Here is a 230,525-nt window from a genome sequence, read left to right as displayed (position 1 = left end):
GAGCAGGAAGTCTGGTTTCTTAGTCTTATTTCTCTATCTTGAGCTCAAGAATTCTGTGCCCACTGGGAAAAACAGCTCTTTGGTGTCAGGACTAGTGAGTGAGTTTTTGTGATTCTGTGTTGCCTCTAGTGGAAATACAGGGAGGGGTTCCCGTGAGCCTCTGGTCACATCGATTTAAAAAACAAACAAACAAACAAGCAAACAAACCTTGTTTTATGTGTTTCTGCTTCAAGTCACCTCATTTAGAGTATACACTTTTGACTCACCAACATTGAAATCGTGGCCAGTAGCACTATAACTCAGGCACCAGTGAAGCTTATCACCCATGTCTTTTCATGTGCTTAGGTACGCGAGACAGCACGTAAGCAGTGCACTTGATTTTAAACAGCAGAATCACCCACAAAAAGTACAAAAATGGGAAAACCGTGGTACGAAATAAACTGTTGCAGAGGACACTCATGTAGAGTGTGAGCGCTGAAACAAGAATGCAAGGTTTGTTTCCTTTAGCCTCTCCTGGGTACATGCAGGTTGGATAAGTCAACTTTCCCCCACTCTGCATATGTCCGTGAATGATTGAAAAGCACCTGTGGGGCACCTGGGTGGCTCTGTGGGTTAAGCATCAGACTCTTGATTTGGGCTCAGGCCATGATCTCAGAGTTGTTAGATCAAGCCCCCATCCTCCATCCTGGACCTCTATGCTGAGGTCCTACTTAAGATTCTATCCTGAGGAGCCTACTTAAGATTCTCTCTCTCTCTCAAAAAAAGGCACTTGCAAGTATTGATTTTGGAGTTACAGATAAATTTTAGTAGTTAGGCAAAATCTGCAAATACATAATGCATGAATAGTGATGGTCAGATGTATTTCTATTTTATACAGCCCTATTTTCTGGTTGTACTCAAAATTTTGCTACTTTTAAAATGTATTGACTGGTATCTTGTATGTTTTATCTCTGTAACGAGATCATTATTTTCAAAATTTACCCCACCTAGTGCTGCACTAAGTACACAATAGAATGTAGATATTTCTGAGTGAATGGTTAACACAGGACCAGAATTAGAGCAAATCTGTGAATGAGCAGAAATTTCTCCCTCTAGTACATCCTATAACCTCTGGTTTGTGATATGTAAGGAAAAATGTAGCACCTTGAAATAAGTAAAAGAGATTAATGGATGTTGGAATGCTGGAATTTGGAGGATTGTCTGATCCTAAAAGATATTCACCTTTATCTTGAATGAGACTATTTTAGAATTCTGTAGTGATTAATGTTAGCTTGTTGAGAACTGATGGCAATACAAATGATTATTATCTATGAACATGTGAATGAATTCTACCCAATGGGAGGGGAGAACTCTCCTCCTCTGTAGAAAAGCCAGTTTTGCATTCATTTGCAAGGTCAATATTACTAACCTATAAAGTGTCTGCTTTTTGGATTCTCCTGGAACAGACTGTAACATCTCTCTGGTTTCCTTATTCAGTAAGTTAAATAAAAATAATTTTGCATAACTTTTTTTTAGGATTCTCCTTTAGCAGTTTTGCAGTTTGCACCAAGATGTCCAACATATTCATCTGACAGAAACGGATGAACTTATGACCAAAGAGGTACACCTCATGGATTGTCAAGTCTAGGTGTTTCTTTTCTTGCTCCCAGAGGTAAATCTGAAGCACAACAGAATTTTTTAATGATTTTTTTTTTTAAGTAGACTCCACACCTAGCGCAGAGCCCAATGCAGGGCTCTAACTCACAATTTTGTGATCAAGACCCAATCAAGAATTTGAGGCTCAATCAACTGAGCCACCCAGGTGCCCCTCAACAGAATTTTTAAAAAATCTGTTTTCCTAATTTAAATTTTCTTCTCCACCACTTTTGTGTTTGGGTTAGTGTATATGGACAATAGATTACGTCCCTCCACTGGCAGTAGTAATTAGCAATTTGGTAATATGGTCTGACCATTTGGTGATCTCTGTAAAAGGATTAATAGCTTCTAGAGATCTATTTTCTATTGAGGGAGAGATAGAAGAAAGTCTGGTTTGTTAGTCTTATTTCTCTGTCTATCTTGAGCTCAAGAATTCTGTGCCCACTGGGAAAAACAGCTCTTTGGTATCAGGACTAGCGAGTTTATGTGATTCTGTGTTGACTCTTGACCCATAGCTGAAACTGTAGAATCAAAGCCATAAACTCTCCATATGTCTGTGTGTCTATATGTCTGTTATTCATGGAGGTCTTTATTTCTCATTACATAAATATGAGATGTCCTACATCTGGAAGATATTAATAAGTTAAATTATAAAGTTTATTTTATTAAAGGAGCTGATTGGCTTATGGGGGTAAATTAGCACTTCTATAATTTTTTTTTTTAAGATTTTCATTTATTCATGAGAGACAGAGAGAGAGAGGCAGAGACACAGGCAGAGAGAAAAGTAGGCTCCAGGCAGGGAGCCCCATGTGGGACTCCATCCTGTGACTCCAGGATCATGCTCTGGACCGAAGGGAGGCGCTCAATCGCTGAGCCACCCAGGCGTCCCTAGCACTTCTATAAATTTTTTAAAAGATTTTATTTTTAAGTAATCTCTAGATCCAGTGTGGAGCTCGAACCCACAACCTCGAGATCAAGCATTCCATGCTCCCCCAACTGAGCCAGCCAGGTGCCCCAGCACTTCTATAAATTTAATTCCTAAAATTACCTGAAAAAAAGAAATAGAAAAACTTTAACTGTGATGTATTTAAAGAAAAATATATTATTCTTATAGAAACTAATCAGAAATGTTTTAAGAATCAAAGTTTATATAATTAAGGTCAATCTCTAGTGAGCAGGTGATTTCTTTCTTGAAATAGTTTAATGCTAACAAGAAATGGGTAGAGACACTGATTGATGTTTCAAAATACTATCCCATCATAATTGCACAGATAGCCAGGGATTGAGACAGTGAAGAAAGGTAGTCAAGAAAAACTCAGGGTCTGAGGTCTCTACACAAAAGGGAAATTAAGTTTCTTTGGACAAGCATACAGATATTTATCTGCTACTAAAGGGACTGCTTAAGAACTCAGGATATTGAATTGAGTGGGTTGGGGTGTGAGTAGCAAATATGGCAGTTAAGTGCGATTTAATAAACCTCACCCAGAGGGACTGATGTTTAAAAGATAGTGGGAGTGCTTGAAATCCCACATTTCTTTTTTTTTTAAGATTTTATTTATTTAGGGATCCCTGGGTGGCGCAGCGGTTTGGCGCCTGCCTTTGGCCCAGGGCGCGATCCTGGAGACCCGGGATCGAGTCCCACGTCGGGCTCCCGGTGCATGGAGCCTGCTTCTCCCTCTGCCTGTGTCTCTGCCTCTCTCTCTCTCTCTGTGACTATCATAAAAAAAAAAAAAAAAAAAAAAAAAAAAGATTTTATTTATTTATTCATGAGAGACACAGAGAAAAAGAGGCAGAGATATAGGCAGAAGGAGAAGCAAGCTCTACGCAAGGAGCCCCAGGTGAGAGTTGATCCTAGGACCCGGGGATCACATCCTGAACCGAAGGCAGACGCTCAACCACTGAGCCACCAAGGCATCCCCAAATCCCACATTTCTATGATGTGGGGACTCTCAAGTATTCTGTGCCCGCTGGGAAAGGGCACAACTCTTTTATATCTATACTGGTGAGTTTTTGTGTTTGTGTTTACTCTTGATCTATGAATATTGTTCTTCCTACCCAAAACTAAAGTAAGTAAGACTGCCTCTCTCTTCCACTGGAACTGCCAAGGCTTTGGTATACTTTTAAATCCAGTTATTATTTTACCATAGTACTCTTAATTACTCATTGTGTTCTAACACCTATTGTTGCTGATTAAAAGTCTGCTAAAGTCTAAATGTCATTCTATTGCAGCTAAACTGTCCTTTGCCCTGTTAGTTTTTAAAATCTACTTTGTATATATAAAGAATGAAATCTTGCCATTTCCAATGACGCGGATGAAACTAGAGGGCACTTGAAGTTATGAGCATTGTTGTATGCAACTGATGAACCACTAAATTCTACCTCTGAAAGTAATAACACAGTATATATTAATTAAATTGAATTTAAATAAAAAAATTTTTAAAATCTACTTTGTAGATATAGAATTGTATTTGTTTATTCTGATTGGCATCAGTGTGTACTTTCATGTAAAGATTAATTTCTTCAGTTTAGAAATGCTGACCCCATTATCTCTGTGAATATTGTTTTTCCACCATTCCCTCTATTATCTTTTTCTGGAATTCCTATTAGATCATTATTAAAACCTTTTTAATTCTTTTCTCTTCTGACTACTCTTAACAACTCCTGTCCTCCTCTTTCTTCTTCTTTTCATCTTATCTCTCTATGCTGATATCTGGGTAAATTCTCAATTCTATTAATTTTCTAATTTTTTCTTCAACCGAGACCACTCTGGAGTGTATTTTGTCTGTTCAGTGTTTGTGTTTATTTCAATGACTATATTTTGTTACTTCCAGGATTTCTAGTAGATGCTTTTCTACCTCAACCCTTTTTATTTCTCCTTGCTTTTATAATTCCTTGTATTTTTTTCTTTTAACTCTCTCAAAGAATATAAAACATGCTTATTTAAAACTGATGTTTAGATCATTCTCTTATGTCCATTTCATCTGGAATGAATTTATCTCCTTTCTTTTGATTTTGTTGGTCACTCTTCTGTATATGAATTTCCTCAGTGTTTTGGGATTTTGATATGCAGACATCCTGATTAGGAATTTTTTCCCCCTTTTTCTCTCTTAAGTTGCCTCCATTTTCCCCAAGGGACTCCCAGGCTACTTTGCTGGTTTATTCTTGTCTGGCTATGCTATTAAGAGATATTGCAGGGATCCCTGGGTGGCGCAGCAGTTTAGCGCCTGCCTTTGGCCCGGGGCGCGATCCTGGAGACCCGGGATCGAATCCCACGTCGGGCTCCCGGTGCATGGAGCCTGCTTCTCCCTCTGCCTATGTCTTTGCCTCTCTCTCTCTGTCTCTCTGTGTGACTATCATAAATAAATAAAAATTTAAAAAAAGATTTAAAAAAAAAAAAAAAAAAAAAAGAGATATTGCAGATCCCTCTCTGAACTAGTAGACAGCTTGGCCCAGGGCCTGGATGTGTGGGATTTTCACTTGATTTCACTTGTCTCCTGAAGCTATGGCTCTGGAAGCAGTTACTGTGGCCTTTTTTGACTTTTTTGGGGGGTGAAGAAGTCCCTGGTTTCAGCAGTGAGCCTGAATCCATCCTTCCTTTCCTTGGGAGGACTTTTGGTCCCTGTTCTCAGCAGAACAAAATTCCTAGATGGGGAGTCTAGCAGGCCTCAGCTTTGGTGTTCTGGGCTTTAGAGAGGTTTATATTGGTTCCCAGCATGATCATGGCTTTCTGTTTGTTTTTTATTTATTTAAATTTTTTTTAAAGATTTTATATTTTATTCATGAGAGACACACACAGAGAGAGGCAGAGACACAGGCATAGGGAGAAGCAGGCTCCATGCAGGGAGCCCAATGAGGGACTCAATCCCGGGTCTCCAGGATCGCGCCCTGGGCTGAAGGCAGTGCTAAACTGCTGAGCCACCAGGGCTGTCCTGTTTGTTTGTTTTTAAATTTCTCTTTTTATATTGTATGTCTCATTGCTACGTGTTTGGAGCAGAGGATGTTTTCAATGCAAGAACTTACAAGGTATCTTAGTTGGAAGTACAAATATATTGCATTATATATTGTATTATGGTCCAGAAACAATTTATAAGCACAAAATCTGTGCCTCAAGAATTATGAGGACATTGAGATTCAGTGTAACATAGGAAGTGGGAAGACTGTTAAGAGTCAAATTGGGGCACCTGGGTGGCTCAGTGGTTGAGTGTCTGCCTTTGGCTCACGTCTTGATCCCGGGGTCCTGGGATCGAGTCTCACATTAGGCTTTCTGCAGAAAGCCTGGTTCTCCCTCTGCCTGTGTCTCTGCCTCTCTCTGTGTCTCTCATTAATAAATAAATAAAACCTTAAAAAAATAGACCTGGATTTAAACACAGACTCTGATACTTTCCAGCTGTGGAATTAGCAAATATATTATCTCCTTAAAACAGTTATCTCACCTCTAAAATGGAAATGATAATGCCTATGAAATATTGTGAAACTTAAATAAAATGATAACTGTGAAGTATCTGTTATAAGACACAGAGGGGTAGAAATGTTTTGTTTCATTTGCATCAACTTTGTAGGCAAAATAAACTTGAACACATAAACTTGATTAAGTAAACTAGCATATACTGAGTAGATAATACACATATAACAGAACTTTATGCAAATTCTTTGGGAAATAGTACCAAGGAAATTACAAATAGAAGATAAAAATGTTATAAAGTCAAATGAAAAGTAACATTGTATGTATTTAGGAGATAATAGAAATATCCATCTGAGGGATGGCTCATCCAGCTCTTAATTTCAGCTCAGGTCATGATCTCAGGTACTGGGATTGAGCCCCGTATCAGACTCCACGCTCAGTGGGAGTTCGCTTGAGGATTCTCTTTCTCTCCCCCTCCCCCAGCTGGTGCACATGCGTGCGTGTACTCTCTCTCTCAAACAAATAAATCTTATAGAAAAAGAAATATCCATCTGATACTTTCAGATTTTTTTTTGTCCTTTTTTTTAATTTTTTTTTTAATTTTTATTTATTTATGATAGTCACAGAGAGAGAGAGGCAGAGACACAGGCAGAGAGAGAAGCAGGCTCCATGCACCGGGAGCCTGATGTGGGATTCGATCCCGGGTCTCCAGGATCGCGCCCTGGGCCAAAGGCAGGCGCCAAACCGCTGCGCCACCCAGGGATCCCTGATACTTTCAGATTTTTAACCCAAAGATGGGTATGCTAATGTATTTAACAACCTATTTTTAGGCAATTTATAAAGTAGATATAATATAAAAATTCTAATATATAGCTGATAAAATTTCTCATGCTTGTCAATAAAGTTTGTTAATGAAAACTTCCTCACTAGTGAATTACATATCCATACATGTACATAACATTCACATATAAATATGGGATGTAAAAATGACTTTTACCCCTTTGCCCTTAAAAAACAAGATTTGGCAACATGTGGATTTGCAAGGAAAAGATAAAAAAAAAAAAGAAAAGAAAAGATGAAAACCCAAATTTGAAATGTCTCTCAACTCCCACACATGTTCTTATACATCACTTTCAACCTCCAAATTCTGAAAAACGTTTCTGTATAGCTTATCAACTCTCTCAATAAAAATATCCCGGGTTGTCATGGTGACATAGTTCTTTCCCCTGCAGAACCTTGTAGTCTGGTGCAGTGGTTTCCTGGTTCTTTATGGTTGTGGAATATTTTCTTTCATACTGTTTCTCATTTTTCCAACCTAATTACTTCTTAGCCTGCTAGAGTGGTGGCAAACTAAAGATTTAATTTGAAATAGGGAAGATTTAAATAATGGTCTTATAATAATTGGTAAATTAGTCTAGAAAGCTGACGGAATCCTCCATCAGTATTTATTCTACAGTAGTCTTTGATGAAAACATTACACCACTCAGCTCTTGCTAGAATTTCTTTCCTAACATACGGGCTGATGAAATTAAGAACTCTTGATGTCTAGGCTTTTAAAACAGAGATATGATTATAGAAATTTGTAGTCAGGACATGAAATTCAGGTTAGCCTTTTTCTCTTCTCGACCCCAAACCCTTTCTTATTTCCATCTCTCAGTCCTGAATGGGGACTTTGCAGAGTTGTGAGTGCAGAGATTTGTGGATGTTATGGAATTGAGCTCACCTCTGACAAATGATCTTGCTGCCTGGCTTGGTTTGTTTTAGGGCTCCTAGAGTTATCTTTCTGGGAAGGTATTAAGGAGTAAGAGCAGACTTCAGCTCAGGTTCCTTGGACTCAGAGAATGAAAAGACTGATTCAATGGAGTGTCAGAGGAGAGCATGAGAAAGCTGCACGTAAGAAAGAGCAAAAAAACACACTCTGGCTGTTTGATACCTATTTGAGGAGATAAACCATGTATGTCTTTTGTTTGTCTAAATAATGAATAAATCAATGGCTATCTGGTGGTGACTTAATCAAGTATTTTGACTCCTCCCCATGCCCAGACTAGACATTCAGCTGGGAGGAGTGCTTCGTGAAGGCTAACATCAAAGTGTAAGGTAGGTATTAACTTTCTTTCTTTTTTCCTAAAGATTTTATTTATGTATTTATGTATTTATGTATGTATTTATTTATTTATTTATTCATTCATTCATTCATTCATTTGTTTATTTATGAGAGAGGCAGAGATAGCGAGAGAGAGAGAGAGAGAGAGAGAGAGAGAGAGAGAAGAGACAGCATGAGCAGGGTTGAGGGAGTGGGAGAAGCTGGCTCCCAGCTAAGCAGGGAGCCTGATGCGGGGCTTGATCCCAGAACCCCGAGATCATGACCCAAGCCGAAGGCAACTGAGATACCCAGGCGTCCCAAGTATTAACTCTCTTTAATGCATTTTTAGTTCATAAATAATTAGCTTATGCTTGGGAAATCTGGGATCATGGATGTCAAAAAAATATTTAAGGGAATCTTTGAATTATTATAACATTTTGGAAAATCTCCTAGAAATTGAAGAGAATTCTGCAACAAGGAAGCAAAAGTTAACCAAACCCTCAAGTTGCTTTGCTTTTGACTGAACTTAATATGGGGATATTTATTTGTTCCTTCATCCAGTCAAAAGCTCAGATCAGTAGTTATTTGTGACTTTGGCAAAGAAGGAAACCAAATAATTGTAACTCAACATATTTTAATTAGCTTGGCAGGAAAAAAAATCTGTAGAGCTTTAGAGCTCATGCATTTAGCAAATACCTCTTATCTTTTAGCCACTGCAATAGATACTAGAGTTACAAATACAAAGAAAGAAGAGCCCTTACCATTAAGGAGCTCACAGTGTAGTAGAATAAAAACATGTCTGCTCTAAATTAGCTAAATGACATATAACTACTCTGTAATAGGTGTTGTAGTAGAGATGTGGAATAGAGATGTGGTAGCAGAGAGAAAACAGGGCCTAACTCTCCTTGAAAGAGGCTGTGAAAGAGGGCTTCACTTCAAGGAGATACTAGACCTTGTCTTCAAAAGAAACAGCTGGTGGGATGATCTGGAAGGTTTGGATGAAACCCAGAGAAATGAGATAACAGGTGATCAGGGACCAGACATGATGGATCCAAAAATCATGACAGAAAAATCATGGTGACAGGACCCACTGAGATTTTACAGAGGAGTGACATAATGACATTCTTTTAAAATGGATAATTTTAATGAGACTATCAAGGATGAATTGGAGGGAGATAGGAAGATCAGGGTAGTTTTTATTTCTTTAAAGATTTAAGAAATGGAGCAACTGGTGGCTCAGTTGGTTAAGCGTCTGCCTTCAGCTCAGGTCATGATCCCACGGTCCTGGGATTGAGCCCTGCATCAGGCTTTCTACTGCCTGCTGCTCCCTTTCCCTCTGCCCCTGCCCCCATTCATGCTGTCTCTTGCAAGTAAATACATAAAATAATAAAATCTTAAAAATTTTTTTTTAAAGATTTAAGAAACGTATAATTGGGTACAACATACATACAAAGTACATAAAACTTAAATGTTCAGCTTGATAAACGTTTTCATGTGTACATACTTATGTAACTGCTAACCAGATCATGAACTGTCCAGTGTTCCAGAAGAGTCTTTCATGTGCTCCTCAGGCAATACTCAGGTGATCTTTCACCTCCCACCTGCACCCTCTGTGGATAGCCACTATTCTGACTTCTATCACCATAGAATAGTTTTAGTTGTACTTGGGTTTTATATGAATGGAATTGTAAAATATGTACTCTTATGTCTGGTTTCTTTTGTTCAACATTATGTGTGTACATTCATCCTTGTTAACACATGTAGCAGGAGTTCATCCTTTCTAATTGTTGTGTAAATTTCATAGTAGGATTTTGTATCACGTTTAACTTACCCATTTTACTGATAATTGACCCTTGGGTTCTGCCAAATTTTGGGACCTTCTGAAGTTTACAAATGTCCTTATGTATGTCTTTTTAAATGGATAAATCCACTCACTTTTCTTGGGTATATATCCAAGAATAAAACACCTATTATCAGTATTTTAACTTTTAGTCATTCTGGGATAACAATCTGTTAGGTGGATATTTGGGTTGTTTTCATTTCCATTTCTATTATAAGTAAAGCTGCTATATTCATGTGTAGATCTTCTTGTAGACATTGATATTTATTTCTCTTGGGCAAAATACCTAGGAGTGAGATTTCTGGGATATATATAAGTAAATTATGCAATATTTTGACTTTTCTGTCTGGCTTCTTTCACATAGCATAATGTTTTCACAGTTCATCCATGTTGTAGTATCAGTACTTCATTCTTTTTTATGGCTGAATAATTCTCCATTGTATTGGATATACTGTATTTTTTCTGTCTTTTCATTAGTTAGTGGACACTTGGGTTATTCCCACTTTTTGACTACTATGTATAATATTGCCATTAACATTTGTGTACAAGTTTTGTGTAGACATATTTTCAATTCCCTTGGGTGGCATATGTTTGGGAGTGGAATTTCTGGGTCATATGGTAACTCTATGTTTTGGAGAAACTACAAAAATTTTTTCCATAGGAACTGCATCATTTTAAATTCTCACCAGCAATGTATGATGGTCAAATTATTCCACATCTTCAGTAACACTTATTATTGTCTATTTTAAAAAATAGCACTCTGCATTAGTTTGTTAAGGCTAACATAACAAAGTATCACAGCCTGGGGGGCTTGAACATAGAACTTTATATATTTTTTTGTACAATTCTGGAGTCTAGAAGTACATTAAGGTGTTGGCAGAATTAGTTTTTTCTGAGGGCTTTTCTCCTTGGCTTGTAAATCGCCATCTCTGTGTGTCTTTTTCTTTCCCCACCAAAGATTATCCATTTATTTGAGAGAGAGAGAAAGAGAACAAGAAAGAGCACATGTGAGCATGGGGGAGAGGAGGGGCAGAGGGAGAGGGAAGTCCCAAGCAGACTCCGTGCTGAGCACAGGGCCCAATTTGGGGCTCAATCCCATGACCGTGAGATCATTACCTCAGCTGAAACTAAGAATGGGATACTCAACTAACTGTAATACCCAGGTGTCCCTCCTCTGCATGTGTCTTAATCTCCTCATATGAAAACATGAATCATATTAAATTAGAACCCACTCATGATCTCACTTTACTGTGATTGCCACTTTTTAAGGCCCTTCCTCCAAATACAGTTATATTCTGAGGTAAGATAGGTTAGAACTTCAACATATGGAATTTGGGGGGACATAAATCTGCCCATATCACCATCATAATGGTGGTGAAGTTTTATCTGATTGTGGTTTTGATATGCATTCCTGATGACTAGTGATGCATATTTTCATGTGCTTATTTGTCATTCGTATATCTAATTTGGAGCAATGTGTATTCAAATCCTTTGCTTATTTTTAAATGGGGTTATTTGTTCATTATTGTTGAGTTGGATTATTTTGTATACTAGACTCTTTCAGATACACGATTTGCATATATTTTTTCCCATTCTGTGGGCTGTCTTTTCACTTTCTTCATAGTGTCCTTTGATGCACAACACATTTAATTTTGATGAAATTTATTTATTTATTGTTTGGTTGCTTGTGTTTTTAGTGTCATAGCTAAGAAACCATTTCCTAATCCACAAAGGTGATACACCTATGTTTCCTTCTAGGAGTTCTATAGCTTTAGTTCTTACATATAAGTCTTTGATACACTTTGGATTAATTTTGGTATATGGTGCTAGGTAGGAGTCCAGATTAATTCTTTTTCATGTAGATATCATTTTTCCAACACCACTTGTTGAAAAGAGTATCTGCCATCACCCCGTACCCCTCCACCTCCCAAGCCATTGAGTAGCCATTGGAATTCTTGTTAAAAATCATTTGTCTGTAATGTATTGCTGTATTTCTGAATTCTCAACTCTTTATGCCATTTATTTATATGTTTACCTTTATGCCACGACCACACTGCCTTGGTAACTCTAAGTTTGTAGTAAGTTTTGAAATCAGGAAGTCTGAGTCCTTCAATTTTGTTTTTTTAAGACTGTTTTGGCTATTCAAAGGCTTTTGCATTTCACATGAGTTTTAGGATCAGCTTGTCCATTTCTGGAAAAAAAGGTAGTTACAATTTTAATAGGGATTACATTAGATCTATAGATCAATTTGGAGAGTATTGCCATATTAACAATATTCCAATCCATGAACATGGGATGACTTTCTATTTAGATTGGTTTTCTTAAATTTCTCTCAGCAATGTTTTAGAATTTTCAGTGTACAAGCCTTGCATTTCTTTGGTTAAATTTATTCCCAAATGTTTTATTTTTGATGATATTGTACGTAGAATTTTATTAAAAAGATTTTATTTTTTTATTTGAGACAGAGACAGGGAGTGAGAGCATGAGCTGGGGGGAGGGGCAGAGGGAGAGGGAGAAGCAGAAGCAGGCTCTCTGCTCAGCAGGGGTTCAATCCCAGAACCCTGGGATCATGACCCAAGCTGAAGGCAGATGCTTAATCAACTGGGCCACCCAGGTGCCCCTAGAATTATTATTATTTTTAAAATATTTTATTTATTTATTCATGAGAGACACAGAGAGAGACAGAGACATAGGCAGAGGGAGAAGTAGGCTCTTCACAGGGAACCTGATGTGGGACTCAATCCCAGAACTCTGGGGCCATGCCAAGCCAAAGGTAGATGCTCAACCGCTAAGCCACTTAGGTTTCCCTAGAATTATTTTCTTAATTTCATTTTCAGATTATTCACTGCTATTGTCTAGAAATAAAATTGATTTTTGTATAATGATCTTATATCCTGCAATTCTGCTGAACTTGTTTATTAGCTTTCACACTTTTTTGTTTGCTTGATATGTATTCTTTGGAATTTTCTAAGTATGAGATCATGTCACCTGCAAATAAAGATCTTTATTTCTGTCTTTATAGTCTGAATAATTTTAGTTTCTCTATCTTGTCTAATTGCCCTAGTAGAAATTCCAGATGTGAAAAGAGTATACATCCTTATCTTGTTACTGATCTTAGGAAGAAAGCTTTCAGTCTTTCACTATTGAATATGATATTAGCTATAATTTTTCCATCAATGTCATTTGTCAGGTTGAAGAATTTACTTTCTATTTCTAGTTTGTTTTGTGCTTTTTTGTTTGTTTTTGTTTTGTGCTTTTATCATGAAAGAGTGTTGGATTTTGTCAAATACTTTTCTGCATTTACTGAAATAATCCCCTTTATTCCATTATTATGGCCCATCACATTGACTTATTTTCATATGTTAAACCTACCTTGCATTTTTGGGATTTATTCCATTTGGTCATAGTATTTTATATATATATATATATATTTATATTAGTATTTAATATTTTTAATAGGATTTGCTTTGCTAGCATTTAGTTGAAGAGGTTTGTATTTATTCATAAGGGATATTGGCCTGCAGTTTTCCTTTCTTGTGATGTCTTTGGCCTTGGTATTGAGATAATACTGGCCTCATAAAATGAGTTAGTAAGAATTCGCTCATCTTCTATTTTTTGAATGAGCTTAAGAAAGATTTGTGTTAATTCTTTTTTTAAACATTTGGTAGAAATCACCAGTGAAGCCATCTGATCCTGGGATTTTATTTTGTTTAAGTTTTTTGATTACTGATACAGTACCATTACTTATTATGTTCTATTCAGGTTTTCTGTTTCTTTCTTTTTTTTTTTAAGATTTATTTATTTATTTATGAGAGAGAGAGAGAGAGAGAGAGAGAGAGAGGCAGAGACACAGGCAGAGGGAGAAACAGGATCATGCCTTGAGCCCAATGCGGGACTCGATCCCGGGACTCCAGGATCGTGCCCTGGGCCAAAGGCAGGCGCCAAACTGCTGAACCACCCAGGGATCCCTGGTTTTCTGTTTCTTCTTGAGTCAGTTTTAGTATTGGCTTTGGTCAGTTTAGACAGTTTTCTTTATCAATCTGAACATATTTAAAACAACTGACTTAAATCTTTGTCTAGCAAAAACTTTTACACTTCCTAATAGATAGTTTTTATTTTTATTGATTTTTTTTTCTAAGAAAAAAAGTGTGGGCCATACTTTCTTATTTTTTAAGGATGCCTTATAATTTTAAGATATTATTTTTAGGTCATCTCTACACCCGATGTGGAGCTTGAGCCCACAACCCTGAGATCAAGAATAGCATGCTCTACTAACTGAGCCAGTTAGGCAGCGAGGATGCCTTATAATTTTTTTGTTGAAAACTGGACATTTTGATGGGATGTGTTGGCGGCTTGGTGGCTGAGCATCTGTCTTCAGCTCAGGTTGTGATTCTGGGGTCCTGGGATTGAGTCCCACATCGGGCTCCCTGCAGGGAGCCCACTTCTCCCTCTGCCTATGTCTCTGCCTCTCTGTGTCTCTTATCAATAAATAAATAAAATCTTAAAAAAATAAAATAAAAAAGAAAACTGGACATTTTGAATATTATATTACAACTCTGGAAATTAGATTCTCTTCCCTTCCCAGATTCATTGTTACAATTTATAGTTGTTGTTTATTAAATGTACTAATTTTATAAAGTCTATTATTTGTGTGTGGCCACTGAAGTCTGTTTTATTAGCTTGGTGGTCAGCTATGATTAAACACAGATTTTCTTAAATGGTTGGAAATTAAAAAAAAAAATCTCCTAGTCTTTGTAGTGGGGCTGTTTTTATGTTGGGGTACACCCTTAATACTCAGGCAGTTTACAACTCTATCTTAGCCTTCTTTTCTTGGTTTTGTAAGATCAGCCAGACATGAGAACTTAGGGCCTTCTTAGGTCTTACCTGAGCATGTGCACAGCCCTAGTTATGTGCACATGCTTTTCTAGATTCCCTGGAGCTTTTCAAGGTCCTCAAACTCTCTCATTCTCCAGCCTTTCCTCTCAAGGTTCTTGGGCAGTCTATTATTTGTCCAACTGCTATCAATTACCTGAGGTGGCAATGACTAAAACATTGGCCTATAAATGTTTTGACAAATGTCCTATGGATAGTGGCTTTAGCACTGGGCCAAATTAGTTGAGATAAACAAGCTTTTCGAACCTATTCTTCAGGAAGCCACTAGACAGGTTAAAAAGAAATAATTACTATTCTGTGAGAATCAGGTCTCTTTTGCTCTGTCTGGTACTGGTACCAGGAAGTAGGCCATTATTTTTCTGAATACCTCTAAATTGAAAAGCAGGGGATGGGACCAGGGTAAGTTAAAATGTTAGAAAGCTGGGGTTGGTGCAGCCTGGATGGCTCAGTAGTTTAGTGCCACCTTCAGACCAGGGCCTGCTCCTGGAGACCTGGGGTCGAGTCTCATGTCAGGCTCCCTGCATGGAGCCTGCTTCTCCCTCTGCCTGTGTCTCTGCCTCTCTCTCTCTCTGTGTCTCTCATGAATAAATAAATAAAAGCTTTAAAAAAGTTGCCAAACTGTTAAAAAAAAAAAAAAAGAAAAAGAAAAAAGGAAAGAGAGCTTAGGGTACCTGGGTGGCTTGGTTGGAAGAACGTGTGACTCCTGATCTTGGGGTTGTGAGTTTGAGCTCCCCATTGGGTGTAGAGATTATTTTAATAGATAAATAAACTTTAAAAAGTTTATTACTGTTCCTAGAGATTTAGCTGTTTTTTTTTTTTTTTTTTTTTTTTTTTTAGCTGTTTTTCTTGAATAAGTTCACCCTTAGGTTGCTGCAAGCTTTTGGTTAGTTTTCCAAGTTCCAAAAGAGTTGATTCTGAAAGTTTTTGCCAGCTTTTTTCAAATCTTTTTTTTTTTTTTTAAAGATTTTATTTATTTATTCATGAGAGACACAGAGAGAGAGAGGCAGAGACACAGGCAGGGAGAAGCAGGCTCCATGCAGGGAGACCAGGATCACACCCTGGACCGAAGGTGGCGCTAAACTGCTGAGCCACCCAGGCTGCCCTGCCAGCTTTTTTCATTGCTTAGATGGAGAAGTGGGCTTTTGGACTTCCTTACTTCACCATTTCCCTCATTGTGGTTTTAATAGCTATTTCTTTAAAGATGAATGAGGTATAACATGTGCTTATTTGCCCTCTGTGTATCATTTTTGGTGAAATGTACATTTAATTTTTTTGCATATTAAAACAATTAAACTGGCTCTTTTTTACTATTGAATTGCAGCCCTTTATATATTTTGGGTACAAATCCTTTATCAGATATATGTTTTGTATATATTTTTTCCCAATCTGCGGCTTGTTTTCATTCCTTAATGATATCTTTCACAGTGAAGAAATTTTTAATTTTGATGAAGTCCAATTCACCAATTTTTTTCTTTTATAATTCAACTTTTTTGTTTCCTAAGAATCATTTGTTTAACCCAAAGTTACAAAGATTCTTTTCTGTTTCCTTCTAGAACTTTTATAGTTTTAGGTTTTGCATTTATGGCAATGATCCACATTAAGTTGCTATTTGTAAATGATGCAAGGTAATGGTTGGAGTCTGTTATTCTTTCTTTTTTTCTTTTCTTTTCTCTTTCATTTTACATACGGATGTCCAAATGTCCCATCATCTTTTGTTGAAAAAATTATCCTTTCTCCCATTGAATAACATAGGTGTGTTGTCAAAAATCAAATGGTCATATATGTGTGGATTTATTTTTGAAGACTCTATTCTTTCATTGATTTATATGTTTATCCTTATGCCAACACCACACTATTTTGATAACTGTAGCTTTACACTAAGTTTTGAAATCAGGCAGTAGGAGTTCTCTGTTTTCTTTTTCAAATTTGTTCTGGATATTCTAGGTCTTTTGTTTCTCTATACAAATTTTAGAGTGAGATTTTAAAATTTCTATAAGAAAAACTGCTGAGATTTTAACTGGGATTGCACTGAAGCTTTAGACCAATTTTAGGAGGTTTGGGTTTGACATATTAAAAATACTGAATCTCCCAATCCATGAACACAGTATATTCTCCATTTATTTTGCTCTACTTTAATTTCAGTTAGCAATGTTTTCCATTTTCTATGTGGTCTTGCACATATTTTGTTAAATTTAGCATCAATTTTTGGTTTAATTCTAGTTTTCCATTTTTGTTGCTAGAATAGAGAAATAAATGACTTTTTCTATATTTACTTTGAATCTTGTGATTTTGCTAAATTTACTTATTAGTTCTATTAGTTTTTTTGTGGATTCTTCTGGATTTTCTGTGTAAGTGATCATGGCCTTTGCAAATAAAGGCAAATTTATTTCTTCCTTTTCAAACTATAACCTTAAAAAAATTTGTTTTATGTTTGCACTTTATGGACCCTCCCATACAATGCTGAATAGAAGTGATGAAAGTGCATAAGCCTGCCTCCTTCCCAATCTTAGTAGGAAAGCATTCATCTCTTAACATGAAGTATGACGGTAGTGTTACCTTCTTTGTAGATGCCTTTCATAAGGCTTATGAAGTTTCCTCTATTCCTAGTTAAATCATGAATGGATGGATATTTTTTGATGCCTTTCTTAAATCTCTTTTTTTTAAATGCTTTTTAAAAAAGGTTTTTATCTTAACTTCAGTTAGTTAACATATAGTATTATATCAATTTCAGGTGTACAGTATAGTAATTCAACACTTCCATACATCATCCTGTGCTCATCACAAGTGTACTCCTGAATCCCTATCACCTATTTAACCTCCCTCCCTTCAGATCCTTTCTGTCTATTGAGATGAGATGTTTTTTGTGTCTCCTGAATATTCCCCACCCACTACTCCTGAATGTAGATCCAACCTTGAATTCCTAGGATAAACCTCATTTGGTCATGATGTATAATCCTTTTTATATATTGCTGGATTTGATTTAATACTTTTAAAGGATTTTCCACTTATGCTCATGTAGGGTATTGGTCTATAGTATTCTTTTCTTGAAATGTCTTTGTTTCAGGGTAAAGCTGGTTTCACAAAATAAGTGGTAAATGTTCCCTGTTCTATTTTTGGATGACTTTTTTGGTAGAATTGATATTCTTTTCTCCCGAAATGCTTGGTAGAAATCACTGAAGTTACATTGGCTTGGAGTTTTGTTTTAAATGAAGAATAGATGTTCTCTGATAGAGATAGAGCTATTCAAGTTTTCTTTTTATTAATTAACTTCAGTAGTTTGTGTCTCTTACTAAATTTATTCATCTCACATAAGTCATCAAATTTATTAGCATACAGCTATTCACATAAATCATTTTCCTTTTAATGACTATAGGATATGAAGTGTATTTTCTCTCATTCTTGACACCTGTAATTTGTTTTTTCTTTTTTTTTGAGTCTTTTGGCTAGAAGTTTATACATTTTCTAGACTTTTCCCCTGAAGAATCAGTTTTTGGTTTTATTGACTGTTTTCCATTGTTGTTTTCTCCTTCTTCTTTTCTTCTTCTTCTTCTTCTTGGTTTGTTTTTCTCTTTTCTATTTCAGAGTTCTTCTGACTTTTCTTCCTTTCTATTATAGGCCCTTAAAGGCTATACATTTACCTCTGAGCACTGTTTTAGTTGTGTCCCACAAATTTCTGATATGTTCCAATTTTCATTCAATTCCAAATATATATATATTTAAAGATTTTATTGATTTATTCATGACAGACACACAGAGAGAAAAAGAGAGAAGCAGAGACACAGGCAGGAGAAGCAGGCTCCATGCAGGGAGCCCAAAGTGGGACTTGATCCTGGGTCTCCAGGATCACACCCCAGGCTGAAGGCGGTACTAAACCACTGGGCCACCGGGGCTGCCTGAATTCCAAATTTTTTTTTTTCAAGATTTATTTATTCAGAGAGAGGCAGAGACACAGGCAGAGGGAGAAGCAGGCTCCATGCAGGAAGCCTGACGTGGGACTCGATCCCGGGTCTCCAGGATCACACCCCAGGCTGTAGGAAGCGCTAAACCGCTGCCACCGGGGCTGCCCGAATTCCAAATATTTTTTTAAAAATTTTTATTTATTTATTATAGTCACAGAGAGAGAGAGAGAGAGGCAGAGACACAGGCAGAGGGAGAAGCAGGCTCCATGCACCGGGAGCCCGACGTGGGATTCGATCCCGGGTCTCCAGGATCGTGCCCCGGGCCAAAGGCAGGCGCCAAACCGCTGCGCCACCCAGGGATCCCGAATTCCAAATATTTTTAACGGTTTGTTGTCATGGGTTTTAACCCTTGGGTTTTTAGATTGTTTTATTTACTTTCCAAATATTCAGGAATTTTACAGGTAATTTTGTTATTACCTTTTATTTAATTCCTTGAGGCCACAGAGCATATGTAATTTATAGTGATCTTTTAAAATTTGTGATGTTTATTTTATAGCCCAGGATTTATTCTGACTTGATGAATATCTTGTGTGCACTTGAAAGAAATATGTTCTGCTACTATTGAGTAGAGTGTTCTGTAAATGTCAATCAGGTGGGGTTGGTTGATAGAGCATTTCAGGTCTTCTACATCCTTACTAATTTATTTACTTGTTTTATTAATTACTATAGAAAAGACAGAAGAATAGTTTTTATTTTGTACATTTTTAAGTTGTTATTAGGTACATGCACATTTACAATTGTTATATCTTCTGGATTTTTTTTTTTTAATTTTTATTTATTTATGATAGTCACACAGTGAGAGAGAGAGAGGCAGAGACATAGGCAGAGGGAGAAGCAGGCTCCCTGTGGTGAACCTGATGCAGGACTCAATCCCAGGACCCCGGGATCACAACCTGGGCCAAAGGTAGATGCTCAATCCCTGATCCACCCAGGTATCCCTATACCTTCTTGATTAATTGAACTCTTTATTACTAAGGTTTGTCTCTCTTTATTCCTGATAATATATCTTGTTGAGTATTATGAGCAGTGTTTTCATGGTATATCTTGTTCCATTCTTTTAGTTTCAACCAATGACATTTACTGAATCAAGCAAATTTGGAGAAAGTGGGAGAGGGAGTTGCTAAGCATGATTCCCAGACTTGGCTAATGTAACTAAGTGGAGAATAAAATCAGTCATTGAGATTGGACAGGTTTATGAAGAAAATAAAACTTCAGATTTTAATGTTTTGTTTTCAGTGGTAATAGGATACACAGGTAAAGATGTAGGTAACATGAGTAGAAGAAAGATATGCTTGGGAATATAGATTTGTAAATCAATGGGAATAAAGAACAAAGGATCAAAGGCAAAATCCTGAACAGCAGGAACACTAGATCTTCCTAAAAGGAGAAATCAGCAAAGGAGGCTGAAAAGGAGTGAATGATGCAGTGTAAAAGAAAAAGCAAAGAGAATGCTGACACACATATAAGGACATGGAGGATTTTTAAAAAGGTAGAATTTGCCAGAAATGTTAAAATTCTGAAAATACTGCTCATTAGAATTTTTTTTTCAAAATAGTAATAGTGGAAGTGTAGTAGTGAAGGCAGATTGAAAGGAGTATGGTAATGAATGTGTGATATTCATGAATGTATAAATGTGTGATGTGTGAATAATGATGCAGATTACTTAATTTTTTAAAAAGGTTTTTAATGTATTTACTTGAGAGAGAGATCATCAGCATGGGGGGGGGCAGAGGGAGAGGGGCAAGCCAATTCCTTGCCGAGTGCAGAGCCAGACATGGGGCTCAATCCCAGGACCCTGAAGTCATGACCTGAGCTGAAGTCAGATGCTTAACTGACTGAGCCACCCAGGTGCCCCTGAGGCAGATTACTTTAAAAACAATTTATGCAATCTTGACAATAAAGGGAAGGAGAAATAAAGAAGGAGGAAAAAAGGCAACTGTGATGATGTCTTTACCCTCATCTCAGCCTGGTAATTCCTCTCTGTCTTTCAAGATTCAACCATAGTTTCCCCTCTATCAGAAGACCCTCCATTCTGAATTTGATGTGCTCTACAGCACAGCATAAATACATTTGTCACGGTACTTACAACAATATGTTTTAATTGTTCTCTGTTTTCTCCTACTAGATGGTACTTGACAGCAGGGACTCTTTTTGTAACTCCAGTGCCTAATTAGCATGGTGTCTGGCACAAAGTATGTGAATTCAGGTTTAATAAATGAAAGATAGATTTAGGCATATCGAGGTTGGGAAGGAGTCAGTGGTGAGGAAGAGATTAAAGGTACAGAAAGCAGAGTTGAGATGTCGCTGATGGATCTTTAGGTCTGCCAAAGGGGGTGGGTTTCAGTACACAGGTAGAGTGATGAGTCTTAAAAAATGGAAAGGAGGGTCGCCTGGGTGGCTCAGCGGTTGGGTGTTGGCCTTCGATTCAGGGCATGATCCCCAAGTTCCAGGATCTAGTACCACATTGGGCTCCCTGCGGGGAGCCTGCTTCTCCCTCTGCCTGTGTCTCTGCCTCATTCTCTGTGTGTCTCTCATGAATAAAAAAAAAAATCTTACCAAAAAAAAAAAAAAAAAAAGGAAAGAATATGCCTACATCTTCTATCAGAATAGAAATGTGAGAAGATGGAGGAACGAAGGACTCCTCTCTCCTTACCCTTCAAGAAGGGCAGGGACAAACGATGGAGGAAGGAGCAAGACTAAGAGGAACAGAGAATTGAGGACAATGGCAAAGACTTGGAAAGACTGTTAATAGGGAAATGAGAAAACCCTGACCAAGCAAAGGTAAAGGAATTGCCAAACACTGGATAGCAACCAAATGCATGGAAAAACTATCTTCATAGGAGTTTTCAGAGGTCGTGTGATTTTCTTTTTTTTTCCAGTTAGACGCAGGTTCCAGCTTTTAGAACCCGAAGGGCTGAATTCTAAGATTGATAGAGTTGAGGGCTGCCGTGGAGGTGGAGGGACAGGTGCACACGTGGACGGACGGGTTTGTCTTAGGTAGCAGGGCTGTGCCTGCCAGAGTTCAGGTGTTGCTGTGGGTATTTCCAACGACAGGCCGTGAGGAAGTAAGGAAAGACGATGCTAGGCTGGGCGGTCCCTCCGCCCCTTCACGACTCCAGGTAAGGGTGCCCACGGGCGGGGCGGGGGCGCGGAGCACCCAGGTCTCACCTGTGTGTCCTGGCTCTAACAGCGCTCGTAAAATCTAGGAGGTTTCCGGAGCTAGCGCTTTGAGATTTGGTGGAGGAGTCTCGGGTTCCGCAGCGACCCGAGCGGCGGTGCGACGACCTCATCATCCTCGGCCACTTGCGGGACCCAGGCTGGGACGCGCCGGCCAGCGCCTCGCGTGGAGTCTCCCCTCCCCCAGGACGCTGGAACGGGCCTGACCCGGAAGCTTCTCTGGCGACCCGGAAGCAGAGGCGCGCGGCGGAGTGCCGCCGAGCAGCCACCGCCCCCTCGCCGCGTCGCCCGCTGTTTGCGGGGGGGATCCCGGTCCGCGGCGGCGCCGGGTTGCCCTCATGGTCCCCGGCCGGCGGCCTCGGCGGCCTCGGCGGCGGGAGGATGACCTCTCCCCGGGAGCGGGGTGCCGACCTGGCCCGTTTCTACACAGTCACCGAGCCCCAGCGACATCCCAGGGGCTACACGGTGTATAAGGTCACCGCCCGGGTGAGTGCGGGTGTCGGGCGGGCGGAGAACCCCCAATTGGGGGCGCGAGGGACCCAGGGTATGGACCCTGGGAGTGGGGGATGCTTGACCCTGGGTCAGAGCCTGGCGCGGGACTGGGTGCGCCGGGTGCCCGGCCCTGCGTGGGAGGTGGGGACCCCTGGAAGACTGGGGTGGAGGCTGGGCGGCGGATGCTCGAGGCTGTGCCCTGGAAGGTCGCCGCGGTGCCTGCCTTCCAGGGTGGGGCGGGCGCTGATGGCTTTCAATGGATGACTCAGACCCTATCCCATTGGTACTTTCTTTTCCTAAGGCTGAAATCTGCAGAAGTGGTTTTGCTGGCTTCCCCGGGATCGTGTAGACTGAAATACTAATTCAATCTGATTTATGTAATAAAAGATTATTTCTTCACGTTGACGTTTTAGACAGCGTCAGCTTTGTAGGCAGACAGGCTCTTGAGATGCCACTGTTAGGGTCACCAGTCTAGCCCCTCTATGTCTGGCTATTTTTTTTTTTTTTCTGCGTGAGTTTTTCATGATTTGCAGTAGAAGGAGACATAAAAATTCCACTGGGAGTGTCTTATGTGAGTTGTTTCGAGGGCCTGTGTAAAAGTTGTGAAGCTCCTTTTTTACATCAGCTAAACAATTTATTTTATTTATTTATTTTTTAGCTAAACAATTTTTAGTACCCACTTTGTGTTTTATTGCTTTTGCCTTGTTTTTTTTTTTTTTTTTTTGAGATTTTATTTATTCATTCATGAGAGACACACCCACACAGAAAGGCAGAGACACAGGCAGAGGGAGAAGCAGGCTCCATGCAGGGACCCTGATGTGGGATTCGATCCCGGGTCTCCAGGATCAGGCCCTGGGCTGAAGGCAGCGCTAAACCACTGAGCCACCCGGGCTGCCCCTGCCTTGGGTTTTAAAGAGAGTTTGCATCTCCCTTGTTGGAAAAGAATGACAACAAAAATAAGTCTGAATGTATGTGATGTACGTATGTATGGGTATCTGTGTATATCAGGCATGTTGTACACATTACCCAATTGAATCCTAATGCTAATGATGAAGAAACTGAGGTTCAAGGAAGTTTCATAACTTGACCAACTTCACATCATAAAGCAGGTGCACGTTGGGATTTGAGACCAGTTCTGCTTAATTCTGCTTAATTCCAAGTTATATAAAAAGTTAAGAATTAATTTTATCATTATTATTAGTTGTTAAAAAAAGAGAGGCACAGGGCAGCCCGAGTGGCTCAGTGGTTTAGCACTGCCTTTGGCCCAGGGCATGATCCTGGAGTCCTGGGATCGAGTCCTGCATCAGGTTTCCTGCATGGAGCCTGCTTCTCCCTCTGCCTGTGTCTCTGCCTCTGTCTCTCTCGTGAATAAATAAATAAAATCTTAAAAAAAAAAGGTACAGATAGTAGTAATAGCACAATATACATTTGGAAGATAGCATAATCCTGTGTGTTGGAGAGCTCAGGAAATAGAATTTGAGAAGAACCTTAAAGGGTAGGTATATAAACAAAGTTCGGGGCATGTAAGTGGTACATGGAAGTGGTCCACAATTCAGACAAATGTGAGAAGATGAGAGGAGCAAAATTTTTTTTTTTAATTTTTATTTATGTATGATAGTCACACAGAATGAGAGAGAGAGGCAGAGACACAGGCAGAGGGAGAAGCAGGCTCCATGCACCGGGAGCCCGACGTGGGATTCGATCCCGGGTCTCCAGGATCGCGCCCTGGGCCAAAGGCAGGCGCTAAACCGCTGCGCCACCCAGGGATCCCCAAAATTTTTTTTAAAGATTTTATTTATTTGAGAGAGAGAGCGAGAGCGCACAGTGGGGGGAGGAGCAGGGGGAGAGGGAGAAACAGACTCCCCCACTGAGCAGGGAGCTGGATGGGAGGGGGAGAGGGCTGGATCATGAGACTCCAGGATCATGACCTAGCTGAAGGCAGACATTTAACTGAACCACCCAGGTGCCCCTGCAAATTTGTTTAAAGATAAGACCAGGCCTGGTTATCTCAGAGGAGTATACTGGGAGTAGAGTGAAATTTGTTACTCTTCCGGCTATGCAAGTAAGGTTGTTGCATAGGTGGGAGTGTTCCAGGTTAAGAAATTTTTTCAGGTTAAAATGAAGGGATCTTTATTATCCCATTCTTGAAATCTTTCTAGTTATCAGGCCCTTCAAAATCTATAGTTTTCTAACATTCTTCATGGAATTAGAACAATTTTCAACGTACATAATGTTCCTTTCACAGCACCCTATTCATCCCTTATGATAACACCACACTTATATCTATCTGTTTACATGTCTGTGTTTCTTAGTAGATTTATGGTAGGTCTATAGCATTGTATTTGTTTCCTTTTATATCACCCAAGGCAATGTATGGCACACAATGTTGAAAAAAATATCGTTGAATGTTTTCTTCCCCATTCTAGGCAGCACACCCAATCAATGTTTAGTTCCAGGCACTAAATGCTATGAGGGATACAAGGCTGAATAAAGCACGTGCATTTCTTTCAAGGATGCTTATAGTAGAAAGAGTTAACTGGGCTTAAAGGAGTGTAGTATAAGATGTAAAATGTTAAATGATGTAAGCGACTTTAGAAAAGAGCTCTGGGATTTCAGACAACAGAGATTACTTTGTCTCAAGGGATCAGGGAATATGTACCAGTTAAGAAGGTGAAATATGGAAAGAATCCAGACAGGTGGGATAAAAGGAGAGGGCATCGTAAGTAGATGGGTGAATAGGAGGAATAGAGCACATGAAGGCCTGGAGGTGTGCGTGTGTGTGGAACTTGAATAGGAAATACTGAGTATGATTACTACTTGTAGTCTTCATAGAATGAAAGGTTAGCCTAATTTACATCTCAAATATCTTTTCTTAAGCTGTGCACTAATTTTTATGATAACAGTTAACTTATGACAACATAAGTTAGAACCTGAAGTAGCACAATGCTTTAGAAGTAACCAAGTCTGGGGATGCCTGGGTGGCTCAGTAGTTAAGTATCTGCCTTTGGCTCTGCGTGCTGGGATCCCAGCGTGCTGGGATCGAGTCCCACATCGGGCTCCTTGTGGGGTCCTGCTTCTCCTTCTGCCTATGACTCTGCCTCTCTCTGTGTCTCTCATGAATAAATAAATAAAAAATCTTTAAAGAAAAGAAAAAAGTAACCAACTCTGTATAATATGCATGCTGCATATTACTGTGGGTTTTTTTTTTTTTTTTACTGTGGTTTTTCGAACTTGGAAATTGCTTACACTGTCTTTTTTCTCCTTGTAAATGGCTATTTCCTCATTTTTTGCTTAAGTTACAAAATTTTTTAAATTTTTTAAAAATATTTTAGAATTTTTACTTATTTGAGAGAGAGAGAGAGAGCACGAGAGAGTGCATAAGCAGGGGGGAAAGGGAGAAGCAGACTCCCTGCTGAGCAGGGAGCCCAATGTGGGGCTCTATCCCAGGATCCTGGGATCATGACCTGAGTCTAAGGCAGCCGCTTAACCCACTGAAGCACTGGATCTTATGTTATTCAGAGATCATGACCTGATTTAAAATCAAAAGTTAGATGCTTAACTGACTGAACCATCCAGGCGCTCCTGTTTTTTTAATTTTAAGGCTTGAGGGTCAACAAGGAGATAGACTTTTAAAAAAATAACTGCTTAATATTATAAAACAAGTAAAATATTTATTATTTTTTGAGACTTAGGGAGAAAAACATCTTTCCTCAGGAGAATTAACCAAATAAGTAGTGCTCCCCTGAGAGAACTTCATGAGATAAACATTAGGGATGTCTGCTCAATGTTTTCTACTACTACTTTACTTGTAGCTTTAGGGAACAGTCCCTATGTTCTTGATCCTTACAGGGTTCTTTATGTGAAAGTAGAATTAGAATGTGGGAAGTACCATTATTAAATTTTAGGTAGCATAAGAACTCTCATCTTTTAAAAACTCCTTGACATTTGGTTTTGCAATTCTCTGGAACCTAGCAGGGTTGGATAACCTTTGGCCAGTTACAGGCTTGCTAACAGATATCCTAGTTAAATTCTGTGTTGTTTATGAATTTCTATCTAAAATATTTCAATTAAGAATTGGAAAATTCTTTTATAGATTTCCTTTGTTTCTTTAGTTAAAGAAGACAGATATAAAAGAGCCATTAGCAATGTTTGGTTGTTTCATCATGCTATGTTTACAAAACTCTTATTGTAATATAGATTTCCCAACAACATTAAGTGAATGGTAATTCTTGCCTGTATTTTTTCCATGAGTATGGAAAGCAGACGGTATGCTTTTATTTTTAAACGGCAGTGTTGTCTTATGACTATATTTTGTTTAAACTGAGGCATACTTTATGTACAATCGAGCTCATCAATTTTAAGCGTATGGTTTGATGAGTTGTGACAAATGTGTATAGTTGTGTAATCGCTGCCACAGTCCTCGCTGGAGAAGTTCCCTCATGCTCCTTTGCATTCAGTTCCCCCTCCCCACCCCCTATCCCTAGGCAACCACTGGTCAGTTTTCTGTCACTGTAGGTTGTATTTTCTAGAATTTGATATAAATGGAATTATACCCTATGCACATTGTTTCTTGGTTTGGCTTCTTAACTCATGACTACTTGAGGCTCATCTATGTTGTGTGCTCCCCAGTATTTATTTCATTGTATGGTTCATTGTATGGTTATACTAGAGTTATTTGGCTATTATGAATATAGTTATCATGAACATTTATTGAGAAGTATTTGAACATTTGCTTTCATTTTTTCTTTTTCCTTTCCTTCTTTTTTTTTTAAAAACATTTTACTTATTCACAAGAGACACACAGAGAGAGAGGTAGAGACACAGGCAGACGGAGAAGCAGGCTCCCTGTGGGGAGCCTGATGTGGGACTCCATCCTGGGACTCCAGGATCACAACCTGAGCCAAAGGCAGATGCTCAACCACTGAGTCACCCAGGTGGTCCTTTCATTTTTCTTGATAGCACACATTTTAGTCCACATTTTATAGAACAAACACTTATATGGTGCTAATTATGACTCAAGCATTGTTCTAAGCACTTTATATAAACTAGCACATTTTCCACAGCAGGCCAATGAGTAGGTGCTATTATTATTCTCACATTTTCAATGAGGAAATTAAAGCACAGAGATGCTAAGCAACTTACCTGGGGTCACATGGCTAGGCTATAGTGGAATCTAGATTTGAACACAGGTATTCTGGCCCCAGTCAGAGTGCTTTTATCCCAGACCTGTGCTGTTGAATACCTATATAAAACACATTTCATTAGATATTGTGGGTGCATGTTTGGGGATGCCTGTGTGTCCTCACAGGGCCTTTCAGTAGTTTGGCAAAAGTGATGGATACATGGAGAATAAGAATACAGTGACTGTGATAATGTGAACAAAGGGGAGTAGAGAATGAATGGAAGAAATACTTAGCTTGATTTGAATCTGAAAATTGCCATTTCTGAGGCTTTAAATGGAAACACTATTTGTATTGGTTGAAGGGAACCTGCTTTCAACTCCCGACCGTATTCTTGTAAGGCCTGCTTGTGCTAGAGAAAGGAATTATTTGTAGCTTCCCAAGTATGTTAGCACTTTTCTCACATATTTTCTATGTTAGATGCTGTTTCCTCTGTCTAGAATGCTCTTCCCTTTTGTTTTGCCATCCCTGCTCATCTAAAGTGTCAGCTTCTGCCCTATGTTTTCCAGGAAGCCTTTCTTAGTTATAGAACTCCATGTGTATTGTGTATTCCTCCATTAAAACCTTTATCATAATGTTTGCTTCCTTCTCTGAGGGCAGACTGCCTTTTTGTATTCATGGTGCCTAGCACAGAGTTGGATGATAGCAGGAATTTGAGAGAAGGCTGAAAAGAGGCTATATTTTTCTTTTTTAAGTGTTCCTTTTTAAATTGATATATAATTTACTTATATAATTTATATATATATTTATATATAGTTTACTTATATAATTCTATGAATTTTTACACAATAGAGTCAAATATCCACCATTTTCATTGGAAACAGAACAGTTCCATTATCCCCTAATACTCCCTCATGCTATCCCCTTTACATACTCTTCTCCCCACCTCTTAGCCCCTTGGTGACCACTGATATGCTCCCTACTACTCTACTTCTGCCTTTCTCAGAATGTTGTATAAATAGAATCATCCAGTTTTTAAACTTTTGAGATGGTCTTTTCCCATTTTTTCACTGAGTTGTTTGTATTCTAACTGTTGAATTTTGAGATTCTGTATTTGTTTTGGATGTAAGGGTTTTTTTTTTTTTTTGTCAGATATGTGATTGCACATATTTTCTCCCAGTGTGTGGCATATCTTTTCATGATCTTAACCATGTCTTTCATAAACCAAAAAGTTTTAATTCTGGTGCAGTCTCATTTTTTTTTCTTGTATGAAGTGTGCTTTTTAGTATTATATCTAAAAACTCTTTACTAATTCCAGGTCACCAATTCCCCCCCCCCCCACAGTGATTTATTCTAGAAGTTTTAGTGTTTTGCATTTAACATTTCCATTTTGAGTTTATTTTTGTATAAGGTGTGAGGATTAGGCTGAGGTTCGTTTTTGCATATGGATGTTCACATGCAACAAAACACTTTAAGAGACTAAACCTTTTTAAAAATTTAATCGCTTTTGTATCTCTGTCAAAAATCAATCAGCAATATATGTGTGGATTTGTTTCTGGTTTCCCTATTTTGTTTCATACCACCCTGTCTTCATTATTGTAGGTTTATGTTTATACAAAGTCTTAAAATTAGATACAATTCCTCCAACTTTATTCTTTTCAAAATTGTTTTGGCTATTCTAGTTCCTTTGTGTTTCTATGTCAATTTTAGGATCAGGTCTCTATATCTATAAGAAATCCTGTTGGCATTTTGATTAGAATTCCACTAAATCTGTGAGTCAATTTTGGGGGAGAATTGACATCTTTACTCTATTGAATTTGCAAATCTGTGAATGAACACAGTATGTCTTGGCATCAATTTAGGTGTTCTTTGATTTCTTTCATCAGTGTTTTATAATTTTCAGTATACAGATTCTGGGCATTATTGTTAGATATATTCCTTAGTATTTCATCTTTTTGTAGCTACTTTTCAGCTTTTTGTAGCATCTTTTTTTTTTTTTTTTTTTCACTTCTCCAACAGATTTATTTGGAAAGGAATGGATTTTGAGGAGAAAAAACATGGGGCAGAGGTATGGAATAGAAAATAAATACAAATGTAAGCTGTTTTTCTAATTGTTTTATAACCACAACAAATTCGTACAGAGAATGCCCTGTGAATGGCATTAAAAATTTGATTTGGAGGTGTCTGGGTGGCTCAGTTGGTTAAACGTCTATCTTCAGCTCAGGTTGTGCTAGTTGGGTCCTGGGATCCAGCCCTGAGTCAGGCTCCCTGCTCTGCAAGGAGCTTGCTTCTCCCTCTCCCTCTGCCCTTCCCCTTGCTTGTGCTCTCTCTTGAGCTCCTTATCTTTCTGGAATCAGTAGATTAAAAAAAAAAAACTTTAAAAAAAATGTATCTTCAATTTTTCATTGCTAGTATTAAGACATTTGGGTTTATTTTTGTGTTATATCCTATGACTTTTCCAAAGTTATTTGTTTTAGGAGTTTTTGGCAGTTTTCATTTTTTTTCTACATAGACAATACATGTTTGCCAAAAGGAATAGTTTTTTCTTCCTTCCAACCAGTATGTCTTTTTTTTTTCTTGCCTTATTGTTCTATCTAGGACTTCTAGTCCAGTGTTGAATAGGAGTGATGAAAGTGGACATCTTTGCCTTGTTCTTGATCTTAGGAGGAAAGCATTCAGTCTTTTAAGTATGATATTCACTGTGGAGTTTTAATTTTTGGTTTTAATAGCTTTTTATTTTGAAAGTATTGTATTATTCATAAACATTTCAAGTAAAACTTTAAGTCACTATAAGGGAATAAAAGCCTACTAAATTTTGAACCCTTAACTGCTTACATTATTACAAATGTCTAATGTCAAAGCAGTGCGAATTAATAGTTTTTAGTTAAGTCAGTAGCACTATGAAGGTTTCTTGAAAAAATAGTTGGTGTTGGCTTACTTTGGAAATATTTTCAGCAAATGGAGTAGTTACAAGGGTAGGGAGGGAGATTAATTTGTTGAAAAAATGTATTTATGATTAAAAATTTTGAAAACTCATGGCTCTCAAATTGTTCAGTTTTTTTAGCACCTTGTTTTATTCTACTTTTCCTTTGTTTTTGACTTAATTCTGTTTAGTAGAAAACTATCTCATATTCAGAAAACTTTAGTAAGCAGAATTTTAAAAAGAAAGATTTTATTTATTTATTTAGAGAGAATGTGAACAGGGGGAGAGGCAGAGGAATAGAGACAAAGAGAGTCTCAAGTGAACTCTAGACTGAGCATGACCCTGAGATCCTGACCTGAGCCCAAATCAGGTCCGACGCTTTTTTTTTAAAATCTTTATTTATTTATGTAAATCTACAATAGTCACACACAGAGAGAGAGAGAGGCAGAGACACAGGCAGAGGGAGAAGCAGGCTCCATGCACCGGGAGCCCGACATGGGATTCGATCCTGGGTCTCCAGGATCGTGCCCTGGGCCAAAGGCAGGCGCCAAACCGCTGCACCACCCAGGGATCCGAGGTCCGAGGCTTAATAACTGAGCCACCCAGGTGCCCCTAGTAAGCAGGTCTTAAAAAATGTAAACCAATCCTGTTTTCATTCTGTTTTATGATATTAAGATTTTAATGATTTTTTATTTTCCTCAAAATTAGATTAGAAAATAGTGTACCTTAGAGTGGTGCCATTATAGTTGGTAAATTTGAAGTGAGAAAAGCAACATTTATTGAGTATCCAAAGGTAACTGTTTCTTAATTCTCTCATTAGATTTTGGGATTTGAATGGTATAGAAAGCAATTATTCCTTTCAACGTATTACTTTTGTTAAAACTTTTTTAAAAAAGATTTTATTTATTCATGAAAGACACACAGAGAGAGGCAGAGGCATAGACAGAGGGAGAAGCAGGCTCCTCACAGGGAGCCTAATGTGGGACTTGATCCTAGAACCCGGGATTATGCCCTGAACCTAAGGCAGATGCTCAGCCGCTGAGCCACCCAGGTGTCCCAACTGTTGTTAAAACTTGTTAGAAAGTGGAATGTCTAATTTTTTTTCCCATTGACTTATCTATCTTGTACGGAAGTTCTTTCATTCCAGAGAACTAAATAAACAATGTTGTAAAATGTCTAATTATGGTTTGTGCAGGTGCTGTCTCTTGGGTCCAGACTGCCTGGTTGGTGGGTGATTAACCAATCCAAACATTCCTGCCAACCAGTGACACCTGCAGCTCTGCAGGGAAAAGAGGGAGAGAGGAACTAGATGCAGGTGATGGGGTGGGAGGGAGGTTGAATTTGGTAAGAGGACACTTGCCTATGTGAGCTGGGTGCTATGAGGTACCTACTATTCTTGCCAGAGGGGTGTGTGTGTATGTATGAAATGCAGCTTAAAGGTGTCAGTATGTTTATATGAAACTATGGATTTTATGAAAGTCAAATGCCTGAAAGTCAGGATTGTGTACATTGCATTGATGAATGTGCCATTTGGTTTACCTAATCACCACAATGGGAAATGTGTCAGTGCAGTGTAGCCTTACATTTTTGTATGTCCAATTATTCCCATCCCACATTTGGAGAGTCATATCTTTGAGAGATGAAGAGTGGGCATGTGGCCCGCCCCTCCCCGCCTTTTTTTCATGTTTGATTATTTATATCTTGACAGTTTTTTTTTTTAATGTTACTTTTGCTAACCCTTTATCCTCTTAGCTCATTTACCAAGCTGGTAGCTGAACAGCCATCAGAAGATTTGACTATAATAAGTTTTTCATAAAAGTAGCTTCTTAAAATCTATATTTAACTCATTTCTACTTGGTTCTAAAGGGACTTATTTTGTGGTCCATTTTTGTAGGCGATATAATAGATTTGACTGATTTTTGTAGTTCTGTTTTACAGAAGCTATCTTTCAGTCTTATGAAGAAGACAATTCTTTTGTGTGGGATTGAGTTAAGAGGGTGATTTCAAGTCATAATTATGATGGTAATTAGATAAATGAGTATTTTAGACTTGAATTTTAAGGGAAGTTGGAAATACTTATTAAGAGGTAGATAAAGGAACCCCCTCAGTGGCTCAGCGGTTGAGCATCTGCCTTCAGCTCAGGGCGTGATCCTGGGGTCCCAGGATTGAGTCCCGCATCGGGCTCCCTGCATGGAGCCTGCTTCTACCTCTGCCTATGTCTCTGCCTCTCTGTCTCTCATGAATAAATAAATAAAATCTTTTTTTTAAAGAGGTGGATAAAATAAGTTAGCACTCTGAAAAGGATCTAGAGGACCTAATGACTATATGATCTGTTGATTATTAATGGGTCTGAGGTAGGGCAAGCCCTAATCTCAGGTCTTGGTTTTATAGATAGGAAAGAGGGCTTGTTTTATGGTTGCTTTCTCTTTGGTTTATCACTAGACTGGCAAAAAGCAGTTCATGGCTTTTTCAAGGACTGTAATCAAACTCCTTTCTTTGTAGCTCCTTCTCTTCTGCCAAAGCACTTCTTTAGCTGCTATTTTTGGTCAACTTACATTTCTCTGTAAAAGACAAAATGGGTTCATCTAACAGGCATCAGGAATATTACTTGCTTACTTGGAATTTTAATCTTTAGGAGGGCTGATTTATTTGTGTCCTAGGAGTACTTTGTTTGGATTCATGGAGTTTTGAGATCCAGTCTTGCCTGTAACTGATTAATATGATTAGTATTAGTATGTTACTGTGTGCTCTTGGGCTTGGTTATCTCATCCTACCAGGCAGGATTGTTGTGATTAAATGAAGTAGAGGACTTAATTTCTTAGCACAGTAAGAGATAGTGACCTTCACTGTAAGCCTTTATTTGTTTTCCTTAAACTCAAAATTTACTGTTGGCATTAACAGGGGCAGATGGACTACAAGCATTGCAGCAGTGTTTCCCAACTGTATTCCACATTTAGTGGGTGTTGCACTACATAAATAAAATAATAGATAACCTATGATGGACATAAAAAGTCAAGTGGATAGATACTACATCTTCCTTTTGGAGATTTACTATGCATGATAATATATTAAAGGACTTGAGAAATTCTGCTGTAAAAAATGTTTCTTTTTTAAACAAAGATAAACTGAATTGGTCCTTAAGCCTTTCCTTTGAAAGCACTGATTTTAGAGAATATTGATATTCCATACAGCACGATTTGTGAAGCACTGCTTTAGGGTAATAATTTTGAAGATCACTTGGTAATAGAATTCTCTATACCAAGAGGCTCTGCGAGATATATGTATAGTATCATACTAGTGATAGGTAATGCTTACAGTGGAAATTTATGAAATTTAAACAAAAGGAATACTGTTTTATTTTTTTTTAATTTTTTTAAAAAGATTTTATTTATTTATCCACGAGAGAGAGAGAGAGAGAGAGAGACAGACAGACAGAGACATAGGCAAGGGAGAGAAGCAGGCTCCGTGCAGGGAGCCTGACGTGGGACTTGATCCCGGGTCTCCAAGATCACGCCCTGGTCCGAAGGTGGCACTAAACCGCAGAGCCACACTGCCCAGTATTCCTGGGGCTGCCCAGGAATACTGCTTTAAATTCCATCCTTTGTGGCATTTATTGGCTACATCTTATGACAAAATATTAAAATTCACCCCCAGAAAAGTTACTCAATGATAGTTAGCAACCTATATCAGAGGGAATTTATAGTGGTTTTATTTTTTTAACTGTTGAGATGATTATTAATAGAGCTTTATAAGTTATAAAAATCTGGGTCTGAGCACTCAGTTTGTTCATTTTCATTATAATCATGTTCTTTCTTTAGATTTCTGATTGATATTCTTGTTTCTCACTAATTTTATGTTCCTCATGAACAGAATTACATAGAAAGAGTTGGATATTTGGGCTCATGTTATTCTAACTAAAACCCTTTTGTGTTTTTTGGTTTCCATCTCAGAGGACACATTCCTAACTATTTAAAGAAGGTTACACATGTGGAAATACTGAATCTCTTATAGTAGGGTGCCACGTGGTTGAACTTGCTAATGTATTTGCCAGGTGATTATATTTTTATAATATAGTGGTGTAGAAATCAGACCCAGTCGTATTTTCTATTTATAGTTCAATATGCAGAAGTGGAATAGGCACTAATATTTGTTGAATGAATACGTGGAAGAATAAATAAAACCTAATGGTGATAGGGCTTGTGGAGGTAAGTAAACTTAATTATTACTGAAAATATTACAGATAATTTGAGGGATACAGTATAGTACAGTGGAAAGAACACTGGACCAGGAGTCAGAAATCCAAGTTCTAATTCCAGATCTGAAGGCGGATAGTCATGGGACCTTATACAAGTCTCTAGATCTTGTTTTCTCATTGGTAAAAGGGGGGGGGTCATAATAATCACTCCTGCCTAGTTCATAAGTTGTTGGAATAAAATGAATCATTAAGAAAATGCTTTACAATTATAAATCTACAAAATCAGATTTTTTTCCCCTCTCCATGCCTAGCACAGTACTGGTATAGATTTTCTCTTTTCATACTGAAAAGGAGAGTAAACAGCACAGTCCAGGACTGATTCTTGGAGTGCTCACAGATTGTTGGGGGATAGGAGGAGGAAGAGGAACCTGCAAAAGAGAAGCAAAGACCAAGGAGGAAAGAGGAGAATCAGGAAGGTATAGTTTTATACTTTCCAGACATAATTTTCACTAAGTTTTGCTTATACTCTTTGGGAAAGGGATAGTTAATACTCAGCAAATAGTTTTTGATTTAATTTTCTGAACTCCGCCTGAGTAAATCCCCCACCCCCTTCACATGAGAAGTATTTGAGGGTGAAGAGAAGTTCTTATAAGCTTAAATTAAAGACCTTCACTTAGGTAGTTTAAGAATACTTAAGCTTTGGTTTTCTGAATTTTCTATACTGTGAATAATTGATTTTCATGAAAACATTAAAAGTCCCTCAGCTGTTCTTGACGGCTTCGGGGATGCCACTGTGGTGTGGATAGCAAGCCTCCAGTGTCAGGAAAGGGTCTAGGATAAAGTGCTTCCCAACCCACTGCTTAGCATACTGCTGTTGTTTGATATACTAGAAGTTTGGGAAATACAACCCTCCTTCTCTTCTCCACTCTGCATTTCCTCCTTGCCCCTCCCAGGTAACCCCCAGTTACACATTTTGTAAGACTGTGCACTCTGGGAAGATGTGAAGGCAGGGGCTTTGCTCGCCATTGTAGCAGCCGCACAGAGAACTCCGTGAGCCACTGAGACTACAGATGACAAATCATAATCAAATTGGTTATTTCCCGATAAGATGATTTTAAAATTGTGGGTATGGGCACCTGGCTGGCTCAGTCAGAAGAGTGTGCAACTCTTGATCTTGCAGTTATGGGTTTGAGCCCCACGTTGGGTGAAGAGATTACTAAAAATAAATAAATAAACTTAAGAAAATTTTTGGATATTGTTAGGGATGGCTAATGTAATTTTGCTTATGCAATATACTTATATTTGATTTCCAGGAATGGCTTACCTGAAGAAAAATCCAAAATGTGATACTTCTAATTGCACTCCAAATCAGGAAATAATTCTTTGGCCACAAAAAAATCATTTGCTTGTGTAGAGGAAGATTATTTAAAATAGTAAGATATCTTCATATGTTTACAAAGTGATTGAGTTGTAAATTAGTAAATCTTATCAATTTTCCACAAAAGAAAACGTGTAGAATGCCAAGTGCACCTGAATAAACTTTGTTGCCAGTGATCATATGTTGACTGTTATTGGTGGGTAGATTATTAGTGGATTGATTATTTCTGACTTCTCATTAGCATATTTTACAAAAATTTAAGAAAAACTCATAGTAACCAAAATTAAATCATTAATTATGTGAAACACTATCATAGTTTTAGAAAGGTATGTGTGTATTGGGGGTGTTAGTATTTGAAAGTAATAGCTAAAATTCAGTATTTGAGGGTGCCTGGGTGGCTCAGTCTGTTAAGCATCTGCCTTCAGCTCAGGTCATGATCCGGGGGTCCTGGGATCAAATCCCATATTGGGCTCCCTGCTCCCTGGGGAGCCTGCTTCTCCCTCTTCCCCTCCTTCTGCTGTGCTCTCTCTCTGTCAAATAGATAAATAAAATATAAAAAAAATAAAATTCAGTATTTGAATAATTTTATGGTCATTAGTTCTAGCCTTTTATTCTTTTTTTTAATTTTATTTATTTATTTATGATAGTCACACACACACACAGAGAGAGAGAGAGAGAGAGAGAGAGAGAGAGAGAGAGGCAGAGACATAGGCAGAGGGAGAGGCAGGCTCCATGCACCGGGAGCCCGATGTGGGATTCGATCCTGGGTTTCCAGGATCGTGCCCTGGGCCAAAGGCAGGCACTAAACCGCTGTGCCACCCAGGGATCCCTAGCCTTTTATTCTAAATCTGTGTTGTCTAATACAGTAAGGATCAATCATGTGGCTATTTTTATTTAAATTAATTTAAATGAAATAAAATAAAAAATTCAGTTATTCAGTTGCATTAGTCATGTTTCAGGTTCAGTAGCAATGCACATGCATGTGGCCAAGGGTACTGTGTTGAACAGTGCAGATAAGGAACATTTCTTTCTTTCCATGATCAAAGAAAGTTCTGTTGGACAGCAGCACTATTCTAAATTAGTGAAAAGTACCAAGAGATTTCACCAAATTTATATATCTTGAAAACTGGAGAATAAAGTGGTAAGAAATTGGAAACCTTACCTGTCTGGAATTCTTAGGTGGGACCTCTCAAGATAGTTAAATTCTCTGATAAGGGAGAAAAGGAATGAACTTTTTATTATGAAGTTCTTGCCGTGTTCTGATTTGATGTCCATCAGAGCCAGTCAGGCAGGGCATTTTATTCCCCATATTGTAGAGGAGATCAAGCCTGTAAGTGGAGGAACTGGAATTTGATCCCAGATTTGTCTGACTCTAAATCGTTTATTTTTTTGTTTTTGTTTTGGACCTCAGGAGTAGTGTTGATTGGATCATAATCTTCAGTTCATCAATCGGTTACCAGTCAGTAAAGACATTTTTCTTCCTCTCACCCATAGGCAAATATTTTAATGTGTTTGATATATCTTTTGTCTTTGCAAAATGCATATTGTACCATCTAGTTCATGAATTTTACATTTACATAGATGGTATTATGTGTCTAATGTGAGACTTTCCCACTCTTCAAAGCTGTTTGATGATTTAAACACCTAGCCTTCTTCTTTTCATAAGTTTTGTGAAGAAATCTTCCTTAATGGTGTTAATACTTTTTGGCTTTGTAATTAGAGAGGTCTGAAACAATCCCCCATCTTTCTTTTTGCTCAGGAAATATTGATAGGATTATTTGTCCCTGAATGCTGTATGTGATTCTAAGTTACATTTGTTTTTTTCTTTACCATTTGGTGGTCAGTGATTACTTCTCACAGATATTGGTGTGTCTGAGCATTGTGGCTGCTTTTTTTTTGAATTGAAATTTTTTATTGAGCCAATTGTAGACTCACAGTTGTAAGACATAATACAGAGTCATCCTTTCTATACTTTGTTTGGGTACAGCTACTTTTTTTTGCTTCTGTTTTTATATGTATGCTGGGAAGGGCGATAGACAAGCTTGTTAGAAATGTCAAGTAAGGGCAGCCCAGGTGGCTCAGCGGTTTAGCACCACCTTCAGCCCAGGGCCTGATCCTGGAGACCTGGGATCTAGTCCCACATCGGCTCCCTGCATGGAGCCTGCTTCTCCTTCTGCCTGTGTCTCTGCCTCTGTCTCTCTCTCTCTCTCTCTGTCATGAACAAATAAATAAAAAAAAAAAAAGAAAAAGAAAAAGAAAAAAGAGTGAAGCCAGGGCATTCTCTTGTGAATGTAATCCATGAACTTTAGTATGTGGGCTTTTTTTTTTTTTTTTAAGCTGCCTTTTTCTTAAATTTTTAGCATGTGTTTCAGATGGTGGTGAAGTTATTATATAGCTGAGTTCTTTGTAGGTGATATAATTCAGTGTTTCTTTGAAAATTAGTGTAATTATACAAAGGTGGAATCTTAAAAATTTTGGTAATGGTGAAATATTTCTGTGTATGTTTTGTTTTAGGTTGTTTCACGAAGAAATCCAGAGGATGTCCAGGAGGTAACATGTTTACACATATGAAAATTTTATTTTATATATTTGACAAAAATTTAATAAATGCTTTGTTGAGAAAACTAAATTGTTAGTATGTCTGTCTTTGTGTTTATGTGTTTGGAGGTTATCCTTAGCTCACAAGACAGTAGTGTAAGTTTCTTATTTCAGACTTACTAAGTACATGTTAAGTTTTAGTAGGTGTTAAGTTATACAAAGAAGAATTTAAGGAATCATAGTGCTGTTTAATAATGTGATAATGTTTTTGATAACTAACATTTGTAAGATTTTAGTATTAAGAGTTCTTATCTATTTCAAAATCATGATAACTTTAATAAAAATGAAAAGTATTTGGTAACTAGTATTAATTTTAAAGACCATAATAATAAATTTTGGATTCCTGTCTACTGTCACTTTTATATTGAGTTGACATGTTGACACTTTGGAAAACTGTTTTGGGTATAGATGTCTGTTTCTTTTCTAAATTTGTAGTTCTTTTCAGACTCTTTCTCTCTAAAATGATACCAGCTTATCATGTTTTTGCTTAAAACTATGGAATTCTTTATTTGTAATTACTTTGTGCTTGTTATATACCTTTGGGAATCCTAACTGAGGAGCTTGCTTGTTTTAACGTTTTTTGATTTACTTTCATGTTGGTACCTGCTCATTTACATCAAGATTAGAAGGATATGTGTTGGGGATTTTTTTTTTTCTTACTAAAAGTGTTTTAAAAGACATAAATTGACAGTCTTGATTCTGCAACAGTTTTCCCCCCATTTGAATTTTAACGTCTTTAGGTGGAGTATGTATTTTCTAACAAGCCCCACTATTCTTTATTTAATAAACCTGGCTTGATTCATACATTTAAATTGTTTGGTACTGGTTGGTTTGAGTGTGTGACATCAAGTTTAGACCATATTTGAACTTTTATACATTAGCATTTCTGCTATATTTGATCCAATATTTGAGTTCAATGAAACACAATTTTAAAAGATTTTGTACTGTTTTTCTCAGGGGCTTTAAGATATTTCATTTTTCCTTCTCAATAACCAGGAAGAGAATATTGTAATATAGTTATTTGGAAAGAAAAGGATATATCTATTTCTGTATCTATATCTTTCCCAAATGGAAGTGAAAATAATTTGCACCATTGTATAAAGTACTCTCTCTACTTAAATGTCTATTGGTTAGTATGAACTTTCTTTAGAATTCTTCTAAATATGTTGAATTAATAGTCAGTACAGGCTGTTGTGCTGTTAAATTAAAGATGGGTTGTGTTTCCTTTGAATACATTGTCTGATTGCTCTGCTGTAGTTTGTAGCTTGATGTTCCCGTTTTCCAGGGAGAATCCTGAACCAACCTATCCATGAACATACTCTCTGCCATTTCCTTAATCCTTTTTTGGGGAAAACTCTTTTATAATAACAACTGTTGGTGAACCATTCATCAGAAAACTCTTGTAAGTGTCCTTTAGTTAGATGATTGCATGGTCCTTTGTTAGAAATGGTATAAAGATTTTAAAAAATGTCTTCTGTCTCACCGGCTTCTTGAAATATAGAATAACCTTGAAATTGTAATTCTCTAGCTTCTCATGTATTTCATTCAAACATGGGAATTCTCATTTAGGAGAGAAATTTGCTACCTAGAATTTGTTTCTGTTTCCTTTTCCTTTTCCTTTCTTTCTCCTGTTAACGGATTCATTAAGGTACTGCTTTAGAATTTAGTCAGGCTTCCCAAGAGCTATTGAGGATTAAAGATGTCATGTTAGTTTAACCAAATATAGGGCTAATAATATGCTATCCTTATAAAATCCAGAGATGTTTTGCTGGTTTTCTTTTATAGATATGTTTGAACACCTTGACGCATGCTACCAAGTAGCAGTGTTTTCTTCCTAAGAATGCTGAAATACTCACATGGAGTAAATAATTTAAAATTATCCAGAATTTCTTTTACAAAATTTTATCCTTAGAAATTCCCTTTAAATTTTTATTTATTAAGAGCAGCATGGGGTGGGGTGCCTGTGTGGCTCAGTTGGTTAAGCATCTGCCTTTGGCTCAGGTCATGATCTTGGGGTCTTGGCATCAAGTCCAGCATCAGGCTCCCTGTTTAGTAGAGAGCCTACTTCTCCCTCTTCCTCTGCTGCTCCCACTGCTTGTGCTTTCTCTGTCAAATAAATTAATAAAATCTTAAAAAAAAAAAAAAACAGCAGCATAGGAAACTCTGAGGGGAACAGCAGCAGTTAATGTGGTCTCTCATACAGTAGATTTTCTAAAGCATGAACACCTGAAGAAGGGCAAAGAAAGAACTAGAGATGTTGTGCCCTCCCTCCCGTACCTTTTTAGAAAAATAACCTATAACTCTGTTTCTCTATAGGTAGTAGATTTCACTGATGGAATTTGGGAAAAGGAGAAGAACTGAAATAGAACTTTTCTATGTATCATGTCAGAAATCTGTTAAGTCATTTCATAAATAAAATAGTTTGATAAAAACCATTTGAGAACACTTAAAATGTGTCAAGATAAAGAAAAGGCTCTTGGAAAAGGGAGAAAGAAAATATGTAAGCAAATATGGTAGTGATGCTGGTTATAAGAAAAGATGATCCAGCAATTTTAAAATACTGTATGAGAGGACAAATTTAATTAATTGGTTTTGCTTATGGGATCTGAAGGTTTTTGCTATCATTAAGTGAAATTATCTGAAAAGAAAACATTTTTTGCAAAAATTATTTAAGGATGTTTTTAATGAAAGTTAAGCTTTTACTAAATACATATATGATCGTCACTGAATTAATTTTTAATTGAGGAATTCTATACAGAGTAACTTTAATGAATATGAAAGTTCTGCAGGAATTGGTTCAACAGAAAATGGTTATACAACTTTTTTTTCTAATAGGAAAGAATTACCCGAGAATTTCTGCATGCGTCTTTTGGGACTTTGTATATAGTCCAGTTATAAACATCGGTACTGCTAATGTAATGGAAGTGTGCTTTTGTTCACTTTTCCATTTTGAAGATTTCTAGAAATGTCCAAGGTTAAAGGAGTACAAAGAAAAGGAGGCAATAGATGGTGACACTTGGTGATGCTTTGGTTTCCTGCATTTCTTGAGGGTTTATGTTTATTCTTAGATATTTGATTTTGTAGTTCTTGTGTTGAGAATAAAGAGAATGTGAGTGAATAAATTAGGCATGATGAAAAAGTTTTACCTTAGAGGCTCTAATTCTTACTCTGACATACTATATACTAGTTTATAGACCATGTTGTTGTTATTATTGTGATTAAGTTACTGACTTTTTTCCCTTAAGTTACTCTGCCTTTATTTAAAAATGACCCTAACTAGAAATTTTATCTGCAGATTTGTTTCCATGAGCTACAGTCTTTTGAATAGCTCTCATGTCTAGTTTATAATGGTTTTAAGGGTGGCGTTTATCTTATGTAAGGTTACTTTCACAAGCCCATCACCCATTTCTTCCTTAAGCCTTTGGCAGCGAGGTACCACCACTATTTGATCTATTTTAGAAATATAAAAATAGCACTTTTTTTTCTCCCATGACAGAATTATTTTCATGTATCAAAATTAAATATTATAAAGAAACAAAAAATATGAAAATTAAGGTCATTTGTAATCTCATTTGTCTTGAGAATGTTTACTTTTCAGGTGTTGGTTTGGCTTTCTTAGTTATTCATTCTTTTTGCTCTTTTGCTGGGACTGTTGGTTCTTTGTTACCAGCTTTTGTTTCATTCACTTCCATTTTAAAATAAAGTCTTTTCTTCCATCCAGGTGGTCTGTCTCATGGCACAACCGAGCTTCTTAAACACTTACTTTGCACTTGGTTTTCTCTTCTTACTTCTGGCTGACCTCTCAGCATTAAGGTTCCCCATCATTTTGTCCTTAGACTCCTTGCCTTGCTACAAATGCTAAGAGAGCTTTCTTGAGTGATTGCCACCTCTGTGATGATTCCCAAATGAATAATACATCTTGCTTAGTTCTCACTCTTTAACTCCAAATCTGTGTCAGATAGGTCTAAAACTGAATTTTGTTCTTAAAAGTTTCCTCTCCCTCTTTCTTTACCTTAGAGAATGGGCACTGCCATTTATCCAATTGCAAAAGCCCAACTTCTAGTGATTATATTTGGCATCTCACTCTCCTTTTAAAAACTTCATCCCCAGTCTTGTCTCTCTCTCTTTTTGTTGGTCTAATCACTACTTGCCTTCAGTATAGGTGCTCCTTTCATAACACCCTTGGGCTTCCCTTGTCTGTATTAATCATACCATCTTGTGATGCAGTTGTTACTGTGTTGGCTTGTCCTGCCCAACCAGACTGGAAGTCATGGAAGGCAGGGGCTGTGTTTCTCATTTCTTCATCCTTTGTGCTAACACAGAGCCTGGCACAGAATAGAGACATGAAAACTTGTTTTGGTGATTATTTTTGTTGTTGAGTAAATGAATAAAAGGAAGCGTCAGAAGGAAGCAGTTTAAATTAATTCATGTTATAATCTTTTTAGTCTCCTAGAATTGTAACTGTAGTAAAAACAAAAAGCTCGTCATGGTAGAATTTTTGGTAGTATGATAAAGTTTAGTGAAGGATTTCTTATATCCAGAGAGTAAATTTTTTGACGAGAGTCTCTTAAATCCCACTAGATTACCTGCTTGGCCTAAGATTTGCTTATTACTGTTAGCAGACATTCTGAGTTTGTTAAGTGAGGCAGTTAGGTTTTTTTTAGAAGCAGAGGCCCTAGTATACCAGGTAATGAATTTAAAACTCAGTTTTACCCTATTTTGTGGAGACTAAGGGGCTGAATCAATGATATCACAGTCATGTGTCAAATCTGTTTTCTTTATAAAAGTTTTTTTTTCTAATTTAATCTGATTAAGGTTAAAAAGTAATTCAAATTGGGCAGCCTGGGTGGCTCAGTGGTTTAGCGCCACCTTTGGCCCAGGGCGTGATCCTGGAGACCCGGGATCGAATCTCATGTTCTGGCTCCCTGCATGGAGCCTGCTTCTCCCTCTGCCTGTGTCTGTCTTTCTCATGAATAAATAAATAAAATCTTAAAAGGAAAAAAGTAATTCAAATTAATGGACGTAAACTTTTATGTATTATATAATCTAGATGACTTATTTTCTGTTTGAATTATACTAGTTTTACCGGTATTTAGGATTCATCTTGTCTTAAATCCTTATTATTACTTTAAACTGAGATTTGTGAAATAAGATTTATGAAATGTTAAGGTTAATTGCTACATAGACATTTCTTTTTCAGTATTATTTAGTTTATGTTTAAAAATTGTTTAGGAGTGCCTACATGGCTCAGTCAGTTAAGCATCTGATTATTGATTTCAGCTCGGGTTATGATCTCAGGGTGGTAAGATCAGACTCTGCATTGGGCTGTGTGCTCTGGGTGGAGTTGGCTTGGATTCTCTCTCTCCCTCTCCTTCTGTGTGTCCCGCACCCCCCCGCCCCACCCTGGACTTGGGCATGTACTCTTTTTCTCTAAAAAAAAAAAAATTGTCTAAATTAATTTGCATTTATAAATATCTTGTTTCTGAAGTAGAATATGTATTTTGACATCTAGCTCATTTCCAGGCCAATCATAATTGATTTTTGAAGAGGTTAAGTGGCGGTTTAGGTGGTATAGACCTTCTTTGTACCAGGTTGAATATTTTTCCAAGAAAACAGTATTTGTGTGAAATGAAATTTAATAAGCAAAACAGAAAACTTAGAGAAAGAGTTGCTGCTTTTTATTTTTAAAATTAATATTATTATTTAATCTCAGTTAACCATATTGGTTAGAACATATATTTATTTGCCTTTGCATGACAATTTTGGGCACTTTTATGAAAATATTTTTTGTTGTTCAGATATCTGAACCTACGTAGTTTCACTACGAGATACACATTTGATTTTTCTTTTTCTTTAGATAATCGTATGGAAGAGATACAGTGACTTTAAGAAACTACACAAAGAACTATGGCAAATTCACAAAAACTTATTCCGACATTCAGAATTGTTTCCTCCATTTGCTAAAGGAATAGTGTTTGGTAAGTGATTATTTTGAAATTGTGATTTTAAAAAGTGCTGTTTGGCTAATTGTGTGTATATGCTGAACCCTGAAGTACTGTACAATGAAGTCAGGTGCACTTACTAAGATCATTCACATCATGCAGCAAGCACTTGAAGTTGTTTTTTCATGTTCTTGGTGTAGGTTTGTTAATTCTGAATGCATTTACTCTTTCCTTCTGTGAAACAGCACAGCTTCAACTCCAGCCAGTCAAGCAAATTAAAAAACCCCCAACATGTAGGACATGATGATGAGATGATATTGAATTATTCTTATAGTTCTGAAATTTGGGGATTTTTAAAAGTTACATTTTTTTCTGACACCTTCCTTATAATATGAATGGTTATAGTTTGAGGCACACAGCCAGGCCAGATACAGACATTTTAGAGTGGTGTTCTGGATATGTTATTGATTGAGTCACAACTGTTCGATTCATGGCTTCACAAAATTTTAACAGAAAACTGAGGCACAGAGATTCCTAGTACTCTGCTCTGCTTGCTCTGTGCTGCCAGCGGTGTGTGTGTGTGTGTGTGTGTGTGTGTGTGTGTGTGTGTCTACCTCACCCTCTAGCAGATTTTGTTGCCAGTTCCTATCTGCAGCTTTCTGCCTTTTACTCTTGGCATGCTGGCACCATAGTAGAGAGTTTCCTGCTTATCGTTCCTGGCCTGCAGGTTCTTGTCCATCAACTTTGGCCTTTCTGTTATAGAACAGCTTTGGCTGGAGTAACCCAGCTAACTTCTCTCATTTAGTGTACCAGACCCACACTATCTCCAGTGAGATGTAAACTCTAGCCTTGGGAAGGAGGTGCCCCTTCCAACAATTGCCTTTGTTTCTCTCCCTCAACATGGGATATTTCATAGAGTTCTCTGCTCTTGCCTCTTAGTAGTTAATCCTGTGCAAATAGTTGATAATTCTTTTTTTTTTTTTTTTTTAAGATTTTATTTATTCATGAGAGACACACAGAGAGAGGCAGAGGGAGAAGCAGGCTCCCTTTGGGGAGCCTGATGGGGACTTGATCTCAGGACCCCGGGATCACGACCTGAGCCAAAGGCAGGTGCTCAACCACTGAGCCACCTAGGTGCTCTAATAATTCTTTATAAGACTTTCCCTGTACAAACTGCTCTGTGGATTCCATTTTCTGGCTGGACGCTGGCTGCCACAAAGACCACTATCTGGGCAGTAGACAGGCTCATTGCAAGTTGCTTCTAACATTCTTTCAGCAGCTAGTGTTAGGAAACATGATGCATTTCTGCACATTGGGTACATTATATACTTCCACCCATATATACATTTGCATACATACATATTTGTGTGATATATACTTTTATATATAGTACATCTACTATATTTTAGAATTGTTTATAATAGCTTTTGCCAAACAAATATTTTTTTTAAAGATCTATTTATTTATTTATGATAGACATAGAGAGGAGAGAGAGAGAGAGAGAGAGGCAGAGACATAGGAGGAGGGAGAAGCAGGCTCCATGCCGGTAGCCCGACGTGGGACTCGATCCCAGGACTCCAGGATCGCGCCCTGGGCCAAAGGCAGGCGCTAAACCGCTGAGCCACTCAGGGATCCCCGCCAAACAAATTTTTTATATTCAGTTCTATTCCTACCCCCTCCTCCCCCTAAGATTTTGGGTTTCTGTTCTTGATTAGAAATATCTTCTAGGGCAGCCCCAGTGGCGCAGCGGTTTGGCGCCGCCAGCAGCCCGGGGTGTGATCCTGGAGACCCGGGATCAAGTCCCACGTCGGGCTCCCTGCATGGAGCTTGCTTCTCCCTCTGCCTGTGTCTCTGCCTCTCTCTCTCTCTGGGTCTCTATGAATAAATAAATAAAATCTTAAAAAAAAAAAAAAAGAAATGTCTTCTAGTTCCTCATTTTTGAGGAAGTTCTAAGATGATTTTTAGAGCTTAAAAAAATTCTTCTTAATACCCGTGTGGAATTTATATTTGAATGGGATGCAGGATGATACTTCATTTTATGTTTCTTTTGGATGGATAGACATCTATTCCAAGATATTTATTAAATAATGTTTTCCCAATGAAATTGGTACCATCTTTTTTTAAAAAAGATTTTATTTATTTATTCATGAGAGAGAGAGGATGAGAGAGAGAGGGAGAGAGAGAGAGGCAGGCAGAGGGAGAAGCAGGCTCCATGCAGGAAGCCTGATACAGGACTCAATCCTTGGACTCCAGAATCATGCCCTGAGCCAAAGGCAGATGCTCAACCGGTGAGCCACCCAGGTTCCCAATACCGTCTTCATTATGTATTAACTTTTTATACGTTGCCACTAATTTAAAGTTCTTTTATGGCATTTATTTATTCTTATAGTAATACCTATTTCTATGTCATGTTGGTTTTTGTGCAGTGGCTTTAGAGAGTATGTTCTGATATCAGTTGTATTTCTCATTGACATTGGAGAAATTGCTGCCTTTTAAGATAGGCCTGTAATTCCTGGAGCTTTTACATTGGCAATTCTGAGAAGCCACTCCAGTTACCCATCTATTGCCAGTTTGTTTCAAGTCCCTTTCATTTTCTTTTACTCATTAATGGATTGTAGTCTAAGTATTTTTCCTTTACAGTGAGTATGCTATTCACAGTAGAGGTTGCTGGAGGAGGGGCATTGCAGGAGGGTAAGGGGCTTCTCTTCCTCCTTCCAGTGTGCTATGGTTTTATTTTTCTTTTTGTTCCTACTACACTGTTGCTAGAGGCATGTGCCTCACCCACACATCTAAATACAGTCTACTGACAAGCTTGCATCCGTAGCCAGTTTGGTAGCCACTTGGCTGAGTACACCAAGGCACCACAGCCCTAGTGGAGACTGGGCTTCTGATCCTCTAACTGCCTGAAAGTTGTTTCCTGTGCCCTGGGGACACTGTAGACCCCAGATCTCATTGCCCTGCAGGTGAAAAGGCTCCTGATGCCCTGTCTTCTCTGCATGCCTGTCTTGCCAGCCCTGGCCTGCCTTTACCCCTAAACAGCTTTCGTAACACAGACATTGTGTACCCAAGGCCTGGTGTTGCCTTGCTTGTGAGTGGGCTCCCAGCACTGTGATTCCCTCTTGTTGCTTGCCTGATTGTCTTGTCCTTTTGAACTCTGTGGGGGTTTTTCTCTCTTTCCTGGCAACCATAGGCCACCTCTGGCCTAGGGAACCCATCTAACTTCTCTCCCATCCAGTGGTTACAACCACATCTTCTCCAGGAAGATCCCAATCCCAACTTTGGGGAGGGGTTCCCTCTTCCAGGTTGTTCCTTTGGCACTTTCTTTTACCCTGGGGGTATTCCTTAGAATTTATAAGTTAACTGTTGTTGAATAGTCTTTGTATTAAGCTTTCCTTGCTCAAATTACCATGTGGATTTGATCTCTGGACTGAACCCTATTGATGCTCTCTTTAATTGAGGAAGAATTCTCGGTGATTTGAAATTATCCAATCTCCACCAGCTTGTAGTTTACCTGGAATAGTGATTTCTTCAGTCTGATTGCAGCATCACAGTATTCCCTGAGCTTTACACTTGTTTCCTTAGGATATTTTGCGTGTTTCACAACTTCTTGAGATCTGGGGACAAGAATACAAGACACATGGGGTTAGGCCCCTTGGCTCAGTGGTTTAGTGCCACCGTCAGCCCAGGGCGTGATCCTGGAGACCCGGGATCGAGTCCCACATCAGGCTGCATGGAGCCTGCTTCTCCCTCTGTCTGTGTCTCTGCCTCTCTCTTTCTCTCTCTCTCTCTGTGTGTGTGTGTGTCTCTCATAAAAAAAAAAAAAATCTTAAAAAAAAAAAAGAAACAGACACATGATAGTATAGTAATATCAATGGCATTTATGCCAGAATGAAGTGGCCCTCAAAAGCTTCTTGCTACAATTCTTTAATTTTAACAAATACTTAATATTAACAATTTATGATATATAATGATATCTTGAAATTTAAGTAATGTTGAGAGGTATCTTGGGTTCATAATTACAGAGGAAAGCATTTGTATTTTCTTAGGTGAAAAACAAGTGAGGGATGTGGACAACAGGTTAGTTGCAGTAGAACCCATTAGTTTTGATGGTACCATCAATTCATTTTGTTCCCCTATGAAGCATTGGGGGATCCGTAAACTTTTGTTAATCTTTGCATGCTTTGGCCTTTGAGCTCAGACATTCCATGGTATTCACATTTCTGGTGCCTTCTGTTCATTGTTATCCTTACTTTTTTTCCTTGACACTTTTTCTTATTAAAGTTGTAGTTACTTTATGTCATTGAACCTACTGCCTCATTTGATCGTGGTTCTGCTGCTATTAATAGAGTCCAACCATAATTATCCGGAAATTTTATAACACATTTAATTCAAGAAATATTTTAAAAATAGGCACTGTGGGTATGGTGATTCAGCTTCTGTCTTCTGAGAATCTTAGAGTCTTTTATAGCTGAAATAAGCATCATGATCTAGAAGTTCTGTAAAGGGAAGTGCTTTGATATGACATCCTTACTGTCAAGTTTTTAAGTTTTGTGACACTCTACTTTTTTTAAAAGATTTTTTTATTGAAGTATAGTTGACATATAATACGATGTGAGTTTCAGGTGTACAACATAGTGATTAAACATTTATGTACATTATAAAATCAATATAATGAGGCTAGTTACCGTCTATCACCATACAAAGTTATCGCAATATTATTGACTATATTCCCTATGTTATATTTTACTTCCATGTGACTTATTTATTTTATAACTGGAAGTTGGTGCCTCTTTATCCCCTTCACCCCAACCACCATTTTGTTTCTCTTTTGTTTGTTCATCTCTTTTGCATTTTAGATTCCATATATAAATGAAATTGCACTGTATTTGTCTTTCTCTGTTTGACTTATTTCACTTATGTAATACCTCTAGGTCTATCCTTGTCACAATGGCAATATTTCATTCCTTTTTGTGGCTGAATAACATACCATTGTGTGTATATGTATGTGTGTATAAACCGTATCTTCTTTATCAATTCATCTGTTGAAAGACACTTAGGTGGCTTCCATATTGAAATTGAAATAAACATAGGGATGCATATATCTTTTTGAATTAGTGGCTTCATTTTCTTCAGATAAATACCTAAAAGTGGAATTGCTGGATCTTATGGTAGTTCTATTTTAATGTTTTGGAGAGCCACCTTAGTGTTTTCCAGTGACTGCACCAGTTTACATTTCCACCAAAAGTTGCAAGAGGATTCCCTTTTCTCTCCGTCCTTGCCAACACTTGTTATTTCTTGTCTTTTTGAGCCTACCCATTCTGACCGATGTGGGGTGATATCTCATTGTGGTTTTGATTTGTGTTTCCCTGATAATTAGTGATATAGAGCATCTTTTCATGTGTCTGTTGGCCATCTGTTTGTCCTTCTTAGAAATATGCTTATTTAGATCCTCTACTCATTTTTTTTAACTGGATCATTTGATTTTTTGGTGTTGAGTTGTGTGAGTTCTTTATCTATTTGGGATACTAACCCCAGTGACACTCTATTTTAATTGTGAAGATGCAAACAATTAAAACTGACCAATCTAGGAGTGTTTTTTTTTTTAAATATTTTATTTATTTATTTGAGAGAAAGAAAACCTTGCTCATGAAGGGAGGAGGGACAGAGGGAGAGGGAGGAGCAGCCTCCCTGCTAAGCAGGGAGCCTGACATGGGGGCTCCTTCCCAGAATCCTGAAATTGTGACCTGAGCTGAACGAAGTCAGAATCTTAACTGACCGAACCACCCAGGTACCCCCACTCTGAGGAATTTTAAGAATCATGCTGCTTCTTCTTCTTCTTCTTCTTCTTTTTTTTTTTTAAGAATCATGCTTCTAAATGCAGAAAGTATTCTTTTATATTCTAAAAATAAGAAACCATGGTGCCTGGGTGGCTCAGTTGGTTAAGGGTCTGCCTTCTGCTCAGGTCATGATCCCAGAGTCCTGGATTGAGCCCTGCATCAGGCTCCCAGCTCAGCAGGGAACCAGCTTCTCCCTCTCTTACTTCCCCTGCTCCCCCTGCTCGTGTGCTTTCTCTGTCAAATAAATAAATTAAATCTTAAAAAAATAAAAAGAAACCTCCCTCACACTTAACTGTTTTTTCCTCCTAATTTTTCTCTGATTTTTTAACATGATTGTGTGATTAGAGACTGCTTTATTCTTACTTGTGGCTATATCTTTAGTATGTAGGACCATGCCTGACATATAAAATGCCTAAGAAATTAGTTGAAAAGAAAGAATGAGTTAAAATTTAAGAGACAGAGTAGTTATAAGCAATGATGTCATCAAAGTCAATATCAAGGCAAAAATAAAGTTTGATTATACTTAGTATAGGGATATAGATGTACAGCAGGAAGAGTATAAATTCACAGTTTTTGGAGATCAATTTAAAATCTACCTTTCTGGGACACCTGGGTGTCTCAGCAGTTGATGGTCGGCCTTTGGCTTATGGTGCCATCCTGGTCTGGGGATCTAGTCCTGAATTGGGGTCCCTGTGAGGAGCCAGTCTGCTTCTCCCTCTGCCTGTCTCTGCCTCTCTCTCTCTGTGTCTCATGAATAAATAAGTAAAATCTTTAAAAAATAAAATATGCTTTTTCCTAGGGAAAAAAAATGCCTTTTCCTAAAAATTCTATTTTTAGTAAGTTTTACTACACACCTATTTTCCTTGCATAGGAGATATTTAGCAATGATTATTAGATGTTTTAGTCTCAGAAGTCTCCTTTTTTGACATCTCAAAGAACTATTGATGTACTTAAACCTATTAATATTTACCATTCTAGAAGTTTAGAAATATTGTATTAAATAAAAATAAAAGGTATATTAAATATTATATTGCTATGGAAAATAATTGTCAGAAGTGTGGTATTAATTTACATTTGTGAATCTCCAATGCTGGCATTAAGAGAAAACAGCTAGATTTTCATATCTGCTTCTAGATCTAATCTGTGATGATAGATTGTTTTGATTCAAGTATATGAAGAAAATTCAGAATCACACAGATGATTTAGTTGAAAAAGGGAGGAGCATTTTAATAGCTTTTTAGACAATTGATGATAATCATCTTATACACCAAAATTTAGTAAGTGGTAGTTTCTTAAAAGTTTAATTGCATTATGGAATCTGAAATCCTATCAACAAACCTTTGGTACTTTTTTTTATTAAAATTCATTAGTCTGTCTTAAATTTGAATGGATTTTTTAATCTATGCATGAACTTGTAACATCATGCATTGGTCATGTGAAAAATATTGGTTCCCAGAGTTATGCAGATCTTTGATATGTTGACCTATTTCATTATATCAATATAAAAATAGTTAATGTCATCACAGATCTCTAATGAAAATATTTAATATTTTAAATGTTAAGAAGCTGTCAGGCTCACAGTGACTTGATGACTTGAATTTCATCACTGATAACAATGCTGTGGGGGGCACCTGGGTGGCTCAGTTGGTTAAGCGACTGCCTTCAGCTTGGGTCATGATCCTAGGATTGTGCCGCTGATAGGGCTCCTTGCTTAGCAGGGAGCCTGCTTCTCCCTTTTCCTCTGCCTGCCACTGCCCCTGCTTTTTCTCTCTCTCTCTCTCTCTCTCTCTGTCAAATAAATAAATAAATAACCCTCCCCCCCCAAAAGAAACCAAAAAAACCCAATGCTATCGTAGTTTTTTTTTTTTTCTATCGTAGTTTTCTTTGAGTTGTTGGGCTCACTTTATGTTTGTTTTGTGTTTTGTGGGGAGTTTCTACCAGATACATAAATATGAATGGTTATAGTTTTTTCCCCCACAGACTTTGAAAGAAGTGGTCTTGGGGCACTTCCGTGGCTTAGGTCATGGTCCTGGGGTCCTGGAATTGAGTCCTGTGTCAGGCTCCTCCCCACAGAGAACCTGCTTCTCCCTCTGCCTGTGTCTCTGCCTCTCTCTCTCTCTCTCTGTGTGTCTCTCATAAATAAATAAATAAAATCTTAAAAAAAAAAAAGAAAAGAAGTGGTCTCAAGGATTGAAATTCAGTAAAGTTAGTAATTTTTATTGCTTCATCAAAGACATTCTTTTTTTTTTTTAAGATTTTATTTAAATCTTAAAAATTAAAAAGTCCCTGCGGGGAGCCTGATCCCATGACCCCAGGATCACACCCTGAGCCAAAGGCAGACTCTCAACCACTGAGCCATCCAAGAATTCCCCATCAAAGACATTCTTAAATGAAACTGACATTTAAACATTTTTTTTATTTTATTTTTATTTTTTAATTTTTATTTATTTATGATAGTCACAGAGAGAGAGAGAGAGAGAGAGGCAGAGACATAGGCAGAGGGAGAAGCAGGCTCCATGCACTGGGAGCCCGACGTGGGATTTGATCCTGGGTCTCCAGGATTGTGCCCTGGGACAAAGGCAGGCGCTAAACTGCTGCACCACCCAGGGATCCCTAAACATTTTTTTAATATGAGTAAGTGGCAGTCAGGAATATGGTGATTACAAGTAAGAATGGTTTGGTGCCATTGTCTTGATTCATACTAAGAGATTTGCAGTTTTACTGTCACTGCTTTTAGGTGATCAATGTAGATGTCAATGCAGTGAAAAATGCAACTGTTGTCTTAGTATTATTATGAAAATGGCTTTGACCTTGTTGATCCCTTGCGAGGCCCTTGGGAACCCCCAGCAAGTTGGCAGGTCACATTTTGAGAATGCATACACACACACACACACACACACACACACACACGCACATAAATATGAGTGATAAATATGAGTGTTCTTTGCAGTAGAAGAAAACTGAACAAAAACTGGATTTTTTTCATTGTATGATTGTACAGATATGCCATAATTTAGCCAATTAATAGAATTCTTTAGCTATTAGAAATATACTGCTGTGGTAAGATACCCAGGCTATATTTTAAAATTTTTTTAATTTAAATTGTTAATTAATTTATAGTATATTATTAATTTCAGAGATAGAGTTCATGATTCATCAGTCTTATGTAATACCCAGTACTTATTATATCACACGGCCTCCTTAATGTCCATCACCCAATCACCCCATTGTTTCACCCCCCCCGCCCTCTATCGACCCTCAGTTTGTTTCCCAAGATTAAGAGTCTCTTATGGTTTATTTCCCTCTTTGATTTCATTTTGATTTATTTTCCCTCCCTTCCTCTATGATGCTCTGGTTTTTTTTTTTCTTTCTTAAATTCTACATATGAGTGAAATTATATGATGGTTGTCTTTCCCTGACTTATTTTGTTAGCATAACACCCTCTAGTTCCATCCACATCATTGCAATTTTTGATGGCTGAGTGATATTCCGTTTGTATCATCTTTATCCATTCATTGGTCAGTGAATATCTGGGCTCTTTCCATAGTTTGGCTATTGTGGACATTGCTGCTATAAATGTTGGGGTCAGGTGCCCCTTCGGATCACTATATTTGTATTTTTGGGGTAAATACCTAGTAGCACAGGAGTCGGGTTGTAGGATAGGTCTATTTTCAACTTTTGTGGAGGAACCTCCATACTGTTTTCCAGAGTGGCTATACCAGTAAGCATTTCTACCAACGTAAGAGGGTTCCCCTTTCTCCACATCCTCTCCAACATCTGTCATTTCTGGACTTAGCCGTTCTTAGCCAATTTTAGCCATTCTGACCAGTGTGAGGTGGCATCTCGTCGTGGTTTGATTTGTATTTTCCTGATGCTGAGTGATGTTGAACATTTTTTCATGTGCCTGTTGGCCATTTGTATGGCTTCTTTGAAGAAACGTCTGTTCATGTCTTCTGCCCATTTCTTGATTGGATTATTTGTTCTTTGGGTGTTGTTGAGTTCAATAAGTTTATTTTTTTTAAAGATCTTATTTATTCATGAGAGACAGAGAGAGTGAGTCAGAGACATAGGCAGAAGGAGAAGCAGGCTCCCTCTGGGGAATCTGTTGTGGGACTCCATCCCAGGACCCCAGGATCATGCCCTGAGCCAAAGGCAGATGCCCAACCTACTGAACCACCCAGGTGCCCCGAGTTTGATAAGCTTTTTTTTTTTTTTTTTAAAGATTTTATTTATTTATTTATGAGAGACACAGAGAGAGAGGCAGGCAAAGACACAGGCAGAGGGAGAAGCAGGGTCCATGCAGGGAGCCCGATGTGGGACTCGATCCTGGGTCTCCAGGATCACGCCCTGGGTTGAAGGCGGCAGATGCTCAACTGCTGAGCCACCCAGGCGTTCCTGATAAGTTCTTTATAGATTTTGGATACTAGCCCTTTATTTGATAAAAGACATTTGCAAATATCTTCTCCCATTCTGTAGATTGACTTTTGGTTTTGTTGACCTTTTCCTTTACTATGCAAAAGCTTTTTATCTTATGAAGTCCCAATAGTTCATTTTTGCCTTGTTTCCCTTGCCTTTGGAGTTGTGTCTAGTAAGACGTTGCTATGGCTGAGGTCACAGAGGTTGCTGCCTGTGTTCTCTAGAGTTTTGATGGATTTCTGTCTCACATTTATTTAGGTCTTTGATTCATTTTGAGCCTTTGTTTTGTATGTGGTAAAAGGAAATGGTCCAGTTTCATTCTGCTGCATGTGGCTGTCCAATTTGCCCAACACCATTTGTTGAAGAGGCTTTTTTTTTTCCATTGGATGTTCTTTCCTGCTTTGTTGAAGATTAGTTGACCATATAGTTGAAGATCCCTTTCTGGGTTCTCTATTTTGTCCCATTGATCTATGTGTCTGTTTTTTGTGCCAGTTCCAAGCCATAGTTTTTTAAGACACAGAGAACAAATGTTGCACAGCAAAATGTTTATTAGTAAGATTATATCTGTGTTTGAATAGGTATGTGTAATTGTGTGAGGATATGACTACACACATTTATATAGTGTGTGTACCTTCTCAGGATGTGGGGAGAGGGATGTTTTTACTCTTTATTTTTATTATTTTTATTTTTTAAAGATTTTATTTGTTTATTCATGAGAGACAGAGAGAGGCAGAGACACAGGCAGAGAGAGAAGCAGGCTCCATGCAGGGAGCCCGATGTGGGACTTGATCCCGGGACTCCAGGATCACACCCTGGGCTGAAGGCAGGCTCTAGACCACTGAGCCACCCAGGGATCCCCTACTCTTTATTTTATACCTTTTGTACTATGGAATTTAACTCTATCCATATATCTTTAATATTGGGGGATACACAGCCCAGCTTTTTAAACAATAAGCTTGTAACTGGGTGAAAGGGAATGGTTTCTAAATTGGTTGAGATTTGTAGCTATTATTGATATTGCTAATAAATTATCTTCACCTTTTCTCCACATCCTTGCATATTCTAGAATGAAAGTTTCTTATTAATCTTGGTAAGTAAGCAATTTATCTCTCTCAGTAAATGGTACAGTCCATTTGTAATACTTGATAACTGCAGTGAACCCTGCAGGCTGCAGCTGTGCTTGTGTGGAGGGACTTCTTTTTTAATCATCCGTCTTTTTAACTACTCTCACATTTTTAGTATGTAAATCTCAGCAGCAATAGTGAATCCTATTGTAATTTACACAACCATCAAAAATGTAGTTACTAGTCTGGCAATAGAGTGAAAATAACATGCCTTTTGAAATCAGATGGCCTTAGGCCCAAATCTTCCATCCATGATTTACTAGCCATGTGATCTTGAACAAATTAACATCTGAGTCTGTTTTATTATTGGTAAGATAGGGATAATACCTTCCTGTTCTGTGGATTACATCTGCAGTGTGTCTAGCTCAGTGCTTGACACATATCTGCTACCATTAGCTATCCTTTGTTGCTCAGTTACCACTGATGTACCATATTCTCTTGTGTCTGTGACTTCAACGTTGCACTGCTCCACTGTGAACTTTGTTAGCCTTTCAGACTTTCAGATGTCTCCTTTTCTAGGAAGTTTTCTGTTTTCTTTAGGCTAAGTTTGTTGCTTTCCCTCTGTTTTACATCTTACCAGTATAGTATCTAACTTATTTTTTCCATTTTTTTTTAAATTGCAAAACTTTTAAGTGTACAGTGTACAGGAAAAAAACCACAAAAGAGTGATAAATGCTTTTATACCTTTGGCCCAAGTTCATTTATCATTAACAGTTTGCTGCATTTCTTATTACTATCTATCTTATTTTCTTGGAACCACTTGAGAATAAGTTGCAGATATTGTGACATTTCACCCCTGTGCTTCATATTTCCCCCATAACCACAATCCCATATCACACCTAAGAAATTTAACTGATGACAATAATATCAAATATGCAGTCCATATTCTTATTTCCTCAGTTCTAAAAATGTCCCTTTTAGGTTTGTTTGTTTTTGGATCTAGGATCATGCCTGTAGGTTAATCTAGAGTATTCCTCATGCATTTTTTCTTTTTTTTTTGTCTTTCATGACACATTTTTAAAATGTGTAAAGTTTTGTAGGTTTCAAAATCCTTTTCCTGTCTGATTGCTTTCTCAGGATTAGATCATTGTTTTACTTGTTTTATTAGATCTGCTGTCACACTTTGATTTCCTAGGAGAAAGAGAAAAGCAGCTGCTGGCAGTTAAGAAAGAACTGGCTTTGCACGGCCTATTCCTTTGACCTTTTTATTTCCTAGAGTTGGGCTGGTTCACATCTAGGCTGTGTTCTCCTGTTGAACATAAGCAGTTTCACACAACAGGGACATTAGGTAAGGCCACTCTCTATCCTTGGATCAAGACAAAAAACAAGACCACTTTGAATTGTGTCTGAGTACAGACAAAAACATGAACATTGTTAAAGTCCCAAAAATGATCAAGCATATCTTCATCCTGGCCACCATAGGGACGGCAGCTTCTTTCTGTAAGTCATGGCTTTAGCCTGTCTTCATTCTTTTTGCCTCATAGTAGGATTTATTAAAATCGTAGAATCATAGAATTAGATAGAGCTCACAGAACCATAGAATTATCCCCACTTCCCGACAGCATCAAAACCAGGGCAAAGCCCTCACTTTTTTAAACCTTTCCCAGAAGTACCTAACATGCAAGTCCAAATCCGATAAGTCCATTCTAACACCCTTTGAAATGTCCCAAGATTCCCAATACTATACATTTTCTCTTGTTGCAAGGAGTAATAAATCCAACTTGTTCATTTAGAGGTATGTTCTTGTTACTGTTGACTGGAAAGCATTCACACCCAAAAACCTTGGCCTGTCTTTGTTTTTATTCTGAATGAATTTTTGTTTCAGTTAAGACTCAGCATCAAGCTTTTCTAGCTAGTTTCTTACTGGTCAAGGGCAACTTTTAGTTTCGTATAGCCAGCTTTTGATCATTGACATTTGCATTTTTAAAAAGTTGTCACTGCTCTGATATCTAAATGTTCCACGTTTAAAAAAAAAGACTATCTCAAAGACAGCTTATAAACAGAGAGGGAGAGAGAGAGAGAGAGAGACTTTATTTCCATTGATTTATCAGCTTATTAGAATATTTGTATTTAATTTTTCCTCCCACAGCTTTTTTTTTTTTTTTTTAAGGATTTTATTTATTCATGAGAGACACACAAAGAGAGAGAGGCAGACACACAGGCAGAGAGAGAAGCAGGCTCCATGCAGGGAGCCCGATGTGGGACTTGATCCCGGGACTCCGGGATCATGCCTTGGGCCAAAGGCAGATGCTCAACTGCTGAGCCACCCAGGCATCCTTCCTCCCATAGCTTTTAATAAAGAAAGCATCATTGGGTAATTGGAGGTGGGAGGCTGGCTTATATATAATACACACACACACACACACACACACACACACACAAATAATATCATATATAGCATATAATCCCACATAATAAATTTTCTTATGAAAAATATGTTTTGCATTTTCTTTTGGAAATTACCTATAATTCTTCTGTTCACAGGAAAACAGTGACCCTGTGAATGGAAATTTAATGCAGTGATAAGCTCCTGTTTAATGATCTATCGTTGTTGTTGCTGTCAAGTGAGGTTTAGGTGCTTCTAAAGGACTGTCAACTAGAGAACAGCCCCCACTAAGGTTGTTGGCTACTGTTAGGATGACTGTTGAATCTTGCTACTTTCTTTTTTTAATTTAAAATTATGTAGCTTTGTTAAATATACTAAGGCCAGTAGTTATTGGATTAAAATTCATCTGCTTCTCTTTTGTTTATGCTACAAATACTATTTTTGTTGTTATTGTTATTCTGAAATATCTTGGGAACAAAAAAGTGAGCATGTTCTGTCATCTATTTGTTCTGATTATAGGATTCAGTGTAATTGAACCCTTTACTGTATAAGCCTTTATTTTTGGTTGTGCTTGCTCCATTCTGAAAAATATTTTAATTCCTCTCCGCTTGTCCAAGTTTAGTGGAATGGAAATTCATAAAGATGTGTTTTGTTCTCTTTAGAAGTTGATGTACTCATTGCTTAACTAGCTTTATAGGGAGGTGGGATGAATCCCTGGTTACAGTTAGGGTTGAAGCTCCCATATTAATATGTATTTGTTTTAGCTACAAAACGAGATTTTTTAGTGTGTCATTAAATATTATTGAGTTTTCCATTAAAATTTCTTGACAAGGGATCCCTGGGTGGCGCAGCAGTTTGGCGCCTGCCTTTGGCCCAGGGCGAGATCCTGGAGACCCGGGATCGAATCCCACATCGGGCTCCCGGTGCATGGAGCCTGCTTCTCCCTCTACCTGTGTCTCTGCCTCTCTCTCTCTCTCTCTCTGTGTGTGACTATCATAAATAAATAAAAAAAAAATAAAAAAAAATAAAAAAAAATTTCTTGACAAGTAGTTAATGCATTTAAAGATAACTTCAGTTGGTTTTGTGGGTTGAAACATAGTGTAGTATTTTGTGCATTTTCTAGATTTTTTGTTCTGAGATTATAAATGTTTGTAAAATTATTAATATTAATTCACAGGCCCTGGAATTAAGTTTTATTTAAAGGATAAACATATTGGACTAATAATCATAAGTACCGTGTATACTTAATTTCTTATTTAGATAAGAGAAGGAATAATGGACAATTAGCTGTAATTTTAACCTATTTGGCCAGTGAGTTTTCCCCAAGACTGAATAACTTACATTGTTGTAAGGTCAGAAAATTTGCTTTACAGGTAGGGGCTCTTGAAAGTTTGTTTCCAGATAATATTACTGATAGGTGTAAGCTAGCACATCATTTTAGATTCTTATCAGGAGAATTGAGTTTAATTGAATTGTTGCATACGACCTGGGAAATAGTAGAAACATAGATTTACCATAATGGTATTAGGTTTGGTTTCTTGTGATAAACCTTAAAACCTGGTAGAAGTCAATTTCCTTCTCATGGTATGAGACCTGAAGGTAGCTTTAAGCAGGATGGCTCCACAGTGATCAGAAATCCAAGCTCCTGACTTGTCGGCTCTGTCACTTTTAACCTGCCATGTCACAGTCCTTCCTGAGAAGGGGCAAGGAGAAAGAAGAAAAGGCTATCTCTCAAAGAGGTTTTTTAGGAAGCTACAGTATAATTTTTGTTTATATGTTATTGATCAGAATTTAATCCATGGCCCACATGTAACTGCAAAGCAAACTACAAATGTAGTGTTTTTTTTTTCTTTTTTTTTGGATTACCATGTCCTTGGTTAGAAATCGGGAAATTATTTTCCTAATTATTTTAGAAATAATTTTAATTAGAAATTATTTTACTAAGGAAGAAGGTGAAAACAGACACTGGGTTAGCAACTGGCACCCTGTTGTGTAGTATAAATAAAGCAGTGTTTTGAATGTCTAATGGATTCCCTTTGGGCTGTTAACCTTTATTGGGCCCTGGGCTGATAAAAGTTATAGACTCGTTCCCTAGAAAAACCTACCTGTGGACACATGCATAGAATTTTGTAGGACCGTTGTCTCTGGAACCCATCCATTATGCTGAGTGGACCATGTTAAGATCTTTTATTAATGAAAGATGGCTGTTTTCTAAGATGGACTGTTCCACTGTTAAGACTGTTCTTTTTTGAAAAAATTTCTGAATTTCCACCATTCACGCATACAGTCAAGCATGAGTTAATTAACATGCTCTGCGTGCTAGACGCTGTGATGATACTTGAACATTCAAAGGCATCATCATTAATTTATTAAGTGCTAACTATGTGCCTGTCATGAAACTGGAGTCCTAAGTACCTTGTTCATTTTCTCCATTTTATAAATGAAGAAATTATCTAAGATTTTATAGCTAGTGAATGGTAGAGCTAGTTACACCGGGTCTAACTCTAAAACCATTTCTTTTAGTTTGAAGTAGGTGCTTCACCATAAGCATGAGACCTTGAGCTGAGAGTTTTTAGTGATTCAGTTTCAAAATCTTGTCTTGGGTTATATAGTTAGGGATCTCTTTGTGCCTCAGTTTTCTGTTAACATTTTGCAGAGTGGTTTCAAATGTTTATGTGATGATGTTACTCTTTTGATTTTGTATTTTTTAAGCCTGTATTGCCATCAGTGTTCTACATGGCATGTGACAAATGCCAACCAGTAGTCTGATCTAAGGAGTACAAAATGATAATATTTTAAAATGTCTTACCAGCATTCAAATTGTATATAGCATTAAAAAAATTCTATGAAAACCACCTTTCGATCACCTTGTAAATCACAGCTCACTGGTACTGTGTGTACTGTCTTTTTTCTCACAAGCATGCTGTCACGTACGTTGACAGCGGCACACATGGAGTTTGGCTTAAAAGCTTTTTTGCTTCAAGCTGAGGTTTTTGACCCCACTGATATACAGATGTTCTCACAATTTCCTCTCTTCAGCCTCTTTATAAATCAAAAAGAGTGGGAAAGAGAAAATTATATGGGTGATTACAATATTAAATTACTAGGGAAAACCATTTGAATTCTTTATAATTCGCTTTTCAACTTGAGTTTCAAATCATACCAGCTTCTTAAATGTTGAATTTCTTCGACTATGGCTGCACCACTAATTTATCAGTTCATACCTCTGTGTCTTGTATCAGAAACATTATTGTCTTTTGGGGGAGAGTACTGCTGATTCCAACAGTGCAGACTTGACTTTAGAGGATTGTTTAGTAAGGCAGATAGGCCTGCTGCTTCTTTCTGATCTATAAATGTAAACTCTCAAAAAACCAACCTACCTTCCTTCTTCCTTCCTTCCTTTTTTTTTAGGTCTTGCTCCTTTATTAACCTTCCTTCCTTCCTTAAGTCTTGATTCTTATTTGATTCTAGGACGATTTGATGAAACTGTTATTGAAGAGAGAAGACAGTGTGCTGAAGATTTGCTACAGTTCTCTGCCAATATCCCTGCTCTTTATAACAGTAAACAACTTGAAGATTTTTTCAAGGTTTGATAGTCTTTCTGAAATATTTTGTACTGTATTAAATATTTTTGTTTTCTAATTTGTAGTAATGAAGGATTCAAGTTGTTTTTTAACAGAAAATATCATTTACTATTGAATTTCATTCACTAAAATAAGAAGTTAGTTGCTAAACAATGTCTTTGACATATCTTGTTTTTAGTGTAGAAATGTGTAAGATTTTTGATTCATAGATTTAAAAATATTGATGCAAAGGGCTTAGAGATGATCTCATTCACTCCACATTGTAATTGAAGTACATTTAAAAAAAATGTAAATATCATGAAATTCCAGTTGTTGCCTTCACTTTTTGAGGTGTCTTTCAGTGGTAGACTTTTTAGGATAGAAACCACTATAAGTTTGTTTTCACTTTGTTATTATTGTACTAATTTGTGTAGGAGATAGAACAAAAGTAGTCACTATACAATTTTAGAGAGATAAGCTAATACAAATTATGTGATCAGAATCATTAGATATTTTTTCAGTGATATATGTTTTCAGTTTCTTGATATATAAGGTTTTCAGTTCTGAGTTCTTTAGAATTTTGTTTTATTTTTTTTTAAAGATTTTTTTATTTATTTAAAGAGAGTGCCAGTAGGGGGGTAGGGAAGCAGAGGGAGATAGAGGGAGAAAATCCCAAGTGGACTCTGCACTGAGTGCAGAGCCTGATGCAGGGCTTCATCTCATGACTCGAGCCAAAATTAAGAGTCAGACACAACCAGCTGAGCCACCTAGGTGCCCCAAAGTTCTTTGTCATTTTAAATAATAATTTTCTAATTTATTTTGCATTGAACCTGTACAGTTGTTATTTGATATCAATGTCTTTAATGACCACAGTTTTCCTGTTGCCTTTAGACTTCTACAAAAAGCTAGGTGATTGTGCCATCCTTGTTCTTCCCCTTCTTTAAATATCTACTCATTTGTATAAATGTAATTGTTAGAACATATGAAGTATATGAATAGTATATGAGTAGTGCGATTTTTAATTTTCTTGATGCCAGTGGATCTACAAAAGGAAATTATTTTTTAATAGTTTTTTTTTAAGATTTTATTTATTTATTCACGATAGACAGAGAGAGAGAGAGAGAGAGAGAGAGAGAGAGAGAGAGGCAGAGACACAGGCAGAGGAAGAAGCAGGCTCCATGCCAGGAGCCCGATGTGGGACTTGATCCCGGGACTCCAGGATCACGCCCTGGGCCAAAGGCAGGCGCCAAACCGCCGAGCCACCTGGGGATCCCAGGAAATTATTTTTTATGACCTATTTTAACTTACTGAAGAAAGTTGATCCTTTGAAAGATAGTCTAAACTTATGACTTTACACTAATAGAAATACAAATAGTAATAGAAAAGTTTATAGTACCAATAAGATTTCTAGAGATGGACTTCATTGCTTAATTTTCCGTCACCGTGTAAACAAGGCTGAAATGATGAATGTGGCTCTGCTTATGACATACGGCAGATCTTTAGGATAAAATGCCAAACCAAATTGATACAGTTCTTTGCTACTCTTAGCTGCAACCCTATCTATATGGCAAACAATCTACGCTTAAAGAAAAAGGAAGCATTAGGGGTGCCTGGGTGGCTCAGTTAGTTAAGCATCTGATTTTGATTTTAGATCAGATCATAATCTCTGAATCATAAGAGCCAGATCTTCTATGGGCTCTGTGCTCAGTGGGGAATCTGCTTGAGATTCTCCCGCTTGCCCCCCCTCCACTCACTCTCATGCACACATGTGCTCTCTCTCTCACACAAATTAATCTTAAAAGAAAAAAAAGAAAAAGGCAGCATTACTAAAAAAGAACGGTATGGTTTTGTAGAAATTGTGAAAGGTAGTCATGCAAATTAACACATGCCAAGGGCTAAAAAAATCAATCTGGGACTATGGAAGTCAGATCTTAGACTTCGAACAATTTATTTATTTATTTTTAGAGATTTATTTATTTATTTGAGAGAGCGTGTGTAAGGTAGGTGGGTGGAGGAGCAGAGGGAAAGGGAGAGACAGTCCTAAGCAGACTGCATTGAGTATGGAGCCTGACGTGGAACTCGATCTCACGACCCTGAGATCATGACCTGAGCTGAAACCAAGAGCCCTGTGCTTAACTGCACCACCCAGGTACCCCCTGACTTTGAACCATTTAAATATGTTACTTGTTCATTCTGTTTCTTTTGGATATGAGAATTCCTGATTGTAACTGCTGCTGAATAACACTTTTTAGGCTTTGTGAAATGAGAGAAAGAAGAAAAGAAGGAAGACATTGGTCACTTTAAGGGAAGTCAAGCCAATCTTAGAAAATATATTAGAAATACCTGGGATCCCTGGGTGGCGCAGCGGTTTAGCGCCACCTTCAGCCCAGGGCGAGATCCTGGAGACCCGGGATCGAGTCCCACGTCGGGCTCCCAGTGCATGGAGCCTGCTTCTCCCTCTGCCTGTGTCTCTGCCTCTCTCTCTCTCTGTGTGACTATCATAAATAAATAAATAAAATAAAAAAAATAAATTATAAAGAAATACCTTAAGTAGTGTGTTGGTCAGGAGAGAGATACTGATTTAATAATATTACAACAGTAGGGCAGCCCAGGTGGCTCAGCAGTTTAGCGCCGCTTTCAGCCCAGGGCCTGATCCTGGAGACCCAGGATCGAGTCCGATGTCAGGCTCCCTGCATGGGAGTCTGCTTCTCCCTCTGCCTGTGTCTCTGCTCTCTCTCTCTCTCTCTCTCTGTGTGTCTCTCATGAATAAATAAATAAATAAATATAATCTTAAAAAAAATTACAACAGTGGTAGTCTCTAAATAAAGATATGAAAATACGATCCTTGAGGGTTATTTAGCTGCAAGCAAAAAACTAAAAAGCTTACCATATTAGCTGAAATAAGAAAGGGGTTTATTGTTTCATACAACAAGAAGTTGAATGAGGAAGACGGACCTTAATGATGTCATCAAAGCCTTAGGTTCCTGGTTGGGGGTGTGAAAGGAAAAGGGCTGATGAATGAATGAATACATGCATGCATGCATGCATGCCAGTTTTTAAAAGCTTTCCTAGAAATTCTACTTAGAAGTAGTCCTTCTTACATCTTATAGGTCAGGTCACTGGACCAATTTTTAGTTTTAATGATCTAGTTTATCAATTTTTTTTCTTTTTTTTGAATCACGCTTTTTTGGTCATATCCAAGAACTTGGATTAATTAGCCCAAAGTCTTCTGTGATCTTTTCTAAAAGTTTTGGTCTTAGATTTAGGTCTGTGATCCATTTTCAATTAATTTTTGTATACAGTGTGAAGTAACAGTCTAAATTCATCTTTTGGAACATGAATATCTAATAGTCTCAGCACTGTATGTTGAAAAGGCCATCCTTTCCCCATTGAATTACCTTGGCATTGTTGCTGAAAATGAATTGAATGTAAATATAATGGTTTCCTTTTTTTTTTTTTAAAGATTTTACTTATTTATTCATCAGAGATACACAGAGAGAGGCAGACACAGGCAGAGAGAGAAGTAGGCTCCCCACAGGGAGCTCGATATGGGACTTGATCCTGGACTCCGGGATCATGACCTGAGCCAAAGGCAGATGCTCAACTACTAAGCCACCCAGGTGTCCCATGATGGTTTATTTCTTGACTTTTGATGTGTTCTATTGATTTATGTGCTTGTTCTTATAACAGTACTGTCTTGACTTCATTATTGTAGCTTTATAATAAGTTTTGAAATCAGATAGTGTAAGTTGTCCCACTTTATTCATCATTTTTCAGAATTATTATGGCAATTTTGAGTCCTTTGAATCTCCATAAAAAATTTTAGCATCAACTTGTCCATATGAACAGAAAATCCTGATGGGAGTTTGATTGGAATTCTATTAAATCTATAGTTCATTTTAGGGAAAATTGTTTCTTAACAATATTGTCTTCCAATCCATGAACATGAAATAACTCTTCATGTATTTAATTAGTCTCAGCAGTGTTTTGCAATTTTCAGTGGATAAGTCTGCACCTCGTTAAAATTACTATAAACATTTTATTCTTTTTATATCTTTGTGAACAGAATTGTGTTTTTAGTTATTAGCATTATGTTTTAAAGGTTTAATACATGTTGTAGCATATATCAATATTTCTCTCTTTTTGTGGCTATATAGTATTTCTTTGTATGGATCTGTGGATTTACTTCATTTTGTTTATCCATTCATCAGTTGAGCACATTTGGGTTGTCTCTCCCTTTTTGCTATTATTAATGATGCTGTTGTGAATATTGGCATATAAGTTTTTCATGTGGGCATATCTTTTCATTTCTCATAGGTACATACCTGATATTAGAATTAATCTGGGAGGATCTCAAATTTTAATTCAATTTATTTACTTGTTATAGGTTTATTGTGATATTCTCTTTCTTCTTGAATTGGCTTTGGTAATTTGTCCCTTCCCAGGAATTTTCATCTAAACTGTGTAATTTATTAGTGTAAATTGTTCATAGTATTTCCGTATAATGCCTTTGATTTCTGTAGTGATGGTAGTGATGTCCCTTCTTTCATTCATGATTTTGGTAATTTGTATATTATTTATTTTTTTCTTGGTCAGTCTAGCTAAAAGTTTGATACTGTTGATTTTTTTTCAAAAGACTAACCTGGTTGGGGTGCCTGGGTGGCTCTCCGTTGATTAAGCATCTGATTTGGCCCAGATCATGATCTTAGGGTCCTGAAATAGAGTTCCATATTGGGCTCCATGCTCAGAGCGGAGCCTACTTCTTCTCCCTTTGTCCTTCCCCCTGCTCTCTCTCAGTTGAATAAATAAAATCTTTTTAAAAAAAAACCTAACCTGGTTTTGTTGATTTTTCTCCATTCATTTTCCTCTCTTTTCTATATTTCCTTTTATTGATTTCTACTCTAAACTTTATTTCCTTCCTTTTGCTTGCTTGGATTTATTGCTGTTTATCATTTTTATTCAGTTCAATGCATTTTTAAAAATTTCTTCTGTGATTGTTCTGTGAACCCATTGGTTATTTAGAAGAATGTTCTTTTAATTTCCAAATATTTGTTGATTTCCTAATTTTTTTTTTTTAATATTTTACCTATTTATCTATGAGAGACACACAGAGAGAGGCAGAGACACAGGTAGAGGGAGAACCAGGCTCCTTGAGTGGAGCCCGATGTGGGACTTGATCCAAAGACTGGGATCACGCCCTGAGCCGAAGGCAGATACTCACCCACTGAGCCAGCGAGGTGTTCCCCCTAAAATTTCTTTTACTGTTGAGATCTAGTTTCGTTTTCTAATGGTTGTGGTCAGAAAACATGTGTTGTATGATTTTAGTTCTTTTAAATTTAGTGAGGTTTGGTTTATTTCTTAGTATACCACCTGTCCTAGAGAATGTTCCATGTGTGCTTGAAAGGAATACATGTTCTGTTATCAGTTGGAATTTTATGTAAATTGTAGTTAGTTCAAATTAGTTGCTAGTGATGTTTAAGCCTTCTGTATCTTTGCTGATTTTCTGTCTAGTTCTATCAATTATTTTGAGTGAGGTATTGAAGCCTCCAGTTATTATTGTTGAATTTTCTGTTTGTCTTTTCAGTTGTTAATGTTTATTTATTTTGGGGCTCTGTTGGCATGTGCATGTGTATTTATAGTGGTTATAACTTCCTGCTAAGTTGATTTTCTTAGCCTTATGAAATGTCCCTTTTTATCTTGAGTAATATTTATTGTCTTAAGATCTATTTTGTGTGATTTTAATATAAATCACTCTTTAATAAAGACCATCTAGGTCTCTTTTTGTATGGAACCTCTGTTTTTATTCTTTTGCTTTCAATCTATTTGTGTTATTGAATCCAAAGGCTATTTCTTACATGCACTATGTAGTTTGATCTTATTTTTTTATCCAGTCTCAAAATTGCTGTTGTCAATTGGCATATTTAGTTCTTTTATATTTAAATATGCTATTTTGCCAAATGTTATATATCTCATATGCTTTTTGTTCTTTTGTTTCTCCTTTATGTCATTTTTTGCATTAGATACTTTTTTTTGTACCATTTAAATTCCCCTTTTATGCTTTTTTAAGTTAAGAGGGTGAGAAAAAATACCAAGCAGACTCCCTGCTGAGAGTAAACCTGATACAGGGCTGAATCTCACTACCCTGAGATGACCTGAGCCTAAATCAAGAGTTAGATGGTTAACCCACTGAGCTACCCAGGTGTTCCCTAATTTATATTCTTAATGGTTGTTCTAGGGATTAAAATAATGCATTTTAATTTATGCCAATTTTCTTGAGATTAATATTAACTTAATTCCAGTAAAATAGAAAGTTTGCTCATAAAGCTGTAGTCAATCCTTTTTTTGTGTTATTATCATGTATATCTCAAATATATTATACACCCAACAATATAGTGTTATGATTAGATGTCTTTTAAAGAAATTAAGGAGATGAAAAGAGAAGAATATATATTTGTGTAGTCATTTATATTTACCCTCATAGTTATCTTTTTTTGGTGTTATTTGTCCAGGTAGATTTAAATTACCATTTGTTGTCAGCTTGAAGGATTTCCTATAGTTTATTTTTTTGTGTTTGTAAGGTGGGCTTGCTAGAAACAGATTTTCTTATTAGTCTTTGGAAGTGTTTTTGTTTACCCTTCATTTTAAAGGAATAGTTTTTCTGGATATATAGAATTATTGATGAACAGTGTTTCTTTTAGTATTTTGAATTTGTAATTTCAGTACCTTTTGTTTTCCACTGTTTTTTCTTTTTTTAAAAGGTTTTATTTATTTATTCATGAGAGACAGAGAGAGAGAGGCAGAGACATAGGTAGAGGGAGAAGCAGGCTCCATGCAGGGAGCCTGATGCGGGACTCGATCCTGGGACCCTAGGATCATGCCCTGGGCCGAAGACAGGTGCTAAACCACTGAGGCACCCAGGGATCCCCTCCACTGTTCTTTATGAGAAGTTGTTTGTTATTTTTTACTGTGGCTCTGATATAGAAGTCTTTTTCTGTTTGCTGCTTTCAGAATTTTGTCTTTGTCTTTTAGTAGTGTGACTCAAGGTGTTCATCTTTTTCTCTTTATCCATTTGGGGTTTAATTTGTATTCCTATATTGGTAGATGATTATTTTTCATCAAAGCTTGAAAGTTTTCTGCCTCATCTTTTCAAATATTTTTTCCAACTTTTTTCTCTCCCCTGGTACATGTAAGTTGGTATGCTTACTATTATCCTTACAGCTCTCCGATTCTCTTATTAGGTGTTTCTTTCCTATGATTTTCATTTTGGAGAGTTTTTATTGATCTTTAAGTTCATTTATTATTCATCTTTCTCAAATCAGTTGCATTTTGTTACTATGATTTCTATCTGGTTCTTTTTTTAGAATTGAGATTCATGTAACATAAAATTCACCATTTTAAAGTATAAAGTTTAGTGGCATTTAGTATATTTACAGGGTTGTGCCACCATTATCATTGTTTAATTCCAGAATATTTTCATCACCCCATATCGAAATCCTGTGCCCATTAGCACTTAACTCTTCCTTCCCCACTTGCCCTAACTCCTAGCAACCACTAATATATTTTCCGTCTTGATGGATTTGTCTATTCTGGACATTTCATGTGAATGGAATTATATAATATGTGACCTTTTGCATCTGACTTCTTTTACCCACCTAGCTTAATGTTTTCAAGATTCATCCATGTTGTAGTGTGTGTGTCAGTGCTTCATTGATTTATATGGCTGAATAATACTCCATTAGATGGATATGAATATGCCATACTTTATCTATGAATCAGTTGACAGACATTTGAATTATCTCTACTTTTGGATCTTATGAATAATGTTGCATTTGGTTCATTTTTATAATTTATATTTATTTATATTTGTTATTTCATGAGTCATAAATATCATACTTTATTTATTTATTTTAAAATATCATACTTTAAAAAATTCTGTAGGGGCACCTGGGTGGCTCACATGGTTGAGTGTGCCTTTGGCTTGGGTCATGATCCTGGTGTCCTGGGATCAAGCCCCATGTCCCCACTGAGCTGGAAGCCTGCTTGTCTCTCTCCCTCTGCCCCTGCTCATGTTCCTCTTGGTATCATCTCTCTGTCTCAAATGAATAAATAAAAATCTTTAAAAAAATTCTTTAATCGCAACTTTCTTCAATTATTTAATTTCTATAAATAGCTGCTTTGAAGTCTTGGCCTTTTAAGTCCAATGTCTTTGCCCCCTGGAGTTAGTGCCTATTGATTGCTTCTCCTCCTTATCTGCCATGTATGGTGCACACACTTTCTAATTTGAGTGTCTTGTGATTTTTTTTTGTTGAAAACTGGAAGTTTTGGGTAACATAGCAGATCAGAGTTCCAGTTTTTGCCCTGAGGATTGTTAGTGTTGTTTTGTTAGTGTGTGTAGTAACATGTCTATACTGAATCTGTGCAGTCTGTTTAGTGGGTAGTGAGTGTATGCTGATATCTATCTCTGCTCAATTTTTAATTTCTATTGTATTTTTAAACTAATCCCTACTGCTAACCAGGGATTAGTCCTGTATCAGCATAGCTTAATTGTCAGCCAGTGATTTGTCTTTGCTTGTATTTAAACGTTTTGTTCCATTATATGCTGCTTCCACATGCTGATGATTCCTGGTGTATTTTCAGAGTTTGAGCAGTTTTTAAGTTTGTATTGGCTTTTGCTTTCTTTTGGGATCTCTTGGATTTCCTCTGTGTGTGTGTGTGTACACATCATGGTTTGCCAGGGACTTGTAGATAGCTCCATTTCTTTTCTTTTCTTTTTTTTTTTTTTGGAGATTTTATTTATTTATTCATGAGAGACACAGAAAGAGGAAGAGACATAGGCAGAGAGAGAAGCAGGCTCCCTGTGGGGAACCTGATGTGGGACTCCATCCCAGGACCCTTGGATCACGCCTTGAGCCAAAAGCAGACATTCAACCACTGAGCCACCCGGGTTCCCCCAGATAGCTCCATTTCTCTCTGATCTTCTGCATGGATGGGTAGAGAGCTTATTAAGAACCCAAATGGCTGTGTATTTCCTGTATCTCCCTGCGAAATGTCTGGCTAATATGCTGGTTCTTTGCTTGCTGCAACTTCATGTTTTGCTGAGCCACTGTGCTTTGGCACTGAGATTATTACTATTACTGATATTACTGTTTGGTATGGACTTTTTTCTCTGCTTCAATCCAAATCATGCCAGCCTCCTCTGCAAGTGAACCCGCTGAATTTCAAGACTTGTCTTGCCCTTATATAACTACCATGGCAACCCAGCTGGGATGGAAGGTGGGAGCAACCCCAGGCTATTGGTCAATTTCCAGAGTCCTCAAATGGTCATCCTGACGGTTTTCTCTAGTTACATCATTGCCTTTTGGGGAGAGCATTTGCTAATCTACTTATTCCATCATAACTGAACTCCATCACTCCCCAGATTGACATTTCGTTAACAAAAAACTTAGATGCTGTGTAATAAGAGTTTCTGTCTACTGTGTAATGAAGAACACCAAATGGTTACTGTTTTTGGTCCCGAGATCAAAATAGCAACTAATCTAGAGATTTAATGTAGAGATTAAAATAGAATTGTGGCTTATTTTCCCACTACTTCCCTTGAGTTCCTATGGAACAGTTTTTATTATTTTGTTTAATTAAAGATTTACTCTTTATTATTTACTTTGTATAATATTGTTTGTTAAATTAGGTAAATAAAATTTCTCTGGAATTCTGAGCTAAATGTTTTTTGCATTCTTTAGTATTTTTTTTAATCTGATAAACAGATCTTGTATCAGCTAATATTAACAAAAATTTATTGAGTGTTTATGTTGTTCTAAGTACTTTACATGTATGAAATCTTGTAGTCCTAACAACTTGAGTTATAGATAATGTTTTCATTTTATAGATAAGTAACTTAAACTTACACACCTGGTGGTCGAAGAGATAGTAGTTGAAGGGCACTTCCTGTTAAGTAAGATTGTAAATAAAATCAGCTTTCTCTATTAATATTCTTGAGATATTTGCATATTTTTTTAAGATTTGGTTTGGATGGCTTAGTCTGAAGTAGAGACTAATGTTTTGGAGAAAAATTCAGATATAAACTGTGATTTGAATTTTTAAAAAAAATTTTTTTTTAATTTATTTATGATAGTCACACAGAGAGAGGGAGAGAGAGGCAGAGACACAGGCAGAGGGAGAAACAGGCTCCATGCACCGGGAGCCCGACATGGGACTCGATCCCGGGGCCCAAGGATCACGCCCTGAGCCAAAGGCAGGCGCCAAACTGCTGCGCCACCCAGGGATCCCCTGATTTGAATATTTTAATAAACAAATAGAACTAAGTCATATAAATTCTTGCCTCTAAAGAGAATAATTGTTTTAAAGTTTTAGTTCACTTAACACTCTTGGAAGTAAAAGTTGGTAATTTGAGAGGGACCATTTCTAATTTCTCTTGTTTTAGTTTTTTTTTTTTTAATTTTTATTTATTTACGATAGTCACATAGAGAGAGAGAGAAGAGGCAGAGACACAGGCAGAGGGAGATGCAGGCTCCATGCACCGGGAGCCCGACGTGGGATTCGATCCCGGGTCTCCAGGATCGCGCTCTGGGCCAAAGGCAGGCGCTAAACCACTGCGCCACCCAGGGATCCCTAATTTCTCTTAAAGATAAGCGGGAAGGGAGAATTTTGATTATGTAAAGAGAGATGTTGAATTCTTTGTGAAGAAGAGAGGAAATAGAGGTCTTATGTTTCTCTTAGGTTTTGCTATCCCGATAGGAGTGTTTGGGGGCATGGAACTATTGGTGGAAGGTAGAAGGAAAGATGTTAAGGAGCAGGAAAGCTATTTTTTAATTAGTTATAATTATTTAAGGATTATAAGCCTTTATACCTGTGATTGGAACTGTCTACAAAACCACAGCACAAAATCACACCACCACTGCTTACCTGCTAAGTACATTCTCTAGCTGCACATGGAGTAAGATTCTCTAGTTGCACATAGAATAAGAGAAAACAGTTTTTTAATAGTTTAATTTGCAAACCTAAATACAGAATTAAAATAATGGTCATATGGAAAAATCCATTTTGTATTTATTAAATAATACAAATATCTTAAATTTGTTTAATTTTACTTTTACATACATTATTATGTCTAAATGATTTTCAAATTTAAGGTACTTCTGGAATCACTGAGGTACTGTGTGATATATTGTAGTTTTTATTTTATTTTTAAATTTTTATTTATTTAAAAAAGATTTTTATTTATTTATTCATGAGAGACACAGAAAGAGAGAGGCAGAGACATAGGTAGAGGGAGAAGCAGGCTCCATGCAGGGAGCCCAATGTGGGACTTGATCCCGGGCTCCAGGATCATGCCCTGGACTGAAGGCAGGCGCTAAACCACTGAGCCACCCAGGTGTCCCATATTGTAGTTTTTAATTTGATAAAATTAAATGGCTTCTAATGGAGTCCCAATATTTATTACTAATTCGAATGACCAGTCACTAAGGATGCTGAATAATGGTTTTTAGTTGGTGGATGTTTTATTTTTCTTGTGTTTAAGTGAGTATTTTTTATAGAGTTTTAAAAAATATGCTTTTATAAGAAGCCATATGATGTTATAATATTTCTTTGAATTTTAATATATTAAAATAGATTTTAAAGATTTTTTTTACAGCAATTTAGTTTACAGAAAAATTGTGCAAAAAGTATAGTGCTAAAAAATAAAAGTATAGTGCTTTCAGGCATGCCTGGGTGATGCAGTTGGCTAAGCTTCTGACTCTTGATTTTGGCTTATTAGGTCCTGATCTCAGGGTGATGAGCTCAAGCTCCATATTGGGCCCCACACTCAGCGCAGAGTCTGTTTAAGTTTTTTTCTCCCTCTGCCTCTTCCCCTGTACGTGTGTGCCCTCTCTCCCTCAAATAAATACTAAAACTCCAAAAAAAAAAAAAAAAAAGAAGAAAGTATAGTCCTTTTCTATATACCCCTTTCCCCTTCACAGAGATTCCCCTATTGTTAATACTTTGTATTGGTGTGGTACATTTGTAAAAATTGATGAACAGTACTGATATTCCTATTGATTTTTTAAAGCAATTATTATCTAGTTTAACAGATGAATAGTTTCTGTAATCCTTACGTAAAGTTGAGATAACTATTGTTCATTTATTACTCATTTTAAAAGTACTCTTATTAAAAATGAAACACAATTACTCTCCTCTTTTTAGGGTGGAATAATTAATGATGGTTCTGAATTGATTGGTCCTGCTGAAGCTTATTCTGATTCCCTCGTTGACAGCTTTCCTGAGTGTAGTACAGAAGGTATGATATTTTTTTCATTTCATGATTTTGATTGCAGAAAACTATAAATCATATTTGAATTGCAAAAGAATAGATGGCTATAGGAATTTGAGAGTATTTCACCAATTCTAAGATACTATTTTTCCTTCCATATCACTGATACTGAGCAAGTGATGTTGGGTCAATGATATCTTACATTTAATTGACAGCTTTTTTTCTTTCTTAGTGAAATATAAAGTAATGATTTATCCTACAATTAACAGCATATTGGATTTAGTGAAGTGTGGTACAATGAATGTTCACAATTTGTATTGTCTGGTGTTAAGAATATTTTGCTAAAATTTATTTAGTAGTGTCTGACTTTTAGACAATTTCAAAACTGGTTTTATTTTTTTATTTTTAAATTTTAAAAAGATTTATTTATTTATTTATTATGATAAACATAGAGAGAGAGAGAGAGAGAGAGAGAGAGAGAGAGAGAGAGAGGCAGAGACACAGGAGGAGGGAGAAGCAGGCTCCATGCTGGGAGCCCGAAGCGGGACTCGATCCCGGGACTCCAGGATCGCGCCCTCGGCCAAAGGCAGGCGCTAAACCGCTGAGCCACCCAGGGATCCCCTCAAAACTGATTTTAAAAGTTTAGTCATGTTCCGAGAAAGAATAAACCTAAGCAGTTTTAGTGTTTTTAGTATGTTTTATAATAATGTGAATCTAAACCAGTGCAATTTTTGAAATTTTAATCATTTTAATTAAAAGATGCTTAATCTCTTGTTTTATTCTCTAGTTGACCCATCCTTGAATTTTTATGAAGAGTTAAAATCCATACATTTTATTCTTTAAATTTCCTTAGCTAGTTTTCTTGCAGGGAAGATTTTGGAATTAAGAAAAAGAGATTTGGAGACAGGGAGGGAGAGTTTTTAAAAATAGGTAATTAGATTTATTTGAGGAGGCTTAGGTTTGTTTTATATAAAAGTAAAATCATAGACTAGATATATCTTGATCTTTTTCGTGGATTATAGGTTATGGTAGAGGAGGATGCTTAATATGGGAGGCCATAATCTCATTTCAGTGATGTTTTTGTAGGGATATGTACTAATATTATATATCAGCAGACACATTGATAACAGGTTTATTGCAGTAAGTTCCCATCTTAATTTGGTAGGAGCGGGAAGTTCCCATCCATTGTGTAGGCTGAAGCATTTAAAATTTGTTTCTCAGGTGCGTTGTTAGCACAGTAGGTAGCATGTCAGTCTCATAAAATTTATTTTTCTTTTGTTGCCACTGCATTGAGACATGATTGGCTCTTCATTTTTTTTTCTTTTTTTTGTGGTGGCTCCCATTGACTTAAAAACAAAGTCCATTCATTTATACCTAGTGTTTTGTGTAATGTATGGGGACCTCAGGCCCAGGGGTTTCCATTAGGTCCTCAATACCTTTGACTCCATACTGAATCAGCCAAGGTCATAAAAAACATTGCTGACAGTAATTTTAGTTTACAATCCATTTTGTCTTGGGGGGGGGGGGGAAGTACCTGTTCCCTATAACCTGTTTTGATCTGCAGATCCTTGCCAGGCTTTGGAAAATCTGGTCCCTGCTTGGGATCCCAATGTGATTCTATTTCTAGAGCCAGTTTCCTTGGAAGGTAACTTTATTTGGGATAATCTGATCTGGCCATTACCTCCGAGATACTCTTTTCCTGAGAAAGGAGGAGAAGGGTATCTTTTGCCTGTAAATGTGCTAATTTGGTGACATCCAATAATGGACAAATGAGTTAGAAAGATTTGTAGGAGAGTGTTCAGTGAAGAGTACAGTTCTTGGAAATTGTAGAATGCTTCTTAATTTCTCTTCCTTTGTGTTTTGTTATAGGAATATAAGGTTGCATGACTTGGGAATGGTTATATTCTTTTGATATCAATAAGCCTTTTTATTCTTTCTTTTTATTTTTAAAAATATTTTATTTATTTATTCATGAAAGACAGAGAGAGAGAGGCAGAGACACAGGCAGAGAGAGAAGCAGGCTTCATGCAGGGAGCCCGACGTGGGACTCGATCTCGGGTCTCCAGGATCACACCCTGAGCTGAAGGCAGCGCTAAACCGCTGAGCCACCCGGACTGCTCAATAAGCCTTTTTAACTAGGTGTGAATCAGCTATGGTAGGAGATGTATGTCTGAGAACCTATTTTAGTGTTAGGTCATCACGAATGGAATGATACAGAGGTCTTTTGTTATCATCTGGAAAAGAAGGGGAGGAGCATTATTATTAGGAATGTGTTTTCTTCGGATAGTGTTCTAGAATCTGGAAAGCTGTTCAGGGTAAAAATGTGGTAAAAAGAAAAAAGATATTACCTAAAACTAGGATGAGTTTGTAATTTATTGTCCAAACTGGATCTCACACTTCTGAGAAGTAAAGAGGATGCTTTAATAAGTATATCAAGACTGGGGCTGCCTCTGGCACAGTGGGATGGTATGGGCCGCTCTACCTAAAGCAGTTGTTCCAGGGTTTACCTTTGAAGTTTCCAAAAGATGCATTTTCCTTGGAAGGATTTATCTTTTAGGAATATGCTTTTATGAGAGAAATTGGGGGCAACTTTTTTTTTTGTTAAAAACCCCAGAAAAGGACAGCCCGGGTGGCTCAGTGGTTTAGCGCCACCTTCAGCCTGGGGTGTGATCCTGGGGACCTGGGATCGAGTCCCATGTCGGGCTCCGTGCATGGAGCCTGCTTCTCCCTCTGCCTGCTTTTCCCTCTGCCTGTGTCTCTGCCTCTCTCTCTCTCTGTGTCTCATGAATAAATAAATAAAATCTTAAAAAAAAAAAAACAACCTAGAAAATACTTATGCTACCTAAAAGTAATACTGGCATTTTATCCTTTCAGCGCATAGTTCAGTTTTCCAACTGCATTACCATCTCTGGAACATGCTGTGATCCATGAAGAATGCAAAATGTGGAACTAGAAAAGCTGTTAATGGTTGTGTTTTTTACCCCCTCCCTTTAAAAGCCCTTTTGCCTGACTAATTAATCCTGCTGAAAGACACCTTGTTGACTAATACAGATCACAGTGTCAGCTTGCAAATTCATTGTTTTTTGAGAGGGGAAATAACTTTTAAATATCATGAGATTGTCTGGCATAATGGGGAAGTGGAAGATATACTTTCCTACCAAAAGGTCTGCAAGCCCCTGAGATAGCAAAGGGAGAGGGCCTCTCCTAGCAAAAGAGCAGAAAAGCTGGCAGCCGGCCAAGCCCCACAGGTACACAGTGAAATGGAAGGTTGTAGAGGGATTGTGGTGGCAAGTGCTTGTGGTTTGGATTTAGAGCCAAAATGTGAGGAAGTGATTCACTCTATAACAACTCCTCTGAGTGTAGTATTTTAAATGATGTTTCAAAGGTGTATTCATTTTTCATACTTGTGATTTAGTTTGCCAGTGAAATGAGCCAGAGGGGCAAATCTTAATATATAGTCTGCTGTTTCAAGGTCCTTCAGTAGTTAGAATGACATGGCAAGTATATCACCTCTCAGAGAACAGATGTAGAGGCTAAATGATCATTATTTTTATTAGTACCATAAAAATGCAATCAACAGGTCTTAATTTACCTTGAAGGAAAGTTTTCTGAAGAAAACATAAAGAGCTGGATTAATGTTTTTTTTTTTAAATTATCATTATTTGATAGTGGGATAGAGAAAACTCCTTTAAGGTTTCATAAAACCAATAATTTGGTAATTAACTGGTAAATATATTTTATCTAATATGAAATTGAAAATTATAAAATTATTCAGTAGGTTTTTAGATAAAAAAGTTAATATTGTTTTATGTTTTTAAAATGAAAAGGTCACTCTTTATCTCCTTTGTCCGGAGAAATTAAACTACATATATTTTTAAAGATGAAAGAAGATTGACTTGATTGTTAACATCTTATTTCCTTTTTAAACTTGCATCTTTTCATTTGATTAAACTTAGCTATGAAGTTACTATCACATTTGTGGAAATCTGGCCAAAATGGTGCATGGGAATTGAGCTTCTTGACATGTTTCTCTCATCTGTTGGCCTGTTTGAAGGATGTAGTTGCTTTACTGCCATGCTGGCCTTTATATTGGAGCCTTTGATGTTGGTAGACTCTCATCTGGTAACCTGTGTCATTTCCTCTTCCTAATACGTTGCTTGACTTCCTCTGCAGTTATGGGAGGGACATTTTCCAGGTGTATGCAGCAAACAAGAGAAAATAATTAGGTGATCATAACCACAAATACAAATTGAGAGATCAGCTTCTTATATGTAAATCTTAAGAGTGAATGTTCTTAAATGTCTCCTGGAATAGCCAGATCTACTTTTTTTTTTTTTTTTGTAGTAAATTGTGGATTAAGAGCTCCATGGGGCTCACTTGTGGCAATTGTAGACACAAGAAAGGATCTATTAAGTTGTCTTGAAGTAGCCATTTTAGAGTAAATGAAATGTACATTTTGATAATAGCATCTATTGCTGGTCTATGTTAAGGATCTCTAAAATCGCCTTCAGTTCAAGATTTGTGTTTTTATTTGATGGGGGAATTCGTTAAAGCATGAAGATTAGAGTTAAACTGTATTAAATTGAATAATGTTGATGAGTTTTAAACTCTTAGGGGAGACTAATTGGAAGGGTGTATAGTTATTTAAGTTTGAAGAAAATGATCTGTATCAATGTACCATTTCATTATTATGATATTTTTCTTTTTGTTATTTGTATTATTTTCGTTTAGTTGATTTAAAGTTGATGCTTTGAAATGGGATTATTTATTTATTTATTTTTGAAATGGGATCATTTAAAAAAGGAATATTCTTCAGTAGATTGGCTACTTAATAGCCTAAATCTATTTTTCAGATGAACTTAAAGTCTACGCACTACATGGAGTAGTGTAAAATTACAAAATCTAGAAAGCCTAATTAAAAGTCATTTAAATTTAAAGTAGAATTTAATGTGAATGTCCACTAGGTGGCACCATGAGAACTCTAAATCTAGTTACTCTGATTATTTTAGGCCCTCCTGTATTATGAGAGAAGGCTTATTCACTTTGAAGTTCTTTTTCTTTTAAGTGCTTATCTACTTAACTGTTATTCATTGTCCTTATTAGTTGAATTTTATTTGGTGAGGGAGCTTAAATAGGGAAAAAGGAACGGATCATTATTCTCAAACACAAATGAGAATGTGTCATTCTATGTGTGCATGTAAAACAAATGATACAAATTATAAATATTGACTCTTAAAAACCCTAGGGCTATTGAGGATAATGTTGTGTATTAGGATTTTAGGGCTGGGGGGGGAAATAAAAAAATCATAATATGTCATGGAAAGTGTTTTAGAGTAGAAAGAATGATATAGATAAATCCCTTACTCTACAATTAAAAATTGGAATTTCAGAGAAGTAAAGCCATGTGCCTAAGGTGGTCCAGGCACTCCAACTATTCAGCAGCAAGTATATTTTGAAAGGGAAGATTTAATTTTATGGAGAGGGAAGCAATGAGAATACCTATTTGTTATAGAAAGCTCAGTGTGAGCTACTTGAGTGCTGGGTAGCAGGTTTGATTTGCAGAGGAGATTATGGAGAGTAGCAACATAAAAAGTTCATTAGGTAGAAAGGGAAGCCAAGTCAGGGATCTTTGTTGTTGATAACAGTATTAGGGTTGTAATTTTGACTGATGTGTTGTTTTCTGAGGTTATTCTGTTTTTCACCAAACATGCAGTAGATATTCTGATGCTCTTTTCATAACATTTTCAAGGGTGAAGCAAAGACTTGTCCTCAGGACATTATAAAAATGTGAAACATCAAAGGAATGGTACTTTTTCATAACAGCAGTTATTTCTAAATGATAAGTTGGTAATCAAATACTGGAGTCTTAATTAGCATCAAGTTTTAGATTTAGTCATCTAAAATCATATTTATAAGGGCTTGTTTCTTAATGGAGATTGATATGTATGTCTTCTACCTCAGGGTGACCTTTGTTCTGCTGGCTAGATATTTTGCTTTGTGTGTGAAGCATGAGTCATTGCTACTAGGAAAAGTAGAAATTCCCTTTCGTTGACTGAACCTCAGTGCTCAGTGAAAGCTATCAGCTAATAATAATGAGGCCATGTATTTTATATATAGTTGACCATGACAGACCACCTGTTGTTCTAAAGGAAACTGATCTCTTTTTGCAGATGGTCTTCAAATACAGATTTCTGATAGTTTATAGTATAAAGATTTATTCTATAGCAACTCAACCTTTTCCCCTGGTGCCTGTCTTTCAGAGGTGGTGTCCTAGACAGATTTCACTAGACTGCCCTACTCTGAGCAGTTCAAAGCACAGAAGGTGAGGGTAGGTAGGTGAACTGGGATGCTATATAAACCCCTCATGTCTGTAGCTGCTTTTTAACCGGTCACCTGGGGCCCTCTAATAGCCCTGAGACTTGAATCTCTGTGATATGAACCTGGAGGCAGAACGCTTTCATAGAACCTTTGACTCTTCCCCCTCCCATCTCTTCCCAAAAAGGCTTAGGTTTTTGTCTTGATGGTGTTGGTGAAGCATGTACCTTTTACTCTCATGATGGCTCCAGAGGGCCCCTTTAAACATGGATTGACTTCAGGTTGGTTTCACTTTTGACAAAGAGTCTCTGAATTGTCAATTGTTGCCCTGCCTTATCCACAACGTTCTTCCTACTGGGCCCAACTGAGAACCTCTAGCTTGTTTGCTGCTCTCTGTATCCTATTCCCTTTCTTTCTGGGTTTTAGGAAGCTAATCTCCACTTAATGCGATGTTTATATGTAGCTTCATATAAAACAGGTTGAATGACAGGACCATGATTTCAAGGCGTTGGGCTAGCACTTTATTATGTATTAAGCATATAGGATGAAAGAGCTGGTACTGAGTCCGTGTGTAAATAATGGTTCATTGCTGCGGTGGTGAAAGGGGAGTGTTCTTGAGTTGGTTGGGGAATACTTCATTGAGAAGAAGGGGGTTTAGAAATTGCTTAAATACAGAAGGGAAAGATTTCGGAGAGTGCTGGAAGATGATTAGTTGCAGTGTACGGTTGCGATAAGATAGTTAGGCTTTTCACATCTGGTAGGGTGCATCTTAGGAGGAGAATTAAAGGAAGAAGACAGGTAAGGAAGAAGTGTCAAGGGTTAGTCTGCTTCACACAGATCTGTCTATAATCATTTTGGTCTTCTCTCTTAAGTTAGGAATTCCTAGGCACCGGCTGCTGGGTGATTCATACGGGCCTATATTTCATAAATTTTGTCTATATAATATAGATTTATTTACAAGCAAATTCCCAGTTTTAGCCCTTGCTGCTGCTTTGGTATCCTTCAAATACCGAGGCTTAGGAACTTGCCATACACATATAAGAAATGTGATAAGAGTCACCTGTAATCCCACCATAAAGGGAAAATTACTGTCAGTGTTTAACATACTTCTCTAGCCTTTTTTCCTGTGTTTTTGTTTTAAAACAAAATTAGAATTATAGTATATGCATATACTGCTTTACAGTTTGTTGGTTTTGCATAATAGATAATGAATACCTTAGCATTAAACATTCTTCTATAATATAATTTTTAATAGCTGTATAATGTTTTCTCAAAGGGATGCACCATAATCTCCTATTGTTAGGAATTTGTTATTTCCAAATTTTCACTAAATTTTTTGATGGATATTCTCATGTATAGATTTTTTTTATCATATCTCTGATTATTTTTGGTATAAGTTGATGAGTTTCTGGGTAAAAGATATTAGCGTTTTTTACATCTGATATGCATTGTCAAGTTGTCCTCTAGAAAGATTAAATCAGAAGTCTTTTTGCTTCCCTTTGCTTCTAGTTGAACCAGAAAAATTCCTCATCCTAACCTGCTAGTTTTTCTTACTTTGCTTACTTTGAAAGATTCTTCATTTAGAATTGGGTAGAATTTGAAAAGGAAACAATTTGAATATTATTTATTATTTTGTTTTATTATCTGACTTTTTTTCTAGGTATTTTGATAGTCTTACTCTTCTGATCTAATTTTATTTAAGCATGATTTCCCTTGCTAACAAAATACGATTGGAAAGGTAAGAGAGGAAATAAAACTATGTCACTAGATTTTTGTGGTCAAAAGCCAAGAAACTGAGTACACATAATTTTACCCCTTTGCCCTTTGGTATTATTGTTCTTGTTAGAAAGGAAAATCAGGCAAAACATGAAACAGTACAATGTGATAGATGATGTAAAGGTTATAGTGGCAAGACACTGGAGAGCAGACAAAAGATCTATAACAACATTTTCCTTTCTTTTTTTTTTTTTAACATTTTCCTTTCTTTTATGATTAGCTGTATAAACCAGAACTTATTTTTTTTTAAAACTTTGTATATTTGTTTATTAATATCAATAAATATTGACCAGCTTATATAATGCCCCCATTTAAGGAAATAAATGTGCATTGAAATAGATAAAATATTTTTGAATCACTTAAAGAAATCTCATAAGGTTTGTATGTTTCTCGGATAAATAATTTTGTAGATTGCTGTAAAAGATTTGGATTTTGAAAGCTGTCTCTATAGCTGAAATGTCAGAGATTGAAAGATTTCCACTAGGTCCAATGAATCTCATCTCAGATTTTGGATTTAATGAAGTCTTTTGCTTTTAGGAAATGAAATGAGCGCTTTATGGACATTCTAAGGATTTGAAAAAAAAAAAAAAAACCCTGAAAACAGGATATGTTGACAGGGTGCCAAAGTAGTGTCTGAAGCTGATTTGAAATTTGAGTTTAGCTGCCAGTAACATGTTTTTACCCTAACTTATTTTATTTGATATGAAGTAAGCAATTTGAGTCTATAATAAGGGTTGACAAACTATGGCCTGTGGGCCAAATCCGACCTACCACCTGTTTTTATATGACCTACTAGCTAAGAATGGATTTTATGTTTTAAAATGGTTGGCAGAATTCAAGAGAATATTGTTTTGTGGCATGTGAAAATTATATGGAATTCAAATTTCAGCATCCGTAAATAAAGTGTTACTGGAACACAGCCATACTTATTCATTTACATATTATCTGTGGCTGCTTTTGTACTACAATAGCAGAGTTGATTAGTTATGACATAGATCATATGGCCCACAAAGCCTGAAATATTCCCTGGCCCTCAGAAAAAAAAGTTTGCTGATCCCTGATCTAGCATGTGTAGTCTAATCTACCTTTAAGTTTGACTTTGTATATGATCCTGAAGAAATAATTTTCTTTTCTGAGAAACTTGAAAGTCAATATTCAGTGGTGATACAGATCACATAGTTGTTCCCAAACTTAATTTTTACATAACTCTATTGTCAATCATATTGAATGATATAGATCAGTAACTCTCAAAGTATGGTCTTCGACCCCTGGGTATCTGGGAGATCTTTTCAGGAGGTCCCTAAGGCAGAAATTGTCTTCATAATAGTCTAGGAGATTATTTGCCTTTTTCACTGTGTTGACATTTGCACGAATGATGCAAAGACAAATGGTCAACTGCTGAGTCACCCAGGCATCCCTCCTCACACCTTTCAACCAGAACAACATGACAACAGATTGAGGGCAGGATCAGATGTGGGAATCTAGGCACCTTCTCTTAAAAAGATTTGTAAAAATGTAAAACAATGTCACTTCTCTCACTAAATACTTTGTTTCTGAGAATATAGTTTTTTTTGTTTTTTTTTTTAAAGATTTTATTTCATTTGAGAGAGAGAGAGAGCATGAGGTGGGGTGAGGTTGAGGAGAGGCACAGGGAGAGAGAGAAGCAAACTCTCTGCTGAACAGGTAGCCTAACATGAGGCTTGATCCCAGGACCCAGAGATCATGACCTGAGCTAAAGGCAGATGCTCAACCGACTGAGCCATGCAGGCACCCCAAGAATGTAGTTATTTTTAATAAAAATTATGTTAATGGAGTGCCTGAGTGGCTCAGTGGGTTGAGCATCTACCTTTGTCTCTGGTCATGGTCCTGGGGTCTGGGATTGAGTCCTGCATTGGGCTCCGTGCTCATCGATGAGTCTGCTTTTCCCTTGCCCTCTGCCTGCCACTCTCCCTGTTTATGCACTCTGTCTGCATGTGTCAAATGGATAAATAAAATCTTTAAAAAAAATGATATTACTATGTAATGGACTTCAGTGTTTAATTAAAAAATTTTAGTCTATTTAATTATTAAGAGTGGTAAATTTTACAGGTATAATCCACAAAAACAAAAGTTTTTTGAGGTTCTCAATTATTTTAAGAATGTAAAGGGAGGTCCCAAGACCTCATACTCATTTACCATGAAGTCAGTTCTATGAAATGGGAGAAATAATTTTCATTGCTCAATATTTCAATACCACCTATTTATTAATTTTCTGTCAGAAAACTAAGAGGCAAATATAGACCAAACCTCTCTCCAAAAGCATGTAGAAGAGATTGAAACAAAGATTTCTAAAAATTTAGTCCTTTAAAAAAAAAACACAACTAAATGGCATACATTTTCCAGATATGGATGATTATCTAAAAGCACACCTCTGAGGGTACATCGTATAATAGTTAAATAATGATTATATAATTACTATAATAGTTGTAATTGAATGATAGTCTATTATGCTTTATATGCATTAACTCTATTTCTAAAGTCGCACATAATAAATAATATTATTAAGTGACTCACTGTTGGTCACATAGTAAGTTTTAAGAGCTGGGATCCAAGCACTTGGTTTTGTCTTACCTTGAAGCTCTTATACTTTTCCCTTTATCATAATGATGTTGTTACAAGACATGTGGTAAAGCCTCTTCTTTTTTACAAGAAGACTAGATAAAGACTTGCCTTTGGTTTTAGTGTGATAATTAAGGCAAAGGAGATTGGCTTCTAGAGCTACGTTGAGTGCAGAAATGAACGAAGTAAGCAGAAACAAATTGCCAGGCACTGATCTCTATCAGGCAATGACAGCCTTCCTAATCGACTTGGATAGTATGAACAAATGAATAGTGTGATTTGCATTCTTTTTGGATAATCCTTAATTTAATATCTATTTACTATTGTGATCATATTTCTAGGTTTCTCCAGTGACAGTGATCTGATATCTCTTACTGTTGACGTGGATTCTCTTGCTGAGTTAGATGATGGAATGGCTTCCAATCAAAATTCTCCCATTAGAACTTTTGGTCTCAATCTTTCTTCGGATCCTTCAGCACTAGGGGCTGTTGCTTCTGACAGTGAACAGAACAAACCAGAAGAAGAACGAGAAAGTCGCAGCCTCTTCCCTGGCAGTTTAAAATCTAAACTTGGCAAGAGAGATTATTTGGAGAAAGCCGGAGAATTAATAAAGCTGGCTTTAAAAAAAGAAGAAGAAGATGACTATGAAGCTGCTTCCAATTTTTATAGGAAAGGAGTTGATTTACTCCTAGAAGGTGTTCAAGGTACCATTTTATCTGTATTAATATGTTTTGGAATGTTATGTTGGTGCCTGGAAAGAAAAGTGTATACATATAACTATAACTTGTGTAAAGTTCCAGGTAAAATTAAGACTGAAAATGAGAAAATACTGAAGATTAAATGGCCTACCTTTGGGGGGCACCTGGATGGCTCAGTCAGTAAGCCTCTGACTCTTGATTTTCGCTTAGGTCATGTAGGACCTTGGTGTCGTGAAATGGAGCCCCCATCCATGCTGGGCATGGAGTCTACTTAGGATCCTGTCCTGCCCTCTTTCCCTCACCTCCTAGGCCCATTCATGTGCATTCTCTCTCTCTCTCAAAAAAAAAAAAAAAAAAAAAAAGACCTGTATTTGGGTATATGCCTTCTTCTTTTTTTTTCCTAAGCATGCATTTATTTATTTATTTATTTATTTATTTATTTATTTATTTATTTATTTAACAGAGAGCCAGAGAGCACAAGCAGTGGGAATGGCAGAGGGAGAAGGAGAAGCAGGTTTCCTGCTGAGTGGGGAGCCTGACATAGGGCTGGATCCCAAGATCCTGAGATCATGACCTGAGCCAAAGGCAGGTACTTAATCGACTGAGCCACTGAGGCGCCCCTGGGTATATACTTTTAATTACATGAATGGAAGACAGTATCAGAGCTGCTTAACTCTCTACTTTGATCAATTAACCAACAAAAATAGGTCTTAAAAAAAATCAAATCTCCACATCTCTTGTATGAATAATAATCTATTTTTTATGATGTGGCTAGTGATCACGAGCCTTCACCTCTCTCAGGAGTATTCACAGAGATTCTTTAGTGCATTTACTCTTGCTCTCCTGAAGAGAGGGGATGAAATGTAAAGGTTCTTGATTTGCCTACTGTTCTGTTCTTTGTTAGTTGCCATAAATTCTCAGCTAATTACTGGGGTGAATTGGGACATTTAGAGCTGAATGTTTCTGAATGTCTGTAACTAGGATTTAGCTTTTTTTTAAGCATCAGATTTTTGTTTATAGTCATTTGTCTTTTCCTTATAGAAAGAGTGTGAAGCATACTGCAGTTTTATGATTTTTCTAATGTGGTAAAAAATGAGTACTTGTCTACGTGGACTAGAAAAGGGAGTGGGTGTAGTGGCATCGTTGCTTTTTAGCCAGAATTTTGACTAATTCTCTTGTTTTTAGCCCTTACTCTGATTTCCATAGCTACCTAGTGCTACCAGTTCCCAAACTTTGGGAGAGATTTACAGTGTAATATAAGTCAGGCAATTTTCTTGAGTTTCCCAAGTCAATAACCATTCATCTGTCTGTTATCTAGCTTGTAAAATGTTGCTGCAGTTTTCTCTCTTAATCCCTTTGTCTTTTTGGGCTTTTGCCTTAACAGTAAGTCTTTTATTGCCACGTTAATGGAGTTTCAAGAGAGAGCACTTCTCATGGTTTGACTGGTACGTCATTTTGATACAAATTTTTGTTTCTCAAGTAATGTCATAGGGTTTTTTGTTTGCTAGTAGAGCATTCTGGTCTTTAAAGATCTACACGTTTTTCTTTGTCTTAACTCATTTCGGGTTGACAGTTTAAAATCGGGTTGAGTTGCATTTAGCTTTAATATTTTCCCTTTTCTTTTTAGATCATTTTGTGCTAAAAATTCACTTGTGTTTAACTGACACGGATATATCAGCGTGATATTTTTCTGTCTTAGTTATTTGCATTTAAACTTCGAGCACTTCATAATGTTACCACTTGATGGCACCAGAAAAATAAAAATCTTTACTTCAAAATGAGAATTATGGATATATATCAGCAAATAACAAATATCATTTAGATATTTACTTTGTGATTATATGGTGAATTATTTCTCACTAGAACTTGATACCAAATCTACTAGACCTCTGTCTCAAGGAATATTACCATTTATATATGTTTTTCCTATTTAACATATCCCTGTCTTTCTGAAAGTACAATATCCGTTCCAGCCATGGATTGGTTTTAGTTGTTCTTGTGCCATCAAATCTAAAAAATTATACTTGACTAATTGCTTTTAGCCTTTTGTTATTTATTCATTCTGTGATCAATTTCTTTATACAAACTGTGGGAACCACAATCACAGAATTCTAATTTTTAGCCAATATGTAAAATAACCTTTGCTTTAGTTCTTTTTTTTTTTTTAAAGATTTTATTTTTATTTATTTATGAGAGTGAGAGAGAGAGAGAGAGAGAGAGGCAGAGACACAGGCAGAGGGAGAAGCAGGCTCCACGCTGGGAGCCCGACGCGGGACTCGATCCCGGGACTCCAGGATCAGGCCCTGGGCCGAAGGCGGGCGCCAAACCGCCGAGCCACCCAGGGATCCCCCCTTTGCTTTAGTTCTTATGCTTATGTTTTTAACTATGTGTCACATGTAATGTCAGGGCAGTGCTTTTGGTTGGTATGTAAGTCACCACCTAACAGACATATGGACGTTATTGGTTAAACTCCCCCCCGCCCCCGTTTTATTGAGATACAATTGACATATAACATTGCACTAAAGGTGTACATGATTTGATACCTATATATATATTATGAAATGATTACCATAATGAGTTTAGTTAATTAGCATCCTTCCCCTCACAAAGTAACAAATTTTTTTCTTCTTATGACAAGAATTTTTAAGATCTACTCTTTTAGCAATTTTCAAATATGTGATAAGGTGCTTTTAAACTATAGTCCCAGTGTTGTATATTACATCATGGGACCCGTTAATCTTGTAAATGGAAGTTCGCACCTTTTGACTACCTTCTCCTACTTTTCTCACATCCCTATTCCTGCCTCTGGTAACCTACCAATCTTTTCTATAAGTTTGGTTCTTTTTAGATTCTACCATAAGTGAGATTGTATAGTATTTGTTTCTCAGAGGTATTTTACTTAGCATAATGACCTCAAGGTCCATTCATTTCACTAATGGCAGTATTTCCTTCTTTTTTATGGCTGAATAATGTTTCCGTGTGTGTGTATGGACACACACACATATATTGTTTTTTTTTTTTTTTTCTGGGATTTAATGGTTTCAGGTCTTATGTTCAGGTCTTTAATTTTAAGGTCTGTGAATTTTATGCAGATGTTCAGGTCTTTAATTTTGAGTTAATTTTTGTGTGTGGTGTAAAATAGGGGCTTAGTGTTATTTTTTTGCAGGTAGCTGTTCATTTTTGTCAATACCATTTATTGAAAATATTATCCTCCCTAGTGTATATTTTTGGTTCCTTTGTTAGAAATTAATTGACTATATATGTGTGGCTTTATTTCTGTGCTCTGTATTTTGTCCCATTGATCTAGGTGGCCAGTACCATACTGTTTTGACTCCTATAGCTTTGTAATATAGTTTGAAGTCAGGAAATGTGATGCCTCCAGCTTTGTTCTTTATTCACAGATTGCTTTCGATATTTGGGGTCTTTTGTGGTTCTGTACAAATTTTAGGATTTTTTTTTCCTACTTAGGTGAAAAATGTTATTTCCTACTTGTGGGGAATTTTGGTAGGGATGAATTTCGGTAAGGATTGCACTGATAGGGAAGCTATAGATTGGATTGGGTAGTATGGACATTTTAACAATATTCTTTCAATCCATGAGCATGGGATATCTTTCCATTTATTTTTGCCTTCAATTTCTTTTATCAATGATTTGTAACAGATTTCATGTTATTAATTCTAACAGTTTTTTTTGGTGGAATCTGTAGGGTTTTCTGTATATAATATCATACTACCTGCAAATAGAGACAGTTTTACTTCTTCCTTTCTGATTTGTATGCCTTTTTATTTCTTTTTCTTGTCTGATTGCTATGACTAGGACTTTTGTAGTACCATGTTGAATCAAGTGGTGGGAATGAGCATCGTTGTCTTGTTCCTGATCTTAGAGGAAAAGCTTTCAGCTATTTACCATCGAGTGTAATGTTGAGTATGATGGATTTATTCTTTAATTTGTGGGGAAATTGGGGGCTCTAGCTTGTGAGCTGACTTGATGTTTATGGGTAGAAGAGATATTTTCTTCAGGAAAGTTTGTTTTAGTAGGGTAAAGTTGTTACTGAAACATCGCTATAACCATAATGCCTATGCATCATTTTAATTTAATTCTTGCTATAAGAATGGTTACCTGTTAGGAAAAAAAATAGAATTGTTATCTTTATAATAAATTCATTATTTCTGGATATCTGATAATCTAGAGAGAATGATCTTTCAGAGCTAAGTAGGAGTGCTTTATACAAGGTTCTTATGATTTGGCAAATTTTGTTATTCTAAATACTATTCATCCTAACTAAAGCATTCATCCTAAAGGAGGTTATCTGCGTTGTTTGTAGATCTGATAAAGATGGCTTAATGTTTTTCTTACTTAACTGGTGTTTGCACAGCTGAGACTAGAGGCAGAACGCAATAGCAGCAGTTCTGTTTGCCCATCCAGGAGAGAAGGAGCATACCCCGATACTGGTAACTTTGAATTCTCCTTTTGAATCTGACACTTATTTCCTCAATCTAGGAATGGCTCTTGAAATTAAGGTGCCTTCTGCTCTTCTAAGTATCAGGTCTTTATGTGCTTAAGACAGAAAATCCAAAAATCAAGATTGAAGGAATCAACTTGAATCTTTGAAGAGAATGTTTCCAATACATTTCCTTTCACTTCTGTCTTGTTTGTTTTTGCAATGGCCTGGTATGATTAATCTATATTCTGAGTGTTGGTTTTCTAGAATAATTATGGGAATGTAGAATGGCAAATGGATGACATAAAGGCATTAATAAAATATTTAAATAACAGCAATAATTTATTGTCTATTAGATGCCTGTCATTGTACAAGGGGTTTTTCTTAACATATTTTTAACCCTCAGAACAAGCCTATAAGCTGAACTATGACTGGTCATACTGGGCTTTGTCTAAGGACACCAAAATTTAGAGGGTGCAAACATTTAATGTAATGATTCTAGAAGCTTGGCACCTAGTTAGCAAGAATAATTATTTAAAACAGGAAGCTACCAGATGGCGAGCATTGTTAGTAACACCCATCTGTGGGCTACATTATGAATTACAGAGTTGATTTGAGAACTGGTTTTGTTTGGTTTGTTCTAGGTGCCAAAATTGCTGGCTTATTTGTTTGTAAGGTAGATACTGTAATCCCCATTTAATAGGTGGAGAAAACTAAGACTTGTATAAAGCAAGCAATTTGCTCCATTAATACAAGCCACTAAGAGTTTCAGTTTTAAATCTGGGTCTTTCTGAGTTCAAATCTTATCTTGTTTCCACTGTGCCATGTTACTTCTTAAACATTTCTTCTCTAATTATAGTAGCTTTTTAAAATGGAGAAGAAACAAGTCTTCAGAGAGTATCAAATATTTATAAACTTTATTTTGAAATTCATTCTTTTTCCTTCCATTTGATTATTTGCTTATTCAGCCATCTATTCATCCAATTGAAGTTTCAATAGGTATGTACTGGGTGTTGTGATAGTGACTATAAAATGGTTTTTAAATATAGAATTGAATGATGATTCTTCAAAATAAGATCTCTTTTGTGTTTCTTTTTAAATTTTCTGCGTATATTATAAATCTCACATTGAAAAGTATTCCTGGATGCTGTTGATATGTAAGTTTTCTATGATTGTTCTTGTGGATATTTTTGACCAGTGGTATAACTCTGAAGATATTATGAAAGTATTGTCTAGTCCACTTACTTTTAGGGATTGTCCACTTAACTACAAAGTATGGTATAGTATAAGGCTAACAACACTGAAAGCTGTAATTTTAATAGGCAGTGGTGGTATAATCATACTGTCTTCTAATGCATTGGCTCTTAGCTGTTTTGATTTATGATCTTCTGAGGGGAACTTTGTTCTTTTTCAATATTATTTTGATTGTTTGGGTCCCCTTACAACTCTATATAAATTGAAAATCACCATTTTAAAAAAATGAGCTATAGTTGATTTTATTTACTTTTTAATTTTTTCTTTTAGAAAATCAGGTTTTCTGTTTCTGCAAAAAAGGCTGTTTGAATTTTGATAGGGATTTCATTAGATTGGTAAATAAATATGGAGAGTATTACCATCTTAAAAGTATATTCTAATCCATGAACACACTGGATGTCTTTCCATTTATTTAGATCTTTAATTTCCTTCAGCAATGTTTTGTAATTTTCAGTGTATGCTCTTCACTTTCTTGGTTAAATCTATTCCTAGGCATTTATTCTTTTGATGTTATTGTAATTAGAATTGTTTCATTAATTTTCTTTTTGGATTGTTCATTCCTGGCATTATAAACACAACTGATTTTGTATTTTTATCTTGTATGTGGCAGCTTGCTGAATTCATTTATTAGCTGTAGTAGTTTTTTGGTAGATTCTTTGGGATTTCTATAGGATTATGTTCTCTGTGAATAGATGCAGTTTTGCTTGTTCCTTTTCAATTTGGATGCCTTTTTAAAAAAATCTCTTCTTCTTGCCTAATGCTCTGGTTAGGACTTCCAGTGAAATGTTTAATAGCTCCAGTAAAAGCATGAATCACATGGCCTTCACCTCATTTTTCTAGCTAGGGAATAACCTAATTAGGTATAGGTTATTTATTCATCCCTGCAAAGGAGCGAATCATCCTTGGCTTGTTCTGGATTTCAGGGGGAAACCTTTCCATCTTTTATTATTGAGTATGATATATTTTTTTAAAAAAGATTTATTTATTTGAGAAAGAGAAAGTGGGGGAGGGGCCAAGGGGGAGAGAGAGAGAATCTGATTCCCCTCTGAGCGTGGAGCTCCACCGTGACCCTGGGATCATGACCTGGGCTGAAACCAAGGGTCCGATGCTTAACAACTGAACCACCCAGGCACCCCTCCTTTGAATATGATGTTAGTTATTAGTTTTTCATATGTACCCTGTATCATGTTGAAGAAATTCCCTTCTATTCCTAGCTTTCTGGATGGTTTTATTATGAAAGAGTGCTAGATTTTGTCAAATGCTTTTTCTACTTCAGTTGAGATGATCATGTATCTCCCCCCACACCCCTACCCTTCGTTTTATTAATGTGTGGTATATTACATTGATTTTCTTTACCTTTGCATTGCTGGAGTAAATCCCACATGCCACAGAGATTTTTTACCTTATATTTAAACCTGATTGTGCTCTTAATATCTCTTGTATATTTGGTTCATCATTGTAATATAGTTGGAAAATATGGGCTGCTCGTTGAAGTATGAACCTGCTTGTCCATTTTAATCTGTAAATCACAATTTTACTTTTCAGAGAGCAGTACTAAACAAACATAGAATTCTTTTTAATGAAAGCTTTCACTACCTTTTCTGTTTTTTTCTTTTCTGTTTTAAAATAAAACATGTGCTCTTCTCTGTAATTCAATAAATTGAATAAATAAATTATGATTCAATAAATTGCTTTAGTTGAGGAATTTTTAGATCTTAACTGTTTTGAAACTGGCTAGAAGAAAGCATTTTAAAACAGTAAAACTCAGATTTTAAAAATAGAGATTTGAAAGTCGTTTTTATGTTGCCTATTCTGTTTTCTTGTCCCCATCATTACCCTGTGTGTGTGTGTGTGTGTGTGTGTGTGTGTGTGTCGTTTAATTATCTAGGAAGTGTCTGTAACAGGAAAAACCAGGTACCAATGCAGTGTTCTTAGAAGAAACTATTTCATAGGTCAGGGAAAAGGTGCTATAGACTGAATGTGTCTTCCCAAAATTCATATTGAAACCTAATCCCCAGAGTGATGGTATTTGGAGGTGGGGCCTTTGAGAGATGATTAGGCCTTGAGGGTTCTGCCCTCATGAGTGGGATTAGTGCCCATTAGAGACCTCAGAAAGCTGCTTTGCTCCTTTTACCACGTGAGAAGGCATAGTGAGAAGGCATAGTGAGACGGTAGCCATCAATGGACAAGGAAGCCAGCACCAGATAGCAGACCTGTTGGAATCTTGCTCTTGGCCTTTGAGCCTCTAGACCTGTGAGAGGTGCATTTTTGTTTATAAGTTCCATGGTATTCTGTTCTTACAGCCAGAATGAAACTAAGAGAAGACTTTAGATTCTCTGGTTGCGATGTTCACAAATGGATAGACAGTTGCTTTTTAAATTATCCTGTACTCAGGTCAGTCTTAGCAAATTTTGTGTTATACTGGACTCTTTCAGTTATTGGTAAACAAAACTAACTCAAAGAAGCTCACGTAGAAAGTGTTGTAGCCCGCATAAATGAGTGGTCACATCTGGCTAGATTCAGGTGTTGAAGAACTGTCACAGGGTTTCTATGGTTGTTTGCTCATCTTTATACATGGCCTGTCTTTTTAGTCCCCTTTCTCCTGCTTACTTTGATCTCTGGGTGGTGTGAAAGATAACCCCCTCATCCCATCCCTGGGCAGCTGTAAGTTTACAGAGGTTTTTTTCCTCTGAGTTCTAGAGGAAGAGGGTGTTTTCCTTCTAGCTCCTGTACAAGCATGGGTCACATGCCTTTACCTCATTTTTCTAGCTAGGGAATAACCTAATTAGGTATAGGTTATTTACTCCTCCCTTCAAAGGTGGGCAGAACTATCCCTCATGAACCATACAAACTAAACAGCATAGCTGTAGCATATGAGGGGAGTGAACCAAAATGAGAAAGGATTATTAGGCAGAAACAAAATAAAATGAAAATGTCACCCTCTACTTAACCCTTCCTGACCCCACACTGACCCTTAATATGCTTTCTCCCCCTTCCCTGTTAAAAAATGTTTGTTTATATGTTTTCTCATACATGTTTCTTAGATTTTCTAGGGAACAAGCATCATATCTATTTTTTTAACTTTTAATTGAATTGAATTTACAGAAAAGTACATATTGTAAGTATATAGCTTGATATATTTTCACCCATGGAGCACACTTATGCTACTGGTACCTGGATTAACAAGTAGAACTTGACCAGTACTCTTGAGGCATCCGTATGTTCCTTTCCAATTACTACCTCCCCAGAAGTGATTGCTATCTTGATCTCTAAAGAGCGCTGATTGCATGAGATCTGCCCTTTTCTATTCTTACCTCTTTTTTTTTTTTTTTTTTTTTTTATTTATGATAGTCAGAGAGAGAGAGAGAGGCAGAGACACAGGCAGAGGGAGAAGCAGGCTCCATGCACCGGGAGCCCGATGTGGGATTCGATCCTAGGTCTCCAGGATCGCGCCCTGGGCCAAAGGCAGGCGCCAAACCGCTGCGCCACCCAGGGATCCCTCTATTCTTACCTCTTGTGAGGGTACTGTTCCAGTTTATGTCCTCTTCTGTACGTCCACCCCTCTTCTGTGCAGTTTCTTTTATCAATGAGGATGGGGGAGTGATTGGTGTTTCTCTTTTGTTTTTATAGGCCCCTTATCTTTGTCTTCTCCTTTCCATTATTCTCTACACCCCTTTACTGTTACATTATCCCTCCCTTTCTTTCTTTCAAGATTTTATTTATTTATTTATTTGACACAGAGAGAAAGAGCACAAGCGGGGGAGCAGCAGACAGAGGGAGAAGGAGAAGCAGGCTCCTTGCAGAGCAGAGACGGATCCTGGGATCATGACCTGAGCCTAAGGCAGACGCTTAACCGACTGAGCTACCCAGGTGCCCCCATCATACCCTTTTCTTTAGGGTCTGTTTCTTCCACAGAAGAAAAGCTTTACTAAGGCTCTCACTTTTGGTTCCACTCACTTTCAAGTCTGTCTTTATATTTATAGCCTGTGTTTTCAAACTGCCAAGTCCCAGTTTATGTTTCATATTTTGGCATTTAATTGGACTTTTTCTTTCTGGGGGTGTTTATGTTTCATTTTGTTTTTCTACTGTTCTTTAAGTCCTGTGTACCCTTGTCTACTTTTTTTAAGGGATCTGTTAATCTCTCTCTCCTCTGGTTTCTACATTCATGCGCCTGCAATAGTGGGGCCTTTGGAGCTCTGTTGTAATTTGGTTTATTTCTCTATTTACAGATAATCTAAAAGTCATGGCATTCTTTTCTTAGGAATGCTGAAGGTGTGGGTCATATGTGGTTTTATTTATCCCTCAAGTTTTTAATTTGTTTTGTTTTTTGTTTTGAGAGATTATGTGGGGAGATTTGAAATTGGGTGGTTTTCATTATCTTCCAGACTTGAGATGCTACACTTACTATTATTTAAAATTTTCAGTAACTTTTGCATTCCTGAAATAAACCTACTCAGTTGCAATGTGTCTTTTTTTATATATCACTGGGGTTCGTTGCTATTATTTATTCAAGATTTTTGTGTGTTTTTATTTTTCATGTTTATTGTCTTATCTATATATACAAATATATTCATAAATCTGTATATGTATTACAGATATATTTACTGAATCAAAAGTAAATTATAGACATCATGGCTTTGACCTGTATGTAAAAGACATTTCCAGAAAATAAGGTCATTCTTTTACATATCCACAGTGTAAATATCATACTTAACAAATTTAAGAGCAATTTTAGGGAAAGGATTTTAATACTGGATTTAATTTCTTTAATAGATATCCAACTGTTAAAATTGTATATATTTCTTCTTTTATCAACTAATTGGTAAGTTGTAGTTTTCAAAGAATATGTTTCATACAAATGGTCAAGTTAGTTTTTTTTCTCTGCTCTTTTGCTTTATTTTATTATTCTTATTGAGATATAATTGACGTATAACATTATGTTAGTTTTAGGTGTATAGCATAATGATTTGATATATGTATATATTGCAAAATGATCATAATAATAAGTCTTGCTAACATCCATCCCCACACCATTGCAATTTTTTTTTTGTGATGAGAACTTTTAAGATATATTCTCTACACAACTTTCAAATATACAATACAGTATTATTAACTATTGACACCATGTTGTACATTATACCTCTGGGATTTATTTGGTTTATAACTGGAAGAACTTTGTATTTTTTGAACCCCTTCACTCATCTGGCAACCGTGAGTCTGTTTTCTGTGGCTCTGAGCTTTTTTTAAAAAGGAGACTCTACATGTAAGTGAGATCACACGGTATTTACTTTTTCTGTGTAACTATTTCACTTAGCATAATGCCTTTAAGGTTCATCCATATTGTTGTAAGTGGCAGGATTCCGTTCTTTTTATGGCTGAATAATATTCCTGTGTGTGTATGTGTATACCACATTTTCTTCATTCATCCATTGATGGACACTTTGGTTGTTTCTGTTTTTGCTATTGTAAATAATGCTACAGTGAACTGCGGTTGCAGATATCTTTTTAAGTGTTTTTATTTTCTTTGGGTAAATACCCGGAATTGCTGGAACATGTAGTAGTGCTATTTTTAATTTTTTGAAGAGCCTCCATATTGTTTTCTATAGTAGCAGCACCGATTTATATTCCCACCAACAATGCACAAGGGTTTCTTGTTCTTCACATCCTTGCAAACTCCTGTTATCTCTTTGATAACAGTCACTCTAACAGGTGTGAGGTGATTTCTCGTTGTGGTTTTGATTTGCATTTTTCTGATGATTAGTGGTATGGAGCACCTTTTGACGTATCTATTGGCCATCGGTATACCTTTGGGAAAACCTTTATATAGATTCTGACCATTTTTATTTTTATTATTCGTTCATTCATTCATTCATTTATTTATTAGATTATTTATTTATTCATGAGAGACAGAGAGAGTGGGGGAGGGCAGAGACACAGGCAGAGGCAGAAGCAGGCTCCATGCAGGGAGCCCGATGTGGGACTCGATCCCGGGGCCCCAGGATCATTTCCTGGGCTGAAGGCAGGCGCTAAACCGCTGAGCCACCCAGGAATCCCCTGATTCTGCCCATTTTTAAATTTTTTGTTAGAGAGTTGGATGAATATCTTAGATATTTTGGATATTAATCCCTTTTATGGTTTGTAGGTATTTTCTCCCATTTGGTATGTTGCCTTTTCATTTTGTTGATGGTTTCCTTTGCTCTGCAGAAGCTTTTCATTTTGATGTCTCATTTATTTTTGCTTTTGTTGCCTTGGCTTTTAGCATGAAACCCTCAAATTTATTGATTGTGGAATTATAGTATCTTTTTATCTTTTTGGTATCTGTTGGATCTTTCCTGATATTGGTATTATATTTTCACTATCAGTCATATTAAGGATTTACCAGTTTTATTAATGTTATAATATTTATACATTGTTTTCTATTTTATGTATTTCTGTTTCTTTCTCTCCTACTTAACTTTAGGTCTGGTGTTTACTTTTTGAGTTAGGAGCTTACATCTTTGAATTTGGCCATTTTTTCTATATATGTTTAAGTTTATAAATTTCCCGCTAAGTACTGCTTTAGCTACACACTCCACAGGTTTAGATACATCAGATCTTCACTGTTAACAGTTCAAAATATTTATTTTGTCTCATTAGTTTTCTATGGCTGCTCTAACAAATTACCATAAATTTACAACACAAATTATTATTTTGTGGATTAGAACTCTGCTATGAATCTCAGCTATAAATCAAGGTATGGGCAGGACTATATTCCTTTCCAGAGACTTTAGGGGGAGAATCTGTTTCATTGCCTTTTCCAGCTTCTAGAGGCTGCCTGCATCCCTACCTCCATCTTCTAAGTCAGCAGAGTTATATCCCTTTGACCTTTCTTTCCTAGTTACATCTCACTCTGATTCTCAGCAAGGAAAGGTTATCTGATTTTAAGGACCTTTGTGATTTGGTTGGGCCTACCCTTACAATCCAGGGTAATTGCCCTATCTGAAGGTTTTTAACCTTAATCATTTGTAAAGTCACTTTAGCCAAGTTAAATAATTTATTTACAGGTTCCTGGGTTAGGACATGGCCATTTTTAGGGGTCCATTAGTCTGTCTGCTGTACCTGGGAATTACTCCTATGTAATATATTTCTAAGTATCATAAGTATACTAATTAATCTCTCAGCAGTTGAGATTTTTCTAGTTATCTTTTTGTTACAGATTTATAGTTCAATTCCATGGTGTTCAAAGAACTTTGAATGATTTCAGTGTTTTGAAATTTGTTGATGGTTTATTTATGGCCAAGCCACCCTTCCTGTTTAATCATTTTAAATAGTGCCTTGAAATGGGAATGCTCACTACAGTCAAAAAATTAATTGAAGATTTCACGATACTTTCTATTACATGGTGATCTTTTGTTTGTAGGTCATTATCCTACTTTCTGATAGTCTCTGTCTTTTGCGTAGTTAACCAATCATTACAGAGTAGTCAGTCTATATTACTGAATAGTCATAACTACTTATGATTAAATTGATTTTTGATCTGTATGAGATGTTATTAAATTATTCCCTGATTAATGAAAACATACCTATTTTATTGGCTGTGTATGAAAACTTAGTCAAATCATATTTTGATTGAGTCTAGATCAATGATAACTCATTCTCCTACAAAAGAAAAGTATACTCTAGGTCAATAAAGAACAAAGACGTTGAGTAACCAGGGCAGATAAAAAAAGTAGTGATTAGAAAAAATACCCTCCAAATTGAATTTTTTGTTGTAGTTGATCGGTGTGGTATTTGCTGGAATAGGGGTAAAGCCCTGACTTGTACTATTAATGAAAGGCCTGTCTTTGCCCAAACAACTAGAAGCAGGATTAGAAGGAATAAATAATAAGAGGCATAGATGTGACATCAGTACATGTAATAATCCCTTTAAATGAAGTGATCAGTAACATATGAGATAGACTATAGAATTTGTACTGTGGATCTAGAAAGACCAATTTTGTTCTGTTTAACTAAACTTTAATGGATGACTGTTATGCTCACTAAAATCAATGAGCAGCTTACAAGTTATCGAGGGGAAAAAGAGTGGTAAACAATTTAAAAAGTGCCATTATTTTGTACTTTCCTCCATTTTTCTCTTTAGCATCTCTCAACTCTTCCATTTCTCTATCTTAGTTTTCATGATATGTCATTTCAAAAAAGTCTTTTGACAGGCACCTTAACCCTCCTTACTTCTGATCTTTTATCACATTTACCCGGCCATACCCTAGTCCTGGATTAATTTATCCGTTTGTTTTGTAGTATCCATTTTCCATGATTTCTGGTTTATAGAGATGGAAAACTGGGCAGCTGAGTGCTATTGGAAGAAACCACACCTTCTGGACAGATTGGTAACTAAAATGAATTCATTGTTATTAATCTTAACTGGAATCTCAATAATACTTCTTATCCTTAATGTTCTTTTGTTAACTTATGTATATATAATCATCAGTGTCTATTTTATACAACCTCTGCTTTCCTAAATTGACTTCAAATGACACCATGCTTTTCTTCGTTTTCTAATTCTTAGGTTAACCTTTTTAAGTCTACTTTGCCAGCTCCCTCTTTCCCATTTGACCTTTAAATGTTGAAGTTTGTTGAGACTTAGTTGTCAACCTTCTTAGTCTCCTTACCCTACTTTCTTAGGGGATTTCAACATTATATAATTTCAGTGGCTATGTAAAATAACACTGTGTCGTAGAAACATAATGTGACACACATATATAATTTAAAAAATTTCCAGTAGCCACATTAAAACTAGGACTTTCACTTACTCATATGTGGAATTAAGAAAAATGAACAAAGGGAAAAAAAGACAATCCCCAAACCAGACTCTATTATATAGCTAACAAACAGATGCTTAACAGAGGGGAGGGTGGATAGGGGGACTGTATTCACCCTACTTCCTGAAGAAACTAAAAAACCAGACAAAGTATGGGTATCTGTGGTTTTCAAGACACTGGACGTTAGACAGTGGCTTTTGAGAGAGACAAAACGGATATGATGAGTCTTAAGATTGCTCAGCTTACATCTTGAGTCTTCAGGTTGTAGCTCAGGAAGAAGGAAGACAGACGAATTGTGGCAAAACATTCGAGTTGAGGAGATGGGGCTGAATCCAGCAAGACTAAAGCAGAGTTCACAGAGTTTGCAGGACCATCACTTAATGTCTAGTATTTTATCTAGAGAGGAGATGGCTATACAGAGATTTGCAGAATATCCCCTGGAATACTTAGCAGAGTACTGATTAGTGATGGCTGTGGAGAAACTATCCAAGGCAAGAGAAGGATCCACTGAAAGGGTTAGGGTGCTCACACAGGACTGGGAATAATGTCTATTCCTAACAAGTAGTCTTGCAAACCTCTTTCATGGAGCACTGGGTAGAATATTCAAGAGTCGTACCCCATTAGTATGGCATAATATTTTGCTCCAGACCTGCCCTAACAAATCTCAGAAAAAAGAACCAAAAGATCAAGCTGCTTTCAAGAAGCATAGCTGTATTCCAGAACAAAGCTCAATAATATTTGTAAGAATAAGGAGATATCTACCACCTAATAAGGGAAAACCCACAATGGCTGGTAAAAAATTACCATTTATTCAAAGAAACAGGAAACATATGACCTGTAGTGAGGAAAAAAATTAGTCATTCAGAACTATCCAGAATTGACACAGATGTTAGAATAAAATGATAAGGACTTTAAAACTTAATAGAAATATATTCATATGTAGAGTTAAGTAGAGCAATGGAAGATTTACTAAAGACCCAAATTGAGTTGAATTCCAAAGAATGTGTAGTAAACAGCCAAGATGCAAGAAAGTAGCTCTTGAAAATACCAAATAGGTTTAAAATGCCTTCTATCTAGTATATCAATACTCTGCACAGACATCAGTATATTTGTCCCAAAGGTTTGACGATGTGTAGAATTCCAAGCATTTGAGATGGCATTGTGTTTTTTAAAAAGGTTTCATTTTAGATTTTATTAGCTCTGGAGACCAGAAACCTTGGGCCTTCAGGACTGTCCATTTGAGGATGATTATTGGTGTGCAGTATTAGTGCATAATAGTAGTAGTAGTGATGATGATCTTTTTTATAGTTAGAACCAAAGTGTATTAATATGAAATCATATATTTTGATCAGGATTTGCTTCTTCATTTGTTGGTCTCATGTCAAAGATATATGTGTCTGGTGGGTCTAAATGGATTAGATATGGGCAGCCTGGGTTGTTCAACGGTTTAGTGCCACCTTCAGCCCAGGGCGTGATCTTGGAGACCCGGGATCGAGTCCCACGTTGGGCTTCCTGCATGGAGCCTGCTTCTCCCTCTGCCTGTGTCTCTGCCTCTCTCTTTCTCTGTCTCTCATGAATAAATAAGTAAAATCTTAAAAAAAAATAAACGGAATAGATATTATACAGTAAAAACCAATAATGAGTCTTCTAAACTTCTGATGTTCAGGAGGCTTGGAATCCTGTAGCTGATGGGCATAAAGTGCTGTATTTCTCATAGGTTTACAACTGCAGGAAGAAAGTCTGGGTGAATTGTTTTCTGTCAGATTTTCTTGAATTGTTGGTTACTCTGTGTCAACTTTTATGTTGAGAGTTTTGTGTTTTAATGACAAACATGTTTACTGGAAATTATAGCTTGGAAAAGAGAACAGCTTTCCTGCTTCTACCAAAAAAAAAAAAAAAAAGCTAGGTAAAACATTGATGTAGGGTAAAGTAGCTGTGGAGTTTTATATTCAGATTGTATGAACAGTAAACAGAGCATCTAAAATAACCACTTGCACATTGCAACAAACACATCATCATTTGCTTAAAAAAGAGTTATAATTACAGTTGACGAAGCATGGACACCATAAAAAATGCATTAGTTTGGCTTGACACATTAATTACCTGTTTTTGCAGATGTTTTTATGTATTGTTGTGTGAACAGTTTACAAAATAATTACAGGAAAGTCGTATGGAAAATAAACTAAGTGGGTGGTTTCTCGTCTAAATATTTTCATTCATGTGAATCTGTGTGAGGCACAGCTGCTCTATTGCAAACGCAGAGAGAGAGATGAGGATTCTCGAAGGGTTTTTTACTAGATGGTCTCGGTCATCAGTATCCCTGCATTTTTATATCTTTAGCAACACAGTTTAAAAACAGTAAAATGAGAGGGTTGATTTTGTTCCTTTGACTACTGAAAAAAAACCTTAATTCTGCTCAAAAGAAATATGGATATCTATGAGTATTTTCAAGTGAACCAAACAAAACTAAGAACCCTAAATCGAAAACTGCTGTTTCAATACTAGCAGGTATTAGGCACTTGTGGAGTCAATCATTATTTCATAATTACGTGAGTTGCATAGTTTTTTTTTTTAATTTTTTTTAATTATTTATTTATGATAGTCACACAGAGAGAGAGAGAGAGAGGCAGAGACACAGGCAGAGGGAGAAGCAGGCTCCATGCACCGGGAGCCTGACGTGGGATTCGATACCGGGTCTCCAGGATCATGCCCTGGGCCAAAGGCAGGCGCTAAACCGCTGCGCCACCCAGGGATCCCCTGAGTTGCATAGTTTTATATAACTTACAGCTTAAGTCAATCTTAGTAATTAAACATTGAGTTTTGTGTATACTACACAGAAGTTCAGTTTATCTCTTTTCTTTTAGAAAGTATTGAGAACGTAAGTCTGCTTTTTCTCAGAAGCTTACTGTGTTGCCATTAGTGGTCTCAAAGTGTGTTTCATTGGAAAAACCAGATTGTTGTACAGGCATATTGTACTCTTACAAGCTGTAAAGAAACAGATTTTCCAAAATTTTAATTGTCAAGCAATAAAAAGTTCATAGACTTCATTCTGTTTTACACAGTGGTTTACAATTATGTAGAATATCTGTGCTTGTGTTTCCTCATTGATGCTGTCATGGCAATTTTTCATAAAACTAAATAAAAATGTAGATTGTCCTTTTAGTCCAACTATACCACTTCTATGCTGTGTTCCTCCATATTCCTTTCTTATGATTTCACTTACACACAAGATAAAGACAGTAATCACAGACATTTTCTGAAATGCATTTATTTTAACTGTTTAAGTTCAACAAAGGTACTAAGTTATAGAAAGAGGTAATTAGAGTGTCTCTAGGCATAAAGGTATTGTTATCAGACCATGTAGTATTGGTACAAAATCATTCATTTGGTTTTCCATTCATTTACTTAACAAAATTTTATTGAGAGTCTTTTGTATGTGATGTTCTGTGACAACACCGAAATGACTGTAAACATTGAGGTAACTGTGTCGGGAACATACTAGATGCTCAGTAACTATAAGGTATCTTTACTTCTGAAAATGATAGGAGGAACAGGAATATGTGGTTATGGAGAACTTTTTCACTATGGTGGCTTACTTACTTCCTGGGGAGGATTTTCTTGTTAACCTGAAATGGGCATCAAATGTGATGTATTGTGGGTGTATAGCTTGACACATTCTTTGAATTGCTTAAATGTGGAGATATTTAATATCATGTTAAATAAATTTGGAGATGGAATGGAGTCTCTTCTAATTCTGATATACACTAAGTTTAATTTTTTAAGGTGAGAATGCACTAGAGGAGGCTGTGAAACCTCTAGCATTCAGAAGAGTTAACTGCTTATAATCAGTAATTCTGTTGATCACTTTATATCATCTCAAAGGAAAATATGTGATCGAATATCATGACATCAAGAAAAACAGTTGTTGGACTTGAGAGTCTTCTATGGATTTTCTACTTCTTAAGATGTCTCTAACAGTAAAAGAAATGAACAAAAGCTTTGTTCACATAACCTAAGAACTTAGAACTTTTATTTTCATATTTTCCCTTATTTTTATACCATCTCAGAAGGCAAAAATTTAGCTCCTAATTTTTAATTCTTCATTCCTTTCCTTCAATATATCTCTAGTTCTTTTAAAACTTTTTATCTTAGTCTTTTAGAAGCCATTGATTACAATATAAAGGACACTTTGGGGATTGATTACCTAGGTATCTATCCATCTATGTGGACAGGAGTTTATTGTCACAAAGAGACTGGCCAGGCAATGTTGTTATGAAGGGATTGAATAATTAATGTTTTGGGTACTACCTTTTAAAATTGCAAAACAGGGGATCCCTGGGTGGCGCAGCGGTTTGGCGCCTGCCTTTGGCCCAGGGCGCGATCCTGGAGACGCGGGATCGAATCCCACATCGGGCTCCCGGTGCATGGAGCCTGCTTCTCCCTCTGCCTATGTCTCTGCCTCTCTCTCTTTCTCTCTCTGTGACTATCATAAATAAATAAAAAAAAAAAAAATTAAAATTGCAAAACAAAAAATGGGTTAGAAAGCAGGAAAAAATTGTTGAATCTAAGATAAGACTGTCTGTAGGCATTTAAAGATTGATTTAATGATGTGTTAGTTTTCATTCAGTATTAACTGATAGAAAAACTGCTAAACAGCATTGAAGGCAGTCATAACCAAGGCAATGCCTGGAGATATTATTATGACTTTTGCTTTTACTATTCTTTGATGACTCTTTGAACTTCTAGGGGTCACATAACACTTGGTTTTGAAAAGACATTAATATGGGGTTGGTTAAATGCAAATGGGAAGCAGATTCCCTGACTGACCAGGTTTTGTTCTATACGGAGAGGCTGATGGCTCCAGTTGTGGTAGACACGTAGAACCATAAATTACTGTTTTTCTCAAGGTTGCCTTTTGTTGTCAGAACACTTAGCGTAAGTCAGAAATGGTAGGCTATACCTGAAAAGAACAAAAAACCCATTAACTATAATAAATCAGCACTAAGAAAAAAAAAGAACTGTAACCACCAAGGCCATCTCAAACAGGCATATATTTTTTTTGTTGTTACTAAAGTTGTTAAAAAAAAAAAGCACCAATAAAAACTCATTCCTTCAAACTCAGGTTGATGTGAATGTTCTTTCTAATGTGATAAGTCTGAGTTAAAAACCAGCATATTTAGCCAAGAATACAGTGGCATAGGGGCTATTCGAGAGCGTTTGTTGGAGTAGAGAAATAGAGATAAGAATATAAGATGTGCCTAAGTAGAGTCTTATGTGGGTGGGGATTGAATTCTGTGTCTGTGGCAAAAATCAGGTATGGCCAAAATACTCTTAAAAACTCCTTAAAATTTTTCATAAAATACAGATGTAGATATACTATCTTTCAAGTAGTTTAACATGGCTAGTTTTTCCTTCAGCATTGCTTTTCTTTTGTTGAACCAATGATGAGGCATTAGCTATATTCTTCTTGGTAAGTTAGGGTAGAATAACAGAATTGGAAAAACTGCTTTTTATTTAGTTTGTGAAACTGATATTCACTAGTTCTGTGAATAAAAATGCCCTTTTGGTTTTTTTATGGGTAAATGAGAAAAGGCCCAGGTTTTCCAAAGAATCCTTGGATAACCAGGATGTTTTGAGAGACCACTTTTTCTCAAAAAGGCCCATTCTCTTTAACACAGTGTGAAATTTATACCTCTTTGTCACTCTAATTGTCCTGTGTCCTTGTCTGTCATCTTTAGTCTATTTCTGTCCAATTGTATTCTACTATGTTGTCTGATAGGCTCCTGGCTTAACTCTTATGCTTATTTTCTCTTCATCTTTGTTCCCATACTCACTCGTACTTGTCCCATGCTCTATATTTTTTTTGTTCCACTCAGTAACAGCATGATTCACTTCAAATTCAGTCACCTGAAGCGTGGGATAGCATAAGACCTGGTTTCAGTTTAGTCTCATATATTAACTTTTCAACTGCGGAAGACATTCCACATCTCTGAGCCTTAAGTTCCTTAGTTGTATAAGGAAGATACTATATCTCTTTTGAATAGGATTTAATATAATGAAGGAATGCCCAAATGGTGATGGCTTCTTGAATAAATTAGAATTCTGCGATTCCATCATCTATAGACTGTGCCTTCTATAAACTTAGTAAATTAAGTCAGAGTTGGTGCTCTGAGACATGCAGGATAGGCAGTGCAGTGTTTCTAAAAATTTCAGGGACAACTTTGGACTTTCTCCTCATTTCTATTCAGCTACACCCAATTCTTTCACAGGTTATACTCTGTAATCATCTTATATCCATCCTCTCTCTTGATCAGCAATTGATAAGGTAAAGACATACATAAGACATTTTTTTCTGGTACAGTGGAACTTTTTGACATAAAGGTTAGTAAATAATGGGAGTAGATTTTTTCTTTCGAATGCCCAGTGGAAATTCTTACTGTATCCAAATTATTAACAGAAATGTAGAGAAACTTAGTGAAGATACTGGTTTATCTTTAGATGGAATGTAAAATATGTATCCATATTTAAAAGCATTTATTAAGTGTCTACCTGGATATAATACTGAAGAAATAATGGCTACATGACCCAATATGGGATTAAAAGTTAAATTCCAGATAACCTAGTTTTCCTTGAAAAATAATTATTATGGGCTTTGTGTATGTGTCTTAACATGAAGATTAAGAAATTAAGGTTACAGCTGATTTTAATCAGTTAATACCTATTTAAAGTCATTTATCAGTAATTTGATCAGTTAAAATTATTCTGGAAATCCATAATTAATCTTTTCTTCCTAGTACTTCACAAACCTCAGTAAGTGTCCAGCAGTAGAAACCTGCAAGAGGTGATTTTCATCCTTGGCCGCTACTATTGATCAGCAGTGGTTGTGACCTACTTTTAAGGGGCTGGTAGGGAACGAGTCATAGTATGTATATTTAAGGTTATGTTTAAAAAGCCTTCCAGTATTCCATCACTTCATTGTTGTTTCCATGGAAGCAGAACCACTGTCAGCAGCAGGAGTCCATTTCAACTGCTGGCTTCCGGTTCTTGTTTCTCTGTTACTATGGAGACTGCCTAGAAAGCAGCAGAGATACCAAAAGTTTAAAAAACAATGATTTGATTACAAACTGTGGTTTTACCTCTAGCTTGAATTAGGTGCTCTATAGGCTTGGCAGTTTTGAATCTCAAATTATTTGGGAAGACAAACTGATTTTTTTGAATAAAGCAAATTTTGAAGTTGTCTGAAAGCTTGTAATCACACTGAGTTAAAAAACTAAATTAAGTTTTTTTTTTTTTTTTTAACAGCTTAGCCTATGCTGAATCAGAAATTTTAAATGAGGGGTTTAAATTAGGGCATGAAAGGTAGAACCTGAAATGAGAAGCTCTCATAATGATGGAAGTAGCAGTTCTATGAACAGTAAATTCAAAACTAAAGGTCGAGTAATGAGTAGAAATAGTGAATGTTTCTTATTTATGGGCACATATTAGCTTCACAACATGTTTCAATTAAGTACCTTTCACAGATATATGAAAATAAAAACTTGGGTTTAGAAACTCAGTAAATTTTAAGGGCAGGAATCATTGATATTTGAATTTATTGTTTTTTTTTTGATATTTGAATTTGAATTGAAGTTTGAGGAGTTGGAGAGTTAATAAATGTAGACTGTTCTGTGGTTAAGAAGTGATAGAGATTCTCCCCACCCCCAAGACTAGTTATATTTTTTAACTACTCATGAAGGAGAGAAGAGATAGAACAGTAAAGTAAAAGATATGAAAGGAAGGTTTTTTTTTTAGCAAAATTGCAATCCCAATTTGGTTGCTGTTTTTCTTTGAATGCTCTATTCAGTCAGGAATCTTTGGTTTGTACGTGAAAAAATCCACATTTGAACTACAGTAGGCAAAGAATGGCAGGAATGTAGCTTCAGCTGAAATCTGGGACCCCAGTCACACCAGGATTCCTTTTTTTTTTTTTGTCTCTCATAACTGCTTCTCTCTGTTAAATTCCTTCTTTCTGATTGGTTCTTTTCGCATTGGCAGAAACTAAGGCTGCTGGCAGTACCAAGTCCTCTGATTTCCAGCATCAATAGCCGAGAGGGACTGATTGGCCCAGTTTGTGTTGGGCCAATTCCTCCCTTCTCCCACTGTGGCCAAGAGGGTGGGGCTCTGTCAGTGGCCCAGCTTGTGACAGAGGGCTCACCCTTGACTAGTAAGGGGCAGAGGGGCAGAGATCTGAAACACGACTGCAGCTTTCATTCAAACCCCTTGTTAGGGGGATGCTATTGGTCGGAGAGAAGTAGAGGCCATGAAGGAGAGGAGAAAGGGCCATTCCCCAGAAGAAAAAGAAGATGCTATTCTAGGCAGAAATAAGGTTTTTCTACTACTAGGCTTTTGGGAGAAAATGCCTGTTTTCCTATAATTCAGATCAGTTCACTTCAGTGACACAGGAATGTTATTTTGTAGGACTTGGTCTAGAGAGAAACCAAGATTGAAAGCCTTTACAATTTAGTGCTTCCTGTATACAGCTGTCTTTGTTGTAGTGTCTTTTATGTATATTGTCTCCTTTAATCTCTGCAGTCATTTGAAGTACCTGTTTCCGTCTTAGAGAATGAGAAGGAGGGTCAGAGAGTTGAGATGATTTATCATTGGTCACATGACTAGTGAGGCAGAGCCAGAATTTAGATAACCAGGGTTTCCAGAACGTACTCAAGGGCAATTTCCACTATTTGATACTTGTTTTTTGGTTAACTTCATTCAGAAGATGCATAGGATGAATTATTTTTAAAAAGTACTATGTATGAAGTGCTCTGAAAAAAAATGAATCATGAATATGTAGAATATTATTTATCAGAGGAGCCTTAGTAATCGTATAGTATAGTGGTTTTCAAACTTTTAAATTTTCAGTCATGGAATCTTTTCTTCAGATGAAATGTTATATCACCGTCAGGTCTATAAAAAGGATAAAAAGCTTAGGATCATTCCACTCTTGAGAGGAGAGAGCCCAGTATTTCCTTCATGGGCTGGACCACCTCTTTTTTTTTTTTTTTTTTTAAAGATTTTATTTATTTTTTCAAGATAGACATAGAGAGAGGCAGAGACACAGGCAGAGGGTGAAGCAGGCTCCATGCAGGGAGTCTGACATGGGACTCGATCCCAGGCCTCCAGGATCAGGCCCTGGGCTGAAGGCGGCACTAAACCTCTGAGCCACCCGGGCTGCCCACGGACCACCTCTTTTTTGAGATCTTGAGTTCTTTGGTTATCCTTTATTCGGAGAAACAGAGCCAGACAGGGTAATGACTTGTTCATTTTCATATAATTGTATATTACAGGGATCTGAGTTATATTCTTCTTCTTTTTTTTAAAGTTATTATTTTAATTCCCATTGGTTAACATACATTTGAATTACATTCTTATTTTTAGTTATAAGGTGGGTGACAATTTGTTGTTAATGAAAAAACTAGGAAAAGCTTACAAAACTCCATGGGGACTCCGTCCCGGGTCTTCAGGATCACGCCCTGGACTGCAGGCGGCGCTAAACCGCTGAGCCACCGGGGCTGCCCTGCAGAGCTTTTTATATGACATTTCTTGTCTGTCAACGCCTCTTAAAAAGGTATCAAGTTCTCTCTATTTAAATAGGAAAATTTCCAAATTTGCATAAATCACATTTTTGGTGGTGATATTTAGACCTTGCTAACTTTGATGTCTGTTCCAATTTTGAATCTCTCTTCTTTTTAGTTACAAATGTGAGCAAGTGGTGAACTGGGTAAAAAAGAAGTTAATCTTCAGACTGGATAAAAGAAAGTTTATTTATTTTTCACATGTCCTGGCTTTGTTTTTTCCTTTTAGGAGAGTCAAGCCCTACACGTCGAGAAGCTGTGAAGAGAAAAACAGCAGAGTATCTCATGCGAGCAGAGAATCTATCCAGCCTTTATGGAAAACCTCAACTTGATGATGTATCCCAGGTATGTCTTATGTTTCATTTTACATTTTTTCTTTTCTTTTCTTTTCTTTTTTTTTTTTTAAAGATTCTATTTATTTATTCATGAGAGACAGAGGCAGAGACATAGACGGAGAAGCAGGCTCCATGCAGGGAGCCTGATGTGGGACTCGATTCTGGGACTCTAGGATCACAGCCTGAGCCCAAGGCAGACACTCAGCTGCTGAGCCAGCCAGGCATCCCACATTTTATATTTTCTTTAGCCATTTTTACTGAATTGTCTCCTGGCTTTATTTATAATTAGAATGTTTAAGAATTTTGGTCTTTTGAATTTTATCCATAATTTTCTAACAAGTTATTGGTGAAAAGAAAAGCATTAAAGCAAACCACCCAACGTGGAATAAAATGGGACTTGCTTTCTCTTCTTTCTCAGCCCTTTGTCTTTTACCCCTAAAACTCCATGTGTAAAATGACAATAATTTGTACCAAATTTTATTTGAAAAAATGTTAAGGTTAACTAATGGTTTTTGTACAATTCATGTACAGTTTTGTTGACTCATGCTAAAACTATTTAAGCATAAGTCCTTCAAGTAGCTCTGTTGATCACTTAAAATTATAAAGGCATAATTCTAACAGGGTTATTTAGATTATCTGGGACTATCCTTAGTCTGTTCTTGAAAGCAGGTGAATGCTTAAAAAATTGGAAACACTCTGGTTTATTATTGTTTTTATGTCATATCTATCTGGACTTGGCACATATCAAGAAGTAACTTTTTTTTTCTTTATATAAACTAAGTTTTTTTCTGATATGATTTAAGTATTCTATCTTCTAGAGATGGGAGAAAATGCTTATTTTTTTAATTGATCTAAGATGCATGTGGGCTTGCTCATATCCCAACTGTGTCATTTGAAGCCATGGAAGATTGGACAGTCTTAGCTCCAGTTTCTACATCTGAAAAATGATAATAGTAATTCCTTTCTGGGTTATTGTTAAGGATTAAATGAGTTTTTAAAAAATTACTCATTTTTATATAGGTGCACACATACCCACACCAATACTGCAAATCAAGTGCTTACCTCATCAAAAGACCACCTATAAGCTAAACTTACAAGAGTAGCTTAATAAGTTTTAGCCCTATTTTTCTTCTCCTGTCACATATTGCTTTGTATAATTTTTTCCATATTTTTTAATGCTTTTATACTTTTTGACAATTATAATGTGTCTCAGTTCTCTACTTTTAAAAATAGCCCAATACTTAATCGTGATTTGTTGGACCATTAGACTTTTTGTTGCTGATTTTCTGAATCCTTTTCATTTTGTGTGTGACCTTTTAAAACATGCAATTATCAAACAAATACTTATTAGTGAGAATTTTCAATGTTAAGTGTTTGACCATTTCCTTTTTTTTTTCTTAGAGAGAGAGAGAGAGAGTGTGCTTGTGGAGATGGGGGTGTGTGGAGAGGCAGAGGGAGAGAGAGAATCTTAAGAAGGCTGCATGCATGTCCAGCACAGAGCCCAATGTGGGCGGAGAACATGACTTGAGCTGAAATCAAGAGTCAGGCACTTAACCAAGTCAGCCACCCCAGCACCCCTGACCATTACTTTTAGGAATTAAAAAATTATAGTCCGACTTTTGTTGCTTGTTCTTGTATAATGAATATGTTTTAAATAAGATATCTGCTGTTTCATTTTCAGATTATTATTCTGTGTTCTATTTGCTGATCTTTTCCTATTTTCTATCATTGTTGTTTTAATTGTATTATTAAGTTTACTTTTTAAACTCCTTACTATTTTGTTATTTTTATTTTGTTTTATTTTTTAAGATTTTATTTATTTATTCATGAGAGACACAGAGAGTGAGAGACACAGGCAGAGGGGCCCGATATGGGACTTGAACCCGGGAATCCAGGATCATACCCTGAGCCAAAGGCGCTGGTGGGGTTATTTTCTGTGGGGTTGACAGCCTTCCTTGTGTCTAATCCTGATGTGTCCATTCTCAATTCCATTTTGAGGGACAATTATAAAAGTATTAAATAGGATGGGCTTCTATGAACTTACCTGTTTTACTAATTCTCCTTGTATATTAAAAAAAAATTCTCCTTGTATATAAATATTCTAAAAGTTTTCGAAAATTACTAGTGTTCTATTCTTTCCATTAATGTTAACTTTGAATGTGCTACCTATTTCTTACTCCTTCAAACTCCCTCTTACACAGCCCCCATTTTAGTTTCCCATTACCATTTTGTGAACACTAATTTATTAAGCAAGTAAATATATAAAGCCTGCTGTATGGCTTTTGACTTGGAGAAAGGAACCATGAAGTACATTAGTCAGAAATTCCCTTCGAGCATAACTTCTAATGAAAATAAAACAAAGGAGATTTAATACAGGAGAACTGGTTGTATTAGATTATATATTAATTCACTAAGCATTGGTTAAGACTATGTATATATACAGTACCAGACTAGATATACTTTGAAGTTATACAAAAGATTAATAACACAGTCTCTGCTTTTGCAAACCTTATGTAGTATATGTACCTCATTGAGGAAACAAAAGTTAGAATGGTAAGAGTCATTTAGAATAATGGGAACTTGTATTAGAAAGGATAAAAAGGATTACCCCATGAATCAGATTTGAGATGCTAGGATTTTTTCAACTCTTAGGCAAGGAGGCTAGAGGACCGTTCTTCTTGCTAGAACAGGATGTTTTTCTTTTGTTGTTAGTATTTATTTTTTATTTCACTTCTGTATTTTATGCTGTAAAACCTGGCCCTTAGTTAGGTCAGGGGCATGCCCGATTATTTTCTTATTTATTGTTTAACTTAAATGTCTTCTAGAGGTTCTTAATGAGCTTGGTGATTTCATTATTTCCTTCTTTAGCCCTTGTTGGTCCTCAATTTCAGCCAACACAATGAGAGGATCAATATAAATGATTTCTAAGGCCCTTTTAGCTCTTAAATTCTCTGCAAAGTAGATATTATTTCTCTCTAGAATCCATGTGCAAACATTTCTTTCTAGCCTGGCTGATTAGGAAAATAAAGGAATTCCTTCTGGTTTTAAAATTTTGTGTTGATTATTGTTTTCCCCCATTGGCGCAGTCCAGGTCATGACTCATTCCACCCGCATTTTCTGTGATGATTTAAGCTTTTGCTATATTGAATTTATTTATGAGACTCTTTTGTGGTAAATATAAAAGTTGTGAACTTCCCAGTCATTCATGGTAATATTCTTTTTAAAAAAGGACAGAAAGGAGCAAAAGCACTCTTTGTTTTCTTCATTACTTCATTATTAATAGGTTCGAAGAAAACTTAAGGGGCAGGATTCAGGAAAAAAAGAAAGTGAAGTTTGTTTGAAGTAAAGGTGAAGTCTTATGTGACAGAGACAGAGTTCTTTCTTCCTTTTCATTTTTTTAAAATTGGAGATGACTTTGGATGATTTAAGAATTAACATTAAAAGAGGGTTTTCCTGGAAAAGACTTGGAATAACTTTTTTGCTCTTTTTAACTCTAGGAATTTTAAACCAAGATCATTGAAATTTAGAAAAAGACAGTAAGTGGTCTAAATTTAGGATGTAAAATATTGTATAGTTTCTAAAGTATGAATAAATTTCTTGTCCTGCAGTTAAACAAGGTGTGAATGAAAATTAATTGTAGAATGCATGCCTTTCCTGAATATTTGTAGATTTTGAGTATAATTATTATAATATGGAAAATATTTTTCTGTTGTGCATTTTGTTGACTAGTACTATTGATATCTCTCAATTTTCCCTTAGAAAATATTTTAAAATTGTGTCTCTCTTAGTGAGACAGAGATAAAAATAGTGATGGCAGTCAGGGGCAATCCACATCAGTAATAGGACTGCAATGAAGAGATATCCTTGAATGTGATCTAAGAGAGGCTTAGGAAACCAGGTTTGAGGGTGAGTAAGTGGCTAGTGACAGTCTTGGCAAAGCCAAAATTTTACAGATGAAGCCAAGTTCAGAAACTAGTATAATTAGCCATCAGGTTTTGGAGTGTGGGTTCTTGATATATTTTTTGTAGTGCTTTCCTTTTACCCTACTCCCCACCGCCCCCCAACCCCCTTCAACTGTGAATTACTCTTAAGTTACTTAAGGACAGGTAGCTAAACCTGTTTCAAATGTGGTTGGTGACCAGCAGCATCAGCATCACCTATTAGTTTGTTGGAAATGCAGAATCGTACCTTCTCTCAGACTGATGATCTCCATTGGAATAAGATCCTCAGGTGTTGTGCAAACACATTAAAGTTTGAGAAGTACCACACTCAAAGATTGGTAAGAATGGAGGTAGATTTCAGTGAGAACAGGGAATAATATCAAGTGAAGAAGACTATGGACAGGATAAACAGCAACTTTAAAGAAACCAACAAAAACACAGGTAAGCATCACTCAGCCATTTAGAGAATATAGAACAGAAATAGTAAACAGATTTTATTGGTGTGTTTATTCTAATCCTCTTGTAATAGCAGCCAAAAACACTGTATTATGAGACAGAGTGTGAGATTAACAGAGATACCTGTCAAGGGCTTGAGCAGTAGAGTGATAAGTATTTGCCATCTTTGGTTTTGAAGATTGTTGAATCATTATACTTTCTTATATGATCCATCATGTATCCTCTCCCTCCTCTTTACCTCCTGTGTTTTGTTTTGGTATAGATGAATATACCTGTTCCTTGCTTCTCTAGGCATCTTCTGTTACAGTAGTTAATATATGTAAGTGAAAAATTTTACATTTTTATTAAGGAAATCAGTCACGTTTCCTAGAAATATAGTGTATACTCTCATCCCTCATTCCCTTAGCAGTGGCTGGAATTTCCAAACAATGTTATACATTTATTATTTATAAGTATTTAATCCCCTCTATCTATTATCTAGTTTTGTCATCATAGACAAATTGCTTAACCTTGCCGCTTCTCAGTTTTCTCATCTGAAAAAAAAAAAAAAAGAGACAGAATGTTGGACTTGATCTCTGTCTCTTTCTGTTCTTAAAATTCTGTGGATTTATGTTTCCTTTTGCCATCTGAAAAAAGGAATAGATCTATAGGGATTCTACCCAATTTAAACGCTGCGTATAAGGAATACAGGATTTTTTTATTGATGATTTTATTTCATGATCTTTCTTTGTTCATTTCTCTGATCTTAAACTTTTATAGATGGTTAAAGTGGAAAGAGAAGTTTAATGATCACTTTGCCTTTGGTCTTTCCCCATTACAATTTCACCATTCCCATCTTTGCAGAAGTAACCTTACTAAATCACTGTTTTCATTGGATTGTTTCTCATACAAAAACTTGTTTCCTAGACTCTGGAGAATATGGTCCAGAGCTGGCATTCAAGGCCTGTGAAAACTGACTGACCCTAAGTTTGTAATTTTATTTTCCTTTGTTCTACAATGTGAACATTTTTTTCCCCACCAGGCTAGTTTCCTTCCAATCCTATATTTAATATCCGTTTCCTAACCTGATTTCAACAAAGCATTTAAAATCATATGTAGTTCCACTTCTTTCTGAGACTACAATTTATCATATGTGGACTCCTGACTTATCTCTATCGTCTTGTACTTTTAAAAACTCTTTTGTTGTTACTTAGTTTCTTATATATTTGTCTTACCTCCTCAAGTAAATTATAAACTTCTTCAAGCTAGGGATCATGCCTTTTGGTGGTTTCTGTTCTCTTCAGTTAAAATGCACATAATGGGCACACAGCCATTATTCACTGAAAGGTACAGTAGAGAGATTTCATAGTTTGCTATCTTTGTTGTTGAGATTGCTACAGTGAACCAAAACGTTTCTTTGGAAACTGAGAGATCCAATGACATCAGTGAATATGAAGGTATAAGGTAGAAGTAGGAGATGGGGAGCACCTGGGTGGCTGTCAGTTAAGCGTCTGATTCTTAATCTCAGTTTAGGTTATGACCTCTGGGTCATGCATTCAAGCCCTGTGTCAGGCTCCATGCTGGGCTTGGAGCCTACTTATAGATAGATAGATAGATAGATAGATAGATAGATAGATAGATAGATAGATAGGAGATAGGGATGTTAGACCCATTTGGCCATATTTTCAAAGAGAAATGTAATGGATAAATTATCATTTACGGTATTTTTTTCCCCTGTAACTTTTCCTCAACATTTCTCTTACCAAAAATCACAAGCAGCTCTTACTCTTCCTTGATAATAGCATAAGGGGAGATGAATTTTTAATTATCACAATGTGTTATGGAGTAGAAAGACTGCGGGCAATCCAGTAAGAAGTTGGGGCACACTTAAATTAGTCTTTGCTTGCTAAACCTAAAAACTAACAAACAAAAATTTGAAAGCGATTAGAATTGCTGATGTTTGAAAAATCTCATAAACGATGGTTTTCCCAGTTGTAAATGACAGCTTATTTATCTACGTTACCTCTTTCTCTTGTATTCCTTCTCTCTTCCTCCTTCTGCTCTTTTCCTCTCTACTTCCAACTAACATGCTAGGCATTGTGAGTATGAAGATGAATAGGTGTATTTCCTGTCCTCAGGGAGCTCCCTGTCTAGTGATACTGGTCTGCACAAGGACTTGAAGTATCAAAAGTGGTATCTCAGTAACTATTAATTGTGACATTTTATTAATCAGAATATTTATCTTCCATCCACAAGGAGAATAGTGTTTTCTGTATATTCTGATAGATGTCTGACAACAAGTCTGCTTTGAGGATACATTAAAGACTTTGTGTCTCCTGTCATCCTTTGCAGAATTACCATTTCACTATGGGGATTAATAGAACATTGCTTTCTGGTTGTAAATGCCAAGTGGAGGTGTCTTTGGAGTTTATTTAGTTTAATGTCATACTTTACTGATAGGGAAAAACTAAGACTGGTGGATGGGGAGTTAGGGTTATTCTTTTATTTTGTTTGGTCCTGAAATATCCCTCCCGTTTTTACTGATCTTTTTTGTAGTCAACAGACCTAGTTTTCCACATCACCCAAGTTCAAATATTTTTTTAAAAATTGTTTTCTCCTGTAAATCATGTCTTTTCTAGGCTTAAACAACCTCACTTGTAACAATTATTGGTTATATGATGGAATTTCTTAATTTTTCACTGTTATTGACAATTCTTTCAGTTAAACTTGAATCTACCAGTCCTCTTAAAATACATAGTGTATATTTATAAAGTTAATTTTAAAGGACTGTAGTTTCATGATGAGAGAGAATGCCTTGTGTTGCCTCTCTCCCCAAGTTTATCGATTATTACGTTGTTTTTTAGTACTCCCTCTTCTAAATTACTCAAGAGACATCTGGGGTAAATATAAGGCTGTGATTGATGGTTGGCTCAGTTTTCCATTTGTTACAAAGTTTCATTATAGCTGTACAGTTCTGAATTGAATTATTGCTCTAGAAACTATACCAGCTCATTATTTTTTCTATTTAAATTTTGTTTTCAATGTTATCATGATTTATTTACTTGTAACTTTTTTCTTGCTTTTTCTTTTTGATTTTCTTTCTTTTTGATTTTCTTTTTTTTTTTTTATTTTACATTACAGACAAACAGAAACTTCCTCCTTTCATCTTTCCATTCTCTGATTTATGATAAATTTAGTTTCCTTTGGCCTGGCATTTGCTTCAGCAGGCAGCCTTCCTTCAAGTACCTCCCTGATTGATGTATAATCTTTGATATCTTCCATTAGCCTCCAGGATCACGAAGTTCAAGGCCCCCTTGGAACCTAAGGAGTCCTGCCGAGGAGCTGAAGGCCTTTAGAGTCCTTGGGGTGATTGACAAGGTAATTCTTCAGCGTCTCTTCAAGAGTTCAGTCATAAATCGACTGCATGCTGACATTATGTCTTTGAAGCTTTGGATCTTAAGGATATGAAACAAAAGGAGAAAATGACTCAAATGCATCTGCACTTTAAAATAACAAAAGCAGAAAAGGAAAAGCTTTTATCTAAGCAATTCATGTAAGGTCATGCAAAATATATTTGCGCTAAAGGAGAAGGTGCGTATTTGTTGGCATTCAAGTTGAGTCAGGGTTTGGTTTTATAAACCTGTTGGAGCAGGGTAAAGATACACTTTTTGTTAGTTACAAAGACTTTTAGTTGGTAGTTTTCAACATTAACTGGTAGAGTCAATCTAATGATCAAAAGAAAAATGGCAGTTTCCTAAGAACTACCATTTACTGAGTACCTACTATGTGTCAGGCCGTCTAATAGGCATTTCATGTAACACAACCTGCTTAGTCCTTTCCACAATCCTGCTTTTTCCATCATGGTGGGAAAGTGATAGAACAGGGTAATAAGTAACTTGCCCAGAAGTCACATAGCTAATTTAGGGTAGTACTGGAATTCAAACCTAGATTTTGTGACTCCAAAACATTTTTTTTCCCTAGTACACCAACACCCCCCATCCCTGGGGCACTTTTATACACACACATTTTGTATCTGGAATAAAAATAAAGAGATAACAGAGATACCTGCTATTGAGTTTCCCCACATTTGGTGACATCTCAGATAGGCCAAAAATTCACAGTACTGGCCAAGAGCTTAGTAAAATTTAAAAACTATACAGAGTAAACTGTGTTTTAAATGTATTTATCAACCACCACCTTACCTTTCAGAGTAAAAGAAAATGCTTTATTTAATATTAAGTTAAAAATTAGGCTTTTTAAAATATTAACTTTTATGAAGCACCTTAATGTTCATTTGTAACTTACTGTTCATTGAGTACTTCTAGTGTTCTAAAATATGCATATGATTTGTTGCTAAAAGGGAACAAGAAGCAGTTTATCTTAGGTAATTTAGATAGGAACTAATGGTTTGAGGTATTCCAAAGGGAGCATTAGGTTGGATATTACATGAAGCTCTTAGTGTCTTATTAAATCTTTAAGCATCATTTTTCTCAAATTCAAATAAATTCATATAGCTGAATTTTGACTTAAAGAATTCTAAGCAGTAGTACTTTTCAGCTTGAAATATTTCTTTAACCATGTTTTCTGTAGCTTTTCCAGTTTGAAAACATTCTATTTGAGAGTTCAGAGAAGCAAAATACAAACTGAATAGTTCCTAGGTTCTTGGATTTCTGTGCAAGCAAAAATGCTTTTTTGATGTACAGTGTCTGTTCCTTCTCTTTGATGTATTTATTTTGATAAAGTATGACCTTTCATTGCTATATGCTCTAATCATGAGTGAGTCACCATGAAGTCCTGGTAATATCTGTGAGTCTCATAGGTTTATCCAAACAAGCATTTTCAGCAGTGGAGGAATTCTTAAATTCTGTGCTGAGGCACAGTTTGCCACTGTCTTTATTTCTGTTAACCTGGCAAGTGTGTTGGTGTTGAGAAGGTGATATTTAACTTTCTAAGTAGAGATAAGGAAATATGCATTTGGGAATTAATAAACTTGGCAAATAATCTTTTAAAATTTATTATAACAGTTGCTCTATGTGAAAACATGAATAGATTTTTTAAAAATTGAATTATTTTAAGAGAAATTCTTTTCCTTTTTTTTTAATTCAGAATTTTAATTATGTACATAAATAGCAACATGAGAACCAGGAGTTCTAATGCTGGACATTATCTCTAGGTGAAAGGATTTCCGATTAGTCCACTGGTAGTATGGTATCACCCAAGATAACAAAGAAGCCTGGTATAGTTTTTCCTGAAGAAGAAAGCCAATTTACTACATTCAGTACTGACTTCTCTGCCATTTTTCTGTAGAAAATGTATGGAGTTTCCAATGTTTATCTATAACTGATTAAAATGGGCAGAGCATGGAGCATTCTACTTATTTCCAGGTGAATTCTTCACATTTCCTGGCTTTTGAAAGTTCTCCTTCCACAAATCTTCTACGACTATGTATCCTCGTAAACCCCAGTCATATAATTTCTCCCTACTGACCTGGACAAATACGATGGCTTGTTGTGGATAATAAAGAGAGGCAGCTAGTCCCATGAACCCAGGTAGATACACCAGCTTCTTTATTTTTGACCTGTTAGCCAAAAGAAGTCCAACAATGCCAGCAAAACCAATAACACCAAGTCTTGGAAAAAATCCAGGAGGTGCATTTTGTAGATATTCATAGCTGTCTAACCCCCATTGAACCAAGCTCTGCATCTTGGGCTTTGTTTGTGAGTACATTTCCTGACACCAACTCGTATATGGCTCGCAATAATGTCGGAGATGTGAAATGCTTTCTTCAAGCTGGGTCCTTGGCTCCTCCACATATTTAGATTGACCCTCAGGAACCGAGTAGAGTGAAAGCTCATTAACCTTCACAGAAGTTTTGTGAGGTGAGTCCCTTTTAGGTGACACATAGACTTTAAAGGTGAGCAGACTCAGGCTGGCTGGCCCCACAGACCTTCGAATTACCTTGAACATGTTGCTAGCAGAGGTGGCTCCCGAGAAATTCTTTTCCATTCGGGTTTTGGAAACTCGAAGTTTGGAGGAACAGTGTTGAATACATTAAAATGTCTAGAAAATACACAGGATATGTTAATCTAGCCTGTACAGAGCACAGTTTCTCTAATTCTGTGTCATTGCAGTATTTGTTCTTTATGGGTTGAGTGTTATTATCTGTTAACTTAGGAAAATAAAATGTCCCTAGGAATAAGATTTTTACAGACTTTTAAATAGAAAGTAAATAAAAACAAATTTGTTCATCATTATCTAGACTGTAAGCTCCATGAGAACAAGATCTTGTCTTTCTTGTTCTCTTTTATCTCAGTGCCTAGAATCATGCTTGGCACATAATGGGTGCTTAATAAATATTTGTTGAGGGAATAAATTGAAACTTAAAGAATTTTAAATGTATCATATATAGAGTGACACCTACTGGTATAATGTGAGACTGCTCCCTAGTACCATTGTTCAAGACACTCAGATATCTGTACCCAGAGAGGTAGTAATTCCATAGCTATATCTTGGTCTTGTTTTCAAAGGGAAATAAATGACTTTTTCTTCTTTAACTGTGGTTACAAAATCCTTCATTAAAATATATGCAGCAAGGAATTTAAGCATTGGGGCTCTTGGAATATAAATAAACTTGTGTACATTTAGAAGAAAGAATGATAAGGCTTGTGAAGGCCCTCAAAATCATATACAAAGAATAGCTGAAAAGATGAGTTATGATGTACCCGATAAAAACATATTTTTGAGTGCTACCCAGGATAACGTGATTAAATGATGTTTTGTTCAAATCTTGAGGATGGAAGGGAATATTATGCCCAGATCAAGAGGCGCAAACTACAATCACCTTAGGCCAACCAGGATGTATGGTTTTCCTGGAAAAAAGGTAGTGAAGGATAAGACTTGCTTATTAACATCCCCATAGGATACAGCCAGAACTAAGTGAGTACAAATTTTCAAATTCTAACTGATGATTAAAGATACCTTTTAAAAATTAGGATTGACCAAGGGCAGGCAAAGACAAATCAGTTATTCAAGGCTGAGGGGTCATTGGTGGAGATATTGTTGAAAGAATTCAAGTGCTGGATGGATTTTTACATTAGATAACTTCTAAAGATTTCTTTTAGCCCTCAGATTCACTTACACATAATCTTTATGTAGTACTAGCAAAGGAAAGTAGAAATTAGCAGAAAACCAATACTTCAATGAGAAGGATGGATTGCTGTTGTTTTCACATAAGTTTGTACACATGTGCATGCAAACTTTTGTGTTTGTGTGCATGAAGTATGTATATATAGGGTGTGTATATGATTGTGTGTGTAAGGATTGTTTATATATAGGTAATTTGCAATTGAGTTAGAAGTCGGGATTGGTTATTTGGTGAATGCCCAAATGTAGGAAGAGTTTCTTTAAAAGTTCACTGCTGTATAACTTAACTACACAAAAAGGATAAAGGAGTCTATAGTCTAATAAATAGTAATATACTGAGACGCCTGGGTGGCTGAGCGGTTTAGTGCCTGCCTTTGGCATGATTCTCTCTCTCTCTTTCTGTGTCTCTCATGAATAAATAAATAAAAATCTTAAAAAAATAAATAGTAATATACTAATGGCAGTTTCCTGGTCTTGATATTGTGCTATAGCTATATAAGATATCACCATTGGAAGGAACTGGGTGAAGGGTACATGGGACTCTACTAGTTTTGCAACTTCCTGTGCATTTAAAAAAGAGTAAAAAAAAAAAAAAGATTTAGAGGACACTGACTTGAACAGCAGAGTAATAATACCAAGATATGATCCTTTTATGTCCAGGGTTGTGTGCAGCCAGAGTTGTCCCGCATGTAGGTATGTGTCTAGTATTCGCAAGGTCAGCGACTGAAGATAGTATGAATGGATTGCTCAAATTCACTCTCCTTAAAAAACAACTTCAGTAGGATGCTTGATAATGAGATGCCACATACTTTGTAAAACTAATCACTGTTACATCAAATGCCTTGGCATTTTGTAGTCAAGGTAGCTTCTCAACTTTACCTCAGGCTTGCCAGGCAGAATTCTTAGTTTGGTTTGCCATTGGAAAAATACAATTTTAGCTAATATATTTTTGAGAAAATTTGTATAGATTGTTCAAATTGAGTAGATATTGAGAGAACCTTAAAAAATAAGTATAGGGGTACCTCGATGGCTCAGTTGGTTAAGCGTCCAACTCTTAATTTCAGCTCCGGTCATGACCTCGGAGTTGGGAGATACAGCTGCCCTTTGGGCTCTGCTGGGCATGGCGCCTGCTTAGGATTCTCTCTTTCCTTCTGCCTCCCTGTCCCCCACCCCCATTCTCTTTCTCTCTCTACAAAAAAAAAAAAAGTACAAAATAAGTACTTATTTTTTATGTTTTCTTTTTTCTTTTTAAGATTTTATTTATTTATTCATGAGAGACACACAGAGAGAGGCAGAGACACAGGCAGAGGGAGAAGCAGGCTTCCTACAGGGAGCTTGATGCAGGACTCAATCCCAGGACCCCAGGATCACACCCTGAGCTGAAGGCAGACGCTCAACTACTGAGCCACCCAGGCATCCCTATAAGTTTTCTAAATATTTTCTATGATGATATACAGATAAAATGTCCTTATTGGGAACACAGAAGCATCAATATTTGGGTATTGATTGAAAGAAGTTTAGGTTAAACTGGATTAATAGGAATTTGTCCTTTATTTAAACAGTGTGGCAAAACTGTTACCTAAATGATATCAAATTACAACTGTTGCACTGTGGCTTGTAGAAAGATGGAATTTCTTGTAAAAAGAGATCCTTTTTCCATATTTTTTCTGCTAAGTATAACTGAAACTCTGAATATTATACAGAAAACAAAAAAAGAGAAGACTGGAAAATAGAGAGTAGATGGAAGACTGGCTAATGACCATGGGATCCAATGACTACGTAGTGGTAAATTCCCTATACTTTTTTCCCCTCACATATTTCAGACTGGATGTTGAAGAAATGAGCAACTTAAAGCAAAGCTCTAATAGGAACAGACAAAAACAAAGAAACAAAAGCCTATTCTTTCTAGCCAAAGGACTATGAAATGGGCAGCTTATTAGTAAGAAAACTTTTAGACAATAACCACTCCAGCCAACACCACAGAAGAACTTTGGTACTACCCCACTGCCACTAGCAAGGCCATGTGAGTTGCCTGTACTTTCATCCTTGCAAAGAGACTGCAATGAGGGGGTTCATTCCTCCTATCATGGTGGTATCAAGAATGGCCAAGAGGAGGGATCTGGAACTTGTATCCCTAGTGGGCAAAAATGACACATATTAGTTGTGACTACTTGGGAGCCTGGACTTGTAGCCCCAGCTGGTGGTAAAGAGGCTCCTCGACTTTTCCTCACTGAGGTAATGTTAGAAGAGGCCTGGTAGATATTCAGGATTTGACCACTATCGAGTGGCAATGAGGCCACCTCCCACATGGTGTAAAGTGAAGGCTACATGAGGAGCAGTTAATGAAGCACCTCTGTTCTTCCCAGGCAGGGTGGTATCAAGCAGAAGCCTGAGCTCCTACCCCTACCCAGCAGTAACTAGGAGTCCCATTTTCCTCCCCCAGATATCACTGAAATACTCCTAAAATGAAATCTTGAGGCCTAAGTGATTTTACTGGAGAATTCTACCAAATTTTTAAGGAATTAACACCAATTCTCTATATTCTTTTCTAGAAAATAGAAGAAGGTGAGATCGTTTCTAGTTCATTTTATGAGGTCAGTGTTGCCCTTAATAACAAAAACAGCATAAAAAAGAAAATTACAGGACAATGTTTCTCATGAATATAGATACAGAAATCCTCATAAAATACAGCAAATAGAAACCAGTATCTAAAAAAAAAAAAAAAAAAAAAACAAAAAACAAACTAGGAATAAAGGGGAACTTTGTCAACTTGGTAAAGAATAGCTACAAAAAACAACTAATAGCATACTTCATGGTGAATGATGCTTTACCCCTTAAGATCGGGAATAAGGCAGATAGATTCTTAGCACTTCTATTAAACATAGAAGTTCTAGAAAGTGCTATTCAACAAGAAAAGGAAATAAAAGGCATATGGATTGGAAAGGAAGAAATGTAGTTGTCTGTATTTGAAGAGGACATGATGGTTTACACATATAAAACCGTGGAATCTACAAAAAAATCAGAAATAGTGAATTCAACAAGGTTGCAAGATACAAAATCAGCATACAAAATGTTATATTTCTGCATACTAATCGTGAACACATAGAGACTGGAATTTTTTTTTTTAAGATTTTATTTATTTATTCATGAGAGACATAGAGAAAGAAGTAGAGATACAGGCAGAGGGAGAAGCACGCTCCATGCAGGGAGCCCGATGTGGGACTCGATCCTGGGAGTCCAGGATCATGCTCTGGGCTGAAGGCAGACGCTCAACCACTGAGCTACCCAGGTTTCCCTAGAAACTGAAATTAAAAATACAGTACCCTTCATAGTCATAACCGATACACAGTTTTAACATAATTCCTATCAGGTTCTCAGGAAGGTTTTTTTGTGTGTGTTGATGTAGGCAAGATTATTAATAAATTTATATGGGGAAAGCATAGGAACTGTAATAGCTAAAACAATTTTGTAAAAAGAGTAAATAAACTAGGTATAATCATTTTCCTTGATTTCAAGAGTTGCATAGCTATAACAGTCAAAAATGAGTGGTATTGGTGTGTAGAGAGACACATAAATCTGTTGGGACAGAATAGAATGTAGAAATAGCTTACAAGTATGGCCAGCTGACTTTTGACAAAGGTACAAAAGCAGTTCAATGTAGGAAGGATAGTCTTTTTAACAAATAGTGTTAGAGCAATTGGATATCCATTGCCAAGAACCTCCCTCCCCCCCAAAAAAAACCTTAAAAAACCTAAACCTTTGGTTTATATCTCACACATATACACAAATTAGCTCAAAATGGATCACACATTTAAATACAAAACATAAAACTTTTAGAAGTAAACAAAGGAAAATCTTCAGGACCTAGAGCCTTGGGTTTAGAGATTTTAGACATGATGCTGATAGTATGATCCATAAAAGGAAAAATTGACAGACTATCAAGATTAAAAAGTTTTGGTCTGCAAGAAACCCATTAAGAGGCTGAAAAGCCACAGACTGGGAGAAATTATTTGCAAATTGCGTATATTACAAAAATCTCATTTAGAATTTATATAGAATTCATGAAACTCAAAATTCAAAACCCAAACAATCCAACTAGGAAATTACCAAAAGATACAAAAAACCATTTTACCAAATGAAATTATGGCAAAGTAGCACATTAAAAGATGTTCAACATCACTAGTCATTAGAGAAATACAAAATAAGATCACAGAGATACCACTATACACCTATTAGAAAACTTTCTTTGTAATAGCCCCAATATGGAAACAACCAAAATATCTTACAATAAATGAAGAGTTAAGCTGTAGAACATTAATATACTATGTGATATTATTCATCAATAAAAAGGAATGAATTGTTGAAGCATGCATCTGTTGGGATGAATGCATGAAGGTCATTATTCTGAGTGGAAAAAAAGCCACTCTCTAATAATTATATACTGTATGATTCCATTTATATATACCATTTTCAAAATGACCAAACTAATATTTCTCTTCCTTCACTTCCCATAGTTCATTCTATTTAAGAATTGAGGTAGTATAGGACGAAGACGTATAAAAACATCTTTTTTAAAAAGATTTTATTTATTTATTTGACAGAGAATGAGAGAGAGCACAAGCAGGGAGAGCAGCAGAGGGAGAGGGAGAAGCAGGCTCTCCACAGAGCAGGGAGCCTGATGGCAGGGCTCGATTCCAGGACCCTGGGATTATGACCCAAGCCAAAGGCAGACTGAGCCACCCAGGCACTCCATAAAAGAAATTCTAATAAAGTAGATATGGATTAATTATTACTGTAATTTATTGATTACATATTAAAGTGAGAGTGAGCTGATTTAACATGTTCCATAGTTTTGGAAAAATTTTATTCTGGGCGCCTGGGTGGCTCAGCAGTTGAGCGTCTGCCTTCGACTTAGGTTGTGATCCCGGGGTCCTGGGATTGAGCACTGCTTTGGGCTCCCTGCAGGGAGCCTGCTTCTCCCTCTGCCTATGTGTCTGTCTCTCTCCTTCTCTCTCTCATGAATAAATAAAATCTTTATAAAAACATTTTTATTTTGTTGTAATCTTTAAGAAATCCTGGGACACCTGGGTGGCTTAGTGGTTTAGAGCCTGCCTTTGGCCCAGAGTGTGATCCTGGAGTCCTGGGATCAAGTCCCACATTGGGCTCCCTGCATGGAGCCTGCTTCTCCCTTTGCCTGTGTCTCTGCCTCTCTCTCTCTTTCTCTCTGTGTGTGTGTCTCTCATGAATAAATAAATAAAAAAATCTTAAAAAAAATCCTCTTCGTGATTAGTTTGTCATAAAAATAAGGAAACAATATATCCTACTACTATATTGTTAGTTTTTAGCTTAAATATATATACTCTAAAAATAGTGGTTTACAGTAAAAATTCTCAAATTAGAACTTGCAAATACAATATAACCATAGTTTCAATGTATTATAGTATATTCAACAGTATGATAGATGTAGATATATTTAAAATGAAGTAATCTATTACTGTGGTTTTGTGCATAGCATGTTACTAATAATCTTGGTGCCCAAAACCTATGTTTATAAATACTTAAAAATACATTTAAGAATTGGGGCACCTGGGTGGGTCAGTTTATTAAGCATCCCACTCCTAATCTCAGCTCACATCTTAATCTCAGAGTTGTGACTTTAAGCTCCCATGGTGGAGCCTACTTAAAAAAAAGAAAAAAAATACATTTAAAAATCAGTGTAATACCTTCTGGTTTCTGGTCTGACATGGAAAGAAGTTGGAAGTTTCCACTTTATCTTAACAAGAAGCAAAGCACTGAACTAATGGAAAAACCAACAACTCTTCTTAGATCCGTCAGAGAAGTGAAGTCATAGGGCAAGTGGCTGCTACAAAATTGGAGAGACAGACATACAGATACAGAGAATCACTGCTTGCTAGAGCAGAAAGCCATGAGCAGAAACTACCTGGGAACTAGTACCTGGGTAGAAAACCAGACTGTAATTGACAAACTGCCAGAGGCTCAAATGGGACTTCTGAGAGTTAAAAACTCTGGGGGTTGTCCCCATACTTTTCTGAGTTTTACCTTTTGGAGCTCTACCAAGGTAGTTCTTTTAGTGAGCATTGGAGAAACATCAGGCTTTCATTAGAGAGAGGGGAGAAGTAGCCATTTTGAAATATACCAGAGCATTCTATTCTTTTTTTTTTTTTTTTCCAGAGCATTCTATTCTTAACAAGACCTGTCTTGAAGAGAAATGATTTTACCACAGCCTAACCAATGAGGTTTCATCAGAGCCTAACTGGCTTTGGGGAAGGGAAATAGCCAGTTCCAGTCAGCTTTAACCTTGGGTTAAATAAATAATACCCAGTTCTAATCTCCCTCTGACCTTCCAGTGGGAGGAAGGAAAAATATCCAACTCCAGTCCCCTCAACCATTTAATTCTACCTAAAGCTGGGGAAAATCTGATAGGAACTTGTGAAGTTCATAGCCAGTGGCCACAGGCTTACTAAAAGACTGAGACATAATCACAGGATGATAGAATTTTTTCCTTCTTCCAACATCTATCTTACCACATTACTAAAGGCCTGTTTATTGGAGTTCCCTTTACCTAGTACATCACATACAACTTTCAGCAAAAAATTGTAAGGTATGCTAAATGGCAAAACAAATACCCTCCCCCACCCCCAGAAAACCCCACAACAACATTTGAAGGGACAGCTAGAATCAGAACCAGACTCAGCTGTGAAAGGATGTTGGAATTATTAGACTGTAAATTTAAAACAACCACGATTAATATGCTGTGTGCTATGACAGACAAAGTAGACAACATGCAAGAACAGATGGGTAATGTAAGCATAGATATGGAATTTCTAAAAAGAATAAAAAATGCTAGAGAAAAAAATACTATAACAGAAATGAAGAATGCTTTTGATTGGCTCATTGATAGACTGGACAGTGCTAAGGAAAGAATCTAGCAATTTGAGGATATGTCAGTAGAAACTTCCAAAACTAGAAAGTAAAGAGAAAAAAAGACTAAAAAAGTATGGAACATCTAAGAACTGTGGGATCACTGCAAAAGGTGTAACATACATGTAATGGGAATTCCAGAAGAAGGAGAAGAAAGAAAAAGGAACAGTCTGTTTAAAATAATAGTAACAATGTGTTCATTCCTGTATACTTATGTATGTGTATGCTTGTGTATATGTATATATACTCATATATACTTATGTGTAAGTGAAGTAAGAACAGGGATGCCTGGGTGGCTCAGCGGTTGGGCCCCTGCCTTCCGCCCAGGGCATGATCCTGGAGTCCCAGAATCGAGTCCCGCATCGGACTTACTGCATGGAGTCTGCTTCTCTCTCTGCCTGTGTCTCTGCCTTTCTTCCTCTCTCCCTGTCTCTCATGAATAAATAAAAAATCTTTTTTAAAAAAGTAGGAACAATGATAGAAGGTATAGGAGAGATGAATTAGGAATATTTTGCTATTATCAAGTACTTACCCCCTGAGAAGCAGTATAGTGTTATTTGAAGGTGGATTTGGATTAGCTGTAAATGTATACTGCAAACTCTAGGGCAACCACTAAGAAAAGTGAAAAAAAGAAGTATAATTAATATGCTAAAAAAGAAAAGAAAGTGGCATTATATAAAATCCTCGAAGCCACAAATGGCAGAAAAAGAATGAGAGGAAAAAATGGGAAAGAGAACAGGGCAGTGAATAGAAAGCAGTAAAAAGTGTGATAAGTATCCAGCTATATCAATAATCATAAACATGAGTGCTCCAAATGCACCAAGAGACAGAGATTGTCAGAGTTGATAAAAACAAAAACAAGAACCAACTATTTGTCTATAAGAAACTCACTTAGGGGATCCCTGGGTGGCTCAGTGGTTTTTAGCACCTGCCTTCAGCCTGGGGTGAGCCTGTGCTCCGGGATCGAGTCCCACGTCAGGCTCCCTGCATGGAGCCTGCTTCTCCCTCTGCCTGTATCTCTGCCTCTCTGTGTGTGTGTCTCTCATGAATAAATAAATCTTAAAAAAAAAAAGTGGGAATAGCTATAATAATTTCAGACAGAGCAGACTTCAGAGCAAGGCAAATTATTGGGAATAAAGAGAGACGTTACATAATGATAAAGGGGTCATACTCCAAGAAAATATAACAATTTATAAAATGTATATGCCTAACAACAGAGCATCAAAATGCATGAGGCAAAAACTGATAAAACTACAGGGAGAAGAAGAAATAGGTAAATCTGCTATTATAGTTTTTAACACCTCTGTATCTAAAATGGACAGTTCCAGCTGGCAGAAAATCACTGAGGGCATAGTTGAGCTCTGCAGCACCATCAACATAATTGGGCATAGGTGGGCATCTGTAGATTTTATTATCCAACAAAAGCAGAAAATATGTTCTTCTCAAGCTCACATGGAACATTCACCGAATTAGACCACATTCTTGCTCGTAAAACACAACTTGACAAATTTAAAATGGTAGAAATCATGGAATATCTGTTCTTAGACCACAGTGGAATTAAACTAGAAAATCCCTAAATATGTAGGGATTAAGTAACACACTTCCAAATAACACATAGGTCAAAGAAGAAATCTGAAGAGAAATTTAAAAATATTTTGAAAATGAAAACACAACTTATCAAAGTTTGTGAGATGCAGCAAAAGCAGTACTAGAGGGAAATTTATAGCATTGAATGTATATGCTAAAAATGAAGAGATCTAAAATCAGTCATCTAAGTTTTGACCTTAGGAAACTAGAAAAAGAAGAGCAAATTAAATTTAAACAGAAGGAAATAAATAATAAAAGTTAGAGCAGAAATTAGTGGAATTGAAAACAGGAAATCAGTAGAGAAAATGAACAAAACCAAAAGCTGATTCTTTGAAAAGATAAATAAAACCAATAAGCCCTTAGCCAGGCTAAGAAAAAAGGACAGCTGGCATAAATTTCTAAGATCAGAAATGAGAGAGAGGATATCACCACAGACACGGACATTAAAAAGGCAATAAGGGGATATTGTGAACAATTCTATGTCCACAAATTTGATAACCTAGGTGAAATGGACCAATTTCTTGAAAGACACAATCTGCCAAAACTCACACAAGGAGAAACATACAACCTAAATAGGCCTGTATCTATTAAAGAAATTGGATCAATAATCAAGAACCTTCCAAAACAAAGTATCAGCCTGGATGGGTTCACTGGTGAACTCTACCAAACTTTTAAGGAAGATATTATACCAATTCCCTGCAAGCTCTTTCAGAATATAGGAGCAAAGGGAATATTTCCTAACTCATTTTTGGCTAACGTCATCTGAACACTAAAACAAAAGCTATTCTAAGAAAAACTATAGACCAACATCTCTGATGAACATAGGTGCAGAAACTCTAATTGAAATGTTAGCAAATTGAATGCAAATTAAAAAGAACTATACACTGTGAATTAAGTGGGATTTATCCCAGGTATGCAAGGTGGTTTAACATTTGGAAGTCAATTAATGAAATCCAGCATATCAACAGAATAAAGAAGAAAAGTCACATTGTATCAATCAATTCTGAAGAAGCATTTAATAAAGTGCAGCACCCCTTCATGAAAAAAACTCTCAGGGACGCCTGGGTGATTCAGTGGTTGAGGGTCTGCCTTCGACTCAGGGCGTGATCCTGGAGTTTTGGGATCGAATTCCTGCAGGGAGCCTGCTTCTCCCTCTGCCCATGTCTCTGCCTCTCTATGTATCTCTCATGAATAAATAAATATTAAAAAAAACCCTCAGGAAATTGGGAATAGGAGAAACTTCTTCAACTTGATAAAGAACATTTACAAAAACCTACAGCTAACATCATTCTTTATGATGAGAACCTTGAAACTTTCCCACAAAGATCAGGAACAATGTAAGGATATTTCCTCTCAGACCTCCTTTTCTCAGCCTTCCTCCATAGTGGACATTCCTCACTGATGAGTAAGACAATAAAAAGGAAGATATGCAGATTAGAAAGGAAGACAGAAAATTTGTTTGTAGATGACATAATCATCTATGTAAAGAATCCACAAAAAATCATCTGGTAGTAAATGACTATAGCAAGGTTGCAGCATGCAAGGTTAATGTGCAGAAGTCAGTCATTTTCTTATATGCCAACAATCAATAAGGGTAATTTGAAATTACACACATGCACATATACACAAACAGTATCTATAGTAGCACCTCAAAAAATACTGGGGTGCTTGGCTGGCTCAGTGTGTAGAGCATTTGACTCTTGATCTCAGGGTCATGAATTTAAGCTCCATGTTGGGCATGGAGACTCCTTAAAAGAAATGAGATACTTAGGTATAAATCTGACAAAATATATATGCCATCCATATGAAGAAAACTTTTTTTTTTTTATGAAGAAAACTATTAAACTCTAAGGAAACAAGAACTGAATAAATGGAGGGGTATTACATGTTCATGGATAGGAAGACTATTCATGTCAACATGTTCTTCCCAATTTGATCAATACATTGAGTTTAATCCCAATCAAAATCACTGCAAGTAATTTTTTGGATATTGAGAAAATGATTGTAAAGTTTCTATTGAGTGACAAAAGACCAACACAATATTGAAGAAAATCCAATATAGTTTTGAAGAAAAAGAACACACTCAGAGGACTAACTCTATACCCAACTTCAAGACTTACTGTAAAGCTACAGTAATTAAGACAATTATGAAAGAATAGACAGATTCATGGAACAGAATAGAGTGCCCGGAAATAGATCTACATGAATATAGTGTAGGGATCTTTGCCAAAGAATAAAAGCAATACCATGGAGAAAAGATAATGTTTTCAACAAATGATCCTGGAACTCCACATCCAGTGGACAGCCACGTGAAAAAAAAATGGACTTAGACACAGACCTTAAATTGTTCAACAAAATGAACTCAAAGTAGATCATAGACCTAAATGAAAACACAAAACCATAAAACTCCTGGAAGATAAAATAGGAGAAAATCTAGATGCCTTGGTGTATGGCAATGACTTTTCAGATATAACACCAAAGGCATGATCCATGAAAGAAATAATTGATAAGCTGTACTTCATTAAAATTAGAATTATATGGGACACCTGGGTGGCTCAGCGGTTGAGTGTCTGCCTTTGGCTCAGGTCCTGATCCCAGGGTGCTGGGATCGAGTCCCACATCAGGCTCCCTGCAGGGAGCTGCTTCTCCCTCTGCCTGTGTCTCTGCCTCTCTCTCTGTGTCTCTCATGAATAAATAAGTAAAATCTTAAAAAAAATTAGAAATGTATGCTCTGCAAACGACACTGTCAAGAGAATAAGACAGGTACAGATTGGTAAAAAATATTTGTAAAAGACATATTTAGAACGAATGTTTTCCAAAATATGTAAAGAACTCTTAAAACCTAACAATAAGAAAATGAACAACTTGATTTAAAAAAAAGGGCAAAAGTTCTGAATAGAGATGTCACCAAAGAAAATATATCAGGGGCAGCCCGGGTGGCTCAGTGGTTTAGCGCCACCTTCAGCCCAGGGGATGATCCTGGAGACCCGGGATCAAGTCCCGCATCGGGCTCCCTGCATGGAGCCTGTTTTCTCTCTGCCTGTGTGTCTGCCTGTGCGTCTCTCTCAAATAAATAAATAAATAAATAAATAAATAAATAAATAAATAAATAAATAAATACATCTCCACATCATTTGTCATCAGATATATTCAAACTTAAAAAACAAAACATAACAAAAAAACCCAATGAGATACCAGTAAACACTTATTAGAATGACCATAATCTGGAACATTGAGTGCACCACATGCTGACATGGATTAGGAACAACTTTCATTGCTGGTGGGATTGCAAAATGGTACAGCCATTTTGGAAGACAGTTCGGTGGTATTTTACAAAACTAAACATAGTCTTAACCTAACATAGGATCCAGCAAATCCCTTCTTGGCATTTGCCTTAAATGAGTTCAGAGCTTATGCCCACACCAGACTTTGCACATGGATGTTTATAGTAGTTTTACTCGTAATTGCCAAAACTTGGAAGCAACCAAGATGTTCTTTTGTAGGTGAATGGATAGAGATACTGGGTTATATCTAGATGATGGAATGTTATTCAGGGTTATAAGAAAATGAGCTATCAAGTCATGAAAAGACATGGAGGAACCTTAAATGCATTTTACTAAGTGAAAGATGATTAGAAAGGGTTACATACTGTATGACTTTAAATATGTGACATTCTGGGAAAGGCGAAATTATGGGACTGTAAAGAAATCAGTGGTTTTAATTGGGAGGGGAGAGAGATGAATAGTGGAGACAGGATTTGGGGGGCAGTGAAACTATTTTGTCTGATATTATAATGGAGGATACATGTCATACATTTGTTAAAAACCATAGAATGTACAACACCATGACTGAGCCCTAATGTAAACTGTGGAGTTTGAATGATAATAATGTATCACTATAGTAGGTTCATCACTTCAATAAATGTACTGTCTTGTGCAAGATGTTCATAGTACGGGAGACTGTGATTATTTGGGGGCAGAAGATTATATGGGAGCTCTTCTTCTCAATTTTGTCATGAACCTAAAATTGTTCTAAAATATGAAGTCAATTTAAAAGGGAAAAAAAGTCAACATGGTAATGACCACGTCTGGTGAAAGCTTATGGGAACCTTCAACCGTGCCTTCACCTAAAATTGATTAAAATTGCAAAAGATACAGGAAAAGATTGTGATTGTGAGCCACCTGGTCCTGACAGCCAGTTTACTATTACAAATGTGCTTCAGATTCCTGTAACTATTTGGATTCCTTTCAGTTTTCCAAAAGCCAGACTCTTAGGATTTTATACCATCTCCATACCACACACTATTCTAACCTTTCTACAAAAACTATTTAATGCTCTCAAACTTCTTGCAGGTAAGGAACCTGAACTCAGAGAGGTTGAGTAGCGTGTCTAGGGACACTACTGAGTAGCAGAGCTAGGGTTTGACCCCGAAGACCCCCATCTCTTTCCAAAACCAGAGATCTCTGCAATTATTCAGAATGGTATTTTATGTGATGATTATGACATTTATGTCCCTTAGCAACTTCTTGTCAATTTCAGTGCATTATTCCTTTGGTTTTGCTTTTTAAAAAAATCAAAGTACTTTATTAATATAAATAAATAATAACATTTTAAAACTACGGCAATCAAAAACCTCCATAATGACTAATGGGGTTTTGCTGTAACTAATTGAATGCCTGAGTCAGCATCTCATTTGATCCTTACTAACCACCGCACATGGTTTATTTTATCAACACTTTGATGCTTTCAAACTGCATTAGTTTAAAAGGTAAAAATATTGAAATAATTATTATATTTATTGATTAAAGCGTTAGAAATTGAAATACACACTATTACCATCTTTAAAGTGTGAGCCTCAGAAACTCTGTGTGATCCAATTGGGAAATGCTGTTCTAAATTATTCTGTTTAATGGTTTCATACTATTCTATCATATACTGTAATTTATTTAATCAGTTCTCTATTGTTTGGCTCTTCAGGTTGTTTTCCTGTTTTTCTCTGCCTGTGATGAATATTCTTACAGATAAATTATCTCTTATGATGATTTCCTTGGTATACTTTTCAGAGTTGGAGATCATGAGTCAAAGAGTATTCATGTATGTGTTAACATCTAGAAATATTGTACTAATATATATTCCTACTAGTAGTGTATAAGAAGACTTATTTCCTAACATCCTTACCAACAAATGGCATTCGCTGGATGAAAATTTGGATTTCATTATCATTTTAATATGCAATTTTAATTGCTAATGAGGATGAATTTTTAAAAACGTTTATTGGCTGTTTGTGTTTCTCCATTTATGAAATGGTTTCATTTCCTTTTTCTGTATTTTTTTTTAAATTAGAAGATTATGTTTTCATAGTGATTTTTAAGACTTCTTTAAGGATTTGTACATCTTTGTCTTGGACATATATAGGAGTTATTTTTTCACGTTTCTTCTACACAAAAAAGTTTCTCATCATGTGCATTATTCATTGCAGAGAAAGAAAAGAATAAATAAGCTAAAATAAAGAAGATACAGTTTACCCATAACTCTGCCACCTGCTGAGAATCCTTTTTATATTTTAATGTATACTCTTCCTCTCTTTTTGTGTGTGTGTTTATATATACACCTAGGCCCCATTAGCTTATGGTTTCAAATGAAGTCATAAAGACATTACAACTAAATTATACTGACTTTTAGCTCTTACCCACATCATAGTGGGACCTCTCTCTCTTCCCCACCCCAGGAATATTTTTGAGATTCTTTACGGCCTCATATGAATTTTAGAATGAGTCTATATCTGTCTACTAGAAACTCCTGTTCTTCTGCCACCATTGCTATTCTCCAGGATTTTACTGATGGTCCCATGTCTGAATTAGATATTGTTCTTCATTCCAGTTGGACCCATAGTCCTCCAGCAGAGTTCTTAGTAAAGTGTTTGTAATTGCCTCTTTCCCATGTGAAACTTTAAGGTCCTGTAGGGTAGGGACCATATTTGGTGTGTTCGTTGTGCTTTTATTCATGGTTCGTACAGTGCTTGCACATAACGGGCATTCAGTAAATATAGGTCAATTTGTTGAATTTTAATATATGATGGGGGTGGGAAAAGACCCCTGCCCATCAATTTGCTTTTTTACTTTTATGTATGATGTAAATTTTCTTCTATTATCTTCTCATTCTTTTTCTTTATGATTTGCCTTTAGTGTTGTTGGTTTATTTCTTTTTAATAACTAGAGAACTTTTTGTATCCTTTGTATTTTTCCGGTACAACAGTCACAGTTTAGTTTTCAGTGCTAGTGATTCTGAGTAATCCCAGTTTAGCATTGTTAGAATATACTGGAATAGATTCCATAAACACCTTTGAACTCTCTCTTCTAGCAGCCTAAATCTGCTAATGTTGTAAAGAAAAAGCTTTCATAATTTGCTACTCAACAATTTTTTAAATGTAGTTGTTAAATACAATGTAGTTGTCTTTTTATAATAGACTTGAAGGAGTCCATTGATTTTGCAAGTACTGTGGCATTTAGTGATCTACACCCCTCATTTTCATAGTGGCCAGACTATTTTGGGCATTGTGAACATTTTACCAATTCCAGGTTTGCTTATGGTATGAGTTATAGTATGAAATACCTCTTTTTGGATCCACACCTTAAGAAGAATTGTGTTTTAAATCTTGCTTAATCCATTAAGTTTATGCATCTTTGAGGATGATACAAAGAAGTTAGTGTCAGGATGTGCCTTTTACTTATTAATTTAACAAACTTCTTTTAAATGCTGTCACTTGGCAGGCACTATGTTGAAGGCTGGTAATATTATGCTGTATCAGACATGGTTTTTCTCTTTGGTTTAGTAGGAGAGATATGTCAGTCTGTAAATTCTAAAGCAGCATGGAAAGTGCTGTAAAAAAGCATGAATAAAAGCAGAGCTTTATTCATTCCATTCCAAGCCAGTCATTCCATTTTACACAGTTTAAACTCTGAGATGATTCTTGTTTCTTTTGAGCCAAATACTGCTGGCTGTGTTAGGTCTTCATACTGCCTTTCTCCAATAACCAATTTTTAGCTATTTCAAGATAGTTATGTTGTCTTTCTGATTGATATTATTTTTATGTTATTCCTTCTAGTTTTATTTTGCTTACATATGGCCTAAATTCCATTTAGGAACTTAGGATCCTGTCTAAAGATCCTGTCTTTAGAACTCTGTCTTTGGATCTTCCTCGTACAAATTTTTGTTTTTTTGTTAGGGTTGATCAGTTACTTCCTTTTTTTATTTGCCTATTTTTTTTTCTGTATACCTATCATTTATTCTTTAAGCCCTCTGATACCACCTTAAAAACATCTCTCAATACAATCAGACACCTTAGGTAACCGGTCGAATCCATCATTTTCTGAGCCTTGCCTACTGGATTTCTTCACTGCTCTGCTCAAGTCTGGAAGGGTTTGTCTTTTGGCCTGTGGCATTGCTCACCTCTGCTTCCTGTTATTCTGGGAATTCCCTTCATCATTTTTCTATATGGTATTTCCTGATCCTTGTATGTGACCCCCCCCCTTTCCCTGGAAGTCTGTAGAATCTTTTCTTTGCCTCTACTGTTCTAAAATTCCACAATTTCACAATGTTTTGGTGTGGGATTTTTTTGTTTTTTCATTTGCTGAGCTGGGCATTTGATGACCTTCAGTTTAGGTAACAATCCAGATGTTTTGTTAGGAGATCTAATGAATATTAATATCCATGTATCTTTTAGATCAATTGATTTCCTTAGAAAAGAACCTTAAACTAGCTCTCCTACCTAGACAGAGATGGCATAAGGCCAGCAGCATTCTGCGAGCCTAGTGATGGAAGGGGGATTGATAGCCATACCAATTCAGTGTTTTCTTAATGCCCTTCTTCTCAGCACTATTCCTCGATTACACTTTCAGCACCTGTAGTATCTGATTCCACATTTCAGAAAATAAACCTCTCGTCTTCTGCCAGGGAGGAGGAGGCAGCTGCCTGGCTGGGTGTGCAGCCACATTGAGTGTGTAGACTTTTCCCCAGTCTTATTTTCAGGAAAGACCTCATACCTCTCATTTCTGGATTTCTGCAGTAAGAATTGGCTTGCTTTTTGTTGGTTTTTCCATGTAGAGACATTTAGCATTTTTTTTTTTGTGATCTAAAATTCTGCCATTTGTCCTCATTTCTGTGGTACCCTAAATGGGGTGTCTCTTGATGGGATGGGGGCCCCCAAACGTGGAGTGATAATCAGGTGGAAACCAATGGAACTGGTGGTGAAAGGATTCACTAGAGGCAGAACAAAGGAAATAGAAATTTCTTGAATCCACCACAGCGGGCAGGCCAGCCTAGGAGAGGCTGTCTGCAGGCAGGCAGTGGGCCAGGCTGGATTTAAAGAGGGAAGATGAGGACGTATGGCGCATATGGAATCCTCTCTTTTTGCGGAACAGTGCCTGGTTCTAAGTGGCCCATTGGTTAGTTAGGGCCTACAGCTGTTTTGAGGTGGGTCAGCTGATGGGCCTGTCTGTATTCAGCCAAGTGGTCACTCTGGCCCTTTCTGCATTCCATTGCTTAAGCCTGTTAGCATAAAAGTGGCCTCTACAGGGGATCCCTGGGTGGCTCAGTGGTTCAGTGCCTGCCTCCTGGAGTCCAGGGATCAAGTCCCGCATCGGGCTCCCGGCATGGAGCCTGCTTCTCCCTCTGCCTGTCTCTGCCTCTCTCTCTCTCTTTCTCTCATGAATAAATAAATAAAAATCTTTTTTTAAAAAGTGGCCTCTACAGTCTCCTCTCATGTTTTCTTTGCAGTCATCATTGTGGATCTTTTAAAATTTCTTTACTGGTATCCCTGGGTGGCTCAGCGATTTAGTGCCTGCCTTCAGCCCAGGGTGTGATCCTGGAGACCTGGGATCTAGTCCCACATTGGGCTCCCTGCATGGAGCCTGCTTCTCTCACTGCCTGTGTCTCTGCCTCTCATTCTCTCTCTCTGTGTCTCTCATGAATAAATAAATAAAATCTTTAAAAAATTAAAAAAAATTTCTTTACTGTTATTTAGTGATGTTTTTATAGGGGATAGTGATCTATATTTAAGAGAGTGTTAGTTACATTTAACACAGTATGTAGCCCTTCTCAAGTCTCATAGCATCTTTAATTTTGGCCAACATGTTTTTGTTGACCCTTTTCACATTGTTAACAAATTTTTTCAACAAAATAGGACAAAAAGTCATGGGGTGACATGCAGCTAGAGTAATCATTTCAGGTTGCCTCTGTAGCCTCTGGGTACTGCTGTTTACATCTAATTCATCTTCAACTGTGGTTCAAATTAAAATTTAGAAATCCCAAATTATTTGTAAGTTTAAAGGTATACATTATTTTCTTTAAAACCCTTTTAAGATGTACTATCATTTACTTCTAGGCCAATTTTCCTCTAGCTCATCGTTAACACTGCTTCCAGAATAATTCATAAAACTGATACTTTAGAAAAATGATCTAAAACTAAAAATCCTCTTGCTTAAAATCCTTCAATACCTTCATATAGTTTTTAGGAGAAAGTTTTAACTTCTTAGCTAAGCCTCCAAAGACATTTGTGACTTGGCCTTTTCTCTGTTGATTCTCAAATTGTCCACCACTGCCCCCTAACTGGCCCCCAGACCACCACAACATGCTCTCCTGATTATAGCACTATTGAACTTGCTGGTATATAAGGTATCCTGTTTCACTCATGATGTACCTGTCTATCTAGAGTAAATTTTGCTTTTATTCCTCAATTTCATCTCACTCATGATTATTGTCTTCTTTTAGAAGGCTCCTTTGCTTACCCATACTGTCTGATTTACATATCTTTTGCTGGGTCTTTTCAATGTCTTGAACTTAGTCATAGCAATCATTTTTTTTTAAAGATTTTATTTATATATTCACGAGAGAGAGGCAGAGATACAGGCAGAAAGAGAAGCAGGCTCCATGCAGGGAGCCTAACATGGGACTCTATCCCGGGACTCCAGGATCATGCCCTGGGCTGAAGGCGGCACTAAACTGCTGAGCCACCTGGGCTGCCCCATTCATTCATATTGTATGGTAGCTTTTGATTATTTCTGTGCCTCCAGCAAACCTTTATATGCCTCACAAGCATTTTTCTTTTTTAAAAAATTAACATTTTTATTTTGGTACAGTATTTACAGACATTTGTTAGAAAAGATACTCTTAAGTACTGTGCTCAAGATAGATGTCTTTGGAGAATCAGTCTCTTACATGTCAAACATCAGCTTAATAACCGTATTTTATTTAATTTTGTATTTTGGTCAATAGTGACTTGCAGACAACAAATACTCAATATATAAAATTGTTGAGAAAAATCAATGAATGAATGATACCTCCCTGCTCACATTATCTCAAAAAAGTGGAGACCACTTATTCTCATTGGCCTGCCTCTTCAGCATTTCTCTGCATGTCCACCCCCCCCCGCCCCCGTTTCTGTTTCCTTATTTATTCATCTAGCAAATATTTACTGAGCTTCTGCCCATGTGCCACGTTTGGTATTAGCTAATACCACCGGAGATACAATGGTGAACAAAACACACCTTATCTCTGCCCTCTCAGAGTTTACCATCCAGTGGGAAATATAAATAAACTGGCAGTTAAATCGCAGTGTGAAAAGTGCAGGAAGTCCACTAAGGTAATGTGAGAACATACGTGACGGCTACCTGTCCTGGGGCTCTCTGTAGGCTTCTTAGAATTGAAGAAGCAAAGCCAGGAGGAAGAAGAAGGACTTCGTTCACAGGAGTGTTCCAGGCTGCAGGAAGAGCAGTGTATCTATGGCTGTGGGAGTCTTCAAGAACATGTTTTTTTCTCTGGTTTCTTCAAGCCCTTTCAGTTTTCCCTTCTTGCCCACCCCCATATTTTGTTCAATCTTCAACACTTGGCTGAAGCTTACCTACTCTTTAACTCTCTGCTCATCTTTTCTGTCTTTGAATTAAGCTCAGCATTCAGTTGTATGTTATTTTCACCTCTTTGACTTTTTTTTTTTTTAAGATTTTATTTCTTTATTCATGAGACACACACACACACAGAGGCAGAGACATAGGCAGAGGGAGAAGAGCAGGCTCCCTGTGAGGAGCCTGATGTGGGACTCTATGCTACTGATGAAGTGTTGGAATACAGGTGAGGTCCGGAGCCAACCACCAAGAAAGAATTCTTGAGACATCTTTGGTGCAAAATGGTGGTTTTATTAAAGCACAGGGGCAGAACCCATGGGCAGGTAGAGCTGCTGCCCTGGGCCTGTAAGGGGTGGCTGATTATATACCTGGGAGTTGGGAGGGGTTTGAGGATAGTGTACTCTCTAAGGAATTTTGCAAGCAAGGTTTCCAGGACCTTGAGGGGCCTAGCTATTGTTGGGAAAAGGTCACTTATTACCGTCTAATAAAACTTGGTCATGAGACCCTTCAGATGTATATACACCCTTCAGATGTGCTGGGGGGATGATTACCAACACGTATCTTGGAGACTCCTATTCTATTCTATTCTATTCTATTCTATTCTATTCTATTCTATTCTATTCTATTCTATTCTATTCTATTTAAAGATTCTACCCATTTTTTTTCATGAGAGACACACAGAGAGGCAGAGACATAGGCAGAGGGAGAAGCAGGCTCCATGCAGGGAGCTTGATGTGGGACTCGATCCTGGGACTCCAGGATCACACCCTGGGCCAAAGGCAGGCACCAAACCGCTGAGCCACCCAGGCGCCCCATCTTGGGGGCTTTAGAGATAAAGGACATTTCTAAAGGAATTTTTATATGTTTAAGTAGACTTACAGGATCCTGGGATCAGGCTAAGATTGCCTTCTGCCCTTAGCAAAATATTAACATCGAGGCAGTTGAGTCCGTAGAGGATTGTCCCTGTGCCTGTTTCAAGGACTTGTCAATGTGCCTTGTCCTCAGCTAGTCCTCTTCCCCCCACAACCACCAGGGATCACACCCTGAGCCAAAGGCAGACTCCCAGACACTGAGCCACCCAGGTGCCCCTCACCTCTATGACTTTGGTTGCCTTAAATATATTGTTAACCTGACCTAGAGTGCAGGGACTATAACTTACTCCTCTGTTTTCTCTGATAATGCCTAACTACATACAATGTTGTCCATGCCCTAGGGATGTAGTAAATGCTTGCTGGATAGTGGTGAAGGGAACAAAGACAATCTATGTGCTTTAAGATTTCAAATGCTCTGTGAATCTGCACCTCAAAACAGCACACCTGCAGGATCACAGAGGTTCTTTTGAGCTGAAAATGGCCAAAACATTCCTCTTGGTGCTCCACTCCCCCTTCCCTTCTCTGCCAGAGTACACTGTAGACTATTAGTAGGGTACTTTGTTGCAGTCCATGAAATTGTCAATTTGAGAATGAGTATTGTGTCTTTGTATTTCATAGTGCTGTAAAATATTTTGGAGATTTTCAGAACATGGATACATTGTATTCTGATATTAAATAAATTTTCTTGGTCACATGAAAACACTGTTAAATTTTAATCAGTACTAGAAGTTCAGTTCCATCTGCTACAGAGGTACAAAGCTCATTTAAAACATTTAAAGGGACGTCTGGGTGGCTCAGAGCATCTGACTCTTGATTTTAGCTCAAGTCATGATCTCAGGGTCCTGACTCAATGCTGGGCGTGGAGCCTGCATAAGATTCTCTTTCTCCCTCTGTTCCCCACCGCTAGATATTTAAAAATAATAGCATTTAAAGCTTCCTTGTTCTTAAGTTGTTTTTTTTTTTAATTTTTATTTATTTATGATAGTCACACACAGAGAGAGAGAGAGAGGCAGAGACACAGGCAGAGGGAGAAGCAGGCTCCATGCACTGGGAGCCCGACGTGGGATTCAATCCCAGGTCTTCAGGATCGCGCCCTGGGCCAAAGGCAGGCGCCAAACCGTTGCGCCACCCAGGGATCCCAAAGCTTCCTTGTTCTTGAGGCATTTTCTTTTGAATTGGAATCAGGCTACATTGACATTGGAGATTTAGTTGGATATGTATTCATTGACTTGAAGATGTCACCTCTGTGTCTGTTATCATCATAAGATAGGATTTATTAACTGTCTGAGTACATATTGCACTGATTCTGAACACTTTTGTAGAAACTATGTAGACATATTTGCTTTGTTAATTGCAATTTTCAAGGCCCATAAATTGATTTGGGTGTATTTATATACCCAGCATATCTGACAACAGAATGGAAATACTAACATAGAGTATGAATGAATATAGTTTATTTTAGCACTAGAGTACTAGGTTTTTCTAACAAATGTAAATAAGAAGGATCTAAAGCTAAATACAAGAGATGATACTTTTAATTGAATTTTCATCTAAATTTAACAGTGTCAAGACATTATCCCAAGTGAACTTTAGAATTCAAACCAGAGAAATAGAATAAATGGTTTCATTATTGAATTGAATGGCATGAGCTGAACTTGGGCCCCCAAACCCAGAAATTCAGAGTTTTAACCTCTCTTTTGCATAATCTCTTTGTGGCCTTGGGCAAGTCGCTTCGCAAAAACAGAAAACAGTCACAATGAGAATGACAAAGGTGTAGAGATCTAGCTTTTAAAGCATTTGGATCTGAGAAGAGCCTCCTAAGTGGATGTTTTTCCTAGCTCTTCAACATGTATGTTTTAAAGCCAATTTTTTCTCTTTTATATTCTGTCTTCTGCTATATTTATATCCAGTTTTCTTACAAAGACACATCATGTCCTTTGGAACCTGGTTTCCTGAAGTAATAGATGTGTAGGCCTGGGATTTAAAAAATTATACAAAGTAAAACTTTTTAATATATGTATATAAAAGATATTTTGTGATAACTTTATTGTTCACTAAATCATTAACCTCACATTCCTGGTAGAAGACATCTTTGAAGAATGGCTTACATTCATTGACATTTGGCTAATAGGAATGTAAAAGATTTTAAATTCATGTTTGTGGTTGGGATAATTACTCCCTGGATTATTTTCTAGAGAGTAGCATTTTGCATTGCTTTTGGGCAGGACCAGAGTTAGCTATTTGCCTAAAGATGAATAATCCAGGGGTTTGGCTATGTAACTTCTGATGGGAAATGGGGAAATATTTTTGAATCCTTTTTATCTTTTCTGATCTTGATAATGGTCTGTCAAAGAAAATAAGCTTTGCCAACCTTATTTCAGTGCCTCCTGAAGGAATGAAACCATGTAGAAATGAATGGCCTTTACATTTTGAGTAAATTACTTGTATTTACAAATCTGTTTCACTACTACCAAAAGTATGCTTATTTTCTTTTTCTAATATTATAATTAATAATATATTCATAACATCTTCAAAGATAAAGTTATTGTGGTAGTGTTTATTTTTAGCTATCACAGTGACAAACTATGATCCTTAAAAAATCACCATGATTATTATTGAAGTTATGAAGTACACAAAGGTGTAAATTGAGTTCACATGGGGCATACACACACAATACAGTGTTGTATTAGGTTATGGAGACCAGAGATGGTTGCACTCAACAGATTAGGGTTATATTCTGTTTCTTTTTATCTATTTATTTATTTTTAAAATGTTTTATGTTCAGTTTAAATAGAGGGACAAATGGGCTTCATTATGACAGTTCTTATAGTACATAAATGCTTAATAATGCCCTAGTTCTAAATTAATTTATAACTAATTCCCTATGGAAGCTTTGAAGAATTTTTAAAAATCTGGATTAAGATTAGAATTATTATAAACCAAATGCATCTGTTGCCATTTTAAAGCCAAGAATTAAAAGATGCTTTTGGTATTATTTTTTAAAAAAATATTTTCTATATTGATTTTCTCCTAACTGCATTTAAAATACGGAAAAAACCCCAGAAACCCCAGAAAGCAAAGATGACATACAGGAAAACTTCCTATTAGTCCATTTCTTTTAAGATTAATATATGCCAGTTATCCAGTATTGTGGTTGAATATAGCCAGGTTCTTGAGATTCTCTGTTTTTAATATTTTAAGAGATGCCACAATATTTTGTTTCCGTGTGAAGTACTGTGGCAGATAGAATCATTACCTTAAGTAAATGACATTTTTGAGTAGCCAGAAATCAGAGTTTTAAATTGCCGTTTTGCCGTTTTGTAGATATTATTAAATTTCATCTCAAAAAGTACATTTCCTTGGGTAACATTTGGATTGTGGGTATGTATGAGGGTACCTAGAAAACCAAACTTTCAGGACAAAGTACCTTATTTTATGATTGCATTAAAAAAATACCTTTATTATCATTCATAGGCTGATTAAAACACTTTAGATTTTATATTTAATTTTATTCATTGTATGCTTATTTTGAATAGAATTATGGGTGACTTTAAATATGACTAGCCCCTCCCCCCCCTTTAAGGGAAAAAATAATCACATTGACTTAATTTACTTAAGTAAATCCCATTAGAGGGAGTATTTCTTATGTTTTTTGTTCAGCCACTGGAGTCCCCGGTGACCTTGGGTAGGTATTCTAAGGGGTGACTGATGGTTCATGATGTTCTGTATTTTCTGGTAGCTTGCCTGTTGCCTGCCTCTGGGTTCGTCATCCCCCTTATGCTGACTTAGGCAGTATTAGGCAGTCTCTTATCTTCAGGCTTTGATGCATATGTTCTGAAGGTGGCCACAGTGACTTTGGGTAGCAGCAGATGGTAAACCTTCAGGCTGCCACCGGCTATACTGGTGTTAAGTTGGAAAGTTAACGTTTGATGAAGAATCAGTAGTGCATATGAAAGAGCTTTCACTGCTGAAATATCTTTTAATTAAAAAATTAGCATATTAAAACCTTTGCAAATGTCTGGGCATTTAAAGAAATTTAAAATTAGTTGTTTTCTTATAGAGAAATTAGTTATTTACCAGCTTAGTTTGTATTGCTTGCATTTGCTAATGGCCTTCTTTTCTCCCTTTTCCTGCCCCAATTTGCCTGTAGTTAAGACAGAGTGTAGATAAACTGAAACAGGAGATGTTTTTAGGAGTTAAATGTTTTTCTATAAACACTTCAAGTATACTTTGAAATATGGTATTTTGGATTTTAATAGTGAGAAAGAAATGTGGATCTTCAGTACTATCTCCATACAATTCTAGTAAATTTGGTCTTTCATTTCCTACCTTTGAAGAGATTTCTAGGTTATATAGAGGCCTGAAGAACTCAGCCTGCCTCAAAAAGAGATTTCACTGTGTTCTGAGTTGGTGATTTTTTTTGACTTTGTCATTCATCCACAAAGCAATATCCTTTCTGGATTCTTTGTTCACTCACTTCATGATCATGTGCCATGTTGAAAGTTCTAGCACAAGTAAAACACTGGTAAGACTCTTAAGGATTTTTGTTGGTTTGTTTGTTTCCCTTAAATCCTAGGAGTACCTCTTACCTCTTATCCTTTGCTAAACATAGATCCTTGAGTGTAGTAAAATGAAAATACCCTTTTTATTTTTTTTATTTATTTATGATAGAGAGAGAGAGAGAGAGAGAGAGAGAGAGAGAGAGAGAGAGAGAGAGAGGGAGGCAGAGACACAGGCAGAGGGAGAAGCAGGCTCCATGCACTGGGAGCCTGAGGTGGGATCCTGACGTGGGATTCAATCCCCGGTCTCCAGGATCAAGCCCTGGGCCAAAGGCAGGCGCTAAACCGCTGCGCCACCCAGGGATCCCTGAAAATACCCTTTTAAACCTGACTCATAAGTATCCATGTCAAATTTTACTCTTTGTATTTGAATTCTCATCAGTGAAATACTTTTGTGAGCATATGATCATCAAGAACAGATTGGTTTAATGACATAACATGAGAGAAGTGCCTCTACACAGTCTGTTCATGCTGATGCTCTTGACACTGTAACTTCTTATGGACGAAAGCTGTAGTCTCAACATCTTTTGCTTTTGGAGTTGCAGGACAGTGGTACAGGGAACATTGTTAGCCTTCCAGTGTCAAAGAAGGAGAAAGTTAGGGCCCATTGAGGGGAATTGTTGGTATTAAAGGTCACCTAGTACTATTCCTTGTTTTCTGGTAGTTAAAATTTTATAAGAGGTCTCTCATGAGAATAAGGTATTGAAATAAATAAGAGTGGAAATACAGTTTGAATATTAAGCATACAAAATGAAATAGGTTTTTAGCAGTAAATATCAATAACTTGATTATCATCATATTGTATGGATGGGGGGAAGCAGATTTAGAGCTCTATGTTTGTTGCTTAAAACCATTTCTGCAGAAGAGTAACATTATAGCTCCTGTAATACTGCCAAGATGAGTTCAGTTAATAACTTAATAATGGGTGAGTTCGTTTTTTAACAGAGTACAGTGAATATATGAAATTCTGTTGAGAAAAACTGTCTAACTTGCAAAATTGGGCTTCTGTATTTTCTCTAGCTTATTATGTTGATCCCATTTTTTTCTGTTATGTTTATTTATGTGTGAATTCCCAGTAGTATAACTTACACAATTGAAGTTCATTCAGATTACATCTAGCAAACACGAATAGTACTGTGATGTCATTAAGAGAAAGGCTGTGCTTGTCTAATATGATTACCTCTGTATACTTTTATTTTTAAACATTTTTTAAACTTTTATTAATTGTTGTGGAGGCCTGTGAAGTAACTGGCACCAAATTAGAGATAGATGTTCCCTCAAATTACTCATGTAATCTTTCTTTTTAAAGGAATTGGAGCAAAAGATATTTTTAGAGACATATATACTTTGAATATAGGCATTTAAATATGTCAAAAGTTTCAAAAGTGGCACTTAATCTTCGCCGCCGGAAGGAAGTCTTTACTCTTCCTCATAACGTTGGTAGTGTCTTGATAGTAGCATCTTCCCCTTTTCTCCAAATTTATTCTTCATATTCTTAAAAGAAATCATTGGATGCCTTTGTTATATTTCCCCACCCCTCCTGTCTTCCCAAAAGTGGTACCTTGTTAAATATCAGGCCTTCCTTATTCTATCATTAGAAAAAAAAACAGACTTTCACCAGTTGGAGTTTTCCCTACCATCATTAGGAAAGAAGAGTGGGCAAGTCTCATTGTGCTGGTGGAATTGAAGAACAGATGAGGCTAATCCTTAAGGGATAAGTTGTCTGCTTATCCCCCCCACCCCCCATTAGAGGCAGTCATTCTATATATTATTATGGGCAAAGATGGAATAATCTCTTCTGTTAGACCATATGCTAATAGAGTGCTGATAAGTGAATGTGAAAAATGAAAGGGAGAAATACATTAATTGTATTCTCTCAATAAGGTATGCTATCCAAGGTAATTATTTCATGACAGTTTTAGTTATAGTACTTGTTTTATCATGAAATAAAAGATGGTTTTAGGAGCCTTTTATTGGAAAGACAATTGTATCAAATTAGTACCAAATTAGATTTTTGTCTTTATAAAGGTGAGCAAACCCATGAGCAGTTTTTAAATTGATGTGTTCTAGTCCACAAATGAACAAATTCTGTTTGAGGGTTAAAGAAGCTATTATTTTGTCCTTTATGCTGACAGCTTCATTACAGATTAGCCTACTGTTGGCATTAAAAAAATGTTTGGCTCCTTATGATCTTTGTGCATGCAACTATAATATTAATGCAGTGCCATAGCACTGTTCATTAAGAAATGACTTTAAATGAGGTTGAAGCGTGTAAATTTGGAAAGATACAGATGTTAAATGCAGTCGTTTCTCTTTGTATACAGCCGTATGGCTAATAATTTCCAAGTGGCTAAAGCTCTTGTTAGCAAGAGTGCTGGTGTGTTAAGAATGGCTCTATAAATAACTTTAAGAACTAAAGTTGAAGGTGCTTCTTTTAAAGACTATTGTTAACTAAACATTATTGCCAAACAGATGGAAAGCATTCACCAGCCTGATGTTTTTAGGTCTAATTATATTATCACCAGCCCTGTACGGCTCAGTTGAAGAGGTGTATCCAGAGGCCAATTTATAATCATTTAGCCAACACCTGTTTGGGAGAAATTGACAGTCAAAGGGCACATTTAAAAAAAAATCACATATGTTCTTGTGTTTATTGCCTCAATGTGAACGTTGTCTGGTCGCAAACAAACTTGGTAGGTGAAGAAAGTAAATGTAAACAGAGCAGTACTTCCCAGCCATGTTTATCGATCTTAATTTGGCCTTTTAATCTGATCCACTTCATGCTTCATGGCCAAGTAAGATCAGCAAAGAGATATCACTCCTGATTTGTGTAGGTATATTCTGTTAGGACAATTAAGGGGTTTCTGGTAGGAAAAAGAAATTCTTTCCTTTGTACATGTTCCTTACCTTTTACCTAGTGAAATGTTTTCTATTTCATATATATGTATCTTACTTAAATGGGATTGGCATTCCGATGAGTGGCTTAAAACAGTCACAACTTGATATAAAAAAGAGGATTTAAGGAACACTACTTTTCTTCACAGATTCAACTGAGGTTCATTAAACCCTCCTTTTCAGAGAAAGGGCCAAAGTGCCTAGTTTTGCACTTATGATATGTTAATTTAAATCTCAAGGTTCAAGTTCTTTGAATGTGTTTCCATGCTTTGGAGGTTCAACATTGGTGATGAGTATAGCTCAAAGGGAAATTATGGGGAGGATAGATCTAGTCTATCTGAAAATAGTTTGAACTTGATGATCTTATTAATTCTTTCATTTTAGTATTTTTTCTTCTTTTGGCATAGTTCTCTGTTGAAAAATTTATATACGTTGTCTCCATTTTCTTATCACCCATTAACTCAGAGCAGTCTGGCTTCGCTTCCACCATTTCACAGCACAATGCAGTACTGAAAGTTACCAACAATTTCCTAACTGTCTTTTGCAGTAATCGATTCTCAGTCCTTATTGTTTGTGGGTTCTCTTTGTTGTTTAGAATAGCTGATTACTCTCATCTTATACATTCTCTTTCCCTGACACCTAAACTATTATATTTTCTGGTTTTCTTTGTACTTTTTTCCCTCCACTTTTAGTTGTTGTCTTATATACAGTAGATATCACAGCTATGTATAATTCTCAAATTCAGACATAAGTATAGTTTAGCAGTTACAGAGGAAACCTGGAGATAGGCTGCTGGGGTTTAAATTTCATCTCTACTATTTTTTTTAGCTTTGTGAGCATGGATGGGTTAACCGTTTTGTGTTTATTTCCTCATATGTAAAATTGGTTAATAAAAAATATACTTCTGAAGAATTATTTGACAAAATTCAGTATCCATTCATGATCAAAAAACTCTCAACATACTGGGTCTAGAGGGAAAATACCTCAACATAATAAAGATTGTATAGGACAAAAACCCAAAGTTACCCTCATACTTAATGGTAAAAAGCCAAAAGCTATTCCACTAAGGTCAGGAAAAAGACAAGGATGTCCACTCCTTTTTTTTTTTTAAAGATTTTATTTATTCATGAGACACACACACACACACACACACACACACACACACACAGAGGCAGAGACACAGGCAGAGGGAGAAGCAGGCTCCATGCAGGGAGCCTGATATGGGACTTGATCCCAGGTCTTCGGGATCATGCCCTGGACTAAAGGTGGCGCTAAACCGCTGAGCCACCTGGGCTGCCCAAAGGTGTCCACTCTTACCATTTTAATTCAGCATAGTAGTAGATGGCCACAGCAATCAGACAAGAAAAAGAAATAAAAGGCATCAAAATTGGTAGAGTAAGTAAACATCACTGTTTGCAGATGACATGATATTATATATAAGAAATGCTAACAACTCCACCAAGAAACTATTAGAACTAATCAATTCAGTAAAGTTGCAGTATACAAAATGAATATATAGAAATATGTTGTGTTTCTATTCACTAATAACTAGCAGAAAGAGAGATTAAGAAAATAATCCTGTTTATAGTTGCATTAAAAAGCATCATAAAATACCTGGGGATAAATTTAACCAAAGAAGTGAAAGACATGTATTCTGGAAACTAGAAGACACTGATGAAAGAAATAGAAGATGACATAAATAAATGGAAAGATAGATTAACACCCTGCCTGTAGATTACAATAATTAATATTAAAATTTCTATACTACCCAAAGAAATCTATAGTTTCAATTCAGTCCTTATGAAAATACCAATAGTATATTTCACAGGACTAGAACAAATAATTATAAAGTACATATGGACTCCCAGAGGACCCTGAATAATCAAAGCAATCTTGAGAAAGAAGAATAAGACTGGAGGTATCACAATCCCAGGTTTCAAGCTATACTACAAAGCTATAATAATCAAAATGGTGCTGTACTGGCACAAGGAATAGACCATCAATAGAACAATGGATCAATAGAACACAATAGAGAGCCCAGAAATAAGACCATGTTTATATGGTCTATGAATTTATGACAAGTGGCAAAACTCTGCAGTGGGGAAAAGAAAGTCTCTTTAATAAATGCTGTTGGGAAAACTGGACAATTGCATGCAAAAGAATGAAACTGGACCACTTTTTTACACCATACATGAAAACTAAACTCAGAGTGGACTAAAGACCCTAAATATAAGACCTGAAACCATAAAACTCATAAAAGAAAACATAGGTAATAAGTTTTTGGACATCAGCCTTAGCAATATTTTTTTGGAACTGTCTCCTCAGGCAAGAGAAACAAAAGTAAAAATAAACGAATGAGAGCATCAAACTAAAAATTTTATGCACAGAGAAGGAGACCATGAATAAAATGAAAAGGCAGCCTACTGAATAGAAGATGTTTGCAAATGATATATCTGATAAGGGGTTAGTATCCAAAATATATAAAGAACTCATACAACTCAACACCAAAAAAAAAAAATCTGATTAAGAAATGGGAGAGGATCTGAATAGACATTTTTCTCAAGAAGACAGGTGGCCAACAGACATAAGAAAACATGCTCAACAGCTCTTATCATTATGAAAATGCAAATCAAAACTACAGGGAAGTATCACCTGACACCAGTCAGAATGGCTAATATCCAGAAGAGAAGAAATAACAAGTGTTGGTGAGGATGTGGAGAAAAGGGAATACTCATGTACTGTTGTGGGAATGTAAATTGGTACATCTGTGGAAAACAGCATGGAGGCTCCTCAAAAAATTAAAAATAGAAATGCTATACAATTCAGTAATTACATTGCGGGGTATTTACTTGAAGAAAGTGGAAACACTAATTCGAAGAGATTACCTGCACCCCATATGCTTGCTGCAACATTACTGTGATAGCCAAGATGTGGAAACAACCTAAGTGTCTGTATAGTTGAATGGATAAAGATGTGGTACATGTACTCAACATGTACTCAATGGAATATTACTTAGCCACCAAAAAGGATGAAATCTTGCAATTCGTGATAACATGGATGGATTGATCTAGAGAATATTATGCTAATTGAAATAAATCAGACAGAGAAAGACAAATACCATTTACTTGTATGTAGAGTCTAAAAACAAACAAACAAATTAATAACAGACTCCTAATTATAGAGATGCAAACTTGTTGCTAGAGAAGATGTGTGATGGGGGGCGGGTATAGGTGAAATCGGTGAAGGGAATTAAGACATACAGACTTCCAGCTATAAAATAAATTATAGAAATATAAAGGGCAGCATAGGGAATATGGCCAGTAATATTGTAATAACTGTGTATGGTGATGGATGGTAACTATACTTATTGTGGTATTTCATAATGTATATGATTGTTGAGTCACTATGTTGTGTACCTGAAACTAATATAATATTGTGTCAACTATATATATATATATTTTAAAGAATTATTTATTTATTTATTCATGAGAAACACAGAGAGAGAGGGGGGGGGGGCAGAGACACAGGCAGAGGGAGAAGCAGGCTCCATGCAAGGAGCCCGATGTGGGACTCGATCCTGGGTCTCCAGGATCATACCCTGGGCTGCAGGCGGCGCTAAACCGCTGCACCACTGGGGCTGCCCTGTCAACTATATTTTAATTAAAAAAAAAAAAAAGCCAGTCACAAAGGAAAAAAATATTTGCCAATAATCATTGGATTGTTGAACACATTATATGATTTAATTCTTTGGAACCCAGCATTAGTACCTGGTTTAAAGTAAGCACTTCACTGGAGGTACAGTCTCATATTTTTCACTGTTTCTTGATGGAGAATGCTCAAATATAAATCTTTAGTCCTGACTTATTTTCTAAGCTCTATTTGCATATTGCCAGTCATCTTCTGAACATTTATAACTGAATTTGTTCACATGTGTTTATGAACATTTACTGTGGCAGACGGATGTGTTATATGTTGGAGGAAATATAGTTTCTGCCCTGTATTAGTTTTCTATTGCTGTCATAACAAATTACCACAAACTTAGCATCCTAAAACAACTCTATTATGCCAGAGTTCCTTGGTTTTTGTTTTGTTTTGTTAGATTTTATTTAAATTCAAGTTAGCATATAGTGTATTATTAGTTTCAGGGGTAGATTTAGTGATTCATCAGTTGCATATAACACCCAGTTCTTATTACATCAAGTACCCTCCTTAATGCCCATCACCCAGTTATCCTATCCTCCCATCCCCTCAGGCAACCCTTAGTTTGTTCCCTATTGTCAAGAGTCTCTTATGGTTTGCCTCCCTCTGTTTTTGAGTTATTTTATTTTTTCTTCCCTTCCCCTAGGTTCATCAGTTTTGTTTTTTAAATTACACATCTGAGTAAAATCATATGATATTTTTGTCTTTCTCTGTGTCAAAGTTCTTTGGACCAGAGGTCTGACATGGGTCGCAGTGGGCTAGAATCAAGGTGCTGGTAGGGCTGTGTTCCTTACTGGAGGCAGTGGGGAAAAATCCACGTCCAGGTTCATTCAGGTTGTAGGTTGAATTCTTTTCTTTGCAGTTGTTGGACTGAACTCTTCCTTACTGGCTATCAGCAAAGACTGGGCTTTGCTTCTAGAAGCTGTCTGCTCCTTCTTATGCTTCCTATGAGCTCTCAGAGGCCTGTCTCCAGTGCTGACATGTGGGCATCTGTAGCTTAGTGCCAGCAACCGTGTATCCCTCTCATACTTCAAATCTCTCTGATTTCCCTTTCTGCCATATCATTTCTGTGCTTCCACTTCTGGCCAGAGATAGTTCTGTGCTTTTCAGGGTTCATGGGATTTGATTGAGCCCACTCAGATAATCCAAGATAATCTGTTTTAAGGTCTGTACCTTAATTACATCTGCAAAGTCCTTTTTGCCAGGAACACAACATATTCATAGGTTCTGGAGATTAAGGTATGAATATCCTTGGCGACCATTATTCTGCCTACAATATGCCCATAAAAAACTTGAAATCTGGTTAGGAAATATATAAGTGAACAAATAAATCGAAGGGGTTGGTACTATATATAGTGGAAGAACAAAGAACGGAGAGAATCATTGTTACCTGAGTGGAATACAGAAGGATGAGAATTTGTTTGATAAAGTGGGGGTGGGGGGTGAGGGGTGGTGGTGGGTGGTGGTGGCACATGTCAGGAGAAGAAGCAATAACAGCAATAGCAATAATAGTAACAAGTGGCTATCCCAAGCGCTTTTATAAGACGACTTCACTGAAATTCTCACAAATGGTAGATTCTGTTATCTGCCTTTATAGCATCTGCAGATGAAGTTTTAATGTTCGTTTATTTATTTATTTATTTATTTATTTATTTTATTTTTGTTTTCACTTTTAGAGTATAAAGGGTAAAATTATATGGGGTAGTTGAGAGAATTAACATGGCAAAAGCATAGCACATAGTAAACAGTACAATGTAGGCAAAGAGAGGAGAGGGTGGATAGGAGAAATACTTAGGTAGTGAACTGGTGGTCACTGGCTATGAAGGTAGGGGACAGGGGTCTTCATAGGGACCAAGGGAACTTTCTGGTGAGGTGGTGGTGTTACATGGACAGTGGTGTTACACAGTACCACAGGAAGAGAAACAGGGTCTAGTTTTATTTCTAGTGGGGACAGGGCTTGGGAAGAGGAAGGGGCAAGTTCAGAAGGTATCTGTGAGAATATTCAATAGAATTTAAGTGGAGACTTACGTAGTGTAGGTGAGACACTCGTAAGAGAGTTCAAAGAGGAAGTGGTCACCATCACTTCAAATTCATCATGTCTAACATGGAATTTATTATCTTCTCCTTAGGCCGGTCTTGCATCTCCTGACCATTCTTTCATTTTCCCAAACTTGACATCTTTTTTTCATCCTTGACTCTCAGCTCTCTGGAAGGGAAACCCAAAGCCTTGTTTACAGTATTTACAGGTCTCTGTGATGTAAATACTCCGAACCCATTTCAGGTAGTGGCTGCTTTTGTGCTACTAGGGTGTAGATGAAGAGCTCCAGAGGAAACTGTGTGGGCCCGCAAAGTCTAAAATCTTTACTGTTTGGATCTTTATAGAAAAAGTTTGTTAGCCTCTGCTTTAGAGTCTCTAAAATAATAAAATAGTAACATGGTAGAATAAATATCTATCTCTAGTCATTCTATCCCTCAAGATGGGTGGGGGGAGAGGGGAATTTGAGGGGGTGATGTATGAGATCATGTATGGTCTTGAGGTGATTTTTTTGGACTTAGGTTTTTATTTTTATTTTTTCTGAATGAGAGGAGTGATATGATGTAACTTACGTTTTTAAAAGAAAACACTGCCTGCTATTTAGAGAATAAACCATAGAGCATCAAATAAGGAAATAGAGAAATCTGTTGGGAGGCCATTGTTTTAATCTAGGTAAATCTTTGGATCAGGATAATAGCTATGCAAGTGAGTTCATGTTTTGGATACATTTTGAACAAAGAGCTGACAGGATTTACTGATGGAAAAAGAGAAACTAGGATGAGTCTTGGATGGAGAAATAGTACCAAAAGGGGGTCTTAAGTTGGAGCCTGAGTTACTGAGATCACATTATACCATGTTGCTACATAAAGGGGTATTAAGAAGAAAATTGAGACTTCAGCAATACTTGTGATTTTTAAAAATTTCTTCTTAACCATGTATGTTCCATGAGGAAAATTTCTGTGTAAAATAATTTTTCCTTTTAAGCAATATTTTTTAAAACAAGTCTAGGAAAACATAGAAATGTTTCTAAAATATGAGATTTTTAGAAAAAGAAACTATAATAAAACCTACTTTAGGTAAGACTGTTTTAATCCTGTGATTTGGTGGCTTAAAAAAAAAACCTATTTGGAAATTAACAGTTTTGATGGAATCAGTTCTAACACTTCCCCCCCACCCCAACACTTGATGGGATGAGCACTGGGTGTTATTTTATATGTTGGCAAATTGAACACCAATAAAAATAAATTAAAAAAAATAAATTAATAAATGAAAAAAAATACTTCCCCCCAACACTTAAAGTATAGTTTCAAAAAGTTACAAGTTAGTGTTTCATTGTACTGTGAATAAATTATTACTCATGTCTTTTATGTAGGTTTTACTTGTAATGGATACAAGGACAGAACAGACATTCATTTTAAAAGTAAGTAGAATTTGTATGTTTAATGAATTTAGGCATTTATTTTCAAATTATGCTTCTGAAAGAGAAAGTATTTAATATTTATTCCTGGGTCTTTGGATGTGCTCTTATGTTTGTGGTAGTCTGTATTTATTTTACTCTCTATTCTTTATCACAGTTGATAAATATGTTATAGCATACATGTAAAAAGTTTTAGGTTATAGAGTATGGAAGCGATAATTTGGATAAGTGAAGACTCATTTCCCGCTGTTATATAGTGAGTACTTTTAAACACATCTCTAATACATTTTGTATAGTTTGTGAAGACTGCACACAATTGTACTTTTGATTATGATTACAGCCCGAAAGAGCTAAAATTTTGCCTTAAAGTGTCTGTTTCAGGTATTACACTCAGGGGAGAGTGTAATCTACATCCCTGGTCGTCTTTTTTATCTATACCCAATTCTTTTTCTCCGTATAACTCAATTTGTAACTAATGAACGAGGAAAGAAAAAGTCCTTGATTTTGTAATTTCAAATTGAAATGGATTGTGACAGTATATATTCTAAAATATTCTAATTTAATCATTTCTATAGCATCTAGAATTAATTTCAGATTAGTTTAACATTTCTTTTTCAGATACTTTTTCTTTTACTGGCAGTATGGTAGTATGTCACATTGACATAGACTGAAACAAATTTCTTTCTGTGTATACTTTATCACTGGCATTTACCCAGATTTTTAACCAGGGTATGATACCAGGCACTGCATACACCTTGTTACTTTGGAGAAGACTTAAAGTAATCTTTATATTTTTTTGTCATAAAATTTTCAAATCGCCTGTTTAATCCAGGAATACCTTTTGTGTCTCAGAAATTTGAATGATCTCACATGTCTACTGCTTTAAAGATAGATAGATAGATAGATAGATATATACACACACATATATATACACACATATATATACACACACACATATATCTGTATATATACACATATATATACATATATCTGTATATATGTATATATATGTATATGTATATATATATATATAAAATAAAACTTAAGAAAAGGTCATAGAGAAATAACTGTGTGTCATCCTGATGACTTAGTTTGAGAGCATCTCTAATAAAAACACTGACCCACGTAATTGATTTTAATGGCAGCTTTGTGGCATCTTCCGTTCTCTGGATTCACGCCAGATGCCATCAGCAGAGCCTCCAGGGACTGAGGGGCATAGAGCAGCAGATGAGTGGTTTCTCTGAAGCCCAGAGTAACTCGGATAGATTAGTTTGGTTGATAAACACAGAGCACAGCAGGCTCCAAAGGCAACTGAGGGTACAACTGACCTTTTTGTTCTCTGTCAGGGTCTAAGGAAAAGCAGTGAATACAGCAGGAACAGAAAGACCATCATCCCCCGCTGCGTGCCCAACATGGTGTGTCTGCACAAGTACATCGTTTCTGAGGAGTCCGTATTTCTTGTGCTGCAGCACGCGGAAGGTTAGTTTGTGGTTTAAATTGTTTACAGAGCAAAGAATGTCATCTCCTTAGCTTTTCAGTGTCTATAATGTCCTTTTTACTTCTGTCATTGCATGGGCAGATAAAACATACGAAACACATGTAAGAAACTGTTTCCTCATACCTCCGCACTCTTTGAGTTGTGAAGGAAAATGAAAACCCAGGTGAACAGCAGATTTCATTTGAACTACAGTAACATTCGTAGATATACATAACTACTTTATTTTCTCCTAGAGTTGAGCTACTGTGATGAGCACTTTAAGGTGAATGTGTGCTAAAAGAGCTAGGTTTTATTTTTGGGATTTTATTTTGTTCTCTTGTTCTCTACTAAAAGGATACATTAATGTTAGATGACAAAAATAAAAAGCATCCCCTGAAGAATTAATTAATTACCTCCTTTTTTAGAATGCATGGGTATTTGCTTAACATTTGACATTACCTAGTTATTCTGATCTGGGTTTTTACGAATACAGCCATTGGCATCACATATGGGTACAAAGCAGAGGCATGGTGCTCTGCCTTCAAACTATTTATGAAATTTCAGCTCATGGTAGAGGGAACAGGTGGCAAAAAAATACTATGTTTTGATTTGTTTTTGCCCTTTAACACCTGAATTTAAATAAATAGTCTTTTATTTAGAACGACTGAATACAGCATATGAACATAAATCCACATAATAAATATTGCCTTTTGGCCTTAGGAGGTGTTTTTAAAATAGTAAAAAAAAAAAATCTGAATTATTTTCCATGTTTCATGAAGGTGTTATTTTTATTTTTACATTACTGAGAATAAAGAACTGTTGTGTTTTACTAATAGGCATGGCATTTGAATTTAATGCATTTTCCCGGGAAAATGAGTCATTGCTTTGTGGAATGAGGTCTTTTTATGATAACTAATGCAAGATTTTTGACGGGGGCAATAAACTATTAATATTGTTTATTATGAAGTACAGCACAAGATAACTACAGATGGAGGGAAGACCTCCATATGTAGTACTTAATAGGAAATTCAGAAGGGGCTCCATGGTCTCTCAGGTATTAAGAGAGTTAATTGCGTGTGTGAATTGGATAACTAATTCACCTTTGTTCAGACATTATAGACAGCTTTTATCTGAGGATACCAGTGCATTACAGACATTATTGAATTAGAGGTCATGTCATCTGATAGCGAAATACAGCCACCTCTGGTGTGGAACAAAATAACTTGCGTAGTAATAATCCATAATAATTTAGAACAAGGTCAGTAGGATGAATGTAATTATAGTCAATATTCTATTACCCAGTGTGGATTATTCATGTTGGAGATTATCTGTGGCAAATTTTCGATTCTAGTTTGCTTCTATTTGCAGCTTCTTCTTGCTCTTTCTCTTCCTTCTCCAGAACACACTTCAGTTTTTCTTTTGCCACCTTCTCACTTTCTCTTATACTCCTTAAAGCCGCTATTTCAACTGATTTTACTTTAATACTGACAGAATCTTTATAATCTGTTTGAAAGCCAAATGTCTGTGGCTTTCCTCTGTTTTAGATTATCTTTACCAAGCTTCTTTTTCTTTATTATTGGCCACATCTGACTTTGAATGGCTGCATGATACTGAATTTGTCCCGGATTATTTAAACTTGCCGGGAGAGGATCTCTTTTTGACTGTTGATTTGAAGTGTCTATTGCTTAATTTTAAGAAGATTTTATAACACAGATATTAAATTATAGTGCAAGTAGGGACGGTAGATACATTAAATATCCAGCAAATTTATTGAGCATGTATTATGTACTAGACTCTCTCTTAGATGAGCAAGACAGGAAAAGAGCTTGCCCGTTTGAAACTTACATTCTTCTGAAGAGTCAAACAGAAAACCAAAAAGTATGATAATATTGACTAATAATGGGGACTATGCTGGTCTCTAACACAGTGAGCTTTAAAAAAGAACAAGGTGGGACACTTTAGGTAGTCAAAGAAGCCTGTTCTACAAAGGTGGCATATAAGAGGAATTTTGAATGACAAAAGAAGTAACCATTTGGATGTAATCAGGAAGCACATCCTAGGTACAGGAATCAGTGTAAGAAATCAAAGGTAAAAACAATATCTGATGAAAAGAAAGGAGGCCATTTGGTTGAAGTGTAGTAGGTCAGGGCAATCCTGATATATGAGGCTACAGGGGAAATAGGTAGGGGTTTTGTACTGCAGGGTAAGGACTTTGGCTTTTATTCAAGTGTATTGGGAAACCATTGGATATCTAAAGCAGTGGCAAGATCTGATTTACATTTTAAAAAGATCACTCTGGCTATTCTATAGGAAATGGAATATAAACAGGCAAGGAATAGTAAACAAGCAGGAATTGTCTAGACTAGAGATGATGGTGGCATGGCTCGCTGGGGTTAGAGCTGCTATGCTTTAAGAGTAGACTCAGTGGGACCTGTGATGGATTCTGGGTTAGGGAGAAAAGAATCTAGGTGAACTTTTTGGCTTTAGCTTGGGCAATCAGGTTAACTGTTTGATGGGCAGTGTGCTATCTTTTACATGTTAGTGGTGTTTGTTATCTCTGTGAATTAGAAGGTTGTGGATATATCATAAACACATTGCTTTCATATGTATAAATAGCTATTCCTGAAAAAATAAGTGTTGAACAATTGTTTTCTCTAATATGAATGCTTGAATATTTATGATTTGTGGCTTTAGCTCCCTTCTGCTTACAGGACTGTTCAAGATTCACGTAAGTCTCTTGGACTCATTTTCTTTCCATTTTTAATTCATTTAGTCAGAAATATATTGGTGCTTAGTAGGATGCAGGTTTAGTTCTAATGCAGCAGTGAACAAAACTGATGAGTACTTTGCCTACATGGAGTTTATTACACTGAGAGGCAGAACAGACAATAAGCAAATACATAAGTAAATATATGTCAGATGGAGATAAATTTTATGGTGAAAATTTAAATAAAAGAAGGGAAAAGGGAATGCCAAAAGGATGATGTGGGGGTTACTATTTTATCTAGAGTGTTCACCTTATTAAGAAAGGGACTTTGTCCAGTGACCTGAAGGAAGTGGGGGGGGGGTGCATTGTGGCTATGTGAGGGAAGGGTATCTCAGCAAGAGAGAACAAATAGGCTTGGAACGGAGAGTATACTTGGGGTATAAGAAACAGCAAGGTTACGTGGCTAGAGCAGGATGGGAAGAGCTTAGAGAGATGTGGAATGCAGTGAGATCCTCTGATCCTCTGTGGTATTAATACACCACTTTAAGAACTTGATTTTTTTTTTTTTTTGAGAGAGAGAGAGCATGAGGAGGGATGGGGGGCAGAAGGAGAGGGAGAGAGAATCTTAAACAAGCTCCATGCCCAGAGTGGAGCCCAGTGTGGGGCTTGATCGCACAACCCTGAGATCATGACCTGAGCTGATATTAAGAATTGGACCCTTAACTGACTGAGTCACCCAGGTACCCCAAGAACTTGATTTTTTTATTCTGAATATATGGAAAGTCGTTGAGGGATATTGAAAAGAGGAGTGATATTGAACAGAGGCCTCTCTATGGAAAATGTAGTCTAGGAGGGCAAAGGCGAAAGCAGGGAGACCAATTTTGGAAGTTTTCGCAGCAATCCAGGTGAAAATAATTGTGGCTTGCACAAAGCATTGATGGTAGAAGTCATGAGAAATGGTTATTAGATTAGATATTTGAATTTATTTTGAAGATGGAAATAACATGATTCTGCTTTATACACCTGCAAGGTTTCTGGCTCACAGAATTGAAAGAATGGAGTTCCCCTTTACTAAGGTGCAGAAAGCTATGGGAGGGGTGGATTTAGAGGGAAAAAATCAGGGGTCAGTTTTGGACTTGGAAGTTTGAGATGCTACTGAAATGTCCAGGTGATGTTGAGTAGGCAGTTGGATATACCAAACAGGATTCTAGGGGAGGGATTGAAATGTTTATTGTTCCTCTTAATGAATTCCTTATTTTAACTCTGGAGAAGAAAAGGTGAGAAAATAATTGTATTCAGTCAAGACAGTGTGTGTTATTAAAACCTTAAGTTCCTAAACTTAGGGATTATGACATTTTCATCATCTGTAACCCAGCATTTAGCAGCATACTTCATACATAGAAGGTGCTCAGTGTATAACTGCTGAACACGGAGTAGGTCAGAGAAAAGGTGAAATGCCTAGATTAGAAGGAAATGACTGGAAAAGCCTGCAAATGTGGATACACCAAATAGGTGGGGAATGAGAATGAGCTTGGCCTCAAGTTACTTAGGGACCCAGAGGGTGAAATGATTCTCTTTTTATTAACTAATTCTTTTTTAAAAAATTACGGAACAACTATATAAAGCAATACATTTGAATTATATATAGAAGTATGTAAAGTAAATATAAAAATTCTCCCTTTCTTGTCATTTAATGTCCAGTTCTGCTCTCTAGAAATAGGGAGAAATTTTCCAACGTGTATAAACATATACTACTGACCTGTCTGGTTAAATAAAATGGATCTTACATGTTGTTCTATGGCTTGTTTTCTTCCTCCATCTTAACAATGTGCCTTGGACAACTTTCCTTATCAGTATGTATAGGTCTGCATTAAGAGAGATCACTGTAGGGATTAAAAACAAGGATTCTGGAGTCAGACTGCGTTAGTTTGTGTGACCTTGAGCAAGGTATTTAACATTTTTGTGCCTCCATTTCCTTATCTGTAAAATAAGGGTGATAATTACCTGCCTCATACAGTTGATGTGAGGATTAAGTAGTTGATATATGTAAAGCACTTAGAATAGTGCCTGGCATATGGTAAACATTATGTAAATATTTGCAAATATTGCTGTTGTTTTTTTGAATAAAGAATATTTGGTTGTACAGATACCATAACCTGTTTAACTACTCCCTTATTAATTAGTGCTTAAATTGTTTCTTGTATTTTTACTATATATCTTTGTGTATTTTTGCTTTCTTTTTTAAGAAGTTTATAGCATGAGTTTTTTGACATAGAATTGCTGGTTCAAAAAATGATTTTGGTCATTGTATTCCAGCAATATTTTTCATACATATAAAAGTCAAATCCTAATTCTGGTCAAACAAATTTAACAGATATTCTTTGTGATCTTTCAGAAAACCAATAAATTAAAATTTAATGAGAGACAGAATTTTTATTAATCTTTATGAATTGCTAATTTCATAGCTTAAAATAGCTAATATTTCCAAATTTTATATGCTTTATGGGGCTTAGAAAGATGTCATTCATATTTATAAAGAGTTAAAAATTGTAAATACATTAGGTAAATACATTATATTTTCAGATTTAGTAATAATGGGCTTTTTTTAAGGATAATGTTTTTAATGTTATAATAATAATGTTGTGTAATCGTGTAAGCTTGTCTATTAGGCCTGATAAAAGACACTCAGCTTTTGTGAGTGAGAAATTTCAAAGGAAATAATGTGTTCTTGTAGGTTTTGTGATTTTCATGATTTTGTAATTGAAAAAAAGTATGAGATAGAAAAAAATTTTGTATCCATATTTCTGTATCAAACATTAAATTTAACTAGGCAAAGAATGGAAAAGGGCTAAAATGGTTTCGTTCTCTCTTGTGAAAAACACAGTTTTTACAATTCATTTGTTTTGGCTAGGAACAAGTGTCATAAAGAAAGTGCAACTCACATTTAAAAATTCTATGTAATAATGAGAAGAATGGAAATTAAGTGAGATGTATTTGATTAATCAAATTGGTCAACTTGCTAACATCCAATATGGGCAAGTTGCTATGAAGATGGCATTAACACACATTGATTATAAGAGTGGATTCTGGTACAGCCTTCCTGTAAAGCAGTTTTGTAACACATATCAGAAGCATTAAACATATTCATGCTTTTTGATCTCGTATTTTCATTTCTGAGGTTTTCAAGGTTATAAAGTACTTCCATGTAAAAGTACATATTATTTTAACTCTAATAGTAGGAGATTGGAAATAATGTAAACGTGTAATAATAGATGAACATTAAATACCTCATAATATCTATCCCTTGGATATGCTACATAGCCATTGAAGTTCATAGTCTCATAAAAATTAGAAAATGTTTATGATGTGATGTTAGTCACAAATAAAAAGCCTGAAAATAAATGTAATGTACAAATAGTTGATATTTGTGTTTTAAAAAGATTTATCCATTTATCTGAGAAAGAAAGTGTGTGTGTGTGTGTGTGTGTGTGTGTGAGTGTGTGAGTGTATACACACACGTGTAGGGGAAAAGACAGAGGGGAGAGAGAGAATCCCAAGCAGATGCCTCACTGAGTGTGGCCTGATGTAGGGCTGGATCCCACGACCTATGAGATCATGACCTGAGCCAAAATCAAGAATCAGATGTTTAACCAACTGAGCCATCAAGACGCCCCTAGTTATTAGTGTTTATAGGTGATTTATAGGTTTTGAATTTTTCTCTTCTGCATTTAAATTTTTTAAATGAAACCATGTATTTGTTTTAAAATAGGAAGAAAGCATGACCCAAAATAATGACATTATTAATATTTATAGACCCTTATTCTTAAAAGATTTTCAAAATACTTGGAAAGATGTCATCTTTTTATAACTCAGTTTCATAAGTATTTATTTAATACATATTATTTTATATGTAGGCAGAATTCTCTCCTTTGTAGATATGAAGACCCTGCAATCTGGTAGAAGAGATGATAAAAGTATAAAAGTAATATTAATATGAAACAGAATATTTTAAATGTTACAAGAGGGACTAAGTGATGGAAAAGATTCAGAGAAGATAGGAGTAATATCCACTGAGGGGGGATGTCAAAAAATTGGTAACAGAAAACAAATTCTCTTTTTTAAAATTAGAGAGAGAGAAAGAGAGAGAGAGAGAGAGAGAGAGAGAGAGAGAGAGAAAATAAATTCTGAGGAACCAGAATATTTGTTTGTACAGATTTGGTTAGGATTTTGACAAGCAGATATTGGAGAAACTAATAAAATTCTTTAAGTGGTCGATGTAGTTTGAGTGAAAGCCCTCACATGGGTTGTATTTGGAGAAATTCAGTTCAGATGGAATTATTTGGTGAGTGGAGGGGGAGGACCAAACCATAGTTGACACTTTGTATTCCTGAGGGGTTCAATGCCTCTGTGGAGTTGGTATGTCATTCAGTAGGTAGAGGGGATTGGGTTCTTGAATGGAGAAAAAATGTAAAATCTGTGCTAGAATGGAAGACTAATTGGGCAGCAATTAGTATGAGAGAATGATGCAGAAAGGAGTTAAAGCAGGCATCTGATTGTAGCTATAAAGTTATTCCAGGAAGCAGACTGGCCAGAGGAATCAGTAGAAAAGGAAGGCTGTGTGAACCATTATGGGCATATCCTATAGGACTTGGAAACTTGCCAGAAAGAACAAGGAAGAAAAAATAATCTAAGTTTGATCTAAAGCTTTTGTGTCAGAATGGCTTGGAGGTCAGAAGGAGGAAGTGATCTGGGGGGAAAAAGAAAGAATTTAAGCACATGGAAGTTTAGATTTCAGCAGTTCATCCAGGTGAAATTGGCCTAAGAATGAATGAAACTTATCTTAGCACTTTACTCTAGGTTCTGTTTCTTGCTGTTATTAGAACTTTGGAACTGCAGAGACTGTCTACTTTGTGTTGGCATATCTCATTCTGAAGAGTTATCACCTGAGTTAAAGAAGCACTGACTGAACGCCTGTCATGTCCTGCACACTGTTTAGACAGTAGATACAGAAAGATGAAAAAGACGGTCCTGTCCTCACAGTAGTCCCCATCTAGGAGGATGGAAAACAACACACGTTGTTTTAGTTGGATTATACAAGGATTCCAGCTTCAGGTTCAGGCTTTATTGTTAGCATGCCACAACAGGGGTATTTGTGATAAGAGGAATGTGGCTGTTGTCAAAAGATGAAAAAAAGATGGAATCAATGCATAGCTTCCTTTGTGAGTGAGTTTCAAAGCTATATATGAACCTTAAATTTTATTTGAATATGATATGGGGCATAGTCTAGCGAGGACAAAGTTAGCTAGAAAAAAATGAGAGGAAAAAGTTATACACCATAATGTCCAATACTACTAATTATTAGTATAAGGCGGGGCGGGGGGAAGGTTGTTAACTGGGTCATGGGGAAAGGAGCTGTCTGAGTATCTTAGGATTAATATTATGACAACTACCCCATATTATGCACTTACTCTATAGTAGGCACAGTACTGGGTGCTTTTTGTATTTACTGAGTTCCTTTAAATGAAATGAAGTGTAAAGTACAAGAAGATTTTTTGGGATGCATCCACTGACCTTTTTATACATATAATTGACTGTCAGAGATTATTTCTCTTAAGATTGTTACCCTTGGTATAGGATGCTTACTTAATAAGGACACTAAAAATGTGCTGGAAAAAAGTTGCCTTCTCCATGTTAGTAGAAGGATTTATTTTTAACACATTATTTCCCATATTTGGAAGCTACGTTATTATATCTTCACAAAATATGCATCTATAGATTATTGTTTATAAGATTTCTAGATCAAGTTTTTTTTTTTCTAAAGATTTTACTTATTTATTCATGAGGGACACAGAGACATAGGCAGAGGGAGAAGCAGGCTCCCTGCAGGGAGCCCAATACAGATTCAATCCCAGGACTCTGGGATCATGACCTGAGCCAAAAGCAGATAGATGCTCAACCACTGAGCCGCCCAGGTGCCCCAGGATTTCTAGATTAAATTTAACTATTCTTCTTGTAATACAGTAAAGCTTTGGTAGCTTTTTGATACTTATTATAGTTATTTATTCAAAGATTCTAATGAGCAAAACATGTTGAGTTTTTAATGGTTAACATAAAACAAGAAAGATAAGGTGAACATTTAGTACATCATTAGTTCCAGATAAAGAATTCAGTTATACTTCAGTTGCATATAATACTCAGTGCTCATCACATCACAAGCTAATTGAATTTAAACTAAAAAAAAAAAAAGGTAAAATAACAAGTATTGCTGTTAAAACATTGGATTCCTTTGTGTTTATTTGATTTCTATGCTTTCTTTGAAATTGCTTTTTATGATTTTACTTTTTATAGGTTTCTCATATGTATCAGAATACAAAATCAGAATTATAGTACCTGGCCTCTTTCATGGTTGCCCAATTAATTTTCCTCAATTGCTTTACTTGGTTTTATACAGTACACGACATGTATGGTGAGGGGGAAAATGGGAAAAATGTTATTAATATATCATTTACAATGACATAATTATATACCAGATGCCATATCTCCCTTCTAATCTTGAACTGGATATTTTCTTTTCTTTTTTTTTTTTTTTGAACTGGATTTTTCAAAATGGAATAATATTGTTGATTCCCCCCCACTATAGTACATACAATTTTAAGCAGCACTTATTTATGTATTTCCACTTGACCAATGGGCCATGCTTGAAAAAAGTATTACATAGACATCCCAGAACATAATCAGATGTTTCAACATCTAAATCATATTTAAAGCAGTGTGCTAGCTGTGGGATTTCATTTTAGTATTTGTTAAACTAATTTCCAAGGGAGAAATAGGTTGTCAATTAAAAGATAATTTGTATCAGGAGATATGTTTAACACTATACTCACCAGTCTGCAATAACAAGAAAGCATTTCATTAAAATGCTTGTTTTAGAGCATACTTGATATTAATGGGTATCATTGACTTGTTTTGGGTTGATTATTAGAATACTCTTTGTTTTTCTAAGGGCTTCAATAAGTAGCCATTATTTTGGGGATCTTAAACATTTTTTTGGTTATACTTGTTCACAGGTGGCAAACTCTGGTCATATATCAGTAAGTTTCTAAACAGAAGCCCTGAAGAAAGCTTTGACATCGGGGAAGTGAAAAAATCTACACTTACTAAAGGTCACCTGCAACAGCCAACTTCTAGTCCTCAGGACAGCAGCAGCTTTGAATCCAGAGGAAGTGATGGTGGAACCATGCATAAAGTTTTGCCTTTGAAGACTAGTCTTACTCCAAGCTCTCAAGATGATAGCAACCAAGATGAAGAAGGCCAAGATAGCTCTCCAAAATGGCCAGATTCGGGCTCAAGTTCAGAAGAAGAATGTACTACTAGTTATTTGACATTATGCAATGAATATGGGCAAGAAAAGATTGAACCAGGGTCATTGAATGAAGAGTCTTTCATGAAGATTGGAGGGAATGGTGTTGATACCAAAGTTATTGAAAGCTTCCCAACACACCTTGCTGCTGACAGTGACAGCCTGAGCACCCAGCAGATGGCTCACAAGCTGAAGTTCTTTGCTGGAGATGATGCCAGAGAAGCAATTAGTTCTCCAGGAACGTCAGATTCCCTTAATAGATCTAAAAACAGTCCCATGGAATTCTTTAGGATAGATAGTAAGGATAGCACTAGTGAACTCCTAGGCCTTGATTTTGGAGAAAAATTGTATAGTCTAAAGTCAGAGCCTTTGAAACCATTTTTCACTCTTCCAGATGGAGACAGCACTTCCAGGAGTTTCACTACTAGTGAAAGCAAGATAGAGTTTATAGCTCAGGATACCATTAGCAGGGGCTCAGATGACTCTGTCCCAGTTATTTCTTTTAAAGATGCTGCTTTTGATGATGTCATTGGCACTGATGAAGGAAGGCCTGATCTTCTTGTAAATCTACCTGGTGAATTGGAGGCAACCAAAGATGGTGCAGCAGTGGGACCTACTAAGTTTACACAGACTAATGTAGGCATAATTGAAAGTAAACTATTGGAAGCCCCTGATGTTTTATGCCTCAGGCTTAGTACTGAACAATGCCAAGCAAGTGAAGAAGAAGGCACAGAGGAATTGAGTGATCCTTCTAGGCCTAAATCCCATAGTATAGCAGAGAAACACAATGCACAGGGGGATCTTGGGATGTTATTTGTAGCAGCTGTTGATCATAGTTCAGGAGACATGTCTTTGTTACAAAGCTCAGATCCTAACTTCCAAGGACTTGGAATGGTTGAGTCGGCAGTGACTGCAAACAACACTGAAGAAAGCTTATTCCGTATTTCTAACCCACTCTCAGGTGCTAATGAATATAATGTAAACACAGACACTTTAAAAACTGAAGAAGTATTGCTGTTTACAGATCAAACTGAGGATTTGGCTAAAGAGGAACTGACTTTATTTCAGAGAGACTCAGCGACTAAGGGGGAGAGTGGATTAGCACTAGAAGGAGACAAGGAAATACATCAGCTTTTTGAGGACCTTGATAAAAAATTAGCACTAAACTCCAGGTTTTACATCCCCGAGGGCTGCATTCAAAGATGGGCAGCTGAAATGGTGGTAGCCCTTGATGCTTTACATAGAGAGGGAATTGTGTGCCGCGATTTGAACCCAAACAACATCTTATTGAATGATAGAGGTCAGGAACTTTTGCAAATGCATTTCTTTTTATTCGCTGTTGCTTCCAATTAACTGAGTAGGCGTTTTATCTTGTAATTAGTATCTTCATTTCCTGTCTAGAGCTTCATTATCAGTGCGGCAAATTCACCCCCAGTAATAGCTTCTAGTACTTAATGATGCCATTATTCTTAATGATACTGTTTTTAGCTACAAAAGGAGTAATTACAGTTCACTTCTGCAGAAAATGGAAGAGAAAAATGTTTTGATTTCTCCTGTCGTTTTGTTTTTAGGACACATTCAGCTAACGTATTTTAGCAGGTGGAGTGAGGTTGAAGATTCCTGTGACAGCGATGCCATAGAGAGAATGTACTGTGCCCCAGGTTAGAGCAATCTCCTAAAATGTTTCACTTGAAAAAGTAGTTCGGCAGCTTTCCTTTCTTTATAGAAGTTGTATTTTTCACTAACAGTTCACATATGTGTTGGGTTTGAGTATCTCTTTAATCCTTCAAAAGAGAAAATTTGGGGATAAATCATTATATATTCCATAGAGGTGTGTGTGTGTGTGTGCATATTTGTTGTTGTTAAACAGGTTTGTACTTCTCTTAGAACTGACAGTGAGTTCTTAGAAATGTCTTAACTTCTTACTGTTTAGAAAGACCTTTAAATACCCCAAGCCTCTTTAAATGGATGGTTTTATTAAGATATGAGAGGTAGCTGATGAAAGAGGTAAAATCCCTAAGGATAAAAATGGGCAAAATGTGGAATTTAAAAAAAATGCAATATTGTGACTTCAGTGATGAGTCAAGCTGGCATGGTAGAGCAGATTTGAGAGTCCTTTCTGTATCTGAGACATTTTAGGAAGCATGTTCTTCTTGGTTTAAAATAGCCAGTTTAGCCAAATATTTGACACAACAGGTTTCTCTTGCTCTTACGGCATTGTCTTTATTTTTTTTAAAATTAGAGATTTCTTTCTGGGGTGTGTTAGATCCTTTGCTGATAATTACAGGTCATTTAAGCATCTGAATTGGATTTGAGTTAGTGTCTCTGTCAGTGCAGATGGGGCTATATTTGAATCCAAAGTTCGTTCACCTTTTGCCTAGCTTTCAGCCTCTTTGGATGGTCAAAGTTGCTTCACTCGTCACCCCACTGGCTTTCAAAGGAGGTTCAAGCTGATTATGTTGACATGATCTGCTTAGTTGTTGATTAATACAGTATTTAATGCTTCCTAGCTAACCAGTGTATTATTGATGCTAACATTGTTTCCCTGCATAATGGGAAATGATTATAATTAGGATTGAAAGAGCTATATTGTTTTTAGTTACAACCTTCATTGTTAAGAATTATATCTGTATTGGGGAATAGCGAAGTTTTTCAACCTGTGAAGCAAATATCCTAAAACTATTTCCTGAAACCAACGATTTGGATTTTTTCTTACTATTATACTCTTTTCTTTCTTCTTCCCTCAGATTAGGGGTATTTGATTTTATTTCTTCCTAGGGGCAATAGAGCATGCCCACATTTTTTGTTTCTCTCAAGTAGATAATATTATGTTGTTTTTTGAAGGTTTATTAGTATGATTTAGTTAATGGGATAACAAAAATAATTTCATAGTGAAATCACTTTATTATGGTTATCTGGTTGTTTTTTTTCTCACATCCTTTTCTAATTTGATAATAACATTTTAGGTACCAATGTACATAAGTACATATATTAATTGTAATGAATTTGGGAGGTTTTAGGATCAAAATTAAGTCCGGGAGTTCTTTTTTAATGAAACCTATTAAATCCAGAAGTGAAGTAAAATAGAAACCTCACATCAAAACCAAATGTTTATGAGACATTGTTAAATGTTTATAACTGACACCTTATTTACTATTTTTATTTTCGCTCTTTTATTGAAAACTATAGGGTCATCCTTTGCCATTCTAGCAAATTGTTTCTTCAACGTACAGTCACATTTAGCATTCATAGCATCTAGAGAATTTTAATATATGTGGGCCAGAGCTATATTACATTCACCAACAAATACATACTTTTAATTTTGTGTATTGAAATACTGAATTTAATCCAGATCAATTTCCAAATTTTCCTTTTTAAGCCTTTCCCCGGAAATCACAATGCTCACACCTTACCAGCAGGTGGCAGTCTACCATTAATGGATTTTTGCTGTCCTCTTCCAGGTTGCCCTTCACTAACGTTTGAAAAAAGCTGTCATCTGAAGAAGGGCTTTGTTTTAATTATTTGCATGAAAGAATTGTACTTTCAAGCTTTGTGAATTTGCAAAAGTGTCCTAGCATTATGGCATGCATTGAACAATGTGGAAAGTCTCTTCTTCTATTCTTTGGGCTCATTAATTTGTTTTATCAACGAGGGAAGAAACAAAACCAGGAATGGCCTTCACTGAAAAGTAAAGCTGGTGTTGTTATGTAGATGATCGTAAACCCAGAGAGTTACAGAACTCAGTTAAGTCCATGTTGTCCCTCCCCTTGCTTATCATGCAAGGGGAACTAGGACCAAAAAAATGGTAAATTACCATTTGTTTCAAAAGCAAATAGCCCTACTACTGATAAAAACTGTAAGTAGGCTCTCCTCTTCTATTCGAAGGGTGGGTGCAATGCTAATATGCTAATATTTCAGTGCCTAAAAGTCACAAATCCATTAACACATGGAGACAGAGGGTACTTAGTCATCTTTTGGTCTGCCCTTAGAAACACTGAAGGGTTGCAGTAATTCTCTCCCACATCCCCTCTGCCTTTCCGTTTTTCAACTCTAACCTTAGTATTATTGTCCAAGTAACTCTAAAGCATAGTAAGCAGCTGATGTTTGGTTAGAAAGTAAAGTTGTCATAAGATTGTGATGAGAACGATCCACTTCTGTTTAAACAGCATGCAACCTCTACCCCGACCCCTCCTCCCTCCTGGGAATCCTTATCACATATTTGTCCTAAAAACATGATCCACCTGCCCTGTACTTTATAGTATCAGCAGTGTATCTTTTCATCTTGTGGATGATGTGCCTTTATATTTTGAGAAAAATTTCCAGTAACAGATTCGATTTACATGGACAGAAACCTGAGCACATGCCAAACTAGCAGGGGGGCCATTATTCTGCTCTATAAATAAGTTTAAAAAAGAAACAACACACACACAGAAACCTGTGAATCAACATGTTTTGGTCTAATTGAGGGGAAAAGCAAGATAGATAAATTTTGAAATGCAAATGATCACCTTCTGTTATTTAAGTATACTTTCTGCCAACTTTGCTATCTCCGATTTTAAAAAGTCACAGTCCTTTCAACAATGTGTACTACCAAGGATATCTGATGTTCACAAGTTTCTACAACAACACGAAGAACTCTCTTAAAAAGTTGCCACTTTTTTATAGTAAAGAAAACAAGTCCAATAACAAAAAGACAAAACCCATGGAGCTTTCTCTGTCTACATCTGTGAAAAAGCCAGCAAATAAATGGCTGCAGCTGCTGGCCGATCAAGAGGGTCTTGAGAATACGAATTCACTGATCAAACCCAGCCCTGTTTTCAAAGTAGAAGCCATTCCTTTTAGCTTCACTTTGTATCCTTAGATTATATAGGATGATTCTCTAGAAAGGTTTTATTTTAAATAAACATCATTCATGGTAAATGGGTTCCTTTCATACGAGAGAAACACAGAACAGAGTTCAGGAAGGGAAAAAGCAAAGAATAGACTCCAAAGTGGGAATAGATTGTCTAGCGTGACAAAATAAACACAACACTGTCTAGTTTCCATAGTAGGAGACCGTTAGATACTTTATCAAGAGACTTTGAGACAGGTTCTCCTATTTTTCGTTGTGAGAGGTTATAGAATAAAAACTGGAGTAACTTGATTATTCTTCTCTGGAGGACTTCCTTGTAGCTACTCTGATTTTATTTCTGTATTTCTGTGCATGCACACACACACACAGGATTTTATGTGCTGTCTCATAACTATTCATTTATCATAACATAAAATAAGTTTTTGTTACAGTGTTTTAAGTATAAAGGAAGAATAAAGTGTCAAGAAAGTATTTTTTTACCAGTATTTTTTTCCTTAAGTCTTGACTCTCATCATAAAAAAGCAGCTAGAAAATAGAACCTCTAATAGTAAGCATATAAAATACAAGACTATATTTGAAAGTTTAATACGTTATCTAAGGCAAGTGAGTAAAATTGTTTATATGTTCGTTATTATGCTAATATAATCACTTAAGTTTCTCATTCTGGTCTTCACAAGTCGATATGCTATCCTATCAGTGTGTGTCCTTCACCTTTATTTTCCACTCCATTATGAGCCTTTTATAAATGCTTGAAATTTACATTGACATTTCTCGTTGAATACTTTTCAGACTTGAGAATTTATAGGTGAATATGTGTGTAAATTGAAGAAGTCCAAAATGCTTTTTACTGCAGTCCAATCTCCACGCTCCCAGATGTCAAATGACAGCTTTGCTTCCTCTCTTAGGCGATTTCACACTTGGAAACAGCTCACAGCTGACAGTGAAAAGTGAAACATAGAAAAATCATGCTGAAAACTATCTGCAAAATTCAGTTTTAGAGCATGACGTTTATTTACTACCACTCTTTGCTCTTCCAGCCTGACTTTATCAAATAGTCCATGAATATATTTTTTGAGGGTAGTCTTCTCTGTCCTTTTTCATAAACGTGTCTTACATGTTATTTGTTGCTTTTTAAGTGTGGTGCTCTATATGATAGTTATGTATTTGATACTTTAGATCTAGGACTCAGACCATGGATGGTTTAAAATATGATGCCATCATAAGTTTAAAATTTAGAATATTAAGGTGGAATTGAGAATTACCACCCTTCAGTATTTGTCCTACATCAGCCGTTAACTCATTGCATGTTATTTAAGACTTTCTAGACCTTAACTTATCACTAGTAAAATAGATTTGTTGAGTATAAAAAAGATCCAGATATCAAGTCATCTAATACACTTCTTACACAAAATGTCAGAATTCAAGTTCATTTTATTAAGGAAGAATTTTTTTTTGCCCAAGGATAAATACTGATTTCTTATCTAATATTAGTGGGGTGAAAATAATTACTTCACTTGAGGACTTTCTAAATATATATTTTTACTCATTTATAGAGTGTTTACATAATATATATGATGTAGAAATGAGGGGTTTATGGATAGTATTTTCATTTGGAGGAGAAAAGCCAAGACACCTTTTGAATAGGGTGAAATTTGATTGCCAAGATCCTCAACAAAATTGTTTAAGGAAGAAAGAGTCATTTGGATATGAGAATTTTTGGGTCCTGGGTAACTTTACCAAACATGAAGGAATGCAAAGAGAAACCAAATGAATATAGATGTGTATTTTGAAATAATAACAGTATAAGCAGGAAATATGACTATATCCCTGGTGTAGGCTTTAAACTTTTTTTTCCCCCAAAGGAGGAAGAAGAAAAAGGCAAGAGGGAACTATAGAAATAATTTTTAAAAGGGTAAAATATTTGTGGTTAATATTTAAACATTATCTTTCAAACACTAACTCTTTTGTTTAATTTATCCTAAAGCAAAACTCCACCAGTAACTCTCTTATACATGGTAGATGTTTTAATGTTTTCCATGAACGATTGATTAGCAAGTACTTTTAATCCTCTGCCTTTAGCTCTTACTGTCATAAAGACCAAATCTATATCTTCTTTGGGAGAACCAGTAACTTATTAAGTTTGCCATAGAACAGTGAAAATTTTACACTGAGGAAAATTCTCTGACGCATTTCACCTCTGTATATTGATGAAGCTTGTGTCAGGAATATAGAGTTATATGAAGATAAGCAAAAAGAACTTCAAGTCAACTCAAATATAACCGTGCCCAGGCAAGTCCCTCCTGATGGAAAGATGAAATACTTGCTTTATATTAGTTTGAAGGTCTGGGACCTTGGGATCCATCCCTAGAGAGAATGTATCTTGGATCCCTCACTAATCCCCCAGTGATGAGCCAGTCATCTTCATCTCTGCATTAAGGTCACTCCATGTTGAAATAGATCCATTCTGAAATTATGCTTCTCATTAGGACAAAATGTGGTTTGTTCCTACTGATGGGAATGAGGCAGAGTAATAGCAAAGTGTTCCATCCTTGTTATTTGCCATCTTAGTGAATAACACATTAGCTCTTTTCAGGACAAGAAATTCTTCAGCCGTTAGAACTGAGCATTTTTAAGGGCCGGTTAAAAATGTTTTCATGCAGAAGAGGTGAAATACAAGATCTCTGTATGTTTCATAATACTACCTGATATATTGGAGATATATCAAGCTTTAGATTATTAAAAGGAAGTTAGTTTTAACCTCTTCTTTACTCCAAACTTTTTTCTTTATGATCTTGGACAGATTCTTTTTTAAAAGAGGAACATGAGACTAGATAACTTAAAGTTTTAAGTAATAGCTGCATTGTAATGCTTCTAGATTTTCAGGCCTAAGTTGATTTTTGGCAACTGTTCAGTTACTTGGCCTCACTACCATATTGTTATAAAGAGGAAAACTATCTCTTACCTCTGATTTTTTTTTAAAGATTTATTTATTCATGAGAGACAGAGAGACTCAGAGACATAGGAAGAGGGAGAAGCAGGCTCCATGCAGGGAGCCTGATGTGGGACTTGATCCCAGGACCCAGGGATCATGCCCTGAGCCAAAGGCAGACACAACCACTGAGCCACCCAGGTGCTCCTACCTCTAATGTTTAACGCAGAAGGGGTAATGCTGAGTCCTAAACATTATGTTCCAGGGCTACTGGCTAGCTACTTTGACCAAATCATCAGTTTCTATACCATGTAAAAAATCTTGTCACTTTGAATCTCCATGAAGTAACCAGGGCTTTCTCCTTTCAAGCAATTATTCACAAATGCTTCCTTCAAATAAATGTTTAAAAATGCTAAGGTTTTAAAAAATTGATGACAAAGCAAATGGGACTCCTTAAGCTCCTTTAATAGTGGTGCATGAAGCTCTGCTTGCCTAACACGGCAACAGCACTGGAGAGAGAGGGGTGGGAACTGCGTCCATCATTTTCACAATTTTCAGTTAGCCTTTTTCTCATCAATCAACTTTAATGGCTTTGGTTGGGTAACACTGTGACACCCGATGGCTATTCAGAATGGAGTTGTTGTGATATGATCAATGGAAAATGGAGCATGCTGTTGGTTTTTTTTTTTTTTCTTTCCTACTAGAAATGCAGGGTGTGAGAGTAAGCAAGATTGTATAGAGCTCAGAATTATAATTATAATCAGTCAACCAGAAGTCATATGGTGGTTACCCATTTCTTATTTTATCTCACAAGAAGATGGTATAGTAATGATACCTATAAACTCCCTTGAACAGGTAATTCTTAGCTCTGGAATGCTGAATCAAGTTAAATCGAGTTTTGACACAAATTATGCAGATAGTTGCAGGAAAGCTCAGCATATGGTTGCCAGGTCACCCCCACAACAAGAAATTCAGAGCAAGATAATGGGAAAAAAGCAGAATTAGGTATTTGGTCAAGCCTAGCCTGAATTCTCTGAGTATGATGTGTCCTTACGTTGGAGTCCCCACAAGACAACTGGCCCAGAGTTTCAGGCAATTAAAATGTGAAAAACATCTGGATTAATAATGAGGTGGTGGTAGGAAGCAAGGCTAGAGCCTGGGAGGAGCCAAGAAGACAAGTGTGTCAGAGAGGTAGAGCGGCACAGTTCTCCCATCAACTCGTGGTGCTGTGAGGAGCAGAGCTCTAGCTGCTGCAGACTCTTCTCTCTGGAAAGTGCTAGCTTCTGTCACTGGCCTTCTCTGGATGATACTCCAGTGAACGAGAGGAGTGTGATACTGGCAACTTTTAAGTAGTTCATACACCTTACTCAACAAATAAGGTATTTGAATAATCAGTTGGGTACCGTGTTGGAAGACTTTATGGAATGTAGAATGGAGAAGTGGGCAGCCACCGTTTTCTAAAGTAGGATAAAATGTGGGAAAAAGGGAGCAGGGCAGCCTGGGTGGCTCAGCGGTTTAGTGCCTGCCTTTGGCCCAGGGTGTGATCCTGGAGATCCGGGATTGAGTCCCACATCGGGCTCCCTGCATGGAGCCTGCTTCTCCCTCTGCCTGTGTCTCTGCCTCTCTCACTCTGTATCTCTCATGAATAAATAAATAAAATCTTAAAAAAAAAAAGGGAGGAGGGAGCAAATTGCTCATTTGAAATAATGGCCTACAAAGTGCAAATTTCAGGCTCTGGCCAGTCTGTCCCTCTGAGGATTAAGATCTGCCTAAGAGATGTGAGACCTTAGGCAAGCTACATTTCTTCTGTCCAGATTCTTTCATTTAAAATACACTTCCTCTTGAACACTTGTGTACCTTCAGACTTTTAAACTTTAAATGCCTAAACTTTGATAATGTAGTTCATAGGTATTAGAGAAACAATTCAACCCTGGAATTAAAATGAAACTTTACTCTCCTAGTTGATAACGGCTGTAGTTTTGCATTTAGTTGCAATGTGTGTCTTGTTTGTGAAAACTTAAAAAAAATTTTGTCTCTATATCTAAAATAATACCCTTGGGAAACTAGTGTATTTGGTCCTGCAGTGTACTTAAATGAATTTGCCTCTGATGACATTTAAAGAATACTGACTGGGGGATCCCTGGGTGGCACAGCAGTTTGGCGCCTGCCTTTGGCCCAGGGCGCGATCCTGGAGACCTGGGATCGAATCCCACATCGGGCTCCCGGTGCATGGAGCCCGCTTCTCCCTCTGCCTGTGTCTCTGCCCCCCTCTCTCTCTCTCTGTGACTATCATAAAAAAAAAAAAAAAAAAAAAAAAAGAATACTGACTGGGCAGCCCGGGTGGCTCAGCAGTTTTGTGCTGCCTTCAGCCCTGGGCGTGATCCTGGAGACCCGGGATCGAGTCCCACGTTGGGCTCCCTGCATGGAGCCTGCCTTCCCTCTGCCTATGTCTCTGCCTCTCTCTCTCTCTCTCTCTGTCTCTCATGAATAAATAAATAAACTCTTAAAAAAAAAAAAAGAATACTGACTGATGCTAATGACCTCACCAGACTCACAGCGGATATGGTAGGCAGCTTACACACTTGTAGCACCTTACAGATGACCCTGTACCTGGATTCCTCACTTGAACAGGGGCACAGGCGACCTTGAGTTACCTCCCAGTCCTGTCTTCTTCCTGCTGCCAGGGCTGTTCAGCTTTTCCTCTTGCCACACACCATCCCTGTGGGAATAAACCATACTGGTCACTGTGCTCTGCAGCGGGGAGCATTGGACGGCATCCACCGTCTTTAAGCCACCAGCGTCTCTTACCTGGACCAGTGCAGTCATCAACTGACTGCCCTCTTTTCTCACCTGGCTTTAATCTGCATTTCATCCAGCACAAAATTTGGGATGTTGAGGGTACCAAATTGTTTAAAAAGCAAGTTGATTCATCTTTGTAAAGCTTTGGTAGAAAGGGTGGGCTTTGGATAATGTTAGAAACTTTCTAGCCTACCACATATAAAAGTGTGAAAGGACTTGATGTGGACCTCAATGCTCAATGGGACTTAAGGAAAATGAATGTGATGAGGCCTTTGTAGATGCTTTGAACGCCTTGAATGAACAGTGCTACAGAACACAAGATGGATGTATTTATCCAACAAATATTAAGTGCCTCCTGTGTCCCAGGCCCTGTGCCCAGGAACTAGAAATAGAAGACATAATTGGTATAGTATTGACAGTTAATTTTGAAGACTTATGTTAAAAAAGAAAAAGAGAGACTACCCAAACAGAAGACGTATATACAATTGGTTTACCTAGAATGTTAATAGACATTTATAGGTGAATAGTTGTATTATTAGAATTGTAATTTACCACACTAACAAAAGATGTGCTTAGCTGTTTCTTTTCTCATCATTTAGTTCTATATATTTTTGGATTTAAAAAAAAAAGCTTTCTTCTGTGTTTCTTTCTCTTTGTTCTTCAGTCATCAGCTGTAGTGGAAGACTAATGCTCAGCCCCTGCATAGAAAATCTTTATACACAGCAAGAGCTGGTGAGAGAAATTGACTAGAATTTTGTAATTCTAGTCCCTTTCAATTAGCAACAGATGCTGCAGGGAAAGATTGTCTGTGTAGGAACATGGTACTAATGTTTCCATGCTCTAGCTGACATGGAATGCTCATTGCAGAAGAAAGATGTTCTTTTCCTTGGTCCAAGTATGTTGCTAATGATAGATCAGATTTTCTTTTTCTTTTTTGCTTTTTTCTCTTCCTATCGAAGGCCATTGTGGCTTAATTTTTATATTGTTTTATTCACCAAAGATCTTATTCTAAAAGCTAATATATTTGTTACTTGTCTTTCTTTTCCAAAAATGAGAATTGCAATACTTAAAGTCAGATATTTAGAATTGTTTTTTTTTTTAACAAAGATTTTGTCAGAGAGAGGGAGTGATAGAGAGTGTGAGTGGCAGGCAGAAGGAGAAGCAGGCTCCCCGCTGGGCAAGGAGCCCAGTGCAGGACTCAGGATCCTGGAATCATGACCTGAGCCAAAGGCGGATGCTTAGCTGACTGAGCCACCCGGGCATTCCCTAAAATCATTTTTTAAAAAACTCCATGGCATTAGAAAACTATATCTCCCCTTAACCCCCAAAGTATACTTACTACAGATTATCATTTTAATTTATTGCATAGACCTGTGCCTTTAAAATTGTTCCATCATTCAGATATTTGGATAAAGTGCTATATCATTTATGGGACAAATTCTTCTACCATCTAAATATTGGTTTAATTTGACTGTTCTATAAATACTTTATTTGCAACATTTGTTGTTTTCATTGAGTTTTATATGATCTCTTAATTGTTTCACAGTTGCTAAAACTTTGAGTGAAAAGAAGTGAAGCTTCTAAGATTCTATTTACTTAAAAAGTGTAGGTAGAAAACAGTTTGGGAGAAATATTTAAAAACTTCTCCTAAGTGAAAATAGAATTTTTCTATATGTGAAATTCTCTTCTAAGAAAATTCTGAACTTACTATATTTCCTACTATATCCTATAAGGAAGATAGCAATAACAGAACATACTGCCAGAGGGAGGTTATGGAGTTGTCTGGAGATTTTTGCAATGGGTCTAGGCAACTGTTCTTTTAGTGTTCTTTTAGGTAAAGTGGGAGGATGAGATGACCCGTGTGGGCCTCCCTTGGTGAAAAACCAAGGAATAGAAGCAAGTGGTGTCATCAGTCTGAAAGTATGCTTTATCAAATCCATCAAAGAACTAAATGTTGAATAGCAGATTCCCTTATTTATCAAGCAGTATAATAATAACAAACCCTTAAAGAAAAGTAAATTCTGAATTTGGGATGTTGAGGGTACCAAATTGTTTAAAAAGCAAGTTGATTCATCTTTGTAAAGCTTTGGTAGAAAGGTTGGTCTTTAAAGTATGAGTTTGACACACATTTTCTAGCTTTTTAAAATTTCTGTACAATTTCCAACATAGTTTTATCATTATCTTTGGTTATTTTTGAGTCATGTCTTTGGCAAATCCATGTGGTTTAAACTATGTAGTTAGTCCTAAGAGGCAGGGCCTGTGCGTGTGCTTAAGTATATGTCATGATTTCAGTAATACTGTCTGAAAGGAGAAGTGTATACTTCTTTTCCTTCACTTCTCATGCAGGTATAGACATTTTATGATTTCTTAAGCCCGAGCTTTTCAGCTTTTTTTGCTCCTGTATTTTTGAGGAGTAAGGATTGTTATAGCTACAGTTTTGGGGCCAGGTTAACATTATCATTTTTGGCTATAAGAGGGAGACTTAGCAAATTGATTATCATAAGGACTGTAAAACTCTCTTACTCTATGTTTTAGTCAGCCCTTTGACAATATGGGTTACCAAGGCAGCATTATTTTTCTGAAAAATATCTTGGCTTGTTGAGATGTGTTCTATGAGGTGTTAAACATGAGTAAAACAAAGATAGGCAAAGCACATTTTATGTTGTGATATCTTTATTGTTTTATTTAAACGTGTTTATTCACTTGTGAAATATGATGATTTGATTCATTAGTATGAATTGGTAAGATCCTATATTATGTTAGAATGTGAGACTTGATAGTGCTAAAATGAGAATACTAGAATTTTACTAAACCCTTCTCACCTATTTGATGTCCTTAAAAAGTTTTAGATGGTTTAAAGTCTAATCTGGGGCCAATTCTGTGTCTCTATTACATTAAAAGATGATAATGATTAGATTGAGTGACACTGATTCATTTCGTTTGCTGCCAGGTCTCTTAGGGAAAGGGACTAGTGGCTGTGGATAGAAAGGAGAAGAAGGAAGTTTGAGGAATGCTAGTCATTTTAGCATAATCCCACTCTTTGGGCATTTTAGGTTAATGGAGGGAGAAGAAATTTTGAGAAAGGCTCTCTGTGTGCTTTTGAAGACACTTTCAGGGTCATAAAACAACAGGTAGAAAGAATGTTAGAGGTCTGGCTCTCCTCATTTTCAGAATAAGCTTAGTGTGACATACTCAGCCAGAATCCAACAGTAGCACGACTTGAGCCCCATCAATACATTTCTTTGATTCAAACACAAAAATCTAGGATGGTTTGATAACACCATCTCTTTTTGACTTTTTGTGTGAATTATCTGAGAATTTGTTCTTCTAGAGAATAGTTTATTTTTCTCCCCCATCACTTAAATGCCTATGCTATAGTAAGTATTGCTGCATTTGTGGAGAATAAAGATACTATTTTACCACCCTGGAAATTGCAAATATAGAATGTAGTAGCAGGGGAAGAGCATGTGTGGAAGCTTTTGCATGTTGGTTTTTATAGGAAAAATATTTTGAAAATGGACAGAACAGTGATCAATTTAACCTTTAAAATATTTTTTTGCTTTTTTTTTTCCCCTAGAGATTTAACAAAATTCAAGGTAGGAGTTTAAAGGGATTTCTCAATTTCCCTGTGTTATACTTTTAAAACAGTCTCACAGACTTATTTGGTATTTCTTTATGTTCTCTGCTTTTGACATTAGATACATATACATGACTATTCACCTAGTATTTGGGGCAATCCTCATGTAGCTTTGTATGTAAATTAGTTCTCTTGGTTTATGCTTTAAGTTTTGTATAGATTTTGTAAGTAAAGCAGTTGTAGAGCAGTGGTTTTGACAGCCACGCAGTCTTAGGCTTCTTTTTGGCAATGTAATTTCAGAGTATATCTTTTTTTTTTTTTTTTTTAAGTAGGCTCCAAGACCAGTGTGGAGCCCAATGTGGGGCTTGATCATAGCCCTGAGATCAAGACCTGAGCTGAGATCAAGAGTCAGATGCTTAATTGACTCAGCCACCCATTCGCTAGCCCCGTATCAGTACTTTTTTTTTTCATTACTTTTTAATATAAGAATGATTGGTCCTTAATGTTAAAAAGAAAACCAAAATCCTTCATTCTGATTATTTTTTTTTAAGATTTTATTTATTTATTCGAGAGAGAGAGAGATACACACACACAGGCAGAGGGAGAAGCGGGATCCATACAGAGAGGCTGATGTGGGACTCGATCCCGGGTCTCCAGGATCATGCCCTGGGCTGAAGGTGGCGCTAAACTGCTGAGCCACCCGGGGTTCCCTTTCATTCTGATTATTAAAAGAAAAAGAAAATTCTGTTTGAAAATCCTAAAGAAATTCCACAAGTACTTACTCCAGTTGTAATATTTAAATTTCCTAGTCGTTAAGAAGTTTTTCTGTGTGTCTTACCTAAATACAGAACTCTTTGTTGTATTTTTGAGTCATCTGTGAAAATCAAGGTCAATGGGTTATGATGTCAGTTTCACATTAATTAATGAATCCCTGCTTAATATAAAGTCATCTTGAAAAGCTTCAAACTACATTCTAAGAGGATGGACCTGAAACTTTAGTCTTTTTTCCAGATTTCCATGAACAAAAATTACCTTTTCAAAGTTGTCATCCTTCTTTACTGGCCCAGTCAGAATATAGATGGCATTCAGCCTAGGCGCCTTCATACTTTTTCTTAGATTACACAGCACTTTTTCTTAGATTAGGATCAGCAGTCTCCTTGGGCCTGAGTACCGTCAGAAAGCGTAGCCAATTGACATCCAAGAGGAGGGAAGAGGAAGTAAGGGGAGAGGAAAAGAAGATGGTTATCACTGGAGGAAAGAAGAGGGGAAGATCAAGGAAAGATGGAAAAAGAAATGGGGAGCACAAAAAGTAGACTAATGTCAACAGTACTAGAGGAAAATTAGCAGTGATGTCAGATGCCAGTTGGTGCCTCCTAGACTAGAGAGCAAGCCAAGGGAGGAGTGGGAAGTAATTGGCTCTAGGGCCTACTTGGTTCTCTTGTTATTGCCTATGTTGCCTCACTCAAAATAAGGCCCATCAGACACTGGCAATCCACATTTGAAGCAGTATGATGGTCATTATCTACCTGTTAAAGGACGCTGGCAGAAAATTGTGAGGACTTTCAAAGCAGCAGAAAACCAATGAACCTAGAACCTAGTTCTTAGCCTCTGTAGTTGAGCAAGTTCACAGAAACCAGTAAAGAAATACATCCTGTCTGTCTCGTGAAGTGCCTCTCAAACTTTCTCCCCAAGTACTTTTGACTATAGGGGTGATATGAAATGGGTACCCTAGGGGACAAGTAAAATGTGATCCTGAAGCTTCTCTGAAGTCGTTTTTTTTTTTTTTTAAGATTATTTACTTATTTATTCATGAGAGACACAGAGAGAGAGGCAGAGACATAGGCAGAGGGAGAAGCAGGCTGCACGCAGGGAGCCCAATGTGGGACTTAATCCCAGGACCCCACGATCATGCCCTGGGCCGAAGGCAGGCGCTCAACCGCTAAGTCACCCAGGTGTCCCTGAAGTCTTTTTTTTATCTCATAAATCTATGCAAATTTCACATCCTGGTCCATAATAGAATTGTGTTTCCTTTAATAGTATAACAGTATCCCACTTCCCTCCCACATATATGAAAATCTTTGATGCTCAGGAAGATGTACTATGTTTATCTGGTAGTTTCAAGGACCACCCAACCCTCCCTTTATCCCCAACAGTGAACATTTCACCCAGTGCACATTCTCAGCAGTGATTCAGAAGAATAGGCATAACATGTAGCTTGTAATGGGCTAGGCTACACTGGCGATGGCACCTTGGGTCTTTCACTGAATAAAATGTGCCTTTATAGGTTATGTCAGGCATTGATTATATTACATAGACTTATCTCAGCAGCCCTTTGCTCAATTCTAATAGGAAACCTGTATGAGCAGAGCCTTGGGGTGTGGCTCTAGTCTAGAGCTCCTCAGGGCATGTTGTTAGACCCTATAAAACCATCTCATTAATTTTAACAATTTTTCTCTGAGCTGACTGGGTCCGATGTTCCTCTTTCTTGGGCGCACAAATGCAATATTCTTTCTCCTCTAAAGTCCTCCTACCTGAGTTCTCCATAAGTTGCTTGGAAATTTTAAATAATTCATGTAAAATGATAAATAGTTCCTTACAGACAGTGAGGTGTCAATAAATGTTAGCTGCTGGCTTATTGTTGCAACTCTCGTTATTGTGATACATGCCTACTGTGAGCAAAGCAGCATTCCATACATGGAGAGTGAGACTTTGTGGCTGGTCAGGCTATTTGGGTCTTGAGCTGTGAACTGATACTGCCTTCCTAAAACTTTAAGAAATATACCCTTCTTACTATATGATTAAAGGAAATAGAATAATAAATTCTTGAGCAAAAAGATATTTAAAAAATAAATCCATTCACTATGCCAGGGGAGAAACTTGATCTTAATTTCACATTATTTAGTGATGTGGCCAGGTAATGGAGTTCTGTGGAGGAACAGGACCTAGCATGGTGCCTAGTTTGTGCTGCTTATGTTGGTTGAATGGATATGGTAGGTTGAGACCTAAATATACACATGCCTGAATAAACAAGACATTTGAATGTTATTTAATGGTCAGAAGTCATTACAGAGTTTGTTTGTTTGTTTTTTAAAGGTTTTATTTATTTATAAGTGACAGAGCGAGGCAGAGACATAGGCAGAGGGAGAAGCAGGCTCCCTGCAGGGAGCCTGACTCGGGACTTGATCCCAGGACCCCAGAATCACAACCTGAGCCAAAGTCAGATGCTAAACCACTGAGCTACCCAGGCACCCAACATTTCAGAATTTTGAACAGGAAAGTGATGTAATACATTGCTTGCTTTAGGCTGGAAGGAAGTGTGCAAGAAGTTATTTGATGACTGGACTATGGTCAATATTTTTACTTTTCTCGAGTTTCTAAGAACTTGTACCCTTCCTAAAGTTTCAAAGCACACTTCCAAAGGAGACAGTGCCTCTCAATGGAGAGGTTGGGGAAGGTGATTGGTGGCAGGGAATTTGAATCTGGGAAGGGTAACATGAGTACTTTGAGTGAAAGTTGCCAATGAGTTGTCCTTCAAGAGAATCACTACATTCAGAGATCTTTGAGTATCAAAATCATAGAAGTTAGAGCTAAATTTAACCAAGAGGCACTCAGATGTAACCCTCTAACAACCCTCTGTTACAGATGAGGTCAGCTGGTTTCCTCAGGGCTCTTTACCCAGGCCTCCTGATTTCCAGTCCCCAATGCTCTCTCTCATATGTAACACATTTACCTTGTGGGGAAAGGATGGCGGCAGATGCTTGGGGAAGATTGGCCAGTGTAGCCTCATCTTCCTGCTCCAGCACACCCAAATGTTTCATATCTTCTTACTCTCTGTTTAAAATTCCCCACTTAGGGATCCCTGGGTGGCGCAGCGGTTTGGTGCCTGCCTTTGGCCCAGGGCGGGATCCTGGAGACCCGGGATCGAATCCCACGTCGGGCTCCCGGTGCATGGAGCCTGCTTCTCCCTCTGCTTGTGTCTCTGCCTCTCTCTCTCTCTGTGACTATCATAAATAAATAAAAATTTAAGGGATATAAATTTAAAAAAAAAATAAAAAAAAATAAAATTCCCCACTTAGCTATTCATGTAGGTTCATAAGTCTAAGGGATGAAAATAAACATCTCATCCCTTCAGAGGCAAATCACTAAAATATTTTGTCATTTTTCTCACCAGTCTTTTTTTAAATACTTACTTCTAAAATTGGAATTTTATTGTTTTATAGCTTTTTAAAAAATTTTAATATACCCATTTACTTCTATACTTAAACTTTATATAAATACATCGTTTAAAATGCTTATGTAGGGACACCTCGGTGGCTCAGTGGTTGAGCGTCTGCCTTTGGCTCAGGGTGTGATCCCAGGGTCCTGGGATCGAGTCCTAAATGAGGCTCCCCACAGGGAGTCTGCTTTTCTCCCTCTGCCTATGTCTCTGCCTCTCTCTCTCTCTCTGTGTCTCTTATGAATAAGTAAATAAAATCTTTAATTAAAGTGCTTAGGTAGTAATATTCCATCATATTGATACGTGGATATGTGTGTGTGTGTGTATATCTTATATCTATATACGTACACACACTGGTACATATAAATATACACACACAAATATATGCACAATGTATATATAATTAAATCTCTTGTCAGGTAGTTCTGTTTTTCAGACAATCTGCTACTTTATAAATGTATATGACTTCAGCAGGATTAGGAGACTTTTGGTCACTCAACACAATATTTCAGTGAGTAAAAATCTACGTTATCTTTTTACTACCTGGCTGAGAGCAGCTAGTTAGAGAATGGAGATTCCAAAGTGGCCTAGAGCACATCACAGGAGGAAAGACTGGACAGGGGCTAGTGTGGAGGGAGATAATTCAAGGCCACTTGAATTCCAAAAGAAGAGGGTAGGTGCCAGGATATGGAAGATGATATCGAATAGGAGGAGTTTCAGTATTTTCATAGGAATAGGTTTGTTTTCTTTCTCTGGTCCACTTGACCTTTCCTCCAAGACTTAAAGCTCAAGCTGTTTTCTTAGTTTTGTAGTTCCCTTGTGATGTAGATTTACAAAGTATTGGTTAAAAGGCTGGTCATGTGAGCATCACTTCAGTTATTTCCGATTTACAACCTAACTACTTAAAAACTTTTGAACATTATTTTTATGATTTGTGGGTTACCCTGCACATAAATACTAAGTGTGTTATGTCAGCCAAATGGACCTGAAAGGATAGACATTGACAGGCTTAAGTGATTAATTGAATATCATTAGGAAAGGACAAGAAGGCATCAAACAGACATAAGGGCTAAAAGAACTGGTAAAATGCGTGTTGCTGATTTGTGGAGAAACCTGGAAGATGACACCTGAAAACTCATATTGCATTTGGAGAACTGTGCTGGTGAAAGATAGGGCTAACACAGATAAGACTGTAATTTGTAGATATCCTAAACACCCTTATCTTAGCCAGTAGTTTCAGTTAGGGCTTAAAACAACATATCTATCTGTACTTCTAAATATCAAAATGGGTAAATTTGCATTTCACACGCTCCTCCTTTAGTTGAAAGCAATTGATTGTATAGGAGAGAGATGGTACTATAAATCAGGTTTTAGTTCTGCTGCTGATTTACTATATGACATTGGACAAGGCATTTCACCTCTCTAGCTTCTAATCTGTAATTAAAAGGATAATTACCGGTTTAAATAATTTTTGAAGTTCCTTCTGAACCTACAGTCTTTATTTCTAAAACAAAAAATGACCCCTGAGGTAGAGTTGGCTATACTTTCTTGAATTTTAAAAATTAAGCAAAATGCTGATCTAGTAGATTCATATAACTTTTAAGTGTAGCTTCTTGAAGGTGTCCCTCTATCAACTAAAGAACAAATGTCTCAGTTTAATATATGACTGCATCAAAAAAAAAAAAAATGCAACCACAGTAGGTGACCAAAGAGGATAAGTAACTTTCAGGAATTTTGAAAGCCCAGTAGTATTTAGTATATGCTCTCTCAGCATTAAAAAGGTCACCTTGCTAATACATGTTAATTTTGAAAGTTGAATTGACCTTTGGAATTTTAATATCAACCTTTTTTGGTGTGTTTAGAGGTTGGAGCAATCACAGAAGAAACAGAAGCCTGTGATTGGTGGAGTTTGGGTGCTGTCCTCTTTGAACTTCTCACTGGCAAGGTAAGCAGTGACCTGGACATTTAATAAGTTTACCCAGATGCTACCTTGATTTCAAATTGAGAACATTTAGACTTTGCCTTTAGTTGTTAGATCAGGGACTAAATAAGAAAATCTTTGATCTAAAAAAAGGCAGAAAAATGCAAGTTTATCTAGATTCCAGATTTTTTTAAAAGAAGAATTGTATTACATTGAATAAATAAAAATTCTGTTATGTCATAATGTTAGTATTTAGCTGTGTATGACTAAACATTCTTTCTCTTCATTTTCTGTGATTCAGTTTTAACAGCATTAAATCTGTAATGTTCATATAAGGATGTATTAGAATTCTCTGGATGTTTTAAACATCTTGCTTGAAAGCAGGAGGGAATTCTCATTTTAGCAAATGAATGTAGATTTAAAAGATAACATTACCTTTTTTCTCAATACTGTAAATTTATACTATCTGTTCTAGCTTAAGGACAGATTTTATATTCTCTCTGATCAATAACTTTTAAGTAAGATGTTTGAGGTTAATAGACTTTAATAGAGTATTGATGCACATTATCCCCTGGAAAGAAGAGAGAGGAAATGAGCAGCCCTACTTTTGTAAGTAGTCATTTACCTTGAATATGTAGATAATACTGAACTCTTAAGGTTGTTGTGGATTGTTACAAACCACTTAAAGTACAATTAAAACATAAAGTGCTATTAATATAGAGTGTTATTATTAACCAATCCTAAACTTAGATTTTTAAGAATATTAAACAATTCAGAGGTATGAAGTCCTTTTTTAGTTTTTGTGTATAGTGTAAACTTTTCTATTATGAGCCATTCCCTGTATAACAGCTTATGTTTATGCTGTGATTTTGATGATTGCCTTCATTTCAGTTAGAAGTTCTGTAGTCTCATGGCCCTTAGCCTGACACTGTGTTGATTACTATACCTCCAGTTAAGATGGTTGTTGAGCTTTCTGTCTTGCTGTCCATAAATCTTGTGATAGAACAGAATATGATGTTATTTGGGATAAGAAGTATACCTGATTGATTATTTCAGACTCTGGTTGAGTGCCATCCAGCAGGAATAAATACTCATACTACTTTGAACATGCCAGAATGTGTCTCTGAAGAGGCTCGCTCACTCATACAACAGGTAATTTAATTGACCTACTGGCCTAATATATCATCCATGCAAATTAGCAGAGTCCATAGTTATAAAACCTTAAGGAAATTAGTTTGGGGCAAGAAAGACTCATCACTAATTACAAATTCAAAACTGCTACTGTGTATGGTTAGGCTCCTGCTATTATTTAAGTATTAGTGAGGTCAGAGGGAACAGTTAAAGCTTATTGGTGTTTAAGTCTTTTTTTCCCCCCCAAAAAAATCCAGGCTACCGTTTAGTCCATTCCATGTATTTGTGTAGGTGTGAGATTTAAGTATCGGTTTTAGCTTATCTAGAGCTGCTCAATTTCTGCTGTTACATTTTGTAACCATGTATGATGACTGTTTCCTTCTTTCTTTTTTTTTTTTTTTGACCGAATATTTTCAATCTTTAATTCATATATAGAAATTTAGGAATAGGCTACTTAGGCTGCTTTGGAGAAAAGTGGTGTTAGAAAATCTTGCCAAGTTAGATTACTCCTAGCTTCATCCACTGATGGAAATTGGGCATTGATGTCAGCTAGTACATTTTCAGTGGTTTTAGAGAGACTATTGATAATTTAAGTTCAGTATTCAGACGTAGGCTTGGAACTCTAGTGAGCTCCTTAAATGGATTCCTTGCATTTAAGATGCTCCTCTAGTTTTGAATAGTGAGTTTGAGTGAGTATACTGAGGGTTGTCAGTAATGAGGTGTGATAGGCTCAACAGCAAATCAGCAAGAATTGTCATGCCTAGGATCCTTACAGGTTGTTTTTTTTTTTTAAGATTTTTTTTTATTTATTCATGAGAGACACAGAGGCAGAGACATAGGCAGAGGGAGAAGCAGCCTCCTTGTGGGGAGCCTGATGTGGGACTTAATCCCAAGACCCTGGGATCACAACCTGAACCAAAGGCAGATGCTCAACCATTGAGCCACCCAGCTGCCCCAAATCCTTATAGTTTTATGAGAAACATAAAGGGAAAAATTATTTGAAAAAGATCAAGAACTAACATTTTTGTTTCATGAAACTGGAATTATTTTTCTTTAATCAGAGAAAACAAAATTTAAATAAAAGGGAGAGGGAAGAATATATTAAGAGAATTACCTAGTATTCTCTTGAAGAGTGATTTGGGTTCCATTCAAATACATGCACAAATATATGCAAGACATAGTGCTGTAAGCTACAAAGGTAAGACTCACAAATAATTATATTATGGATGCATTTGATCAAAGCTGTCAAAGATTTAAAAACTACTCTGGCAAGTCAAGATAAGTACGGAGAGGTTATAATTGATGAAGTGATTGCATTAGGAAAGTTTTTGTGTAGTGGATGTTATTTTTTGTGGAGCCCTAGAATTTTGGCTTGACAAGGTGGGATGTGGGGGGAATAGCTAGGTGGGGTGAACAGCTTCAACAAGGAAAGGAGTCCAAAAGATCCAAAGTAAGAAATGAGAAGTTTGGTTTCTCTGGAGTGGAGGGGTGGATATAGGAATGAGTAATAGTCATGGATGGGTGTGGAAAGGTAACTTGGAGTTCTCTTATGGAGTTTTGTTATCATGATTACCAGGGAAGAGTGATCATACTTAATTCAGTTAAAAAAAAAAAGTATTTGAAGTTTTTATGCAGAAAAATAAGAGGATCAGAATTGTGCTTCAGGAAGATTCAATTTTCCCGGGGAATGTAAAACAAAGAAACATAACCAGGTTGGAAATGAGATGAGAATACCTTTGAGCACTTTGCAAAAGGATTAAGAGGTATTGCAAAGATATAGAATACATTTCATTCTAATAGGAAAAAAGGATAGCTGTCATTTGATTTCATCTGATTTGTTGTAGCACAAGATAAATTCCAAGTATTTTTTTGTTCAATAATTTGAAGAAGGCTAGCAAGTGCTTTTTTGTTGTTCATTTCTCTCCTTAATGTCATTATTATATAATACTGAGAATAGAATTCCCTACATTAATTTATAAAGATCTGCTGCTCCTGTTCTTATTAGAAATTATGTTATAAAGGAATCTTGGCTTAAGGTATGTTAAATCCTCCAGTACAGATATGTATATATTATATAGTAAATCAGCATTCTGTCATTGGCCTGCCTAAGGAAACTACCACTCATTTTGAGGAAACATCATCAGGAAAGGGAAAAGGGGTCTCTTGGCATGATTAGCCATTTGTCATTTTGACTTTCCTCTTCCACTACCTCACAGGTCATAGGGGTCATTTTTTTAAAAATCACAAAATGATTTATATGGAAATAATTATTCTGCTTTGGGAAGATTTCCCCCTTTAGTCTTTCAGCTCCTTGCTTTCTTCCTAGATTTCGTGATCCCCTGTCCCCAAGGTTCAGTCATCTCAGTCATGTGAATGGTGCTAAAGTAGACATAGTTACATTTTAAATGCAATTAAAAGAAAGATGCTTATATTTTACAAATCCTCAGAGCATGTATGTTTGTACTTCATGCTGTACATTTAGTTAATTTTGGTGTACATTTAGTTAATTATGACACAATTGTTTTGTCAGTTGAAAAATATTACATGAGAAAATAGACCTTCAGAACAAATTTTTGGGTCTTCATTGTTCAGCTTATTGCCTGAGTGTTCTTCAGGAGAAGGGATACTAGCAGTGACTATTTTGGTTTTGCCACTGACTGACACATTTGTTTAAGCAGTAGAATCTTTGTGTGGTCTTTTTTGAGGCCTGGTATAGTATTTAAAATGGCAGGATAAACAAGATAGTTGTAATTATACTTTTGCCTATAGATTTATATTTACATTTTGTAGTGAAGTCCATGGACTAATTAAATTGACTTTAGTAAAAGTCAAAATAGGAACCTTTATTGAAATTTCATAATGAGGTCATGTTTTTGGAAAAAATAGGGGTGGAAAAGCCAATTGCAGTGAAAAAGAAAGAACTACATGTTCATATGTTTATTGAAATATTAAAAATCTGCTATAGTTATTTGTAATTCTTACAAGTGTTCAATATTTTAAATTTATATTAAATTGATGCCTTCCACATTTCAATCAGTTAGACATGAATTGTCGGATTTTGAAAATGAATTTGATATATTTGGGATATTCTTACAATGTTTGTTTTATAATAGCAGCTTTTCACTTAACACCTTTTTCCAATATCTAATATTAAAATTCTTTGAGCAATTAGCTTTAATAAACAATGGTCATTTTGAATACTAGATATAACAATTTCAAGTGAGAAGATTGAGTACAGTCTTTTGAAGTATATGCTTCACACCCCTTGTGTATTTGGTAATATTGAAGTAGTAGATTCTTGGCATTTGCAGATCACATACTCAGGAGGCAGTGTCATGTTATGTTTAAGAGCATGGATTCTGGAGCCACAGTGCCTAAATTCAAATCTTGTCTTTGCTACTTACTACTTGTATGATCTTAAATAAGTTACTTAATTTCTCTGAGTCTCTTTTTTCTCATCTATAGAGAGAATAGTAACGATTCATAGAGTTGTTGTGAATTAAATTAAACTATAATAATGCCTGGAACATAGTGTCACATCAGTGTTTTCTATCATTATTGATAGGGCAATGGTGAAGATTCATAATACATAGTAATTTTTATTTGCTGAAGCATGTGTGGAATTATAGGGCTGCTAAAGTAAGAGTGGGTGGGGCAACTGCTGGTGATAGAGGTGTAAAGGCCTAAAAAAGTAGTGGACTGACACATAATAGGAAATCAGTTGATATTTTTCATATAAATAATTGAATTAATGAATAGTGAATGAAAGAAAAAATAGAAATAAAGGTAAAAAGAGAAGAAACAGAAGTTTTGGTTGAATTTGAATAGTGGGATTTCCTAAATGTATAGAAACATTAATGTAAATAAATCATTTAAATCTTTCAGTTGCAGTTGGCTAAATGCTGTGGAAAAAGTTACTTACTATAGGAATATTCTCAAATTTGAATGGCTATAGCCATATGAGGGAGTTGGCAAATTCTTTCTTGAGAAAGGAAGTTATAACATTGGACAGAATTGGCAAAAACAACCATCTCAGTGCCTGGAAATTGATCAAAGGGATACAACAATCTGTAAAGTGTTTATACTTGAAAAACAGCCAAACTTTGGGAAAGAAGAGTGGTAGTCTGTGGCAATTTTGCCTGGACTGCTCCCATTCTCTTTTCTCTGCTTGGTCAGGTGTTAAGTTTCTTCCATATTGAAGCAGGCCACGAGAACCAACCCTGAGGTTTTGTGCATGCATATAGGAAAAGGGAAATATCCCAAGTTGAAATGAAAGTAAAAACCAGGGGAGATTTGTAAGTGACCTAAATTTTTAATGTGTTCTCCTTCACTTTGGCAGAGGACAGAAGCTTTAGGAGCAGAGGTGTATTGTAACTTCTTTTCAATCACAGATTGACCACTAAGTTCTACACACACAGGATGGTCCCTAGGAAGTGAAGCTCAAAAATGAAAACAAAAAAAGAATGAGCAGAGATAGCAACAGCTGCTTACTACAAAGTGATGGAAGGAGCAGACTTACAGATCTAGCTGAAAGAAGTTACCAAACAAAAAACAAACCAACCAATAGCAATGATAATGGTCTTCTTGGGAAAAAAGTTGGGAGCTAGAGTTGCTAAAATATAGCATCCAAAATGTCCCATTTTCAGCAAATATTATATGATATACACAGAAACAAAAAGTATGACTCATAAAGCAGTCAGTAGAAATTAACTCTGAATGTCCCCAGGTTGAATTTAACAGACTTTAAAGTGGTTATTATAAATATGTTCAAAGAACTAAAGGAAACCATGTTTAAAGAATTAAAGGAAAGTATGACAATAATGAATCAACAAGTAGAAATTCTCAGTAAAGAGATATAAATTATATTAAAAAATAGAAATTCTCAAGTTGAAAAATACAGTAATTGAAATGAAGCATATATTAGGGGGAAATTGCTTTAGAGCATCTCAGCAGCTATTTTGAGATAGGTGAGGGAGGAATCAATGAACTTGAAGATAGAATGATAGAAATGATCAAATCTGAATAAAAGGCAAAAAATTTTTTAAAAAAATGAATAAGGCTACACAAATCTATGAGATAACATCAAATGTGCCAGGAAGGAGAGGAAAGAGAACAGGGGAGGAAAAAGTATTTTAAAAAATAATGGCTAAAAATACCTCAAATGTGATGATAAATATTGATAGCATCCAAGAAGCACAATGGACCTTAATTAGGAAAATACACCTAGTCAAATTATTGAAAGACAAAAACAAAGGGGACAATCTTGAAAGCAGCAATAAACAAAACAAAACAAAACCCACTCACTTTATACAAGGAAATCTTAATATCTGACTTGACGGGATGAGCACTGGGTGTTATTCTGTATGTTGGTAAATTGAACACCAATAAAAAATAAATTAAAAAAATAAAAAATAAAAAAATAATAAAAATGATGGAAGACAGTACACACTTCCAGTTATAAAATAAATACATCATGAAGATGAAAATTACTGGGTAGGGAATGTAATCAGTAATATTGTAATAACATTGTATAGTGACAAATGGTGACTACATGTACTGTGGAAAGTGCTGAGTAAAGTACAAATTGTTGAATCAGTAGTTGTACACCTGAAACTTCAATAATGATGATGATGATGATGATGATGATGATAAAATCAATGGAAGACAGAAGACAGTGAAATGACATGGTCAAAGTGCTGAAAGGAAGTTAACTATCAACCAAGAATTCTAACGTGAACTATCAACCAAGAATTCAATATCCAGCAAAATTATCCTTCAAAAATGAAGATGAAATAAATTCCTGAATAAAGAGTGAGAGAATTCATTGCTAGACTTGCCTTACAAGAAATATACAGGAATTCAGGCTGAAAGGAAATGACACCATCCACTTAGTAACTTGAGTCTGTAGGAGAAAATGAAGAGTACTGGAATGGTAAAATATAATTAATGCACTCAGCATAATACCTTCCAGGTTCATCGATGTCGAAGCAAATGGTGGGTATTTGTTGTTTCTAATGGCTGAGTAATATTCCATTGTACACCTATACCACGTCTTCTTTATGCTGAGTGAAATAAGTCAATCGGAAAAGGACAAACATTATATGGTCTCATTCATTTGGGGAATATAAAAATTAGTGAAAGGGAATAAAGGGAAAGGAGAGAAAATAAGTGAAAATATCAGTGAGGGTGACAAAACATGAAAGACACCTAACTCTGGGAAATGAACAAGGGGTGGTGGAAGGGGAGGTGGGCGGAGGGTTGGGGTGACTGGGTGATGGGCACTGAGGGGGGCACTTGGCAGGATGAGCACTGGGTGTTATGCTATATGTTGGCAAATTGAACTCCAATAAAAAAATTTAAAAAAATAAATAAATTTAAAAAATAATAAAAAATATAAGTAATGAAAAAGATTTTTCCCCTCATTTTTTTCTCAACTTCTTTTAAAAGACATAGGATTGTGTGAAACAGTAATTATAACATGTTGAATTTATAACATACAAATATATTACATATATGACAATAATAGATGGCAGAAGATACAGAGCTATAGTGGAGCAGTTTCTACATTTCACTGGAATTAAGTTAATATTAATCTGAAGTGGATTGTGATAAATTTTATTGATTTTTTAGAGAAAGGGATGGGGACAGGGGCAGAAGGAGAAAGAGAACCCCAACCTCCATGCCCAGCACAGAGCCTCTCTCCCATAACCCTGAGATCATGACCTGAGTTGAAATCAAGAGTCAGATGCTCAACTGACTGAGCCACCCACATACCTCGTAGATTATGATAAATTAAGATGCTATTGTAATCCTTACAGCGACCACTAAAAAAACAATAAAAATCAATAGAGAGACTAAAGTAGTGCATTAAAAAGTATTGACACAAAAGAAGGCCATAGAAGAAGAAGAACAACAACAAAAAACAGTAGAGGTGGAAAACAAGTAGAAAATGGCAAATTTAAACCCACCACATCAGGGATCCCTGGGTGGCACAGTGGTTTAGCGCCTGCCTTTGGCCCAGGGCGTGATCCTGGAGACCCGGGATCGAATCCCACGTCGGGCTCCCGGTGCACGGAGCCTGCTTCTCCTTCTGCCTGTGTCTGCCTCTCTCTCTCTCTTTGTGTGACTATCATAGGTAAATAAAAATTTAAAAAAAAATCTAAAAAACAAACAAATAAATAAATAAACCCACCACATCAATAATTACAATTCAACATGTATGTATAAACATGCCAAACAAAAAGCAGTTAATATTAAATTGGGTAAAAATTCAGTTATCTAAGACACACCTTAAATTCAAAGATGCAAATAGGTTAAAAGGAAAAGAATGGGAAAAGATCAATCTTGCAGATGGTAACCATAAGAGAGCTGAAGTGACTATATTAAATTCCTGACAAGGGGCACTTGGGTGCCTCAGTGGTTGAGCATCTGCCTTTGGCTCAGGTCATGATCCCAGGGTCCTGGGATAGATTCCCGCATTGGGCTCCCCGTGGGGAGCCTACTTCTCCCTCTGCCTATGTCTCTGCTTCTCTCTCTGTGTCTCTCATGAACTAAGTAAATAAATCTTTAAAAAAAAAATTCCTGACAAAATAGATGTGAAGCCTAGAGACTTACGAGAGGCTAAGATATTTCATAGTGATAAAAGATCAGTACATAGAAAGATATAACAATAAATGTATATGCTCTAATAATAGCCTGTATATGTATGAAGCAAAATCTGACTGAATTGAAGGGAAAATAGACAATCCAGTATTAATAAATAAATGGAGGCTTCAGCACCCCATTCTTGATAAATAATAGAAAATCAACAAGGATATTAAGAAGACTTCAACAACAATATCCAATGTCTCTGACATATATGGAACAATGATTGCAGAATACATTCTTATCATGTATATAAGGAACATTCTCTAAGATCGTATGCTATACCACAAGATAAGCTTCAGTATTTAAACAGATTGAAATCATACAACATACTCTGATTATAACAATTTAATTAGAAATCAGAAAGCGATCTGGCGAGTCCACAAATATTTTGAAATTAAACATGTTTCTACATAGCCTGTATGTCAAACAAATCTCAAAAGAAGCTAGAAAGTGTTTTTAATAGAATGAAAACACAGAATATATCAGAATTTATCAGATGTAGCTAAATCAGTTCCTGAGGAAAATTTATGGCGTATAAACACCTATATCAGAAAATTTATGGCTTATAAACACCTATATGAGAAAAAAAAGGTCTCAGATGAAAATCTCACCTTGCACCTTAGGAAATTAGAAAATTACTAGAAAATTATGGTGTTATTAGAACAAAGATAGGCATATAGATCAGTGGACTGGAATTGAGTATCCAGAAATAAACCCTTACATTTATGGTCAATTGATTTTCAAGAAAGGTGCCGAGAGAATTTGATTGTGAAAAAACAGTCTTTTCAGCAGATGGTGTTGGGAAAATCAAATAAGTCACATGCTAAAACTGAAATGAACTAAAGACCCTTACTTCATACCATATCCTAAAATTAACTCAAAATAGCTCATAGACTTATATAGATGGGAGATTAAAAATTATAGAAGAAACCACAGGAGAAAATCTTCATGACAGGTTAGGCAAAGAGTTGTTAGATATGACTCCAAAAAGATCCATAAAAGAAAACAATTGATAATGTGGGCTTTTATAAAATAAAATAAAAATAAAATAAAAACTGGGATCCCTGGGTGGCGCAGCGGTTTGGCGCCTGCCTTTGGCCCAGGGCGCGATCCTGGAGACCCGGGATCGAATCCCACGTCGGGCTCTCGGTGCATGGAGCCTGCTTCTCCCTCTGCCTATGTCTCTGCCTCTCTCTCTCTGTGTGACTATCATAAAAAAATAAAAAATAAATAATATAAAATTAAAAAAAAATAAAATAAAATAAAAACTTTTCTACTTAAGAAGATATCAGTAAGAAAAATGAAAAGATAAGCCCCAGAGTGGGAGAAAATATTTCAAATCATGTAACTAATAGGGGCTTGTATTCAGAATGTATAAAGAACTCTTATCAGGGCTGCTGCCTGGCTAGGTTGATAGAACATATGACTCTTGATCTCCGGGTTGTAAATTCAAGCCCCACATTGGGTGTGGGGGATTACTTAAAGTCTAAAAAAAAACCCACCAAAACTCATATAACTCGATAAGTAAACAATTCAGTATAAAAATGGGCAGAGATTCACCATGGAAGCTATATGAATGGATTAGAAAGCCATGAAAAGATACTCACCATTATTACTCACTAGAGAATACAAATTAAAATCATAGTACGATGCCACTAAAACCCACTAAAAGGGCTGTGATCAAAAGATGAACAGTATCAAGTATTGGTGAGGATGTAGAAAGACTGGAACCCTTCCTACATTGCTGGTGGGAATGTAAAATGGTACAGCTACTTTAGAAAGGTTTGGCAGTTTCCTAAAAAGCTAAACATAAATTTGCCACATGACCCAGCAGTTTACTCCCAGGAATGTCCGTGAGAGAAGTGAAGGCATATGCTTACACAAAGACATATATGTGAATGTTAACAGCAATATTACTCATTATAGCCTCAACCTGGAAAATCTACATGTCTATTTTTTTAATTTATTTTTTTGTATATTTTTTAATTGAAATTCGATTTGCCGGCATATGGTATAATATCCAGTGTTCATCCTGTCAAGTGCCCCCCTCAGTGCCCGCTACATATCTATTAACTGGTGAATAGATTAGCAAAATATTTTATATCCAAAAAATGGAATGCTATTCAGAAATAGAAGGTAACAGGCTGCTGATACCTGCTATAACATGGATGAATCTGAAAAACATTATGCTAAGTAAAAGAGGGCAACTACAAAAGGCAACATGTTTTATGAGTCCATTTACATGAAATATCCAGAAAGGTCACATTTTACAGAGACTAACAAGCAGATCAGTGTGTGCCTAGGGCTGGGGATGGAAGTGAGGATTAACACCAACTGCATGAGCAAACTTTTTAGGGTGATCGAAGTGTTCTGAGACTGGATTGTGTGATGGTTTCACAACTTTTAAAATTTACTAAGAATACTGAATTGTATACTTAAAACAGATGAATTTTATGCTATATAAATTACCCCTCAGTAAAGCTGTTAAAAACAAAATTTGAGGATGCATGAACGTCTCAAGACACATTATTTCAGCACACCCATCAAGGAGTAACTGGATCTCTCAGATTTGGGCGCAATATCTAATTAACATCATGTTGTGCTTTGGAATAGGAAATGGATAGGTATAACTGTCCTATTACACTACGAGTTTGAGAGAACCAAAGTGAATTGCCCAAGGTCATGTTTCAAATCAGTTGAAAAGCCATGAACTCCGATACCCCCACCACCCCACAGCTCCAGTGATGTTAGACATAGCTCCCTTTTCAAGGTCATCTCATCAGTTGGTTATTAATCAAATCCATTGTCACTAGGGTTGAATTGAGCAGTTCTTTCCTTTCATATATTTTTGATTTCCTTTGATTCATCACTTGGATTCCTGTTACTTACTAAATCCTTTCTTTTTAGCTCTTACAGTTCAACCCTGTGGAGCGTCTTGGTGCTGGAGTTGCTGGTGTTGAAGATATCAAATCTCACCCATTTTTTAACCCTGTGGATTGGGCAGAACTGATGAGATGAGCATAAGATGGGGTTATCTGCACACGTTCCGATCTTCTCGGGGACAGGCATCTCCGGCACAGAGGCAGCCCTGCCTCACACTCACTGATGGAGCATCGAGACATTGGGATAAAGACCTTTAGACAAAATGTGGGAAGAAAAAGGCTGAAAGAGAACAGTTCCTTTACCACTATTCTCTGGACAAGATATTGGCTACATTTGCAAGGGGTGTTTCTGTGCAAACCTTTAAATAAGGTGTGATCTTTATTTTATCCGCATTTAGTGTTGCACATGAGTTGTAAACCCAACTGAAAGAGGGTTTCAAGAACTTCCTCTGAAAGCTCCAATTGTACATTTAAGTGATACTTGAAAGGAGGACCTTTACATGGCAGCTAATAGTGCTTTCATCTAAGCAAGATTAGTTTATATGATCATAATTAATATTTACTGAATAATACACTAAAAGTGCTTCATGAATCGTGTCATCTTTGGAGCTTAAAAAGTGAGAAAAAAATATATACATCATGTCTGATAGAAAACATGTACCACAATGCTATGTAATTGATGTATGCTGAATGTGGTTCCATATTGATTCATACTTTCAGAGGTCCACGTGAGAAGAAAACACGTTGCCAATTTCCTCTACTTTGTTGGTTGGTACTGCTACGGAAGGTTCATATAAACACTCCCTGTCTCTCTTCAAGTTCATCTTTCTGCTCCCTACACCCATTGCCTATTCTCTCATATCTTCTTCCCCCTTCCTTTGTGAGTACATATGCAACAAAAAGGGAAGGGAGTATTTATTTCCCCAGATTGTATCAACTTAATAAGGACTAAGAAATCATGACTATAAAATAAACATGATAAAAATTGAAATCTCAGCTTCATTTAATTGCTTAAGTTTTTTGTTTTGCTTGTTTTAGAATGGCCTTTCACCTTGGAATGTTAGCAGTTTCTGCTGTTTCTTATACTTGACTTCATCTTAGGTTTTTGGTTTGGTATAATAAGAACCAAAGATTCTCATCTAAGTGGAATTGAATAGCAATCCTATTTATACTTAGTGATGGGATTTCCAGATTTGACCTCCTAATCTACTTGACATTATGTAGAAAGAATATGAGTTTTTACACATCTCCAAACGTTTGTTTGTTATTTCTGTATGCTGCCAAGACAGCTCTTGCATTTGTGCCTTGTTTATACAATTTACAAATGTTTTTAAGGCATTAATGTCTGTTTTTTAAACTTTATCCAAAGAAGAAAGAGTAAGTCACTTTTTCGGAGTCAGGAGCCATCAGAAAAAATGAACATTTTCCATATATTTTAATCCTTCAAGTTTTTGAGATCTATGTGAAAGCCCATTCCTACTCCAAGAGCATCTTTACAGCTTCCATCTGCCATCAGCTAGGTCTTCCCATCAAAGTAAATGGGAGCCGAAAATGCTTTAGTGAAACAAAGGAAATGTGCAAGCATTTTTTCTCTTTCTATTTTCCTACTTCCCCTTTTTCCTTCTGGTTCCCTTATAACCTGAACCTCAGATGGAGGACTGCAACAACACCAGGATGGGGAGCAGGTCACCAGGATCAAAGCGCAATCAAGATGACATCACTCCCTGGAACTGGATTTCAACTCACCAGCCCCCTGGCCTCATAACAGGAACTCGTGCAGGTGAGACTAAAGAATGACTTCCTGTGTAGGACCAGTAGGAAATCTGCAAGTGCTTAGAGCTAGCCACTGCAGAGCTTCCTTCCAGAAGTGCCCTATGACATGAAAGTGGGCCTTCACAACTAAGGTGAAGCTCCCAGCCCTGCCACATGATTTTGGTTTCTTGGATTCAGGACAGTAATGTCAACAGATGGCTGCTGTGTCAATGTGTTGACAGAGTTCCATTGCTTCAGTTCCCTCTTTCTATTTGGTTGGAACTTAATGTAAATACATCATTTGCAATCATGGTGGACATGAATTATTATAGTAATAAACACATAGGATGTGGCTTTGGGATGATGAACCCAAGTCTGTTTTCATTTGATGATGTGTAAGTATATTAAAATATTAGTATTTCTAATGCTCTGAGTGATACTGCTTTTTTGTTTTTAATTTTTATTTTTTTGAGCATGGGTCCTATGAGTCAAAACATTACTTGCCACTTCGCATTTTTCATTTGATTTTTTTTATTGAAGTAAAACATACATAACATAAAATTGACCATTTTAACCGCTTTTAAGTATATAGTGGCATTAAGTACATTCCCATTTTTATTGAACCATCACCACTGTACACCTCAAAACCTTTTTGTTATTCCAAACTGAAACTCTATACCCATTAAACATTAACTCCCCATTCCCCTTCCCCCCAGCCCGTAGTAAGCACTATTCTATTTTCTGTCTCTATTGAATTTGACTCTCCTACGTTTCTTATGTAAGTGGAATCCTATAATATTTGTCCTTTTGTGTCTGGCTTATTTCACTTAGCATAATGTTTTCAGGGTTCATCCATATTATAGCATATGTCAGAATTTCATTCCTTTTTAAAGGTTGAATAATATTCCACTGTATGTAGAGACCACATTTTGTTTAGCCATTTATCTCTCATTGGACTTTGGGGTGTTTCCTACCTTTTGGCAGTTATGAACGTGGATGTATAAACATCTGTTCAAGTCCCTACTCTCATGTGATTTTATATTTTTATAGGAAGTACCAGTGTCATTGACTGTTCTTTTATGGTGCTCTTTGTAAGGGAGCTTTTCCACCAGGTGGTCAGTAACATGGTGGTATAATGCCATCTATCTTAACAAAAGGATGTGAAAGTCTACTATTTCTGTTTCACAGAAACACTTAAACTCCCTAAGAGTAAGCATTACATGAGTTTTAATTTAAGCATTACATGAGTTAAGACTTTTTGAGACATAGAAATTTTCAACTTATTGCTTATAGTAACTGAACTCTTAATAACATATTTAAACCTGCCTTTTAAACATTTTAAAACACCTACAGTTTCTGTTGTGTTTTGACCCTCAAGTTTTTTCTGTCCTGTCTTATTTCAGTTGTTGTCAACTGTGATCGAGTTTTTCTTTCATGTAATACATGTACTGAAGAGTATAAAATTTATAAATAATAATACTTATGCTATGGCCAGAAACACTATGTTAGGACCCCATACATAGTGAGCCTTCATTGAATTCAAGTTTCCCGTAATTATGAGTCCAAGCAGAAAGAAATCTGACTATAGTACTGAAAGGCGTTTTGCTTTTGCAAGGGACCCCTTACAGCATCTTTATTGGGCTCACTTAGAGTAATGCTTTATAGCAAAGGCCAAGGCATAAGCTGGATCATTTTTCTTCTTAAGAATAGCTGATTTAGCCTCTAGCATAGCTAAAGCTCTGGATACAATGAAGACTGGCATTTCAAGCTCGCTCTTTGAGGGTTGTGGAAAATAATAGAAAGTCTTAGAGTGGTGACCTGGTCCTAGCTCTGTGAGTGACTACATTTTACCTTAATCAAATAACAATATTCTAGATCTATTCCCTCTCCTATAGAATGAAGTAGTAGGTGAGTTCTAAGCTCCATAGTATATGATGGACTTTCTGTTTCTCAGAGTGAACTAATTTGATAAACTAACATTGTAGGAAGACAAGGCTAGTGAAAATCTTAAATTGGTTCTTAACTGCTTTCTTACATTTTTTTTTTCTAGTAATGCCAGATCCTTGGGTTGCTGCCATGTACCCGCTCAGCAGCATAGCCCTTAGTGGTTATGTGGCTATAAAAATTATAAATAGAATGAAATATTAAAAGGTTATTTCTCAGTCAGCTCTACACTGGAAGAGGAGAGTTGAAGGTCCAGATAGAAGCACAGAGAGGTGAAAAGAGGTTAGGACACACCTACATTTGCTCACTTCTTAGACCTTTCCCAACAACTGTGGTGGTATTTCTACCCCCTTGCCCTCATCTATCATATGTTATGTGTTTATTTGACTCAGTTCTTTGGCAGGCATAATCAGAGTACAAAATTGATACTTTCTGTTCCCATTTAATGCAGAACATTAACCTCTACCAGTCTAGGTAATTTGGACTTTTGAGTATTTGATGTCTACTCAGCTCATTTGAAGGATTTCATATTAAGTCCTTATGTTGAAGGGTTCCTGAATGGCAAAAGCTGTGAAGTCAGCTCTTTCTTACATGAAGTTGTAAACATAATCGCAGCAGGGAAATGGGAAGCAAAGTCCTACAGGTTTTTGTGACCTGTCATCACTTACTTTCTCAAGGACAGTAAATAGGAAGCTGAAGAGTAAGCTTCCTCTTTGGGAAGATGTACAATAGTGGTGACATATAGTCAGATGGCATGGCTTTGCATTTTTTGTCCCTACCACATGACTTCTTCCCCCTGGATCCAGGTATCTCACTCAGGGAGAAGGAGAGGCAGGAAAATTTGTGGAGATGTGGGAGAGAAAGTAACTCGAAGGAGGTGGTCTACGGAAATGAAGCAGGGCACTTGTCAGGCGTGCTGACAGTTGTCTGGAGCAATAAAGAGCCTGCTTTGTTGAGCTCGATTTAAAGGGCAACGCTTTGTTCTTCTCCCAGGAAGAGGTAGGCAGAAACTGAAACTCTTCCTACTCTTCCAGGAGAAGAGATCCGTGAACTGCCTTTTTGGAAAAGGATTAAGTGACAAGCTTATCAGAGTCTGTTCTATCTCCATCTCCTCGTGGAAGACAGCTGGTATGGCTGATAGTAAAGGAAGAGGCCATGAGTGTCTGCAAAGAGCTCCTATGATTTCTTTTGGGCAGGAATACCTCCTACTGAATGTTGTGAAAAAGAATGACAAATGAACCAGCTCTCATCACACTTAAGAGTTGCTGCTATCCCGTTTTTGTAAACCCCAAAGAAATTTCGTATCAAAAAGATAACCCTCCTGGGGTTGATCAAATTCCTCCTAAAAAAGCTAATCCACGAGGCAGGAGTTTGACCAACCCCAGCAGAAAAAGCAAATGTCAAAGGGGATGTGACAAGTGTAAAGGGATTCAAATCTCTTGCAGTGATGATTGCAGTGTGATGTTGCCTTTTTCACGTGGGAGATACACATGAGTGACTCACCAGTGACAGAAAACAAGAAGAAAAGGGAGTGTCGTGTTGGCAAAACAAAAGAAAACTCGGATAACTAGTCCGTCTCTTGGGATTGTCCTGGAAAGAAAATGTGTTATAAATATTTGAGGAATCTGTCTTCAGCAAAAAGATTCTGAATGACTAAGAAAACTTTAAAACTGAGTTTTTCCCCCTCACCATGACCTCCTACTGTTTGCTCATTTCTTCCTTTCCTCTCTTCATCTCCTCTTCATCTACCCTTCTTCCCTGTTCTGGACTTCTCTGGTCACTGAACAAAAGACATGGTGCCTATCTTCAAGGACCTTGTAAAAACCCAGGGGAAAGAAAGCATAAATAATAAGTAGGGCAGAATGTTGTAAGTGTTATAGGGTACAAATAGAGTATGGCGAGCACACAGAGATCTGAAGAACTGCAGGAAAGCTTCTTGTATTGGAGCAGTAGCCTGAAGTTTGAATAGTATTTTTAAACATAGAGATTTTTTTTTTTAAAGATTTTGTTTGGGGAAAAGGGAGAATTCCAGGGGAACAAAAAAAAAAAAAAAGCTACCCACAATTGTATACAAAGTACATGGAGATGGGGAAATGGAAAGCTGTGCCTATTGTTTGGGCTGGTTTGTAGGTACGGAAATTTGAAAGGTAGGTTGGGGCCAGATTAAATGCCATGCTGAGACATTTGGATTTCATTTTCTAGGTTGTAGGGAACTAGTGAAGGTTCTTAGCTGACATTATTGCAGCCTGCTGTTGAAAAGATAATTTTAGGGTTAGAATGGAGAATAAATTGGAGAGAAAACGGTTAGAGGCAGAGAGCTCAGTTAGGAGTTATTGCAGAAATTCAAGCAAGAGATAAAGTCCTGAATTAAGGGGTTAGAAAACAAAAGGAGGGGATACATAATCGTCTTCTTGTCCATGTCTCTTGTGTATAGAGTAGAGTTTCCCTATCAAATAATTGCTTTCCTTTTTTCTTGAAGCCAGTTTATACCAGGAGATTATGGATTTGTTGTTTTTAAAATCACCCCCAAGGAATCACCAGAGAGACAGACCAGGGGAGCTTATACACTCTCCCCATTGGTTGATAATGATACTTACTATTCAGAGCTTAAAAACCCCCAGGTCCCAACTCACTTTCTTTTATCATTTTGTGTCACTCCTTCCCACCCTTTGCTTTTAAAAAGTTGGTTTGCCTTCTATTTGGATAGTGTTCCACTCTTGCTCTTAGAAGGCATTACATCCTGCCAGGTGATTGCTCTGTCCCAGACCTCTGACACACATTTAGCTCCACTCAGTGGTTCTCAAAAACTGGTCCCAATCTGGGTCAAGAAAATAGGGTGATTTTTACTTTCTTGCAACTTTTCTTTAAGCTTGAAATTATTTCCAAATTAAAAGGTTTCAGCAAAATGAAAGAAAAAGCGATCCCCGGACCATCAATGTTAGCTAGCATCACCTGGGAACTTGTTAGAAATGCAGATTCTCAGGCCCTATCCCAGATCTACTGAATCAGAACTCTGGGGGCCGGAACAGCAATCTGTTTTAACAAGCTCTTCCAGGTGATTCTGATGCATGATTAAATTGGTGAACCACTGGCTTAGTTTAACGAAAGCTTATCGCCCCTGCCTTGTATGTTGACCATATGTAACCCTCCTTGTGATATGTGTTTTGAGTTTGAAGACAGGGTCCAACACTTAGAGTATTTCCCAGGAGGCTGATCCAGGGAGGCTTCCCATCAATGGGAATCAGCAGCATAAGTGAGGACAAGGAGGAAGGGAAATGGCAGGGGGAATAGCCAATTGCATAAAGAAAAGTGGGGTGTGGGTGGGGAGTGATTCAGTTCTTAGCCAATTCTTGTCTTGGTTATCTAAATTCAAATAACCCACCCCTGACAGATAGCTCTGTTATCTCGAATCCCTTTATCAAATAGAATAAACACCAAATTATAATTACAATTCTTCCCATTATTTGTTGTATACCGTTGGGTTATTTGTCCTTCTTAAAACAGAGCCACAGTGAAGGCCTGTGCTTAGGCCCTGCATTGTCCAAAATCTGAACGTAAAAATGCTAAACCAAGTTTGGGAAAGACGCCAGAATGTTCTCATTGGATTCTGAAGTGTAAAGAGAATAGAAATTATTCTCTTTAGAACTGAGGGTCTCACCCAGGGTGCTTTCTCGGTAGGCTCAGTTTTATCTTTTGAAAATGGGCATCAAGCTTTATGGGAGTGAAGTGAGAGGTCCTAGATGTTCCCTGAAGGTTAAGTGTGTGTATGTGTGGGTGGGTGGATGTGGGTGACCCACTGTCTTCTTACTCTTCACTTCTAATTTAGGCTCTGTTATTTATAAGGTACCAAGATTGTGAGATGAGATTATTAATAAAGTCTATTTTGGCCAAACAGGTATTTGACTTCTCCCAAGCATCTGCAGAATGTTTAGATAATTTTGCATTTTCCGTAGGTGACGGCAGTTGCCTGTGTCTGTGCTCTCGTGTGCCTGTGCTCAGCCTCCACGTGCTGCAGGTACCATCGACAGGACGTGCTTTGTGCAGCTTTTCCAGCAGTAGGCAGAGGTTCCCACTAACGCCCACCCCTCCCCACACACTCCCGCTGGTTGTGACGAGAGGCACGCCGAGGTGGTTCTGGGCAGGGAGGGTAGTATGTGGTGACCAGAGAGGCCACCTGGCCCCTGAGAGAATCAATTTTCCTGTTGGTAAGTGCCCTTTGGGGCTCTTTCCCCAAATCTTCTGATTCTGCAGAGGCCGAGACTCTTTCCACCTAACTGTCTCTTACTCTCTCACACCTACAACCTGTCTTTCAAGTGTAAGGTCCTGAGCAACTCTTGGCAAACATGACACAAGGAAGGGGGATGCTGCATCGACCTTGATATTTTGAGAAAGGTGAACTGCCACCTGCTTCTTCTTCTCTCTGCTCTTGCTTCAAACCCTACACTTCACTCAGTTCAACCCCCCCCCCCTCTGGGGCTATACCTCTACCTAACAGGATGCCAGCAGGACCTGAAGCCTTCCTCAGTTTGGGTCTCACCTCAGCATCACAAGCCACGGTGGGGCACAGGGTGTCCTTTTGCCTGTCCCCTACTCCTGCGGTCCAGACACCCCACTCCTCCTCTCTTGAGTAAGGATCTCCTCCGGACTGCCGGTCTGGATCTCGCCCTCACCATTTAGTTGGCCTTCCTGGCGCTGGTAAATCCTGGCACCCAGAAAGCAGAAAGCAACAGCCATCCTGATGTTGCCACTACTCTGTCCCTGTGCTGCAGATTGAAGCTACATCCAGTAGCTTATCTCCACTGTGGGCTATCATGGTGTGTGGCAGAGGAGGGGTGAGCGTTGCTGCCTGCTGCAGCTGTCTCCTTTTGAATCAACTACCCCCACTCCCCAGGTGCCAAAATAGCTCGCTGGGCTTAGAATGCTCCCCATCTCTACCTCTCCCGCCCATTGCAGCATTGGTAGCAGCTTTCCAACGAGCCTTTTGTTGCGGAAGCTCTAAATCCATGGTAGGGAAATTACCAAGAGACTCTTCCACCGTCTGCCCTCCCTCCCCTTGCTCCGTCTCTTTCTTTCCTTCCTTTGTCTCCTTCCGTAGCTAGGGTCAGAATCCCTAGCCAGACTGAGAACATGGTTGCTATTCCAGGACCCAGATGCCAATATGTGGCAGCATCTGGCTTATTGGCAAGCGTTGCCGGCAGTTGTGCTGGCTGCGTCTAGGCCTGTCATGTGGCTGAGCCTGCTAATGGGGGCCCTGTCACAAAATGGAGTTTCTTTGAGAATATGGTTTCAACCAAGGAGCCCACCAGAAAACAGTGAGCTGCTCTGAGAGGACATGAATTATTGGACAGGGTGACCACCTACTGTCGCTTTGATGCCAATCCTGGACCTGTTGTGCAGAAAGCCCTGTTTTATGTGGTTGGAGCCTGCTCCTTGTGTAACCTTAACTTCTTCCTGTTAGTGTTTCAGCTGCCTTAAGGCATGGAGCTCCTTGAAAGAGAAACACAAATCACTAAAAATGTTGAGATAAAATCCTGCTCCTCAGAGGCGCCTGTTTGGCACGGGGAGTGCATGATAACAGCTTGCTTTAGAAAGGTGACATTTCTGCTGAAGGCTGAATAATAAAAAATGCATTTTAAAAACTCAGCCCTTCCGTGTCTTCTGATGGTTGACTTTTGATGTGAAGGCCATTTCTTCGATGTGAAGGGTCATTTTTGAGGCTAGCCTCTTCAAACCCCAAACAAGGACCTATTAACTCTTGTCATCATTCATGAGACTGAGGAACTTTTAAAGTTAATTATCACATACTAGGGCTCTTAGTACTTTTTTCTCAAGGTGCAAACACTGAGTGCTCAGAATGTGTCAAGTACCGTGAGAGACTTTGAGGGGGCAGGGACAGAGGAAGGACACATGGCTCCTGCCCCCAGGATGTAGGTCACTGGTGACCAGCTTGCATATCCTTCCATTCTTTTCGTTCTTTCCTACAACCTGTACAATAGGACAGGGCGAGTGATATGCTGCGTGTTTTACAAATGGAGAAATTAAAATCTCAAGACATCGATTTGCCCCAGTTGGCATGACAAGCTAATAAGAGCCGTGATGGGAAACGAAGTCATTGTAGCTCTGCTTCACTGAGTTGGATTCTTCTGTTTCAAACTCCTAAGGGCAGGAACTGTGTCTTTAACTTTTTACAATCTGCCCCCAATTAGCGACTTCCACTCACGCATGACCCCCTTTCTACATATCTCTCCCACACACACACACACACACACACACAGCACACAAATATATCTTTATAAAAATACAGGGACTCTTTACAAACTGAGGCCAAGGTTTTCCTCTAACAGGCTGAAAGAAGGAACCAAGAGGAAGAACATAGCAAAAATGAGCTTGAATTAAAAGATGGTAACGATCCTGGGAAAAGATGGTGGTGGTTAATGGCAGTAGCATACTGCCTACATAATCCCACATATAAATGTATACAGATGTGTAGCAAAATCGAAATTCATAGACGACATTTACAACAAAACTAGGGGACAAGATACCACAAATCTCAAAATGCAAGCCTTTGGGGACAAAAATAGTAATAAACACAAGACTTGCATGAGGTGGGCATCTGTGTGGGAGACAGAAAGAAAGTACAATACAGCTCTTGACTGAGTCTGAGAACAGGAGAACCCCACATAGCCAACTGGGGTTCACTAGAAAACTCAGTGGACCAATTTGAGAACAGTAGCTGAAGGTGAAGGCATCTTGCCCACTCTAACACTTGGTAAGTGCAAAGAACTCATAATAGGAGGGATTGAAGGCGCTGGCCCTTTGAACTCTCAAAATTGACCCACCAGAACTGCCTTCTAGCACAGGGCCCTACACTGAGGAGAAATTGCCAGGAATGGAATCAAAATTGGGCAGGGTAGGGGACAAGAGAAAGATCCAGTTCAAAGGAAGGGAAGAACAGCCAGGAAATATCAAAGCAATGTGTCATTTTTTTTAAACACTTCACAAAAACAACAGAAGAGGGAGCTCTGTGAAGTCAGAGCCTTTTGACAAATTTAACTTGTTTCATTTTCATAGTTTAGGAAAACTAATTTCGCATTAAAAATGCCCAACAGAAAAGAATCAACATCAAGTCACATACAAAGTTATTATAAGAAAAAAAGAGGAGTAGGAAGAGAATAATATCCTTACAATGAAAATATTCCAGAAAGATGTGCTCACGAAATAGATCAAAATTAATTTTACTATTTCAAAATGAACTGAAGGACACTACGAAAAGAACAATGTAAGTCATAATTAAGAAACTCAGAAACGAGCTGAGAACTCGGGAAGGAGTTAGAAATAAAAGAAAAAAAATTATCTTAGAAATGAAGACTAAACTAGAAGGACCACCAGAGTGAGCGAACACAACAGATAATGCCTTAAGGGAAGTATAATATGAAAAGAAAAAAAATTTTAAGACTTTTAAAACAGTTTCAGCTTCACAGAAGAATCGAAGGGAAGGCTACAGAGCTTTCCCCTTTCCCCTGTGCCCTCAGCCCACATATGCACAGACTCCCCCATCATCAACACAACCCCCCAGTGGGGTTTGTTACCATTGCTGAACCTACTTTGACACATGGTCATAATCAGCCAAAGTCCACAATTTGCCTTATGATTCGCTCTTGGTGTCATACATTCTACCAGTCTGGACAAATGTGTAATGACATGTATCCATCGTCAGGGTATAAAGAGTATTTTCATTGCTTAAAAAAAAAAAATCCCCTGTGCTTTGCTTATTCATCCCTCCCTACCCACGCCCCACCTCTCCTCTTACCCACCCAACACCTGGCAACCATTGAATTTTATGGTTTTCATAGTTGTGATTTTTCCAGAATTTCATGTCGTTGGAATTACATATTATACACATTATGTGGCCTTTTCATTCACCTGGTAGCATGCATTTAAGCTTCCTGCAGGTCTTGAGGGCTTGGGAGCTAATTTCTTTTCAGTGCTGAATAATATTTCATGGTCTGGATGCACCACAGGTTATCTGTTCACCTACTGAGGGTCATCTTGGCTACTTCCAAGTTTTGGCAATTATGAATAAAGCTATAAATACCTGCATACAGGTTTTTGTGTGGACATAAGTTTTCTTTTTTTTTTATTTATATTTATGATAGTCACAGAGAGAGAGAGAGAGAGAGGCAGAGACACAGGCAGAGGGAGAAGCAGGCTCCATGCATCGGGAGCCCGATGTGGGATTTGATCCCAGGTCGCCAGGATCGCGCCCTGGGCCAAAGGCAGGCGCCAAACCGCTGCACCACCCAGGGATCCCCTGGACATAAGTTTTCAACTCATTTGGGTAAATTCCAGGAAATACTGCTGCTGGATTGTGTGGTAAGAGTATGTTTAGCTTGGTAAGAAGCTGTCTAGCTGTCTTCCCAAGTGGCTGTACCATTCGGCATTCACCAGCAATGAACATGAGCTCCTCTTTCTCCACATCCTCACCAGCATTTGGTGCTGTTAGTGTTCTGGACTTTGACCATTCTGATGGGTGTGTAGTGGTATGTCATTGTTTTAACTTGCATTTTCCTGATGACATATGAAGTTGAGTATCTTTGGATGCTTATTTGCCATCTGTATATCTTTTTGGTGAGATGCTTATTAAGGTCTTTGGCTTGTTTTTTTAATTGGATTGTTCACATTCTTCTTAACTTTTTAATTATTTTTAAATTATTTTAAAAAATTTATTATTTATTTTTACATTTCTTTAAATTTAAATTTAATTTGTCAACATATAGTATAACACCCAGTATAACTGGTGTTATCCCATCAAGTGCCCTCATCGGTGCCCATCACCCAGTTACCCCATCCTCCAACCCTCCTCCCCTTCCACGACCCTTTGTTTGTTTCCCAGAGTTAGGAGTCTCTCATGGTTTGTCTCCCTCTCTAATTTTTCCCCACTCAGCTTCCCTCCTTTCCCTTACAATCCTTTTCACTATTATATTCCACGTTTGAGTGAAACCATATGATGATTGTCCTTCTCCGATTGACTTACTTCACTCAGCATAATACCCTCCAGTTCCATCCATGTCAAAACAAATGGTGGGCATACATCCTCTCTGATGGCTGAGTAATATTCCATAGTGTACATAGACCACATCTTCTTTATCCATTCATCTGTCGAAGGACATCGTGGCTCCTTCCACAGTTTGGCTATTGTGGACATTGCTGCTATGAACACTGGGGTGCAGGTGTCCCAGCGTTTCACTACATCATCTTATTGTTAAGTTTTAAGAGTTCTTTGTGTATTTGGTGAATGGGCCTTTCTTAGTTGTGTCTTTTGCAGACATTTTTTCACAGTCTGGCTTGTCTTTTCATTCTCCTGACATTGTCTTTTGCAGAGGAGAAGCTTTGAATTTTAATGAAGTCCAGCTTATCGATTACTTCTTTCATGAATTGTACCTTTGGTGTTGCATATAAAAGTCATTGCCATACCCAAGGTCATCTAGGTTTTTTCCCCTATGTTGCAGTCTAGGACTTCTATAGTTTGTATTTGACATTTAGGTCTGCGATCCATTTTTAGGTAATTTTTGTAAAGGATGTATAATCTATCTAGATTTTTCTTTTTCTCCTTCTTTCCTTCTCTCTTTCTCCTTCTCTCTTCTCTCTCTCTCTCTCTTACATGCAGATGTCCAGTTGTTTTGGCACTATTTCTTGAAAAGACTATCTTTTCTCCATAGTATGCCCCTGGCTCTTTATTTCAAAGATCAGTTGACTATATCTATATGGTTCTATTTCTGGACTGTCTGTTCTGTTCTATTCCTCTATTCTTTTGCCACTACTGTACTGTCTTGGTTATTGCAACTCTATACTAAATCTTTAAGTTGGGTAGTGTCAGTGGTCTAACTTCAATGTTGTGTGGATTATTCTGGGTATTTTGCCTATCCCTATAAGCTTTAAAATCAGGATTTGATACCCACAAAATAACTTGCTGAGATTCTGATTTAGATTGCACTGATCTGCAGATCAAAGTGGGGAGAACATATATTTTAACAATTCTGAGCTTTCCTACCCATGAATATGGAATATCTCTCTATTTATTTATTTATTTATTTATTTATTTATTTATTTATTTTCATTCATTAGAGTTTTGTAGTTTTCCTTACATAGATCTTGTTTTTTTCTCCCCCCCCATTTATACTTAAGTGTTTCATTTTGACAGAGGTGCTAATATAAATGGTATTGTGTTTTTAATTTTAAATTCTACTTAATTTTAAAAAAGATTTTATTTACTCATGAGAGACACAGAGAGAAAGCCAGAGACATAGGCAGAGGGAGAATCAGGCTCCCTGTGGGGAGCCCGATGTGGGACCCGATCCCAGGACCCCGGGATCATGATCTGAGCTGAAGGCAGACACTTAACTGACTGAGCCACTCAGGAACTCCTAGATCTTTCTTCTTTTCCAATATATGCATCCAATGCTATAAATTTCTAAGTGCTTTCACTGCATCAAATTTTGATAAGTTATATTTTCACTTAGTTCAGAATATTTTAAAATTTCTCTTGAGATGTCTTCTTCAACCTATGTGTTATTTATTTATTTTATTCATTATTATTTTTTTTCCCATGTGTTATTTAGAAGTGGGTTTTTTGGGGATGCCTGGGTGGCTCAGCAGTTGAGCGTCTGCCTTTGGCTCAGGGCCTATGTCTCTGCCTCTCACATGAATAAATAAATAAAGTCTTAAAAAATAAAAAAGAAATGGGCTTTTTGTTTGTTTGATCACTATGTATTTTAGGATTTTACAGTCATCTTTTGTTATTGATTTAATTAATATTCATATTATATATCATTTCATATTTATATTTATTTATTTGATTTCATTATGGTTTGAAAGTAGATATATGATTTCTGTTTTCTTAAATTTGTTTTTTTCCTAAGATTTTATTTATTTATTCATGAGACACAGAGAGAGAGAGAGAGAGAGAGAGGGGCAGAGACATAGACAGAGGGAGAAGCAGGCTCCATGCAGGAAGCCCGATGTGGGACTCGATCCTGGGACTCCAGGATCACGCCCTGGGCTGAAGGCCAGCTCTAAACTGCTGAGCCACCCAGGCATCCCCTAAATTTGTTAACAAGTGTTTCATTGTCCAGAATGTGGCCTATCTAGATAAATGTTCCATGTGAGTTTCAAAAGGATATATATTCTGCTGTTGTTGGATGAAGTAGTCTGCAGGTGTCAATAATATCCAGTTGATTGATGATGTTGTTGAGTTCAACTTTGTCTTCACCAATTTTCTGCCTTTTGGTTCTGTCTGGTTCTGATAGAGGAATGAGTGTTGAATCCCCCAACTATGTTAGCAGATTCATCTGTTTCTCTTTGCAGTTCTATTAGTTTTTCTCTCACATAGTTTGACCTCTTTTGTTAGGCACATGCACATGAAAGATTATTATTATCTTCTTGGAGAATTTACCTCTTTATCATTACATAATGCCTCTCTTTAGCTCTGATAACCTTTCTTTCTTTGAAGTCTGCTTTATTTGAAATTAATATAGTCACTTCTTTCTTTTAATTAGTGATAACATGGTATATTTTCCTCCATCCACTGAATTTTAATCTATATGTATCTTTATGTTTAAAGTGGGTTTCTTATAGACAACATATAGTTTGTTCTTGTTTTTGTGATTGATTCTGACAATCTCTGTCTTCTAATTGGTACATTTAGACCATTAACATTCAAAGTAATCATTGATATAATTGGATGAATAGCTACCATTTCATTACTCTTCTCTATTTGTTATCTTTATTCTTTTTTTAAATATTTATTTATTTTAGAGAGAGAGAGAGTGGCAGTAGGAGAAGAGAGAGAGAGAATCTTAAGCAGACTCCTCCCTGAGCATGCAGTCAGACATGGGGCTTGACATGACAGGGCTCAACCTTACAACCCTGAGATCATGACCTGAGCCAAAATCAAGAGTCAGATACTTAACAACTGAGCCACCCAGGCACCTGCCCTTGTTCTTTGTTGGGATTTTTGTCTTCTGCTCTTTTCTTCCCTGTTGTTTTAATTGAGCAATTTATGTAACTTGAATCTCTCTCCTTTCTTAGCATATTGGTCTTTCTTTCTTTCCTTCCCTAGTCTGTCTTTCTTTCTTTCTTTCTTTCTTTCTTTTTCTTTCTTTCTCTTCCTTCCTTCCTTCCTTCCTTCCTTCCTTCCTCCCTCCCTTCCTCCCTCCCTCCCTCCCTCCTCTTCCCTCTCCTCTCCTTCCTTCCCCTCCCCTCTTTTTTAGTGGTTGCCCTAGAGCTTACAATATGCCTTTACAGCTAATCCAAGCCCACTTTCAGATAAATTACATATTATACATAGGATTATTTTGGTAGTATAAAGTATTCAGACTACTGTGAATAGGAGTCCTAATTCTTTCCTTCTGTCCCTTGTATCATTGCTGTCATTCATTTTCTTATATATAAGCATATATTTATATGTATATGTGTGTATACATATACGTGTGTATATATAAATATATGTATAAACAAATTGTTGTCTGTTAGATCAATCGAATAAGAAAATAAAGATTTTTCAGTTATTCCTTCTTTGATGTTTTCTGTTACCTTATGGGGATCTGAGTTTCTGATCTATATTATTTACTTTTTCTCCAAAGAACTTCTTTTAACATTTCTTAAAGGCAGGTCTACTAGCCACAAATTTCCTCAATTTTTGTGAGAAAGTCTTTTTTTTCTTCTTCACTTTTGGATGTTTATTTCTCAAGGTACAAAATTCTAGGTTGGTGGTTTTTTTCTCTCAATATTTTAAATATGTCGTTCTGTTCTCTCCCTGCTTACATGGTTTCTAAGGAGAATTTGGATATGATTCTTATCTTTATTCTTCTATAGTTAAGGTATTTTTTTTTTACTTAAGCTTCTTTCAGAATTTTTCCTTTATCTTTTCTGTAGTTTAAAATGATATGTGTAGATGTAGTTGTAGGTTTTGGTTTTATTTAGTTTGTGGTGGTTTTTTTTTTTTTTTTTTTTTTTGCATTTTGCATTTATTCTGCTTGGTTTTTTATGAGCTTTCTGGATCTGTGGTTTGATGTCTGCAATTAATTTGGGGAAATTCTCCATCATTATTGTTTTGAATATTTTTTCTTTTCCTTCTTCTTATATTTGTATCATGCTTTTTGTATTTACCCCACAGTCCTTGGATCCTTGGATAGTCTGTTTTTTTTTCCCCAATATTTGTTCTCTTTGCTTTTCAGTTCTCAGGGATTTTACTGATATATCCTCTAACTCAGAGATTCTTTCTTCAGCCACGTCCAGCCTACTAAAAAGCCCTTCAAAGCTATTCTTCATTTCTGTTATAGTGAGTTTGTGTGTGTGTGTGTGTGTGTGTGCACATGTTTATCTCTAGCATTTCTTTTTGGTTATTTTTTTAGGATTTCCATATCTCTGCTTACATTGCCCATCTGTTTTTATGCACTATCTACTTTATCCATTAAAACCCTTACTGTACTAATCAGAGTTGTTTTAAATTCCTAATATGATAATTCCAGTACCCCTGCTATGTCTAGTTCTGGTGCTTTCTCTGTGTCTTAAAGTTGTATTTTTGTCTTTGGGTATGCCCTGTAGTTTTTTTCTTAATAGCTGGACATGATGTACTGGGTAAAATGACCTGCTATAAGTAGATCTTTAGTAGTGACATGGAGAGGTGTGAGATAAGAGGAGGCATTCTGTAGTCCTATGGTGAAATCCTACTCTTTTAGTGAGACTATGCCTCTGGACTCTGAACTTCACAAGAGTTTCTCATTTTTTTTTCCAATCCTGTTGAGTAGGACAGGATGGCCAGAATGGGCTGAAATTGGATATTTCCCTTCCCCAGGTAATCTGGTTCTGATAATTCCCCACCAGACTAGGGTCTGGTTAACTAGTTTCCCCTGAGACAGGTCTTGTTAAGAAGGACAGGGTGCTTTGGTATATTTCAAAAATGATTTCTTTTTCCTGCCTTGCTGGAAGCACAGAAGCACAAGGGAGTTTTCTCCAATATTTACTGTGGGAACTTGGTCAAGCTACTAGAAGTATATTTCAAAATATTGTGGGGTATTTTGATTGAGTCCTCTGGATTTTTTAGCTCTCAGATCTGTCTTTCCTGAGCTTCCATCAATTTATCAATTACAGTTCAAGTTTTCCTAGTCTGGCATTGGTTTCCACAGTGTTTTACACATGTAAATCTCTGCTCTGGTGAACTATGACTTCACTTGTCTTTTATTCTAGTCTGTTCAGAATTACATTTGTTGTTAGGATGGTTTGGTAGCTTCCAAGCTCTTTACGTGTGGAACTGGAAACTAGAAGTCATAACATTTTTAAAAATAAAAAAATTAAGAAAAAGATAAAAAGGATTCAAGAGAAAGTGCTACATATTGAAGTAGGCAAAAAAGATCAAATGTGTGCATGTGTTTATCTCTAGCATTTGGAGATCACAAAGAAAACCAAAACAAGGCAACTGAACTGTAAAAATGAATTCAAGAAAACCTTTTTGAAATTAAAAAAATAAAATTGAGGCTTAATGGAAAGAGCACACTGCATACTGAAGAATGTCGACAATATGATTAACACCTTCTAGAATAAAAATTGCACATGACTTACAAGGGAGTAAAGTTAGCTTATAATTATGCTTCTTTTTAAAAAGATTTTATTTATTTATTTATTATTTATTTATTTTACTCATGAGAGACACAGAGAGCAGAGACATAGGCAAAGGGAGAAGCAGGTTCCCTCTGGGGAGCCTGATGTGGGACTTGATCCCAGGTCCCCAGGATGACGATCTGAGCCAAAGGCAGATGCTCAACCACTGAGCCACCCAGGTGCCATATAATTACACTTTTCAACAGCAATACTTTATTGGGGTTGGGGGGAATGAAACAACTTATTTAAAGTAAGGAAAGAAAAAGTGTGCCAAGGTTTTTATACCCAGTAAAACTGACTTTAAGAATAAAGGGCATAAATAGTTATCTGGGGTATTATTCTTGTGAGCTCTTCCTGAGGAATCTAGTAGAGAATGTATTGTAAATGACTGACGTAATTAGAAACACACAAACATAAGAACTTATACATTAAAAAAAAGGAACTTACACATTAAACGGTTTCCTATAGAAGTAGGACTAATGGAGGACTAAGGGAGAGAGAGTACAGTTGTCAATGGCTACATGGTCTCACAACGTAATAGATGTAATAGAACTTTTTTTTTTTTAATGGGGAAAGTAGGGAGAGTGTATGCAAAAAAATTTAAATGTTTCTGTGAATCATATTGGTGGTGATACTATTATTGTCATTCTGAAATTGTTGCTGTGTAATGTGAGATAGAACAATAACGTTGGAATATTCTAATTCTGTCATTCCCTCTGCTTTTAAGAACCCAGGATTCTCAGAATGGAAGACTGGAAATTCCACTGTTACAGAGTGCTTAAGTAAAAGCTCTATAGTATTGAGTTTTTATAGAAAGTACAATATAAACTTATTAGATGTTTTTATATTTGAATCAATAATATCTCCTAGTTCATTCCACTGAAAAATCTGATCTTTTCAGAATTTTGGGGTAGCTATATATATATATATATATATATATATATATATATATATATTATACTATATATATATACTATACTATATATATATAGTATTTGTATAGTGAAAAAAGGTAAAAGAAGATGCTGGCTACCTTGTCCTTTTACTATATATGGATTCCTACAGAGCTACTGCTAGTCTTTATTTATCTTTGTGAAATTTAGAAACTATGGGTAGGGTCACCTCGGTGGCTCAGTCAGTTAAGCATCTGCTTTTGGCTCAAGTCATGATCCTAGGATCCTGAGATTGAGCCTCATGTTGGGCTTCCTGCTCGGCAAGGAGCCTGCTCTCCTCTCTGCCTCTGCCTGCCACTTCACCTGCTTGTGCTCTCTCTGTTTCTGTCTCTGTCTCTCTCTGTCGAATAAATAAATCAATCTAAAATACATAGAGAGAGAGGCAGAGGCATAGACAGAGGGAGAAGCAGTCTCCCTGTGAGGAGCCTGATGCAGAACTTGATCCCAGGATCCCGGGATCACAACCTGAGCTGAAGGCAGATGCTTAACCACTGAGCCACTCAGGCATTGCAATCAATAAAATCCTAAAAACAAAAAGGAAACTATGTCTACTTTAGCAAAGAGCATCTCTACCACTCAGACTGTGGTTTTGAAATACCATTTTTCTGTAAAAGAAATTAGAGCTTCTTAGAGAAATAGGTCTAGGGCAGGAAGTTTGTAAAATGAAGTTGGAACATCTTAAATAACAAGGAAGCTATCAAAGACTTTTGGGTTGTGTCAAAATGACTCAGCCTCCCACTGGTCAAAGGTGGAGCAGTTTGACCTTCAGTAATGATAAGAATTGAAACCCATCATATATGTTTAAATTCATGATTTGATGATAATATTAAAAAGAATTGATCACCTTCAGAGAAGGCAAACCAATTCATATCTTGAAAACTGGGAAATAAAGGGAAGGGATTAAGCATTTCCCTGGTTTTTATGTGAACTGTACCACTGGATATCCAAATAGTGAACGAAAGGCACATCTTATAAAACTTTCCTAATTACAAAACAAAAAAGAAATGATAGACTCTTAACTATAGGAGAGAAACTGAGGGTTACTGGAGGGGGGAGGTGGGCAGGAGGATGAGGTAACTGGATGAGAGGCATTAAGGAGGGCACGTGGTATGATGAGCACTGGGTGTTATATGCAACTGATGAACTACTGAATTTTATATCTGTAACTAAGGATGTTCTATATGTTGCTAACTGAATTTAAATTAAAAAATTGATAGAATATCACCATTTTGCAACCTCCAGTGGATGATACAGGCATTCAGCATCAATAGCGGCAAAGATTACAAAAAGAAAGATAACTAGACATCACGTGCCTTCTGTAGTTTTGCTAGACATCACCTACAGTCTTGCTAAAGGAATCTAACCTGGGTCCGATCCTTAAGTGGACTGAGCTTCCAATTTGTAGGAAATACAGAAGACAGGAACTTGTGGGACTTCACTGTGAGCATGCAGTCGGCAACATCAAAACACTGTGGGAAATTATAGGTCGGATTGCCTGAATTCTTGAACAGATGATTTATAAAGAAATGAGGGGGGTGGAGAAATTCTAAAGATTAAAAGAGAATTAAAAGATCCTAAAATTTTTAAGAACTAGAAGACTTACTAGTGTCTCATGATATACATTTGGGTGATAAAAAGATTTTAAAAGTGCAAAGAAGTGACCATAATAGATAATTGTTACCTTAAGGGGAGGGAGGGGTTATGATTGAGTGGGGGCACATATGGAGGGACTTTTGGGGTGGCTATATATATATATATATGTATATAGTATTTGTATAGTGAAAAAAAGATAAAAGAAGATGCTGGCTACCTTGTCCTTTTACTATATATGGGTTCCTACAGAGCTACTGCTAGCCTTTATTTATCTTTGTGCAATTTAGAAGAAGGCAGACTTTCTTCAAGGCATTTACTGCTATTGGCCCATAAATACAAAAATCTACAAAGCCTATGATATGAAAGGTGCTTCTTTGAAGGTGCTCATGTGCAGTGTACAACTTGCACAACTTTATGAAATGACCTTGAGTCTCTATATTGGTTCAAGCTTGTCTCCATTTGGTGTTTATTAAGGAAAGGAATTTATTTTTTGCAAGCACCATTTTGTTCCTTGAGAAATTCTACTTCAATGCACTTTAGCAATCCAGAGAGATAGGGAAACTGCTTATTGTCCTTAATATTTCTCTTGCTTATTTTAGCATGCAGTATCCATCCCCAAAGTAGAATTAAGTACTTATTGAGGTGCTGTGTAGTATTAGAAATGTTTAGGAGGGCTGGTTGGCTGCAGAGTCAGGAAATTCTGTGGTATCACACCCCTTCTGTGTCTCACACAGTTTGGGCTCTAGACACCATCTTGGCCAGGTCCAGAACTTGATTCACCATAAGTCATCAGGTTCAGGGGGATGGACCCACATTAGCAAAAGTTCAAAAGATTATGATATAAATCAGATTGTCAATTTACTAATTTTCCATAATCATAGTAACTGCTAAATGAACGAGAATACTCATGTTAGCTCTGTTCTCCCTATGAGGGAAGTACCTTTGAAGCCAGAAGGTTGTGTGGTTTGCAACGGGGGTGGATGATTCTAATGGTTGGTGACATTCTCATCACATTCTGATCCACCCATCTCCACTCCAGGGAGATACCTGCCAGCTGGACCAAAGCACTTGTGTCAACCGTGTCAACATCGTGCAATAGACACACTTACAAACTTTTGCTTTCTAGCTCATATTTTCCCAGACTCCACATAAAGGGAGGAAGGGAACACTTTTCCAGTCAGCCAGAGCATCTGGGTCAACCTTCGTGATAAGTGGCATGACAATTGAAGCAGCCAGCATACCTCACATTGCAAAGAATTTCAGGTAAATGAGTCTAACAAACATGGAGCACCTTCCATGGACTAGACACAAAGAGAAACCAGAATGGTTCCTGATCTAAAGTAGACAGCCTGGGGCACCTGGGTGGCTCAGTGGTTGAGCAGAGTCTGCCTTTGGCTCAGGTTCTGATCCCAGGATCTTGGGATTGAGTCCCCCATCAGGCTCCCTGCAAGGAGCCTGCTTCTCCCTCTGTCTCTGCCTCTCTATGTCTCTCATGAATAAATAAATAAAATCTTAAAAAAAAATAAAGTACACATCCTGGTAAAGGCCAGTTTTAAACATTACTTGCTTTAAACAAACATTACATTACTTTTAAACATTCCCCTAGTTGAGATATATATATCTATATATCTATAGTGTGTGTGTGTGTGTGTGTGTGTGTGTGTGTGTGTGATTGAATCAGAGAAAGGATCAAAGTAAACTTCAGCTTGGGGTGTGTCTAAACTATCCAAAATGCAGATCACTGGGTTTCAGTCTAAACAGCTTTATTGGGTTTCTCTTCCTGGACTTCTGTGTTACAGGACTGGACTACACCTGAACCCAATCCATAAATTTTATTAGATTGGATCAGATCTATCAGATCCTATTGGATGAAGCAGCCTTATCAGGTAGATGCCTGCCGTTGGGTTGTGTTCTTAGAAAAACAGCAGTAACTTCCTCTGAGAGTGGCCAAGTACTGAGAAACAGGACTGTGTCTCTCCACCCTTCCTTTAATGCCGTAGATCTGTGTGATAGGGTCTGGCTGGGGTTTCTGTTTGTTTGTCTCATTTTTTTGAATCTGGCCTAAAAACACAAGCTCCACGTTTCTGGGTTCATTCTGCCCTGAGCTCAGGTGATCACGGGGTGTGAGCCCATTGCTGTTCCTCAAGCCCTTCAGCGGCGGGCCACTGTTTTATCTTCTCACATGCCTGGCACCTGCTTTGGAAACACAGGATCTAAAATTAAAGAGTTCTTTCCATCCTGGAACTTTGAACTAACCTTTAGAACTCAAAGGAGGGCTTGGCGATGACAGAGTTAATCTGGGAAGAATTAATCTGGGAAATTGGACGCTCCAAAAGAAGACTTAGAGACCCTATCCCTTAAATATATTGGACCCGAAATGGAGATGATTATGTATATTTTGGGTTTAAAAGAGTTTTGTAAAGAATTTTTTTTTCCATGAGTTTTTGGTTTAATTGCCTGGCAGGGTGGGAAATCCCAACACAACAGCGTGGAACTGGGGCATGAAAAGGCAGCAAGTGAGACGGATTTATGAAGCCCATAAATAAAAATGAAACTCATTTCATTGTTCAAATTGAGTGGAAAGGCACAATCTATCCCAATTCTGATAAATGGAAGAATGGGACACACATAGAGGAAAGTTCTTTCCATTTTAATAAGGCAAGATAATGGGTGTGACATAACTGAGGAATTTCAGAGAAAAGGACATTTCATTTTTGCCAGATTTTGACCAAGGAGGCATGTTACCCATATTCACTCCAAGGGAGAAAATGCACACTTTCCCAAAAAGAAGTACAATCAGCTGCATGTTTAAACAGTGCCCAAATGAGCATTTTTTTTTCTATAAAGTCACCAGCAGTGAAAGGAATGAGAAGCCAAGGCCAAGGTGGAAGCCATGTTAGGCAGGAGGTCTTCATCCTTCTGGAATTTGGGGGTTCGCCAGCATCTTCTTTTCTCCTAAGAAACACATTGGTACTTAACTGTTCTTTGAAGTCTGTTTATTCCTGTACTGATGGATCAGATAAGACTGAGGTGAGTGCCAACAATGAACAGCTATGCTTTTTTTTTTTTAAAGGATTATGTAGGGTGGCTGCATTTTGAACAGCAGAGTATCGGTGCTCTGCAGCTCCTCAGTGAAGTTGGGCCACCGTCTGCCTTCTACCCCATATTGACTTCCAGCCCCACCATCTCTGATGTCACTTCAGCTGGTTCTCTTTCTAACTCAATACCAGGGTTCTTTAGATTTTTTATTGTTTTTGTTGTTGTTGTTGTTGCTGGTCCATTATTGGCCTCTTCCTGGGCAAGCACACAAGCTGGTATAAATTACGTGTGCAGTCACTAGTCCCAAAACTAGACAGAAGCCAGAGGGCTATGAGGGAAAAAAATGCAGGCATGACTTCGTTGCCTTGACAAGGAACAAAAGGCTCTCTTGTCTTTCATTTAATAAACATTTTGAGCACTTGTCTCATACTACTTATCCTGCTGGGCACAGTACATGATTTAAAGATAAATTAGGCCTCCTCCCCCCATCCCCAGGGATCCCACAACAAATGGCAGTTTTCACTTCTTCCCTCAGTTTCATCAGCACACCAGGTACATTCAATCTAAGAAAAAATGGCATGCTTGCTTTGCAGATGTGGCTTCCAGACAAGTTCTTCAGCCCTTTCCAACTGGATTGCTCCCTAAACCTGTCTGAAATAGAAATTCTGGAACTACCACAGCCTCCCAACGAATATAGAGTGAAAATACACTCTGGTACTAAAGGGTCATGTAATCAAAACTTCTCTTCATCTATCTCTTTACTCATGAATGATGCGGAGCTTACACTGAGGCCAAGAAGAAGGGTAGATATCGCCCCACTTCTTTGTGGGAATTTCTGGAAGCATCTTGCCACATTTTTGTATGTTGAGGAGAAACCATCCTTCTCTGGGAGCTGATGCAGCCTCTTCCTCCTAGACTTCCCCCTCCCCTTTTAGCTTTGAGAATCAACTCTACAGCAAGTTAGCCAAATTGATTAAAAATCTGTCCAATATGGGCTCCTGGAGTCGATCTTTCTTGTTTGATGTTCTATCCTTGGATCATTAAAGACTGTGACTGTGAAGAGCTTCTCACGTGTTGAGAATTTGACTAAGTAAATTACCACAACATGGGGAACTTTACCATTCAATAAAGCAAAACATGTGTCGGTGAACGAGGGAGGAATTGGCCCTTAAAATTGGAGTTCAGAGAGACCAAAGTGGGTAGGTTAACAGCACTGTTGAGGGAGAGGTGCTGTGCAGCCATCACAATGCTTTGACTACAAGAGAGAGGCTCCTTGTGGTGCAGAGGGGCAATTCCATTGGGCAGAACCATCCCACACCATTCTGCTTCCCTCTTCTGATTTTCAGTTCACCAAGGAAGATTCCGATTGACAGCTCAGCTTCCTTTCCTAAGCATGCTGACATTGGAAAGCTCTAGAATGGTAATTTCTGAATTACTCCATTATAAATTAGTAAATTAATATCCTCATTTATTAGCCAATTTTATGTTAATTTTGTTAGTGTAAAGTCGTTGCTAAGAAAAATCTGACTTGTAAACCTGAGGGGGGACCAGTCTCTGGAATTTGTTGCCTTGAGGTACTTAAGAACGTCCTTCCTGTGACCTCCCCTATGGCGTCTTTCCAGGTGCTTCCCCAGATTCAGGCTTGGTCCCCAACACTTCACCAAGGATGAGACCATCCATCAGACTGAGTGTTAGTGAGGTTGTGGGTTTTCAAGATTTTACGTCTTCCTCCTCCTTAGCGTCTTATGATAGACAATAATTTACTAAAAGGAAGTGGGGTAGAGAGAGCCAGATTATACAATTTAACAGGATCCTTGAGGAACAAAAGAAAGACTGCAGACTCTCTTAAATCACGATTGGGTGTTTGCTCTGATTTGCTGGTGGGGACTTGAACAGCACTCCTCTGACCAATGAGCGCTCCTCCATGATGCTCCCCACAAGGGGGAGGAAGAAAGAGAGAAACCATTAGAGTCAGGCTAACCTCCTCTTTGAATAACTCTGACCTGGATGAGGGAAAAACCCAGAAGGAAAAAATTGGAAAAGTTTACTTCAGGTTGAGAATTTCTAATTCCACCACTTTTGTGTGTGTGTTGTTGTTTGATAGACATGACAGCATCTCCTCATTATTATGGAAAATATAGGGTTGGTGTTAATTACTATCTGAATATGAATGGGAGCAGAAGTGGGCATAGCCTGCACTGGCCTTTCTTTGACAAGGTATAACTTTCTTCTGAATTTCTGTGTTAATTAATGCTTATTTAAAAACCACTTTAATTGGTAGTAAACACCTCAACTTTTTGTACTCATTAAAATGCAGCCATTGATGTGTGATGGATTTTTTTTAAAGCTTAATTAACTTTCCTTCTGTATATATAACCTATAATAATGACAAACATATTGGGAAAAAATTACCCCTGCTTTTTCCCCCTCTCTCCCTACCCCCATTATAAAGACATTTTTAGCTATGGGTGTCTCACTTTGTTAGGATCAGATGCCATTAATTTGGCACTTTGGAGAAGAGTGGGTGGCAGGAAATCAAAGCTTTTTGAGACACTGGTCATTTCTGAACCAAATATTCATATTTCTAAGGGAGGTACAGTATGTTTTTTTTTTAAGTGAAAAGTTTGAAGAAGCTTGACCTATGACCTAAGACTTTAGTCTTGGCTTGAGTATCTTTGTAGAAAATGTAAAATTCTTAAGATGTTCTTGGAAATGTTTTCTCAGAGTGGCTGTAATTGTGTAGAAACCAAGTAATGCATCTCTCCCCTTTTCCATCAGGAGCTAATATTAAGATACTATAACTACCTTAGAGAAAATTTGGAAAATAGAACAATTCTTTATAGTCTCACTATCCTCACACAACAGTTTTTAATTTTTCATGATTTCTTTGCCTTCTTTGCCCATAGCGGGCACATAATTGTTAACAGTAAAATCCTACTTGGCAGGTGTGGAAGCAAATCAGCAAGAGCACTGTTTGGAGGAGGAATTGGAGGAATGAGGGGGAATTGTGGTTTAATAGCCATTGAATAGGAGATTGGGTTTTATCAAGAGGGATGGGAGCTATAGCAGCAAGGGGCCAGGTCACACAAGGGCCACGGTGGGGGATTTTCCATCACTTAATCTCTTTCAGTCCTTCCTCTTGGTCAACAGGGAGACCCAGTCCCATCATCCAATCAGATTCCGATTTGTTCCCTTCTTCAAATTATATAACTCGTGTCAATTGCAGGCTCAGACTCACTGTGAAGTAGTGAAGACTACTCTGAGCATTTCTTGTGACTTTTCCCTTTGTAGTTGAATTTCAATCATTTTTTGAGCAAGCGGCTGACTAGAAGCATTTAAGACTCTGGAGAGAACACAGTGAATGACTGTGGAGACAACACATATTAAAACAAGCATCAGAAGACCTTAGATAATGCTCATTAGTCCAGATACCTGCCCTGCCTCAGATCAGCCAGGAGAACAGTTCCTTCCTCGACCCAAGGAGAAGGGGCGTTTGATATAAAATTTTCCAAATTTTGTCCATCCTCTCAATATACCAAGGTTTAATCTCTGGCATCTGGAATAACATTGTCAATGGGAGAAATTTTAAGAATCTCATTTCAACAGAGTTTTAAACAAACAGGAGAGAAAAGATAGTCATAAAAAGAAGGAGGAAAAAGAGACAGATAAGGGGATGATGGTGGCTTCCTGTGTTCTAGGGTCTTGATAAGAGATCATGGGCCAAAGCTGTCCATGTCTAGCTGTGTGCTGCTTGATCAAGATTCTCAGGAAAGCTGAGATGCCATTGAGATGCCATTTGCTTCAGAAGAATCCGGAGGGCATCTCAGTTTTAGATTTCCTGTCAGTATGGAAGTCTAGGAGGTATGTATATCATGAATCCAATGGGGGTGATTCCTTGGAGTTTCACTGCAGTGTTTGTATTTAATGGTACTTGATAGGATTCCTTCCAAGACTTACACTCTTGGAAAAAGAGGTACACTCTTTTTTTTTAATTTATTATTTTAATTTAAATTCATGTAATAAACATATAATGTATTATTAGTTTCAGAGATGGAGTTCAGTGATCCATCAGTCTCATGTAACACCCAGTGGTCATTCCATCATGTGCCCTCCTCAGTGTACACTCTCTTTAAGGTTACTAACACTGAACAGAAGGTAGGTAGATAAGGCAATTGTAATATCCTTGCATGGAGATCAGAGTAATCCTGGAAGTTAAGGTCTGAGAATGGCTTCATAGACTAGGTTTTTGACTACTCAATTTTGATATGAAAGATCTCAGGGAAAGCTAAGAGACCTTATCTTATATTTATGCTCTTTTTACATCTGTTCATTGTCAAATTTTGATGTATATATTTGACATCATTTTGATAATCAAATGAATTGATAGAGTCTAAAAAGTCCCAAAATACATGCTTCTAGGACAATCCTGAATTCTTTTGTGAACTTTTTGCTAGGGGTTTGGAGGTCCTTAACTAAATTATGCAAATATAATCTTCACCAAGGAGTAGAGTTATAAGTCTGTTGAACTTGGGGGGTGATTTTTATCCTACCTATGTTTAAAGAACCATTGTGATGAGATATTGTCCAATGAGGAAGATGTGTTTAAGGAAGGGGCAGTGGTGCAGAGGGAAGATGTGGTGAAGGTGCGGAACGAGAAGCAGAGCAAGAGTGAGGAGGAAGGTACGGTTCAGGGAACCACAGGAAGGTCAGTATGCAATCAATTGCGTTAGGAAAAAGAGAAGGGAATTTTAAGTTTGGATTTTAGATCATCCAGGGGTTTACTATCCTTTTCTAAGGAGTCCTTAAAGGAAGAAATTTTAGAATTTTCTTTCATTGGCCCCTTTATACCAATAAAAAATACTGACCATGAAATATTTGGACTTTTTCAACCCCTTGATCCTAAAGTAGATTATTTTATTCATACTCAAATTTACTAGAGTGGTCCCTGAAATTCTGAATTATTCTTGATAAGATTGCTTCAGAGCTTCAAATATTTGGTGTAAACGTATTTGTAACCATATTTGTGCATGTAAGAAGCTGGACCAAGACCTGGAAGTTAATTGAATGGCTGGGGATTTCCTCAGAATCTTGGGACTACATCCCCATCTTGTTGAGAGCCCCAAACTGTGAAGTAAATCAAACATAGCATTTTCACCAAGGACAATTAAGAGGAAGAACAAAGGCTTAAGTTGTGTTCAACATAAAGAGAGCCAAGTACTAGATATTAGGAAGGGGTAGGACTTGCTCAGCTGTCTAGGCCCTGGGCCTCCTAGGAGAGACTCCAGTGGGGTGAGGGGAGAGGAAGAGGATGGGTCTCCTGCATTGTCTATCCTCATCGGAGTGGTTTGGTCTGGGCAGCATTGGGTCCAGGCAATGATTGGAGTCTTGGCATCAAAAGCCATGGAAAATAATCCACCAGTGAGCTATTAGCATAAGCCTTTGTTTGAGTGCTACAGTATGAGAAGACTGTAGGAGCGTTCTGCCTTGGAGAAGAAGAGTGGCATTTCTATAAAGCTTTAATAAGAAGAGTCAGGGGAAGCCCCAGTGGCTCAGTGGCTTAGCGCTGCCTTCCGCCCAGGGCATGATCCTGGAGACCTGGGATTGAGTCCCACTTCAGGTTCCCTGCATGGAGCCTGCTTTGCCCTCTGCCTGTGTCTCTGCCTCTCTCTCTCTGTGTGTGTCTCTCATAAATAAAATCTTAAAAAAAATAAGAAGAGTCTGCTGAAGCTCAACTAGTTTGGGGAATAGTTGGTTAAACATGGTTCTCAGAGGAGCTGGGTTAGTCTTGGGGTTTAGGAACCATTGGTTGGGTGATTCAAGTTTATCAAAACGGATGGAGAAAACAGTGAAAATGTTTTAGTTGCTTAGAGTCATTTATACAAGAGTGCTTGCCATGTTGATGGAAGAAGTCACCCTGATGTGATAGGGGAGGTGAGTAAAAAGGGAAGAATCTTCCAAGGACCTTCTGCTTAGCTGCTGCTTTCTTTATAAAAGCAGGAGAAATCGTTGCTTCTTCCTCACAGAGGCCTCGCCCTCATCTCCACTCTACTTGTCCCATAATCCACCAGAGCAGCAGGGACAATGGAGTTACAGCTAAGCCGCAGTAGACAGCAGCAGCATGCAAAGTTCCAAGGAGGCTATTACGGACTGAATGTCTGTGTCCCTCCAAAATGCATATGTTGAAACCCTGTGGACTTTAGGAGGTTATTAGGTTATGAGAGTGGAGCCTTTGTAAAGCAATTAGTGCTCTTGTTAGAAGAGACATGGAGAAGTGCCCCCTCTTTGCTCTGTGCCAGGTGAGGATACAGAGAGGAGGCACCTGCAGACTAGGAAGTAGGTCCTTATCAGATCTGGCAGTACCGTGATCTTGGACCTCTCAGCTTCCAGAACTATGAGAAAAAAATGTTTGTTGTTTCAGTCACCTGGTCAGTGATAGCCCGTATAGCAGTCTGAAGTGGCTCAGATGCAGACATTGGACAGGACTTTGGGTTTCCAGAATTCCATAGTCATGATCAGGAACAGAGAGCCTGAGCTCTGGAAGCCATCTGACTGAACTCACACAGGCTGATAATGCAGCTTCGCTTTAAATGATCACTGAAAACGAGTCTCCACTGTTTGACTTTACCATGGGGGCCTTGTGAGAATTTGCTCATGTAACATGAGACACAGCC

General features: G+C 36.9%; 2 protein-coding genes across 8 annotated transcripts; one reads left to right on the top strand and one right to left on the bottom strand.

The window, feature by feature from the left end:
- The first annotated feature begins 22,237 nt into the window (after nucleotides 1-22,237).
- On the top strand, nucleotides 22,238-200,911 carry RPS6KC1 (ribosomal protein S6 kinase C1). Of its 7 annotated transcripts, none has more exons than XM_055319064.1 (15): nucleotides 22,238-22,475; nucleotides 38,612-38,647; nucleotides 44,553-44,673; nucleotides 61,812-61,927; nucleotides 74,102-74,195; nucleotides 85,199-85,561; nucleotides 109,889-110,004; nucleotides 117,656-117,748; nucleotides 156,373-156,420; nucleotides 157,764-157,896; nucleotides 167,669-168,922; nucleotides 169,533-169,622; nucleotides 188,197-188,279; nucleotides 189,312-189,407; nucleotides 199,941-200,911. In XM_055319064.1, exons 1-15 carry the CDS (start codon nucleotides 22,371-22,373, stop codon nucleotides 200,049-200,051), a joined length of 2,859 nt encoding a protein of 952 aa, XP_055175039.1. In that variant the 5' UTR covers nucleotides 22,238-22,370; the 3' UTR covers nucleotides 200,052-200,911. The 7 variants fall into 7 exon arrangements, with proteins under 7 accessions (XP_055175039.1, XP_055175035.1, XP_055175036.1 ...); XM_055319060.1 differs by having other exon boundaries at nucleotides 167,669-169,261; XM_055319061.1 differs by lacking the exon at nucleotides 38,612-38,647 and having other exon boundaries at nucleotides 167,669-169,261.
- On the bottom strand, nucleotides 117,762-121,795 carry LOC129505820 (MICOS complex subunit MIC26-like). Its single transcript, XM_055319068.1, has one exon. It carries the CDS (start codon nucleotides 120,374-120,376, stop codon nucleotides 119,741-119,743), a length of 636 nt encoding a protein of 211 aa, XP_055175043.1. The 5' UTR covers nucleotides 120,377-121,795; the 3' UTR covers nucleotides 117,762-119,740.
- Nucleotides 200,912-230,525: the final 29,614 nt, after the last annotated feature.

Source organism: Nyctereutes procyonoides, unplaced genomic scaffold, assembly GCF_905146905.1.
Source record: "Nyctereutes procyonoides isolate TBG_1078 unplaced genomic scaffold, NYPRO_anot_genome, whole genome shotgun sequence".
NCBI lineage: Eukaryota > Metazoa > Chordata > Mammalia > Carnivora > Canidae > Nyctereutes > Nyctereutes procyonoides.
Note: the sequence above shows the minus strand (reverse complement) of the source record. Positions and strands in the feature narration are given on the sequence as shown.

Excerpts from the sequence above, each read along its gene's own strand:
- RPS6KC1 (XM_055319060.1), top strand. The coding sequence starts at position 22,371 with ATGACCTCTCCCCGGGAGCGGGGTGCCGACCTGGCCCGTTTCTACACA. Across the intron at positions 61,928-74,101 it reads AACTTGAAGATTTTTTCAAG|GGTGGAATAATTAATGATGG; the intron begins GTTTGATAGTCT and ends TCCTCTTTTTAG. Across the intron at positions 169,262-169,532 it reads CATCTTATTGAATGATAGAG|GACACATTCAGCTAACGTAT; the intron begins GTCAGGAACTTT and ends TTTTGTTTTTAG.
- LOC129505820 (XM_055319068.1), bottom strand. The coding sequence starts at position 120,376 with ATGGAAAAGAATTTCTCGGGAGCCACCTCTGCTAGCAACATGTTCAAG.